The 288,358-nt window shown below is 44.3% G+C and overlaps 3 protein-coding genes across 11 annotated transcripts; 1 reads left to right on the top strand and 2 right to left on the bottom strand.

The window, feature by feature from the left end:
- Positions 1 to 62,475: 62,475 nt before the first annotated feature.
- On the bottom strand, positions 62,476 to 119,263 carry SETD3 (SET domain containing 3, actin N3(tau)-histidine methyltransferase). Of its 4 annotated transcripts, none has more exons than XM_056546081.1 (14): positions 119,126 to 119,263; positions 113,785 to 113,826; positions 112,825 to 112,939; positions 110,578 to 110,670; positions 108,264 to 108,415; positions 102,785 to 102,857; positions 96,041 to 96,297; positions 73,299 to 73,357; positions 70,768 to 70,882; positions 68,971 to 69,045; positions 68,298 to 68,464; positions 66,610 to 66,695; positions 65,870 to 66,030; positions 62,476 to 63,257 (listed from the first exon to the last, which is right to left on the bottom strand). In XM_056546081.1, the coding sequence occupies exons 3-14, from the start codon at positions 112,925 to 112,927 to the stop codon at positions 62,850 to 62,852; spliced, it is 1,749 nt and encodes a 582-aa protein (XP_056402056.1). In that variant the 5' UTR covers positions 112,928 to 112,939; positions 113,785 to 113,826; positions 119,126 to 119,263; the 3' UTR covers positions 62,476 to 62,849. The 4 variants fall into 4 exon arrangements, with proteins under 4 accessions (XP_056402056.1, XP_056402055.1, XP_056402058.1 ...); XM_056546080.1 differs by lacking the exon at positions 119,126 to 119,263 and adding an exon at positions 118,909 to 119,045; XM_056546083.1 differs by lacking the exon at positions 119,126 to 119,263 and adding an exon at positions 118,909 to 119,041 and having other exon boundaries at positions 112,825 to 112,935.
- CCNK (cyclin K) lies at positions 118,964 to 146,200 on the top strand. Of its 6 annotated transcripts, XR_008848811.1 has the most exons (13): positions 119,414 to 119,531; positions 122,651 to 122,875; positions 127,198 to 127,279; positions 127,361 to 127,492; positions 129,190 to 129,295; positions 135,339 to 135,396; positions 135,482 to 135,651; positions 141,263 to 141,316; positions 141,899 to 142,128; positions 143,445 to 143,478; positions 144,323 to 144,391; positions 145,093 to 145,904; positions 146,015 to 146,200. XR_008848811.1 is itself a non-coding variant. In XM_056546079.1 (12 exons), the coding sequence occupies exons 2-12, from the start codon at positions 122,679 to 122,681 to the stop codon at positions 145,713 to 145,715; spliced, it is 1,755 nt and encodes a 584-aa protein (XP_056402054.1). In that variant the 5' UTR covers positions 118,964 to 119,100; positions 122,651 to 122,678; the 3' UTR covers positions 145,716 to 145,928. The 6 variants fall into 6 exon arrangements, 5 of the variants coding, with proteins under 5 accessions (XP_056402054.1, XP_056402053.1, XP_056402050.1 ...); XM_056546079.1 differs by lacking the exons at positions 119,414 to 119,531; positions 146,015 to 146,200 and adding an exon at positions 118,964 to 119,100 and having other exon boundaries at positions 145,093 to 145,928; XM_056546078.1 differs by lacking the exons at positions 119,414 to 119,531; positions 146,015 to 146,200 and adding an exon at positions 119,261 to 119,395 and having other exon boundaries at positions 145,093 to 145,928.
- A 14,449-nt stretch (positions 146,201 to 160,649) lies between these two features.
- Positions 160,650 to 281,662, bottom strand: CCDC85C (coiled-coil domain containing 85C). The gene is made up of 6 exons (XM_056547287.1): positions 280,681 to 281,662; positions 185,762 to 185,838; positions 171,675 to 171,779; positions 166,566 to 166,661; positions 166,180 to 166,278; positions 160,650 to 161,454 (listed from the first exon to the last, which is right to left on the bottom strand). The coding sequence occupies exons 1-6, from the start codon at positions 281,414 to 281,416 to the stop codon at positions 161,365 to 161,367; spliced, it is 1,203 nt and encodes a 400-aa protein (XP_056403262.1). The 5' UTR covers positions 281,417 to 281,662; the 3' UTR covers positions 160,650 to 161,364.
- Between the last annotated feature and the right edge of the window lie 6,696 nt (positions 281,663 to 288,358).

Genomic DNA, 288,358 nt, shown 5'->3' with positions numbered 1-288,358 from the left:
GTCGGCTCAAGACACGCTCAGGAATTGCAGCTATGTAACCCGGAATCTGTAATATAAGGCAGTGGTCTTAAAGCTGCAGATCTAGGGGCAAAACAGGGAGTGGGTATCCCTCTATCCTTAAAGGGGTCTTTAAAGGATACTCTGCCCCTAGACATCTTATCCCCTATCCAAAGGATAGGGGATAAGATGTCTGATCGCAGGGGTCCCGTCGCTGATCACGGTGGTCCCTCCCTGCTGCACCCGGCATTCGTTTAGAGCGTCTGGTGTAGCGCTGGAGACTCGTGACGTCACGGCCACACACCCTCAATGCAAGTCTTGCATTGAGGGGGCGTGGCCGTGACGTCACAAGCCTCCGCCCCGCATCGACAGTCATCCGGCGAGCACCAGATGTCTGGGGTGCTGCAGCCGAGATCACGGGGGTCCCCAGCAACGGGACACCACTCCTCTGGTTAGGGAATAAGATGTCTAGGGGCGGAGTACCCCTTTAACTCAAATACACTTCCAGTTACAGGAGTTTTGTTTTATGCAACAACACTCTATGTTGTTGCTCAAAAAAGGGGTCCCTAAGTAGGAAACTTCTGTCTATGTCCCAATAGTGCAGCAGTCCAAAGGTCAGACAGATATTCCCGAGGAGATAATACCTCTGGGGTAGAGGTAATGGTTGTATTCACACTGGCCCGAGAGCTCCCACAGTGAAGTGAAGAAGGGCTGCACAGTGGTGATGACAATGGTTGCCACCAAAGAAGGGGACACTATACTTGTTGCACTGCCTTTATTATTTGATTGTGACTTACTACAGCAGACCTTTTGAACCGAGCCTGGCGAAGCATTCACCTACAATTTTCTATACGCATTCTGTGTTGCTGAACTCTTCCTACAATGTACTGCAACACTGGTCTCTCTTCTCTGTGCTACATTGAACAACTAGTTGGTTGCCATAGAATCCCAAAAGTCTCTACTCACATTTGCGCTACAATGCCCATCTCCAGGGTGCAGGACTACTGAAGAAATGCAGCTGGGGTAGTCAGGCTTGGTTCCTAGGCTTGACCTGAAGCCCTTGAAGGTCCTAGGCAGTGTTTTCTAACAAGTGTGTCAGTTTTTTTTAAAGTTTTTTCTCTGCTTTACTTCACTTTCTTGCCAACAAACCTTTGTCTCTGTTGACTATCATTTCCACAGACAAACTGACTCAGTATCATAGATGGTGTGAGTGCATGTGATGTGGATCCTCAAGGCCTTGTTCCTACTAGATCTAAAGCCTTCTATCAGGCCACCCTGGGACTTGTCGTTCCATAACAGCAAAATATCCCCAGATCCCAAAACATCTCCTCAGACTCTGTGGTAAGACCTGTTGTTGACCTGCTCACAGGCTGTATGCGGTTGGAACCTCCTTGATGTGGAGTTATGCCTTACTGGGAGTTGTAGTTCGATAACAGATGGAAATACCAGGCTCCAGAACATCAGGCTCCATCAATGAGCTTTATGACTCAATGGAGGCTATGCTGGTATTTGTAGTTCCATAACAGCAGGATCCCAAAACACAGCAGGCTTCATGATTAGGTGTTATAGGCTATGGTGGGGTTAGACCTGCTCATGGGGTTTCAAGATATGACATTTTTAAGGCCTAGTCTCTAGGGCTGGGCGGTATGACTAAATATGTGTATCACGGTATTTTTGTAACTTATGGCGGTTCCACGGTGTATAACAGTATTTCTTTCACCTGCAACCCAAATCATGTGACCCGCGAGCGCTCTTCTGCTCCCCCCCCAATCATGTGACCCGCCAGCGCTCTTCTGCTCCCCCCCCCCCCCAATTAATTATCAGCCCAGCGGGGTACTACTCACATGTGTCACCCCGCAAACACTGCCCTCCTCCTCTTTGTTGGGGTCCGCCGGCGCTGGAACTCTATACTGTGCGCCAGTGGTCTCCAACCTGCGGACTCCAAGATGTTGCAAAACGTTGGCTGTCCGGGCATGCTGGGAGTTGTAGTTTTGCAACAGATGGAGGTCCGCAGGTTTGAGACCACTGCTGTACGTTGTATCCCTTTGCCCGGGCTGCAAAAGATAAAGAAAATAAACTTTAACTTACCTACGTCGGCCTTACGCTGGGGGCTGGAACGTCGGACAGCCGTCAGCCTATCACCGGCCGCAGTGATGTCCCGCCCCTGCCAGTGATAGCCTGAGCCCACTGTCATGTAAGGAGCTCTGGCCGGCTCCTTACATGACAGTGCGCTCAGCCTATCACTGGCCGGGGCGGGACATCGCTGCGGCCGGTGATAGGCTGATGGCTGTCCGACGTTCCAGTCCCCAGCGTAAGGCCGACGTAGGTAAGTTTATTTTCTTTATCTTTTGCAGCCTGGGCATAGGGATACAGCGTACAGTAGTGGTCTCAAACCTGCGGACCTCCAGCTGTTGCAAAACTACAACTCCCAGCATGCCCGGACAGCCGTTGGCTGTCCGGGCATGCTGGGAGTTGTAGTTTTGCAACAGTTGGAGGTCCGCAGGTTGGAGACCACTGGCGTACAGTATAGAGTTCCAGCGCCGGCGGCCCCCAACAAAGAGGAGGAGGGCTGTGCTTGCGGGGTGACACATGTGAGTAGTACCCCGCTGGGCTGATAATTAATTGGGGGGGAGCAGAACAGCGCTGGCGGGTCACATGATTTGGTGGGGGAGCAGAACAGTGCTGGAGGGTCACATGATTTGGTGGGGGGAGTAGAACAGCGCTCGCAGGTAACATGATTTGGTGGGGGGAGCAGAACAGCGCTGGCGGGTCACATGATTTGCTGGGGGGGAGCAGAACAGCGCTGGCGGGTCACGTGATTTGGTGGGGGGGAGCAGAACAGTGCTGGTGGGTCACATGATTTGGTGGGGGGGAGTAGAACAGCGCTGGCGGGTCACATGATTTGGTGGGGGGGAGTAGAACAGCGCTGGCGGGTCACATGATTTGGTGGGGAGAGTAGAACAGCGCTGGCGGGTCACATATGATTAGTTCCCCGATGTGGGGACAGCGCGGCGCTGGGCTGATAATTCATTCCCAAGGGGGAGGGGCCAAACCGGTATTGCGGTATTGGGAAAAATTCATATCGTGCAGCACAAAAATGTCGGTATTCGGTATGAACCGGTATACTGCCCAGCCCCACTAGTCTCTGCTAAAACCAGACTCTGCTGTCAGGCCATGATGGGGGTTGTAGAGAGTCCCTGAGGGGATGTGATTTATGAACATTCTCCATTTACATTCGCAGCCTTGATTCATCGTAAGGTGCAGAATAAGGAAATGAACCTACTATATGTAAATGCAGATATTTCGGTGTCGGTGTTTCCAGGGCAGTGAGTGACCTGACACACAATGGGGTTTTTTTTTTCTTGCCCGCTAGTACTTACTAAAAATTATCATTGTAGGTTCTAACGCTAACATGTCAACAAGAATCAATCATCAGAAGATGAAAGACCATCATAATGACACGGCAGTGAGAATGCGCATTATAAAGAGACGGAGAAAAAGCTTAGAAGAACGCGGCTTATGTCACGTAGAGATGGAATGGATTCTATTGAACTGGAGATATGAGATAAAGTAGTGATCATGTAGGGTAATCATCCCATTGGAATCCCCTCCACCTCAGCCTCTCGCTTGCCTGATATGGCTGATAACAGAAAACAATAGCTTGTTATCACCTGCATAACAAATGGGTCGGCACACGCTCACTGCGATCTCTATGGGAGCGCCGGACATAAACAAGGGCTGTAGATAGATCTTCGTCCCTGCCATAGACAATCCATGGAGGCGTGCCAACCCCACACTCCATGCAGCTCCATTCTCCATTTTGGAGATTTCAGGGGGTCCCAGAAGCTGCGATCAGACACTTTCACCTATCCTGTGCATAGGGGATAAGTTGTTAAACACTGGAGGACACCTTTAGGGTTTAGTGAGAACCAACAGAGCTACTGAGGTTGTCCCTATATATCAACTGACTCCAGAAAGTTAAACAGATTTGTAAATGACTTCTATTCAAAAAAATCTTAATCCTTCCAATAATTATCAGCTGCTGAAGTTGAGTTGTTGTTTTCTGTCTGGCAACAGTGCTCTCTGCTGACATCTCTGCTTGTCTCGGGAACTGCACAGAGTAGAAGAGGTTTGCTATGGGGATTTGCTTCTAAACTGGGCGGTTCCCGAGACACGTGTCATCAGAGAGCACTTAGACAGAAAAGAACAACTCAACTTCAGAAGCTCATAAGTACTGAAAGGATAAAGATTTTTTTAATAGAAGTAATTTACAAATCTGTTTAACTTTCTGGAGCCAGTTGATATATAAAAAAAGTTTTTTTCCTGGATAACCCTTTTAATATATATAAAAGACACATGGACAAGTAGCATCTATAGAACTGATTTCCTCCAGTTAGGCTGGGTTCACACCGCGTTTTGTTAAATACGGTTCCCGTATACGGCTTGGAGGAGGGGGGCAGGGCTTAATTGCGGCGCCGCACTCAGCCGTATTCGGGAACCGTATTTAATGTATGTCTATGAGCCGACCGTATGCGGTTTCCCGACCGCAGGCAAAAACATGGTTTTTGCCTACGGTCGGGAAACCGCATACGGACGAAAACAAAGCCGACCGGAGGCTGCGGTTCACTCCGGTCGGCTCATAGACATACATTAAATACGGTTCCCGAATACGTCTGAGTGCGGGCGCCGTGATTAAGCCCCGCCCCCCCTCTTCCCAGCCGTATACGGGAACCGTATTTAACAAAACGTGGTGTGAACCCAGTCTAAGACAGATCTTATGGATCCCCTCGGGCCCGTTGAGCAACCTCTAACCCCCCCTCCCCCCCCCCCTTTAGTTACACTGCTGGACAGGCCCACTTACAACTGGCAATTTTAGGAGTGGAAACTTTTTGGGACCTTTTGGGCGTCGGCCCAGGTGCAACTGCAGTGCGTCTGTCTTGGATATGATGTCATTACTCCCCTGATCCCATACCTGGGGGGAGATTACTTTATGACGCTTCAGGGAATATTGTGACCAGCGAACTATGGGGAAGGAAATCTGCCCCAGCTACTACAGCCCCTGTGCATTAGAAAGGGATCAGTACTACCTGTCCCACCCCCTCAATGCAAGTCTATGGGAGGGGGCGTGACAGCCGTCACGCCCCCTCCCATAGACTTGCATTGAGGGGGTGGGGCTATGAAGTCACGAGCTCCCGGCTCCAGCGTTCGGAACAGTTTGTTCCAAGCGCTGAGCAGCAGAGTACCCCTTTAAATTCTCAGCAGTGACTTAAAGGGGTTATCCAGGAAAAAACTTTTTTTTTATATATCAACTGGCTCCAGAAATTAGTAAATTACTTCTATTAAAAAATCTTAATCCTTTCAGTACTTATGAGCTTCTGAAGTTAAGGTTGTTCTTTTCTGTCTAAGTGCTCTCTGATGACTCCTGTCTCGGGAAACGCCCAGTTTAGAAGCAAATCCCCATAGCAAACCTGTTCTAAACTGGGCAGTTCCCGAGACACGTGTCATCAGAGAGCACTTAGACAGAAAAGAATAACCTTAACTTCAGAAGCTCATAAGTACTGAAAGGATTAAGATTTTTTAATAAAAGTAATATACAAATCTGATTAGCTTTCTGGAGCCAGTTGATATATATAAAAAAGTTTTTTCCTGGAATACCCCTTTAAGACGTTGCATAGTTTGCATATAATGGGGCTCTTTGTTTGGCGTCGCTCCTCGGTCCCGTGTACATTTTAAACTCTTTCAAAGATGCACAGATGGAGGTGAAGTCGCTGCTTTATGAGCATTCTCTTATTATTTTATCTCAGCTATGAGAATGATTCAAGTCATTAGTCAGTGAAGGACATTTCAATAAATGCAATAATTCTGTTACTATAGCATTAATACAATGGCAGCTCCCGAGCCCCCGAAAACTCCGCCGCTCCCGTACGCGCTACCTTCAAAGACCTACAAAGCGTTCGGAAAGTCTTCACTTTTTTTTTTACATTTTGTTATGTTGCGGCTTTGTGCTAAAATAAAATAATTTTTTTTTTTAAATCTTTGCTAATTAATTGAAAAGGAAAAAGTAAAGTCTTGCAGTGAGATAAGTATTCATACCCTTCACTGAGGACTTATTTGAAGCCCCCGATTCCAGCCTCCAGTCTTCTTGGGGCTTCTAAGCTGCTCCTGTGTGGTCTTATGGTCAATGTCATGTTGGAAGATGAAGCTTTAGCCCAATCTGAGGTCCAGAGCTCTGGATTAGGTTTTCAGTAAGAATATCAATGTACTTTTCTTCATTCAGCATTCCCTTAAGGGGGTATTCCGGATTTATACATAAGGGGATAAGATGTATGATCGCAGGGGTCCCGCCGCTGGGGACTCCCGCAATCTCGGTGCAGCCCCCGGCATTCTGTGCTGGGCGCTGCCTCCAAGACGGGGATGTGACGTCACGGCCACGCCCCCAGTGACCTCACGCCACACTCCCTCCATTCATGCCATGCCCCCTCCATTCATGTCTATGGGAGGGGGAGTGATGGCCATCACGCCCCCTCCAATAGACATGGATGGAGGGGGCGTGGCCTTAACGTAACATCTCCATCTCGGAATTCCGGGGGGCTGCACTAAGATCACAGGGGTCCCCAGCGACGGGACCCCTGCGATCATACATCTTATCCCTTATCCTTTGGATGGGGGATAAGATGTATAAACCCGGAATACCCCTTTAACCCTAACCAGTCTTCCTGTCCCAGCCGCTAAAAAACATCCCCACAGCATGATGCTGCCACTACCATGCTTCACTGGAACTAGATATTGTCTGTTCTGTAATACGTTTCTGATTTTTTTATATATATAAGGCAGCTGTGACCATCACCTATTGTGAATGACCTGATCCCATCTTATCTATATACTGGTGTCACCTTTCAATGTAATCCTGTGATGATAAGGAGGAGACTGTAAGAAAGTTCTCTACAGAACAGGAAGGGTAAGCCTATTATTATGCTCGGTGTCCAGAATGAAAATGGAAAGGTTTCAGGATTATTTTATAATATAGAGAGTGGAAAGGAAAGGTAAAAAAAATCAACAAAAGTTCTTTAAAAATGTTAAAGGAGAAGTCTTGTGGAAAAAAACATGTCCCCTATCTGCAGAATAGGAGTGAAATTTTAGATTGCGAGGGGTCCAACCGCTGGGGCCCCCCTGCTATCTCCCACATGGAGCCCCGACTCTCCTCCACAGTGGCATGACGTGAGCCCCGCCCTCCGTATAGATCTATGGGACAGTCGAAAATAGCCGGGCGGCTCTCCCATAGAGCTATATGAAGGGAGCGTGGTGGCCCCCATGTCGGGCGGGGATCGCGACTAGAAATGAGCGAACTTACAGTAAATTCGATTCGTCACGAACTTCTCGGCTCGGCAGTTGATAACTTATCCTCCATAAATTAGTTCAGCTTTCCGGTGCTCCGGTGGGCTGGAAAAGGTGGATAAAGTCCTAGGAAAGAGTCTCCTAGGACTGTATCCACCTTTTCCAGCCCACGGGAGCACCTGAAAGCTGAACTAATTTATGCAGGAAAAGTCATCAACTGCCGAGCCGAGAAGTTCGTGACGAATCGAATTTACTGTAAGTTCGCTCATCTCTACTCGCGACGTGCCACTGTGGAGGAGAGCCGAGGCTCCATACAGGAGATAGCGGGGGGCCTCAGAGGTTGGACCCCCGCAATCTAAAACGTATCCCCCATCCCGCGTGTAGGAGATACGTTTTTTTCCAATAGACTTCTACTTTAATTATAAAAGCTTGATTTAAAGGGGTATTCCAGGAAAAAACTTTTTTATATATATATATCAACTGTCTCCAGAAAGTTAAACAGATTTGTAAATTACTTCTATTAAAAAAATCTTAATCCTTTCAGTACTTATGAGCTTCTGAAGTTAAGGTTGTTCTTTTCTGTCTGCGTGCTCTCTGCTGACATCTCTGCTTGTCTCGGGAACCGCCCAGTTTTGAAGAGGTTTGCTATGGGGATTTGCTTCTAAGCTGGGCGGTTCCCGAGACAGGTGTCATCAGAGAGCACTTAGACAGAAAAGAACTACCTTGACTTCAGAAGCTCATAAGTACTGAAAGGATTAAGATTTTTTAATAGAAGTAATTTACAATTCTGTTTAACTTTCTGGAGACAGTTGATATATATATATATATATATATATATATATATATATATATATATATATATAAAAAGTTTTTTTCTGGATAAACCCTTTAAACAATAGGTCATTTTATGACACATTCCCATTAGGGCCCTGTTCACATAGCACTTGCAGTGTACATTCAACGCATACTTTGCATGCCTATTTTGCTACTGTGTTTGAACTTAATAGTCAACTAAGCTATATATTTTTATTATTATTGTTATTTTTTTCCCATATTTTTTTATTAAACAAAGGGAGTCACTGGGTTATGTATGCCTGTGTATACAGTGGTCCCTCAACATAACGATGGTAATCTGTTCCAAACGGACCATCGTTTGTTGAAACCATTGCATGTTGAGGGATCCGTGCAATGTAAAGTATAGGACAGTGGTCTACAACCTGCAGACCTCCAGGTTAGAGATGAGCGAACTTACAGTAAATTCGATTCGTCACGAACTTCTCAGCTCGGCAGTTGATGACTTTTCCTGCATAAATTAGTTCAGCTTTCCGGTGCACCCGTGGGCTGGAAAAGGTGGATACAGTCCTAGGAGACTCTTTCCTGGGACTGTATCCACCTTTTCCAGCCCACCGGAGCACCGGAAAGCTGAACTAATTTATGCAGGAAAAGTCAGCAACCGCCGAGCTGAGAAGTTCGTGACGAATCGAATTTACTGTAAGTTCGCTCATCTCTACTCCAGGTGTTGCAAAACTACAACACCCAGCATGCCCGGACAGCCAACGGCTGTCCGGGCATGCTGGGTGTTGTAGTTTTGCAACACCTGGAGGTCCGCAGGTTGTAGACCACTGTTAGAGGAAGTTGTACTCACCTGTCCCCGCCGCTCCGGACCGTCACCGCTCGTCACTGCTGCCCGGGATGTCGCCTTCCATCGCTATCGCCACGTCCCCGAGGTGTCCCCGACGCTCCGGCAAGGCCTCTGCTTCCCCGTCATCCGCGCGCTCCGTCGCCGCCATCACGTCGCTACGCACGCCGCTCCTATTGGATGACGGGACGACGTACGCAGCGACATGACGACATCGATGGAGAGCGCTGACGATGCAGAGATCCCGAAGAGGACGCGCCGGAGCCCCGAGGACAGGTAAGTGATCATCAGCGGACCACACTGGGCACCGTAAACGGCTTTCTGATGGCAGCTGAAGCAGTCTGCGCTGCCGGATAGCCGTTTATGCGATGGCCCCGACATACAAAAGCATCGTATGTTGATGCTGCCTCTGAGAGGCCATCGCATGTTGAAATGATCGTATGTCGGGGCCATCGTAGGTCGGGGGGTCACTGTACCTATATAAAAGGCCCAAGATCAGAGGCTCCTATCCAAGGTATACGTAGGGAGAGTGATGGAGCCTAAAGTGCTAGAAACAACATTTTAACCTTAACACCTTCCCTTTTGGCAAAAACCTCCCGGTAATGTTTATGCAGAACCTAAAACTCGAGAGTTAATCTGGTTCCCGCTTTTACAATAGAAGCAATTAGCATATTGGTTGGAGTAATAACATTGTTTTAATTATGTAAAAAAAAAAAAAAAAAAAAATTAGGATCCAAATTAACATTGACTTTAAATATGAGCAACATAAAAGTGGCTCTTCCTTTTGTTTGGCAAAATTCGCAGCAACCCCCGAGTTAGCCTCTATCTACAAAGCACAATTTCAATTATCCCAAATTGTTTTATGCGCAATGGCAGGAAAAAACTTGTGATCTGTCAAAATGCAGTAAGTGTCTAATTGAAGAGACAGAGCCGTCTCCCCGCTATCTATTAACGGAGAGCGCCGTCCCCACTTTCAAACGCTTCCTAGATAATGAAAATATCATTTTAATTATAGCAATGGGGAAAAAGTCGCAGCGCTTTTTATTTTATTTTTTTATTTTAAGCTAAATATATTTGTCTTATTTGCTGTTGTGTGAATAGAGAAAGGCAAATATGTAAAATAATTCAGAAGTTATCTTCTAAAGCTGAGGAAACTATACCAAAAAATGGTTCTCGTGAACTGAAACCCATGAATATGTAACGGGGGGGGGGGTTCTCATTCCGCTCTATCTTTCTCCTTTAAAAGAAGACAATCGCAGACCTGTGTAATGCAGACAAAACATCGTCTTTACATAAGGAGGCACAGCAATCTTAAAGGGGTTATTTTTTTTATATATATATATATATCAACTGGCTCCGGAAAGTTAAACAGATTTATAAATTACTTCTATTAAAAAAATCTTCATCCTTTCAGTACTTATGAGCTTCTGAAGTTGAGTTTTCTTTTCTGTCTAAGTGCTCTCTGATGACACGTGTCTCGGGAAAATCCCAGTTTAGAAGAAAATCCCCATAGCAAACCTCTTCTACTCTGTGCAGTTCCCGAGACAAGCAGAGATGTCAGCAGAGAGCACTGTTGCCAGACAGAAAACAACAACTCAACTTCAGCAGCTGATAATTATTGAAAGGATTAAGATTTTTTAATAGAAGTAATTTACAAATTTGTTTGACTTTCTGGAGCCAGTTGATATAAAGAAAAAAGTTTTTTCCTGGATAACCCCTTTAACAGTTACAGTTATCTTTAGAGATGAGCGAACTTACAGTAAATTCGATTCGTCACGAACTTCTCTGCTCGGCAGTTGATGACTTTTCCTGCGTAAATTAGTTCAGCCTTCAGGTGCTCCGGTGGGCTGGAAAAGGTGGATACATTCCTAGGAAAGAGTCTCCTAGGACTGTATCCACCTTTTCCAGCCCACCGGAGCACCTGAAAGCTGAACTAATTTATACAGGAAAAGTCATCAACTGCCGAGCCGAGAAGTTCATGACGAATAGAATTTACTGTAAGTTCGCTCATCTCTAGTTATCTTCATAGGCGCCCAATAGGCCTATGTTACTTCACACAGGCCCAAACTCATTTCTCATGAGCAACCAATGTTCATTGAATGTGGACTGAACCAGTTTGTCTTTGGGCTTTGCTTAGGGGGTGGCCAGTCCATAAGAATGCTCAGAACAGGCAGTGGTCGACAGAATCATGGCTACCAGAAGGACTCCCCCTGACTGTCATCAGGTCAGAGACATAACTTGGAGATGCGGTTCCCCAGAGCAAAATCTGACACAGGACACTAACTATAATGCTTTATTTAAGGTACTTGTCCCCTTATACATGAAAGAGGCTCCTGTGCCCAGATGTACCTGTACCCTCTGCTCCCCCTAAAGTAACACCCCTATGCTTGGCTTCTATCCTGCCGACTACGCCAAATAAAATGTGAGATTTCTCACTCTGCTTTTTCATCTTAAAAGTAGACAACTACAAACAAGAAACATTCATATATATGTATATATATATATGTATATATATATATGTGTGTAAAGGAGTACTCCGTCCTTAGACATCTTATCCCCCATCGTTTAGAGCGTTGGGTGCAGTGCCAAAGGGTGGTGACGTCACGGTCACTCCCCGCTTATGACGTCACAGGCACGCCCCTCAATGCAAGTCTATGGGAGAGGGCGTGACTGCTGTCACGCCCCCTCCCATTGACTTGCATTGAGGGGGCGTAGCCATGACGTCCCGAGCGGGGAGTGACTGTGACATCACGAGCCTCCGCATCGCCAGTCATCCGGCACGGAGCAAAGTTCGCTCTGTGCACCGGATGTCTGGGGTGCTGCAGCAGAGATTGCGGGGGGGGGGGGGGTCCCCAGCGGCGGGACCCCCGCGATCGAACATCTTATCCCCTATCCAAAGATGTCTAGGGGTGGAGTACCCCTTAAAGGGAAAACCAACAAAATGATCACGGAGAAGTCTCTCAGTTGCGAAAGTCCATTTAAGGGGACAGGCATCCTTTTACTGTTTCCACCTCACTACCAAAAGTGTTCATGGTCATGTAAGGCTGATAAACTGTATTGTCTCCCTGCATAGTGATACATTAGAAGTACCGAGACTCTCATCATTCACTAAGACTAGGTCCACATTGCGCTATCACCTCTAGTTAGACGTATCCTCCAGCCTCCCACTAAAAACAGGATGGCGACATATACAGTGATCCCTCAACTTACAATGGCCTCAACATACAATATTTTCAACATACAATGGTCTTTTCTGGACCATTGTAAGTTGAAACCAGACTCAACTTACAATGTACAGACAGTCCAGATCTGTGAAATGTGTCAATGGCTGAAAGAACTGACCAATCAGAATGGGCAATTTACTGGTAAAACTCCTTTATTACTGAAGTGCATGCATTGACTGATGTCTGATTGCGCCCCCTACAGTACAGGGAGGTATTACATGTTCTGTACTCTTTACCTGTCCCAGGGTTAGCTGCTCCTTTGGACACAAGGTAAGGGCGGCTCCATGTTACTTTTTTAGGACATTGCATGTACTGTACAGGACCCTGAAGAAGCTTCTGTCCTCTATAGAGATGAGCGAACTTACAGTAAATCCGATTCGTCACGAACTTCTCCGCTCGGCAGTTGATGACTTTTCCTGCATAAATTAGTTCAGCCTTCAGGTGCTCCGGTGGGCTGGAAAAGGTGGATACAGTCCTAGGAAAGAGTCTCCTAGGACTGTATCCACCTTTTCCAGCCCACCGGAGCACCTGAAAGCTGAACTAATTTACGCAGGAAAAGTCATCAACTGCCGAGCGGAGAAGTTCGTGACGAATCGAATTTACTGTAAGTTCACTCATCTCTAGTCCTCTACATAGACCAGTGTTTCCCAACCAGGGTGCCCCAAGCTGTTGCAAAACTACAACTCCCAGCATGCCCGGACAGCCTTTGGCTGTCCGGGCATGCTGGGTGTTTTAGTTTTGCAACAGCTGGAGGCTCCCTGCTTGGCATAGACGGTGATTTACAGCACCCAGCAGATCTTTCTTACTTTTATATGTAAAGATTTGCTTTATCTAAATTAGTTATCTACTTATTTTTCTTTAATCCTCACTTTTTCCTATTTTTGGATGACATTTTGAGAACCAATTACCAGGTTTCCATAGAGTTATGGTCTCAACATACAATGGTTTCAACATACAATGGTCATCCCAGAACCAATTAATTTTGTAACTTGAGGGACCACTGTACTGTAAGGCAATGCAACGGATGCCATTCATTTCAATGGCTGAATGGAGTTACTGTTGACTGTGCACTATTTTTAGCGGACTCAAAGGCGCCAATGAATGGCATCTACTGGCCTGCGTTACCGTATTGATTAGCATCCCGTTTTCGTAGGATACTGGCGGACACTTCTAACGAGAGGTGCTAACGCAACGTGAACCTAGCCTAAGTGCACTGTCCTTTTGTTCCTGGTCGGGTCGAGTCAATGACGCTCTGTATTAGAGGAGTACTTCACTGGCCAGCGTTCAAAACGAAATGTTCCGACTGCTGTTTTGGCGCTGCAGTGGTCGGCCATGCCCCTCGTGACATCACGGCCAGCCATGCCCCCCTCAATGCAAGTCTATGGGAAGGGGCGTGACGGTTGTCACGCCCCTTCCCATAGACTTGCATTGAGGGGGCATGGCCGTGATGTCACTAGGGGCATGGCCGACCACTGCTGCGCCAAAACAGCAGTCGGAACATTTAGTTTTGAACGCTGGCCAGTGGAGTACCCCGTTAATCTGTACTCCACAGGCTCAGCCGGCGCTCACCAGAAACAAAGGGGCACAGAATGCTGCCTTGTAGTTTTTGGTGCAGCTTTTGATCAACTTTTTTGAGCCAATGTGGATTTAAAATTATTGGAACACATAAAAAAAAATAACATAATGCACGATCCACTTCTGACTTTTGCTCACAATACTGCACAAAAAAACCCTTAAAGGGGTACTCCGGTGAAAAACTTTTTTTTTTTTTTTTAAATCAACTGGTGCCAGAAAGTTAAATAGATTTGTAAATTACTTCTATTAAAAAAATCTTAATCCTTCTAGTACTTATTAGCTGCTGAATACTACAGAGGAAATTCTTTTCTTTTTGGAACACAGAGCTCTCTGCTGACATCACGAGCACAGTGCTCTCTGCTGACATCTCTGTCCATTTTAAGAACTGTCCAGAGTAGGAGAAAATCCCCATAGCAAACATATGCTGCTCTGGACAGTTCCTAAAATGGACGGAGATGTAGGCAGAGAGCACTGTGGTCGTGATGTCAGCAGAGAGCTCTGTGTTCCAAAAAGAAAACCATTTCCTCTGTAGTATTCAGCAGCTAATAAGTACCGGAAGGATTAAGATTTTTTTAATAGAAGTAATTTACAAATCTGTTTAACTTTTTGGCACCAGTTGATTTAAAAAAAAAAAAAAGTTTTCCATCGGAGTGCCCCTTTAAAAAGCTGCATTTGTGTATAATATGTTTTTTTTTTCAACATACAATGGTCTTTTCTGGACCATTGTAACTTGAAACCAGACTCAACAATGTACAATGTACAGACAGTCCAGATCTGTAAAACATGTTAACTGACCAATCAGAATGGGCAATTTACTGTTAAAACACCTGTATTACTGAAGCGTATGCACTGACTTTATATACTGACACATACAACGGTGGTGCGAAGGATAGAGACGAGAGGTGTGGGTGGGCTGCAAGAAAGGCAGAAAAGTTAAGTCTGTGTGATGTTAATGATTCATTCCCCAGTGCTGGGTCAGTGGTTATGAGTACAGGCGTGTGCCGTGGTAATTCGGAGGTGTGCGAGCTATGTCAGGAATGTATTTGTGCCACTTGACCAACTACAGAAGAATACATTGCCTTAGTGCTGAAATGCCATTTGACCCCGACCTACTTCAAACGAGTAATGCCGGACGGAATAAAATCTGTGAAATAACTTTTCCTAACAAGACATAGCTATCACTTAGTCACACAGTCACCCAGGCTTCATAGAAAAGAATACAGTGATCCCTCAACTTACCATGGCCTCAACATACAATAGTTTCAACATACAATGGTCTTTTCTGGACCATTGTAAGTTGAAACCAGACTCAACATACAATGTACAGACAGTCCAGATCTGTGAAACGTGTCAATGAACTGACCAATCAGAATGGACATTCACTGGTAAAACCCCTGTATTACTGAAGTGTATGCACTGACTGGTGTCTGGTAGCGCCCCCTACAGTACAGGGAGGTATTGCATGTTCTGTACTCTTTACCTGTATTACTGAAGTGTATGCACTGACTGGTGTCTGGTAGCGCCCCCTACAGTACAAGGAGGTATTACATGTTCTGTACACTTTACCTGTATTACTGAAGTGCATGCACTGACTGGTGTCTGGTAGCGCCCTCTACAGTACAGGGAGGTATTACATGTTCTGTACACTTTACCTGTATTACTGAAGTGCATGCACTGACTGGTGTCTGGTAGCGCCCTCTACAGTACAGGGAGGTATTACATGTTCTGTACTCTTTACCTGTATTACTGAAGTGCATGCCCTGACTGGTGTCTGGTAGCGCCTCCTACAGTACAGGGAGGTATTACATGTTCTGTACTCTTTACCTGTATTACTGAAGTGTATGCACTGACTGGTGTCTGGTAGTGCCCCTACAGTACAGGGAGGTATTACATGTTCTGTACTCTTTACTGGTGTTGCTCGCGAATATTTGCAATGCGAATTTTATTCGCGAATATTCATGAATATAGCACTATATATTCGTAATTACGAATATTGTTTTTTTGTTTTTTTTCCACAGTACACATCACAGTGATCATCCCTCTCTGCTTCCAGCTTGTGTGGTGTAAAGAAGGCTCTAATACTACTGTGTGAGACTGTCGTGCGAATTTTCGCATATGCGAAAATGTGAATATGCAAATTTTCGCATATGCAAATTTTCGCACATGCGAAAATATAACACGAATATTACGAATATCCGAATTTAGCGAATATATGTCGAATATTCGTCCATATATTCGCAAAATATTGCGAATTCGAACATGGCCTATGCCGCTCAACACTACGAGTCTTTACCTGTATTACTGAAGTGCATGCACTGACTGGTGTCTGGTAGCGCCCCCTACAGTACAGGGAGGTATTACATGTTCTGTACACTTTACCTGTATTACTGAAGTGTATGCACTGACTGGTGTCTAGTATCGCCCCCTACAGTACAGGGAGGTATTACATATTCTGTACTCTACCTGTACCAGGGTTGGCTGCTCCTTTGGACACCAGGTGAGGGCGGCTCCATGTTACTTTTTTAGGACACTGTGTACTGTACAGGACCCTGAAGAAGCTCCTTTCCTCTACATAGACCAGTGTTTCCCAAGCAGGGTGCCCCCAGCTGTTGCAAAACTACAACTCCCAGCATGCCCGGACAGCCTTTGGCTGTCCGGGCATGCTGGGAGTTGTAGTTTTGCAACAGCTGGAGGCTCCCTGCTTTAAAACACTGACATAGACAGTGATTTACAGCTCCCAGCAGATCTTTATTGCTTTTATATGTAAGGATTTGCTTTATCTATATTAGTTATCTACTTATTTTTATTTAATTCAAATTTTTTCCTATTTTTGGATGACATTTTGGTGCCTTTAGAACCAATTACCAGGTTTCCATAGAGTTTTGGTCTCAACCTACAATGGTTTCAACATACAATGGTCGTCCCGGAACCAATTAATATTGTAACTTGAGGGACCACTGTAGTCTCTTCTCTATTCTCACCTGTTAGATTTCACACTAAATCTAAGACATTTTCTGATCTATTTCATCCTGGAAGTGAAATCCTACAATATAATGGGACATTAAAAGTCATTATTTACAGCAATAATGTGTGTAACTACAAGGCTGGCCTGCCTGGGGTACATTATCTATGTCGCGTTTCAGTGCCAAGGTTGTGGCATTTAATGTTCTATTGTTATATTGTATATTATTACTGTACATGTCGCTGTATCTGAAGAATAGCATAGTAATAGACCAGAGTCCATTAAAGCTAATTAGCTATTACAAGGCTAAGCTAATTGTTTGCACAGATCACCCAATAGTGAGCAAGTGAAGAAGTAATGGTCAGGAGTGCAGGAGAATGAGTGACACACACCCTAACTGGTGGAGATACCCATGTACCATCCTTAAAGGGGTACTCCGGCCCTAGACATCTTATCCCCTATCCAAAGGATAGGGGATAAGATGTCAGATCGTGGGGGTCCCGCTGCTGGGCACCCCCGGGATCTCGGCTGCAGCACCCACCTGTGCGGCTTCCGGCAGCGCTGGAGGCTTCGGATCCTGACCACAATGGCGGAAGAGCATGACGTCACAACTCCGCCCTGTGTGACGTCCCGCCCCGCCCCCTCAATGCAAGTCTATGGGAGGGGGTGTGACGGACCTCCCATAGACTTGCATTGAGGGGGCGGGGCGTGACATCACACGGTGGGTGCTGCAGCCGAGATCCCAGCGGGTTCCCAGCAGCGGGACCCCCGCAATCTGACATCTTATCCCCTAGCCTTTGGATAGGGGATAAGATGTCTAGGGGCGGAGTACTCCTTAAAGAGGTGGGAAACTTTTTTTTTTTTAGATCAACTGGTGCCAGAAAGTTAAACAGATTTGTAAATTACTTCTATCAAAAAAATCTTAATCCTTCTAGTACTTATTAGCGGCTTTATACTCCAGAGGAAATTCTTTTCTTTTTGGATTTATTTTCTGTCTGACCACAGTGCTCTCTGCTGACACCTCTGTCCATGTCAGGAACTGTCCAGAGCAGGAGAAAATCTGGAAAGGCTGCTCTGGAAAGTTCCTAAAATGGACAGAGGTGTCAGCAGAGAGCACTGTGGTTGTGACAGAAAAGAAATACCAAAAGAAAAGAACTTCTTCTGTAGCATACAGCAGTTGATAAGTACTGGAAGGATTAAGAATTTTTAATTTTACAAATCTTTTTAACTTTCTGGCATCAGTTGATCTAAAAAAAAAAAAAAAAAAGTTTCCTACCTGAGTACCCCATTTAAGGATGGTACATGGGTATCTCCACCAGTTAGGGTGTGTGTCACTCATTCTCCAGCACTCCTGTTTGGGGACTTCACTGCAATAGATATTTGTTTGCTGTTTTCAGTCTTGTGTGTTATTATGATTAATACAGTACTTTGCTGTAAGAAGTGCTCCATTAAAGGAAGGACGAGGATGAGAGAGGAGGACAAGAGAGCGGAGGAGGTGGATTAGAGAGAACAATGAGGAGGAGGATAAGGATGGAGGACACAGACGCTGGGAAAGATTGGAGAGGAGGACACAGAGGCTGAGCAGGAGAATGAAAGAGGAGGACATGGAGGCTGAAGATGAGAATGAGGAAGGAGGACATGGAGGCTGAAGATGAGAACGAGGAAGGAGGACATGGAGGCTGAAGATGAGACTGAAAGAGGAGGACATGGAGGCTGAAGATGGGAATGAAAGAGGAGGACATGGAGGCTGAAGATGAGAATGAAAGAGGAGGACATGGAGGCTGAAGATGAGAATGAGGAAGGAGGACATGGAGGCTGAAGATGAGAATGAAAGAGGAGGACATGGAGGCTGAAGATGAGAATGAGGAAGGAGGACATTGAGGCTGAAGATGAGAATGAAAGAGGAGGACATGGAGGCTGAAGATGAGAATGAGGAAGGAGGACATGGAGGCTGAAGATGAGAATGAGGAAGGAGGACATGGAGGCTGAAGATGAGAATGAGGAAGGAGACATGGAGGCTGAAGATGAGAATGAGAAAGGAGGACATGGAGGCTGAAGATGAGAATGAGAAAGGAGGACATGGAGGCTGAAGATGAGAATGAGAGAGGAGGACATGGAGGCTGAAGATGAGAATGAGAAAGGAGGACATGGAGGCTGAAGATGAGAATGAAAGAGGAGGACATGGAGGCTGAAGATGAGAATGAAAGAGGAGGACATGGAGGCTGAAGATGAGAATGAAAGAGGAGGACATGGAGGCTGAAGATGAGAATGAGGAAGGAGGACATGGAGGCTGAAGATGAGAATGAGGAAGGAGGACATGGAGGCTGAAGATGAGAATGAGGAAGGAGGACATGGAGGCTGAGGAGGAAGATAAGAGTAGAGGCCACAGATGCTGAGAAAGAGCATGAAAGAGGAGGACATGGAGGATGAGGTGGGACTTACATCTCTTAGTTATTTGTGCCATAAGCTATGCCTTTAATAATGGGGGCAAAATATAGTGTGGGGACACAGAAGGGATCATAATAATAGAGTGAGGGTGCGAGGCACAGATATGGGGCTAATAATAGTATGGGTCCACCAAAGGAGGGACCTGCAAAAGTGTGGGGCACAGAAGGAGAAGCCAATTATAGTGTGCGGCAAAGAAGGAGGGCTAAATAATTGTGTGGGACACAGAGGGAGGGTTACTGGTATTGTGGGGGCACAGACTCAAGGGCTAATAGTAGTGTGGGGGCACAGAAGAAGGGTCTACTAGTCGTATGGGCTACAGAAGTAGGACCTAATAATTGTGTGGGGAACAGAAGGGGGTTAATTGCTATGTAGTGTTTAATTGCGGCAGTATTACCCTGTGGGGCATTATCACACTTTGGGGAACAACGGATGGGGAGGTTGTATAGAGTTGAGGGAGGAGCCTGAGATGTTAATGCAGCCTATTCTGAAGAGACAAGTCATAGCGGAATCTTCATGGCAGTCTGGGTCAAATAGAGTAGGAAGGGGAAAGTGTCATGAAGATGGGGAACAGTACTGCATTATGGGACATAAATGTTAGACATTTTTCTGGGACTCACAAGGTAACTTAAAGAGTATCTCTCATAATCTTGTTAAATGTTATAATCCTCCCAGTTCATGGCCCCCATCATGGTAAACCACCCCCGGCCTTTATTTTTATAATTTTTTTACCTTGATATCGCTCTGTATTTTCTGCTCAGTCTCAGCTGGATTCACAGACTGGGAAGGGGCGTTCCCCAGCAGGTGTGACATCATCTGAAGCCATACAGGGGAGAACTTCCTTCCTCACTCTGCTACACAGAGCCCAGAGCAGTTTAGCGTGTGAGATGAGCTATGATTGGTTAAGGCTGTACACAAACCCCCCTTCACCATTTCCTGAGTTTGGACTTCTGCCAGGCCAGCAGGAGTCCAAAGTCTGCACAAGAGATGGGGGGGGGGGGAATGTGCTCTGGACAAGTAGGGGGACACCTAGTAGCAGCTTTTTTAAACACAAATAAAACATAGAAAACACAAATAAAACATAGATACATTTTTTATATGGAGTGCAATAGCAAAAATTAGTTTTAATGAGAGTGCCCATTTAAGCAGGATCTCAATTTCGAAGTTTATTTCCAAGCTTTTATGACACTCCAGATCAATCACAATTGAGTAATGCTGCACAGACGCGATCAGTATGAACCTCAGTACCAATAAGCTGCCTGTAAAGCGTCAAAGCTTCGCAGCAGTTTCATTAATTCCCAGAGTAAATATTTTACAATTTGGCAGAACTAATTCACCCTCCATCCAAACTTTACTACCTCTTGCCCTGTCTTTACAGTATAAATTTAATTTGGAGCTAAAAACGGAACTCCAAAAAACTCCGAAAACAAAAATAAAAATGCGATGTGGACATACGGGACGCAGCAGTCTGGCTTGATCAGAAGACAAATGATGGTAATTTTCTGCGCCAAAAAAAAAGATGCTTTACAAATATTACCTTTCGTGTTGTGCCTTCCTCCGGTAATGCTGCACATATTGATCTACCTTTCTAAAGTCATCCAAATTTAATTTATTTTAATTAGTTCTAACGCTGGTAAACGACGGCGGGAAAATGAGGAATAATAATTATTTCTCTCTTTGCCGGTCTCGTGCGCGGGTTCTGCTGCAATAATATTTAATTAAAACCAATGGCTTGTTGTAATGATGAGAGCTCCGAATCATCATTTCAAAATGAACCACATTCCTCAAACACTTAAAAATCCCAGGTGCCTCTGGTTTTCTTCTTCGAGAAATCTTTATGTAAATTTTTTTTTTTTTTTTTTATTATTATTATAATTTTTTTTTTTACAAAGTTTTAGACAACAAGATATGTGTGTTAAAGTGAACATGTCACCAGAAGAGGAAGAAACGCTCAAAGGGCACAAACCTGGACAAGCAGGACAACTGTAACTATCAAGTGCCGATCACAGGGGCGAAAGAATTGAGCCAGGTTCTATAGAAAAAAGGCTGATTATGCTTGTTGTAGGAATGGAGCCCTTCTTAAAGGGGTACTCTGCCCCATAAGATGTCTGATCGCGTGGGTCCCGTCGCTTGGGACCCCCGTGATCTCCCGGCTGCACCCGGTGTTCATTTAGAGCGTCAGATGCAGCGCCGGAGGCATGTGACATCATGGCCACCACCCGCTCATGACGTCACGGCCACACGCCCCCTCCCATTGTCTCTTTTATGCTGCTCACTCATTCTGACATCCACTGCTCAGGAAGGGGCATGTCCGAGGCAAGCACTGAGCCCGCCTTCACTCACCATACATTCACTTCCTCCCTGAGTCAGCTGTGCTGTGCTTGGTCTTTTAAAAGAAAAAAACGGAAGGCTGCTCTTAGTCCCTGCTTGTGCTTCAGCTGGGACAATGGTGATGCTGCAGCTGGACCAGATTATGTTGCTGATGGTATGGGGACCCCTAGTGTTTCTATAAGCAATGATTTCTGTAAGAAGGAGATAAAGTATTTTAGAAAGGATAATGTTTTGCCAATATACTGGCAGTATATTGTACAATATATAAAAGCTTTTTGATTGTGCCAGTGCTTATTTAATAGTAACTACCAAAACTCAGATACCACCAGGACATACAATAGAATTGAATAGTGTAACAAACATACAGTTGTAAGAACAAATCTATTTAAAGGGGTCCTCCGCTGCTCAGCATTTGGAACAAACTGTTCCAAATGCTGGAGTCGGCGCCGGGAGCTCGTGATGTCATAGCCCCGCCCCCTCATGATGTCACGCCCCCTCCCATAGACTTGCATTGAGGGGGTGGGGTGTGATGTCATGAGGGGGAGGGGCTATGATGTCACAAGCTCCTGGCTCCAGCGTTCGGAACAGTGTGTTCCAAACACTGAGCAGCGGAGTACCCCTTTAGGCATGCATCAGTGCAAGTGTGTAAAAAATAACAACTCACTAATAAATAAATGATAATTGGGACTGATGATGGCACAAATTAATGATAAGGTGGGCGACAGATGGTGAACAGAACCATACTACAAAAACTCACTCCAGCTAGCTATCCCTTACTAGCTAACTAGCTATCCCTGAATCTTTCCCAAGATCTTTCCCTGAACACTGACCCTGACATTAGACACAACTGACCTTCACTGTCCCTGAAAGTATCCGAAATGAAAAAAACTGACCGTAAGACAAACAGACGGAATGAACTAAGGCTTCTTTCACACTGCCGTCTGCACACGGCAGTGCGACGGACATCAGGGAGCACGGGGAGTATAGCGGGAGGAAAAATACATCATGCAATGTCTTTTTTCTCCTGCTACTCCCATCAAAAAAACGACGGACCCCATAATAGTAAATGGGATCTGTCGGGACCCGTTGGGCCCCGTCTGGATAACGGACCTTTTCCAAAGGGGCCTAAGAAGCAAATGCAAAAAGATCAAACTGGGAGAATACCAGCAACTACAAGATGCAGAAGCCGTAAATGCACAAGTGTGAACCAAGAACTAACTGGACTGATGAGGAACAAAACTAGACAAGACACCAGAGAAATAAAAAGTATAGAGCATATGTTATAATCCGCACAACACTGCCAAAGTCTTCATAGAGAAGCTAACCATAAGTCCAGAAGCAGCAAGATCAGCATATCCACACAATCCATCAACTGTGAAGACGCTGGATAGACGGACCCGCAAAGATACTAAAAGACATTTGGACTCAAACGCAAGATACCACCCGAGTGGGAAAAGTCATAGTTGGGGATAGCAGTCTTTTGGGCTGGCAAAGTTTGGTCAAGCTGAGGGATCAGGGATATTTGGACAGATCAGTCAATGGGCAAGGCTGGAAGAACGCAGGAGTTAGGAAGAGGCTAAATTGGCGCATGGTCGGTGAACCCTTAACAGACCTCCAGCAGATCTCTAGGGGCATGGTATGGGGGAAGTGGCAGCTGCGTGTTTGGGCTGCCTGCCAAGTGCTGAACTGGAGGGAGGAGGGGTCGGTGTAAATAATCGAGGACGGGCCCCATTCTGATAACACTAAAGGCCCTTGCACACGAGCACCATCCGAGGGCCACAATGCTCTATCTATGTCCTATATTGTCTCTTAAAGTCGATGATCTGCAACATAAGGAAAGGTGTTCGGCAGAAGAGCGGAACCTACTGCAACAAGGGACGTGGAAGGATGTGTGGATGTGCCTGCGGTTTTATCTGACATTGTGGCCCATAGCCCCGAAAAAGTCCCCCCCCCCCAAACACAACACCCCCCTTCCCACGCACTCAATGTATGGCTATTATTACAACCTAAATTTTCTTTTGTATCAGGACCCCATGTGCCTTTTTATAACACTGGTGTGAGGGAAGGACCTTTGGGCCCCCTTAGGTACTAGGGCCCAGTTCGACTGCTACCACTACACCACCCAAAAGTAGTGTTTCCCAACTAGGGTGCCTCCAGCTGTTGCAAAACAACAAGTCCAAGCTTGCTCGGACAGCTGAAGGCACTAGGGCCCAGTGTGACTGCTTCCACTACACCCCCTATAGCAGTGTTTCCCAACCAGGGGGCCTCCAGCTGTTGCAAAACTACAACTTCCAGCATGCCTGGACAGCCAACAGCCCCTTTAGGCACTAGGGCCCGGTGACACTGCTACCACTACACCCCTAAAGCAGTGTTTCCCAACCAAGGGGCCTCAAGCTGTTGCAAAACTACAACTTTCAGCATGCCCGGACAGCCACTTAAGTCACTAGGGCCCGGTGTAACTACTACCACTACACTCCCTAAAGCAGTGTTTCCCAACCAGGATGCAACCAGTTTTTGCAAAACTACAACTCCCAGCACAGCCAGTGGCCCCTTTAGGCACTAGGGTCCAGTGCGACTACTACCACTACACCCCCAATAGCAGTGTTTCCCAACCATGGTGCCTCCAGCTGTTGCAAAACTACAAATCCCAGCATGTCCGGACAGCTGAAGGCTGTCCGGGCATGCTGGGAGCTGTAGTTTGCAACAGCTGGAGGCACCGTGGTTGGGAAACACTACCCTATAGCTTGGCCCCTCCTTACCACAGTGTTCCTGTCCGAGCATGCTGGGAGTTGTAGTTTGCAGCAGCTGGAGGCACCATGGTTGGGAATCCCTGCCCTATAGCTTGGCCCCTCCTTTCCACAGTGTTCCTGTCCGGGCATGCTGGGAGTTGTAGTTGGCAACAGCTGGAGGCACCGTGGTTGGGAAACACTGTCCTATAGCTAGGCCCCTTCTTACCACAGTGTTCCTGTCCGAGCATGCTGGGAGTTGTAGTTTGCAACAGCTGGAGGCACCATGGTTGGGAAACACTGTCCTATAGCTAGGCCCCTCCTTACCACAGTGTTCCTGTCCGAGCATGCTGGGAGTTGTAGTTTGCAGCAGCTGGAGGCACCATGGTTGGGAATCCCTGCCCTATAGCTTGGCCCCTCCTTTCCACAGTGTTCCTGTCCGGGCATGCTGGGAGTTGTAGTTGGCAACAGCTGGAGGCACCATGGTTGGGAAACACTGCCCTATAGCTTGGCCCCTCCTTACCACAGTGTTCCTGTCCGGGCATGCTGGGAGTTGTAGTGTTGCAACAGCTGGAGGCACCGTGGTTGGGAAACACTGTCCTATAGCTAGGCCCCTTCTTACCACAGTGTTCCTGTCCGAGCATGCTGGGAGTTGTAGTTTGCAACAGCTGGAGGCACCATGGTTGGGAAACACTGTCCTATAGCTAGGCCCCTCCTTACCACAGTGTTCCTGTCCGAGCATGCTGGGAGTTGTAGTGTTGCAACAGCTGGAGGCACCGTGGTTGGGAAACACTGCCCTATAGCTTGGCCCCTCCTTACCACAGTGTTGCTGTCCGGGCATGCTGGGAGTTGTAGTTTGCAACAGCTGGAGGCACCATGGTTGGCAAACACTGCCCTATAGCTAGGCCCCTCCTTACCACAGTGTTCCTGTCCGAGCATGCTGGGAGTTGTAGTTTGCAACAGCTGGAGGCACCATGGTTGGGAAACATTGCCCTATAGCTAGGCCCCTCCTTACCACAGTGTTCCTTTCTGATGCTCTGTGGGCACAAACACCAGTCACATCATCTTTCATGATTTTTATTCTTTCCAAATTTAACCCTTCATTCTCTAGATTATAAATTAGAGATAAAATTTGAATAAAATCGCAATCTAATTTTTAATAAATCTCAAGAGCAGGCGTGATATGACGGGCGCACCACCGTTCCTGCCAGTGGAGGTAACAAAGAAACGGCTCACCTTACAGCGAATCGTAGGGGAGCGCAATCCCCCCCCCAGTCTGATGAAGTCGGCCCATTTACTGTAATTCTGGAGCCACTTTAAATAGCACAGAAGGGAACTATTAAAGCGAACATTCTCGGGCTCGATACTCGCCGGCTGGCTTGTGTGTGTGTTTAAATAAATGCTCCTTTTATGTGATGTCCAGATGTTAGCTAGACACATTAAAGGGATCCACAATTAGCCTCGCCGTAGAAGCGCGGGCCCCCACCGGGGCTTCGCAGTGCAGTAAGGGTTAAAGGTGCAGCAGTAATTGGGAATCCGGGCGCTATCTGGCTCCTGGTCGTTTACTATGTGGCAAAGTTTACTGGAATCGAAATCAATATTCGGCAAGTAAATAAAAAAAAAATAAAAAAAAACGTTGCGACTTCCATGGCTAGTTTGCAGCAGAGCCGACTTACGTGCAAGTGGTGGGGGGAAGGGGGGATTGGGGTGTTGATCAGTTAACCTGTTCAATGCCAGCACAGGTTGACAGTTGCCACTGTCATGTGGAATAAATATTGTAAGTCTTCGAAGTCGTCCGAGGCGGTCGGGTTGTTAAAAACTCAATTTGTCTGTTTAAAAAGGAAGTTTACGAAAAGTCATTGAGGGAGATTTATCAAAACCTGTGCAGAGGAAGAGTGGTGCAGTTGCCCATAGCAACCAATCAGATGGCTTCTTTCATTTTCCACAGGCCTCTAAAGAGGCCTGTGGAAAATGAAAGCAGCCATCTGATTGGTTGCTATGGGCAACTGCACCACTCTTCCTCTGCACGGGTTTTGATAAATCTCCCCCATTGCCCGTATGGGATTGGCGGGTTTGGTTTGATGGCATCAAGATGTCAGGGAGGGCAAAGAGTTAACTATAAGAATTAGAACTTCTCTACTCCTTGGCTGTAGGGGCCCATGTGGTGGTTTATCAAGTAGCCATGGGGCCACATAGCAAAGTCTGGATTGCGGCTCCCGCTCCACCATAATCCTCTTCTTCAGAAAGGAAGCGGCGTCCGGGCCCCCATGGCCAATGGGCTGGGTCCTATAGCGGCCTCTATATCTGTATTTCCCAACCAGGGTGCCTCCAGCTGTTATCTACGACTTGGTGGTATACATACATGAGCTGTAGATTGCAGTATTGTATGTGGTGGTATTATATAGGCTGTATACGGCAATATTACATGGGTACTATATGGTGGTATTATATGGGCTGTATACGGCAATATTACATGGGTACTATATGGTGGTATTATATGGGCTGTATATGGCAATATTACATGGGTACTATATGGTGGTATTATATAGGCTGTATACGGCAATATTACATGGGTACTATATGGTGGTATTATATGGGCTGTATATGGCAATATTAAATGAGTACTATATTGTGGTATTATATGGGCTGTATACGGCAATATTACATGGGTATTATATGGGTTGTATATGGCAACATTACATGGGTACTATATGGTTGTATAATATGGGCTGTATATGGCAATATTACATGAGTACTATATGGTGGTATTATATGGGCTGTATATGGCAATATCACATGGATACTATATGGTGGTATTATATGGGCTGTATATGGCAATATTACATGGGTACTATGTGGTGGTATTATATGGGCTGTATATGGCAATATCACATGGATATTATATGGTGGTATTATATGGGTTGTATATGGCAATATTACATGGGTACTATATGGTGGTATTATATGGGCTGTATATGGCAATATTACATGGGTACTATATGGTGGTATTATATGGGCTGTATATAGCAATATTACATGGGTACTATATGGTGATATTATATAGGCTGTATACGGCAATATTACATGGGTACTATATGGTGGTATTATATGGGCTGTATACAGCAATATTACATCGATACTATATGATGGTATTATATGGGCTGTATATGGCAATATTAAATGAGTACTATATGGTGGTATTATATAGGCTGTATGTGGCAATATTACATGGGTATTATATGGTGGTATTATATGGGCTGTATATGGCAATATTACATGGGTACTATATGGTGGTATATAGGCTGTATAAGGCAATATTAATTGAGCACTATATGGTGGCATTATATAGGCTGTATATGCAATATTACATGGGTACTATATGGTGGTATTACATGGCCTGGATATGGCAATGTTACATGGGTACTAAGTGGTGGTAATATATGGGCTGTATAATGCAGTGTTCTATGTGCACTTTATGGTGGTATTACATGTGCTGTATATGGTGATATGACATGGGTACTATGTAGTGGCATTATATAGGCTGAATATTGCAGTGTAATATGTGCACTATATGGTGGTATCATATGAGCTGTATATAGCAATATTAAATGGGCACTATATGGTGCCATTATATGAGCTGTATGCTGCAATGTTATATGTGCACTATATGGTGGTATTATATGTGCTGTATATGGCGATATTACATGGGTACTAAAATGGCTGTACAATGCAGTTGTACCATAGTATTATGTGGATTGTATGTGTGCACTATATGATAGTATTATGTGGATTGTGTATGGCACCATTAACTAGGCGCTACATATTGGCTTTATACAGCAGTATTATTTGTGCACTATATAGTGGTATTACAAGGGCTGTACAGTATATGGTTATATTACACAGATTACCGGTATATATGGTAGCATTTTTATGGCACCATATGGTGGCATGGCGTTTTTACACAAGTACAACATATACAGTAATGTACTTTTAGTTATATCTGTACTCTAGAAAAGGGGTGTTTCCTAACCAGTGTGCCTCCAGCAGTTGCGAAACTACAACTCCCAGCATGCCCGGACAGCCAACGGCTGTCCGGGCATGCTGAGAGTTGTAGTTTTGCAACTGGTTGAGACACTCTGCACTATGGTGCACCCTACGAAAGTGGCCAAATGCTCAGGAACGTATTGTTTGTTTTCTTGCATTGGTTATACATCAGAGCACTTTCGCCCGACGTCTTGTAAATGTTGGAGCACAGCAAACATTGCCGGGAAACGTTGCGATTTATTTATTTTCGCCTCAACCAACAGACAATGCAAAAGCCAATTTATTCACGACGTGAACAACAGCGGCGTCTTCACTTTTCCCCCTAGACGGCCAGTGAATAGGACGTCAGGGTTTGCGGCAGACACCTGAGCCCCAGCACCAAGGGTCACGGAGACGCTCCGAAAAATCCCAAGGTCGTCTCATTGTCAAGGTCATTGATGGAATTTTTGTCCCCCCCCCCCCCCATAAGAATGATTGCCTGGAGATTTCTCACACTTGGCATTTCAGTAGTTAATGGCTCTCAAGTGGCTCCTAAGAAGAAGGAAGGGGAATATATCATAGATTAGGGATTTCAACGCTGGAGGGGGGGTGCAGGTCCAAGCCCCCCCCCCCCCCCCTTATTTCCCAGATCCCATGCTGCGCCTTATCTGTTGTCACATGCACTTGCTCGGCCATTCATCACGGGAGCCGTGTCTGGGGGCAAATTGTCCCTCCGTGCCCTTGTATCCCAGGCTATTGTTTGGCGTGACCCAATGGGGGGAGCGGTCCCAGACATAGGAGGGGGCAGCGGCAAAACAGACTGTGGGAAGACCCCATTAGACAAGAGAGAGTGACAGGGAAGTCTCTTCCCTCTGGCAAGATAATGACTGATGACTCAAAGAATCCCCAACCCCCCCACTACCAGCACCAGCATGCCCACCACCACCTCCTTTAGCTATACTCTGTCCACGTTCAATGGAAAGCCTATGGGGACCCCAGCGGCTCGCGGCCAAACATCCTGGAGGGGCACCACCTGCCAGCGTATATGACCGGCACAGGCCCAGACGCTTAATACGGACGTCTACCCGCAGTATAAATAACCAGCGCGGTGGAAATAAAGTGACTTTATGGTCAATGACTGAGACATCATAATAAAATGTTACCAGGCCCTGAGTCCGGGGATAAACTGCGCTCGGATGTATTATTATCGGGTTGAAACACAAAACTACAACTCCCAGCATGCCCGGACAGCCGTTGGCTGTCCGGGCATGCTGGGAGTTGTAGTTTAGCAACAGCTGGAGGTGCTCTGGTTGTGAAACACTGTCCTAAGTGTAGCTGATCTGCTTTTCAGCGCTTTTCTATAAAATGGGGTAATCAAGGATAAGAAAAACCGAGCAAATTTCTTTCAAAAACAGCGCCACCCCCGTCCTCAGGTTGTGTATGCTATTGCAACTTAGATGGGACTGAACTGCAATGCCATACACAACATGAAGAAAGGGGTGGCGCTAGTTTTGAAAGGAATCAGGAACAAAAAGAGTACTCCGCGATATGAAAACTTATCCCCATAGGGTATCGGTAGGGTATAGGGTATAAGTTTCAGATCGCGGGGAAGGGGGGGGGGTCCAACTGCTGGGGCCCCCCGCGATCTATCGTACAGGGCCCCCCGCGTCTGTGCTGAAATAGCGCACTTTGACCACCGCATGACGTGGCGGCCGGCATGCCCTCTCAATACATCTCTATGGCAGAGCCGAAGACTGACAAATGTAGTGCTCTTTATCTCCCATAGTGATATACTGAGGGGAGTGTCGGCCGCCGCATCATGCGGTGGTCGGACACACCCCCTTGCCACTGGCTGCCAGGGCCCCGTACAGGTGATCGCGGGGGGCCCCAGTGGTCAGATCCCCGCAATCTAAAACGTATTCCCTATCATTAGGATAGGGGATAAGTTTTCATATCCCGGAGTACTCCTTTAATAACCCCCTTTAACCTTAAAGGGGTACTCTGGAGGAAAACTATATATATATATATATTTTTTTTTTTTAAATCATCTGGTGCCAGAAAGTTAAACAGATTTGTAAATCACTTCTATTAAAAAAAAAAAAATCTTAATCCTTCCAGTACTTTTTAGTTGCTGAATACTACAAATAAAAAATATTTTTGGAACACAGAGCTCTCTCTTGACATTACAACCACAGTGCTCTCTGCTGACATCTCTGTCCATAGTAGGAGAAAATCCCCATAGCAAACATATGCTGCTCTGGAAAGTTTCTAAAATGGACAGAGATGTCAGCAGAGAGCACTGTGCTCGTGATTCAGCAGAGAGCTCTGTGTTCCAAAAAGGAAAGAATTTCCTCAGTAGTATTCAGCAGCTAATAAGTACTGGAAGGATTAAGATTGTTTAATAGAAGTAATTTACAAATCTGTTTAACTTTCTGGCACCAGTTGATAAAAAATAAATAAATAAATAAAGTTTTCCACCGGAGTACCCCTTTAACCCAAAAAATGGAAGTTAAAAAAATCCTTCATGTACACAGAATTTTGAGAATTCATTACTCCCCCCCAATTTTTTTATACATATATATTTTAATATTTTGCATTAAATAGGTTGTCCTGGATTAAAAAAAATGGAGCTAATTTCTTTGAAAAACAGCGCCACACCTGTACTCAGGTTGTGGGTGGTATTGCAGCGCAGTTTGATTAAAGTGAATAGAGCCAAGTTGTAATAGCACACACTACCTGAGGACAGGTGTAGCACTGTAGAGATGAACTGTCTGGGCATGCTTGAAGCTATAGTATTGAAACAGCTGGAGGGACACTAGTTGGAAAACGCTATCCTATGTGTAGCTGATCAGCTTCTCACTGCATTCTATTAAAGGGAGTTATTCAGGATTAGAAAAACAGAGAAAATTTCTTCCAAAAGCAGCGCCACCCCTGTCCTCAGGTTGTGTGTGGTATTACTTGGGAGTTGTAGTTTTGCAACAGCTGGAGGGACACTAGTTGGGAAAGAGTGGTCTAGCGGTTGCAAAACCAAAAAAAAAACATTGTGCATGATAAGAGTTGTAGCTGTAGTTTTGCAACAGCTGGAGGCACACTGGTTGGGAAACACTGTGTATGTGCACTTTTTTCCTTTAGGTTATGAAACGTATTTGTTAAACGGAAACAAAAACACAGTGTGAACGCGGCCTTATGCTTGTAGAGATTTCAGCAGTGAAAGGAAATATATATATATATATATATATATATATATATATATATATATATACGCCGACTCATTTCTTTCCTACCCACAACAAGCTGTGAACCCAGGAGCGGAGTGAACATGTCCCGGACCCCCAAATCATCCTCCATGGATATTATGGGGGGAGATTTATCAAAACCTGTGTAGAGGAAGAGTGGTGCAGTTGCCCATAGCAACCAATCAGATCGCTTCTTTCATTTTTCAGAGGAGTTTAAAAAAAAAAAATGAAAGAAGCGATCTGATTGGTTGCTATGGGTAACTGTACCACTCTTCCTCTACAGAGATAAATCTTCCCCCATAAACCTTAATTGCTTTTAAGTGGCACAAACTTCACCCTTTTTTTTGTAGGCCTCCACCACCGGGCAGTGCCCAGTCGCCCCCTAGCCCCTGCTTTGGTAGCTGTAGAGTTAACAGCGGGTCCTGCTCCTGAACATATGGATTTTACTTCTCTCCTTCCTCGGAGTGAAACAACTTGGCCCCCGATAATTACGGGTGACATTCTAAACGCCCGTCCCATCGCTCACAGGAAACCTGTCACACACACACGCCGCGGCCCCTTTCCTTAATTTGGAAAATTTGCATTTTTTTACCTAACAAATCTCAAACCAGAGTCGTTCGAGGTGGAAAGAAAAAAAAATACAAAATTGCGCGTGTAAATAAACCTTCCCCTGCAGAAAAAAAAAGAGGCTGGCAAGTGGGGAAGGTAAAGGGCGACGCTCATTTATCAAATCTAATAGAACAACAAGTCCCAGATGTTACAATCCCTGGAATGTGAAAAATCTCAAGATTTACTCTCCAGCCAGAAGAAGGAATAGAAGATCAAAACAGGTATCCTCAGCTCTATAGCCTTATAATGGGCTGTTTATGGACTGAGGGGCCTACGCCGGACCCCAGGACTGAACACTGCACACATCTGTATTCATCCCTTGGCCCTTGCCCCCCCAGCCCCAGCCCCTCCTCCATAAAACTGGACATTATCCAGAGGAACAACCCTTCCAGCTGTTGCCAGAGGCCTGGAGGACAGGAAAAAATGCTGTGGTTAATTTGTGCAACAGCCTAAAGATTCCTACACACATAAAGCGGGGATTAATAAGGTGGCCTGCGGCCTATCATTCCCCGTCCTTTATCTTAGGACCGTTTACCATGTGGTAACGGGGTGTAATGAGGGCAGATGTTGTTACCCTAGGGGCAGATAGCATTAACCCCTTGTATTCGTGATGCCAGGGTGTGGTTTATCCTCAATACTACTTGTAGGTATACCGCTAAATCCTGGGCTAGGCACGGGGGCAATAATGACTCCGACGCCAAGTTACGGATAACTGTAGCTTTGGGTACACAGATGGTAAAGTCTATACAGTCCAGATAGGGCCCATGGAGGTGACCAGTGATTAAGAGACCTTAAGGGCTTGCTGGGACTTGTAGTAGGACTGGACAATTTAATGCAGTTGCTGACAGGGACTGACTTGACTGATGACTGACAAAGCTGTGACTGTAGATTACTTGCAACTGACTGTGGCTGCAGACTTGACTTGAGGCCTCCAGTGACTCTGGACACTCTCTAGGACTCGACTTGACCTCAGCAAAGACTTGTAAGGAAAGAGAGAGAGCTAGCTACACCCAGGGCTTATATGGGGGAGCCTATCAGGGAACCCATAGGTCACCCCTGGGATCACCTGGTCACTGGTACCTCCTTGGTAACAATCACATGACAAGTCACATGGTAAACAGTCTTAAAGTGACAATGCTTTCTGAACACATTACATGGTATAATACATTAGAAACATATTTACATGGGGGGACAGATGCAAGGGGGCCCAGGGGACACTGTAGGGAGGCTGCCTGACGGGGTAGCATGGGTATGGGGTAACACCTCCCGTACTGGGCCACCACAAACTCCCCCCTCTTGAATACATCTGTCCTCGGCGGCCATTCCTGGAGGGTGGACGACTAACAGTGGCCACTGAGGCCTAGTGACAGTTCCTGGGGCATATTGGTATAAAATGTCCTTCACAGGTCTGGATAGTTAATAACAACAGGGGATAAGTCCATGTAGCACTTTAGAATTGTCCATACATGCTCCTTTGGGAAATAAATTGGTAAAGGTGGGATTTATTAAACTTGCAACTGCATTGGTAACATACCTTAGACACTGAAACACCTAAATTGCGGATTGGGCTGCCGGAGGCTATCTACCCAATGCCTTAGCTACTGGGGCCCTTCGGTACTAAAACACTTCTCCCCAGAACGCTATATATTTTATACAACACAATATTGTTACCTCTATATACAGCATTTCTGTCTCTCTACGTGCTTACTTAAGTTGCAGAGGAACCCTTTGACCAGGAGAGCACCCTGTACACGGGGACAGGAAAAATGTTAGATACATAAACATTTCGACAATATGGACTGGTAATGGACACGTTAGATACAGTCCTGACTAGACATTTGACTAAGGTTACATACACACTATAGAGACTGACTAAATTAATTGGACTATGTGTGGTACTGTTTTTACTCCCTATATCTAGCGGGAAGCTGTCATGGCAGTGAGGTAGTGGCTAACGCTTCTCCTGATCAGGTCAGGATACCTCCTATATAAATTGCCATGAACAAAAGACACTGTACACCTTGACATTTTTGTGCAAACATATTATATACATTTTATTACAGCACACCATAAACATTATAGTACACTTACACGAATACTCACTTGCTCAAAGATAATAGCAACATATATTACTCTAATGGTATATACATATGTTATTCTTTTGTTCCTAGTACCGCTCTGGTACACTTTAGAGTTCTTAGTAAAGAATCACGACTAAAAGCCAGGCACATACACTTATGCAAATGGTTACAAATAAACTTCTTGACAAGTTTGTCAGGCACTTTTCTTAAACGTTGCATAACCTGTAGACAACAAAAGTACTTCACAAAGTAAAGTTAGTGACACATAGCAGAATTATCACTGGTAGGCTTCTTTAACTTGGAAAATTGCCATTCCAGCCTCGTAGGTCGGACTGCTTCTGAAGCTGGGACATGTAGCAGGGTCCACGGGACTGTGCCCCCTATAGTGGAGACACACGGGTGTTCCAGTTCACCCGGGACAAAGTAGACTCTGTAATGATTGCGCTTGCGCCACTGCGGAAACAGAAGTCGGTGCCTGTTGGGCCAGCCATACCTCCTCTGCGAGAGTAGGCCGTGGCACTTCAGTTGGTGCCCGCTGGTTAGGCCAAACCTCCTTGACCACAGGAGTAGGCCTGGACACATTCACAGACGACTTTGGCAGGTACTTTGGTGCCATGATAGACACCTCGGGCATGTAGACCACATTCTCCTGGACGGTACCTCTGACTTTAGGCGGCAGCAACCCAAAGCGATCGGTGTCCCAGTCGTCCGATGGGAAGTAGGCATTTGGAATCTGGGTTGGATTCTTCGGACGGGTCACCGCAGCCGCCCACTCTCCTCTCAAGCTCTGTACAGGAGTATACTCCACGATCTCCCTGCTCTCTAGAGAATGCCGTGGTGGGGGGAGATAGTCTCTCTGCACTGCCCGACGATTGACCAAGATGGTCCCACCATGAAAACAGTCCTTGACTTGAGGCCTCCAATGACTCTGGACACTCTCTAGGACTTGGCTTGACCTCAGCAAAGACTTGTAAGGAAAGAGAGAGAGCTAGATCCATCCAATATTTTGGGTGACATGATAGCCACCCAGCACTAACTGTGACCGTAGGTTACTGTAGAAATTAGTGTATGCAGAGAGACTCTTGTTCAGCCTTGTTTTTCTCCTCTGTCTTAGACGCAAACATTTATGCACTTACAGGAACAGTGAGTTGATTGTCGAACAGGATTCTATCTAGAAATGACACATGTGGAGTATGTATGCCTAACAAGAACAGAAGCCAGGAGATGTTGCTCTGGCAAATGCCAGGCCTAGACTGTCTAGATGTGCACATTTTGCTGGCCTAAGTCAGACTAACTCCCTAAGGCTATGTTCATACAATGGAATTTCAGAGTAGAATCTGGCAGGAAAAAAAATCTGCTGTAAAATTCTGTTGCAGCCGAGTTGCATTGTTTTCAGTAGGATTATTCTGCACCGTGCACATGGCGGAATTTCCGCGGCGGAAACATCTGCTACAGACGATCCTCCAAGGAAAGAATTCACATGGCATATTTCTTTGGAATCCGTTCAAAAATTGCCATCTATCGAAATGGAGCATTTCCGGGTGGCCCTAGTACCGACTCCTTCTTCTGGGCTGAAATTTTTCATCCCACAAATATTCCACCATGTGAACATAGCAGATGAAGACTTCCAAGGAAGAGGTGGGTTTCAGTGGCGCTGACCAGGGATAGGCACGTCAGCTGGATTAAATGAATTTTTTGGAAAGGGAATGCTTGATGAAACCGCGCAAGCGCTGTGAAACGCGTTGCATTCTCTTTCCAATAAATTTATTTAATCCACCTGACGTGCCTATCCCTGGTCAGCGCCACTGAAACCCACCTCTTCTTTGTAAGTCTTCACCTGCTATTGTCCGTATGGTTTGAGAGGCTGCAGACTGGGTCCCTCTGCTCCTTCACGCTGACCATTATTGTGTGTGAGCTCACACAACCTCCTATGGTAAGAGTTCTGTGGTGCCTTGGGGGGGGGGGGGGGCGGTGTATGGCAGTTTGGGTGTTGCTGTGCGGTATATCAAGGGTGTAATTAACTCTTGTCAGTCGTGACGCCAGAGTGAGGGTTAATACTGTGATGCTTGGCCTATCGCCACCCTTCCCAAAAGTGATAGGGAGTTGAAGAATAAATGCAAGGTCCACAACCAGAAGCTTTGCTGAAAACTGTCGGAAACTTTACTGAGTATTTTCTGCAACAGGGATAACAGGAACAGTCCATATAACAGAGTCTATATACAGCGCAGCTGAGATTGACCTATGGTTGGGACTTTTGTAAGTTCTTTAGTTTAGTAGGATTTTGTAAGCATAGATCCGCTGGATTTAGGGTGATGTTTGGGTCCAGGGGTCTAGCTAGCATAAGCGGGGAAGTTGTAAGAACTCACTGTTTAGCTTCAGGCCGAGGCTTTGGCCTAGTAGCAGTCGTTGTAAGTTGCGGAGGTCTGTCCTCATCAAGTGTCAGCAACCCAAGAGGAAGACTATTGGCTGCAGCTCCCTTATATGGGCAGGGGCTGACCGTTTTAGGATTGGTTCACACCATCTGTCAATCAGCTTTACAAAGGATTATGGGTAATCACATGTTCCATGAACCTCCAAAGGTCCTTTTACCTACCATAGAGTATTAATCCGAATCACATGACCTAAGGTCCTGCGACGCTATGCAGGTAAGCATACACATTATATACAGCATTTACATGTAATTTAGCAGAATATTAACTATATGAGGGGTGACTTGGGGATGACTAAAGAAGCGGACCCCCACAGTTCCTAGGAACTCTGACTTCGGGGACCCCTAACCAAGGTACAGTATGAAATACGGTACCGGGACACCACAGTTCCGAGTTACATTGCTGGTTTATCTATAGGCGGTTTTACGCTATGAAGCGCTCTCCCATTTTTTTTTATACCATGTGAACACGGCCTTATAGGCTTGGATGTACCTCTGGGAGAGGAAGGCTGGACTAGGAACACACAGCCATAGCCTTGGAGGGTATCACATGACCAAGGCATCATTCATCTTATACCCTGCAGCTCTTACTCTTCAGTTGTTGTACAACTACAAGTCCCAGCATCCAAGGCCTGGACTATAGCTATAAAAGATGCAGAGGTACTGTAGCAGTTGCATCCAGTGCTACCATAGTGCTGTATTTTTAAACCAGTGTGCCTCCAGCTGTTGCAAAACTACAACTCCCAGCACGCCCGGACAGCCGTTGGCTGTCCGGGCATGTTGGGAGTTGTAGTTTTGCAACAGCTGGAGGTGCACTGGTTGGGAAACGCTGTTTTAGTGCCTGAAGGGAGTTTTAATTCCACCTGCATCTCCTCTCCGCTGGTCACATGACATCTTGTGGTCTGAGTTTCGCGCTCAGGCACCCCTGAAGATTTACGAAGTCGGCGCACAGATGGCTACTCTCCGAACTGACAGCTGCCGGGGTAAAAATAAAATCCGTCCGATACGACATGTCAGAACACTTCCTCTTTTCTCTGTGACATTCCCTGGTCCAGTGGTCACCTGCGCAACCAACCCACTAGAAGAATAACGTCCCATTACATCTTATTGACAGGAGGAGCTGTAGCGTAAATACAATCACCACATGTAATAACTCTGCAGCAGTCACTGAATAGACCACAGATGAGCGGATTTAAATCCATCCAGAGTTTACTGCTGGGAAATGTATGTACACAGTGACAACCACCAGCAGAATAGTGAGTACAGCTCTGGAGTATAATACAGGATATAACTCAGGATCAGTACAGGATAAGTAATGTAATGTATATACACAGTGATCCCACCAGCAGAATAGTGAGTACAGCCCTGGGGTATAATACAGGATATAACTCAGGATCAGTACAGGATAAGTAATGTAATGTATGTACACAGTGACCCCACCAGCAGAATAGTGAGTGCAGCTCTGGAGTATAATACAGGATATAACTCAGGATCAGTACAGAATAAATAATGTAATGTATGTACACAGTGACCTCACCAGCAGAATAGTGAGTACAGCTCTGGAGTATAATACAGGATATAACTCAGGATCAGTACAGGATAAGTAATGTAATGTATGTAATCAGTGATCTCACCAGCAGAATAGTGAGTACAGCTCTGGAGTATAATACAGGATATAATTCAGGATCAGTACAGGATAAGTAATGTAATGTATGTACACAGTGACCTCACCAGCAGAATAGTGAGTACAGCGTTGGAGTATAATACAGGATATAACTCAGGATCAGTACAGGATAAGTAATGTAATGTATATACACAGTGACCCCACCAGCAGAATAGTGAGTACAGCTCTAGAGTATAATGCAGGATATAACTCAGGATCAGTATGGGATAAGTAATGTAATGTATGTACACAGTGACCTCACCAGCAGAATAGTGAGTACAGTTCTGGAGAATAATACAGGATATAACTCAGGATCAGTACAGGATAAGTAATGTAATGTATGTACACAGTGACCTCACCAGCAGAATAGTGAGTACAGTTCTGGAGTATAATACAGGATATAACTCAGGATCAGTACAGGATAAGTAATGTAATGTATGTACACAGTGACCCCACCAGAAGAATAGTGAGTACAGCCCTGGAGTATACTACAGGATATGACTGCTGAGACACAATTAGCTCCTAGCAGGCTATAACTACCCCTCCCCCTTACTACAATAAATACTTAAATAATAACTGACACAACAACAATTTAACTTTTCCGTGGGTGGGAATCGGCCACAGCTTTATTTATAAAATTACTTATATAAATAACAATTTAACTGTAACAAAGACACCGATTGGCTTCTTGCCAACCCGAGAGGTGCTGCCACACTGTCCTGTGTGGAGGTCTACCCCGGGTTGACCCCGCTTTCACCGTCTTCTTACCGCCAAGCTGTGACTTACAATAAACAGAGATACAAAAAGGGAGGGAGGGAGGGCAAAACTCCGGGTCCTGGGCAGATTGAGGGGGGAAGGGAGGCACCACAGCTATAAATACCCAGGGGAGGGCCTCTGAAAGCCCGGGAAACTATTAAACCCCTGATTGGTGCACTCCTTCCCCCCCCCACCCATGGGACATACCACTGTAGCCATTTGCAAGTTTTACAGGCGGGGGAGGGGGCTAAAAACCTTGCCTGTATATTTCTTAACCTCTTACTGCTCACCAGTCAGGGGGCAAGCTAGTTATGCACAGCTTGCCCCTCCAAACTCAGGATCAGTACAGGATAAGTAATGTAATGTATGTACACAGTGACCTCACCAGCAGAATAGTGAGTACAGTTCTGGAGTATAATACAGGATATAACTCAGGATCAGTACAGGATAAGTAATGTAATGTATGTACACAGTGACCTCACCAGCAGAATAGTGAGTACAGCTCTGGAGTATAATACAGGATATAACTCAGGATCAGTACAGGATAAGTAATGTAATGTATTTACGCATTGATTCCCTTTATAGATTATTTCTATATGTAAACTGATGATCAGTTTCTCTTAACCCCTTAAGGACTTAAAGGGGTAATCCGGTGGAAATTTTTTTTTTAAATCAACTGGTGCCAGAAAGTAAAACAGATTTGTAAATTACTTCTATTTAAAAATCTTTACCCTGCCAGTACTTTTTAGCAGCTGTATGCTACAGAGGAATTTCTTTTTTTGTCTTGTTCACAGTGCTCTCTGCTGACACTTGATGCCCGTATTAGGAACTGCCCAGAGCAGGAGAAAATGCCCATTGCAAACCTATGCTGCTCTGGACAGTTCCTGACACGGACAGAGGTGTCAGCAGAGAGCACTGGCACTTTCTGGCACCAGTTGATTAAAAAAAAAAAAATTCCACTGGAGTACACCTTTAAGGACCATTTTATTTTTGCGTTTCTTTGTTTTTTCCTTCTCGCCTTCTAAAAATCATAACTTTTATATTTTATTCCTTTGCGCGACCAGTTGTCCTTTGTAATGACATCCCTCATTTTACCAGAAAATGTACGGCGCAACCAAAAAAATACTATTTTTGTGGGGAAATTGATAAGAAAACCGCAATTTTGTAAATTTTGGAAAGTTTTGTTTTCACGCTGTACACTTTATGGCAAAAATGACATGTTTTCTTATTTATGTAGGTCAATACGACTAAAATGATACCCATGATTACATACTTTTCTATTATTGTACCGCTTTAAAAAAATCACAAACTTTTTAACTAAATTAGTATGTTTACTAGAATCCCTCTATTTTGCTGACCTATAACTTTATTTTCGTATAAGCGGCGGTATGAGGTCTCATTTTTTGCGCTGTGATCCTTACTTTTTATTCATACCACATTTGCATATGTAAAACTTTTAATACATTTTTCTCAATTTTTTGGGGAATAAAATGTTATACATTTTTTTTTTTTAAAAGCAGCAATTCTGAACTTTATTTTTTTTATGTTCACGCCGTTCATTGTACGGGATCATTAACATTATATTTTAATATTTCGGATATTTACGCATGCAGCGATACTAAATGTGCTTATTAAATTTTTGTAATTTTTTTTATTTTTGGGGGTAAAATAGGGAAAAAGGAACAATTACCATATTTTTCGCCCTATAGGATGCACCGGCATATAAGGCGCACCCTATTTTAAAGGTCCAAAATCTAGAAAAAAAAGATTCTGAACCCAACAGTGATCTTCAAACTGCGGACCTACAGATGTTGCAAAACTACAACTCCCAGCATGCCCGGACAGCCATCGGCTGTCCGGGCATGCTGGGAGTTGTAGTTTTGCAACATCTGGAGGTCCGCAGGTTGAAGACCACTGGTATAGCAGGTTATACTCACGTGTCCCCGCCGCTCCGTACCCATCACCGCTGCCCTGGATGTCGCACCATCGCTGTCGCCGCGTCCCTGTGGTGTCCCCGACGCTCCGGACATCTTCTTCCCCGGGATCCACGCTCTCCACCGTCGTCATCACGTCGCTACGCACGCCGCTCCTATTGGATGACGGGACGGCGTGCGCGACGACGTGATCACGTCGATGGAGAGCGCCGGCCATGCAGGGGATTCCGGCACGGAGCAGACACCAAGGAGGCAGGTAAGGTCCCTCCCGGTGTCCTGTAAGCTGTTCGAGATGCCGCGATTTCACCGCGGCGGTCCTGAAAAGCCCTACTGAGCAGCCGGGTTAGTGTTATTTTCGCTTCAGACACGGTCAGCTTTGATCGCCGCGCCTGAAGGGTTAATACAGGGCGATCGGTGATGTCCTGTATTAGCCGCGGGTCCCGCCCGTTGATGGCCGCAGGTATTCGCCGTATAAGACGCACCAACTTTTCCCCCCCAGTTTTGGGGGAAAAAAAGTGCGTCTTATACGACGAAAAATACGGTAACATTTTTATTGGGGGAGGGGATTTTTCACATATGTTTTCCTTTTTAAAAAAAAAAAAAAAACTTTTTTTACTTTTATTTTTACACTTTAATAGTCCCCATAGGGGACTATTTATAGCAATCATTTGATAGTTAATACTGTTCAATGCTGATCAGTATTATTGGCTATCTACTGCTCTTGTCTGCTCGATCTCAGACCCGAGCAGAAGACGGGGGCAGGTGAGGGGACCTCCATCCGCCATTATGGATTATAAGATGCCCGCGATGCGGGCGATCCGATCATCCATTTTAGTGACCGACATCTGAGCATCTCACGGCATCTGAGGGGTTAATGGCACACATCAGTGCGATCACAGATGTCGGCCATTACCGGCGGGTCCCTGGCAGCCCTGACCTGCCGCACATGACCCGAGCATCGCTCCCATGCTCACGGTCATGTACAGGGCGTAAATGTACGTCCTGGTGCGTTAAGTACCAGCTCACCAGGACGTACATTTACGTCCTGCGTCGTTAAGGGGTAATGTCACTTCTGCTGGAGAGCCCCTATAATGCAGATACTGAATATCGGCCATTGCTATTAAAGCGAAGCCATGATCCGGCAGCTGGGAGCCCAGGACCATAAACCAAACAGCTACTTTATAAATACTGCACGGTAGCGAAACACAGGCAGGATCTTCTGTATTCACGATGTGAAAATGTCCAGGGCAGGATCTGGGGTTTACCGCTGATTTATACAAACTCGCACCATAAGACCTAAATATTGACAATACGCTGCAGGACGCTCACTGACATCTATGATATATGGGCAACAATCTCACTATCTGTTTTCACTTAGCAAATGTTTATAGCAAAGTTTGACCTTTGTGGAGCTAAATGTGTAAACGGGGGGGGGGGGGGGGGGGGGGCTGAAGGCGAAGCAATCGCCCAATATACTTCTATTACCGTCTTCACCCCCTTTATGAGCAGAAATGATTAAGGAGTAAGGTTGGAGGGGTCCTTATCCCACCTCTGTATGTACAGGACCCCCTACACCAGTATTTCCCAACCAGTGTGCCTCCTACTGGACTACCAAAGAGGTGGGGTAATTACAGATTGTACCAAAAGGGGGTACTATTTCTACGTCCTGATTCTGTATTTGGCTCACTAATTCCTCCCTTTTGCTGCTCACTCATTCTGACATCCACTGCTCAGGAAGGGGCATGTCCCAGGCAAGCACTGAGCCCGCCATCACTCGCCATGCATTCATTTCCTCCCTGAGCCTGCTGTGCTGTGTCTCTTCATCCAATTACTGCAGGCTGCTCGGTAATCCCCTCCTATCTGTTTCCATGCTGCAGTCTGATAGGACAGGAGTGAGCACAGAGGAGTACTAGTCGAGCCCCCACTTCCTGGACCTTGTCCCAACCTGTGCTTCAGCTGGGAGAAAGATGATGCTGCAGCCAGACAGGAACATGTTTTGTATGTTATGGGAACCCCTAATGGTCTTTTTTTTTTAAATTTTATAAGCCATGATTTTTATAAAAAGTAAATTAGAAAGGTTAATGTTTTGCCAAGATGTACAACATAGAAAAAGTTTTTCATTCTGACAGTGCCCATTTAAAGTCTAAGGGCCCTATTACATGGGCCAACACACTGTGTCAACAAGTGCCGACCTTGTAGATCAGCACTCATTTACAAATTCTATCACAAGTTAATAAGAAAAGGGGATGTAGTATGGCGCTGCTCAGACTGAATATTCTTAAAACCCCAACTATTTTAGATGGGGAGGTCCCTTTATTGAATTAAAATAAATAAACTCCTGGGTTTTGGGAGCAGCATCTCCCTTCATCAGATTGCACTGATGAAGGGAGATGCTGCTCCCAAAACACGTCAATGCCTCATTGCTAGCTTTATTTCACTGTATTATTTATTTTATGTAATAATTAATGTCAATAATTTATGTCCCTTTTAAAATACTTGTTTCAACGAGATTCTGTCCAAGCAGCGACGTACGACATCCTTTTTTTCCTTCCACGGAATCATGCCTAGGATACCAATTGGGATATGGCATGCAGCTCGTTCACCAGACACTCTAGTGTACCCCCAATGGTAGATAATGAAAGAGCTTTATTGATCAAGTTATACATAAAATTACAAATCACACAAAGCATTACGGTATAGTATACACCACAGGTTCCCTAAGGTACACACTATACCACATGCTAAGCTAACATTCCGCTCCATCACTCCATATGGAAGAAACAAAGTAAAAAAAACAACAACACATTACAGTCTGTGATCGGGGAGGGGTGTGGGCTCTATAGGGGTAGGGAGGGGCACATCACAGGGCCAAACTACTCGGCAAACATATGGGGAGGTAGGGTAAGTAGAGAGGCCTTAGTCCTCTTCTTCAATCTTCATCGACGTCCGGACTGTCCATGGAATAGTCTATAAGCAGGCTATGGATCAGCCTGCGGCAGTCCCGGACAGACATGTTCTAGGGGTTCTATGCCTGGTTCCCTGGCGCTGTCTTTCATTTTTTGTTCTCTTTTTTTAATATTTATTCATTCGTCATCCGCACATCCTCTATGACACGAGAGACGAGCAGAGATTTTTTTCAAGCATGGAAAAACGGAATGATCAGGAGACGGATAACCATTCGCTAGTTCATTGTTAGCGCAGTTTTGGGACATTATCAATCATGTGCACTTATAATACAAGACAATGGTGACTATTGCGCGACCACAGGAGGTGCTTAGAGGTTGCCCAATTGTTCACATTCAGCTGTAGCCCCCTAATCTCGGGGTCTTATTTTCCCTAATCTCCGGGTCTTATTTTATCCATTAAAGGGGTACTCCAGTGGAAAAAAAATTTTAATCAACTGGTGCCAGAAAGTTAAAAGATTTAAATTACTTCTATTTAAAAAAAAATAAAATATCTTAATCCTTACAGTACTTATCAGTTGCTGTATGCTCCAGAGGAAGTTATTTTCTTTTTTACTGACTACAGTGCTCTCTGCTGACACCTCTGTCCATGTCAGGAACTGTCCAGAGCAGGAGAAAATCCCAATAGCAAACCTCTCCTGCTCTGGACAGTTCCTGACATGGACAGAGGTGTCAGCAGAGAGCACTGTGGTCAGACAGAAAGGAAATTCAAAATGAAAAGAACTTGCTCAGCCGATAAGTACTGGAAGGATTAAGATTTTTTTAATAGAAGTCATTTACAAATCTGTTTAACTTTTTTGGCACAAGTTGATTTAAAAAAAATTGTTTTCAATTGAAGTACGCCTTTAACTCTGTAGCAGTCTTTCCCAACCTGGGTGCCTCCAGCTGTTGCAAAACTACAACTCCCAGCATGCCCGGACAGCCGTTGGCTGTCCGGGCATGCTGGGAGTTGTAGTTTTGCATCAGCTGGAGGCACCTTGGTTGGGAATACAGGTCTACAGCCTATACCATCCAACCAAAATGATATTACAATTAGAGATGAGCGAACTTACAGTAAATTCGATTCGTCACGAACTTCTCGGCTCGGCAGTTGATGAATTTTCCTGCATGAATTAGTTCAGCTTTCAGGTGCTCCGATGAGCTGGAAAAGGTGGATACAGTCCTAGAAGACTCTTTCCTAGGAATGTATCCACCTTTTCCAGCCCACCGGAGCACCTGAAGGCTGAACTAATTTACGCAGGATAAGTCATCAACTGCCGAGCCGAGAAGTTCGTGACGAATCGAATTTACTGTAAGTTCGCTCATCTCTAATTACAATGCATCATCCTATACCGAGATCCTCTGCAGCTTCTCAGCTCAGTCACTTTAATCTCAGCAGACAGCCTTACACTACCCACTAAACGTCCCTCGGACCCACGCCATCCCTTGGGGGGCATGTGAGAGCCAGGGGGCACGAGGGCACCAGCTGCCGTGCTATAAATAAAAATTCAAACAAGTTTCCTACGAACGCTGAAATAAGGTGGATCCAGATCAGTTCATGGATTTGCTTCCAAAGTCTACGGCATTGCGTTTACTATATTCACGATGTAAAATCACCAAATAAATGTATTGAATAGTCAACGATTGGCATCACGTATGGCATTTATAAGCTGCAGATTTCACGGCTGAGGTGGCACAACAGAAGACACTTGCATTGTGTTTTCACCTATTCATAGAATGATGTCATGTGCGACAGAGAATACCATCTGCAATGGAGCTGCCGAAATTAAAGGGGTATTCCAGAGCTGACTATGCTACAGGGGCTGTAAAGTTAGTGCAGCTCATAATATAGTTTCTGTACCTGTGTTTCATGGTGGTCTCGCAATTGTTCTGTGATTTTTGCCCCCATGTTTATTTTTAACAGCATACAAAATGAGTGTTGTCTCAGGTTTTCCCAGGTTGCAGTGCGGCCGAGACATTACATCACTGGTCAGGTGATCAGAGGAAGCCTGTCATTGCATCAAAAGGGGGAGCAACCGCTGGGTTGGAGAAAGATTATAGTTTTTTGCAACAGCTGGAGGCACCCTGGTCAGAAAACACTGGTCTATTGCATTGAAGAGATCACAAAAGTGAACGAACATGCAAATTTCGCGAGCATAGGACGAATATTGGTCTACATATGGGTAGGATGGCTGATGTGTGGGAGGCTGATGGTGGCTGATGGGTAGGGTGGCTGATGTGTGGGAGGGAGAAAAGAGACCTCACACTTACAAACAAGGAATTATGGGATTTGTAGTTCAAAGGAACATACAGGAAATACCCAGTTCACAAAAAGATAGCCACAGCATTATGGTAATCTCACAATACAGCCATTTAGCCCCAATTAAAGCAAAATCCTTCCTAAGCATGTCCATTACTGTCTGGCAGGTACGTAGTAAAATCCCCTTATGGTGGATAACCCCTTTAATTGGATCAGTTACCATTATATCCGCAAGCTTAAAGTACACAATAATACCTAAAAAAAAACTACAGCTCAAGTGATTTAGAGGGTTTTCGTACCATACTTGTAAAGGTTATAATGCCCTTTTTCCGCTCAAAATTAGCTTCTACAGGTTATCACCACCAAAATCCAAGATGGCTACCAGCACATGTCCACAAAACTCCTCCTTCTCCAGCTTTAGTCACTGTTCAGTTCATTTGATTGTACAGTCTGCCATCTACTGGACACTTAATGTAGTTACAGCATAATTCCAACAATAATCCCAGGGGGTTACACATACTTGTAAAAGTTTTCATTACTTGTTGTCACCACTAGGGCGGTGATCTTTATACAGTTATAAAGGACTTTTAGCCCCGTAAATAGAAGCTGCAAACATATCATCCACCTAGTGGCAGTAACCTAAAGGAGATTTTAAAGTAAATATAGCAGGGAGCAAAGCCTTATCGAGTATATACAGGAAACATACAAAACGATGTAAGTGTATACTTGATGACTAGTGTTGAGCGCGAATATTCGAAATGCTAATTTTTACCGCGAATATCGACACTTCGTGAATATTTTGAATATAGCGCTATATATTCGTAATTACGAATGCTTCCAGCTCGTGGTCCAAAAGATGGCTCCAATATTATTTACTGTGTGAGTCGGTGTGGAGCGCAAATATTTCGTATATGCGAATATGCAAATATTCCCCAATATCTGCACTTCCAGAGGACACTGATTCCTCCTTTCTTTGTTGTAGTTGTGAAAGGAGATTGAACACTGTATGTACGGTGCTGTGTTTTTTTTAAAAAGCAAATCAAATGATATACTGAATGGATAGTTAGTGCTAGATAGGGTAGGTTAGTTTAGCAGATAGGGTCTAGTGTAGGGTACAGTGTTAGTTAATGGAAAGATATAATGGCGAATGCGCAGTATATGAATTTCATTACGATTTTCGCATGGAAAAAAAAAAGTGAGTGAACATGTGAATATCGCGAACATAGGACGAATATTCGTCCCCATATACACGAAATATCATGAATTTGAATACGGCCCCTGCTGCTTATCAGTATTGATGACGTGGTACGGAATCATGTGATCATAAGCACAGTGCAGGCGGTAGGTTTTTCCCTGTTGCTGTTTATGCCTTTTATTCAATAGGACTATTTACAGCTGTATACAGATCGCACACCCCCCCCCCCCCCTTGTGGTGCCAACAGGGAGTCAAATTTTGTACAAATAACAGAAAGTTCCCAAATTTATACAAACAACAGAGCAACTTCACAATTTTTTACCAACAGCAGAGAAACGTCATTGTTTTTTTTTTGTTTTGTTTTTAGAAAACCTTCACAATTTTTTGCAAACAACAGAGAGATTTTATAAATTTCTAAATTTTAGCAACGGAATCCTACCCAAATTTCACAAAATTGCGAAAAGAATCCAAAGAAAAAATCTGCAGAACACAGTTAGAGCTGAATCCCATAGCCTAACTCATGGTTCCTCGAGACTAGTGTTGAGCGGCATAGGCCATATTCGAATTCGCGAATATTCGCGAATATATGGACGAATATTCGTCATATATTCGCGAATATTCGCATATTCGTTATAATCGCGTTTTATTTTCGCATATGCGAATATTCGCGTATGCGAAAATTAACATATGTGAAAATTAGCGTATACAAAATTAACATACGTGAACATTCGCATATGCGAAAATTAGCAAATGCTAATTTTCACATATGCGAATTTTCGCACGCCAGTCTCACACAGTAGTTTTACAGCCTTCTTTACACCACACAAGCTGGAAGCAGAGAGGGATGATCGCTGTGATGTGTACTGTGAAGAAGAAAAAAAAAAAAAATACGAATATTCGGAATTACGAATATATAGCGCTATATTCGCGAAATTCGCGAATATGCGATATTCGCGAATAATATTCGAATTGCGAATATTCGCGAGCAACACTACTCGAGACTTGCCGGAGGGGTTCACAACAGCACCTCCTCTATCCACAGGTTGTGTGCGGTATTGCAGTTCATCCAAATTCACTTTAATGCTACACCCCCCCAACTTACAAAGTAAAAACAAAAGGAAAAATAGCCAGCACAACAACCTAATACACAGGTGCCCGCTGCTGTGGCAAATACAAAATGTACAAAAAAGAAAGTTGCAACAGCACTCTAGGTCAAAAAATGGAGGCTCTTAGCGCACTTTTTGATCAAAATGTGTCCCCCCCCCCCATCCACCACGCGGAGGTGGCCTCATATTTTTCCTTTTGTTTTTACTTTGTAAGTTGGGGGGTGCACCCCACCCCTCTCAGTCTGGAGGTGGTTTAGTCAATGGCTGATCCAACATGTCACACAGTCAGAGGCTATATGCACAGCAGAGGTGAGTTATCATGTTAGGGTCCCATCCGACATGAGGCCCCCTCCGCGTGGTGGATGGGGGGGGACACATTTTGATCAAAAAGTGCGCTAAGAGCCTACATTTTTTGACCAAGAGTGCTGTTGCAACTTTCTTTTTTGCTTATTTTTCACAGGTCTCTTTAAAAAAAAAAAGGAAAGAAGCAATTTGATTGGTTGCCATGGGCAACTAACTGGACCACTCTTCCTCTGCACAGGTTTTGATAAATCTCCCCCCATTGTGTTTAATGGGGAATCCGCTGTCCCAATCCCACCGCATTCCAGATTCACAAATTAACCAACATGTCTTTAAAGGAGTACTCCGCCCCTAGACATCTCTTATCCCCTATCCTTTGCATAGGGGGATAAGATGTCTAGGGGTGGAGTACCCCCTTTAAATTTAGCTGAATTCTGAGCTGGAATCCCATTGAACTCAATGCGGCTTTAAATTTCAACATTTTGGCACATGGAATTCCGCCCGAATTCCACAAAACTGCAAAAAATTTAATAAAATTAAAAAAAATCCGCAGGAAGCTTTGCAGAACACAGTTCGAGCTGAATCACATCAGCATAACTCATGGTTCCTCGAGACGTGCCAGAGAGTTCACAACAGCACCTCCTTCATCCACAGGTTGTGTGCGGTATTGCAGTTCGTTCCAAATTCACTTCAATGGAGCTTTACCATCGACTTAAAGACCTTAGACCATTGGTCTCCAAAGAGCAGACTGCATTGGTCGCAAAACTACAACTCCCGGCATGCCCGGACAGCCAACGGCTGTCCGGGCATGCCGGGAGTTGTAGTTTTGCAACCGCTGGAGGTCCACTTTTTGGTGACCACTGCCCTAGATGGTGTAGAGGTGAAAATTCAGCTCTGCTATATCGGTCCAGGCTACAATGCAGCCGCCATAGTGAATCCCATATCGGTCGGAGTCTTTGATCCTTACTAGAAGTGATGTAGCTGCAGAGCATTTACTTGTAGGAAAGATGCCGGCGGCCGTTCTATATTCAGAATAATGCCTTATAAATGATGCATCACAGGGAGCCCTTTGCCCTTATTCAGGTCAGCGCCAAGCATTGGGCCCGTGCCCCTGTCTTAAGAACATTAGGTAGATATCGGTGAAGACAAGGTTCTCTGCATGACTGCCTCCCCCCCGAACACATGCACGCGGAGACCCTATAATGGACGCCGGCATGTATTATTAACAAGCTGAAAGCACTTGTACAAAGCTCGGGGTATACGCTGCATGACTTATTTACTCTGACCTAAAATAGCTGCACTTTAACTCATATAAACAGAAATGACGTCCAAGTGGTCCATAGGGACCGGCGACTAGCGAATGACCTCTGGACCGAGCCCCGGCGCTTTCTGGCCGGTGCTTGTCCTGCACGAAAAGACGGGAAGAACCCTTCCTTTATTAAAACATCTTTATCTTCCTTGGAAAGTCTAAAGCACTCCTTATACCGGTGTTTCCCAACCAGGGTGCCTCCAGCTGTTGCAAAACTACAACTCCCAGCATACCTGGACAGCCAAAGGCTACTACCTAGCTCTCCTAGACTCCTGAATGGCTTATCAGACTGGACCCTGATTTTGTAGTGCAGTGTTTCCCAACCAGGGTGCCTCCAGCTGTTGCAAAACTACAACTCACAGTATACCTGGACAGCCAAAGGCTACTACCTAGCTCTCCTAGACTCCTGAATGGCCTATCAGACTGGACCCTGATTTTGTAGTGCAGTGTTTCCCAACCAGGGTGCCTCCAGCTGTTGCAAAACTACAACTCACAGCATACCTGGACAGCCAAAGGCTACTACCTAGCTCTCCTAGACTCCTGAATGGCCTATCAGACTGGACCCTGATTTTGTAGTGCAGTGTTTCCCAACCAGGGTGCCTCCAGCTGTTGCAAAACTACAACTCCCAGCATGCCTGGGAGTTGTACTTTTGCAACAGCTGGAGGCACCCTGGTTTATACAGATGGCAGAAAGCCAGGCATGCTGGGAATTATAGTGGGATAATAGGGATGATGTTTCTCCGTCATAAATTGTAATAGCCCATCTGTGTGTTAGGCTGGTTTTACAAAGCCCTGATGCGGCCCTATTGATGGCTGGTAATTGTAGAAGGCACATAAATGGGGGAGATTCATCAAAACCCGTCCAGAGGAAAAGTTTCCCAGTTGCCCATAGCAACCAATCAGATCGCTTCTTTCATTTTTCACAAGGCCTCTGCAAAATGAAAGCAGCGATCTGATTGGTTGCTATGGGCAACTGGGCAACTCTTCCTCTGCACAGGTTTTGATAAATCTCCCCCATAAGCTGTACCATGGCTCATCATCTGGACCCTCTTTGGTTCTAGTGGGCCAGATGAGTAACTGAAATAAGCACCGTCAGAATCCAAAACTTTTTATATGTTGTACATCTTGGCAAACATTAACCTTTCTAATATACATCATAAGAAAATGGCTTATAAAAAAAATAAAAATAAGAAAAGACCATTAAAGGGGTTCTCCACCATAAGATGATTTTAGTACGTACCTGGCAGACAGTAATGGACATGTTTAGGAAGGATATGCGCTTGTCTTGGGGATAAATGGCTATGTTGTGAGATTACCATAACACTGTGGATAGCTTTTTGTGAACTGGTATTTCCTGTTTGAGTTTCTTTTTTTGCCTACAAATCCCATAATTCCATTTTTCCTCCCTCCCACACATCAGCCACCCCACCCATTGAAACATAAATGAGCTACATCCATTCAAAAGACCTGTGGTTTTCAATCAGGGTGCCTCCAAGCTGTTGCATTAGTTGCAGATTGATCTCTCTCCCACCAAGCGATCGCTCCACCCATTGAAGCAGACAGGCTCCCTGTCATCAGCTGACTACTGAGTCAGGTCTTGGCCGCATTGCAAGCTGGGAAAAATCTGAGACAACAGTCATTTTGTATGCTGGTAAAAATAAATATTGGGGAGAAAATCACAGAAGAATTGTGAGAAAACCGTCACACACAGGTACAGACACTATATTATGGACTACACTAACTTTACAGTCCCTGTAGCAAAGTCAAATAAAAAAAAAAATCCTGGAATACCCCTTTAAGGTTCCCATGTCATCCAGAACATAATTCTATCTGGCTGCAAAATCTGCTTTGTCCCAGCTGAAGCACAGGCAGGAACAAAGTCTAGGAAGTGAGGGCGGAACTAGCACTCCTCTGTGCTCACCCTTGTCCTATCAGACTGCAGCATAAAAACAGAGAGGAGGGGGTTACAGAGCAGCCTGCAGTGATTGGAAGAAGAGACCCAGCACAGCAGACTCAGGGAGGAAGTGAATGCATGATGAGTGAAGGCGGGCTTAGTGCTTGCATTGGACACACCCCTTCCTGAGCAGTGGATGTCAAAATGAGTGAACAGCAGAATGGAGGGATTTGTGAGCCAAATACAGAAGCTAGACACATAAAAAAAAGATGTAAAGAATCCGCATCACCTAGTGAGTAGCATATATGAGCATTTTTTTTTCTGTGATATGACAAGTATGCTTTAAAACTCCTGAGTCCCAAAACAGAATTTGTAATGGGGCCCCCATTAATTGTGTAATTTACAATACTGATGGCAAAACATAGCTGCATTCTTCCAAAAACAGCACCACCCCTGTCGACAGGTTGTGTGTGATATTGCAGCTCAGCCCCATTTACTTCTAAAGCTTTCGTGTCCCAACACGGAGAAAAAGGAAACATAAATACAGTATAAATTGTGAGAGATACAATGGTGGCGTAAATCCTTCGTCAGGGAGAATTCTCGATGAGCTGCCACAATACAGCGCGCTGCGGACTGACAACTCCTGATCATCCGCTGCACATTCTCCTCACAAATCAGGGTAAATAACATCTTCCAGCGAGCAGCATACTTTACACATCACCTCGGGGCCTGATAAATTATTAAGATGGTGTTCAGACTGGAGGTAGATACCCTGACAAACCCTTAAAGACACACACTTATGCACTACAAATAGGCCTGTGTTCAAGTGCTGCGCAACTGAGGCTGGAACGGGCTGCTCCCCCAGTCCCGGGACGGCGCCATCAACGGAACGAAGACTGAATCAGAACTCTGCCGCGTGCATTGCCCTTTAACAATAAATAATAAACAATAAATAATTTTGCAGCTGACATTTTGATGTTGAAAGGCGCCATTTAGAGATGAGCGAACTTACAGTAAATTCGATTCGTCACAAACGTCTCGGCTCGGCGGTTGATGACTTATCCTGCATAAATTAGTTCAGCTTTCCGGTGCTCCCGTGGGCAGGAAAAGGTGGATACAGACCTAGGAGACTCTTTCCTAGGAATGTATCCACCTTTTCCAGCCCACGGAGCACCTGAAAGCTGAACTAATTTATGCAGGATAAGTCATCAACCGCCGAGCCGAGAAGTTCGTGACAAATCGAATTTACTGTAAGTTCGCTCATCTCTAGCGCCATTCAGTGAGGTGTGATACGTGTGAGCTGGAAGTCTACCGTCTCATGGCCAAATCTGTACCAGATCTTCCCTATAAATCCAAGTAGAGCATAAGCCCTTCTGTGACCAATACCACCAATCCCCATGGCCCGTGGTTGGCAGCTGCAGGTCCGGTGTAATGAAGACAACGGTGTCCTTGTAGCGGAATGTTATCCTTCACACAGGGACATCCTTTTCTGCTTTACAGCCGACTCCCTATCACTTCCTAATCCCTTACCCCTATCCCTAATTCTAACCCTGAATCCTAATTCTAATCCTTAATCCTAACCCTATTAACCCTAATCCTAATCTTAACACTAACCCCTAATCCTAACCCCTATCCCTAACAATGATCAGCGCTGAGAAGGGCTGAGAGCACTGGCAGCATCCACAGGTAAAAGTGCCCAATAAAGAAGTCGGGCGAAAATTAACTTATCCCCTATCTGCAGGATAGGGGATAATTAGCTGATCGTGGGTAGTCCGACTGCTGGGACCCTCCACGATCTCCGGGACGGGACCCCGGCTCTCTCAGTGACTGGTAGACAGCACACCCTCCACGCCAATGATGCCTGAGTGCTGTACTCGGGTCTCTTCAACGCTCCCATAGAAATGAATGGAGCGCGGGACGGCTGCAGCAGACGCTCCTCAATGAGTGCCAGGTTGGACCCCGCACGATCAACTGCTTATCCCCTATCCTATCCTAGGGGATACATTCATTTTCACCTGAGATCTCCATTAAAGTCCGACCACTGGGACTCCCTGCAAGCTCCCGCCCAACGCCGGCTCTCTTCATGAATGGTGTGGGCCGACTACGGCACAAAGCTGTGGCCGACACGACCCCTCCATGCATCTCTATGTGGAAAAAAGATAAAAGAGACAGGGAGAGGATAGCGCCTCGCGTAATTCAGTGGGATAATCCCGGTCCGCAACCCCAGTATTAGTGGTACTCACCTGGGGTATGGCTTGATATGTGCATATCTCCCCTCCGTGTGGGGTCAGATGGTCTCTGGCTGCAGCCTGCAGGGTCCAGCCGGGTCCTCGATGAGAGATCGGCAATCAACTTGTGGAGTGGTGCAAAAAATGCAAAAAAAATGGTCTGCAGTGGCACTGCCTTGTAGAGAGCGGAATGAAAGTTTCAGTCTTATAATTTAAAATCTCATTTATTGGAACATAAACTGAGATGTGGAAATGCAAAACGCGTTTCGAGGGTAAGTTCCCTCTTTCTCAATTGCAAGAAATAATATTATGTTATATTATATTAATATTATTTCTTGCAATTGAGAAAGAGGGAACTTACCCTCGAAATGCGTTTTGCATTTCCACATCTCAGTTTATGTTCCAATAAATGAGATTTTAAATTATAAGACTGAAACTTTCATTCCGCTCTCTACAAGGCAGCGCCACTGCAGACCATTTTTTTGCACCACTCCACATGCATCTCTATGGGAGAGCTGGAAATACAAGGGTGTATTCACATGTACAGTAATTTGTGCATATTTGATGAACAGGATTTGAAGCTGCAGAATTCAATGTAAACTAAAGGACCGAACATAGCCATAAAGAGGCACTGTCATTATGAAAAACGTTTTATATTTTGTAGTACTACTGATGAGATGACTTTTTTAAATATACATTTATTTTTTTTAAATTTTTTATTTGACAATCAAAAATGAAATTAGCCGCCACTAGGGGGGTCATCGATCTTGATGCAGTCAGACTACTCTGTATTTTGCAGCATACTGAATACCGGCTGTAAAGTGTCTTGGTATCCAGTATAGGAGACAACCATTGCACCCCTGCAGCCTTCAGATGTTCCTAAACTACAACTGCCATGATGGGAGTTGTAGTTTTGCAACAGCTGGGGGCACAATCTTTGTAAATCTCTGTTTTAGAGCTGTGTATTCTCCAGCTGTGTGCCTCTAGCTCTTACAAAAACTACAGACCAAGGATGTGTGGGCATGCTGGGAGTTGTAGTTTTGCAACAGCTAAAGGCAACACTGCTCTAACACAGGGCTTTATAAAAACTGCAGCTCCAGCTGTTGCAAAACTACAACTCCCAGCATGCTTGAATAGCCAAAGCTTTCTCTGACTCCTGAATGACAAAGAAGCTGATCAGACATTCAGGAGTCTGTGAAAGCTGAATGACACACATAGTGAGAGCTATGCTGATTAGCATCCAGCTTGATTAGGAACAGATAGAAAATGTAAGCATAAAAACTACTGTGCAGGTGTGGTGACTTGTGATGAGGGGTAAACAGGGGTGTTGCAGGATGGTGTTGCTGGGTATAGATTTAACCCTTAATTGTCGTGACGCCAGGGTGAGGGCTTCCTCTGTATCTATATGTCCTACCGCCACACGTCCCAAGAGCGATAGGGAAGAATAAAGGATTGTCCACAGCCAGAATTGTATTGAACTTGAAATAACTTTACTGCAGCTTTTATGCAGGATGCAGTTAACAAATGTCTTTACAGGAGGACCGGGATTTAGGCTCCTCACAGGTTGGCTGGGACCTTGTAGGAAATAAGCTTTGAATCCTTGCTTTACGCTGTTCCACTGAATTTAGGGGTATGTTTTAGGTTCAGTAGTCACATAGGATTTTAGGATGGAGTTGGATAAACTCACAGTTCAGTATGCAGCTGAAATTGGTCGGCTTCAGGCCTAAATTGCTTGTAGAATTACACAGAGCTCCGCTCGCTGTCATATCCTGGAGGAAAGAGCGATCATTGGATACAGCGCCCTTATATCTGAAGGGGCAGGTCCAAAGCTTATTGGTTCCCCAAACCTGTCAGTCCTAGTAAAAAGGATTGTGGATGTAACACGTGACCTAAGCACATGACCCGAAGGTTCTTATCCTCAAATATATCACAAAGATCATTAATCAAGTGACCTAAGGTCCTGTACATTACTGAACATACACTATATTATAACATATTAAATATATACAATTTTAAGAGTACTAGGAGGCGACTAGGGGTTATCCCACCAGGAGAGCCCTATCAGCATGAGGCACTCTGACTATGGGGACTTACAACCAAAAGGTACGAGACCGAGTCCAGTACCGGGACACCACACAGGGAATTGCAGACTGCCAGGCTGTTCCCAGACTCAGAGCAGATGAGTCATCACAGTGAGGGAGAGAGATGGACACACCTCCTCCACAAGGCAAGAAGACAAAGCAAGTGAGCAAGATATAAATGCTATTTGTTAGGGATATATAGGTCCTCGACACATAATGATATGTACATGAACAGGATTAGGTACTGAGTATCATATCACTTTCTTTTTTTTTTTTGCACTATGACAGGTACGCTTTAAATCTGCAGTTTCAAATCCTGTGCAGGATTTTGGAAGGTTGGGGGGGGGGGGGGGGGAATTTATTTCTCTGGTGTTTTTTATTTTCATTTGTTTTTTATTTTCATTACAAGTCATGTGATCATGTGACCTAAGGATTTCAGCTAAAAAATTGAAAGAAGACCAACAATATTAAATTGTATAAAATATTTAAACTTTCATGGGAAAAAAACTGCTGCACTTTTCTCGCACATTACAGAACTCTTTATAATAATTTTTGCGCACGATTAATCCCACTGCATTAAACAGAGTTTTGACATGAAAAAAAAAAGAAGCTAATTCCATACTGAGGTGTATCGTTGAGAAATCCGAGGTATTTACCGCCTAAGTACTCATTACCGCCTATTCATTTGACATTCGCCGGGACTGCAGAGCCCGTGTCACCCAGGTGTGTACTTTACAATTTAGCATTAGTTAATGAACACCCCTATTATACTATTACCAAAAAATACGATTTGCATTTTTTCATTAAAAAAAATGTCACAGGAAAAGTCCAGTCTCCCGGCGCGGCGGGCAATTGAAGGTACCGCCAGCCAGCTATACTTTTGATATTAATTAAAGTGAAGGATGACAGCGACATAAAAAAAAAAAAAAAAAACTAAAAAAAAAAAAAAAAAATGGAAGAACAATTTTGCTGCTTATAAAAATGACCTTTTCTCGAGTGTTTGTTCTTCTGTAAGAACTGGTCATTACTCGAAATTACTGCGAATTTTCAATAAAGCTTCAACGCCGGAGTCAATTTGTGACTTTAGACAAGAGAGATATGTTTTGTAATGAACAATCTACTATTATCAAAGCCCTTACTTTATCACAGCCAGGAGCCCAGAATTCACAGAGCCAGATTAAAAACAAAGGTAGCAAGGAAAAAAGCGCGCAGTCTTTCTTCGCCGTCCATAGCCGACTGTTTGATATTTCCATCCCTTTCATTGTAATTGCCCGTGTAGAGATCATCTTAATATTGAAATATTCCGGGGCGAGGCATCAAAAAAAAAAGGGGGTCACAGGATAGGATGTGAATCAGAGGGTTCTGGCATCGCCGGGCTGGTGTTAACCCGGGCAAAGCAAGGGGACAAGGTGGCTTTGTTATGGAGATGGGTGAATTATTTATAGGGGAATGGGGGGTGGATTCTTGTAGGTGATAGTTCTGTTCATAGATAGATAGATAGATATGAGATAGATAGATATGAGATAGAAAGATAGATAGATAAGAGATATGAGATACATAGATAGATATGAGATAGATAGATATGAGATAGATAGATATGAGATAGATAGATATGAGATAGATAGATATGAGATAGATAGATAGATATGAGATAGATAGATATGAGATAGATATATCGCCTCCCAGCCACCTGGCCCTACTCCACACTGCACAGCCTTACTTTGTCCCTGGCCCGACCGCGGAAAGATCAATTACCAGAAGCCACTGAGAGATCCAGGCATTGCAGGAGAGGGAGCTATATCCAATCTGAAAGTGCTACATTAAAGTAGGGGGGAGAATTTCGTCTTGGTTCCAGCGTATTTTGAAGAATACAACTAAAGAAAGAAAGGTCTTACTATCTCTGATCATTGTCAGGGAGTGCCAAGGCGACATTACTATCTGTGCCTATATCATTTATAGTCAGACACAAGGAGACAGTACTATCTGTGCCTATATCATTTATAGTCAGACACAAGGAGACAGTACTATCTGTGCCTATATCATTTATAGTCAGACACAAGGAGACAGTACTATTTGTGCCTATGTCATTTACTGGATGAGTTTGAGAGGCATTATATCAGTGCCTTCCCCCCTTACTGGGAGGCAGTATTATCTGTGTATTAACTACCAGGAGAGACAGGGTGGTAGTACTATCTGGGCTCACATTATGTACAGAAGGAGAGAGATAAGCAGTAACGTCTGGGCCTTTAATATTTACTGGAACAGAGAGCACTACTATCGGTTCCTATATTATTGCTGGGAATGAAAAAGTGAGAGTACTATTTGTGTCTAGATCATTTACAGGGAGATAGAGAAGAAGGTAGTATCTGAGGCCAATGAGAAACAGGAAGGCAGTACTATCTGGGACTATATCATTTACAGGGACCATCATCCTCCTCATAACAGTATGGGCTGTGTATTTTTGTCTTGTAACTTCTAAAACCCTTCTGATGCCACTTATTGTGTACGGCAGCTGTTGCTAAACTACAACTCCCAGCATGCCCGGACAGCCTTCGGCTGTCCGGGCATGCTGGGAGTTGTAGTTTTTCTACAGCAGGAGTCACACTGTTTGGAAAACAATTGCGTTATTTATCATTATAAACTGAAATATAATTTTCTGCCCCTTTTCGCCCTCCCATTCTCTCTGCCTCCATCTATTTTGACAGTGAAAAGCGGGAAGTATCAGTGCCTTACGCCACATTATTCTCTGTACAAGGGACGGAATGGGGACAATGTGACCTTTATTAACCAACTGAACTGTCATCGCCACCGCAGGTATAAAACTAATGACCAAGTAAGTAGAGTCCTGGACGTATGACAGCAACGTACAGAGACCTTCATTCTGTGCCAGGAAAGATCGCCCTTGTAAAGGAAGACATTACTAGAAATCATGCAGAGTCTATGCACCCAGGGCTGGCAATGAGTATAATTGGGGGACAATATGGGGACAATACAGGTGCAAACAGACGCCACAGATTTTGAATCAACCTATTAAAATGGATCTTTACTATTAAAAAGAAGAAAAAAAAAAAACATAATTCAGTCACTTGTATGTGGCCTATTCAGAAAAAATCCTGAAATATTCTCATTTTCATACTGGTCAATGGAGCACAAACCATAGACTGACATTTTCTGTAGCTCACTTTGCTGTGTAGACTGGGACATAGTCAGCAGAATCATTTCATTTTTATTAGAAGACAGGTCAGGAAAGTGATCTCATTTTTACAGGGCAGGATCAGCAGAGTCATCTCATTAATGGGTGGGGTCAGCAGTTATCTCATCATTAGTGGGCAGGATCAGCAGAGTCATCTCATCATTCGTGGCTGGGGTCTGCAGAGTCCTCTCAGCATTTGTGGAAAGGTTTAGCAGTCATCTCATTGTTAGTGGCCAGGATAAGCAGTCATTTCTTCATTTGTGGGCAGAATCAGCATCTCATTTTTATTAGAAGGTCTGCAAAGTGATCTCATTTTTACAGGGCAGGATCAGCAGAGTCATCTCATTAGTGGGCAGGATCAGCAGAGATATCTCATCATTAGTGGATGGGGTCAGCAGTCATCTCTCATCATCAGCGAGTAGGATCAGCAGAGCCAATTCATCTGCACATGGCAGGATCAGCAGAGTCATCTGATTAGAGGGCAGGATCAGCAAACACATCTTACCTTTACAGAGCAGGATCTGCAGAGTCATCTCATCTTTACAAGGCAGGATCAGCAGAGTCATCTCATCTTTACAGGGCAGAATCAGCCAAGTAATTTTATAAGTGGGCAGGATCAGCAGAGTCATCTCATCTTTACAAGGCAGGATCAGCAAAAACATCTTACCTTTACAGGGCAGGATCTGCAAAGTCATCTCACCTTTACAAAGCAGGATCAGCATAGTCATCTCATCTTTCAAGACAGGATTAGCAGAGCCATCTCATCTTTACAAGACAGGATCAGCGGAGCCATCTCATCTTTACAAGACAGGATCAGCAGAGCCATCTCATCTTTACAGGGCAGGATCAGCAAAGCTATCTTATTAGTGGGCAGGATCAGCAGAGCCGACACATCATTGGAGGCAGGGGGATAATAGTTCTATTGTATCGCTGGAGGCAGGTTAGTAACAATACACACTGACAAGGCTCTGTATACAGCCACCCCGCCACTACCTGCCGTTCGGAGAAGCTGTCTTAAAGAGGCCAGAGTTGGAAATATTTAGTTCCAAACGCAGTGTGCGCGCTGCGGGGGTTGACCAAACCCCCTCGTGATGTCATGCCACGCCCCCTGAATGCAAGTCCATGGGGGGGGGGGGGGGTATGGCGGTCATCACGCCCCCTCCCATAGACTTGCATTGAGGGGGTGTGGTGTAACATCACAAGGGGCGCGGCCAAACCCCCCCAAGCGTCCACACAGCGTTCGAAATCAAAATGTTCCCAACGCTGGCCAGTGGAGTACCCCTTTAAGTCTATAGAATGTTTTTCTGACCATCAATTCCTATTTACAGCAGCTGCCATAAAGCAAACCCCAAAATTACCTGTAAATCACCTATAAATAATCCACGACTGCAGACCTCATTTACGTTTGTTTTATTGATGACTTCAGAGGAAAAAAAAAACAAAACTAACGAAACAAAACTTAAAAAAACAAAAAAATAAACAACATAGCCATCGAAAGTCCTAGCTATGGTGAAAACCAGAGGAGCCAAGAAGCCACCACGTAGAAGCAGCTTACTGCCTGTAGTTTCGGAGGTGTTTACTCTCAGCCCCTCCAACACTGAACTGGTTAAAGCTTTTGTGTGGACCCGTAAACCTCCGAACTACCAGTGACTGAGCGGTGCTGTGCTAGCGTAATGTGATTGATGGTCTTAAAATATAGATTTCTATTTACAAGTATATATTAACTTCAACTAAAGGGGGCCTCTTCTCTCGTCTTCGGGCGCTGAGGAAGCCGCGGTTGTCTTTCAAACGCAAACCTGGTTATCAAAGTCTGGAGTACAAAACCGTAACAAACCGAAGTGCAGATTGTGGTAAAAAAAATAATGGCTGCTTTCTTCCGGAAAACAGTGCCCCTTTTGTATGTGGATGTGTTTGGTATTGCAGCTTGGTCTTTAGGGCAGTGTTTCCTAACCAGTGTGCCTCCAGCTGTTGAAAAACTACAACTCCCAGCATGCCAGGACAGCCAACGGCTGTCCTGGCATGCTGGGAGTTGTAGTTTTGCAACAGCTGGAGGCACACTGGTTGGGGAATTGCCCCACGCACAGTGAATTTTCAATAGGTAGAGGGGGAACAATAGAATTGGGCAGATGGAAGCCAACATGCCCGATCCTTTTTTTCTTCAACATCTGTCATCAATCAGGATGCCAACATATACATTCGATCTGTGATGTCCAAACTGCGGCCCTCCAGCTGTTGCAAAACTACAACTCCCAGCATGCCCGGGGGGCCGCAGGTTGGACACACGCTTGACTGACACGGCGTAAAACAAGCTTCAATACCAAACCCAAAGCAGGAAAAATAGCGACGGTCGTACACAACCTCTTTAGACCTTGTTCACACGGAGGAGAATGCAGAGGAAGAATTCCACTCGGAAATTCCGTTGCGGCAGAGTCCCAAATATTCCACTGTGTGAACATATAGCCTTAAGATGAAAACCTAAGGTATTTTTCCCATTAAATCCCTGATAAAACATAAGTCCCTGTTTCTTTTATTAGCCATATCAGTTCCTTGGACGACCAATACGGTCTTTATTCCCAGCCTCGGCCCAGCTTTGCCATGACCCTGAATGGCAATACTGTTTTGTAATGTTTTTTTTTTTTTTTTTCAGTGTTCTTGATAGGCTTTACCGTTCAGGGCATTCGAAAATCCTGGGTAACAACATCACAGGCGGCCATATTGGAAGTCACCCAGATACAGCCGAGATGCACTAAATAGAACATGAAAAAAGGGGCCGTTTAAGGACTTTTATATATTGGGGATTTCGTTTTTTTTATGGCTTTTAAGGGGTAAATTCTCTTTAAGTGCCAACATTAGCAAATGAGGAATTTCCAAACATTATTTATAAAAGCTATACTCCTAGAACAGTGTTTCCCAACCAGTGTGCCTCCAGCTGTTGCAAAACTACAACTCCCAGCACGCCCGGACAGCCAAAGGCTGTCCGGGCATGCTGGGAGTTGTAGTTTTGTAACAGCTGGAGGCACCCTGGTTGGGAAACACTGTCCTGTGTCTATGCTCCGAAGACAAACCGTCAAGATTAGACAACAACCCCGCCTTGGCGCCAGTAGTCATCGCTGGCATCTTTACAGCTCGGCCGCCATAGCGATCACTGCCTATTCCTGCTCTATATATTTAAAGTCAACATTAGGAAACCCCTCCCACCCAAAAAATAACATCAGAAGCAGCAACATCTCCTCCTGCAGAAATGTTAAAAAAGGGGAACACGGCGATGCAGGTGCACGGTGTCAGAAACCTCTGCGCTTCTCCTTTAAAAGTAAAAAAAAAAAAAAAAACAGTTCACAATTGCACTTTTGCCTCCTAGCTGCCCTTGTGCGGGAACATTATTTGGCATCGCTGGTCGCGTGGTCCTCCGCCAGGGCGCTGTTGCTCTCGGACTTGGTCCCGTTGTACAGAGAGTCCTTTCCGTTCAGGTAGCCGTTTTCGGTGATCTCGGTGATGGTGAGGGTCTCCTGTCTCTTCAGCTCGCTGGCTTCGGCCTCGTCGTCGTCGAGGCTTCTCAGGACCAGGGGAAGTTTGGCATCGGAGGCCGTGTTCTCCAGGAAGGCGATGTTGCTCTCCTCGTATTTGGGCAGCGGGTCTTCGTCTTCCAGGTGCTTGGTGTACAGCTTGCAGTTATCCGAGGCGCTTTTGACGGCCTTCTCCAAGATTTCTTTCTCGACGAGACGCAGCTTGACGGCCATGGCTGCGTGCGGGGAGAGGTCACCGCTGTCCACAAGCTGCTTATCGTCCTGGGGTTGGGAAAGAAATGGGAGAAGTTGGAAACACGTAGATCCTATCATAATGGATGCCGCATAGGCAATACAGTGCCATCAAAATATTTGGCAACTCAACACTTATTTAAAAGGGGTATTCCAAGAAAAAACTTTTCTTTTTTTTTTTTTATATATCAACTGGCTCCAGAAAGTTAAACAGATTTGTAAATTACTTCTATTAAAAAATCTTAATACTTTCAATAATTATCAGCTGCTGAAGTTGAGTTGTTGTTTTCTGTCTGGCAACAGTGCTCTCTGCTGACATCTCTGCTTGTCTGGGGAACTGCACAGAGTAGAAGAGGTTTGCTATGGGGATTTGCTTCTAAACTGGGCGGTTCCTGAGACACGTGTCATCAGACAGAAAAGAACAACTCAACTTCAGCAGCTCATAAGTACTGAAAGGATTAAGATTTTTTTAATAGAAGTAATTTACAAATCTGTTTAACTTTCTGGAGCCAGTTGAAAGTTTTTTCCTGGATAACCCCTTTAAGTAAACTTTTGGAATTTGTTTAGACATGGCAAAAATTTTGAACGCAGGGGGTCCCAGTCCTGGCGACTTATAAGCCAATGAGGTGCACGAGGGCGCTGTTCACTACCTGGCCGGGTGCCAGATCCAACTGATAAGCTCCATAGACTAATGCAGTAAAAGAATCAGGTTTGACAGCCGGGGAGCGAAGAGCGCACTTCACAGACAGACTAAGGCTGGGTTCACATTTTTGCAATACAGTTCCCATATCAGGTTTTTGATAAAAAAACGGATTCCTCAAAACCTGACTAAACTGTACCAAAACGTGTGTACACATTTTTATCTGTATATGGTTTGAAAATTTATGTCCGGTTGAATCCGTTTTTTTTAAGAAAAAAAAAGTATATGTTTTGAACTTTTCCCTCCATTAAGAATAAAGTTTCACTTGTTTGATTGAAATTCCAAGAAAAAAAAACTGTGGAAAGTCAAAAACCGTATGGTGAAAACTGGATGGAACTGTACACACATACGGTTCTGTACGATTCCCATTGACTCCCATGTTTAAAAAAAAAAAAAAAAAAACGTATACGGTTTAATACGCTTTTTCACCTGGACCAAAAACCGTGGTAGGCTACGGTTTTCTGTCCAGAAAAAAATAAGTTAAAAACCGTATGGTTTGAAAAACGGAGACAACCGTATACATTATGGTGCATAGGGTTTTGAATAGGAAGTCTATGGGCACGGTTTTCTGTACTGTTGCATACTTTTTTTTTTAATGAAACCGTATAGCAAAATCGTGGTGTGAACCCACCCTAAGAGCCGGTGCAGTAATTGCTTTGAAGGGGTATTCCGGAAAAATGATCCCCTATCCACAAGATAGGGGAAAAGTTTTTGATCGCGGTGCGTCCCACCACTGGGGGAGGGACGCGCTATGGCTAAGCTCAGCCGGTGATTTGCTGTGCAGGCTGTCACTGAAGCCTGTCTCCGAGGGTGGGGGCCACAGTAAACTGAGGACAGGTGAGAAGCCGGCAGTACATTGTGCAGGACCCCAGGGACACCGGCCCCACTGCGATCACCAGAACGGGACTGTCTACCCAGGAATTACCACTGAGCACTCCACAAGGAGGGATGGCCCACTACACCAATCACCGGCTGCAGTGTTGCCCGGCCTCAGCCGGTGATTTGCGGAGCAGGCCGTCCCTCCTGAGACCAGTTCTCAACTCTCAACTCTCTTAAAAAGTGGGATCCGAAGTGCTCAGAAGTAAGGAACAGCGAGGCGCCACTTATCCTGTAAATACGTTTTGCAGAGTACCCCTTTAAGTATCAGAGTACTGGACTAGGACCTGAAGATGGAACACACTGCTGTAACTGTAGTTTCTAGCAAGTTTATGGATTATTGGGAAAAGAAGTGGTGGAATAAAAAACCAGACTACAGAATGCAGGATAAAAGAAATGTTATTAAAAGGGGTACTCCGCTGGAAAACATTATTATTATTATTTTTTTTTTTTAAACCACTAATTCCAGAAAGTTAAACAGATTTGCAAATTACTTCTATTTAAAAATCTTAATCCTTCCAGTATTTATCAGCTGCTGTATGCTCCACAGGAAGTTCTATTCTTTTTGAATTTCTTTTCTGTCTGACCACAGTGCTCTCTGCTGACACCTCTGTCCATTTGAGGAACCGTCCAGAGCAGGATAGGTTTGCTATGGGGATTTGCAGTTCCTGACATGGACAGAGGTGTCAGCAGAGAGCTCTGTGGTCAGACAGAAAATAAATTCAGAAAGAAAAGAACTTCCTGTGGAGCATAGAGCAGCTGATAAGTACTGGAAGGATTAAGATTTTTAAATAGAAGTAATTTACAAATCTGTTTAACTTTCTGGCACCAGTTGATTAAATAAAAAAATAAAAATAAAATAAAAGTTTTCCAGTGGAGTGCTCCTTTAAGACTTCCAGGAAATTAATCTGCGGCCCTCCAGCTATTGCAAAACTCCAACTGCCAGAATGATGGGAGTTGTAGTTTTGCAACAGCTGGAGAGCTACAGGTTGGAGAATACTGCTATAAGCACTGTAGCGGACATGGCAGAGGTGGTCTCGCCCCAACCCCTGTGAGCTGACCGTACCTCCACTGTGGTTCTGTAGGTTTTAAGCAGGAGTGAAGCCCTCGCCTCCAGAAAGGTCCACAGCTTAATCTCATTGTCCCAGCTCACGGGAAACTCGCTATTCCCCAAGGTGAAGATCTTATCGATTGCGTGGTCTCCGATTAAGTGTTCCTTTAACTCCTCTGTAAAGACATAAAACGAAAGGTCAGCCATGAGATAATCTGCACGACACACTGCAACAGATCTCATAAGGGATTTACGTATGGGGGAGGGGGGCCTTCGCAGCCATTGTGAATTTAAGAAGATGTAGCCAGGGGACAAAACATTATATTTCAGTATAGACCAGTGCTTCCAAAGCAGGGTGCCTCCAGCTGTTGCAAAACTACAACTCCCAGCATGCCCGGACAGCCAACGGCTGTCCGGGCATGCTGGGAGTTGTAGTTTTGCAACAGCTGGAGGCACACTGGTTGGATAACATTATCCTATTACCAATACCTGACCGCAGTATTTTTTGCGGCATTTTTTTTTCCTACAAAAAAAAAAACGTAAAGCGTAATTCCAGCCTAAAGGAATTTTTTTTTACTGCACTTTTCTCGTACTTTACAGGACTCTTAATTTATTTTTTTTTTTTTTGCACGCTGCATTAAACTGGCATGTTGGGAGTTGTAGTTTTGCAACAGCTGGAGGCACAAAGGTTGGAAAGTATTGGGTAAGGCGACCACAACATCTCTAACACAGGCCTAGGTGTATATACATCTTACCTTCACTCATGCAGAAGACTCGCAGGAAAGCCAGAAGCTGCGCAGATATCGGCGGCTCGGTGATGTGCAGCGCAAACACACTGGACCTGTGCGGAAAGATTATGTACAATAATAAGGAAAACATTATATAAAATAATAAATAATATATATAAAAAAAAATATATTATAATAATAATTCAAATAATAAAACATTCAAGCCAAAACTACTGGAGCAAATATATTGTATTATATATTATACATCAAATCCTTTCTGTTTTACCATTGTTCCACCCACCTTTCCCAAAAGAGGAGATGAAAAATAATATAAAAAAAAAATATATATATATAGATTTAAAAAAATTAAATTTTTATATATATATATATATATATATATATATATATATATATATATGTGCTAGCCTGGGGGAGTAGGGTATACGAAATGTAGCTGTGCGGTTACTAAAGGGTGCTTGTTTAACCCTTTCTATTCCTGACGCCAGGGTGAGGGCTCCTCTGTAATGCTTGTCCTACCGCCACCCTTCCCAAGAGCGATAGGGATGTATAGAATAATTGAATGTCCACAAACGGAGAGTTTGCTGAAAACAGTCGGAACTTTACTGAAGATTTTATGCAAGCTTCATAACCGGAACAGTCTCTATACAGGTAAAGTCTCTTAGAGATTGACAGTGGTTGGGACCTTAATCGTTTTAGAGTCCGTAGACTGATATGCGCTGTTCCACTGGATTTAGGGGATTTAGTTTCGGTCACGCTAGCTTAAGCGGGGATTTAGTTTAGGACTCACAGTTTAGTTTAGTCTGAGGCCTGGCCTATATTATCTTTGAAAGTTGCGCAGATCAGTCCTGCTAGTCCGGCATCCAAGAGAGCAGCAACCCAAGAGAGCGATCATTGGCTACAGCTCCCTTATATGGGCAGGGGCTGGACTAGAGCTAATTGGTCCAATACTTCTGTCAATCATCTTTACATAGAGTTATGGGTAAACATGTGACCCAAGGACCTCCTAAGGTCCTTCAACATACCATAGAGGAATTAGCATGGTCACATGACCGAAGGTCCTATGACGCTATCAAGGTAAGTACACTAATATGCATTACATTAAATATACACACTATTAAATATGAACACATAAACATTATAAAATTAGAGAAGGAGGAGGCGACTAGGAGCTGTCCCACCTGGGGGACCCTACCTGAACGTAGTAACTCTGGGGACCACCATACAAGGTACGGTATGCAATACGGTACCGGGACACCACAAATATATAAAAAAATAAATATATATTAGTGCCATTAGAACCTTCCGTGCTATGAGCTTATTGCATTGCCTGGATCTTCTCCATGCTAATGACATCAAGACTGACACAGCAGGGACATGCCTCCTGCACGCCATATGTAACCCAAAAGTTGCAGCAGCACCAATCTGTATTCATTATTCCTAAATTGTGGGAATAGGGGGATAAGATGTCTAGGGGCGAAGTACCCCTTTAAGAAACCTGCAGTCCTATGCAAATAAACGATTACTTATCAAAAAGAGACTTAGCTAGACAACATCTCTCAGTGCGGGTTCAAGAAAGAAAAAAAACAACCTGAAATTGCTGAAGTAATAAGACAGGGAGGTTGAATTGGATGCGGCAATTGACAAACCCCCTTGTGCTACACCAGACAATCTCAGCAGCTGCACAAGGTACTCACGTGGGTATGCCGGCCCGTGCCAGGACTTCGGCCTTCATGGCATACAGCCTGTCGCTCTTGCTGACGCCCAGCTTTATCTTCACCCGGTCGTGAGCGTTGTTCTCGAAGAAGAAGCCATTGTGGATGACGAACTCTGCGTTTGACCGGGTGCCATAGAAAATGTAAATCTGGATTTGGACAGACAACGCAGGGACACGAGTCAGGGTTTCACAAGACGGTACAAAAAAGGGTAAAGCTGCTCTTGTTTATCCAAGTGTGATAGCAAAATAACAATTATCTGCCTCCCACCTCATAAAAGTTATGGTGGGCTTTATATGCTAGCGGCTGGACATTCCGCTCCATAGATGGCTTCTCATGTCAGCCTGTGAAATACGGTCAAGCCCAGACACACAAGGGAAGCCTGCACTGGCCAGTGATCTGCTTGTATGCGCATCTGGGAAAACTACAACTCCCAGCATGCCCGGACAGCCGGCATTTTTTTTCAAATTTTTTTATGGGGAGAGTTTTTAGTCTTTTATGCAGAGGGGAATGTAATACCGAGTGCGTTATATATAGGCCTACTAGAATAATCCCTTCCTCTCTTTAGCTAGCGGGGGCCATTGTGATGATTTAAGCACTAGGCAGATGTCGCACACTGCTCCTCAGCTACGGCTTCTTTTGCGCCGATGCTTACCTGTTCGCCTGCCTTAAATTCCTGCAATGCCACGCACTCGCATCGGTCATCCTCCAAATTGTAACCGGTAGTTATCTAAGTAAGGGGAGAGAAGTAATGAATAAAGATTTCGACTCATTAGACACTATTTTACCTCAAGCGGATTTGTCTCTTTAGACGGCATAAAACATTAATGGAAATCATTCAACGTGCGACTGTTCCACCTGACGTGACAGGTTTGGAAGTGAATATTTTATGAAACCTATTGGGGGGGGGGGGGGGGGGGGAAATCACAAACACTTCGTACATAGAGAGACAACACTGGATTCGACACCTGCTTTCAGGAGACCATCCGGTGCGACTAGAGACATATTTACCACAACATTGGATCTGGGGAAGTCATTATGGTGACATTTCAAATAATGTCATTGGGCGCCTCATGTATCGAAACCACCAGCAGTGGCCATGTTGTCTATAGCAACCAATCACATCACATTTTTTACCGGGTGCACACTGCACGTGCGAGGCCAGTGCTCCAGGCATTCCGTGGCCAGCGCTCCAGGCATTCCGTGGCCAGCGCTCCAGGCATTCCGTGGCCAGCGCTCCAGGCATTCCGTGGCCAGCGCTCCAGGCATTCCGTGGCCAGCGCTCCAGGCATTCCGTGGCCAGCGCTCCAGGCATTCCGTGGCCAGCGCTCCAGGCATTCCGTGGCCAGCGCTCCAGGCATTCCGTGGCCAGCGCTCCAGGCATTCCGTGGCCAGCGCTCCAGGCATTCCGTGGCCAGCGCTCCAGGCATTCCGTGGCCAGTGAGCCAGATATTCTCAATGTGCCTTCTAAACATTGCTAAGAACTGAACTCAATGTTTGATGGCTGCACAGAGAATGCACAGAGCACTGGCCACCCACATTTTTTTCAGGGGACAATTGTGTCCTCGCTTACAGGATCTGTAGGGGGCCCAGTGGTCAGACCCCCACCAATCAGCTTGTTATGCCCTATCGTGTGGATAGAGGTTAACTGCTTCTGATGGGAATCCCCCTTTAATCTAGGTGACCTCCATACAGCCCTCCCCCCCCAAAATTACAACTTCTATGTCTACTGTGCTGCTCTGGGGCCCAGGAAAGCTGAATGACAACATCTGTGGGAGTTGTACTCTGGGTTTAGTTGGTTGTCATTCAGCTGCCCGTACTACATAGCAGCACATCTGGGTTATGCTGAGTGACAGCTGGGAGTTGTCATGCTGGTTTTGTAGGGTGTCACCCATCTTTTCTAGAAGCAGAAATAACTAATAACAGATTCCATGTGCAGAATCCCATTGAAAAAACATAGGAGGCTGCTCACCAGAATTTTCAAGCAGAATTCTGCTTGGAAATTCCGTAACGTAACGTGAAGGAGTATTCCAGTCTTGAAAAATTTAAGAATCCTAAGGATAGGGGATAAGTTTCAGATCATGGGGGGTCCGACCACTGGGACCCCCATGATCTCCCGTACGGGGCCCCGGCAGCCCGCGGGAAGGGGGCGTGTCAACCACCACATGAAGGGCAGCTGACACACCCGCCTCAATACAACTTTATGGCAGAGCCGGAGCGCTGACTTCGGCAATCTCCGGCTCTGCCATAGTGCTGTATTGAGGGGTCGGACCCCCCATGATCTGAAACTTATCCCCTATCCTTAGGCTAGGGGATACGTTTTTCAGGACTGGATATCTCCTTCAAGAAAGAATAAAAAATTTTTTTTTTTAAAGGATGAGAAGACACAATGGTACTATGACTGACTGTTCTGCTCGTGCACCAGGTGTACGGTCACTGAGGTGTCACTTACCAGGCCATTGGTGTGGTTACACATGTCCCATAGCGGAATCAGGGCCAAAGTTACCCGAGATCCATCCTCGGTGGGGATCTGATTCTGTCGTGTCATCACGGATGATACAGCCCACCTGCAGCCAAAAAATCCCCCCAGATACTCATGAAGTCACACTACTTTATAATGAGGCCGGATTAACATGAGGATGGACAGCACAGAGATCTGCTCTGATAATGCAGAATTTACAAATTGCTATAGGCAGTTGATAAGACACCAGGGGCGATGTGCTACTTTGTTGTTATCCCTGCGAGTACAGTCCATGAATAAAATACATCACCGATTGATGGAGGTCGCCATCGCATCATTGCTTTTAAGGGAACGTTTCAATAAAACATAAAACAAGAAAAATACTGCGCGGTCAACAATTCTGTCCCATGGACAATAGATAATTGGCCTTTAATTAATAATATGATTTTTTTATTAGAGTTTGTAAAACGTTGGTGTTGGATGGTGAATAAAGTACAGAAAGAAGAAGTATAATCTACACTGTCACATGATTTCTACAAATATAAATTAAAGGGAACCCATCACCAGGAAAATACCATCATGTTATGGAGCAGAAGATGAGCAGATTGATATATAGGTTTGAATATAAGGATTTAGCATAATGTGTAATAAATTAACTAAAGGGCCTGGCTTTTTTTTTTAGACAGAAATAACGGTCAATTGCTAATTAGGACCGCCCATTGGACTCCTCTCACACTAATAGATGTTGGCAGATCAGAATGAATGTTTAATGTGTCAGGTTCCTTTTAAAGGGCAGGGTCATATGGCACGCATCCACAGCGTATTTGACGCTGCGGATGAGCCGACAGAAGTCACAGAGGGACTTCAGAGCGAGCTCCCGGCTGCGGCCGGGAGCTTGCTCTGTAGTCCCTCTGTGACTGCCATCAGTGCATCCGCAGTGTCAAATACGCTGCGGATACGCCCCATGTGACCCTGCCCTTCAAGGGAATCCGTCATCAACATCACCCTCACTAAACTATTGGTATAGGCTTGTGACGTTGATGCCAATGGTACTTATTTTACGATGCATGCCTCCGTTACTCCATTATTTCCGGATTTCAAATTATGCTAATTAAGTAGCTTGGTGTGCGCGGGACCCTGAGTGCACAATGGCATCCGACCTGAATCTTCATTGTAAACGTCTCTTCCCCTGTAAAATCACTTTTATCGCCTGTAAGCAAAGATTGCGCATACACAGCCACGTTTACAGGCGACATGAAGTGAAGGAGGATCAGCACAGGGGAGGAGGCATTTATTATGAAGTTCCAGGCTGGACGTCCTCTTGCCGCAACATCATTGGAGTTGGGAAATTATCAGCCAAAAGAGCATAGATATCAAAATATAATTTTACAAACACACCACTGCCAAATGTAACAGACCCAGTGATCATGCTCATCCTGGGCTCTGTATTCTTTTTTTTTTGCGGGTTGAAAAATCACTGTTAGGCCCCTTTCACACCAAACAGGCAGTGCAGCAGTCATTGCAAATTGAGGGGAGAATAGCGGGAGAAAAATTACTGCATGCGCTGTCTTTTCCTCCAGTTAAAAAAATAAATAAAAAATGGCGCCTGACGGATCCCATTATAGTCAATGGAATCCATCAGGACTCCTTGTTGCCCGTTGTGCTCCGTTAAAGAGCGGCCATTAGGCTTTTTTTTTTTGCCTTTTAACGGCCATTATCGGGATGGGGCACAACGGGCAACAAGGGGTCCTGATGGATTCCATTGACTATAATGGGATCGGTCAGGCGCTTTTTTTTTTTTTTTTTTTTTTTTAATGGGAGGAAAAGACAGCCCATTGGAAAACGGCAGTGTAAAAGAAACCATAGATGGTTGCAATGATCAATGATGCAAATGAAGGTGCTGCAGGAATGATCACACGATGACTGGGCCATGTAAATGTTCCTTAAACCTTAAAAGTGACAATCTACTAGATCAGCCCTTATCTTGGGCACTGTGTCTTAAAGGACCCTTAAGCCCTGTTCACACTACGGAAATTCTGGATTGCGGATGTTGATGTCCAATTTCCGGGCAGAATCCGCTGGACAAGTTCCAGGACTGCGCTGTAGTGAATGGGACTGCGCTTAATGTCTGCGCAGAGACGGCTGCTGCAATCGGAATCCACCCGGAATTTCCTTCATTTAAACCCGGCCTTACAGTAATTTGCTAAATTCACTCTCTGATTCCCACCGGTATCGCCCTCATAAATGGGGTGTTTTTTTCCCAAAAGAATACTAATATATAAACACATTTCCTCTCAAGCACTTTCCTCGCCATTGCACAATGCCTGAAAATACCTAAAGAAATTATCTCCCTTTGACTTCTTCCATTACACAGCTATTTGTTCGATATGTATCCGAAGTGGTGTGCGGCTTACCAAAATACCACGAAGCAACCGCCTCATTACATACTATAAAAGAAAGCTTTGCCATAAATGTAAAATAGAAATAAAATACTGCAAAAGTAGTCAAATAAAATAACCAACCTGTAGTCGTCAAACGTGAACGCGTCCTTTAGGGGCAGCTTGTTGGCATTGGGATGGGTCTGAGGTAACAGGAATAAAAAAGAAAAAAAAAAAGGAAAAGAAAAAAAAAAAAAAAAAAGAGAAAAACGTCAGAATTTGCTAAGCAAAATTTCATAATTTAGTTTCCTAACAAGAGCCAAACGAAACAGGAGGTGCCCAGAAATGTTACGCAGGGATCATCGTGCTATTATGTTCTCATATATCAATGTCAACTTAATTTGTTGTGCCCAGCAGGTTCCATTAATCTGCTGTCCCCGTTATTCTGCGACGGAACTCGCAGGCAGCGCAAATTTAACAATATAAGGTGGACGCTCTGGACAGGGAAGCGGCCATCATTTATACATGTCAGCGCGGAAGCAAGAATTAATTAGGCGTTTCAGCTTACGCGCTCTAAACAAATGTGTCAGACGTGGGTTTTGTTTTTCCACCTTCCTTTCGAAAAATGTTAAATTTTCGATTTTACAGCGTGTCGATGGACACGACATGTTAAAGAGAAACGGACGGTGGGTTAGAAGCATATACAAATGAGAGGACATGGCATATTGGGGGCCTTACTTCACAACTAGGGCTAAAGTTACGCCCCCCCGGATGCCCTGTGGGCCCTCATTAACATATTGACAAAAATTGAGGTTACACAAAAATGGCGCAGTGGAGAGGTATAATAAAGGTACAATAGTAATCAGTGTCCTTTGCCTTGTTACATAGAAAAAAAAAATAGTGACAATTTCCTCCCCAAAAAAGAATAATATTAATAAAAAAAAAAATAATAATAATAAAAAAAAAAATGGTGTTGCCCATAGAAACTAGATTCCGGCTCTAATTTACAACAACAACAACAACAACAACAACAAAAAAAAAACTCTTTGGGAAATGAAAGCCGTTGCCTGGTTGGTTGCTATAGAAAATGGCTGCACTCTTTTGTATCTTAGCAACCAACCAGAGTGCTGCTTTTCCCAACCAGTGTTTCCCAACCAGGGTGCGTAGTTTTACAACAGCTGGAGGCACCCTGGTTGGGAAACACTGTTCTATAAAAAAAGGAATGTATCTTAGCAACCAACCAGGGCACTTCTTAAGTTGTCAATCCCTCAGATAGCTGGATTCGATTGGTTATATGGGCAACGACTGCCTTTTTGTCAGCACACAATCCTAGCAACCAACCAGGGTAGTGCTTTTAGTGTTTATGGACAGGTGTCGCATTATTTTGGGCCATGTTTTTCTCATCCTGGACAACCCCTTATGGTAGTGTTTTCCAAACAGTGTGCCTCCAGCTGCTGCAAAACTACAACTCCCAGCATGCTCGGACAGCCTTCGGCTGTCCGGGCATGCTGGGAGTTGTAGTTTTGCAACAGCTGGAGACACACTGTTTGGAAAACGCTGCATTATGACACATGCACACAGTAATCCTGAGTAAACCCCCATATCTCCATGTATTTTCACACATGATTTACGAATCCCATAGTTCCCAACAAGTCCAGAAAAAGAGGACAAACTGGAGCGCTGAGGGATGGGGTTTGGGCAAGGGCGTAACTATAGGGGGGTAGAGGGGCCCAGGGGCATGTGGGGCCACTTAGGTGGCAGTACTTCATGAAGGAACCCTATGATATCATTATAATTGGTTGAGGGTTCCCTGGTCCAAAATAGCTGTCATCCCCGGCAGTACCTCATGAAGGAACCCTATGATATCATAACTAGCTAAGGCTTCCATAATCCAAAATGGCGGCCACTCCCCTTACAATACCTCATGAGGGAACCCTATGATATCATAAATAGCTACGGCTTCCATAATCTAAAATGGTGGCCACTGCACTTAAAGTTCCTCATGAGGGAACCCTATGATATTTTAATTGGTTGAGGGTTCCCTGGTCCAAAATAGCTGTCGTCCCCGGCAGTACCTCATAAGGGAACCCTATGATATCATTATAACTAGCTAAGGCTTCCATAATCCAAAATGGCAGCCACTCCCCTTACAGTACCTCATAAGGGAATCCTATGATATCATTATAACTAGTTAAGGGTTCCATAATCCAAAATGGCAGCCACTCCTCTTACAGTTCCTCATGAGGGAACCCTATGATATCATTATAATTGGTTAAGGGTTCCCTGGTCCAAAATGGCTGTTGCCCCCAGCATTACCTCATGAGGGAACCATATGATATCATTATAACTAGTTAAGGATTCCATAAACCAAAATGGCGGTCACTCCCTCACAGTACCTCATAAGGGAACTCTATGGTATCATTTGGTTAAGGGTTTCTCAACCCATAATAGAACCCTCCCCCTGAGGGAATCCTATGATACCCCACACAAAATGTGTCCCCCCCCCCCCCCCCAATAAAGCGGAGGTAAAATGTATTTTATAATAAATGTATGACTTTTCTGGCAATGCCATCCCCCCTCCCTTCCTCTCAATAAACCGTATTACAGTCTTTGAAGGGGGCCGCTGCTGCCGCCGCCGCGTTCTTGTTAGGCTGCACAATGTAATCAAACACTTCTGCCTGGCTAAGAGAAAATGTGAATGTGCGGGGAGGCCTCCTACCACTGTTAATGAAGCCCCGTGTCGTACCCGGTTTTACTTGTGATGCATTAGCATCTGGAGTGCGCGGTAATTCATCATCCCTCACTGTAATGTACTCGCTGGCACCGTGTGCAGGACAGTAGGGGATGAGGCAAAAGTGGCTCAAACTATAAATCAATTATAAAACAAAAGCCTGAGCTCAGTGAGCAATTTGAGGAAAATTATACACTGCAAGACTGCCAATTGGGTGGGAGATCTCCGTGGCTTCTTCTCCCACCCCCTCCTTGCCACTCTCCTATAACCCTTTCATTCCTGGCTCTTTTGCCGACATAGGGCTGCCAGTTACTGCGCTCTCAGATTATCCTCCCCGCACGGATTTAACCCGTTCGTGTCACATTAGCTCTTGTGAAACTACAACTCCCAGCAGCTGTCAGAGTGGAGAGGGGGCCATGTTGGAAAATGTAGTTCCAAAACAGCTGGAGACCTTCCAAGCTCGAGACCACTAAGGGATTAAGTCACACTTAAGGATCAGATTGGGCATCCAAGAGAAAAATCAGGTTGCATTCCCAGTCCAATCTGACAATCCCGTCTAGAGTCAAGTGGCTCCCATAAGCTCGGCCATTTACGTTGTGGTAAAACTGAATGAAAACTTCACTGAATAAAGACAGCAACAGTATTGGCATCGGAGATTTAGGAAAATCCTATTACAGCCAAGAGAGAGAGATAAGTCAGGTCGTGTTCCCGAACCTCAAAGTCTGACAGTCTATTGGTAGTGTCAGGAGGCTGCCGTAAGCTTGTATACTGAAATTGTGGTAAAACCACTGCAGAAAAAAAGAGAGACCGAATGAAGATGGCGAACGTATTGTCATCAAAGATGTAGGAAAATCCTATTATATGGGATAACGGGATGGTAGTCAGCTTTGTCTGTCAGGCCAATGACTTAAGGGGGGGACCACTATGGTGAGATAATACAGCTGTCAATTTCCTTCCCCCACCCTACCATTTGGGGCTCATTTATGGTTCCTACCTACATATGGACAATGTCAAATCCACCCTCTGTTCTGAGTTACGATGAGGGTAACATTTAGTTGTGTTTTGAACAGAGATTTAAAGAGGTATTCCGCCCCTAGACATCTTATCCCATATCCAAAGATAGGGGATCTCTGTGCAGCACCCAGCATTAGTTTAGAATGCTGGGGTCGGGACATCCCAACCACCCCCCTTGTTATGTCACACCACGCCCCTCAATGCAAGTCTATGGGAGGGGGCGTGGCGGCCGCCACGCCCCCTGCCATAGACTTGCATTGAGGAGGCATGGCGTGACATCACAAGGGGCGTGGCCGTGATGTCACGACCCTAGCCGCCCGCTCAGAGCGTTCAGAACAAAATGTTCAGAACGCTAGGGCAGCGGAGTACCCCTTTAAGGAAACAGAGAATCTTACATTGACTACCACCATACTGGAATATACGGGATAATGTTTGTCACTATGGAAAGAAAGAGCGTTGTCTTGTCTCATTGAAGCGCATTTACAGTTCATAAACCAGCTTTACACTAACGCATGATTTGCATAACGTATTTATTACAATGTTATAAAGGCTGTACCGCTGCCCTATTGGTACTAACATAAGAAATGACAACTCCCGCCACTGGTCAGAGCATGCTGGACGTTGTAATCTCAAAATAGCTGGAGACCCGCGCTAGTGACCACTAAGAAAACAAGTTGAGTTTCTTCAGAATTAGATAAGTTGTGTTCCCTAGACAATCTGACAGCCCATGTAGGGTCAGGGTGGTGCCGAAGGCTTGTGCATTTATGTTGTGTTGAAGACGGCAACAGAGAATCAAACAGGGACCGTGTAATAAAAAGTGTGCAAAGCCTATGTATTCCTGTGGCTTTACCACTGCCCTACCGATACGTATATTACTTAAGTGTCACTGTCACACAGTATAAAAAATAACATTTAACACATCTTAGAATAAAGGTAAAAGGTTGAAAAAAATTCTAATAAAAAATACTCAAATTCTAAAGAATACAAAAACCTGAGTATCACTCAATAATCACAGAACAACTAGCTGAGTACCCGGCGTTGCCCGTTTTTTTCCTACCTAATCCTTGTGGTAGAAGGGAAAGCAACATAGGAGGAGGTACTTGTCTTCATATCCCGACCTCATATCCCATTCTCCTATCCCGACCTCATATCCATTCTTCATATGCTGACCTCATATCCCGACCTCATATCCCGTCTTCATATCCTGGCCTCATATCTCATTCTCACATACCGATCTCACATCCTGACCTCATATTCCGACCTCATATCCTGTCTTCATATCCCGACCTCATATCCCATTCTCCTATCTCATTGTCATATCCCGACCTCATATCCATTCTTCATATGCTGACCTCATATCCCGACCTCATATCCCATTCTCCTATCTCATTGTCATATCCCGACCTCATATCCATTCTTCATATGCTGACCTCATATCCCGACCTCATATCCCATTCTCCTATCTCATTGTCATATCCCGACCTCATATCCATTCTTCACATCCTGACCTCATATTCCGACCTCATATCCCATTCTCAGGTGGGGCTGAGTTGTGATTAAGAGATTGTAGGCCGAAAATAGGAGGCGTGGCTTTGTGGAAGTGGGTGGGACTTGCAAGCCGGACCAATGCACAAAGAGGGTAGAATATAAAATGGGTGTGGCTTAAATGAAGGGTGTGGCTTTGTGGCATGCTGGAGGGGTGCGGCAGGACTGACGCACTCACCAGGAGATGCAGAGCAGAGCTTGGAGTAAGTTACTGGAAGTCCTATATACTTGCATGGGACTTAAGACAAAAACTCCATCCTTCACATATGGGGGTAGGCTAGGGGTAATTTAACTATCCTATATTTTTATTTGACATAAAAGTAACTTGTGTACTAAGGTTTATCAAAATATCTCCAGCCATTTGGAAGTTATGCTGGAACATACATTTCCCATAGACTTGTATGGGACTTTTAACAAAAACGCTGTCCCTCGTCAATGGGGGTCGGTAAGGGTTAATTTACCTATCCTATGTTTGTCGTTAAGAAGACCATGGAACTTCGGAGAGACCGGGAATTTTCGTGGCGCTGATCGGGGAAAAGTCAATCACGGTGCGTACATCAAGATAAAATTCCTTTAAAGGGTACCTCTCATCAAAAAAACTTTTGATATATTATAGATTAATGTATGCAGAATAACTTTACAATTGCATGTTATTAAAAAATATGCTTCTTTCTATTTAATTTCCCACTTTGAAGAAATGACTCCCTACCAGTCCTGTCAGCAAGCATTTCAGACTCATGCTGGAGTCCTAAACACTACGAGCTGCCAGTCTGCTTTGTTCACAAAGGAGAACACTCAGAGCTGCCAGCCTGCTTTGTTCACAGCCTGTTTGGCTGTGAACAAAGCAGGCTGGCAGCTCGGAGTGTTTAGGACTCCAGCATGAGTCAGAAATGCTTGCTGACAGGACTGATCGGGAAAAATACAATAGAAAGAAGCATATTTTTCATTAACATGCTATTGGAAAGTTATTCAACATTCATTAATCTAAAATATATCAAAAGTTTATTTGATGAGAGGTAACCTTTAAATGGTTAAGGTGCAATGCGTTTCACTGCACGGGCGCAGCTTCCTCAGGCATAACAAGTGCAGGTAAGCTTAGGTTACCTGCACTTGTTATGCCTGAGGAAGCTGCGCCTGCGCAGTGAAACGCTTTTGATTTCATATCCCGTCCTCATATGCCAACCCCATATTCCGTCCTCATATCTCGACCTCCTATCCCGTCATCATATCCCATCCTCCTATATTGTGGTCATATCCCAACCCCATATCCCGTCCCCATTTCCCAACCTCATATCCTTTCCTCCTATCCCGTCCTCATGTGGGACTGATTTGTAATGAAGATACTGTAAGCTGAAAATAAAAGGCGACATGACTTTGTGGGATATGTTGTTACAATTATGCTCTACTACAATGAAACCTTAGTCACACATCATAATACCATAACAATCACCCACAGTAGAAATTGTAGGATCATACAAAATTCACTCAGTACGTCAAATAAATGGCACTATTGAATCAAACAGGGTGGCATGAATAAGGTCACGAAACATCACCATCCAAAAAAACAAATGACCCAATGTGTTTCACCTGGATGGTGTCTTCAGGGGGGCAAATTGGGGAGCGATGCATGATTCCCAAACATACATAAAAAAAAAAAAACCCAGTCAGGGCTCAGTTTTCAATCAAGGAGGTACAAAGGGAGAGGGGGAGCGAGGAGGCGTGACAGCTTGTGGCACTTTAATAACTAGGGACCGCCTCTTTGGCACTGGGGATAAAAAAAAAAAAAAAGAAAAATAAAGAAAATTCTAAGCTTGCAAAGCACAGACAACACTATTAAAAAGGTACCAAAAGGTCCAACAGTGTCTGCAGATCGTAACATGATCTGCAACGGACAAGAGGTAAAAAAAATATGGTGGATACAGTTAGCTGCATGTCATTCAATAGCAGAAAAATGCCCTAGTAGGGGGCATTACTATATTCTGGCAGGGGCCTGTATACAACAATGGTTTAGGTCAGTGGTCTTCAACCTGCGGACCTCCAGATGTAGCAAAACTACAACTCCCAGCATGCCCGGACAGCCGTTGGCTGTCCGGGCATGCTGGGAGTTGTAGTTTTGCCACATCTGGAGGTCCGCAGGTTGAAGACCACTGGTTTAGGTTGTAGCCTGGTGCACGGATGAGCTGCCTGATATACTGAATATATAAAGAGCCTGATATATTTTTCATGCCCATCACCCACTGCCCAGGCATAAGAGTAATGTCTTGCTACAGGGAAGAGAAGAGCGCTGCTGGGACCAGGGGCACTAATGCACAAGACGTCTTAAAGGAATAGCTCCAGGTTGTATAGTGTGTGTCTGTAAATAATTCATATAACAAAAGATATATCTGCTTTCTTACAGATTACGGATGAATACAAGGGCTACGGCCAACACACGCAGACCGTATGTGCATATAGAGTGGGGTGGGCGGTGTTTATTTATTTATTTTTTTTTTTTAATTAACTGGTACCAAAAAGTTAAACAGATTTGTAAATTACTTCTATTTAAAAAACTTAATCATTCCAGTACTTATCAGCTGCTGTGTGCTCCAGAGAAAGTTGAAAAGTTCTTTCCACTCTGACCACATTGCTCTCTGCTGACACCTCTGTCCATTTTAGGAACTGTTAAGAGTAGGAGCAAATCCCCATAGCAAATCTCTCCTGCTCAAGACAGTTCCTGACATGGACAGAGGTGGCAGCAGAGAGCACTGTGTTTAGACAGAAAAGAACTTCCTCTGTGGTATACAGCAGCTAATAAGTACTGGAAGGAGTAAGATTTTTTTTTAAATAGAAGTCATTTACAACTCTCTGGCACCGGTTAATTAGAAACAAAAATGTTTTCCAGCGGAGTACCCCTTTAAAGGTAATATTGGGGTAACTTAGTCTCACCCTCAACTGGGACTCCCCAGCCTCTCACAGGTGTCACAGCGGTGTCCATTACGCGGAAATGAATTCCAATGATGCTCTCGTGATAGCAGCCGATCACCTGGGGTCCCATTAACAGAAGCCCCAGTAATCAATTAGTTGTAATACAAAAAGATAAAAAATAAAAATGATATATACAGTGATCCCTCAACTTACAATGGCCTCAACATACAATGTTCTTTTCTGGACCATTGTAACTTGAAACCAGACTATGCTATGGAATCTGCGAAACGTGTCAATGGCTGGAAGAACCGACCAATCAGAATGGGCATTCACTGGTAAAACCCCTGTATTACTGAAGTGCATGCACTGACTGGTGTCTGGTAGCGCCCCCTACAGTACAGGGAGGTATTACATGTTCTGTACTCTTTACCTGTATTACTGAAGAGTATGCACTGACTGGTGTCTGGTAGCGCCCCCTACAGTACAGGGAGGTATTACATGTTCTGTACTCTTTACCTGTATTACTGAAGTGTATGCACTGACTGGTGTCTGGTAGCGCCCCCTACAGTACAGGGAGGTATTACATGTTCTGTAATCTTTACCTGTGCCAGGGTTAGCTTATTCTTTGGGCATCCGGTGAGGGCGGCTCCATTTTCCTTTTATTTTATTTTTTAGGACATGGTGTGTTCTGTACAGGACCCTGAAGAAGCTTCTGTCCTCTACATAGACCAGTGTTTCCCAAAGAGGGTGCCTCCAGCTGTTGCAAAACTACAACTCCCAGCATGCCCGGACAGCCGAAGGCTGTCCGGGCATGCTGGGAGTTGTGGTTTTGCAACAGCTGGAGGCATCCTGGTTGGGAAACACTGAAATAGACAGTGATTACAGCTCCCAGCAGATCTTTATTACTTTTATATGTAAGGATTTGCTTTATCTATATTAGATTTCTACTTATTTTTCTTTAATCCTCACTTTTTCCTATTTTTTGGATGACATTTTGGTGGCTTCAGAACCAATTACCAGGTTTCCATAGAGTTATGGTCTCAACATAAAATGGTTTCAACATACAATGGTCGTCCTGGAACCAATTAATATTGTAACTTGAGGGACCACTGTATATATAAAAATAATAATAATCATATTATACAATATATATTATATATAAATATATATATATATATATATATATATATATATATATATATATATAAAATAAAGATAATTTCTCCACGCTCACACCAGCTTATAAAGGAATTTCTGGCTGAGGATAAAGGAAGTTTCCAGGCGCTTTAATTAATTCATAACTGCAGGACACAGGAGCTGTGTACACCGTACGGGCAGCACATGGCTTCTGTCAATAACAAATATTTTCCCTCAATAAATAGTCAGGTACACGTAGCCGCCACTCTGAGGCTTTCCCAGGAGATTATTGACTGGTCACAGGTTGAGCGCAAGAACGTACAGTACAGCCCGGAGGACTCCTGTATATTAATAAGATGTAATCAACCATCAGGCGGTCAGGATTATGTCTTCTATTATATCTTGTAACCAGAACCTCAGATTATAAAATTCTCTGTATTATAAAATAATCATAGTAAAATATACAACATTTCTGCTATTAAAGGGGCATTCCGCTGATCAGCGCTTGGAACAAACTGTTCGGAACGCTGGAGCCGAGAGCTGGTGACGTCATAGCCCCGCCCCCTTATGACATCACACCCCGCCACCTCAATGCAAGTCTATGGGAGGAGGCATCACATCCCCTCCCATAGACTTGCATTGAGGGGGCGGGGGTGTGATGCCACGAGGGGGCGGGGCTATGACGTCACGAGCTCCCAGCGACGGCTCCAGCGTTCGGAACAGTTTGTTCCAAACACTGAGCAGCAGAGCACCCCTTTAAATCATAGTAAATGTATGTAAAATGTGTATGCGACCATCACTCCAGATTTTCTGGATTACTGGATATGTCCGAGTAGATTACAGGGAATAAAACGACTACGGTGTAATACTAAAGTGGATGACTTCATTTTACCTTTATGTTTAGATGGGTCAGAATTGATACAGAAAAATATTTAAAATTGCAAAAAATTGTGCATATTTTATTGCAGATTTCACAAGGATGGGGGGAAAAGAAAGCCAAACATCTTGGGTACTTTTAAAAGTACATAATCTGCTGAGGATTTTGCTACTCATTGACTACAATGGGTCCAATCTGAAAATCCTCCCCTATTGCGGATTTGCTGCCGATCCATTGAAGCCAAAGGGCAGCAAAATCCGCTACAGATTTTCCACGCTTTAAGGTGTATTCCGCCGTTAGGATAGGATCCAAAGGATAGGGGATAAGGTGTATGATCTCGCTCGGTGCAGCACCCGGCTTTCTGGGCATGCTGGGAATTGTAGTTTTGCTACAGCTGGAGGCACCCTGGTGGAGAAGCCCTAATCTACTGGGTCGTCTATAGCAGCATGTTTCCAGCTGTTGCAAAACTACAACTCACAGAATTCCCAGATAGCCAAAGGTTAGGAAACACTGATCTACTGGGTTTTTACCCTATAGCAGTGCTTCCCAACAACAGTGCCTTTAGCTGTTGCAAAACTACAACTCCCAGCATGCCGGAACAGTCTTTGGCTGTCTAGCAATTCTGGGAGTTGTGGTTTTGCACAACAGCAGGAGGCCCCCTCTTTGAGAAACACTAGGTTGTGAACCTATTGGAGTTGCAAAACTACAACTCCCAGCATGCCTGGACAGCTTTGGCTGTCTGGGCATGCTGGGAATTGTAGTTTTGCAACAGCTAAAGGCACCCTGGTTGGGAAGCGCTGATCTGCTGGGTCGTGAATCTATGACGGTGCTTCCTAACCTGGGTGACTCCAGCTGTTTCAAAACTACAAATCCCAGCATGCCTGGACAGCCTTTGGCTGTCCAGGCAAGCTGGGAGTTGTAGTTTTGCAACAGCTGAAGGCACCCTGGTTGGGAAAGACTGATCTATAACCAGTTTATTTGTCTATAGCACAACGCATGAGAAGCCCAACACAACCTTTGCCTAGTATGACTATATCGCAAATCAATCCACAGAATAACATCTATCTATCTATATCTATCTATATCTATCTAGTGTATTCATTTAGTGTACTTTATATAGTGTAGAGGTGATAAAACATGAGACAGTCCGACCAGGAAACGAGAAAGAATAAAAGGACAATAAGAAAACCATCACAGCGAGTGACCTGGGATTTAAATCCGAACGCGCATTGGTGTTGCTCTACTGCCACCTAGTGTCAAAATGCTGTCAATTTCCCTGCATTGTAGCGCACAGTCGCTTCTTGCTTCTGCATGCAGCGCTCCAGAAGAAAGCAAACAGCGTGCAGGGGGTGCAGGACTTGCTGAGAGTTGTAGTTCTACAGTAACTATGTTCATCGCTGATGACGTTAACAACTGAATTAACACAATGCGAATCACAGACGCTCTTTAGGTAAGTCCGCCATGTATGTGATGTGTTTACAGTGGCAATCTGTGTACGGTATTCTCGATATCCACTACCATTTTAAATAAAGTTTAATAAAAAAAAAAAAAAAAGATACCAAATTTATTTTTGGTAAGATCCCATTAATAATGAATGCCGAAACAACAACAATGGGGGAAACCACATGGATTGACCCTCTTTCTACCATTAATGCAATTCTGACCCATCTCAGAATGGTTGCTAGGGGCACGGCGCATAGCAACCAAAGGCTACATTTTTAAACCGTGGAGAAAATTTATGAAACAGTCTTTGTTGTCCGTAGCAACCAATCACAGCTCAGCTTTCGTTTTACCAGAGCAGTGTAAGAAATGAAAGCGGTGTTCTGATTGGTTGCTATTGGCAACAAAGCCAGTCCCCCCCCCCCCCCCCAGATAGTTTGCTAGAAGGCGCCTCATTGTATTTGGGGTTTATAGGGGGAGATTTATCAAATCCTGTCCAGAGGAAATGTTGCTGAGGTGCCCATAGCAACCAATCAGATCGCTTCTTTCATTTTTAACAAGGCCTCTGAAAAATGAAAGAAGCGATCTGATTGGTTGCTATGGGCAACTCAGCAACTTTTCCTCTGGCCAGGTTTTGATAAATCTCTGCCATAGTACCCTGTCCTATATCAGTGGTCTCCAAAGTGTTGCAAAACTACAACTCCCAGCATGCCCGGACACTGGGCAGTTGAAGCTGTATGGCACACCCTGTTTTTGCAATACATTTCCCGTATATGTTTTCAATTTGAAAACCGTACGGAACCGTATTGGAAACCGTATGCATTGACTTTCATTGAAAACCGTACGCCAAACAATGCATCAGGTTGTGTCCATTTTGCGTCTTGAACGGTTTTGTCAGTTTTTTTTTTTTCCCGGGTCCGGGAGAAAAACCGTATTAAAACGTATAATTTTTTTTTACATGGGAATCGTACAGAACTGTATGTGTGTACGGTTCCACCCGGTTTTCACCATACGGTTCTTGACTTGGGTTTTTTTCTTGGAATTTTTATCAAACAAGTAAAACTTTATTCATAATGGAGTGAAAAGTTAAGGTGCATTCACACCACGTTTTTGCAATACATTTCCCGTATACGTTATCTATGTGAAAACCGTACGGAACCGTATTGGAAAACGTATGCATTGACTCTCCATTGAAAACCGTATGCCAAAAGATGTGTTGTGTCCGTTTTGCATTCTGTACGGTTTTGTCAGGTTTTTTTCCCTGTACCCAAAACCGTAGTTTTAGGTCCACAGTTTTAGGTCCGGTTGAAAAACTGTATTAAACCGTATACGTTTTTTGAAAACATGGGAGTCAATGGGAACCGTACAGAACTGTATGTGCATACAGTTCCATCCGGTTTTCACCATACGGTTTTTTGACTTTGAAATTCTAAAAAAAAAAAAAAAAAAATGTGCAATCAAACAAGTAAAACTTTATTCAAAATGGAGTGAAAAGTTAAAAACGTATATGTTTTTTTTCTTAAAAACCGGATGCAACCGGATGTCATTTTTTAAACCGTATACGGGTTAAAATTTGTGCACACGTTTTGATACAGTTTAGTCCGGTTTTGAGGAATCCTTTTTTCCTCAAAAACCTGATACGGGAACTGTATTGCAAAAACGTGGTGTGAATGCAGCCTTAAAAACGTATACGTTTTTTTTTTCTTCAAAAACGGATGCAACCGGACATAATTTTTCACACCGTATATGGTTTTTAACCGTATACGGATTAAAATTTGTAGACACGTTTTGATACAGTTCAGTCAGGTTTTGAGGAATCAGATTTTTTAAATCAAAAACCTGATACGGGAACGGTATTGCAAAAACGTGGTGTGAACCCAGCCTATGTTAGAGCCAGTGTTTTTTGGGGGTAGAGATCCTATAGTACTGGTCTTTCCGAACAGTGTGCTTCCAGATGTTGCAAAACTACAACTCCCAGCATGCCCGGACAGCCGAAGGCTGTCCGGGCATGCTGGGAGTTGTAGTTTTGCAACATCTGGAGGTCCACAGTTTGGAAAGACCAGTACTATAGGATCTCTACCCCCCAAAAATGGGACGGTGCTTAATATCAGCGCCGACTCCAGGGGAGGCAGCTGCACGCGGAACCGGACTGAATTTTCCGTAGTGTGAATGAGCCCTTATTGTTAACTGTATAGTTGCCAGTTCTCTGCATCCATTATGTTAATAGGACTTTGATTTATTTTTGCTGTTATTACTTTTGCGCTTTTTAAATAACATTGTAAGATGAAAGGGTGGGGTGGGGGGGGGTGTAGCAGAGCGGCGGGAAAGGTTTACGAGACGATAAATCCATGATTATTAAAGGAGTGAAGATTCTCCGACGCTGAAAAGTCGTTTAGTAAACAGCGATAGTCGCCACATGTAGCGTCCGGCTCCCCCTGTCTAGTCTTAACCAGAATATTAAAATGATGTGTTTATAGACTAACTAAGGTTGGGAGGTAACTGCAAAACTACAACCCCCAGCATGCCCTGACAACCAGGTACTGCAGCGCTAGCTGTTGCAAGAGTACAACTCCCATCTTACTCTGACAGGCTGGTAATTCAACTCAAAGCGGCCGAGACTCATTTAAAGGGGTATTCCAGGCCAAAACTCTTTTTTATATATCAACTGGCTCCGGAAAGTTAAACAGATTTGTAAATTACTTCTATTAAAAAATCTTAATCCTTACAATAGTTATTAGCTTCTGAAGTTGAGTTGTTGTTTTCTGTCTAACTGCTCTCTGATGACTCACGTCCCGGGAGCTGTGCAGTTCCTATGGGGATGACATCATCATTGAGCAGTTGACAGAATACTTCAGAAGCTAATAACTATTGGAAGGATTAAGATTTTTTAATAGAAGTAATTTACAAATCTGTTTAACTTTCCGGAGCCAGTTGATATATATAAATAAAGGTTTTGCCTGGAATACCCCTTTAAGTGAATGGGCTGCAATATCAGGCATGGCCACTACCAAAAGTGTGGAGCTCCTGGGCCCCACCTTCGGCGCCTTCATCCCCCTAATGTCAGACAACTGGGTGTTTCGGGGACATTCCCTAATATCAGGTAAAATGGAGTTGCCCAGGACTGGGGGACGTGCCTGGGTTATTGAGAAACAGCACCAGCCTTTACACACAGGCCTTGTCTGGTATTGCATATAAAATCTCCATTCCGGTGAATGCTGCAATACCAGACACGGCCACAAGAATGGCGCTGTCATAAAGGGAAGGAAAAAAAAAACGTTTTCATGTGTCCTAGAGACATATCAAAAGTTTTGATCGGTAGGGGCCTGAGCATTGCGACCCCGACCGAACGCTAGATAGAAGTACGAGCGAGATAGTCGCATCAAGCAAATCTATGGGACAGTCGCGCGTTGCTCTCTCCTCTTGTTCTGCTGATCAGATGGGGTCTGAAAGCTCAGTCAAAAGTATAATCTTATTCCTAATTTCTTCCAATAACAGCACCGCACCTGTCCTCAGGCTCTGCGTGGTATTACAGCAAGACTCCATTCTCTTCAGGGAAACTGAGCTGCAATACACACACACAACCTGAGGGCAGGGGTGGTGCTGTTTTATGAACCACATCCATACAAGGACGAGACTGGGGCTCCTTGATGCAATGTTTTCCAAGCAGGGTGCCTTCAGCTTTTGCAAAACAACAACCCCCAACCAGACACCACCTATATACAGGCCATGTTTTCCTTATCTTGTTCAACCCATTTACCATTGACTAATGTCAAGATAAAGACCCTAGACCAGTGGCCTCCAAACGGGGGACCTCCAGCGGTTGCAAAACAACAACTGCCAGCGTGTTTACAATGCCAACGGCTGTCTTGGCATGCTGGGGGTTGTAGTTTTGCAACAGCTGGAGGCACCTTTATTAAAAAATCTATTTACAATGCCAACGGCTGTCTGGGCATGCTGGGAGTTGTAGTTTTGCAACAGCTGAAGTAATCATAAGCAGCTTTTTCAAACAGAGGTACCTTCAGCTGTAGCAAAACTACAACCCCCAGCATGCCCAGACAGCCATTGGCATCCTAAACAGCTTTTTCAAGCAAGGTGCCTCCAGCTGTTGCAAAACTACAACCCCCAGCATGCCCAGACAGCCGTTGGCATCGTAAACAGCTTTTTCCAAGCAAAGTGCCTCCAGCTGTTGCAAAACTACAACCCCCAGCATGCCCAGACAGCCGTTTGCATCGTAAACAGCTTTTTCAAGCAAGGTGCCTCCAGCTGTTGCAAAACTACAACCCCCAGCATGCCCAGACACCCGTTGGCATCGTAAACAGCTTTTTCAAGCAAGGTGCCTCCAGCTGTTGCAAAACTACAACCCCCAGCATGCCCAGACAGCCGTTGGCATCGTAAACTGCTTTTTCAAGCAAGGTGCCTCCAGCTGTTGCAAAACTACAACCCCCAGCATGCCCAGACAGCCGCTGGCATCGTAAACAGCTTTTTCAAGCAAGGAGCCTCCAGCTGTTGCAAAACTACAACCCCCAGCGAACGGCTGTCCGGGCATGCTGGGGGTTGTAGTTTTGCAACAGCTGGAGACACCTTGCTTGAAAAAGCTGTTTACGATGCCAACGGGCATGTTAACAATGTCTGGGCATGCTGGGAGTTGTAGTTTTGCAACAGCTGAAGGCATCGTACACAGCTTTTTCAAGCAAGGTGTCTCCAGCTGTTGCAAAACCACAACCCCAAGCATACCCAGACAGCCATTGGCATCGTAAACAGATTTTTCAAGCAAGGTGCCTCCAGCTGTTGCAAAACTACAACCCCCCCCCCCCCCCACACCATGCCCAGACAGCCGTTGGCATCGTGAACAGCTTTTTCAAGCAAGATGCCTCCAGCTGTTGCAAAACTACAACCCCCCCCCCCCCCCACACCATGCCCAGACAGCCGTTGGCATCGTGAACAGCTTTTTCAAGCAAGATGCCTCCAGCTGTTGCAAAACTACAACTCCCAGCATGCCCAGACAGCCGATGGCTCTACGGACATGCTGGGAGTTGTAGATTTGCAACAGCTGGAGGCACCCTGCTCGGAAAACACTGCTTTACAATGTCTTTCATGGAGTCTTTGAAACTTCTACACATGTAAGTGCTCCAGTCCCAATCTCCCCTTACAAGCAGCAGGAGACAAGGTTGGGGCAGGAAACACTTGGAGAATATCAAGACGGATTCCTTGGGACTGTTAAGCCGTCCGCCCGCATTACACCTCGATAAGACGAGAGAGAGGAGGCATCTTATCGGGAAGTGCCGCAGCCTCGGCAGTATCGGGGATGATGAATGGAGGAGGACCGGCAAATGTTGATTATGTTATTCCCTGGTCGCACACGCGTGGATGTTACTGACGCTCGGAGACATGACTAATATTTGGAAGGAGTGAGGGGCGATGGGATGATTGAGCACCGGGGGTGTAGGAATACATAGCGCTGCCTCCACGGATTCTTGTCATTATGCAAAATCTTGTTCCCTGTCTTGGGAGCCATGTAAGTTTGAGCGAGGATAGGAGAATGCAAAAAAGTTTACTAAAACAAGGCGTACGAGTATGAAAAACAGCGGTCGGCAAGAAAGAAGAAAAGTGTCTCTCCAGTGACACCTGTAGGTGGCTACCATGTATAGCACGCACATATAGGAGCCTTGAAACATGACTAGAGATTATCGCAATAACGGTGCTTTAAAGGGGTTATCCAGGAAAAAAATATAAAAAATGATGTATCAACTGGCTCCAGAAAGTTAAACAGATTTGTAAATTACTTCTATTAAAAAAATCTTAATCCATTCAGTACTTATGAGCTTCTGAAGTTAAGTTGTTCTTTTCTGTCTAATTGCTCACTGTCTCAGGAACCGCCCAGTTTAGAAGAGGTTTGCTACGGGGATTTTCTTCTAAACTGGGCGGTTCCCGAGACACGTGTCATCAGAGAGCACTTAGACAGAAAAGAACAACTCAACTTCAGAAGCTCATAAGTACTGAAAGGATTAAGATTTTTTTAATAGAAGTAATTTACAAATCTGTTTAACTTTCTGGAGCCAGTTGATATAGATATAGATACATATATATATATATATATATATATATATATATATATATATATATATATAAAAAAAAGTTTTTTCCTGGATAACCCCTTTAAAGTGTTAAATCTGTTTCCATCAAAGCAGACAACCAATATGTCCTCCGTAGCAGCTAGGGTTGTCACGCAACTTTCCAAACCCCCTGAATGTCAATTCTTTCTCATTATTCAACAGTCAGGAGCGGGGCATTACCCTGTAATGGTGACCCTATTTGGGAGTCACCCAGCTTTCCTTGAAGCAGACCCATCACATCTTGTGTTCCTGCGCTCGTAGGGTGTCTTTTTCTTTTTTATTATTATTATTATTTCAGCCTCACACCTGCTTCTTCTCATCACTTAGGGCCACAGGCTGCTTTGGAACGGCAGCTGCGAAACATAAAATGTTGTGCTTTCTATCCCGACCGCGGAGTCTGCCGGGCCAAGCAGGTTTTCGTCGCACAGAATACAGCCATTTATGGGCAAGCGGGTGAGAGAAAGCAGAGGCCGGCTGAAATGTTTATGGAAAGCAGAGCGGCCTAACCCTTACAGTTCACGGGTCCCTATCATGGGATTTATTATGAATTAACACTTAACGTCCACGCCATCCGATGCTGCGGTGAACGCGCGTTATCCCACGATAAAGCTTCCTGCAAACATGAAAACGAAGCGGAGGAATCCTCGTATGGGCTCCTCCCTATCTGACCCAATGTCAACTTCACCTTAGAGGCCCGGGCAACAACAGCTGCAAGTCGTCCCTACTTGGCTTTTTTTTTTAAGAGGGTCAATGAGGGAAAAAGGGATTTACAGGAGAGAAGATTTCTACAGAAACACTGGGGAAAAAAAGAAAGTGGAGGGATTACTAATGCAATTAGATCAGTACTCGCTTTAGAAGATAGGGGGCGCCCCCTTCTGGATGTCACATTACAAAAGGACAACTGTTGTGCAAAACGTTCTAGATCAGTGTTAACCAACCAGCTGTTGCAAAACTACAACTCCCAGCATGCCCGGACAGCCTTCGGCTGTCCGGGCATGCTGGGAGTTGTAGTTTTGCACAGGCACCCTGGATGCAAAATACTGATCTAGATGTAGTATACACATTCTTCACCATAGAGCATGGGATCAGCGCGTTGAGATGTATGTAAGGAAACGCATTAGGCTCGTGTTCAGATGTTGCATATTTCCGAATCGTAACCATGGAAAACCCTTTTAAAATTTGAAGGTTTTGCATGCACATTTTCCTGCAGATTTTAACCCTTGCACTACGGCGAGTGTTCACTCCGCACTATAACTGAGGTCCTCCAAGGCATTACTTTTAAAAAAAGGGGTATTCCAGGAAAAATTTTTTACATCTATATAATCTCAACTGGCTCCAGAAAGTTAAAAAAACAGATTTGTAAATTACTTCTATAAAAAAAAAATAAAAATAAAAAAATAAAAAATGAATCCTTCCGGTAGTTATCAGCTGCTGAAGTTGAGTTGTTTGTTTTCTTTCTGACAACAGTGCCCTCTGCTGACACCTGTCTGTGTCTGTCTCAGGAACTGTCCGAAGCATTAGATGTTTGCTATGGGGATTTGCTGCTACTCTGGACAGTTCCTGAGAGTGACTGAGGTGTCAATAGAGAGCACTGTGGTCAGACAGAAAATAACAACTCAACTTCAGCAGCTGATAACTACTGGAAGGATTAAGATTTTTTTTAATAGAAGTCATTTAGAAATCTGTTTAACTATCTGGAGCAAGTTGATATATATAAAAAAAAAAAAAAAATAAAAAAAAAAGTTTCCTGGAATACCCCCTTAATTAACATACATGGGTATGACGACTTGCAATGTTTAGATAACGATAACCACATTAGGGGAAGGGTCACATTTAACGGATCCGCAGCGTATTTTACGCTGGTGACCCAACGCATAGTGTGCCTCCAGCTGTTGCCACCCCCCCCCCCCCCCCACTCCGTCTCACCCAGCCCCCTGGCCTGCTCGCAGCGCAGTGTACTCAGACATCACTGCTGCTCCAAGATGGGGTTGGCAACAGCTGGAGGCACACTATGGGTCAGGTCATCGGCAGATCCGCAGCGTAAAAAACTGCCCCACCCCTGTCTCTAGGTTGTGTGTGGTATTACAACCTGGCTCCGTTTACTTCAATGGAACGGAGCTGCAATACCATTAACAACCTGAGGACAGGGGTGGTGGCGTTTTTTTTTTGTTGGTGTTGTTTTTTTTAAGAAATCCGTTATGTTTTTCTGTTCCTGGATAACCCCCCCTGCACTTCTGCAACCATTTTTCATGCTCAGATACATCTAATACAAAACAAATTAAGCAACTTTGCAAATAGTTTTAAATAAAAATCTTCTACCAGTGTGTGTGTGTGCAGGACCTGTGAGTCTCCATTGTTACAGACTACAAACAGTGTGTTGTCTGATCACTGCAGTCAATGGTGACTCCGCTCTCTATTTTAATAATCCCATAGACAACTGATTCCAAACCTGCAGCTCACAAGCTGTTGCAAAACTACAACTCCCAGCATGCTGACAGTTGTAATCTTGTAACAGGTGGAGAGCCTGGAATGCTGGGTATTGTAGTACTGCAACAGTCGGATAGCCACAGGTTGAGGCATGCTGTCCATCAGGGCATGCTGGGTATTGTAGTACTGCAACAGTCGGATAGCCACAGGTTGAGGCATGCCGTCCATCAGGGCATGCTGGGTATTGTAGTACTGCAACAGTCGGATAGCCACAGGTTGAGGCATGCTGTCCATCAGGGCATGCTGGGTATTGTAGTATTGCAACAGTCGGATAGCCACAGGTTGAGGCATGCTGTCCACAGGCTGTCAGGACATGCTGGCTATAGTAGTTTTGCAACAGCTGGAGAGCCAAAGAAGGGAGCATGCTCTCAGCAGGCTATCAGGTCATGCTGGGTGTTGTAGTTTTGCAGAGAGCCTCAGGTTAGGGACCAGTGCCACAGACAGTAGAAGAGGCAGAAAGAAGGGAGTAACACAAGACTGCAGGATCAGACTACACATGGGGTGTTTGTAGTCTGTAACCATGGAAACACATAGGTCTGTATGGGAGCTGTATACAATATTGGGTAGGAGATTTTTAAAAAGCACTACATGACATGCAAAGTATTTTACTTACCGTATTTTTCGCCCTATAGGACGCACCGGCGTATAAGACGCACCCAATTTATAGGTGCAAAATCTAAAAAAATAAAGATTTTGAACCCAATAGTGGTCTTTAACCTGCGGACCTCCAGATGTTGCAAAACTACAACTCCCAGCATGCCAGGACAGCCAACGGCTGTCCGGGCATGCTGGGAGTTGTAGTTTTGCAACATCTGGAGGTCCGCAGGTTGAAGACCACTGCATAGGAGGTAATACTCACGTGTCCCCGCCGCTCCGGACCGTCACCGCTGCCCTGGATGTCGCTCCATCGCTGTCGCCGCGTCCCCGTCGCTCCGGAACGTCTCTGCTGCCGGCCGGGTATCCTCGCTCTCCGTCGCCCCCATCACGTTGTTACGCACGCCGACGCACGTACGCGACGACGTGATGACGAGGAAGGAGAGCGCCGGCCATACAGGGGATCCCTGAACGGAGAAGACACCGGGGAGGCAGGGAAGGTCCCTCCCGGTGTCCTGTAAGCACTAACCAAGCTATTCAGTCGGGCTGTTTGGGACCGCCGCGGTGAAATCGCGGCGGTCCCAAACAGCCCAACTGAACAGCCGGGTTAGTGTCACTTTCCCTTCAGACGCGGCGGTCAGCTTTGATCGCCGCATCTGAAGGGTTAATACAGGGCATCACCGCGATCGGTGATGTCCTGTATTAGCCGCGGGTCCCGGCCGTTGATGGCCGCAGGGACCGCCGCGATAGGGGTGTATTCGCCGTATAAGACGCACCGACTTTTTCCCCCCCAGTTTTGGGGAAGAAAAAGTGCGTCGGCGTAAAATACGGTATCTTTCTTTATGGTTGCAAAAGTATACATACCCTTTAAGGCTACTTTCCCACTACCGTCTTGTTCCTGCAATTTCACAGCCGTTTTTCTGCTGACAGAGGTCATGAACAAATAGACAAAATAACTGAACATAACGGGTGATAACGGATGAACAACGTCCATTAATTTAACGGGCATTCTGTCAAAATAACGGACATGTTCCATCCGTTACCACCCGTTATTTCATCCGTCATGCACCGTTATAGTCCGTTAGTTTATGTCCGTTTTAACCCCTTCTGGTTGTGATGCTGTACTGAGCATGCTCAGTAGCAATAACAGATCATAACGGAAGGTGAAAATAACGGATGTTCTTTGTGAAGATCCGTCACCCATAGACTTTAATGTTAAAATTTTAATGTCCGTTATCCCATCGTTCTTTTTAATGGGACAAAAATTAGTGCATGCACCGTCTATTGTGCCGTCAAAAATAACGGACGTTAGTCATAACGGGACATAACTGGTGCTAAAGGTTGGTCAAAAAATCCCAGTTACATGAATGGGATTTTATGACGGCCGTTTTATGGACTTTCTGGCGGGAGTTCATGATGGGAGTTTTTACAGGAGGATAACGGTAGTGTGAAAGGGGTCGAAGGTGAATTAGAACGCTCATGATAACCCCTACAAGGAATATTAAAGGGGTACTCCTGTAGAAAACTTTTTTTTTTTTTTAAATCAACTGATGCCAGAAAGTTAAACAGATTTGTAAATTACTTACTTACTTACTATTAAAAAAAAATCTTAATCCTTCCAGTACTTATTAGCAGCTGTATACTACAGAGGAAATTATTTTCTTTTTGGATTTCATTTCTGTCACAACCCCAGTGCTCTCTGCTGACACCTCTGTCCATGTCAGGAACTGTCCAGAGCAGGAGAAAATCTTCATAGCAAACATATGCTGCTCTGGACATTTCGTAAAATAAAATGGACAGAGATGTCAGCAGAGAGCACTGTGCTCGTGACAGTAAAGAAATCCAAAAAGAAAATAATTTCCTCTGTCGTATATAGACGCTAATAAGTACTGGAAGGATTAAGATTTTTTTAATAGAAGTAATTTACAAATCTGTTTAACTTTTTGGCACCAGTTGATTAAAAAAAAAATATATATATAAAAATAAAAAGTTTTCCACCGGAGTACCCCTTTAAAGGCAATGCTCATACAAGCGGTGAGGATACCTGAATGACTTTGTAGAAGTAAGCGTACTGCCGGGCTGTGTTCTTGTACTGGCTGAAGACGTCGTGGATGGCTTGGGTAGACTGGAGATACTGCACCTCCTCCTCCTGGAAATAAAGGGGTGTGTCGTACTCGGTGGGCAATGTCTTGATGTACGGCAGCCAGAAGGAATTGGGATCAGCCCGTTCACACAGCAGGTGGAATGCCAGGGTGATGTTCCCCATTGCTTGCAGGATTCTGTCTTGTGAATACAGTGACCCTAAAACACACAGAGGGACGGTAACAGAATGACATTTACCATCATTGCCAAGCATAGTAATGCAATACTTCCCAACCAGGGTGACTCCAGCTATTGCAAAACTACAACTCCCAGCATGCCCGGACAGCCGTTGGCTGTCCGGGCATGCTGGGAGTTGTAGTTATGGAACAGCTGTAGGCACCCTGGTTGGGAAATGCTGTGTTAGGCTATAAAGGCAAGCTTTACCCTTACAAAAAGAGAAAAAAAAAAATCATATATATATATATATATATATATATATATATATATATATATATATATATATATATTCAGCTCACCACTATGGAGTCCAATGACTGAAGATCCAGTGAAGGTAGGAGAGCAAGGCAGGCAAACAGCGGAAAACAAATGTCCCGGAAAACAAATGAAAAAGAGGGCAAAAAAGTGGGGGCCTCCAGCTGCTTCAAAAGTCAAATTAGTAGAAAAGTGAATGTTGAATAAAATGATGATGTGCAAGTAACCGACGTGTTTCGAGCAGAATCTGGCTCTTAGTCGTGGTCACGACGAAGAGTCAGATTTGGCTCGAAACGCGTCGGTTACTTGTACATCATCATTTTATTCAACATGGATATCCTTGGTTTTTAAAGAATGGATTAAAAGTTAAGTTTTATTCACTTTTCTACTAATTTGACTTTTGGAGCAGCTGGAGGCCCCGCTTTTTTTGCCCTCTTTTTACATCAAGCTGTACCCTTCCTGTGTCTAATGGTGCTTGCAGAACTTCTAAAATCTCCTTTTTTTTTTTAGTCCAATGTCAGGGGGGAGGAGGAGCTGAGCTGCTCAAGTGCCTGGCACAGCCTGGCACGCTAACTTGCACCTCCTTAACCCGAGCGATGCCCGTGTCATGCGCGGCTGATCCCGGCTGCTGATCGCAGCCAGGGACCCGCCGGCAATGGCCGACTACCGCGATCTCGCGGGCGTCCGCCATTAACCCCTCAGGTGCCGGGATCAATACAGATCCCGGCATCTGCGGCAGTGCGCGATTTGAATGAATGATCGGATCGCCCGCAGCGCTGCTGCGGGGATCCGATCATTCACAACGCCGCACGGAGGTCCCCTCTCCTTCCTCCGTCCGGCTCCCGGCGTCTCCTGCTCTGGTCTGTGATCGAGCAGACCAGAAGATCACCGAAAACACTGATCTGTTCTATGTCCTATACATAGAACAGATCAGTATTAGCAATCATGGTATTGCTATGAATAGTCCCCTATGGGGACTATTCAAGTGTAAAAAAAAATGTAAAAGTAAAAGTAAAAAAAAAGTGAAAAATCCCCTCCCCCAATAAAAAAGTAAAACGTCCGTTTTTTCCTATTTTACCCTCAAAAAGCGTAAAAATATTTTTTATAGACATATTTGGTATTGCCGCGTGCGTAAATGTCCGAACTATTAAAATAAAATGTTAATGATCCCGTAACGTTAACGGCGTGAACGAAAAAAAAAAAATCCAAAATTCCTACTTTTTTAATACATTTTATTAAAAAAAAATTCTAAAAAATGTATTAAAAGTTTTTTATATGCAAATGTGGTATCAAAAAAAAAGTACAGATCATGGCGCAAAAAATGAGCCCCCATACCGCCGCTTATACGGAAAAATAAAAAAGTTATAGGTCATCAAAATAAAGGGATTATAAACGTACTAATTTGGTTAAAAAGTTTGTGATTTTTTTTAAGCTCAACAATAATATAAAAGTATGTAATAATGGGTTTCATTTTAATCGTATTGACCCTCAGAATAAAGAACACACGTCATTTTTACCATAAATTGTACGGCGTGAAAACGAAACCTTCCAAAATTAGCAAAATTGCGTTTTTCGTTTTAATTTCCCCACAAAAATAGGGTTTTTTTTGGTTGCGCCATACATTTTATGATATAATGAGTGATGTCATTACAAAGAACAACTGGTCGCGCAAAACACAAGCCCTCATACTAGTCTGTGGATGAAAATATAAAAGAGTTATGATTTTTAGAAGGCGAGGAGGAAAAAATGAAAACGTAAAAATTAAATTGTCTGAGTCCTTAAGGCCAAAATGGGCTGAGTCCTTAAGGGGTTAAAGGGGTACTCTGGTGGAAAGCTTTTTTTTTTTTTTTTTTTTTTAAATCAACTGGTGCCAGAAAGTTAAACAGATTTGTAAATCACTTACATTAAAAAATCTTAATCCTTCCAGTACCTATTGGCTGCTGAATACTACAGAGGAAATTCTTTTCTTTTTGGAACACAGAGCTCTCTGCTGACATCTCTGTCCATTTTAGGAACTGTCCAGAGCAGCATATGTTTGCTATGGGGATTTTCTCCTGCTCTGGACAGTTCTTAAAATGGACAGAGAGGTCAGCAGAGAGCACTGTGCTAGTGATGTCAGCAGGGAGCACTGTGTTCCAAACAGAAAAGAATTTCCTCTGTAATATTCAGCAGCTAATAAGTACTGGAAGGATTAAGATTTTTTAGAAGTAATTTACAAATCTGTTTAACTTTCTGGCACCAGTTGATAAAAAAAAATAAAAAATAAATAAAAGTTTTCCACCAGAGTACTCCTTTAACCCCTTAAGGACTGAGGGGTTTTCGGTTTTTGCACTTTCGTTTTTTCCTCCTCACCTTTTAAAAATCATAACCCTTAAAATTTTGCACCTAAAAATCCATATGATGGCTTATTTTTTGCGCCACCAATTCTACTTTGCAGTGACATCAGTCATTTTACCCAAAAATCTACAGCGAAACGGGAAAAAAAAATCATTGTGCGACGAAATTGAAGAAAAAACACAATTTTTTTACTTTTGGGGGCTTCTGTTTCTACTTAGTACATTTTTCAGTAAAAATGACACATTCTCTTTATTCTGTAGGTCCATACGATTAAAATGATCCCCTACTTATTTATATAGGTTGGATTTTGTCGTACTTCTGGAAAAAATCATAACTACATGCACAGAAATGTATACGTTTAAAATTGTCATTTTCTGACCCCTATAACTTTTTTATTTTTCTGCGTACAGGGCGATATGAGGGCTCATTTTTTGCGCCGTGATGACGTTTTTACCGGTACAATTTTTGTATTGATCAGACTTTTTGATTGCTTTTTATTCATTTTTTCATGATATAAAAAGCGACCAAAATTTTTTTCCCGCATACGCCATTGACCGTGCGGTTTAATTAATGATATATTTTTATAGTTCGGACATTTACGCACGCGGCGATACCACATATGTTTATTTTTATTTACAGTTTTTTTTTTTTATGGGAAAGGGGGGTGATTTGAACTTTTAATAGGGAAGGGGTTAAATGACCTTTGTTAACTTTTTTTTTGCAGTGCTATAGCTCCCATAGGGACCTATAGCACTGCACACACTGATCTCCTCTGCTGATCCCTGCAGAGCCATAGCTCTGCACGGATCAGCGAGATAGGGGCTAGATTGCTCAAGCCTGTAGTTCAGGCTTGGAGTAATCAAACCCCAATCGGACGCCGCGGACACAGGTAAGGAGACCTCCGCCTGCGTCCCAGCTGATCGGAACATCGCGATTTTATCTTGATGTCCCGATCAGTCCGACTGAGCTACTGGGAAGCGTTTACTTTCATTTTCAGACGCGGCGGTAAACTTTGATCGCCGCGTCTGAAGGGTTAACAGCGCGTGGCACAACGATCGGTGCCGCACACTGTTAGCCCAGGGTCCCGACTATGATTAGCAGCCAGGACCGACCCGGTGTGATGCCGGGAGCGGGCTCAGGACGTACAGGTACGTCCTAAATCCTTAAGGGGTTAATTGGTGTATAGGGGCTAGGAGCAGTGATTTACAACCAGGGTGCCTCCAGCTGTTGCAAAACTACAACTCCCAGAATGCCCGAACAGCCAAAGGCTGTCTGGGCATTCTGGGAGTTGTAGTTTTGCAACAGCTGAAGGCACACAGTTTGGGAAACACTGTCCTAAACATCTAAAAGATGAGTGACCTACCTCATAGATGTGCAAATGTCCTGGGAATATGCCATAAATAGCAAAGCTGGGAATACCCCTTCAAAATAGCACATATGAAAAGGTTCTCCGCTTTGGACAATAACCCCTCGACAATAAGCAGAACACAAACTGTTCCCTGGTTGGGACCGACCCCCTCCCCCAGAAATACAGATTCTGAACAAAGGGCTCCATAAATGTAACTTTATATTGAATTATCTGATAAGGGTTTTCCAGGATTAGATAAAAACAGATCTGATTTCTTCAAAAAATAGCACCAACGCCTGTCCTCAGGTTGTGTGTGGTATGGCAGCGCAGTTCCACTGAGTGAATTGAGCAAAGTTGTAATACCACATACAACCTGAGGACAGGGGTGGTGCTGTTTTTTTAAAACAAAAATTAGCTATGTATTTTATTTCTGGATAAGCTCTTTAAAAAGGGGGGTGTCTTAACAGGACAGCCCCCTATAAGGAGTCAGGGGTGATAGCTGTCTATGGCCCACACAAAATCACTTTAATGGGACAGTAAAATCTCCCTTAGTGAACACCTCCCAATAGCGGACAGTTTTTAATTCCCATAAGACTTAACGTATTTGCACCCTCCAAATAGGAGACATTCCCAATAGCGGACGTGGACACTTCCAATAGGGGACAACCAGGCTTATGTGCCGGCCCTACCTTGTACACAGGGCCTTCGTCAGGGGGTACAGCCAATACCCCAGTAAGGGGCCCAGGCCCCCAGTGCACCCCCCTGCAGCAGCCCCAGCACAGAAGCAGGAGACATGTTTAAAGAGCGGTCTCCTGCTTCTGTACGTCCGCCGCCACATCATTCACCCCCCTCCTTCCCTGATCTCCCCTGTGCCGCTTTATTCCCCTGTAAATCCAAGTTCCCCATAAGGAGTCTCCCCGGGATATATATAGTACTTCTCAAATTCCCACTCAGGCTTGCGCCCTCCTGGGATTAATTTCCCAAACTCGGGAACCCTAACTTAAAATTTAACTTTTATTGTTTTTTGGTTAAATTGTGGTATTGTGAGAAATCAAAAATGAATGTGGGTTAAAACCACAGTCATTGGGTCAGATTAGGGTTAATATAGTATATTCCCATTCAGATTAAGATATATGACTCCTCTTATCCACAGGCCACTTCTGCTTTTAAGGAATAATTCCTTTTAAATTTGACTCTATTTAGGTCATAGTCTTGATTTACTGTCCCAATGTTGCTGTTAAAATATCACACTGACACCCCCCCCCCCCGACGTTTCGCCAGCCGTAACCGGCTTTATCAAGTGTTAGCACCTCAACCCTTAATAAAGCTGGTTATGGCCGGCAAAACGTCGGGGGGTTTGTCAGTGAGATATTTTAACAGCAGCATTGGGACAGTAAATCAAGACTATGACCTAAATAGAGTCAAATTTAAAAGGGAAGAGAAGAGAGTAGGTCAGCTCACCCAGGATAGACCAACCGCAGCACGGGCAGGTGCAGACCTCACCACAATAATTGTTGAAGAAATGGAAGTCCAGCGCGGTATATTCAAAGCAGTTTGTGTGGTTTATTTATAACATGCACGCAGTACACAAGAAAAGCAGGATGGTGACGCGTTTCGGTCGGTGGCAAGATGTATGAGTAAGGCCTTGTGCCACCGGCCGAAACGCGTCACCATCCTGCTTTTCTTGTGTACTGCATGCATGTTATAAAAAAAAACGCATGAACTGCGCTGAATATACTGCGCTGGACTTCCATTTCTTCTCCAGTACAGTGTTACGTCATTTAGAAAGATTTTTGTGCCTTTTTCCCCCCCAATAGGGGACATCTCTCCATAGAGGACACTTTTTTTTATTCCTCATGAGAGTCCGCTATTGGGAGATTCTACTGTATTGCAATACCCATACTACATATTAAATTACTATACAGATGTAGCAGTGCTAAATTAGTTACATTTTTGAGTGCACGGTCATAAAAATATGTTAAGATAATAGAAGAAAACACGGAAGAAGCGGCACTCCAGGGATTGTAATCCAAAAAATTGATTTATTCACCCATCACTGATGGGTGAATAAATAAATTTTTTGGATTACAATCCCTGGAGTGCCGCTTCTTCCGTGTTTTCTTCAATTATCTGGGATCTTGAGTCGGACCCCTGGAGCCTGTACACCCACTATGGACTATAAGTCCTCCACTGTGCCTTACCTCACTTTCCTTTGCTTGTTAAGATAATAGGGTATGGGAAAAAACACAGATAGCCAAATATCATAAGGAGGACGAATGACACAGCCCTGCTCTATCTGTATATAGACTACGTGTACTTTTGGGGCAGATTACCCAAAGGCACCTGTACGACTCTAGTGTTGTACGAATGCTAAAGATGGAGCAGAGATTAATTTGTCATTAAAGTGACATACGTTTGATGCACTGGTTTTGACTGCAGGCAATCTTGGTTCTGCTGCATCTGCACGTGCCATCCTGTGACAGGTCATAATTAGGTGGGGGCAGTGTGGAGGGATTCTGACAATCTTACCCAGAACTGAGGTTTTTGCGGATTCCACAGTCATCAGTAACTTCCTTGGTATCCAAAGAAATAGCTCTTCAGCCTGCGGGAGAGAAATAGTCTTAAAGAGGTATTCCAATGATAAAACCCATTTTCAACTGTCTAATACAGTGTTTGCCATTCAGGGTGCCTCCAGCTGTTGCAAAACTACAACTCCCAGCATGCCCAGACAGCCGTAGGCTGTCTGGGCATGCTGGGAGTTGTAGTTTTGCAACAGCTGGAGGCACACTGGTTGGAAAAGACTCTTCTAATAAATGAACATATATTGGTACATAAACTTATTTTACTACTTCCCTGTGATCTTTCATGCTTTTCTTTTGCACACTCTAGCCAGGAACTTAGCCAACAATATGCCCCTCTCATTTTGTGGGAGGGGTTGTAGTCAAGAATGTGTATTGGGAGGGAGATAAGAGTTAACCGAATTCCTGGCAACAGCATACACAGGAACAGTAGGTCTGTCTTCAGTCTATTGTGCACACTCTAGCCAGGAATTCAGCCAACTCCATTTCCTTCCCACTATGTGGGAGAGGGTTATAGTATATAAGTGTAGTGAGAGGGAGATAAGAGTTGGCTGAATTCCTGGCAAGAGCGTACACAGGAACCGAAAGTCTGTTATAGACTGTACACCAGACAGGACATTGGGCTGAAGATAACAGAGCAGACAGTTTGCATTAAAAGCCGAAGGGAAGCATGAAAAACATACATTTACCAGTATGTAATTCTTCTGTTATACAGCCATAAAACTAAATATTGTCTTTATATAATATCCACAGACTTTGGCTGTCTGGGCATGCTGGGAGTTGTAGTTTTGCAACAGCTGGAGGCACACTGGTTGAGAAACACTGCTTTAAACTTATCATCAGCACTATCATCTGCAGGAAATACATGATAATGGAAAGTATAACTCACAAATAAATAAATATTTATATTTATTTTTAATTTAAATATATATATATATATATATATATATATATATATATATATATATATATAATTTTAATTTATTTTCTTTTTTTTAAATATTGGAGTCTAGAATTCTGTGCAACTCATCTTCTGAGTTCTACCGTATTAATAAAAGGGAAGAGGGGGACAAATCTATCCTGTGATTGAGTTTGGAGATAATAATACACATGCCGGAGCCTGGCGCTCTATTATCCCGCCGGCCATTAATATACACACGATACCTGCTGACTCCCATTTACTGGGGACGGAACGCAATCTGTATTTTTTTATTTTTTTTTAGCGCTGCCTAGAAATGGAATGAAAGTGATCTGTGCGCACAGCGGGAAGGCAGCGAACATTCCAATAACAAAAACAACGTGTCCGGACAAGCCGCAAAACGCACAAGCGATGTGGAAGACGGTGAGAATAATGTGATACAGTAAGACGGAAGAGATGGTAATCATTTTGAAAATTTGGAATAATTTTTTTTAGTTTGGACAATTTTTTTATTTTTTATGTAATTGTCATTTTTTTTTTAAGTCAACACACAATGAGGTGATTATGGGGGAGGGGGAGGGAGGAGCTCCAACTACTGTTACACCTGGAGGTCAGCTGACACAATAAAATAAAGTATAATTTCCGTGGCTGCCATATCAAAGTTATTAACATTAAAAAAAACATATGATGTCACAAGTTTGTTCGCTCAGGATCCTGGCTTTCAGACCCCCACCGATCACTAGAACAAGGCGGAAGAAGCATACGGCTGAGCTCTTCACTCCCCTGTTCGCAGCCCTCCCAGTCATGACTTGCTCCATAGACTTAATATAGATGGACACATTCAGCCGCATTCTTCACCCAGCTTGCTTTTGCAATTGGTAGGGGACTGCACAAACCCCAACCCAGTGTTTCCCAACCAGTGTGTCTCCAGCTGTTGTAGAACTACAACTCCCAGCATGCCTGGACAGCCTTCGGTTTTGCAACAGCTGGAGGCACACTGATCTAATTAATGAACATATATTGGTACATAAAATAATTTTAATACCTCCCTGTGATCTTTTATGCAAACTGTAAGCTCTATTGTGTTCCTGTGCACACTCTAGCCAGGAATTCAGTCAACTCTATGTCCCTCACACTGTGTGTTACAGTCAAGAAAGTGCAGTGGGCGAGAGATGAGAGTTGGATGAATTCCTGGCAAGAGTGTATGCAGGAAAAAGATGTACACCAGACAGGACATTGGACTGAAGACAACAGAGCAGACACTTTGCATCAAAAGTAGAAGGAAAGCATGGAAGACATGAATTTACCAGAATGTAATTCTTCTGTTATACAGCCATAAGTCAAAATGATGTCTTTATAGCATTATACCACAGCGGTATTGCTGATAGATTTAACCCCTTAAGGACGCAGGACGTAAATGTACGTCCTGGTGCGGTGGTACCTAACGCACCAGGACGTACATTTATGTCCTGTGCATAACCGCGGGCATCGGAGCGATGCCTGTGTCATGCGCGGCTGATCCCGGCTGCTGATCGCAGCCAGGGACCTGCCGGCAATTAACCCCTCAGATGCCAGGATCAATACAGATCTCGGCATCTGCGGCAGTACGCGATTTCAATGAATGATCGGATCGCCCGCAGCGCTGCTACGGGGATCCGATCATTCATAACGCCGCACGGAGGTCCCCTCACCTTCCTCCTTCCGGCTCCCGGCATCTCCTGCTCTGGTCTGAGATCGAGCAGACCAGAACAGAAGATGACCGATAACACTGATCTGTTCTATGTCCTATACATAGAACAGATCAGTATTAGCAATCATGGTATTGCTATGAATAGTCCCCTATGGGGACTATTCAAGTGTAAAAAAAAAAAAAAATGTAAAAAAATGTAAAAGTTAAAAAAAAGGGAAAAATCCCCTCCCCCAATAAAAAAGTAAAACGTCCGTTTTTTCCTATTTTACCCCCAAAAAGCGTAAAAAATAAATTTAATAGACATATTTGGTATCGCCGCGTGCGTAAATGTCCGAACTATTAAAATAAAATATTAATGATCCCTTACGGTGAACGGCGTAAAAAAAAAAAAAAAAAAGTCCAAAATTGCTACTTTTTAAATACATTTTATTTAAAATAAATTATAAAAAATTTATTAAAAGTTTTTTATATGCAAATGTGGTATCAAAAAAAAAAGTACAGATCATGGCGCAAAAAATGAGCCCTCATACCGCCACTTATACGGAAAAATAAAAAAAAGTTATAGGTCATCAAAATAAAGGGATTATAAACGTACTAATTTGGTTAAAAAGTTTGTGATTTTTTTTAAGCACAACAATAATATAAAAGTATATAATAATGGGTATCTTTTTAATCGTATTGACCCTCAGAATAAAGAACACACGTAATTTTTACCATAAATTGTACGGCCTGAAAACGAAACCTTCCAAAATTAGCAAAATTGCGTTTTTCTTTTTAATTTCCCCACAAAAATAGTGTTTTTTGGTTGCGCCATACATTTTATGATATAATGAGTGATGTCATTACAAAGGACAACTGGTCGCGCAAAAAACAAGCCCTCATACTAGTCTGTGGATGAAAATATAAAAGAGTTATGATTTTTAGAAGGCGAGGAGGAAAAAATGAAAACGTAAAAATTTAATTGTCTGAGTCCTTAAGGCCAAAATGGGCTGAGTCCTTAAGGGGTTAAACCTGTTGGATTATTTTATTCTCAGTGAAGATAAGATGCCCCCAGAGGTATCTGGTAGTGGCTTACGGTCTCCAGTCAGAACACATGCATGCTCAGTCATGTCCAGCATGCATGTGTGTAAGGTGCTGGGAGAGACAGCTGTCAATCATACAACTTTGAAGTGCACAGCTAGCTTTATTCTGAAGAATTTGGCTGTCCGGGCATATGAAGGACATCTGTAGTGCAATATAACTTCAGATAGGGGATAAGTTATAGATCGTGGGGGGGATTGGGTGCTGGGGTCCCCCGCCAAATCCTGGACAGGGCCGTGGCAGTATGTTGGAAAGGGGGCGTTCCATCCTTCGGATAGGGGATAAGTTATATTGCACTACAGATGTCCTTTAAGTGTTGTAGTTCTGCAACAGCTGGAGGCACGCTGATTGGGAAACACTGCTCCAACCACCTAACAAAGTTTTATAGATGATAATAATTCTTTAGGGTTAGGGTACGTTCACATGTACCATATCCTGTGCAGATTTGATGCGCAGGATTTTCTGCTGCACACCCTTAAAGTGCCGTCTGATTCATGCCCACTTGTGGGTGTTTTCCCCCGCAGACTGGCTACATGCGGCTTATCTGTACAAGAAACGGACAACCATGTAATGTGCATGGGGTTTCCTGCCTTCGCCCCAAATTACAAATATCAGGAGAGAAGAATCATATATAATGAAACTCAACATATCCGATCCTTCTCGTCTCGGGGACATAGGCCGTCACTAGAGCACAATAGAAGCAGCTAATGCCCACCTCCATTCACAAAATATGCTTGCTCAGCCAATGGGAGAATGCATACGTATGGTGGGATCAGAAAAGATAGCATTCTAGTGAAAGCATTTCAGCTTTGTTATGTGAATGACCAGCTTAAAGGGGTGGCCTGGCAAAAAAACAAGTTAACCCCTATCCACAGGATAGGGGATAAGTGTCTGATTGAGCTCTGGAAACCCCCCCTGGATCTCCTAAACGGGCCCCGGATTTATGAAAGGAGCACATACTACAGACGTGACGCGCTACATTTATTCTCTATGGAAGCGCCGAAGAGACCCGAGAGCTGAACACCGGCATCTCCGGCACTCCCATAACAAGCAATAGAGTGTGATGTCTCCTCTCAAGGCCGTTCAGGAGATGACAGGTGTTCCGATAGGTCAGACCTCATGTGATCGGACACTTACCCCTATCCTGTGTGTAGGGGATAAGTTGCTTTTCGCTGGGCCACCCCTATAACACGCACAATGCCTGTCTCTGCTGATCTCAGGGGGGTCCGTCCATACCCACTACCCCTGTCTGTTACCTCAATAATCGCCATGTTATATAGAATGGGGGTGTCTGGGCAAATTAAGGCTGGGTTCACATGACGTATTTTGTAAAAAAGGTTCCCGTATACATTTTCAATTTGAAAACTGTACGGAACCGTATATTTTTTTTTAACATGGGAGTCAATGTGAACCGTACAGAACCGTATGTGCATACGGTTCCATCCGGTTTTCACCATACTTTTTTTTAACTTTGCGGTTTTCATTACTTGGAATTTCAATCGAACAAGTGAAACTTTATTTATAATGGAGTGAAAAGTTAAAAACGTATACTTTTTTTTTTTTTAACGCATGCAACCGGACATCATTTTTTAAACCGTACAAGGATTAAAATTTGTACACACATTTTGATACAGTTAGGTCCGGTTTTGAGGAATCCATTTTTTATTTAAAAAAAAACCTGATATGGGAACTGTATTGCAAAAACGTGGTGTGAACCCTGCCGAATAAAGAAAGCCTTACCTTTATTTCCCGCGTTGCTTTTAATCCAAAACCTTCATTGGGGAATTCGGCCAGCTCAAAGCCCTCAGTAGATGCCCCGTTCTCCAGTGCCCACTGCATCAGCTCAGGAAAATAGTCTTCTCTTTTGCCATCAAAGACTACAGACAAGCCTGCTGTGAGAGTAAATATGGGAGATGAACGGACATAAGACATTTGCATATGGAAGCTGTGGAAATATTAGGCTGGGTTCACACTGTGTTTTGTCTTCCGCCGTCTGCAATGTATCCCAAGTGGGATAAGTCACCCTCTCCCAGAACGGACATCACCATGAGGGGCATTTATCAGAAGTGAACTTGGTTTTGCTCACTTTAGATTAAAAAAAAAGTTGTTGGGAAAGTGGCATTGGTGCGCCAAATTTATCAAATGGCGCACAGACGTTGATGAATGCCCGATGAACTGCTCTGAACGCTGTCCATGGGACAACTGTATTAAGTCGCACGGACCGTAGTACAATTGTCTCATGGAGGGATATAGGGCAGGTTTGAAGTCGCACATGATAAATTAGGGACCACTGCACAAAGTGATCTAAATAAGATCTCTTTGTGGTCATAAAAATTGAACAGTGTAATTGAAATGTCGCAGGAAAAGTCGCACGGGACCAACCTGCGACTTTTCCTGTGACAAATTTAGAAGAAAAAAAAAAGCAGTCTTAATTGTTTGATAAATTCCCCTCTATATGTATATGGACATACATTAGAGCAATGTTTCCCAACCAGTGTGCCTCCAGCTGTTGCAAAAGTACAATTCCCAGCATGCTGGGAATTGTACTTTTGCAACAGCTGGAGGCACACTGGTTTGGAAACACTGCATTAGATAAAACTTAATCCCCGGGGAAGTTCTAAGTTTTTTGTAAAAAAAAAAAAAAACACACACTATCATCCCTTCCCCTTAGTTATAGCAGTGACACTTATCCATTTCTCATAGTAATAACAGTGACTCCTGTCATCCATTTTTTCTTAATAATAGCAGTGACACCTATCATCCCTTCCCCATAGTAATAAAAGTGACACGTATCATCCCTTCCATATAGTAATAGCAGTGACACTTATCATCCCTTTCCCATAGTAATAACAGTGACACCTATCATCCCCTCCCAGTAGTGCCAGCTATGACTCCAGCTGTTCCCTACTACATGTGTCGCACCCTTTGCTTATAGGAAATGGCTTACATTAAGGTATTACCGTGTGGTGTATGCAGGTCCCTGCTTCAGTCTCCACTGGTAGGGACCCCAGCACTGCTGTCACAGCATGCTGGGAATTGTACTTTTGCAACAGCTGGAGGCACACTGGTTGGGAAACACTGCATTAGATAGAACTTTCCTGGGGATGACAGGTAGTGAGCCCTTCATATTTTTCAGGTTCTTCGGGTGGGAGACGCCTCTCTATGACATTCATGTGATCTATAAGGAAAGGCCGGGACAAAACCAGGTTGCCAAGTTTCCGGGGTCACTGCCAAATCATCCGTCATGATGTGGATTTCCGCCCTACACTCTATGCACTGGGTAAGTGGGTGCTTCCAGCTTGTGACAGCAGTGCTGGGGTCCCTACCAGTGGAGACTGAAGCAGGGACCTGAATACACCAAACGGTAATACCTTAATGTAAGCCATTTCCTATAAGCAAAGGGTACGTCACATGTAGTAGGGAACAGCTGGAGTCATAGCTGGCACTACTGGGAGGGGATGATAGGTGTCACTGTTATTACTATGGGAAAGGGATGATAAGTGTCACTGCTATTACTATAGGTAACACCTGAAAGCTGAACTAATTTATGCAGGAAAAGTCATCAACTGCCGAGCCGAGAAGTTCGTGACAAATCGAATTTATTGTAAGTTCGCTCATCTCTTGTATTTAGAGCTAAATACATAAGATAGACACATAAAATACATGTAAAAAATCTGCATGACCTAGTGAGTAACATATAGAAGGATTTTTTTTCTGTGTTATGACAGGTACACTCTGAATGATACTAAACCCAATGTTTGCTATCCAATCAGATGGATCTGGCCCTGTACCACATTGTTGCGGGCTTGTAGGCATGGCAATGGGGCGTACAGACAGGGGCTGTTACCACAGTAAAGGGTCTCCACCTGAAATATTCTCCTGCCACATAATAAATACATTTCACAGTTCCCAAGACTGACAACAGAGCTCACAAATCCCCCGGATATAACCTGTCAGTAGAAGACTTTAGGTGGGTGTTTCTTTAATGAACAGTTTATATAAAGTTTATAGTTTAAGAACACAGTCCTGCCCCGGCCATAAAGCTTCTGCTCACCTTTTTGCTTCTTGCGAATCCTTTCAACAAGTCCACGAATCTGCACATATTCTTCCCACTCTCTTCCTGGTGCTGAGCTGGGATTACTGCACTCTGTGAAATACAGAGGATCAGCAAGCGCAATTACAACACTGTGGTCACTGTGTACGTACATTACTTATCCTGTACTGATCCTGAGTTATATCCTGTATTATACTCCAGAGCTGTACTCACTATTCTGCTGGTGGGGTCACTGTGTACATACATTACATTACTTATCCTGTACTGATCCTGAGTTATATCCTGTATTATACTCCAGAGCTGTACTCACTATTCTGCTGGTGAGGTCACTGTGTACATACATTACATTACTTATCCTGTACTGATCCTGAGTTATATCCTGTATTATACTCCAGAGCTGTACTCACTATTCTGCTGGTGAGGTCACTGTGTACATACATTACATTACTTATCCTGTACTGATCCTGAGTTATATCCTGTATTATACTCCAGAGCTGTACTCACTATTCTGCTGGTGAGGTCACTGTGTACATACATTACATTACTTATCCTGTACTGATCCTGAGTTATATCCTGTATTATACTCCAGAGCTGTACTCACTATTCTGCTGGTGAGATCACTGTGTACATACATTACATTACTTATCCTGTACTGATCCTGAGTTATATCCTGTATTATACTCCAGAGCTGTACTCACTATTCTGCTGGTGAGGTCACTGTGTACATACATTACATTACTTATCCTGTACTGATCCTGAGTTATATCCTGTATTATACTCCAGAGCTGTACTCACTATTCTGCTGGTGAGGTCACTGTGTACATACATTACATTACTTATCCTGTACTGATCCTGAGTTATATCCTGTATTATACTCCAGAGCTGTACTCACTATTCTGCTGGTGAGGTCACTGTGTACATAATTACTTATCCTGTACTGATCCTGAGTTATATCCTGTATTATACTCCAGAGCTGTACTCACTATTCTGCTGGTGAGGTCACTGTGTACATACATTACATTACTTATCCTGTATTGATCCTGAGTTATATCCTGTATTATACTCCAGAGCTGTACTCACTATTCTGCTGGTGAAGTCACTGTGTACATACATTACATTACTTATCCTGTACTGATCCTGAGTTATATCCTGTATTATACTCCAGAGCTGTACTCACTATTCTGCTGGTGAGATCACTGTGTACATACATTACATTACTTATCCTGTACTGATCCTGAGTTATATCCTGTATTATACTCCAGAGCTGTACTCACTATTCTGCTGGTGAGGTCACTGTGTACATACATTACATTACTTATCCTGTACTGATCCTGAGTTATATCCTGTATTATACTCCAGAGCTGTACTCACTATTCTGCTGGTGAGGTCACTGTGTACATACATTACATTACTTATCCTGTACTGATCCCGAGTTATATCCTGTATTATACTCCAGAGCTGTACTCACTATTCTGCTGGTGAGGTCACTGTGTACATACATTACATTACTTATCCTGTACTGATCCTGAGTTATATCCTGTATTATACTCCAGAGCTGTACTCACTATTCTGCTGGTGAGGTCACTGTGTACATAATTACTTATCCTGTACTGATCCTGAGTTATATCCTGTATTATACTCCAGAGCTGTACTCACTATTCTGCTGGTGAGGTCACTGTGTACATACATTACATTACTTATCCTGTATTGATCCTGAGTTATATCCTGTATTATACTCCAGAGCTGTACTCACTATTCTGCTGGTGAGGTCACTGTGTACATACATTACATTACTTATCCTGTACTGATCCTGAGTTATATCCTGTATTATACTCCAGAGCTGTACTCACTATTCTGCTGGTGAGATCACTGTGTACATACATTACATTACTTATCCTGTACTGATCCTGAGTTATATCCTGTATTATACTCCAGAGCTGTACTCACTATTCTGCTGGTGAGGTCACTGTGTACATACATTACATTACTTATCCTGTACTGATCCTGAGTTATATCCTGTATTATACTCCAGAGCTGTACTCACTATTCTGCTGGTGAGGTCACTGTGTACATACATTACATTACTTATCCTGTACTGATCCCGAGTTATATCCTGTATTATACTCCAGAGCTGTACTCACTATTCTGCTGGTGAGGTCACTGTGTACATACATTACATTACTTATCCTGTACTGATCCTGAGTTATATCCTGTATTTTACTAGATATGCACCATTTTTTTACTTACTTTGCAGTAGCTCACTGATCAGGTTCATCATTTCTTTTGGGGATACAGCCGCTGTGGCCCCGCTCCCCGACTTCTGGGTTTTCACTCTGCTTTTCTTTCCCATTTTGGACCCTGTCTGCAAAGATATTAGTCATCAGCACTAACATATCCTACAATGCTACAACAAAGTTTGTTTTTTTATTGCTTTAAAGGAAATCTGCACAAACTACTGTCAGTATAGACAGGTACGGCAGGTGACACTGATAACAACCATACTTACCTGATCACGTTCAGTGCTCCGGTTCTCCCGCTATCTTCCTCCGTATATTCCGTTCTGGGGCCAACCTGGAGAATGGGCGGAGCTTCCTGATGTCACCGATGCAGTTTGATAGCAGTGGGACCCAGCAGAGAAGCAGGCGCGGTGACATCAGGAAGCTCCGCCCATTATCCAGGTCGGCCTTGGAACTGAAGATACGGAGGATGATAAAGGGAGAACCGGAGCACGGAACAGGGACTGATAAGTATCATTATCATCGGTGTCACCTGCACTACCTGTCTGTACCTTCAAGTTAGTGCCGGTGACAATAATGACAGATTTCCTTTAGTGCAGTCTCCCCCAACCTGTGGCCCTCCAGCTGCTAAAGAACACCAACTTCCATAATGTTGGTGTTGGAAGAGAAGCGGCGCCCAGGAGACACATGGGAGGGGGGAATACCGTTAAATACCGTGGAACCGCCATCCCTTACAAAAATATCGTGATGCACGTTTTTGCTCATACTTCCCAGCTCTACCTCCTTTCTTCCAGAAACAGCGCCACTCTTGACCTCAGGTTTATGTGGTATTGCAGTTTATTTCCACTGATGTGATTACAGCCAAGTTGTAATACCACACACAGTCTAAGGACAATGGTGGCGCTGTTTCTGGAGTCATGTTTTTCTAATTCAGTTTAATGGGAAATAAGAGGTGTCACATGACCATTACCTTTATGTCCTGTGAAGGGTCTTATGTGAAGTTCAGGAGCACCTGCAAAAGAGAGACAAAGAAGAAGAAAATTAGAATAAAAAGTCAAGAATTATTATCAAGAAGTACTAATCTGTCTCTATAAATAAATTCATAAGATAACTATCAGCACGGGCAGCGCCATGTTGGAATCTAAGCGGTCAGGCTGCCCCCCCCCCCCCCCTATAATGCATAGGGTCAGCTGTAGATTTACTATACAACAGTGTTTTCCAAAGTGTGTCTCCAGCTGTTGGAAAACTACAACTCCCAGCATGCCCGGACAGCCAAAGGCTGTCCGGGCATGCTGGGAGTTGTAGTTTTCCAACAGCTGGAGACACACTTTGGAAAACACTGCTATAGAACCTTCAACAAAGTCCCCCTTGCTTTACACTGCAGCTCTACTTATTCTGACTGGCTGCAGTGTACCACCACAACCTCACCCTACTGCACCAATACTAAACTATAAAATTACAAGCAACTAAACCACCAGGGGGAAAAATAAAAAAAATAAAAAGAATTATCCAGAAAGTACAGGAGGAGGCCGAGCCGCGATAAAGGGGGGGGGGGTGGGGTGGTGCCCGAGTCGCGGGATCTGCGTCAGTTCTGCTAGAAGAGAAAACAGCGTTTTGTGTTTTCCTTACACCTCCCGTATAAGAACCCCTGTATCATCTCCGCCGAGGAAAAGTGTAATTATTTTGTCACCGGCGCCATGGAAACCGAACAAAGAGATTATTTAAATATCAGACACGATCGCAGCACAAAGCCGGGCAGAGCGTGACGGGGGATCGGCTGTCAGGTTACTTTGTATGGACACCGGGAAGGTGAAGAGGTCAAGGGCCGTGGAACATAACATAGATGTGCGTCCTAGAGACAAGGCTGGGCTGTGTATGCTAATGCATAAACAGATGTGGATAAGCGGCAAACATATGCATCAGGCGCCGCTTATCCAAGAGGAAACTATCTCCTAGAATAGGGTTCACCTCAGCTAGATAAGATCATAAGCGGAATCCCACATCTACCCCACTTAGACAGGGCTGGGCTTCTCTATTGTTGAAGTGAGGCATACGGATGTCATACAGGGCTTGGCTTCTCTATTGTTAAAGTGAAGCATACAGATGTTATACAATATACAGGGCTTGGCTTATCTACTGTTGTAGTGAAGAATATGGATGTCATACAGGGCTTGGCTTTTCTATTGTTGTAGTGAGGCATACGGATGTCATACAGGGCTTGGCTGCTCTATAGCTGTAGTGAAGCATATGGATGTCATTCAAGGGTGGGCTTCCCTATTGCTGGAGTGAAGTGTACAGATGTCATACAGGGCTTGGCTTCTCTATAGCTGTAGTGAAGCATACGGATGTCACACAGGGCCTGGCTTCTCTATTGCTGTAGTGAAGCATACGGATGTCATACAGGGCTTGACTTCTCTATTGCTGTAGTGAAGCATACGGATGTCATACAGGGCTTGACTTCTCTATTGCTGTAGTGAAGCATACGGATGTCATACAGTGCTTGGCTTCTCTATTGCTGTAGTGAAGCATACGGATGTCATACAGTGCTTGGCTTCTCTATTGCTGTAGTGAAGCATACGGATGTCATACAGTGCTTGGCTTCTCTATTGCTGTAGTGAAGCATACGGATGTCATACAGTGCTTGGCTTCTCTATTGCTGTAGTGAAGCATTCGGATGTCATACAGTGCTTGGCTTCTCTATTGCTGTAGTGAAGCATACGGATGTCATACAGTGCTTGGCTTCTCTATTGCTGTAGTGAAGCATTCGGATGTCATACAGTGCTTGGCTTCTCTATTGCTGTAGTGAAGCATATGGATGTCATACAGGGCTTGGCTTCTCTATTGCTGTAGTACAGCATATGGCTAGCTGTGGGATACCCCTGATCTATCACTTATAAACCATAGTCCGGCATGGTGCCCACTAAATGGTTGGTCATGCCCTGCGGCATTGTTTTCCAACCAGTGTGCCTCCAGCTGTTGCAAAATTACAACTCACAACATAGTTGGGAAACACTGAGGGGTTAAGCTTGCGGTGTAACGTTAGACTGCATAGAGCCACCAAGTGTTGCGTAAACCTCCAGGATTCCAATCATTCGTGTTCATTGTATAAATAGAAATAAATATAAGGGAACGTAAAATTGCAACACGATAGCGTTAAGCAGAACACAAAGAGCGGACAGGTTTATTTACACCCATCCCCTATCCAGAATAACCCCATGGGAAAACTGAAAAAATCAAATAGACCCATCCTAGATAAATTAAAGGAGCATTCTAAGCATAACTGAATCCCTGTGTTATGCCTGGGCTGTCCGGGCATGCTGAGGGTTGTAGTTCTCCAACAGTTGGAAACCAAGGGATCAACAATATATAGTCTGCACGGATAAACCACAGCATAATGTCACAATGATAACAAGGAGGACCCAGTGCAGTGATCACCGATCTGTTACAAAACTACAAGTCCCAGCATGCCCCAACAGTTAGCATGTAACAGCCTGAGGCCCTCCGGCAGTTGCAAAACTACAACTCCCAGCATCCCCTAACAGCCACTATCTGTCCACACTGAGTGTTGTAGTGTCATGCAGCTCCTTTACTGTACTACTCCCAGCATGCACAGGCAGCCAACAGATGCTGGGTGTAGTAGTTTTGCAACAGCTGTAGGCACACTGTGTGGGAAAAATTCCATGATGTCCACTGGTTGTCAGGGCATGCTGGGAGTTGTGGTTGTGCAGCAGCCAGAGAGCCACAAGCTGGACCATACTGCTGTTAGGGCATTCTGGGAGTTGTAGTTCTGCAAAAGCTGAAGAATACAGACTGTGGCATGCTGGAAGCTGTAGTTTTGCAATAGTTGGAAAACCACATGTTGGGGCATTCCAGGGGGCACGATGTCCGCAGGCTATCAGGGAATGATGGGTGTTGTAGTTCTGCCACAACTAAACAGCTAGAGGTTATAGGATGTTGTCCACCGGCTTTCAGAGCATGCTGAGAGTTGTAGTTCTGTAACAACTAAACAGCTACAGGTTGGAGCATACTGTCTGCAGACTATCAAGCATGGTGGGAGTTGTAGTTCAGTGACAGCTAGAGAGCCACATGTTTGGGCAAACTGTCAGGCACGGTAGGGAGTAGTAGTAGTCACAGCAGGACACCTACAAGTTTAAGAATGATGCCGGGACATGCTGGGAGTTGTAGTTTTTCAAAAGCAGGTTAGGCAGCACTGCTTCTGAGCTACCCACCATCTATGTCATGCAATGCCGGGAAGGTGCAGGGTCCACGAATAACACCAACTGGGGGAAAGGATGGATCAGCAGCGCCACCTACTGTTCTGTCTATAGGAACAATAAGGCTGGGTTCACACCACGTTTTTGTTATACAGTTCCCGTAACCGTACAGAACCGTATAGAAAACCATATGCATTGACTTTACATTGCAAACCGTATGTCAAACGCATCATCCGGTTTAGCTTTGCGTCTTATATGGTTTTGTCCAATTTTTTTTACCCAAAACCGTAGTCTACCACATTTTGTGGTTGGGTGAAAAACCGTATAAATTTTTTTTATTTTTTTTAACATGGGAGTCAATGGGAACTGTATGTGGGTACGGTTCCATCCGGTTTTTGACTTTGCACAGTCTTTTTCTTGGAATTTCAATCAAACAAGTGAAACTTTATTTAAAATGGAGTGAAAAGTTAAAAACGTATACGTTCAATTCTGAAAAAAAACGGATGCAACCGGACATCATTCATCAAACCGTATACGGGTTGAAATTTGAACACACATTTTGATAAAGTTTAGTCCGTTTTCCATTAAAAACCTGATAAGGAAACTGTATTGCAAAAACGTGGTGTGTGCAGCCTTATAGAGAAATCTCCCTGTTAAAATACATTTAAAGGGATACTCTGCCGGAAATTTTTTTTTTTCTTAAATCAACTGGTGCCAGAAAGTTAAACAGAATTGTAAATTACTTCTATTTAAAAATCTTAATCCTTCCAGTACTTATCAGCTGCTGAATACTACAGAGGAAGTTCTTTTCTGTCTGACCACAGTGCTCTCTGCTGACACCTTTGTCCGTGTCAGGAACTGTCCGGAGCAATAGAGGTTTGCTATGGGGATTTGCTCCTACTTTGGACAGTTCCTGACATGGACAGAGGTGTCAGCAGAGAGCACTGTGGTCAGACAGAAAGGAAATTCAAAAAGAAAAGAACTTCCTCTGGAGCATACAGCAGCTGATAAGCACTGGAAGGATTAAAATATTTAAATAGAAGTAATTTACAAATCAGTATAACTTTCTGGCACCGCTTGATTAAAAAAAAAAAAAAAAAAAAAAAATATATATATATATATATATATATATATATATATATATATATTTTATTAATAATAATATTATATATATTTTAATAATAATAAATATATATTTTATTAATAATAATATATATATTTTATTAATAATAATAATATATTTTATTAATAATAGTAATATATATATATTTTATTAATAATAATAATATATATATTTTAATAATAATTAATATATATATATATATATTATTAAAAAAAATATTATATATATATATATTAATAATTATTATAAATAATAATAGTTTTCCACCAGAGTACCCCTTTAAGGGTCAGGTTCACACAATGCTATACAATGTTCTCCAACCTGTTGCTGGCAGTTGTAGTTTTGCAACAGCTGGAGAGCCACAGGTCGAAGACCACTTCCCTAACCCATGCATGTGACCCAATATACCAACACACAGCAGTAGCCAACTATGGCTGCAGGTGGCGCCACATTAGTTTTTTTTTTGCAAAGTAACCTTCAATACAAATGAATGGACGTCATTGACGATGCATTCAAACTGAGCCAAAAACGCATCATGTGAACTGACTTGCAACCGTGAACATGATTTAAAGGGCCAGTGTTTAAAGGGTTAAGAGTACACGAGGAGGCGGTACCGGGCAGAAGCCGCTATGTATGTACAGGCACTGACATATAGGTTAGAGTGCCGGCTCTTGGGTCTATTCCGCAGTGCGCAGGACGTACAGTGAACACACACGGGGAAGTGATGCTGGGGGGCGGGAGGACAGTCAGAACTTACCTCCCGTTTACCCCCCGGGACCCTATCTAACGGCAGCGGCCTCTCTGCCCGTCACCGGCTGTGGTGAAACAGACGTACAGCGCCGGAGAGATGGAGAGAGAGGAACCCAGCGCAACCAAACTCTCCGCTGCCAGCGCCCAGCATCACTCCACCAGCGATTGGACGGTGAACCAGCTAGGGAGCCTCTCATTGGTCAGTTCACCTGCCAATCACCTACCTTTCCAGTCAAGCTAAACAAGACTACAGCTGTCAGGTTGGGTTGCGGCGCAACATCGCTAAACACGCCCCCCTCTCCGTGACGTCAACGGCCCTGATTGGTCGACGCGGGTCCGTGGCCTTTTTAGTCAGTACAGAGAGAGGCGTGTCCGCCGGTGATGACGTCACGTCGCACATTCTGTTTTCAAGATGGCGGCCGGTGCGGTGCTACGCTTGTAGTTTCTCTCCGTTTTTAACTACGGAAGCCGCTTAGTGGAGCCGGGTGCCGCGGGTGAGTCGTTGGGGGCTACAGCGCCGCCTTCTGCCGTTACAGTGTCATTCATTGTAGTCACGGTAGCCATGACACCAGACCGCACTATGTACACAGCACCTCCTGCCATCCTGTATACCCAAGGGGATATATACCGGTCACTTACATTTCACTATACATTATATATATATATATATATATATATATATATATATATATATATATATATATACACACACACACACAGGGGTCAAGTCCTAGGAAAAAAAGTGCAGGAACTCACCCAAGATTTCCACTCAAAAGCTGGTCCTGCAGAACTCCTGATAATGGGAACAGTGTTCCTACTGTGAAAAAAGTGCAGGAACTCAGTTCCTGCGTGTTCCTGCAGGACTTGAGCCCTGTGTATATATATATATATATATATATATATGTATGTGTATGTGTGTGTGTGTGTGTGTGTGTGTGTGTGTGTGTGAAGCCCTAACTGTCATCTAGAGTGGAACTACAAGTATCAGCATCCTCTGACTGTGGTATGCTGGTACTTGTAGTACTACTTTAGTTTCCTTAACTATATGACATGTGACCCTCATATGATCTCTATGGACTCTCTAACTTTCTAAAATACTTTTTGTTTTTCAGTTGTCAGGATATCTGCTTGCTGTCAGTGACTGAAAAATCTGAAAATCTACCTCCGGAGCAGTAATCTTTATTCTGCTCACCTCCAGTTGTTGCAAAACTACAACTCCCAGCATGCCCGGACAGCCGTTGGCTGTCCGGGCATGCTGGGAGTTGTAGTTTTGCAACAGCTGGAGGGGCAATGGTTGGGAAACACTGCTCCAGAACAATGTTCTCCAACCTGTGGCTACAGCTGCTGCTGCAAAATCAACTACAACTCCCAGCATGCTGGTGTTGTGAAATAATTTGAGATGACATTTTTGGACTTTGTTCTGTGTATGTGTAAGCAGCCCGTCTGCCGTCATAACTAATCGGCCAATCATAGCGCAGCCTGAAGACTTCACCAAGCGCACTGTGGTGTACACATTCAGCTCTGCTGTAATTAAGAGTAGGCTAATGAAAAATAACTGTTCCCCTATCCAAGGACAGGGGATAAGTTATGGATCGCAGGGAGTTCGAGCGCTGGGACCCCCCGTTATTTCCTGTACGGGGTCCTGGCAGTTTTCCGGAAGCTGACGTCAGAAAGTTCCAGAAAGTTAAACAGATTTGTAAATGACTTCTATTAAAAAATCTTAATCTTTCCAGTACTTATCAGGGTCTGTATACTACAGAGGAAATGGTTTTCTTTTTGGAACACAGAGCTCTCTGCTGACCTTACGAGCACAGAGCTCTCTGCAGACATCATGACCACAGTGCTCTCAGCTGACATCTCTGTCCATTTTAGGAACTGACCAGAGCAGCATATGTTTGCTATGGGGATTTTCTCCTACTCCTGCTGTGGTCATGTCAGCAGAGAGCTCTGTGTTCCAAAAAGAAAACCATTTCCTCTGCAGTATTCAGCAGCTAATAAGTACTGGAAGGATTAAATCTGTTTAACTTTCTGGCACCATTTGATTTAAAAAAAATTAAAAATTCCACCGTAGTGCCCCTTTAATACAGCAAGCAGTGTACACCGTTGCCTCTGCTGTAACGTCTCCTTATACACGGTGCTGTACTCTCTCTATACAAGCCGGTACAGCAGAGCTGACTGTATCGAGCAGGTAATACTCAGTAAGTACGCTGCGGGGTGGCTCCAACACATTCGCTGCTGAACAGGTACAGCAGAGCAGAATCAGTTGGAGCTGCACTCTGCTTGCTGGCCGTGTAAACCCGGAGGCTGCGCTGTGATTGGGTGATAAGTTGTGACGGCGGACGAACTAGGGAAAGCTGCGGCTATGTAGCAGAGCTGACTGATAGCATGTTTGGTTTTCAAGAATGCTTCTGATCACTGACAGCTAGCAGAGATCTTACCTGCAAGAAATGTCCTTGCTGAATTTCCACAGTGGATCCGCAGAGTCAGCACTTATGCAGCAACACTGCCACCTACATAAGTGTTGTCCAATGGACTATAGTGCAGTCCTGGGCTATTCCAGCCGGATTCCACCGGAAGAAGAAACATGTTAATTCTTTCGACAGAATCCAATTCCACGTAGTTCCACTATGGAACTTCTGACGCAAAAAAATCCCATTGAAAATAATGGGAGGCTGCTGCAGGCGAATTCCGCATATAATTTCTTTGTGGGAATTCTGCGTAAAAATTCCATTGTGTGTACGGGGCATTATTGAGACCCTCTGGTGGAGGCAGACAGGCTCATCTAAGTTTTAATAGTGAGAAGATCACTTTAAAGGGGTACTCCGGTGAAAACCTTTTTTCTTTAAAATCAACTGGCTCCGGAAAGTTAAACAGATCTGTAAATTACTTCTATTAAAAAATCTTAATCCTTCCTGTACTTATTAGCTGCTGAATACTACAGAGGAAATTCTTTTATTTTTGGAATTCTCTCTGATGACATCACGAGCACAGTGCTCTTTGCTGACGTTATTATAATAATAATAAGTCTTTATTTATTGCTGTCCTTAGTGAGATTTGAACCCAAGTCCCCAGCACTGCAAGGCAGCAGTGCTAACCATTAAGCCACCATGCTGCCCTTAGCACACATCTGCTATGCACGGTTGCTAAAATGGACAGAGATGTCAGCAGAGAGCACTGTGATCGGGATGTCATCAGTGTTCCAAAAAGAAAGGAATTTCCTCTGTAGCATTCAGCAGCTAATAAGTACTGGAAGGGTTAAGATTTTTTAATAGAAGTAATTTTCAAATATGTTTAACTTTCTGGCACCAGTTGATTTAAAAGAAAAAAGGTTTTCACCGGAGTACCCCTTTAAGTGGCGAGTGAGGTTGATGTACATATTACAGAATCAGCCAGTAATACTATGGACCTTCTTCCCAGTTGTCTTAAAGGGGTACTCCGCTGCTCAGCGTTTGAAACAAACTGTTCCGAATGCTGTTGCCAACGCGGGGAGCTTGTGCCCTCATAGCCCCACCTCCTCATGATGACACACCCCACCCCCTCAATGCAAGTCTATGGGAGGGGGCGTGACAGCCGTCACGCCCCCTCCCATAGACTTGCATTGAGGGGGTGTGACATCATGAGGGCGGGGCTATGATGTCGCAAGCTCCTGGCGCCGGCTCCAGCATTCGCAACAGTTTGTTCCAAACGCCGAGCAAAGGAGTACCCCTTTAATGTAAATTTATCAATTTCTAGTTTTGCTTTATTCCCAGGTTACTTGAATGTTTGGAAGCATCAGCAATGAAAGAAAACAAGGAAAACTCGAGCCCCTCAGTGGCACCCGGTCCTGTGGACCATGCCAAACCATGTTGGTATTGGGATAAGAAGGATCTGGCTCATACACCTTCTCAGCAGGAAGGCCTGGATCCCGCCACAGAAGCGCGATACAGACGCGAGGGAGCGAGGTTTATATTCGATGTCGGGACAAGGCTGGGACTGTATCCTTTTTGTACAACTACTAGTTATGGGATTTAGAACTAAAGGGAACCTGTCGGCAGTGTCATGATCACCTACCAATATCCTAGCGACATGTCAAAAGTTTGGATCGGTGGGGATCTGAGTGTTCAGGCCTCCACCGATCAGGAGACGTTTGCCCTTAGCACATTCTCTCCTGGCTCTGTGTCTCCTAAGGTAAGTCTATGGACCTTGTCTCGATCATGTGACACAGAGCAGGGAGAGGGTTGAGTAGCAGCGCAGACTTCTTCCGGCTCGTTCTCCTGATCGGTGGAGGTCTGGACACTCAGATCCCTGACAATCAAAGTTTTTTTCATGTTGCTAGGACATGTCAAAAGTTATTCCAAATGACGGGTACTCATTAAAGGGGTACTCCGGTGCTTAGACATCTTATCCCCTATCCAAAGGATAGGGGATAAGATGCCTGATCGCGGGGGTCCCGCCTCTGGGGACCCCTGTGATCTTGCACGCCGCACCCCGCTAAAATCAGTCCCCAGAGCGTGTTCGCTCCGGGTCTGATTACTGTCGATCACGGGGCCGGAGCGGTCACGCCCCCTCCCATAGGCTTTCATTGAGGGGGCGGAGCTTGACGGCACACGGGGCGGAGCCGTGACGTCAAAACGCTCCGGCCCCGTGATCGACAGTAATCAGACCCGGAGCGAACACGCTCCGGGGACTGAATTTAACGGGGTGCGGCGTGTAAGATCACGGGGGTCCCCAGTGGCGGGACCCCCCCGATCAGGCATCTTATCCCCTATCCTTTGGATAGGGGATAAGATGTCTAAGCGCCGGAGTACCCCTTTAACTTACTTTCCACCATTCCCCTGGTGCGCCTATATTGATCTCCAGTTCTCCTTCTGCATTCTGCGGATGGATATGTCACAGTGCGCTGAGCTTATCGCTGGCCGCAGCGATGTCCCGCCTTAGCTGGTGATACGCTGAGCGGCAGTGTAATGTAACAGGCCGGGCACCAGGAAGAAGGCCTCGCCCAGACCTGTTACATGACACGGCCACGATTGCAGTCTTGTAATGTTCACAGCAACGCAAGCAACTGTAGTGTTTTCCTGATTACTTAAATGGGACAATGCAGCAGTTACTTGTACCAGCACAGCTTATGGCACATCATTGGCATAAATTAGCACTGTAATTTCTTTAACCAGCCTGACAGCAGGGGTGCTGGGAGTCCGACCTTCACCCATCAAATATTCTAAAGTAAGGCCGGGGCTGTACTGCAAAATGTATCGGCACAGCAGCAAATCACATCTAAGTTGCACAACCAATATATTTATGCGACTTGTTGTTGTACAACTTTATTACTATTTTGATTTGGCGCGATATATATTTTGTTTCGTGAACGTTATTTCAGTGGTCACTGTTTAATGCTTAATTTTCCCATTGGTTGAGCTGTAGGGAAACTGAACACTTTCTGCCTGTCTCTCTCCGGATTACAGCAGATCGCTGGGGGTGGCCATTGCTTGGACGGTGTTAATGTGTATGGACGTCCGTTTTTGATCAGCCTAAGGCTGCATTCACACCACGTTTTTGCAATATAGTCCCTGTGTCAGGTTTTTGATGAAAAACGGATTCCTCAAAACTGTATGAAAATGTGTGTACAAATTTCAACCTGTATACAGTTAAAAAACGTATACGGTTTGAAAAATGATGTCCAGTTGCATCCGATTTTTAAGAAAAAATGTATACGTTTTTAACTTTTCAGTCCATTTTGAATAAAGTTTCACTTGTTTGATTGAAATTCCAAGAAAAAAAGTGTGCAAAGTCAAAAACCGTATGGTGCAAACTAGGGATGTCCCGATACCATTTTTTTAAGACCGAGTACTGATACTTTAATTCTAGTAGTCGCTGATACCAAGTACGAGTACTCATATTTTAAAGGGAATCTGACACCAGGGTGACGCGGTTTCTGGCGCTGTTTACCGTATGATATGTGGTTCCTTGTTGTGTACAATGGAGGTGGCTGCTGCAGTATGAGCCAAGATTTCTCTCTTCTCCATTGGACAGAACAGGGAATTTGCATTGGCGGTGAGCAGCGATAGAAACCGGGTCACCTGCACTATCTACCTATAAATTCAAGTAAGTGCAGGTGACTCTGTAGTAAGATTGCCTTTAATAGTAGGTAGTATCCCCTTGCAGACATTAGCTGCAGCCCCCTGGCAGTCATTAGTAGCAGCCCCCCCCCCCCTTAGACAGCAGCAGGGCCCCCCCCCCCCCTTAGACATTAATAGCAGCCCCCTCCTTGCAGGCAGCTCACCTCCTCTGTCAAGTGCTGGTGCTGCTGCTCCGTTCTCCCGTCCTCCGGTCCGCATCGTGTCGTCCTATGGAGGATCATGTGACGTACACGTCACTCTGCTTCCTGCGTAGCATTACGCTGGGCGCAGGGGAGGAGGCGGAGTGACGTGTGTCACATGCTCCTCCATGGAACACTATGATGCGGACGGGAGAACGGGGCAGCAGAGCAGCACCAGGTATCGGGCATGGTATCGGGGACATTAAAAGAGTCCCGATACCATGCAAATGGCTAGTATCGGCCCTGATACAGATACCAGTATCGGGACATCCCTAGTGCAAACCGGATGGAACCGTGCACACATATGGTTCTGTACGGTTCCCATTAACTACCAATGGGAAACGTATACAGTTTTATATTTTTTTTTTATTTTTTTTTACCCAGACCAGAAAAACGTGGTAGTACAGTTTTGGGTACTGGAAAAAAAACGGACAAAACCATATGACGCAAAGCGGACTAAACCGGATGATGCGTTTGACATACGGTTTACAATGTTAAGTCAATGCATACGGTTTGCGATACAGTTCCGTACGGTTTTTAACTTGAAACCGTATACAGGAACTTTATAGCAACTTTATTTTTCTGTGAGTCTTAGAACAGAAAGCCGGGGAGGGTTTCTACTGCCTTGGTATAAAGTGTGTGTTACAATACCTGGCCTCCAAACAGCTGTGTCCTACAATCCCAGAGAGCAAGGAAAGGACTGAAAGCAACAAAAAGGTTGTAGGACTTGATAAATCCAGATGACTGTTGCGACACACAAGTCTTGGGGGGGAAGAGACTCTGTACATGGGCAATGTCCAGGTCCTGTGTGTCTGTTGACCAAACGTGCAGAGCTGGGACCTGGTCAAACCCTTGTACATTTGTTAAACATTAGAGAATTGACATTAATTCTAAACAGGATTTGAAGTGTAAGTCCAGCGATTGTCTCCCATCCCTTCTGAACAGAGCGGATCAGAAAGACGCAGCTCACACTGGACGGTATAGTTGCAGAGGCAGCCGTAGGATGCTGAGCGAGTTCCGTACATAAGTCCTGTTCATCGGAAAAGGTCTTGTGCACAGAACTGGCTGTGTCGTACGGTTGCCTCGGCAACTATACCACCCAGCATGAACTGCGTCGCTGAACCGATCTGAGCAGAATGGACAGGACCCAAACCCTGGACTTACACTTTGGAAGAAATGTTCTTATAGCCAGTGTCTAGGTGAGTGTTCACCAACCTGTGACTCTCCAATTGTTGCAACATTACCACAGGTTGGGGGACACTGGTCTGGGAGACTTAAAGGGGTACTCTGGTGAAAAACTTTATATTTTTATTTTTTTAAATCAACTGGTGCCAGAAAGTTAAACAGATTTGTAAATTACTTCTATTACAAAAATCTTAATCCTTCCTGTACTTATTAGCTGCTGAATACTACAGAGGAAAATTCTTTTCCGTTTGAAACACAGAGCTCTCTGCCGACATCTCTGTCCATTTTAAGAACTCTCCACAGTAAAAGGAAATCTCCATAGCAAACATATGCTGTTCTGGACAGTTCCTAAAATGGACAGAGATGTCAGCAGAGAGCACTGTGCTCGTGATGTCAGCAGACAGCTCTGTTTCTCAAAAAGAAATGAATTTCCGCTGTAGTATTCGGCAGCTAATAAGTACAGGAAGGGTTAAGATTTTTTAATAGAAGTCATTTATAAATCTGTTTAACTTTCTGGCACCAGTTGATTTAAAAAAAAAATTAAAAAAATTTCACCTGAGTACACCTTTAATTGTCAGATCCTATATACCAGTGGTCTCAAACTGTGGCCCTCCAGATGTTGCAAAACATCAACTCCCAGCATGCCCGGACAGCCGTTGGCTGTCCGGGCATGCTGAGAGTTGAAGTTTTGCAACATCTGGAGGGCCACAGTTTGAGACCACTGCTCTATACCACATCTAACACAGGAGCCCTGGCGTCTATATAGCTGTGGCTAAAGTCTAGAATATTTTCCATTTTTCTTATCCCTTACTTCAGACACTATGACACCCTCGCCACCGGCATTATATATTTTCACAGGTTCTATATGTTCCATTCCTTCAAGCAGTTTGCCAGATATGTAAGTTGACTATTTCCTGCTCTATTATACAGTGCGATGTTTATACATGATCAATGATGACTTATGTCGTATTTCTTCCAGGTGACAGGCGCCTGCTGTCTCTTCCTGGCTGGCAAGGTGGAAGAAACTCCTAAGAAATGTAAAGACATCATAAAGACTGCTCGCGGCTTGCTAAATGACGTCCAGTTCGGACAGTTTGGGGACGATCCAAAGGTGAGGAATAGAGATGAGCGAACTTACAGTAAATTCGATTCGTCACAAACTTCTCGGCTCGGCAGTTGATGACTTTTCCTGCATAAATTAGTTCAGCTTTCAGGTGCTCTGGTGGGCTGGAAAAGGTGGATACAGTCCTAGGAGACTCTTTCCTAGGACTGTGGGGATTTAGGGAGACAGACCCACGATGATCTGATATTGATGGCCTGTCTTTAGGTCACCTATATCTCAGTCCCAGAAAGGGGAAGTAAAAGTGGAGGGTAACTTTCTCATTAAAGATTTGTATTAAAATTTTCCAAAACAGTATGAAAGGGAAGAGGGGATATAGGAAACAAGAAAGGGAAGGTAAAAGAATAAACAATAATGCATACAAAGGAACTGTTCAGAGGGCAATAGAGTTATATATCTGGTGAAAATAATCAAAATCCAATTATAAAAGGCCGACCTGCCACCTCCCATAGACTTGCATTAAAGGGGTATTCCAGGCAAAAACTTATTTTTTTTTTTTATATATCAACTGGCTCCGGAAAGTTAAACAGATTTGTAAATTACTTCTATTAAAAAAATCTTAATCCTTCCAATAATTATTAACTTCTGAAGTTTTCTGTCTAACTGCTCAATGATGATGTCACGTCTTGGGAGCTATGCATGATGGGAGAATATCCCTTGCATGATGGGAAAATATCCCCTTAGGAGCTGCACAGCTCCCGGGACGTGAGTCATCAGAAAGCAGTTAGACAGAAAACAACTCAACTTCAGAAGCTAATAACTATTGGAAGGATTGAGATTTTTTAATAGAAGTAATTTACAAATCTAATAGTAACAAAGAGGGAAGTGGCACCGATACCTTAAACCTCCTAAGACCACGAGATGGAGACGGCGTCCCGCTAGTCTGGAAATCCACCCTGGCAGCGGAGGTGCTAGGACAATAAAGACCGCAGTCACCAAATAACAGTAAACAAAGAACAAAGGTGTCCTGCACTCGTTGAACGAGGCCGGATGAAGCGCATTCCTATGCGTGAAACCGCCGGCAGTCGCCTCTGAGCGCTCCACTGTCCATGTCCTCCGTGTTCGAGCCGTGACCCGAGATGGGAGCAGGATTACCTGGATTTAAGCGGTGAGTGCAGGGCACCTTTGTTCTTTGTTTACTGTAATTTACAAATCTGTTTAACTTTCCGGAGCCATTTGATATATAAACATTTTTTTTTGCCTGGAATACCCCTTTAAGGGGTGGGGTGTGATGTCATGAGGAGGCGGGGCTATGACGTCACGAGCTGCTGGCTCCAGTGTGTGGAACAGTTTGTTCCAAACGCTGAGCAGCGGAGTACCCCTTTAAAGAATACAATAAAACATGGTTTGTGAATTATACCCACAAAGTAGTCAAGGGAAATTGCAGGGGGGAAGAGTAACTTACTGTTCTGTTGGTCTCGCTTTGTGTGATTTCCATGCGTATAGGGCTGTGTTACCCAGCCAGGGTGCCTCCTCCAGCTGTTGCAAAACTGCAATTCCCTGCATGCCCAGACAACCAATAGCTGTCCAGGCATGCTAGGAGTTGTAGTTTCACAACAGCTGGAGGCACCCTGGTTTGGAAACATTGCCCTGCCATCCCCATGTTGCCTATAATCCTAAATAAAGACCATCCCAATACTATGTCGCACGTACTAAATCTCTAATCTTTGTTTCTCTTCTATATCTAGGAAGAGGTTATGGTCCTAGAGAGGATTCTTCTTCAAACCATTAAATTTGATCTACAAGTGGAGCATCCCTATCAGTTTCTGCTTAGATATGCCAAACAGTTAAAAGGTAATGTGTTACGTCATTTCTTGTTGATCTATAGATTTGTCAGACTCACTAAGTGCACTAATAATACAAATATGAGAACATTTTCGTTAATATGGCTGTAAATAACTATGTAAACATCACAATCTGATATTAGAACCTGACAATTATACATAGTTGAGCGGTGCTATCTGTGCGCTGCTTATCTATTCATTTAGAATTGCTCTGGTACAGGTCACATTTGTAAAATGTCGACTAACCAACTTGTAGTGCTCCCATTTTCTCCTAAAAGGTATTTTTACAGCTTCCACAGTGTAGTATACAGTGCAGAATTCCACCAGCTGGTACACGCCAAACATCGTAATACACATCTACTGCAGAACATCATAATGTGCTCCTCCGGTGCCGTGCAACATCATGATAGCAATATATTATACAGAGAGAATTTAATAAGAGGCTAGAGTACTTCTCATGATCTTGTTAAATTTTATAATCCTCCCAGGTCACTGCCCCCATCATGATAAACCACCCCCTGCCTTTATTTTTATTATTTGTTAGTTTTCTACCTTGATATTGTTCTGTAATTTCTGCTCAGTCAGATTCACAGACTGTGAAGGGCCGTTCCCCAGCAGGCGTGATATCATATGAAGCCATACAGGGGAGAACTTCCTCCCTCACGCTGCTACACACAGCCCAGAGCAGTTCAGTGTGAAATGAGCTTTGATTGGATAAGGCTGCACTCCAGACTGCATTTCCTGTTTTTGGACTTTTGCCAGGCCAGCAGGAGTCCAAAGTCTGTGGAAAAGATGGGGAGGGGGGATAATGTGCTCTGGACAAGTAGGGAGACACCTAGTGGCAGCTTTTTTTAAACACAAATAAAACATAGAAAACTTAAAAAAAAAAAATGTAACGCCTTAAGGACCAAGGATGTAAAAGTACGTCCTTGGTCCCGCTCCCGTGATATAACGCGGGGTCCCACGGTGACCCCGCATCATATCGCAGCGGGCCTGGCGTCATAGTGAAGCCAGGACCCACGGTTAATAGCGCGCGGCACTGATCGCGGTGCCGCGCGCTATTAACCCTTTAGACTCAAAGCGCTCAAAGCTGAGCCACGCGGCTAAAAGTGAAAGTAAAAAGTGCCGGTTAGCTCTGGGAGCTGCGGTGAAATCGCAGCATCCCGAACATCTGTACTACAGGAGGAAGGTCTCTTACCTTTCTTCCTGCAGTCCGATCGCCGATTGAATGCTTCAAGCCTGAGATCCAGGCTTGAGCAATCAATTGCCGAAAACCCTGATCAATGCATCCCTATAGAAATGCATTGAACACAGTTAAAGATCAGTAAATGCAATGTTGCAAAAGAAAAGTGTAAAAAAAAAAAAAAAATTAATAAAATAAAAAAAAAAAAAATAAAATCATTAACCCTTTGAATTATCCCTTCCCCTAATAAAAGTTTGAATCACCCGGCATTTCCAATAATAAAAAAAAGTGTAAATAAAAACTAAAATAAACATATGTGGTATCGCCACATGCGGAAATGTCCGAATTAAAAAAAATATACTGCTAATTAAACCGCACGGTCAATGGCGTACGCGCAAAAAAATTCCAAAGTCCAAAATAGCGCATTTTTTGGTCACTTTTTATACCATGAAAAGATGAATAAAAAGTGATCAAAAAGTCAGATCAATGCAAAAATGGTACCGACAAAAACTTCAGATCACGGCGCAAAAAATGAGCCCTCATAGCGCCCTGAACACGGAAAAATAAAAGTTATAGGGGTCAGAAGATGACAATTTTAAACGTATAAATTTTCCTGCATGTAGTTATGATTTTTTTCTGAAGTAATACAAAATCAAACCTATACAAGTAGGGTATCATTTTAACCGTATGGACCTAGAGAATAAAGATAAGGTGTCATTTTTACCCAAAAATTTACTACGTAGAAACGGAAGCCCCCAAAAATTATAAAATGGCTGTATTTTTTCAATTTTGTCGCACAATGATTTTTTTTTTCCCGTTTTGCCGTAGATTTTTGGGTAAAATGACTGATATCATTACAAAGTAGAATTGGTGGCTCAAAAAATAAGCCATAATAGAGATTTTTAGGTGCAAAATTTAAAGTTGTGATTTTTTTAAAGGTAAGGAGGGCAAAAACCGAAAAACGCCAGGTCCTTAAAGGGTAGCTCCCACCATCACTTTTTTTCTTTTCTGTCCCTGCCTATTACCCATCTATCCCTAACCCCCTCCCTGCCTTTAATTTTTTTTTTTTACATATTAAAAATGCTTTTTTGTCTGCCTGGTAGTGTGGTCACTACCAGGCAGACTTCCCCAGCAGGCACCACGTCACTGATACCTGCTGGGGACGGCACTTCCGCCCGTAGTTCAGCTATACAGGGTGCCTCCAGCTTTTTCCCCACTGCAACTCCCAGCTTGCCCTGACATCTATTGGCTGTCAGGGCATGCTGGGAGTTGTAGTGGGGAAACAACTGGAGGCACCCTGTATAGGTGAACACCGGAGCACATCACCCGCCGCGCAGCCCGCAAACCCCCCCGCCCCCGGCCCGTCGCGCCACTCAACTCACTCCCCCTCCCTCTTAGTTCACCCAGAGTACTCCCTCCACAGCGCGCAGCCCGCAACCCCCCCCCCCCCCCCGGCGCTCCGCTCAACCCACTCCCCCTCAGTTCACCTATACAGTGTCCCTCCAGGCTTCCCCACTAAAACTCCCAGGGCATGCTGGGAGTTGTAGTGGGGGAACTGGAGGCATACTGTATAGGTGAACAGTATACATAATACAGTGAACATAATACTTTACCTTGTCCCCGAGCCTGCGCGCGTCTTCTTCCTTCAAAGCGCTCGCTCCCGCCTGTCTGATTGACAGGCGGGAGCGAGCACAGGAGTGATTGAATTTCGACTCGTTGCCAGGCTTCAACGAGTCGAAATTCAGTGGTGACGTCACTGCTGAATGCATTCGGCCACTAGGAGGGCGACCCCTAGTGGCCGAATTTAAAAGTGATTTTAAACTGTTTTAAAATCACTTTTTTTTATTAAAGTATATTAGAGATATGTTGTAGTACTGAAGTACTACAACATATCAATTTTTTGTTTTCATGACAGTGCCCATTTAAGGGGTTAAACAAAGTGCATTAGAAAGATTTTTTTATTTACCATAAATAGTGAAATAGCATTAAAAAATTTATTAGTGCCCATTTAAAAGGAAAGGGTCAACGATGGGAGCGGGTGGCACCAGAGGAAATCTTTCTTGGTGCCCACCCTTCATACAGTTACCAGTATACAGGTACCAACTATTATCTCCATACGGATAAAACCAGTATTAGGATTCAGACCTCAAGGTCTGAACTGGGAATGTAAGTAAGACCGGAGATGTAGCTAGTTGTACAGAATGAATTATGCTTTATTTAGTTAAAATATGGCTGCCTATTATGTGAGCAGGGCCCTTGCTACAGATATAGTACATACACTATATAATAAAATTAAATATGGTAAAATATAGTTGCATAAAATGATGTATGATACATAAACAGATAATGGCACCAGTGTAATGCGCATATATAGGTTTTTAAAGTCTTGTTAAATCCATAAGTTGGAATACACAGTGGGAATAAAGTTGTGAGCATTGCAGGTATGGCACAGGTAATCACCTGGCCTAATATAAGGATATTACCTGCGAATCAGATGAATACTGCGATGTGAAGATGATATCGCAGGGACTTGCCGTCTTCTTGGAAGGTTGCGGTGAGATGGCGACTCTTAGCTGTCGGATGGCACGGACGTGTGACTGGCTCCATAGGTGAGAAGATTCCGGCAGTAGGGGTGATGTGCCTCCCTTAGCAGCTGCGTCCTTGTGTACAGATTTGTATCTTGGGCGCGTATCGCACCATAGTGGTCCCCAAACAGGGGGACTGCAGCGCTTGCGAAAGTCAAAGTAAAACCAATGTGGTTGGTTTTTGCCCTTACAATGAAATAGATGGTGGTATAATGGCAAACAGGTGGCAATAGAGTTTACCAGTATACCACCATCTATTTCATTGTCTGTAAGCGCAATAACCAACCACATTGGTTTTACTTTGACTTTCACAAGCGCTGCAGTCCCCCTGTTTGGGGACCACTATAGTGCGATATGCGCCTAAAATACAAATCCATACAAGAGGACGCAGCTGCTAAGGAGGGCACATTCCCCCTACTGCCGGAATCTTCTCACCTACGGAGCCAGTCACACGTCCGTGCCATCCGACAGCTAAGAGAGTCGCCATCTCACCGCAACCTTCCATGAAGACTGCAAGTCCCAGCAATATCCTCTTCACATCGCAGTATTCATCTGACTCGTAGGTAATATCCTTATATTAGGCCGGGTGAATACCCGTGTTATACCTGCAACACTCACAACTTTATTCACACTGTGTATTCCAACTTATGGATTTAACAAGACTTTGAAAACCTATATACTGGACATTTATATTGGCACAAAACTAGATGGAATTATCTGTGTATGTATCATATTTGATGCAACTATATTTTACCATATTTTATTTTATCACATTTTATTATATACTGTGTGTATTATATCTGTAGCAAGGGCCCTGCTCAGATAATAGGCAGCCATATTTTATCTAAATAAATCCTAATTCATTCTGTACAACCAGCTACATCTCCAGTCTTACTTACATTCCCAGTTCACCCTTATACCTTGAGGTCTGAATCCTAATACTGTTTTTATCCTTAGATTTTTGGCACTACAGGTATAGTGCAATTCGGTATAAGGCATACCATCAATTATAGTGTGTAGCCACCCGAACTCTCAGCTTTTTCTATTATGTCCTTAATAATACAGTGGTCCTTCAACATATGATGGTAATCCTTTCCAAATGGACCATCGTTTGTTGAAACCATCGTATGTTGAGGGATCCGTGCAATGTAAAGTATAGGACAGTGGTCTACAACCTGCGGACCTCCTAGATGTTGCAAAACTACAACACCCAGCATGCCGTTGGCTGTCCGGGCATGCTGGGAGTTGTAGTTTTGCAACATCTGGAGGTCCGCAGTTTGAAGAGCACTGGTATTGGAGGTTGTACTCACGTGTCCCCGCCACTCCGGACCGTCACTGCTGCCCTGGATGTTGCCGTTCATCGCTGTCACCACGTCCCCGGGGGGGGTCCCCCGACGCTCCAGCAAGGCCTTTCTCGCTCTCCGTCGCCGCCATCACGTCGCTACACACGCCGCTCCTTTTGGATGACGGGACGGCGTGCGCAGCGACGTGATGACGATGAAGAGCGCTGACTATGCAGGGGATCCTTAAGAGGACGCGCCGGAGCCCCGAGGACAGGTAAGTGATCGTCAACGGACCACACGGGGCACCGTAAATGGCTATCCGGTGACAGCTGAAGCAGTCTGCGCTGCCGGATAGCCGTTTATGCGATGGCCCCGACATACAAAAGCATCGTATGTTGATGCTGCCTTCAACATGCGATGGCCTCTGAGAGTCCATCATATGTTGAAATGATCGTATGTCGGGACCATCGCAGGTCTGGGGGTCACTATTCTGGTATTACCAATATACAAGGGGCAAAAATACAGCCACACCATGACCACCACATAATGACTGTTAGTAAATAAAAAACCTTTGCACAGACCAATATTGTTGCTATACAGGGGTGTAGTAGCAGTAGCTACCAGCTCTATAGACTCTTCAGACCATATAAGTAATTACAGTGCAGTTTCATCCAGTGACGTCTTCTCTGAATGGAGTTGTCCATTTTCACTTTTCTTCTTAGACCAACATGAAGACTTTGTCCAGCCATGATTTTTCTGCATAACATCTTGGGCTTCTCTCTTTTCTAGCACCCAACCTCATCTCTATACAAGCTCTATACAAGTAATAGTGCCTCCACTCCATAGTAAGCCCTCACTTTGTGCCCCCCCATTCTGTAGTTAACCCCCCCCCCCCCCCCCCCCCATTTGCAGTGCACAGTACAGATCCTGGAGGATCCTCGTGTGGGCCTGTGCTGGGAGCCAACGAGGGAACTAAATTAAACACTTTTATTTTTCTTACAGGAGACAAGAATAAGATCCAGAAGTTGGTGCAGATGGCATGGACATTCGTTAATGACAGGTAGGGGGATACAAAACCTAACCCATAACATGTATGATCCCTCAGTGATTCATTTGCTTTACGCCATTACCTGTGTTGTCTGCAGCCTCTGCACCACGCTGTCCTTGCAGTGGGAGCCGGAGATTATAGCCGTTGCCGTAATGTATCTCGCCGGACGATTGTGCAAGTTTGAAATCCAGGAATGGACCTCAAAGCCATCGTACAGAAGGTGGTGGGAGCAGTTTGTCCAGGATGTGCCCGTGGACGTGCTGGAAGGTACGGCACCTGCAGGGTTGTGTGTATGTATTGGAAACAGGATTGCATTAGGGTCTATTCACACGGCAGAATTTCCGCCTGTGGACTTTCAGAAGTGTTAATGGGAGTGCGGAATCCCGTAGAAGTCTATGGGCTTTAATTTGAGGTGGAATTTTGCAAGTGGAAATTCTGCCGTGTGAATAGACCCTAAGTCTTTTCTCGATCGCGTCATTGGGGGACACAGGAGACTGTGGGTATTATGCTGCTGCCTCTAGGCAAAAAAAGAAGTCTGCCCCTCGCAGCAGGATATACCCGCCCACAGGCACTAAGCTAGTCAGTCTTGGCTTAGTGTCAGTAGGAGGCAGACACAGGGCTATAGGACTCTCCAGACCTGGTCTTTTCTTTTATTATTGTCTAGTTAGGTTCTTTTTCCTTTGTTGTGTTTTCTAGGTTGGGAGACAGGAGCATGGCGCTACCTGATCTCCCACATGCGACCTAGGGGCACGGTGCATAGAGTACGGGCCGTAAACCCCTCATCGCTAGCGCCTGGCGGAGTACCCTGTGTCCGGGTCCCCCACTTGCCCCTGCCCACCTCGCTATGGCAGCTTGGCGTGATGTAGTGTGGCCATAAGCTGGCTGAAGCAGCCCTGGGTGAGTATAAGGAGGAGTCTGGGTGAGTTTCTACACTCCCCCCCCCCCCCCCCCCCCCCCTTTGCTCTATCTCCCTAGGGTCTCCCTTTTCGAGGTTTGAGCCCATTATGGCGGTGGTGGTCCAAGGCACCTCATGGCCTATGGGTTCTTTCTACAGGACTCTCTCCCTTTCCCGTATTGCTGCCTCTAGCCTTGTTACCTGGGTGCCTGCCGGGAGTAGGTTTCTCCTCAATTGTATACAGTCCGGCACCTTTTCCTGCGGAGCCTGCACATGGAGGGCTCCGCGCACTTCTGCTGCCGCCTTGCCTGGTGGAGGGGGAATCTTTGGGCGGCAGTTTTAACTTTCATTTTCAGCCGCCTGCATGGTTGTGGCCGGGCCCGTTTTTTTCCCCATGCCGCAGCCACTATGCTTTTACTATCTGCCCACGGCTGCGATGCCATTGATATGGCGCCATTACTGTCTTTCTCTTGGACAGGTGCGCCAGGAGTTAACACATACCTTCTTCCTTGGTGGGCGCGGGGGAGGACGCAGACAGCACGCACTTTTCTCCTGTGCTGATAGGGCTGCTCTTTCTGTTTTAAAAGAAAAAAAAGCTTCTCATGGGCGCTCAGCGCCCTCCAGTGGCTGAATGGCTAATTGTTCAGCACTGTTCTCTCTCCTATGTTAAGCCCCCCTCTAGTGGCCAAAAGTGGTTATTGCAGCTGCATAGTTTTTCTTAGGCCATTTATCTGATGTGCCCCTTACCTGGGGACCATATATTAAATGGATTTTTGAGACCTGGGGCCGATTTGGAAGCTTACTTCTGGCACCTTGGGCATTGACCCGTGATGGGAATATCTTCGGGTACATGCGCCATTTTTCTGATAGGTCCCCTTTCTGGGGACTGTGTTAAAGGGATATTTGCTTCCATCACCCTGATATAGCAGTATCTGTAGGTTCAGTGCACCAATTCACCTTGACTCTCTGCTTGTGACCTGCGGCAGTGGGATATATCCTGCCTGTCCACTTAAAGACATTGCAGTGCTTTTCCATTGGCCTCTGGCTTCTGAGTGATTGTTTCGGGCCTTGGCCCATTTTTCGTGGCGACCTGTTGGTCATTTTACTGGGGTATGGAGTTTTATTGAGAGGTCCAGACTTCGAGACACTCGTCAATGTTGCTCGCCACTCTACCCCTACAGTCCCTTGGGACTTACCAGGTAACCCGGCGGCACCCTGCCTGTTTTCACCGCCGGTCACCCAAACCAAGTCTGCCACAGCTGAAGTCCTGTTACCTCGCCACCTGTGCCAGGTGGCTGAAATGGGTGCCCTGCCATGTGCTCTCTGCAGCTTCTATGGGGCTAGTCCGGTGTCAAATGGACTCTCTACGGCGCCCATTGTTAGCGTGTCGTCTGCAGCAGCTGTAGTTCCAGCACTCCACTGTGAGTGAGAGTTTTGCCAATGTACAATGGACCCGCTCCGCCTCCAACGGAGCGTGTGATGTTTGCCGCATCCGCGGCTGCAATTCCAGTACTCCACTATGAGAGTGAGTGGACCGATGTCATATGGACCCTCTACCTTGCCCGTGGAGAGAGTGATGTCTACCACATTCGCAGTTGCAGTTCCGGCACTCCCCTGTGATTGGCAGTATGTCAATGTACAATGGACCCTCTACGACTCCCATGGAATGCATGACGTTTGCCGTATCCGCGGCTACAGTTCCGGTACTCCAGTATAGGTGTGAGTGAACCGCTGTAATATGGACCCCCCACAATGCCCATGGAGAGAGCGATGTTGGCTGCAGTTCTGGTACTCCACAGCACGAGGGAGTTGCAAAGGGATCTCACTGCGAGTATGTTGGGCTCTCTGCATCGTCCAGGGGAGCATGCGGTCTTCCGCACTTGCGGCTGAGCTTCGGTTCCCCCCTTCCTGTTGGGGGTGTCCAGAGGCTGTGTTCCTGCTGATACAAGGTACATTCTACAGCAGCAGTGACCACTTTACCAATGCCATGGGTGGTGTAACGTAACGTTGCTCTTCAGTGGTATCTGCTATGGCTCTGAAGGGATCCTAGATAGAACACTGGTAAGTTGCTGATTTGGCAAAACAGAAGCCCCTGTTCAAGCCCTCTGGTGGGTGAACACCTTAATGGGCAGCTCTGGTACTCCACATTAATTGGAAGTCCATGCTATGATTGCTTCTTTCACGACGTCCAAGTGTCCGCATTCACCGGACAGTTATGGTGTCCATCTCCCCTCCCCCCCCCCTTTTTTTCCTTCTGTGGAGTTTCAGTGGTTTTCAAGGGGTAGTAATTCGCAGACTACCTGCTGTATCGCTCTCAGCCAACTAGAGACAGACGGAAGGGGCAGGTTTGCGGAGTGCCTGCACTGGCCACTACAGCCATTTCACTGAGCCTGTGGTTTTTGTACCTGTGTCTCGGTTTGGGTGGTCAGCGGTGGGCTCCTAACCTTCTTTCGGGCCTGGATGTGGATCTTGCTCTGTATCTCTGCCAGCAGCTTCTGGTTTGCATCCTTCTGAGTTCTTTCCCTCTGGATGTGCTCAGCTGCCTTCTTCTTGTCTTTTCCCTCCTCTGCTTCAGTCTTGCTGTTGCAGCTGGCCTCCTAGTAGGGCTCTCTTCATGCCTTCCGGCTCGTTTCCATCCTAGGAGCTGGCGTTTTCTCGCCACGTTCTCTTGCTTAGAAGAATCTCTGATTGGGGTTCTCTTGTCTGCACGATTCCTCCCTTTTGGGTACTGGCTCACCCCTCATGTTTTCCGTGGGTTTTCGGGTGGTTGTTTTCCGGATTCCTCTGGGTCTTGTCCAATTTCTTCTGTGAAGAGATATGGCTCAGTCTCTGGCCTGACCTGCCCTTTTCTGGCGGTTGTTTTCCCCACCCCAAGGACTGCATTGGTACATCCCATGGTCTCCTGTCCCCCAATGAGCGAGAAAAGGAGATTTAAAAAAAAATAAAAATATTTTTTATTTTTTTTACTCGCCATAAAATCTTTCTCGTACCCTTCATTGGGGGACACAGCACCCACACATTTACAGTTCCTGGTCAGGTTTTCTGTTGCCGCCTGTTCCTTTCTGGTGTCCTTCGGACTTATCTCCTTCTCCTCCTGCTTTGTGACACAACTGATTAGCTCTGTGCCTGTGGGCGGGGTTATCCTGCTGGGAGGAGCCGACTTCTTTTTTGCCTAGTGTCAGCGTCTCCTAGTGGACAGCAGCATAATACCCATGGTCTCTGTGTTCCCCAATGAGGGCTACGAGAAATATTTTTTTTTTTTTGTACTCAATGTAAAATCCTTTTTTTTTTTTCCCCCCCCTGAAATAATCTGTGCTTTTTATTAATATACAAACGTACCTCCTGAAATACTCTGTGCTGCCATAATTATGTTTTTGTAATCTGATGGGCTGAAGGGCTCCCCTGGTTTTACTAATCTTTTGCTAGTGTGGTCTTCCATATGATCTGTCCACTTCAATACGAAGGAGCTACCAAGGTAGATAATGGTGAAGTGTGTAGATCTTAATCATAGTGGTGTAGGACAATGTTGTGGTGTAGGACATTGCAAACAGTTTGCCACAAGCCTGTCCGGGCATGCTGGGAGTTGTAGTTTTGCCACAGCTGGAGACAAACTGTTTGGAAAACACTGGGAATTAAGGGGATTTTCCTATTTATTTTTGTTGTTTTTTAAATCCCAGTATTCTAGGACATTTTTAGAAATTTCTTTCCAGTCTGACCACAGTGCTCTCTGCTGACACCTCTGCCCATGTCAGGAACTGTCCAGAGCAGGAGAAAATCCCCATAGCAAACCTCTCCTGCTCTGGACAATTCCTGACACGGACAGAGGTGTCAGCAGAGAGCACTGTGGTCAGACTGGAAAGAAATTTCTAAAAAAGAAAAGAACTTCTGTAGTATAAAGTAGCTGATAAGTACTGTAAGGGTTAAGATTTGTTATAAATAGAAGTAATTTACAAATCTATTTTAACTTTCTGGCACCAGTTGACTTGTAGGGTGAACCTAGCCTAATAGGAAAGGGTGGGACATTTCATGACTCGACTGGGTTTAGAAATATTTGTGCAGTAAATTGTCATAAATGATGTGGCCAAAAAATTATAATGTTGGATAAGGACTGTGAAAGATGCGCTAATGAAAAATGCTTCACCTCTCCTTAACATGGTGAAGACCAAGGGCGCCCTTGCATCCTGTATGCCCTAAATCCTTAGAGTACCTATCATGAACTAAACTGTACCTAATTTGCCCCTCTATCTGCCCCTGACTTATTGACACTAACCCTGCGATTTCCCCTCCCCCCCCCCCCCCCCCCCCCCCCAAAAAAAAAAAAAGTCTAAATACCTTATCTTGTGTCTGCATGGCTGCTCATGCTGCTGTGCATGTGTGAGGGAGGAAGGAGGGGCAACATCTGAAGCCTGACTGGGCTCACATCCGCCCTTCTTTCTCTATCCTGAGATCCCTGTAGGGAGCGCGCATAGAGGTTCAGCACATGGCAAAAATTCTTCAAGTTTGGGATCACTGGAATCGTACTGACCCATAGAATAAAGATGGAATGTCAGATTTATTGTATTTTTTACTCTGAAAAAATATTGCCCTACAAAATTGTGCAATTCCATATTTTTTTTCAATTTTGCCCTGCATGTAATTTTTTTATGGCTTTGTATTACATTGGATCAGTGGAAAGTCCAAATCGTCACACAGAAAATAAGTCATAATACAACTTTGTCAGTCGAAAAATAAGTTATGGGTCTTAGAAGGTCAGGAGGAAAAAACGTGAGCCAGAAAAAAACTATTAGCTGGGTCATGAAGGGGTTAAGAACGACATATGTAATGCTGGCCTCGATAAATTATTTTAATAAGAATTATTTTATACTTTATTTTATTTTTTAATTCAGGAAAATGTTTATTAAACAACAAGTATGCAATACTGATGTAAAGAATAAATTGGTTATTTTAATGTTTCTATTCTCAATTTTTTTTACCTTTTGTAAGACTGTCAAGTGGAATTACATGAGTCTTATGGGATGATGAGGCGGAGTAAAAAATGTAAGCAAGCAAAAAATATAAAATCGCCTGGATGGGAAGGGGTTAAAGAGGTACTCCACTGGAAAACATTCTTATTTTAAATCAACTGGTGTCAGAAAGTTAGATTTGTAAATTACTTCTATTAAAAAAAAAAATCTGAATCCTTCCAATACTTATCAGCTGCTGTTTGATTTACAGTAAATTCTTTTCTTTTTGAATTTCTTTTGTCTGACCATAGTGCTCTCTGCTGACACCTCTGTCCATGTCAGGAACTGTCCAGAGCAGGATAGGTTTTCTGTGGGGATTTTCTCCTGCTCTGGACAGTTCTGACATGGACAGAGGTGTCAGCAGAGAGCACTGTGGTCAGACAGAAAATAAATTAAAAAAAGAAAAGAACTTCCTGTAGATCATACAGCAGCTGATAAGTACTGGAAGGATTAAGATTTTATTTTTTTTAATTGAAGTAATTTACAAATCTGTAACTTTGTGGCACCAGTTGATTAAAAATGTTTTTTTTCCAGTGGAGTACCCCTTTAAGAAAACAAAGTTTGGTATCATGTTAGGATGACAAAATCTCTAAAATCTAATTTTGTTGTTTCGTAGACATCTGCCATCAGATCCTTGACCTGTATTCTCAAGGCAAGCAGCAAATGCCTCACCACGGGGTCCAGCAGCAGTCCCCTCAGGTCCAGGCACAGATCGCTTCAGTTCAGCCCCAGCTGTCCCTGATCGTGGAGGCAGCGCAACAGAAAGATCCGCAACAGTCAGGGGGCCAGCAGAGTAAGAAACCATCCCCGCAGTCCAGCCCTCCGAAGCAAACCAAGAGAGCGCTGGTACGTGGTGCCGTCTGAAAACGCTGCGGTCACTTTCTAATGTCCATTTACTTGTGTAGGAAGGAGTCCGCACACAGATCTAATGTGGATTGTAGCCTGTTAGTCATTTACTGTACATCTTATGTGACCCAAATATGGCAGGTATGTCGCAAAGGTTATTTTCTCATTCATTTTTGCAGTGTCTGGTGGGGGCATACACTGCTGAACCCTCCAACGTATACCTCAGCTGTACAGATATGGCAATGCCCACTGTCGCAAATAGCCTCACATTTTAAAATATAAATTATAATTTTTTTTAAATTTAATACTTAAAGGGGTACTCTGCCCTTGGCCTTATCACCTATCCAAAGGATAGGAGTTAAGATGTCTGAACGGTGGGGGTCCCGCCACTGGGGCCCCCATCCTGAATTGACTGTGGCACCCCAGACATCCGGTGCATGGAGCGAGCTTCGCCCTGGGCTCTGAGCTTCGCCCTGGGCTCTGAGCTTCGCCCTGGGCTCTGAGCTTCGCCCTGGGCTCTGAGCTTCGCCCTGGGCTCTGAGCTTCGCCCTGGGCTCTGAGCTTCGCCCTGGGCTCTGAGCTTCGCCCTGGGCTCTGAGCTTCGCCCTGGGCTCTGAGCTTCGCCCTGGGCTCTGAGCTTCGCTCTGGGCCATGACTGGCGATGCGGGGCAAAGGCTTGTGACGTCATGACCACGCCCCCTCAATGCAAGTCTCTGGGAGGGGGCGTTTCACGCCCCCTCCCAGAGACTTGCATTGAGGGGGCGTGACATCACGAGCGGGGCGTGGCCGTGATTTCCCGAGCCTCCGGCGCTGCACCTGACTCTCTAAATGAACGCTAGATGCAGCAGGAAGATCAAGGGGGTCCCCAGCGGCAAGAACCCCACGATCGGACATCTTATCCCCTATCCTTTGGATAGGGGATAAGATGTCTAGGGGCGAAGTACCCCTTTAATCCTGCTTTATAGAACAGTGTGGTGATCTAAATTATTCTATCCATCAAATACATGGAAGCCACCCGGAGGCCGACAGGAGGCTGTGTCTATTGATGCGTTTGCCATATGTGTCAGGAGGTAAGTGGTGACATATGACATCATGGTGTGAAAATATCAGAACACATCCAGAAGAATCCATAGATCTAACCAATCAGCAGCCTCCAGAATAGAAGAGATCAATAACTGCATTTGTTTTTTACTTTTTGGAGACCTTCCACATTTTAAAGCATGTACTCCTCCTCCATTGTTGCTCTTAAGAGTGCTGCTATATACTCTGCCTTCTACATTTAGAAGTAATGATTTATCTTTTTTTTTTTTTTTCAGCCAACGTCACCTAAAGAAGAGGGGAAAACACAAGGTAGGTTTCTGCATTTCCCCAGGCTTAACAGCTGTCTGATCTGCGCTGAAAATCTGCACTAAAGTAGGAGAATGGAGGTTTTAGAAATGCTGCAGATTTTCAGTTTTGCAGTATTTCTAATATGCTGTGGATTTCTTTAGGATTTGCCAGGAATTTCTCTTTGCCTGTCTATAGTGTAGAGGAGCAGAACAATTGAAAAACAAAAAAAATGCAGCACCAGACCCACTGCATGACTTTAAAGGGGTACTCTGGAGGGGAAAGGAAAATTCAAATCAACTGGTGGCAGAAAGTTATACAGATTTGTTTATTACTTCTATTTAAAAAACTTTATCCTTCCAGTACTTATCAGCTGCTATATGCTCCAGAGGAAGTGAAGTTGTTCTTTTCAGTCTGACCACAGTGCTCTCTGCTGACACCTCTGTCCATGTCAGGAATTGTCCTGAGTAGGAGCAAATCCCCACAGCAAACCTCTCCTGCTCTGGACAGTTCCTGACATGGACAGAGGTGTCAGCAGAGAGCACTGTGGTCAGACTGGAAAGAACTACATGACTTCCTCTGAAGCATACAGCAGCTAAGTACTGGAGGGATTAAGATATTTACATAGAAGTAATTTACAAATCTGTTAAACTTTCTGGCACCAGTTGGTCACCCTCGGATTCTCCAGCTGGAATATTTGCAACAGTAGAATCTGCAATATGAACCCAGCCTAAAAGCATTGCTGCTATTAAATCAATGAAAATCCCCTTAGAAGTCCATAGAGTCCCTAGACACAGTCTGTTTTAGCAGTGAATTTCATCTTATGTTCGTAATGGCGCTTTAATGTTCACACTGTCTCTTTTTACAGAACCACTGACTAAAATCCCTAAAGTTGAAGCTTCGCACCCTCCTCTTCCTCCTGTCATCACCCCAACAGGTAAAGCCTATTATTCAGATTTTTGTTCTGTTTTTGGTGTAAAGTTGGGTTCTTGTGATTATTTGTATTAATATTATTACTATTAATATTATTATTAGAGATGAGTGAACTTGCAGTAAATTCAATTCGTCACGAACTTCTCGGCTCGGCAGTTGATTAGGTGTATACAGTCCTAGGAAAGAGTCTCCTAGGACTGTATCCACCTTTTCCAGCCCACCAGAGCACCTGAAAGCTGAACTAATTTATGCAGGAAAAGTCATCAACTGCCGAGCCGAGAAGTTCGTGACGAATCGAATTTAGTGAAAGTTCGCTCATCTCTAATTACTATTAATATTATTATTATTATTATTATTATTTTTATTTATTGTATTTATTCATGCACTCTCATTCATTCAGCGTGGCTTATAGGTGAAACAATAAATACAAGCCACCATACCTTTTTTGCTCAGTGTTTCCCAACCAGTGTGCCCCCAGCTGTTGAAAAACTACAACTCCCAGCATGTCCGGACAGCTGTTGGCTGTCAGGGCATGCTGAGAGTTGTAGCTTTGCAACAGCTGGAGGCCCCCTGGTTAGGAAGCACTGCTTGTCTTTACGTCAGATGGATCCATCCTACTGTGAATCAGTTTATAATGGTGACCTAGATCCCTCGTCTCCTGCCGCCCTTTATTAGTTTTCATGCCTTTTCATTTCTGTGTGATAGAGAGAAAACCTGTGGCCCCGGCTCTCGCTCCAGGGGAAGGAGATCCCGTCAGCCTCCCCGATGCTGCAGACTTGTCCAAGCTCCCTATTCCTCCGCCAACTCACCCTTCCGCGGTTCATCAGCCGCCCCCTCTGCCGCACCGGCCGCCTCCGCCTCCTTCCAGTTACATCACCGGGATGTCTACAACCAACTCTTACATGTCTGGGGAGGGCTACCAGAGCCTGCAGTCAATGATGAAGACCGAAGCACCTGCCTATGGGAACCTGCCGCCCGCCTACGGTCCTCCGTCTCATATAGGGTACCATCCCCATGTGTATCCACCTAATCCTCCGCCAAATGTGCCGCCGCCCCCACCTCCTTCTACGTTCCCCCCTCCTAACCTCCCCCCTCCTACTTCCGTGTATCCTCCACCACCACCTGCTTACAATCCAAATTTCCCGCCACCTAGACTGCCCCCTTCCCATTCTGTCCCCAACCACCCACCTCCAGGAATTGGTTTGCCACCAGCAAACTATCCCCCTCCTGCAGTGCCACCTGGTGCCCAACCTCCCGTCCCTCCCCCTATTCCACCACCTGGCATGCCGCCTGTCGCAGGACTCGGACGCTCCGCCTGGATGAGATAGCGTGACCCACAGCGTGAACTCTTACGGCAAAGGATTGGCTGAAACGCTGCATACGTCCCGTTCTACCTTCCACGAATTCGTAAACTACATTGCGATCTCTGCCCCTTTTTTTTGCCAAGTCTGGGTCCCTAACCTGGCACTGAATGTCTGTATTGTTACAATGTGCCTGGCAGATATCCTACAGCAGTGGTCTCCAACTTGCGGACCTCCAGATGTTGCAAAACTACAACTCCCAGCATGCCCGGACAGCCAACGGCTGTCCGGGCATGCTGGGAATTGTAGTTTTGCAACATCTGGAGGTCCGCAGGTTGGAGACCACTGTCCTACAGTATATGGAAGCCGCCTGTTGGCGCATTATCAGCGGCTCCCTCCTCTGCGATATACACTGAAATCCAGTCCTGATTTCGGCTTTATAATGTGAGGGCCATATTGGCCGAGCTAAAACCTTAAAAGAATTAAAAAAAAATAAAAATAATAAAAAAAAACATTTTCACTAATAGTTAAAGCAAAGATTTGCGCATTTGTTTTGCGTTTGACTTTTTTTTTTTTTTTTGTTAGAGGAAATTTTGAAAGTTTTACAAATGTTTTGTAAATATTTTTTAATGTAAAAAGAAAGTTTAATTGTAACCGCTCAGCAAGATCCTCCGCTGTACGTGTCGCCTAGAAATAGTGAATTAAAAAAAAACAACAAAAACGATGAAAATCTGTGTGAACGGACAAGTGTTTTCTTTATACCTTTATAAACTGGTTGTACAGATTGTAGAAAGACGTGGCCTTTTCTTCCTAAAACAGCGCCACCCTTGTTCAACGGTAGAATGTCCGTTCATATTCAGTAGAGGGGAGTTACAATAAGACACCTGTGGATAGGATTGATGTGCTTGGAAGACAACAGTCCTATTGATTTCATCCTGGACAACTACTTTAGGCCTGTTTCAGAGATTTTATTTATTTATTTGCATCTGTATTACAATCCACAGTCCTCGGGCTGACCTTGGTCCTGATGCCCCCAACCACACCCATCATTTTGGGTCATCATTCACATTCAGGCCTGAACTTCCAGCCATATTTAATGGACCTAAAATGCATTCATGCAAGAAAAAAATGCATTGGTGAACAAATAAGTGAACACTAGATGGCGCCAGAGCACCTCATTGCGCATAGTTCAGGAAAATATGTAAAACTGCATTTTTATATATATATATATTTATTTATACGGGATGAATATTTAACTCAGGGAGAGTTCACCACTCCTGGTGTGACGGAGCTTTCAAGGGCCACTAAGCACTCCGCAGGCATTCTGGGTAGGGGAATATGCAAATCAGCTCATTACATCACCTTTTCAGGCGATATTCCCTGGTATCAGCTTAGCTCCAGTTACGGAATATAAAAAGCTAATCGGGATTAATGCCAAGCCAGAACTCTCTCCAGAAGGAAAGAGTACCCATCTGCAGACAGCTGTTTCGGGGTACTTGCCCCTTGTCAGTGCGAAGCAGGGTGATCTGGCTTGGCTGAGATGAGGGGCCTTAGACAAACTAGTTGGTCTAAGGCCCCTCGTCAGTGCAGAGCAGGGTGATCTGGCTTGGCTGAGATGAGGGGCAAGTACCCCGAAACAGCTGTCTGCAGATGGGTACTCTTTCCTTCTGGAGAGAGAGTTCTGGCTTGGCATTAATCCCGATTAGCTTTTTATATTCCTTAACTGGAGCCAAGCTGATACCAGGGAACATCGCCTGAAAAGGTGATGTAATGAGCTGATTTACATATTTATTTATAATATAATAAAAAATTTATTTTTTTTTTGTCCCCACATTTTAGGCTGCATTTACACCATGTTTCTTTCATACGGACCCAGACCCCATCTCATTCATTTGAATGAGCCGACCAGAGTCAGATAGTGACTCCGGTTGGCTCCTTTTTGCTCCGTATCCAGTTTTCAGTCTGGCCACAGAAGTGGATACAGGGAAAAATGTCACTATCTGACTCTAGTCGGGTCATTCAAATTAATGAGATGGGATCCGGGTCCGGCTGGGATATGGGAGCGCCTGGTTTTGATATTTACCCAGCTGGATTCGGTCACCGTATGAAAGAAACGTAGCGTGAATGCACCCTTAATGGTATGTGGGTTACCAAACATAAGCTGGGTCACATCTACACTTTGGGTCAGTATTCTGCACCAATATTTGTAAACAAAGACTAAAAGGCAAAGCCAAATGTCCTATTTGGATGGATAGAGAGATGGATATGAGAAAGCGAGATAGATATAAGAGATAGATATGATATATATGAGAGAGATATTATATATTTTACAGATAGAGATAATATATAAAATATATATATAATTTTTTTTATTTTTTTCTTTAAAAATAACTCACTATAGCAAAGCTGCCCAGTGTGTTTTGGTTGTTTTACAGCTGTATTATAACCTGGCCTCTCTGGTCTGATGGCATTGTAGGGGTTAAATACGGCCTTAATACAGATACTAAAATGCTGCTACTTTACAGTTGTGTGAATATGGTATAAAAAAGAAGATTTTATGGGACAGTTACTTGTCACTAGAGCCATGCTGGCGTGCGCTTGTCTCGCTGCTTTGTGTCTGAGAGAGACGGTCCCGTAGTCTTACATTATTAGTCCATCTTGGTCACATGACAGACAGGAAAGAATTTGCTAAGCGTGCACTTCTCCCACTTTGATTTACTGGGCTGTTGGGTCTGAACACTCGGACACCAACCAATAAAACCTCATATGTCTCTATGATGTATCAAAAGTTCTGTAAGGTACCTGACCATGCCCCGTACTGGTGAAATACATTAAGTCCCACCTGTACAAACCACAATCGCAAATTGTGTTACGGTGCCGTTTTATGCTTTTGTATGGTCTCCCTGAGTTTAGCCAGTTGACCAAATATATTTGGTTTCGGTAAGGGTCTATTCACACGGCAAAATTTCCACTTGTGGAATTCTGCATCAAAATAAAGCCCATAGACTTCTATGGGATTCCGCACTCCCATTCACACTTCTGAATTTCCGCTTACGTAGGAGCAGGATAGGTAAGTATTATTGTTTTTTGTTTTGTTTTTGTGGCTACAGTAGGGGCATCATTTCCAAGGGAGATGTGAGTAATTAAAGGACATCTTTTCTTGTTCAGCTTTATTGGGGGACAAAGAGACCGTGGGTATATGCTGCTGACACTAGGCAACAAAAAGAAAGTCAGCCCCTCCTGTCAGCATCTACCCCGCCTACAGACTCTGAGTTATCAGTTTTAGCTTAGTGTCTGTAGGAGGCAGACATAGGTGTGGCGCTCTCTCCAGACCTGGTCTTTTACTTTTTAATTTTTTAAGTTCAGGGAAGTGTATTTTAGCTTTTTTTTTTTTTTTCTCCTTTTTATTTTCTTGTTTTTAGGTGGAGGTTCAGCAGCATAACGCTCTGTCCCCCCCCCCATATGTGATGAAGGGGCACAGACATAGTTATGCACCGGTCAGCACCTGGGGTTGTACCTTGGGTCCCCCTACCTTCCCTGCTCGTCTCTCTGTCTCAGCCCGGCATGATGCAGGTGTATAATAGCTTGCTGAAGACTTCAGTAGGTAAGTTTTCTCTGGGACAGGGTGACTATTCTTCTTCCCCCTTCTCTCCCTCAACCCCTACCCCCCCTTCCCTGGGGTCTTTCTTTTTCAGGGCTCTCAACCTCTGGAGTACCCCTGTTTTGTGGCCATTCTGCTGTACCTCAGCTTTTCAGGGACCAGTCTTTCCCTGCTCGGCCATCCTGAATTCCGGGGTCTTTGTTTCAGTCTCCGGGGCCAGCACTCTGTGCATTCCCCTGGCTCCACAGTCTCTCCTCCTATAGCGGGCGGTGTGCTGTAACAGTCTGTGCGACCGCTTGCTGTTTTCAGTCTTGCGCTCTCCCTATCAGCTGCACATGCACATCCGGCAGCTACTTTCTCTTTCGGCCGCCTGCATGTATAAGGCGCCCGGAGTGTCGGGGGTCATTAATTTAATCGTGGCCTTGTAGCTCTGTCCATTTCCCACCGGCTGGGCTTTTCGGCGGGGTCCCAGGCCTTCTCTCCCCATTGTCCTATCAAAGTGCAAAGAGTGACTGCTCTTTCAGCTACTGCCTGATTCTCCTCTCCATCTGAGGGGCACAGAAACCGGATGAGACTGCTCCTTTTTTCTTGCTGACTTTTTTTTACTTGCATCTATGTTCCAACCCAGATACGACCCCCCCCCCCCCCCCCCCTCCAGACAGGCCACTGCAGCCCTGGTCACTTATTACTCTTGTGTGAGCTGCAAAACTAAAATGCCTGGTTGTTCCGCTGAATCCGCCTGCACCACTGCATGCCCCTGCCCTCCTGGTTCTTACTCCCAGGATGTTCCTCTGGAGCGTGTGGGCTCTGCTCCCCCCCCCCCCCCCCCCCCCCGGAATGGGTTTCCTCCTTTATCCCAGTCAATTTCCGATGCGCAGGTTTTCCGTTCTTTGGTGACTGCCTTGGAGCGATCTTCCATGCGCTCACTCTCCTTCCCCTGAACCCTCCTGGCTCTTCTCCGGACTCCCGAGCTCGGAACATGCGCTCTCCTCATGGGTCTTGCTCCTCCTCAACGGCATCCCGGCAGCGCTCCTGTTCCAGGGACCGCTCTCCTGGTTCCTGGTCGCCGTACAAGGTCTCCAGGTTTGTCATAGGTCCGCCTTGCCTTCATCTAAGGATGCTTCCACCCGCTCCTGTTCCCCTGGGGAGCTGGAAGATGAGCTGTCTGGTTCTGCCTCTGATCAAGAGGACCGAACCAGCGTATCCGAAATGGTGGACAGCTTGGTGTCAGCTATCAGGGACACCTTTCACCTAGAGGACCCAGGAACTTCGGACCCAGCTCCTGAAGTTTCCTTCCGTCGCTCTCCTAAGGGATTCAGCTCTCATGCTGAATTTGACTCCTTACTGGAAGCGGCATGGAAGCATCCAGGCAAACGCTTCCAAGGGACTAAGAAGGTTCAGGTGCAGTTTCCATTTCCCAGGACTTGATTGTGAAGTGGACAACGCCACCGGCTGTGGATCCTCCTGTTTCCCGCCTGTCAATCGACTACTCTTCCTTTGGCGGACAAGAGAATCGACAATCTGGCCAAGTTCCCCTTTGAAGCGGCGGGTTCAGCTTTGCTTCCCGGTTTCGCTTTGGCTTGGATGTCAAAAGCCCTATTTGTTTGGGCTTCCCAACTCCGCCAGGGCATCTTATCTGGGGCCCCTTCGGAGGAATTGGTGGATCTTGCTTTTCAACTCTCCAATGCCGGAGACTACTTGTGCTCTGCTTCCTTGCAGTCTGCCCATTGTAAGGCTTTTGCCACGGGTCACTTGGTGGCGATTCGTTGCTCCATGTGGCTCAAGGCCTGGGACGCCGATGCCGCTTCCAAGAAATCTCACTGAGCTTCCTTTCTCTGGGACCCGGCTCTTCAGAAAACGCCTGGATGAGATTATCTCCGAGGCTGCTGGAGGTAAGAGCTCCTTATTACTGTTGATCAAGTCTCGCCGTATCCATTCCCGCAGGAAGTCTACCTCCTTTTTCGGTCCTTTCACTTCGGTCGGGCAGCCAGGCCGGCGCCCTCACAGGATATGAAGGCTACTTCCTTCAAGGCTCGCCCTTCCTGGAAGTCGGATAATCGTTCAGGCTGCTTTGCGGCCAAGTCGGGCACCCGTTAGCCTCCCTCCGCCTGAAGGGATGCCCCCACCCGGAAATTCATTTTGGGTGGGAGGTCGTTTGTCCCTGTTTCGTGATGTTTGGATTGCACAAGTGCAGGACTCTTGGGTTTGAGATGTTGTTTCTGACAGCTATCGGATCGAGTTTGCTTCCATTCCAAAGGACCGTTTTTTTTTAGATCCTGACCGCCTCGTTCTATTTCCTTGGCAGCGGCTTTTCGGGGCACACTTCGGACCCTTCTCGCTCAGGGAGTGATCGTCCCAGTTCCTCCCAAGGAGCGTTTTTCTGGGTTCTATTCAAACTTGTTCGTCGTCCCCAAAAAAGGGGGTTCTGTCCACCCGATCCTGGATCTGAAGCTCCTCAACCTACTCCGTTCTGTGGTGGCATCCATGAATCAAGTGGAGTTTCTTTCCATGGTGGATATCCGAGACACTTACCTTCACAGGATTCACCGGTCTATCCTGTGTTGTCATCACAACGGATGCCAGTCTCAGCAGTTGGGGAGGAGTTTTCAGGGATTAGACGGTCCAGGGCCGTTGGTCCTCCCAGAAAGCTCTTCTACCCATTAACATCCTGGAACTTCTAGCAATTTACCTTTGCCTCTTCCATTGGGAGCGACTTCTCCAGGACCTTCCTGTTCGGACAACTCCACAGCTGTGGCATATGTCAATCACCAGAGCAGCACCGCAGCATTGACCGATGTCTCCAGGATCTTTCTCTGGGCGAAACTCAGAGTTCCCTCCATCTCGGCGATTCACATCTGGGGGTGGACAATTGGGAGGCGGATTTCCCCAGTCATTCCTCGGCTGGCCGCAGCGAGTGATCTCTTCATCCAGAGGTGTTTGCGGATATCTGCAACCTCTGGGGCACTCCAGACGTAGACCTCTCGCTACAAACAGAAAGTACCTCGCTTTGTCTCAAAGTCCCGCGACCCTCTGGCCGTAGACGCCTTAGTGATCTCCTGGTTGCACCTCATCCTCCTATCTCTTCTCTCCTCTTCCTCTCCTTCCCAGGGTCCTGAGGAAACTCAAAGCGGAGGCTGTCCCCGCCATTCTCGTGGCTCCAGACTGGCCCAGGTACGCGTGGTACGCCGACATGGTTCGCCTAGTGGCCGGCGTACAACTGCGCCTCCCAGTTCTTCCCGAGCTGCTCTCTCAGGGTCCTCTTTGCCACCCCAATTTACTGTCACTGCATTTGACGGCGTGGCGGTTGAAATCACGGTTCTAAGGGCCAGGGGGTTCTCTCCCCAGGTGATCCGCACAATGATCAGTCCTAAGTTCGATGGTGTGAGTCTCAATCCTTCTCACCAGTTGTTTTCTTCCTTCCATGCCTTCTTTCCTTTTTGCAGTCTGGGCTGGAACAACGCTTGGCTCTCAGTTCCCGTCGGCTCTTTCCATTCTCTTTCAGCGCTCCCTGGCGTCTGACCCTCACATCCGCACTTTTCTGCAGGGTGTTGCTTATGCGGCTCTGCCGTATAGATCCCCCTACTCCCCTGTGGGATCTGAATCTGGTTCTCTGTGTTTTGCAGGGTACTCCCTTCAAGCCTCTCTGGGACATTTCTCTGCTCGTCCTTTCCTGGAAGGTGGCCTTTCTCATTTTGGTCACTTCCATCTGGAGAGTTTCAAAGCTGGCGTCTCTCTCCTGCCATTCCCCCAACCTGGTCTTGCACCAGGACAAAGTTGTTTTCTGTCTGGTCCCTCATTTTTGCCTAAGGTGGTCTCCACCTTTCACTTAAGATGAGGATATCGTCCTCCCGTCCAGCTCCATCCCATCACAGGGAACGGTTGCTTCATTGTCTTGAATTGGTACGGGCTGTTCGGCTTTACCTTTTGGTCACTTCATCCATCAGTGAGTGTAACTCTTTCTTTGTGCTTATGGAGGGTCGTCGTAAGGGACTTCCTGCTTCCAAGGAGACCATTTTGGGGTGGATCTGTTCTGCCATCTCGGAAGCTTACCGCTGCAAAGAGAAGACTTCGCCTTTCCGGGTCTCAGCTCATTCCACTTGTTCCATCGGGGCCTCCTGGGCTCTCCGCAACAAGTCTGTAAGGCGGGCCACCTGGTCATCCTTGCACACTTTTACAAAATTTGATCAGGTGCACACTTTTGTGTCTGCTGACGCTGGTTTGGGTTGCAAGGTGTTGCAGGCGGCTGTGGCCCAGCCTTCCACCTGAGTTGTTTGGGTTCTCTCCCACCCCGGATACTGCTTTGGTACATCCCACGATCTGTTTCCCCCAATGGAGCCGAACGAGAAACTTTCTCGATGGATCCATTGGGGGGACACAGCACCCACCCATTTGTTCTGGTGTCTTTGGTTCGGTTGCCTGTCCGAGGGTTGGTTAGATTATTTTTTGTCTGTGGTTTCCTCGGACAGATGCTGGTTTTTTTTCTTTCCCTGTCGGTCCTCTCCTACTGCTATGGGACTAAACTGATTAGCTCAGAGTCTGTAGGCGGGGTATATCCTGCAAGGAGGGGCCGATTTTCTTTTTGTTTCCTAGTGTCAGCCTCCTGGTGGCAGCAGCATATACCCACGGTCTCTGTGTCCCTCAGTGGATTTTCCGAGAGATTTTACGGTAAGCATAAAAATCTACTTATCCCCTATCCACATAATGGGGATAAGTGTCTGATCGCGGGGGGGGGGGGGTCTGACCGCTGGGAATCTCCTGCACGGGGCCACGGCTCCCCCTCCGTGTATCTCTATGGGAGAGGCGGGGAGGCAGCGTTCATGCCTCCCCGCCTCTCCCATAGAACTGTATGGGGAGGGGGCGTATAGGGAGCATACATTTGAGAGATCACGTGGGTCCCAGCGGTCTAATATGCCATTAATATGCCATTCCGTTCCTGAGATATGAGGGTTTTATAGTTTGTCTGACAATTCAGGGAATAGTCATAGGGGTGGATCTTAATTTTAATAAAAGGAGTAAATAACTGGTAATGGGTTGGAATATACAGTCAGGGGTGTGTGAATTAAGCATTGTACAACACTGACACCCCCTGACTGTAAAATCCTGCCCATTACCTGTATACTCCCATTATTAAAATTAAGTTCATGCCCCCCCCCCCCCCCCAGTATGGTAGTATTATCCAGTCACTATATAGTGGTAATGGTCATGGTATGGTGAAATTATTTGCCCCATTTACAGTGTTTTTAAATATAATAACAGTATGATGGTATTAGTCACTGCAGTGGTAGTCATGGCTGAAAGAAGTCATCATGGCCGTCTGGGCTGAATGGAGAAGATAAGGGAAAATGAATGAATTCAATCAGAGAAGACGTCACCTGTGAGTCACTGTAATCACTTATATCAGGTCTACAGTGGGATTATACCCTTTATTGTAGATCTATGTGGTCATGGTGTGCATACATAGATGTATTCATAGATAATATAATATTCATGGACAGAAATAAAACCGACATATCAGGAGACAGAACTGGGCAGCAAAATTTTAGTGCCATTAGGCCACGCCCCTCTTAACCAAAGCCACACCCCCTTCATTGGATCAGGTGAAAAATTGTACCAGGATTTTCACCCATTTACAATAACAAATCTGGCCCAGAGCTGTAAGTCAAAAAATCACATATGGTGCCGGCTACTGCTGGGGAACGCAGATGTGCCTCAAGCTGTTGCAAAACTACAACTCCTAGCATGCCCGGACAGCCTTCGGCTGTCCAGACATGCTGGGAGTTGTAGTTTTGCAAATTGCAACAGCTAGAGAGTTCCAAGTTGGGGAACACTACCATATTTAATTTAATTTTAGATTTTATTTGAGAACCACTTCAAAGAATGTGACCGCGACACAACCACGACATGTGAACACAGCCTTAGGGTCCTAAGCCAATAAAGGGGTACTCCAGTGGAAAACACATTTTTTCATATCAACTGGTTCCAGAAAGTTAAACATATTTGTAATTTACTTCTATTAAAAAATATTATTCCTTCCAGTACTTATCAGCTGCTGTATGCTCCACAGGAAGTTCAGTTGCTCTTTTCAGTCTGACCACAGTGCTCTCTGCTGCCACCTCTGTCCGTGTCAGGAACTGTCCAGAGCAGGAGCAAATCACCATAGCAATACTTTCCTGTTCTGGACAGTTCCTGACATGGACAGAGGTGTCAGCAGAGAGCACTGTGGTCAGACTGAAAAAAACTACTCAACTTCCTGTGGAGCATACAGCAGCTGATAAGTACTGGAAGGATTAAGATTAAGTCTGTATAACTTTCTGGAAGCAGTTGATTTGGAAAAAAAAAAAAAAAAAAAAATATATATATATAGTATATATAGTTTTATATATATATAGTTTTCCCGTGGAGTACCCCTTTAACCTTCACAAATGCCCACTGGTGCCATTAATGGGAACCTGCTCGAGCTCTGCCGTCCCTACATGTATAGGATCTTATAGAGTAGATGCCCTCGTACAAGTCACTACCATCTGCTGACTCTCTTGATCGTTCACAGTGAGCACTCACATAAAGACTCCAAGTCAGGGGGCAGATGCACATCTTCTGGCCCCCCAGATTATCATCCCATAGATCTTCTTTAAAGGGGTACTCTGCCCCTAGACATCTTATCTCCTATCCAAAGGATAGGGGATAAGATGTCTGATCGCCGGGGTTCCACCGCTGCGGACTCCCGTGATCTCCCTGCTGCACCTGCCATTCGCTTAGAGCATCAGGTACAGGGCCGGTGGATCGTGACATCATGGCAATGCCCCGCTCGTGACGTCACGGCCACACACCCTCAATGCAAGTCTATGGGAGGGGGCGTGTCAGCATCACGCCCCTTCCCATAGACTTTCATTGAGGGGACGTGGCCTTGACTTCACGAGCCTCTGCCCCGCATCACCAGTCATCCGGCACAGAGCAAAGTTTGCTCCATGCACCGGATGTCTGGGATGCCGCAGCAGAGATCATGGGTGATAAGATGTCTAGGGGCGGAGTACCCCTTTTAAGGACCATGGGGTTGATTTATCAAAACCTGTCAAGAGGACAAGTTGCCCATAGCAATCAATCAGATCACTTCCTTCATTTCTAAAAAGGCCTGTGAAAAATGAAGAAAGTGATCTGATTGGTTGCTATGGGCAACTCAGCAACTATACCTCTGGACAGGTTTCGATAAATCTCCTCCCATGTTTTACTGACATCAGGCAGGTCACCTTTAAGAGACCCATTCATAGTTGTATGTCTTACCGGACCCTCCATCCTTCCTTCTTTCCATTTCTATGTAGGTCGTTTCACTTAACCCGATCAAGTGGCAGAAATTCCCGGTAAGAAATGATCTGGTGACCGAGCACAATGGGACCTTTCTCCTGAGTGGAAATTCTTTGCTCAGGGCTGTAATGCCAATGAAACCTGACAGGGCCTCACTAATGTCTTAAGACTTTATATTTTATCCTTGTTACAGTCTCTTTGCAAAAAAGAAAGCGGATCAGTGAGGCCTGAGGCACCATGTACCTTGTGGTTTTGTGTGAGGAACGCCTGGGGGTATATTCTCCTGAGATACCATATACCTTGTGCCTCTAGTGTCTCTAGTGTGAGGAACACCTGGGGGGGGGATATTCTCCTGAGGTACCATATACCTTGTGCCTCTAGTGTGAGGAACGCCTGGGAGGAGGGGGGATATTCTCCTGAGGTACCGTATACCTTGTGCCTCTAGTGTGAGGAACGCCTGGGAGGAGGGGGGATATTCTCCTGAGGTACCGTATACCTTGTGCCTCTAGTGTGAGGAACGCCTGGGGGGGTTAGGGGGGATATTCTCCTGAGGTACCATATACCTTGTGCCTCTAGTGTGAGGAACGCCTGGGGGGGGGGGGGGGATATATTCTCTTGAGGCCAGGGTCACTTCACGCTTTTGCATCCTGTTAAAAATAAATTACGTTTTTGTACAGAAAGCCGACATTTTTTACTATTCCATCCAGCAGGAAAGCACAAACCTGATAGAAACCACCTGAACATAGGGCAGAATGACATACCTTTGGCCTCCATTGGGTGGTTGGTGTATATGGATACATTTGCCGTGTACATCAGATTTCCCAACACATATGGCAGATGGGCACCACAAAAGAGCCGTATTTGTTCTGTCAGTAAAATAAATCTGACTGAAATAGACAGATAAATCCATAACATGTCCATCACGGTCAGAAGTGTCTATCTCTCATGTCCAACTCCTCCACATCATGTGTTTCTCATGTCTGCTGCATGCCACCCCCCCCCCCCCTTATATCATCCACATGTCCACCTCATGTCTGCTGCATACCCCCTCACGTTGTCCACCGTATGTGTACATCATGTTGTCTCCATGTCCACCTCATGTCTGCCGCATGCCCCTTCATGTTGTCTACATGTCCACCTCGTGTCTGCCGCATGCCCCTTCATGTTGTCTACATGTCCACCTCATGTCTGCCGCATGCCCCTTCATGTTGTCTACATGTCCACCTCGTGTACATTATGTCGTCTGCTGCATAGCCCCCTCATGTCCACCTTGTGTACCTTATGTCTGCTGTATGCCCCCTTCATGTCGTGCACCTCATTTGTACATCATGCTGTCCGCATGCCCCCTCATGTCTTCTGAATGCCCTCCCCTCATGTCATCCACATGTTCACCTCATGTGAACTCCATGTCTGCCGCATGCTGCCCTCATGTAGTCCACATCATGTGTACGTCATGTTGTTTGCGTGTCCACCTCATGTCATTCACATGCCCACCTGTGTTTCTCATGTCTGCTTCAAGCCCACCCTTATATCATCCACATGTCCACCTCATGTCTGCTGCATACCCCCTCATGTCGTCCCCCTTATGTGTACATCATGTCGTCCGCATGTCCACCATATGTGTTCTGTATGCCCCCCCATATGTCGCCTCCATGTCCACCTTGTGTGTACTTCATGTTTGCCCCATGCCCCTTCATGTTGTCTGCTGCATAGCCCCCTCATGTCATCCACATGTCCACCTTGTGTACCTTATGTCTGCTGCATGCCCCCCACCTTATGTACATCATGTTGTCCGCATGTCCCCCCCCCCCCTCATGTCATCCACATGTCCACCTCATGAGGTGGACTACACGAGGGAAGCATGCGGCAGGCATTCTCCCCTCGTGTAGTCCACCTCATGTCGTCCGCATGTCCAACTCCATATATACACTGGGGGGTTGTCAATAACTGGTAATGTATAAGGCCCAGGCTAAATTGCAATGAAACGAAAAGAAAATCTTCAGCTCACATCCCAATGGTTTTGCACGGATCCTCAGCTTGGCCCAGCTTGATACGTAGTATATGAAAGAATTCGAAGTGGATCCAGCATTTCCCATAAAACATCGATTTTATTCGTGGTTGAACAGCATAAAAATCTTTTGCAGATAGTACTCACAGCACACCCCCTAACCAGTGATACACAGCAACATGGACGCGTTTCGAGCGTCCATGTTTCTGTGTATCACTGGTTAGGTGGTGTGCTGTGAGTACCAGGGCTGTGGAGTCGGAGTCGAGGAGTCGGACAAAATTTTGGGTACCTGGAGTCGGAGTCAGTAAACAATGCACCGACTCCGAATCCTACTAAATTTAGATTGGAATAAAAAAAAAGCAAGTTTAAATGTCCCAATTCACAAAAAGTTATAATTAATGACTTCCCTACTGTAAGAATAAAGACCAATGCATGCAGTGCCTCACGTAACCGCAATACGAACACGTTAAGTGACCGTGAAGAAGCATGCTTTTCATGTGCTTCACTATATGGCACGCAACGCACAATTAGGAGCGGCAATACTTATACTTTCCATAGTGTTGTGTTCTGCTGTTACAGGGAACCCATGGGTAACCTCGCCTCTCACTGATAAGGGGTTAAGGAAATATGTGTTTTGCAGGACTAGAGACACTTGTATAAGTGAAGGGAATGGAGGGTCAATAGTTCAAGACTGAAGCTGTAAACCATTGGAAAAACTGCTGCCATTCAGCTAAGGCTATAAAAACTTGTAAACTCTGATTGTTAGCTTAAACTTTATACATGACTATGGGATACTACTAGGAAAATCCTGTTTTATAATAAATGCCCCTTCCTGGATCCTCCCACTGCCCTATCTTCAGCAGGAGATCAGCACACAAAAAGGAGAAGGCAGCAGCTTCTGCCCAACTACCTCTCTCTGCTAGAAGAGCTTAGAAGAACTTGGTGGAACAGCTTCTTGGATTCAACTGTAAGTGTTTATAAATACATTCGCATATTAATACGGAGTCGGAACATTTATCTACCGACTCCACAGCCCTGGAGAGTATTATCTGCAAAAGAATTTTACGCTGTTCAACCACAAATAAAATCAATGTTTTATGGGAATTGCTGAATCCACTTCGAATTCTTTCATAAGGCTCAGGCTCCCAATATTATCAGTTTCTAGTCCATGTATAAGGTATATGGATTAGGTGTATTCCTATAGATATTCACCCATCCCACATATACCAGTGATGTTGGAGGAGGCATGAGGTACGTTGTGTCCTGCGCCTCAATGATGGCAATAGTTAGGGTACGTTCACACGCGCAGATTTTTTAGCAGGTTTTCCGCTGCGTATTTGAAAGTGGGCGGGCTCTTCTCGGCTGTCCGCAGTGTAAATTCCGCCACATAAAATCTGCTGCGGACAGCCGAGAAGAGCCCGCCCACTTTCAAATACGCAGTGGTAAACCCGCTAAAAAATCTGCGCGTGTGAACGCATCCTTAATGTGTTTATTATACAGTTAGCTGCACTGAGTATTGGGATATTAACTTTGACAATTCACGTGTGGCCATAAAGAAAACAACGATATTATGGAAGACAATATACACTATGGAAATACTAGAAACTAGTGACACTATGGAGGTGTGAGGAATACTGTGCCTTACTCCCGAGAGGTGTCCCCAAATTGTGGCTCTCCAGCTGTTGCTAAACTACAACTCCTATCATGCCCTGACAACTAAAAGGCTTTCCAGCTGTTGCAAAACTACAACTCCCATTATGTCAGCCAAAGGCTGTCAGGACATAATGGGAGTTGAAGTTTTATAACTGCTAGACAGCCTTTTAGTTGTCAGGACATGATAGGAGTTGTAGTTTAGCCACAGGTTGGGGACACCTCTCAGGAATAAGGCACAGTATGCCTCACACCTCCATAGTGTCACTAGTTTCTTATATATCCATAGTGTATATAGTTGTATTCCTTACGCACCAGCGCGGTATAGCGTGTGACCCACATGACGAGTTTCCAGCCAATAGACAAACGGCATCCATTCTGCGTACTAACAGGAAAAAAAAAGAACCGCGACCGTTCATATATACATGGGGAGTTTTTATATGCCGACATAAACCGAATATATTCTCTGTCAACCTCTACATAATCTAATACATTGTAACAAAATAGAGATCCGTCCACTTTATATACAGCAGGAGGAGGAGAAAAATAAAAAGAAATCGGGTAAAAATCTACAAGTTCCTGAAAAGTTTTCACTTTTTTTTTTGTCCCCCGATAATACAAAGATTGATCAGAATAGAAATCAATGAAGCAGCTACAATGATCGTCCGATAGAAAGTTCATAAAACGCGCGGGGGAGCGGGGCCGGGCCTCGGGTTCTATACAAAAATATCCTAAAATTTTGTTCTTATTCCCATTAAATAAAAATTATAAATGTTACAAAAATTATAATTCCAGTGTGTTCTACTAATGGGTCTAAGTGGTTGCCCAACCTATGGTCACTGCTGGGAGTTGTAGTCCGTTAACCAAGGTGCCATAGGATGAGGAGCCCCCCCCCATAGTGGTCTATTGCAGGACGTGCATGGGTCTATATAGGAGACAGTCGATATGGGGGGGAGGGGGGATATCGTTCCCTTCTATGTATCTAGTGTTTGTATACAAAGTCTTCTATATACAAAGTATTGCGTCTCCAGCTTCTGGGTTGACCTCCGGTCGCCTTATATATACAGCAGTTCTTTATTTCAAGTGCCTCTGACTCCTTCAGCTCCGAACACGGCGTCTTACAAGGGTCCCTTGAACTGGTTTCCCGAAAGATGCTGCCGGATGGAAGGCTTGGAGTTCGCCGCGTCACCCAACTTTCTCCAAACAACCTGTAACATAGAAGTAAATTTGCATCATAGTAATTTTATTATTTATTTGCATCATAGTAATTTTATTTTATTTACTTGCATCATAGTAATTTTATTTTATTTACTTGCATCATAGTAATTTTATTTTATTTACTTGCATCATAGTAATTTTATTTTATTTATTTGCATCATAGGAATTTTATTCTATTTATTTGCATCATAGTAATTTTATTATTTATTTGCATCATAGTAATTGTAATTAATTAATTTAATTAATTTATTAATTTAATTTATTTAACTAATTTATTAAATGCATTTATTTATTAATTACATTTTTTTAATGTATTCATTAATAAAATGTATTTAATTATTTACATTTATTTTATTTAAATGTATTTAATTAATTTATTAAATGTATTTAATTAATTTATTAAATGTATTTAATTTATTTATTAAATGTATTTAATTTATTTAATTAATTAATACAATTTATTTATTTTAGAATTTAAAAAAAAAAATGTTCATAAAATTCCGATAATTCAGAGAAAATCTGAGACTAGACACTGCTACAGTGAGCAACGAGAATCAGCCAGACTTTATTTTTTTTGCCACTAGGTGTCGCTCTTGCCATTGAGTTTGTCAGTAATTCTGCATGAAATTGTAGCAAAATGTTCAATGACAATAATCCACAGGATCGGTAATAAGTATGTGATGAGTGGGGGGGTCCGTCCACTGGTCGGGAGAACGGGGGTCTCTTGAGTGAATGGAGCCACAGCGTGTCACTCGATGTAATGCACTGTTGCTGTAATGTCACAAAGTGCGTCAGTTTTTCTGCAGTTTCCCCCAAAAATTCTTTCAATTTGTCGCAATTTTGTGGTAGTCATGGCAATGAACCTCCCTCTGATTGCTACATTTGAATATTTCTATAATGTTTTGTTTCTTACAGAAACAGCGCCACATCTGTTTGAGTCTGGTATTGCAGCTTTTTTTTTTTCCCCCGCAGTTCTGTACAGGTCTTTACAGAGGAACTCCGGTACATAAGTACTTATCCCCTATCCACAGGATCCTATGGATAGGGGATAAGGGTCCCAGCGGTCGGCGATTGCCCGGAGCCCTGGCTCTCCCATAGAGATACATGGAGAGGAGTGTCGACACCATTTCATGCGGTGGTCGACAGTAATCCGAGCACGGATCGGAGATCGCTTTGTGCGTAGAGAGAGTGGGGGTCCTGCCGATCAGAGCCCCCCACAATCAGACACTTATTCCGTATGCACAGGATCCCGTGGATAAGGAATAAGTACTTATGTACCAGAGTTCCCCTTTAAGGGCATGTTCTCACTTGGCATATACACAGCGTATTTCACGCTGCGCAAAATCTGCAGAAGCAGCGGGAAATACCCTGCGTATCCCTCGCTCACCATTCACACAAGGCTTTCCGGTGGCAGCCCTATGTTTGTAGTGAGTTTTGAAGGCGGAGACGCGCGTCACACCGACACACGGCTCCGCCTCCAAAACTCACTGCACGCATAGGGCTGCCGCCAGAAAGCCTTGTGTGAATGGTGAGCGAGGGATACGCAGCGTATTTCCCGCTGCTGCAGATTTTACGCAGCGTGAAATATGCTGCGTATACGCCAAGTGGGAACGTGCCCTTAAGCAGTGTTTTCCAAACAGTGTGCCTCCAGCTGTTGCCAAACTACAACTCGCAGCATGCCCGGACAGCCGTTGGCTGTCCGGGCATGCTGGGAGTTGTAGTTTGGCAACAGCTGGAGACACACTGTTTGGAAAACACTGCTTTAAAAGGGTCCCTGTACCCACTATTTGGCCCAATGGTATGCTGAGAAGCCGACGGGCTCCATAGTCTTTCTATAGAGTCTATCTCTTGCAGCGACGAGCGACACAGGACTTAGGTGACCGGTGATGGTCTTAACACCCAGACCCCAACTGATCAAACCTTTTAACCTATCTCTAGCTCCAGGCATTGTCTATGGAAGCGCCAGAGATACCCGAGTACATCACTCAGGTATCTCCACCACTCCCATAGATAATGCATGCGGCAGCGTCAGGAGTCAAGGCTCCATTCTGGGTCCGATCTCTGTGTATAGGGGGATATTTTTAATTGCTGGAGTGCCCCTTTAACGTATGATTCAACCTCAAAGGGCGGAAATATCAAGGCTTAGTCTGTAACAAAGTCCAGAAGTTTCCTGAACGGCATCTCCAGCGCCATCTTCCCAGCAGGATTGTTTGTGTAGGTAATAAATGACAATGCTATAATGTTCCTGTGTCCCGGGAGGAGCAGGAATCCCAAACACTGAGATTAAATGAATCCAAAGCGTCAACAGCGCTAAACAATCCGGCATGGCAGCCCCGTACGATGTCGTGTTCTATTTAGGGTTATTAAAGGGGTACTCCACTGAAAAAAAAAATTTCTAAATCAACTGGTGCCAGAAAGTTAAACAGATTTGTAAATTACTTCTATTTAAAATACTTTCTCCTTCCAGTACTTGTCAGCAGCTGTTTGCTCCACAGGAAGTTCTTTTCTTTTTTGAATTTCCTTTCTGTCTGACCACAGTGCTCTCTGCTGACACCTCTGTCCATGTCAGGAACTGTCCGAAGCAGGAGAGGTTTGCTATGGGGATTTGCGCCTACCCTGGACAGTTCCTGACATGGACAGAGGTGTCAGCAGAGAGCACTGTGGTCAGATAGAAAGGAAATTCAAAAAGAAAAGAACTTTCTGTGGAGCATACAGCAGCTAAGTACTGGAAGGATTAAGATTTTTAAATAGAAGTAATTTACAAATCTGATTAAAAACTTTCTGGCACCAGTTGATTAAAAAATAAATAAATAAATAAATAAAGTTTTCCAGTGGAGTACCCCTTTAAACCTTGTCATCTACTACACAGCCTCTTTCTGTGCACCACAACAGAGAATTCTGCAGCAGTCGCCATAGAGGGGATCCAGCTATATGGGGTGGGACGGCGCTTCAGTACCCGGCACTGCTGTTGGTAAAAGTATGGTTCAGCGCTCACACACGTGGGCCTCTGCAAACATTTCTTCTCAGAATGACGCCTATTTAAAGGGACCAGCCTGCCGGCACCATGTTATAGAGCAGGAGGAGCTGAGCAGATTGATATATTGTTTACAGGATAAGTTCCAGGATAAGGCGGCATTCACACCGCGCTTTGCAGTTACAGTGACCGTATCCGGCTGGGGGATGTGAAAACCGGGTGCTCCAGTATCCCAGCGGGAGTGCAGTCAATTAGGACCACCCACCTGACTACTGAGTGATCAGAGATTTACTTCAATAAATGACAAGTTAGGCGGCATTCACACCGCGCTTTGCAGTTACCGGATCCAGCTGGGAAGTGTGAAAACCGGGCGCTCCCGGACCCGGACCGTATGTCATTCATTTGAATCAGCCGACCGGAGTCAGATAGTGACTCCTGTCGGCTCATTTTTGCCCCGTATACGGTTTGCATGCCGGACTGACAACTGCAGCATACCAGGGTTTTCAGTCCTATCAGAAAACCGGATACGGGGCAAAAATGAGCCGACAGGAGTCACTATCATTCACATGACATACGGTCCGGCAGCGCCCGGTTTTCCCACTTCCCAGCTGGATCCGGTAACTGTAAAGCGCGGTGTGAATGCAGCCTAACTTGTCATTTCTTCATGTAAATCTCTGATCACTCAGTAGTCAGGTGGGTGGTCCTACTCAGTGATTGACTGCATTCCTATATACAGATAACAGGACTGCTTAGTTGGGGGCTTTCCAAACTGGGCGCCACAACACATTAGTTGTCCTGCAGCAGCCGCCGATAGTCGCCGTTATTATGTGGCCCATGATCTGACATCTCGCTGAGGAGTGGAGCGAGAAGATGGCGCTTGTGAGACCCGCGACCGTGCACCTGAGCCGGACTGAGGCCAGAGGAGAACCAAATAACATAAGGAGGGGGAATGCAGTTACATAGGTGGATTAAGGGGGGGGGGGGGGATGAAGGGGGGGGGATGTAATGGAACAGGGGGTGATGAAGGGGGGGATGTAATGGAACAGGGGGTGATGAAGGGCGACAATGAAATTGGCACAGGGGGTGATTGGGGTGATGAAGGGGGGGAATGTAGTGGCACAGGAGTGATGAAGGGGGGGAATGTAGTGGCACAGAGGGTGATGAAGGGGGGGAATGTAGTGGCACGGGGGTGATGAAGGGCTAATAAAGTGGCATATTGGGGGGGAATGTGACACCAGGGATTAAGTAGCTGGAGATGAAGGTGAGAATAAAGTGACACAGGGGGTGATCGGGGGGGGGGATCACATTGTGCATCATAGGACACAACACTACACGATACGTGCAATTCGCGGTATTGGGAGGAACGTGTCACCAAACTATGTCTGTCTAAAAAGGGAGTCACCAACATGAAAGTCCTGGCTTAGCCCAGAATGGGGAGATTTCCATGAATAAATGACAAGTTATCCCGAACCGTTTCCCATAAAACTTTATCAATCTGCTCTCACACATAATTCCTGCTGATCGGACTGCGTTTTCAATGGGACCGGTTCCCTTTGACAATAGACAGTCTAAAAATGCTTTATCACTATATTTATTCTGATCTTCGCCATGGGACCGATCCTTTTCTATGTCCGCAAACAACGTCAGATCACATCTCTATGCTCCCATTATAATAATTCTCCTTAGATCTGTCCCTATAACAATCCCAAAATAAATCCCAATCCGGAGAATCCGTCCTTACGTTGCACATTTCTCGTACAATGGCCTTCTCCTTCTCGCTCAGGTCTTCCTCATAGCTGTCCGGAGGTTGTCTGTCTAGGTTTTCATGGACTTCTAGAACCTGTCCAGAAGAAAACAAGTGTTCGTGTAACAGGTTTCTATGCGACGGCACTAACCGTCTGGTGCAACAAACCTTTGCACCCTATAACAGGATCTCCCAACAAGTGTGCCTCCAGCTGTTGCAAAACTACAACTCCCAGCATGCTCGGACAGCCAACGGCTGTCCGAGCATGCTGGGAGTTGTAGTTTTGCAACAGCTGGAGGCACACTGGTTGGGAAAGGCCACCCTTTAACTTGGTGTACCAATTGTCTGCACTGGCACAAAAAAAAAACTATTTAAAAGTTTACCTTCATAGCATGCACCACGGCTTCCGGCTTCTGCACTACCGGGATATATCCAGCAGGGGGAGTGGATGAGGGATCAGATGTTATCCGGGCAGTACCCTGATGAAAAAATTTGAAGAAAATAAAAACATGTTCGAAAACAGGATGACAACTTTGAAGAGTGAAACGCGTCTGACGTTACCACTAGAGATGAGCGAACTTACAGTAAATTCGTTTCGTCACGAACTTCTCGGCTCGGCAGTTGATGACTTTTCCTGCATAAATTAGTTCAGCCTTCAGGTGCTCCCGTGGGCTGGAAAAGGTGGATACATTCCTAGGAAAGAGTCTCCTAGGACTGTATCCACCTTTTCCAGCCCACGGGAGCACCTGAAAGCTGAACTAATTTACGCAGGAAAAGTCATCAACTGCCGAGCCGAGAAGTTCGTGACAAATAGAATTTACTGTAAGTTCGCTCATCTCTAGTTACCACCTTCATGTGTATCCCGTGGTGTCTTCTGAATCCCGAAGCTGAGTTTGAATTGAAATTGTGCTGGATCATCGTCTTGCTTTTGAACTTTAAAGAGTACCTGGCATGATCTTGTTAAATGTTAAAATCCCCCCAGGTCACTGCCCCATCATGATAAACCACCCCCGGCCTTTATTTTTTTAAATTATTTGTTAGTTTTCTACCTTGATATTACTCTGTAATTTCTGCTCAGTCAGATTCACAGACTGGGAAGGGGCGTTCCCCAGCAGGCGTGACATCATCTGAAGCCATACAGGGGAGAACTTCCTCCCTCACTCTGCTACACACAGCCCAGAGCAGTTCAGTGTGTGAGATGAGCTATGATTGGCTTAGGCTTTGTTCACACCACATTTTGTGCTTACGGTTCCCGTATACGGCTGGGAGGAGGGGGGGCGGGGCTTAATCGCGGCGCCCGCACTCTGCCGTATAGGGGAACCGTATTTAATGCATGTCTATGAGCCGACCGGAGTGAACTGCAGCCTCCGGTCGGCTGCGTTTTCGGCCGTATGCGGTTTTCCGACCGCAGGCAAAAACGTTGTCGACCGCGTTTTTGCCTACGCAGCTGACCGGAGGCTGCGGTTGACTCCGGTCGGCTCATAGAAATGCATTAAATACGGCTGAGTGCGGGCACCGTGATTAAGCCCCGCCCCCTCCCCCAGCCGTATACGGGAACAGTAAGTACAAAACGTGGTGTGAACCCAGCCTAGGGCTGCACACACCCCTCAGCACTCCAGACTGCATTTCCTAATTTTGGACTTCTGCCAGGCCAGCAAGAGTTTAAAGTCTGTGGAAGAGATGGGGGGGGGGGGGGGGGAAATGTGCTTTCTTTAAAGGGGTACTCCTGTGGAAAACTTTTTTTTTTTAATCCACTGTGCCAGAATTTTATAAAAAAAAAGGTATATATCAAAAAAAAAAAAACTGGTGCCAGAACATTAAACACATTTGTAAATTACTTCTATTAAACAATCTTAATCCTTCCAGTACATTTTAGGGGCTGTTTACTACAGAGGAAATGCTTTTCTTTTTGGATTTCTCTTCTGTCACGACCACAGTGATCTCTGCTGTCCATTTTAGGAACTGTCCAGAGCAGCATAGGTTTGCTATGGGGATTTGCTATGGGGACAGCAGAGGTCAGCAGAGATCACTGTGGTCGTGACAAGAGAAATCCAAAAAGAAAAGCATTTCCTCTGTAGTATACAGCCCCTATAAAGTACTGGAAGGATTAAGATTTTTTTAATAGAAATAATTTACAAATTTGTTTAACGTTCTGGCACCAGTTGATTTAAAAAAAAAAAAAAACTTTTCCACAGGAGTACCCCTTTAAACAAAGTACATTAGAAAGATTTATTTACCATAAGTGCAATAACAAAAATCTGTTATAATGAGAGTGACCCTTTAAAATAAATGGTGATTGATCAGCTATACTGCTACATGTGGAGCGTTTGGTTTCTATGATCAGTCGTTGAGGGATCTATGAGAATTGAGGGGGGAATAAATGATACTCATGTAAATGTCCCCAAAATCCCTCTCTATCTATTGAGAAGTAAGATCCTACCTATTGGTGCAATCAGGAGCAATATTGGTATAAAACAATAAAATTGTAACACTACAACTCCTAGCATGCCCTAAGTACCTGGACACAAATCTAACCAGGAACAACATGGGTATCTGTTACCCAAACTCTTCAGGTGTTGTAAAACTACAACTCCCAGCATGCCCTGATAGGTGTGTCTCACCTGGAGAGCCACTGTTTGGAGGCCATTATCAAGGTATGGTGGGAATTGTATGCTTGCAACAGCTGGAGAGCCTCAGGTCGGAACACAATGCTATAGAATTTGCATGTTCTAACCGTGCTTCAACACATTCCTATGAAATGGACCTGTGATCCCCAAACTGTGGCCCTCCAGATGTTGCAAAATTACCAATCCCAGCATGCCCAGATGACAAGGGATCCTCAATATAAAAATCCTCTTATGAGATGTTCTAAAGCAATGTGAAAACTGGCCTCTAGGGGCAGTGTTGTTCTATGTATTTATTGCAGGTTCTCATCCCGTTAAGCCTCAGTAAACTAATGTATTTATCACAGAGCTCATGGGAGACGCAGACGTGTACACGGCTCTCCTGAGCTCTGCTAGACGGTCTGAGCACTACGCCGCTGCTTACATCCAACCATTACACGGTATATAAAGTACAGCTGCAGCTCATACATTCTGTAGAAGCACATTACAGGGGCCTGTTCTGTCTCACAGCTGATTGACTCCTAGAGCTGCTGTATATAACAAGTATGATATAATACTGCCCCCTATGTACAAGAATATTACAACAATAATACTGCCCCCATGTACAAGAATATTACAACAATAATACTGCCCCCTATGTACAAGAATATTACAACAATAATACTGCCCCCATGTACAAGAATATTACAACAATAATACTGCTCCTATATACAAGAAAATAACTACTATAATACTGCCTCATATGTACAAGAATATAACTACTATAATACTGCTCCTATATACAAGAATATAACTACTATAATACTGCTCCTATATACAAGAATATAACTACTATAATATTGCTCCTATATACAAGAATATAACTACTATAATACTGCTCCTATATACAAGAATATAACTACTATAATACTGCTCCTATATACAAGAATATAACTACTATAATACTGCTCCTATATACAAGAATATAATTACTATAATACTGCTCCTATATACAAGAATATAATTACTATAATACTGCTCCTATATCCAAGAATATAACTACCATAATACTGCTCCTATATACAAGAATATAACTACCATAATACTGCTCCATATATACAAGAATATAACTACTATAATACTGCTCCTATATACAAGAATATAACTACTATAATACTGCTCCTATATACAAGAATATAATTACTATAATACTGCTCCTATATACAAGAATATAACTACGATAATACTGCTCCTATATCCAAGAATATAACTACTATAATACTGCTCCTATATACAAGAATATAACTACCATAATACTGCTCCATATATACAAGAATATAACTACTATAATACTGCTCCTATATACAAGAATATAACTACTATAATACTGCCTCCTATATACAAGAATATAACTACTATAATACTGCTCCTATATACATGAATATAACTACTATAATACTGCTCCTATATACAAGAAAATAACTAGTATAATACTGCCTCCTATATACAAGAATGTAACTACTATAATACTGCTCCTATGTACAAAAATATAACTACTATAATACTGCTCCTATGTACAAGAATATAACTACTATAATACTGCCCCAATACACAAGAATATAACTACTATAATACTGCTCCTATATACAAGAATATAACTACTATAATACTGCTCCTATGTACAAGAATATAACTACTATAATACTGCCTCCTATGTACAAGAATATAACTACTATAATACTGCCTCCTATATACAAGAATATGACTACTATAATACTGCCTCCTATATACAAGAATATAACTACTATAATACTGCTCCTATATACAGAATATAACTACTATAATACTGCCTCCTATATACAAGAATATAACTACTATAATACTGCCTCCTATATACAAGAATGTAACTACTATAATACTGCTCCTATGTACAAAAATATAACTACTATAATACTGCTCCTATGTACAAGAATATAACTATTATAATACTGCCCCTATACACAAGAATATAACTACTATAATACTGCTCCTATATACAAGAATATAACTACTATAATACTGCCTCCTATATATAAGAATATAACTACTATAATACTGCTCCTATATACAAGAATATAACTACTATAATACTGCTCCTATATACAAGAATATAACTCCTATAATACTGCCCTCTATATACAAGAATTTAACTACTATAATACTGCTCCTATATACAGGAATATAACTACTATAATACTGCCTCCTATATACAAGAATATAACTACTATAATACTGCTCCTATATACAAGAATATAACTACTATAATACTGCTCCTATATACAAGAATATAACTACTATAATACTGCTCCTATATACAAGAATATAACTACTATAATACTGCTCCTATATACAAGAATATAACTACTATAATACAGCTCCTATATACAAGAATATAACTACTATAATACTGCCTCCTATATACAAGAATATACCTACTATAATACTGCTCCTATATACAAGAATATAACTACTATAATACTGCCTCCTATATACAAGAATATACCTATACTTCTCTCCATAGCTGACCGCAGTCGCCGTATGAATTCCCCACCATTAGAATATATTTCTGGATGTGACAATACATGGGAACCATTTATAAACCCCATCTTCCCCAACAATAAACCAGATGATATCATATACATTCTCAAGCTGCAAATGAGGTAGGCCTGGGGGGATCAAGTGTTATAAATATTCATGCCCTTCCTCTATTTAGGGGCATAAATCCCCCTCTATTGTATCCGCTTATAAATATTCATCTTGATACAGGAGAGAATGGGGATCCGTCTTTTTCCTGCAGTATACACACATCTTGGACTTGTCACCATAAATGAAGGGGGGGGGGGTACTCACGTTCTGCAGGGGCTCCGGGTACTGAGAAAGCGATGACAGCTGCGATTCTGAGTGGTACGGCGATAAGCCTTTCCGTAATGTCCTTAACTCGCTGTGGCTGGAATGCTGAAAACCAGAAGAAAGGTCTGAGAATAAGGGAGCGAAGCGTCAACAGCGTCCTGGATACAATCACTGTCTACATGCATGTAGTGCGTAAATTACAGTCGCCATCAAGAATATGTAAAAAATTTATGTATCACAGCATGCCAAAAATATTGTATATATGCATACAAGTATATATATATATATATATATATATATATATATATATATAAATAAAAGTATATATATATATATATATATATATATATAGTGTGTATATATAAATATATATTTATAGTATATATATATATATATACTAGCTGAGTACCCGGCGTTGCCCGGTTTTTCCTTCCTAATCCTTATTGGGGAGGAAAATCAACAAAGGAGGAAGCTTTTGATTTCTTATCCCATCCTCATATATTGTTGTCACATCCCAACCCCATATCCAGTCCTCATATCTCAACTTCCTATCCCATCCTCCTATCTCGACCTCATATCCTGTTCTCATATCCCGCCCTCATATACCGACCTCATATCCCGACCTCCTATCCCGACCTCATATTCCGTCCTCATATTTCAACCTCATATCCCGTCCTCCTATGTCGACATCATTTCCCGTCCTCATATCTCGACCTCATATCCCGTCCTCATATCTCGACCTCATATCCTGTTCTCCTATCCCGTCCTCATATCCCGACCTCCTATCTCAACCTCATATCCCGACCTCCTATCCTGTCTGCCTATCCCGACCTCCTATCTCGACCTCATATCCCGTCCTCATATCCCGACCTCCTATCCTGTCCTCCTATCTTGACCTCATATCCCGTCCTCATATCCCATCCATATATCTCGACCTCCTATCCTGACCTCCTCTCTTTGTGAGATGGGGTGTGGCTTGCAAGCCAGATTAACACATTCACCAGGAGATGCAGAGCGGAGCTTGTGGAGTAAGGTACTGGAAGTCCCATATACTCAAATGAGACTTGAAACAAAAATCCATCTTTCATGAAAGGGTGTAGGTAAGGGTTAATTTAACTATCATATCATTTTATATTATGTCGCAGGGGGTTAAATAGCCGATAACTTATACCGGAATATCGGTATAAGTTATCGGCTATCAGCCCTAACCTGCACCGATTATCGGTATCAGTGTCGGCCCTAAAAAACCGATATCGGTCGATCCCTAATATATACACATGATAAATATATACGGTATATACATACATAATATATATATTTTATATATATATATATATATATATATATATATATTATTTTTTTTTATATATATAAAAAAAATATATATAGGCCAAATCTGGTACCAACTTAGGGCGCATTCACATCACGTTTTGGGGATACGGCAGCCATTTACGGCTGCCACATCCCCAAAACGTGATGTGAATGTGCCCTTAGTGGGCTCTAGATAGAACTTATCTGGTGTAAACATGACTACATCATGTGAATATACACAATGGGGGAGATTTATCGAAACCTGTCCAGAGGAAAAGTTGCTGAGTTGCCCATAGCAACCAATCAGATCGCTTCTTTCATTTTACAGAGGTCTTTTCAAAAATGAAAGAAGCGATCTGATTGGTTGCTATGGGCAACTTTCCCTCTAGACCAGTTTTGATAAATCTCCTCCAATCTCCTCCAATTGAAGGCGATCTTCAAGGTAATCAAAAAGTACATCCAAACGTCCTATCTAACGTCATGTGGCCAACTACATAATGGTTACGGTACTCAGCGGTTGTGATGGATGGATAGTAATATGAACAGATGTTGCCCCCTATGGACAAGAATGATTAAGCATGATATTTGGTTATCCCATGGTTATAAATCATCCATCTGTTCCCAACATAGCGACCGAGGTTCGTAGAACTCACAATCTACTCTTAGACTTCTATGTGGCGGGAACTAGAGCCCTGCATCGGGATTGCGATCACGCGGGTCCCATGGGATCCAATAAAAAGCTTGCGGGCAGTAATACGTTTGTTGCAGGCGGGAGCGGGAACATACAGCGGGTCCCACAAAATCCCACAATTCTCTGAAATGTCACAGCAGGCTGATGAAATGGTACAAGCAGGGCCGGCTCTGAATATAGGCAAAATAGGCAGCTGCCTAGAGCGCCCTCTTGATGGGGGCGCCGCTCTGCCTGCAGCAAGAAAGCATCTGAAGCACCTGCCCATCAAGCAAAACCCTGCCACGCTACCCCTACCCCACCCGTACTATAATAATCAGCATTTTTCAGCCTGCTTGAGGAGCACAGCGCCACCTCCGAGGCAGACAGGGTCGATCACTAAGGTCAGGTGCGTCCAACATCCTGACATCGCGCGCGCCTCCATACATTGGGAGGAGCCAATGGGAGTCAAAATTAGCTTTCGCCTAGGGTGGCAAGAATCCTTGTACCAGATCTGGGTACAAGGGGGTGATGAAATGGTATAAGGGGGGTGATGAAATGGTACAAGGGGGGTGATGAAATGGTATAAGGGGGTGATGAAATGGTATAAGGGGGGTGATGTAATAGTACAAGGGGGTGATGAAATGGTACAAGGGGGTAATGTAATGGTACAAGGGGTAATGAAATGGTATGGGGGGTAATGAAATGGTACGAGGGGGGGGGGTAATGAAATGGTACAAGGAGGTAATGAAATGGCACAGTGACTACTATCTCTAAAAGCTGTGATTACCAAAGTGGGCGGGATTAGACACCATTGTTGCGGGAACAGGCGGTAGTGGAACACACTCCGTGCGGTAGCGGGCGGTAATGGTCAGATATCTGGCGGTAGCGGGATTAAGAAAACAGTCCCGTGCAGGGCTCTAGTGGGAACCACCAAGTCTAATGAAGCCATATTGTGGCACCCACAGTTATGACTCTTAGGTTCTTGGATTCAGTTTTCCCTTTAAGGATCTCTACTAATGTCCATCTCCGTCTCTGGATCCACCTGTTATCCATAGTTCTTGAGATAATCCACGACCTGACACTGACAATGGAATAAAGGAATCCGTATGTATATATAGAATGTATTATATAGGTGTAGTCCCTCCTTATTAGTCCTCCTACAGCCATACATTGTCCCCATAAACAGCTCTGGGTATTAACCATATTGTAACACTCATGTCCTTTGTGCCTTTAATCCTGTTTATTTGGCAGGTTGAGTGTAAATCATGAGCGGAAGCGCGGTATAATGATGGCATCTGTCACCTCAGGAAGGATTAGGGAAGATCACAGGACGGGCGCGTTGTCTGCTATTTTATAAGCCCTTCTACTCTTTTGAAAAGCAGTCGAAGAACCGGAAGAGGCACCTGTCCGGAGAGCGAATGGACCCCACCTAACCACGTCCGACCCAAGCAGGGAGTCACCTCTCATAAACCTCCTCAGATCCTCTGTATTACAGCAATATGTCCAGGACAACATTATCCAGGACTAATCCTCATATAACACATGTTCTGTGTCATGAGGTGAAACATGATGAGCACACGTAAATGAGATACTCTGCAGCCTCTTCTATAAAGGAACAGAGGGGGCCTTCTCATACCACTTAAAGGGGTACTCCGCTGCTCAGCGTTTGGAACAAACTATTCCAAACTCTGGAGCCGACGCCGGGAGCTTGTGACGTCATAGCCCCGCCCCCTCATGACATCATGTCCCGCCTCCCAATGCAAGTACATGGGAGGGGGCGTGATGGCCGTCAGGCCCCCTCCCATAGACCTGCATTGAGGGGGCGGGGCGTGATGTCATAATGGGGTGGAGCTATAATGTCACAAGCTGCCGGCTCCAGCATTCAGAACTGTTTTTTCGAAACGCTGAGCAGCGGAGTACCCCTTTAATGCCACTATACACTCCTCACAGGACATGGGCACACTTCTCTACTGATAATGGGTCATGCCTCCACATACCCATCCATGACATAGGTCCACTTTATACCCATACCATTTAACACCATCATACACTCATCCCAGGACATGGGCAAACATCTCTACTGATAATGGGTCATGCATCCACATGCCCATCCGAAACATGGGTCCACTTTACACCCATACCATTTAACACCATCATACACTCATCCCAGGACTCTGGGCCCATTGTCGCCCATTCCAGCCTTGTGTAGGTCTACAGTCTTGTCCCTGACCTCCTTGGACAGTTCTTTGGTCTTGGCCATGGTGGAGAGTCTGTAATCTGATTGACTCATTGCTTCGGTGGACAGGTGTCTATTATACAGGTGACAAAATGAGATTAGGAGAGTGCTGCTAATCTCATCTTGTTACCTGTATAAAAGACACCGGGCGGCCAGAAATCTTACTGATTGATAGGGGGTCAAAATATGTTAAAAGGCAAATTAATTTTTTACTTATCTGAAATGCGTATGGATCGTTGTCATTGGGCAAACGTACAAAATCAGCAGGGGATCAAATATTTTTTTCCTTCACTGTGTGTACAGTATAATGTTGCATAAAATAGAAAGAATACATATAACCTATGACTGCTGAGCTCATCTTTGCAGCTCCGCGGAGTCCACCTGGCCTTGAAGACTGTTGAGAGAACAGATTGTTTGTCCTAATCCCCCCATAACAGAAGACATGAGGCCCGCTCTTATGTCAGAGGCAGCTGTCATCTTCAGCATCTTAGGTCACTATCCCAGTTGCCGGAATCAATGCATTGAGCCCCAACCAGCCCAAGCCACTGTCTGTCACCTGTCTGCTGGGCCATATGGGTCCTGCGGGGCACAGACCTGTCCTCCTGACCTAGAGGAGACGTCAGCTTCCTGAACGCTAACAGGGACATGAGGAACTCTGATTACTGTTCCTGGAAATTATAGAAACTTGAGAATCATAGGGGCCAAGAACAGGATCCAACACTGGGGTCTTCATGTGTCTGGTCCCTGATGAAGAACAACTTGAACCAACAAATCCCATTCTCTGGATCAAAAATACCCTTAGTATTACCCCACCCTAAAGCATCACTTTGATTTATGTGTTTATTAAAAGGTATAACCAAAAAGAGAGGTTTAAAAACACCAGTGTCGCCAGTCCAACCATAATAGGTATACGTCACGGTGACATGCGCCCACAATCCTATAACACTGGGAGAATGACATCATATATACTGCCCTAACAACAGGTATAATAAAAATATGACCAGTGACACAGGCTTATTAAAAACTCAGACAAATAGCCTCTATGACATGTTTCAATCCTTAGTGCTTCATTAGAGGTCTGGGCTAAATGCTATGATGAAGTTCTGAAGGGCGAAACATGTCAGAGGGGCTCTTTGTCTGAGTTTTAATAAGCCTGTTTCGTTGGTCATAATTTTATTATACCTATTGTTAGGACTGCAGCCATTGACAGTATATATATATATATATATATATATATATATATATATGATGTGATACTCCCAGTGTTATACGATTGTAGGCGCATGCTCTTATGTCACAGTGACGTTACCTATTACTGTTGGACTAGTGACATTGGTGTTTTTGAACATCTTTTTTGGTTATACCTTTTAAAAAACACATTAATAAAAGTGATGTTTAGGGTGGGGTATAAGGGTATTTTTGATCCCAGGAGCGGGATTTTTTGGTTCAAGTTGTAATTTACCTCTGTCCCCGCTGGGGCATTATTTTGGTGTTGTGCTGATGAAGAGTAACCCCACCCCCATGGATCCTCAAAGTAGGTGTCTGGTCCCTGATGAAGAGCAACCCCACCCCTATGGATCCTCTAAGTAGGTGTCTGCTCTAAGTAGGTGTCTGGTCCCTGATATAGAGCAACCCCATGCATCTAAGTTAGTGTCTGGTCCCTGATGAAGTGAAACCCCACCCCTATGGTTCCTCTAAGTAGATGTCTGGTCCCTGATGATGAGCAACCCCACCCTCATGGATCCTCTAAGTAGGTGTCCGGTCCTTGATGATGAGCAACCCCACCCTCATGGATCCTCTAAGTAGGTGTCCGGTCCTTGATGATGAGCAACCCCACCCTCATGGATCCTCTAAGTAGGTGTCCGGTCCTTGATGATGAGCAACCCCACCCCCATGGATCCTCTAAGTAGGTGTCCGGTCCCTGATGATGAGCAACCCCACCCCCATGGATCCTCTAAGTAGGTGTCTGGTCCCTGATGAAGAGCAACCTACTTAGAGGATCCATGGGGCGGGGTTGCTCATCATCAGGGATCGGACACCTACTTAGAGGATCCATGGGGGTGGGGTTGCGCTATATCAGGGACCGGACACCTACTTAGAGGATCCATGGGCGTGGAGTTGCTCATCATCAGTGACCAGACACCAACCCCGCCCCATGGATCCTCTAAGTAGTTGTCTGGTCCCTGATGATGAGCAATCCCACCCCCATGGATCCTCTAAGTAGGTGTCTGGTTCCTGATGAAGAGCAAACCCAAACCCATGCATCCTTTAAGGCAGTTGTCCTAAAATGTGGCCCTCCAGATGTTGCAAAACTTCAACTCCCAGCATGCCCGGACAGCCGTTGGCTGTCCGGGCATGCTGGGAGTTGAAGTTTTGCAATATCTGGAAAGCCACAGTTTGAAACCACTGATCTAAGGCCATAATACTAAATGCAATTATGATAAGCTCTTTTTATAAAGAAATCCCATAGTCCATAAATCATTCCTAATGTAAATGAATTATAGAGTCCTGGAAATTGGGATTATATGTTCAGGGTGCGTGCAGGGAATGCTGAGTCCATTAGATGCTTTCTCCTCTGTAATGTGGAAGAGACGATCCAGGCGAAGGGCTTGTAGGATGAACGTGCTCTATTTTCAGCCATCAGAGATTGACCCAATAATAAGGGTCTGAAGCAGAAGTAATGTGCTGCTATGGAAATGGTCCTCCGCGCCTCCTGCCAAACTTCACGTGCTATTAAATCACTTTTCTCTCTCCTTGCCAGACTAAGCGGAAGATTCTTAAATCCGCTTATCCCGACGAAAACAAGGAAAAGGCTGGAGCGCGGGATAAATGGGAATTTGTGCTTCTATATTCTATAGTACAATGTATAACATAGGGTGGTCCCATAATGTCTGGGGACCTAATGGACACTGAATACCATAGGACAGTCCCATAATGTATTGGGACCTAATGGACACTGAGTACCATAGGGTGGTCCCATAATGTCTGGGGACCTAATGGACACTGAATACCATAGGGTGGTCCCATAATGTCTGGGGACCTAATGGAAACTGAATACCAAAGGGCTGACTCATAATGTCTTGGGACCCAATGGACACAAAGTGCTGACCCATAATGTCTGGGGACCTAATGGACACTGAATACCATAGGGCGGTCCCGTAATGTCTGGGGACCTAATGAACACTGAATACCATGGTGCTGACCCATAATGTCTGAGGACCTAATGGACACTGAATACCATAGGGCTGACCCATAATGTCTGGGGACCTAATGGACACTGAATACCATAGGGCTGACTCATAATGTCTGTGGGCCCCAATGACACTGAATACCATAGGACGGTCCCATAATGTCTTGGGACCTAATGGACACAAAGGGCTGACCCATAATTTCTGGAGGCTTCATGGCCACTGAATAACATAGGGCTGACCCATAATGTCTGGAGACCTAATGGACACTGAATACCATAGGGCGGTCCCATAATGTCTGGAGACCTAATGGACACTGAATACCATAGGACAGTCCCATAATGTCTTGGGACCTAATGGACACTGAATACCAAAGGGCTGACCCATAATGTCTTGGGACCTAATGGACACTGAATACCATAGAACGGTCCCATAATGTCTTGGAACCTAATGGACACTGAATACCAAAGGGCTGACCCATAATGTCTGGGGACCTAATGGACACTGAATACGATAGGGCGGTCCCATAATTTCTGAGGACCTAATGGACACTGAATACCATAGGGCTGACCCATAATGTCTTGGGACCTAATGGAAACTGAATACCAAAGGGCTGACTCATAATGTCTTGGGACCCAATGGACACAAAGCACTGACCCATAATGTCTGGGGACCTAATGGACACTGAATACCATAGGGCTGACCCATAATGTCTGGGGACCTAATGGACACTGAATACCATAGGGCGGTCCCATAATGTCTTGGGACCTAATGGACACTGAATACCATAGGGCTGACCCATAATGTCTGGGGACCTAATGGACACTGAATACCATAGGGCGGTCCCATAATGTCTGGGGACCTAATGGACACTGAATACCATAGGGCTGACCCATAATGTCTTGGGACCTAATGGACACTGAATACCAAAGGGCTGACTCATAATGTCTGGGGACCTAATGGACACTGAATACCATAGGGCTGACCCATAATGTTTGGGGACCTAATGGACACTGAATACCATAGGGCTGACCCATAATTTCTGGGGACCTAATGGACACTGAATACCATAGGGCTGACCCATAGCTTTACATGACCTATAGTACATTGTGTGCCATAGGACTAATCCATAGTTTCAGTGTAAACTATGGATTATATGACATGAAACCCTATAATCATACAAAAGACTGATAGTACAAAGTATGCCATATGGCTGTCCAACATTTGCGTTGGGCTTATATGACATTGTATGACATAGGGCTGACAGATCCAGTGTACCTATAGGTCATTGTATGACAAAGTGTAAATCACATTATGTTATAGGGCTAAAACAGAACACTTTTTACCATATAGGGCGAACCTATAGCTTCAAAAGTATTGATAGTATACATATATATGCCCTAAGGCTGACTTATACCTTCAGTGGACCTAAAAGACACTGTATAAAATAAGGCTGACCCCCAGTTTTAGTGGATCGGTTTAAGTGGACCTATAGGATATTGTATGACATAATGCTGAACTATAGTAGAGGTGAAACCCCTTTCAGTGAATCTAAAGTAACAAAACCCACAGGGCTGACAGCTTCAGTGGACCTATAGGACATTGTAAAATGTGCAGTTGCATTCTAGTTCCAGTGGACCTACAGGACATAGTATGACAATGGGATGACCCATTGGTTCAGTGGACCTACAGGACCTAGTATGACAATGGGATGACCCATAGGTTCAGTGGACCTACAGGACATAGTATGACAATGGGATGACCCATAGGTTCAGTGGACCTACAGGACATAGTATGACAATGGGATGACCCATAGGTTCAGTGGACCTACAGGACATAGTATGACAATGGGATGACCCATAGGTTCAGTGGACCTACAGGACATAGTATGACAATGGGATGACCCATAGGTTTAGTGGACCTACAGGGCATAGTATGACAATGGGATGACCCATAGGTTCAGTGGACCTACAATACACATTCTACCACAGGGCTGACTGCGCTTCAGTGAACCTATAGAACATTGTATAACATAGGGGGAAGCCATATGGCCCTACAGGATACATATGTCAATGAGCTGACCCATAGCTTTAGTGGAGCTATAATACACATCATGCTATAGGGCTGACTCCTAGCCTGGCATCCCATAGGGTTGTATTCACAATGGATGCTCCTCCGGGCACTACTTATAGTTACACCAAGAACCTGTAACTGTACAGCTGGTATCCTTATGCTCCATTACCCGATGGGAATCTGCCATGCCTAAGGCTACTGTACGTTTCATTCCTATCGGGGACTGAAGACAGACAGTCATCAACCAAGATATCGTAATAAGGCAGTGTTCCCCAACCTAGGTGCTCCAGTGGATAAAAAAACTACAACTCCCGTCATACATTATGAGAATTGTAGTTCTACAACTAGCACCCTGAAGGGCTTGTGATCCTGAAAGCAACACTCCATATACACTGTCTTGCCTATAGAGCAGTGGTCTCAAACTGTGGCCCTCCAGATGTTGCAAAACTTCAACTCCCAGCATGCCCGGACAGCCGTTGGCTGTCCGGGCATGCTGGGAGTTGTAGTTTTGTAACAGCTGGAGGCACCCTGGTTGGGAAACACTAACATACAGTATCGGGACCTTGCTGATTACATATGGTATCAAGGCTACGCTCATAACATACGGTATCAGTATCTTGCTCATACATAAGGTATCAGAACCACACTTAATACATACAGTATCAGGGCTATGCTGGTAACATACGGTATCAGGACCACACTCATGCTGGGAGTTGTAGTTTTGCAAGAGCTAGAGGCACCCTGGTTGGGAAAGAGTGACATACAGTATCGGGACCTTGTTCATTACATATGGTATCAGAACCTCATTACATACAGTATCAAGGCTATGCTCATAACATACGGTATCAGGACCACACTCATGCTGGGAGTTGTAGTTTTGCAAAACCTAGAGGCACCCTGGTTAGGAAACAGTGACATACAGTATCGGGACCTTGTTAATTACATATGGTATCAGAACCACAATCATTACATACAGAATAAGGGCTACACTGGTAACATACGGTATCAGGGCTACACTGGTAACATAAAGTATCAGGACTACACTCATGCTGGGAGTTCAAATTTTGCAACAGCTGGAGGCACCATTGTTGGGAAACACTAAAATTTTGTATCAGGACCTAGTTCATTACACATGGAATTAGAACCACACTCATTACATACAATATCAGGGCTACACTGGTAACATACGGTATCAGGGCTACACTGGTAACATAAGGTATCAGGAGCACACTCATGCTGGGAGTTGTAGTTTTGCAACAGCTGGAGGCACCCTGGTTGGGAAACACTAACATACAGTATCAGGACCTTGTTCATTACATATGGTATCAGAACCACACTTATTACATACAGTATCAGGGCTATGCTGGTAACATACGGTATCAGGACCACACTCATGCTGGGAGTTGTAGTTTTGCAAAACCTAGAGGCACCCTGGTTAGGAAAGAGTGACATACAGTATCGGGACCTTGTTCATTACATATGGTATTAGAACCACACTCATTACATACATTATCAAGGCTATGCTCATAACATACGGTATCAGGACCACACTGATGCTGGGAGTTTTAGTTTTGCAACAGCTGGAGGCACCCTGGTTGGGAAACACTAACATACAGTATCAGGACCTTGTTCATTACATATGGTATCAGAACCACACTCATTACATACAGTATCAGGGCTACGCTGGTAACACACGGTATCAGGATCTGGGAGTTGTAGTTTTGCAACAGCTGGAGGCACCCTGGTTGGGAAACAGTGACATACAGTATCGGGACTTTGTTCATTACATATGGAATCAGAACCACACTGGTTACATATATATCAGTTCAGTGTCCGGGAATGCTGGGTGTTGAAGTTTTGCAACATCTGGAGGGCCACAGTTTGAGACGACTGCTATAGAGGGAGCATAACACCAGGTACCAATCAGTATCCCTGTGTCATGCTCCGCCCCCTAGGACAAAGCAATAGGCAGAACACAGTGTTATTCACTTTGCCTGGACCGTTTCTTAAAACAAAGGGAAACAAATTGGCTTAAAGGGGAAGTGCTCTTTATAATTGCCAGACTTGTTGGCACTTTAACCTGAATTATCACCATGTAGGACACACAGATGAGCGCAGAGATTATAGATGGCATTATTAGGCTGGCGCCACCTGACATGACACAAGGCGGCTAATGAAAAACATTAAGAACCACTTATGACTCCATTGCACCCATTTCTGAAGAGGAAGGGCACCGACCTTTCCCAACCAAGTATAATCCCTATTGGAAGCAGACGGGAGGCTGGTTAATAGTCTGTGTGCCCGGCTGACCTAACTACAGTCTATAAAGAGTCACAGATCCCTTCCTTATACTGCAGTAAGATAAATCCTATGAAATATGACGGGAACCCCGCAGTGTTTCACGCCACGTTCCTAATGAAGCACAACACTATCCAGATCATTACTAAGCATCGCCATTTATCTATTTAACATGTCAATAACCCCGCCGGCGAAGAAGCAGGACAGAGAGACGAGGGGGGGGGGGGGGGGGAGAGAAACTACGTATGATTAACCCTTTCGCGGATGGGAGATTACGTACTTAATCTATTTACGGTGCTTACACATGCAAAATGGAACATTTGTAGCATTTCCTCAAGGAAAATTAACCAAACTGTGAATTTTGTGTGAATTGTTTGTATTTTGCTGCATATTTTCTGCAGCCATTGACTTAAATGGGTAGGAAAATATGCAGCAAAATACAGCACATGTGACTCTACCCTTAGGGTGAATTTTCATGCAACAATTTTGTTTAATACATTTTGGACATTTTGGATCGAAAATAAATGATACCAGTCTTTTAACAGGTTGATATTTTTAAAGTTATAAAATCATGTTTTCTTTCTAAGCTCAAGAGTCATATAGGCCAGGCTGAGCTGCAGCATATAAACATTCTCCCTTCACCACCCCTCCCTGCCCTACATGGTTAATATACAAGGCTCAGGGAGGGGTGGGGGGGGGGACAGGAGGAGGTAGTGAATGCTGCATCTCCCCACTGCCTCTATTACTCTTGAACTTAGAAGACACACATCATTTCATAACTTTGCTAACAGCCATTAGCTAAGAGGCTGATATCATGATTAATGTACAAGACTCAGTGCTGGGAACCAAGCAGGGAGGAGTGGGGGAGGGAAGAGGTGTGCATATTGCATCTCAGAACTGCCTCTGTGACTCTTTAACTTAGAAGAAAAACATAATTTCATTTCTTTGCAACTAGCCATCAGTTAAGAGACAGGTATCATTTGTTTTGTCTCCATGTCTGCAGTTTTGAGTATGACATAGTGCTGACAGATACCATTTAAGTAAGAAGTGAAGGTAGCTATTTCTAAATACTCTTCAAGACCACTGCTTGCTGCCAGTGAATGAGAACAGAGAGATAACTTGAAGTTCTATGTTCCATAATGCAAATCTGTAACAACAGCCCAACTGCATTGGTCTTCTGATGTTGGAGATGGACTTTCAGACCCCCCCTCCTGCAACAGGCCCCATATATGACTGCTACTAGTGAATCCCCAATATCTAAACCCCTGAATGAGATCATTCCTGCATGCATCTAGAGGGTTAACACCTTACAGCTGAGAGTTTGGTACAGTGTAGCCAGTGTAGGCAGTCCTTGATGGGCAAAACAGTAGGATGTCTGTACACCTTGCAGAGGAGCCATAGTAGCCACATGTGGTGACCCTGTGCTTTTTCTGTACTTTCACAGTTTACTGCAATTTTTCCCAGTGTGCCTCCAGCTGTTGAAAAACTACTGTATGTAATGAGAGTAGTTCTGATTCCATATGTAATGAGCAAGGTCCTGATACTGTATGTTAGTGTTTCCCAACCAGGGTGCCTGCAGCTGTTGCAAAACTACAACTCCCAGCACAAGTGTGGTCCTGATACCGTATGTTACAAGCGAACTGGCACACTGGTTGGGAAACACTGGAATACTGGTTCAACGCAATTTCCATAGTTTACTGCGCATCGCAGTGGGTTCACGGCATGTACAGATGAAGTATACTGTGCCTCATCCCCAATATGTGTGTGCGCCCTCACAGATGACTGCCTACGCTGATACATTGGAACAAACTTTCAGACATGCGAGCAGAGTTAAATCAGGATGCGTTTGTATTTTTCAGCCTCTTAATGTAAAAAAAAAGAGCAAGCAGAGACAGCAAGCAGAGATCCTGAAAACAAAGTAGGTTAGAAAGTAGCAACAGAACAAATAGCGGAAAGTTCCATTCTACCGATACATATAAGTACGGTACTTTATGACGCAAGGTACGAGCCATAATATTTTTTTTTCAGCCATTTCGACACCCCTAAGAAAATCTTTAGTGCAAACCGCCATTTAAAAGCAATTATTCAGACGATTACAAGGCTCTTATCGGGAAATGATCGTTACCGAGTAAAGAAATTAGATGAGACACAGAGAGGAAAATCCATTTAGGCTGCTTTAAATGAAGTAATCCTTATAAAGGTTCACGAGTCATTATGTACGGATTAATGCGTCGGCCGCGGCGCTACAAATTGACCACAAGTGTGAACACCGCTTCCTAGTTATAGTCAAATTTTTTTTCCTTTCTCTTACCTGAGACAGAAGTTTATTGTCGTCTTCCAGGAGCTTCACTTTGGTCTCTAGTTGGCGGATATAGTTGGAAGATGTATCTGGAATGAGAGAAAGAAAATTAGGTTTTAGTTCATATGACCCTTTTAGTTCAAGATTTGGTGTTTCAATTAGTCAATGGTGGGAGTTGTAGTTGCAACCATAATAACTGAACATTGGTGACAACATAATTTCTTGTATGAGTTCCCTCCCTCGGACTACAAAGTCCCACGAACCATTATTTGTAAGTGTGAGGTCACTTTTCTTCCTCCCACACATCAATCACCCCACAGCTATACGTGCTGTTCATGAAACTACAATTCCCTGCAGCCCTGTGGAGAATGATCTCCCTCCCACCAGGCAGTCACTCCACCCATTGAAGCAGAAAGGCTCCCTATCAACACCCAACTAGTGATGTAATGTCTCGGGCCGCACTGAAACCTGGAAAAACCATTTTGCATGCTGTTAACAATGAGCATCGGGGCAAAGATCACATAAGAATTGCTAGACCATCAAACAAACACAGGTACAGACACTATATTATGAACTACACTATTTTTATAGCCTATGTAGCATAGTCAAATAAAAAATCCTGGAAGACCCCTTTATGCAATCTTAATCAGAATACACAAGATGTACATATGGAAAATATACTTAAAGGGGTACTAGGCCCCCATACATGTTATCCCCAATCCAAAGGATATTGGATAACACTTCTGATCGCAGGGGGTCTGGCCACGGGGGCGTTACGGTCACGGAAGCCTGGGAGGGGGGTCACGCCTTCTCCCATAGACATGAATGGAGGGGTGTGGTGGCTGTGTTCGCCAATCATCCGCCACTGCATGGAGTTTACTCCGTGTACTGGATGACTGGGGTGCTGCAGCAGAGATCGCGGGGGTCCCCAGTGGCCGGACCTCCTCCATCAGACAAGTTACCCCCTATACTTTGTATAAGGGATAAGATGTCTAGCAGCGGAGTATCCCTTTAGGCAATTGCAGAACATGGCGAGGTTGCACATTTAGACCAAATGGGAAAAATTGTGAGGAAAACGTCAATGAAGGCCACCTCACAATCTCTCCCACCCCATCCAGTCCCAAGGCTGCCAAGGTTTAAGGTAAAACCCAGTGAAATGTTATTGATACACGTGCAAAGATGACAAAACCAATACGTCAACTTATATTGTTTTGTCGTGAATTGTGTTTGTTCAGATCTCAATGGTGGACTGAAGATCACAGATTTGATAAGAAGCTCATGAGAAGATCATCAGGACTAGGGTTCCTATCGTGACAAGGGTGCCCGTTCTTGGTGACACCCTACTACCTAATCCACCATGGACGTAATGGTAAGATCATTGGCTCTACCATTGACTGATTATAATGACTCTTTACTTATACCTGACACCTGTAACAAGAGGAAGGATGACAACTTTTTCCTTAGGAAACAATTGCACTTAATCCTGGATTTAAAGTAGGTCTACAGGTCATGCTTACATTGACCATTACATAGAAAATGGAATGCAAATAAGTATCTCCTAAAAAAATAGACAGGGCAGACCTGAAAGGGCAGAACTACAGGTTGTTGGAAGTATAACCAGTTAAAGGGGTGATCCAGGAAAAAATTTTTTTTATATATCAACTGGCTCCAGAAAGTTAAACAGATTTGTAAATTACTTCTATTAAAAAATCTTAATCCTTTCAGTACTTACGGGCTTCTGAAGTTAAAGGGGTACTCAACCCCTGGCATCTTATCCCCTATCCAAAGGATAGGGGATAAGATGTTAGATCGCTGCGGTCCCGCTGCTGGGGACCCCCGGGGATCGCCACTGCGGCACCCCGCCATCATTACTGCGCAGAGCGAGTTCGCTCTGTGCGTAATGACGGGCGATACAGGGGCCGGAGCAGCGTGACGCCATGGCTCCGCCCCTCATGACATCACGGCCCGTCCCCTTAATGCAAGTCTATGGCAGGGGGTTGCGATGACCGCCACGCCCCCTCCCATAGACTTGTATTGACAGGGGCGGGCTGTGACGTCACGAGGGGCGGAGCCGTGACGTAACGATGCTCCGGTCCCTGTATTGCCCGTCATTACGTGTAGAGCGATCTCTCTCTGCGCAGTAATCTCTCTCTGCGCAGTGGCGATCCCCGGGGTCCCCAGCAGCGGGACCCCGGCGAACTGACATCTTATCCCCTATCCTTTGGATAGGGGATAAGATGTCTAGGGGCGGAGTACCCCTTTAAGGTTGTTCTTTTCTGTATAAAACCTTTCTGATGACACCTGTCTCGGGAAACGCCCAGTTTAGAAGCAAATCCCCATAGCAAACCTCTTCTAAACTGGGCGTTTCCCGAGACAGGTGTCATCAGAGAGGATTTAGACAGAAAAGAACAACCTTAACTTCAGAAGCTCATAAGTACTGAAAGGATTAAGATTTTTTAACAGAAGTAATTTACAAATCTGTTTAACTTTATGGAGCCAGTTGATTTTATATATATATATATATATATATATATATATATATATATATATATATAAAGTTTTTTCGTGGATAACCCCTTTAATACGACTTTATGCAGAAGATTTTGGTGGTTTACACCGGATACTCTTGTTGTAGAGCTGAATAAAGAGGCCACGGAGCTTGTTGTTGGCGAACACTTGGTCGTGGCTCTGCCTGGTACCTTCATTCAGGTGACTGATGTTTGTGTCAGGACTTGGATACCAAGTGGTCAGATATTGGTGGCCCATCCCAAGAAGGGGCCATCAATATTATAGTCCTGGAAATGCTCTGTTTAGGATTAACCCCTTTTGATAAAATAATGGGGTAAAATGCCTTGAAAGTAACATCAAGCTTGTACCAAGTGCCATGTACCATAGAGGTGGCCCCTGCAGCAACTAAAGGCCTCATAAACATCCTTCCATAGTGCAGACCAATGTTTCCCAACCTGCCTCTCTCCAGCAGTTCCAAAACTACAACTTGGCCTGTCAGGACATTCCGTGGTGGTTGTGGTTATGTAGATGTAGAGGTTGGGAAACACTATAGTAAAGACTCCGCTATGAGGACCATTAACATCGTATTATCCCACTTCTATCCCCACCATAGGGGTCTCCACCATAGAAACTATTTTATACCCTTTCCCAGGTGCACATCAAGTATACACAATAGAGTACAAGATGAAGAATGCGACACGTGTAGAGGACCAAAGGAGTACTGCCCTATGAGGCCCCCTAGGTCAGGCGGCTTCTCAGCAGGTGGCAACAGAGTCACTTTGCTCTGGGCCATATGGCATTACAGATGTTGTTTGAAATATATATGTGTACAGTGGTCCCTCAAGTTACAATATTAATTGGTTCCAGGATGACCATTGTATGTTGAAACCATTGTATGTTGAGCCCATAACTCTATGGAAACCTGGTAATTGGTTCTGAAGCCCCAAAATGTCATCCAAAAATAGGAAAAAGTGAGGATTAAAGAAAAATAAGTAGATAAGTAATACAGATAAAGCAAGATCGTACATATAAAAGTAAGAAAGATCTGCTGGGAGCTGTAATCACTGTCTATGTCAGTGTTTCCCAACCAGGGTGCCTCCAGCTGTTGCAAAACTACAACTCCCAGCATGCCCGGACAGCCGTTGGCTGTCCGGGCATGCTGGGAGTTGTAGTTCTGCAACAGCTGGAGGCATCCTGGTTGGGAAACAATGGTTTTTGTAGAGGACAGGAGCTTCTTCAGGGTCCTATACAGTACACAGTGTCCCAAATGGAGCCGCCCTTATATTGTCCAAAAGGAGCAGCTAACAGGTAAGGAGTAGTACAGAACTTGTAATTCCTCCCTGTACTGCAGGAGGCGCTACCAGACACTAGTCAGTGCATGCACTTCAGTAATACAGGTGATTTACCAGTAAATTGCCCATTCTGATTGGTCAGTTCCTCCAGTTGTGACACGTTTCACAGATCTGGACTGTCTGTACATTGTATGTTGAGTCTGGTTTCAAGTTACAATGGTCCAGAAAAAAACATTGTATGTTGAAACTATTGTATGTTGAGGCCATTGTAAGTTGGGGGATCACTGTGTGTATGTATGTGTATGTATGTGTATATATATATATATATATATATATATATATATATATATATATATACATTTTTCCCGGCACACTCATAGTATTCCAAAATACCAAAATATTGAATTTATTTCAGTAGACACACGTGAGAAACTAGTTCTTTCCTAACCCGATAAAGTATCACTTAAGACGCTTTATTGCAGTTTAAGCAGAAAGTAAGAGCCTATAAGATGCAGATTATGAATACATTCCACATTCCAGTCTGGTGGGAAATGTAATAAAGATGTAATGGATCTAGGACGCTCTTAGGTCCTTAAAGGGCACCTGTACTCATATAGCATGGGCCACTTTTAGACTCTTAAAGGGGTATTCTGGTAAAAAAAAAAAAAAAAAAAAAAAAAAAAAAAAAAATTTTTTTTGAAAAATCAACTGGTGCCAGAACATTAAACATATTTGTAAATTACTTCTATTTAAAAATCTTAACCCTTCCAGTACTTATCAGCTGCTGTATGCTCCACAGGAAGTTATTTTCTTTTTGAATTTAATTTCTGTCTGACCACAGTGCTCTCTGCTGTCACCTCTGTCCATGTCAGGAACTGTCCGAGGCAGGAGCAAATCCCCATCGCAAACCTCTCCTGCTCTGAATGGTTCCTGACATGGACAGAGGTGTCAGCAGAGAGCACTGTGGTCAGACAAAAAAGAAATGTAAAAAGAAAAGAACTTCCTGTGGAGCATACAGCAGCTGTTAAGTACTGGAAGGGTTAAACATTTTAAATAGAAGTCATTTACATATCTGTTTAACGTTCTGGCACCAGTTGATTTAAAAAAAAAAAAAATGTTTTTCACTGCAGTACCCCTTTAAGGGGCAAATTCACTCCTTTAGTATTGATATAAAGATGTAATCGGTGTCTAAGAACACAAACAGCAATAAAGGATTTCTTATAACTGACCCTCTAAATCAGTGGTCTTCAACCTGCGGACCTCCAGATGTTGCAAAACTACAACTCCCAGCATGCCCGGACAGCCGTTGGCTGTCCGGGCATGCTGGAACTTGTAGTTTTGCAACATCTGGAGGTCCGTAGGTAGAAGACCACTGCTCTAAATCAATGGTCTCAAACAGTGGCCCTCCAGATGTTGCAAAACTACAACTCTCAGAATGAGTGTGGTCCTGATACCAGCATAGACCTGATACTGTATGTAATGAGTGTGGTTCTGATACCATATGTAATGAGCAAGGTCCCGATACTGTATGTAATGAGTGTGGTTCTGATACCATATGTAATGAGCAAGGTCCTGATACTGTATGTAATGAGTGTGGTTCTGATACCATATGTAATGAGCAAGGTCCCGATACTGTATGTAATGAGCAAGGTCCCGATACTGTATGTAATGAGTGTGGTTCTGATACCATATGTAATGAGCAAGGTCCCGATACTGTATGTCACTGTTTCCCAACCAGGGTTCCCCCAGCTGTTAAAAACTACAAGTCCCAGCAGCCAACAGATGTCCGTGCATGCTGGGAGTTGAAGTTTTGCAACATCTGGAGGGCCACAGTTTGAGACCACTGCTCTAAATGCTTAATATGATCTCAAAAGACCACAATGCAACTCTCCTTCCATGCCGACTAGGACAGCTCAGTTTCCTCTCATTGGGATACTCCAGTAAGTCAGGCAATTTCTGGGAATATTCCAGCTACTAATCTCCGATCCTCCCTCCTCCCAGCTCAGCGCTTTGTCTTTATTACGGGAGAGGAGGAGAAGGGTCAATATTTGTCTTAGTGTTAGACGCCAATCCCGCTGCTCAGGGAAGGGAGGAAAGGAATCTGAAGTATACAGAGATGGAACAGCCCAAACTTCAAACACAACATGGAGGCTCCATACTCTGCTGCACCCATGGGCTTGGGAATAAACCTTCTGTATCTGGCTGTTGGGTGTGCCGGAGCGGGAGAGGCCAAGGCCACAATCCTTGCTTCCTTGCTTTGCATGGCCTAAACTATGATAAAGTCACTATACATACAGGGTAGGTGTGTCCATAGATGGGGCAGTATGGGGTGTGTGTGTGTCCATAGATGGGGCAGTATGGGGTGTGTGTGTCCATAGATGGGGCAGTATGGGGTGTGTGTGTCCATAGATGGGGCAGTATGGGGTGTGTGTGTCCATAGATGGGGCAGTATGGGGTGTGTGTGTCCATAGATGGGGCAGCATGGGGTGTGTGTGTCCATAGATGGGGCAGCATGGGGTGTGTGTGTCCATAGATGGGGCAGTATGGGGTGTGTGTGTCCATAGATGGGGCAGCATGGGGTGTGTGTCCATAGATGGAGCAGCATGGGGTGTGTGTGTCCATAGATGGGGCAGCATGGGGTGTGTGTCCATAGATGGGGCAGCATGGGGTGTGTGTGTCCATAGATGGGGCAGCATGGGGTGTGTGTGTCCATAGATGGGGCAGCATGGGGGGTGTGTCCATAGATGGGTAAGCATGGGGGCGGGGTGTCCATAGATGGAGCAGCATGGGGTGTGTGTGTCCATAGATGGGTCAGCATAGGGGGGGGTGTCCATAGATGGGTCAGCATGGGGTGTGTGTCCATAGATGGGTCAGCATGGGGTGTGTGTGTCCATAGATGGAGCAGCATGGGGTGTGTGTGTCCATTAATGGGGTAGCATGGGGTGTGTGTGTCCATAGATGGGGCAGCATGGGGTGTGTGTGTCCATAGATGGGTCAGCATGGGGGGTGTGTCCATAGATGGGTCAGCATGGGGGGGGGGGTCCATAGATGGGGCAGCATGGGGTGTGTGTGTCCATAGATGGGGCAGCATGGGGTGTGTGTGTCCATAGATGGGTCAGCATGGGGTGTGTGTGTCCATAGATGGGGCAGCATGGGGTGTGTGTCTCCATAGATGGGCCAGCATGGGGTGTGTGTGTCCATAGATGGGGCAGCATGGGGGGTGTGTCCATAGATGGGTCAGCATGGGGGGGGGGGGTGTCCATAGATGGGGCAGCATGGGGTGTGTGTGTCCATAGATGGGGCAGCATGGGGTGTGTGTCCATAGATGGGCCAGCATGGGGTGTGTCTCCATAGATGGGGCAGCATGGGGTGTATGTGTCCATAGATGGGTCAGCATGGGGTGTGTGTGTGTCCATAGATGGGGCAGCATGGGGTGTGTGTGACCATAGATGGGTCAGCATGGGGTGTGTGTGTCCATAGATGGAGCAGTATGGGGTGTGTGTGTCCATAGATGGGGCAGCATGGGGTGTGTGTGTCCATTAATGGGGCAGCATGGGGTGTGTGTGTCCATAGATGGGGCAGCATGGGGTGTGTGTGTCCATAGCTGGGTCAGCATGGGGGGTGTGTCCATAGATGGGTCAGCATGGGGGGGGGTGTCCATAGATGGAGCAGCATGGGGTGTGTGTGTACATAGATGGGTTAGCATGGGGTGTGTGTCCATAAATGGGGCAGCATGGGGTGTGTGTGTCCATAGATGGGGCAGCATGGAGTGTGTGTGTCCATACATGGGGCAGCATGGGGTGTGTGTGTCCATAGATGAGGCAGCATGGGGTGTGTGTGTCCATAGATGAGGCAGCATGGCGTCTCAATGGTTAGCACTGTTGCCTTGCATCACGTAGGCCCCAGAGTTTTGTATCTTTTTTCTATGCTTTCCTGGGGTTCCGTCAGATACTCCTGTTTCCCAGGCTCTGGTTTGGCTAGCATGAGTTCTTATCCTTCTTAAAAATAACAAATTGGCCTTTATGGATCTGTTCAATGCTCGTGCCAGGACCAACCCTTTATACAGAGTGAACCCGCCTAAGCTGTAATGACAGGTCATGGTCAGATCACAATTCTTCCACAACCTAGGTTTCAAAAATGCTACTTTGGTTGGGAAACACTGACCTGGGTGATAAATGATGATGTTAGGGGACCAATACAGATTTTGTATTGTTCCCCTAAAATGATTTATCACCTAGGTCAGTGTTTCCCAACCAGTGTGCCTCCAGCTGTTGCAAAACTACAACTTCCAGCATGCCCTGACAGCTTTTTGTATAGGAGCGAGATATAAGGTTGGGATATGAGAAAGAGATATGAGGAAGAGATACGGGATAGGAGGTTGGGATATGAAATCAGGATATCAAATCGGGATATGAGGATGGGATATAAAGTCAGGATATGAGGACAGGATACGAGGTCGGGCTATAAGAATGGGATATGAAGTCAGGATATAAGGTCGGGATATGAGGAAGAGGTACTGGATAGGAGGATTGGATATGAAGTCAGGATATAAAGTCAGGATATGAGGAAGAGATACGGGATGGGAAGTCGCAATATGAGGACAAGATATGAGAATGACATATGAGGTGGGGGATACAAGGATGGGATATGAGGTAGGGATACAAGGTTAAGATACGAGGTTGGGCTATAAGGATGGGATATGAAGTCAGGATATGAGGTCGGGATATGAGGAAGAGATACGGGATAGGAGGATTGGATATGAAGTCAGGATATGAAGTCAGGATATGAGGAAGAGATACGGGATGGGAAGTCGGAATATGAGGACAAGATATGAGAATGACATATGAGGTAGGGGATACAAGGACGGGATACAAGGATGGGATATGAAGTCAGGATATGAGGTTGGGATATGAGGAAGAGATACGGGATGGGAAGTCGGAATATGAGGAAGAGATATAAGAATGACATATGAGGTGGGGGATACAAGGATGGGATATGAGGTGGGGGATACAAGGTCAAGATATGAGGTCGGGATATAAGGACGTGATTTAAGAATGTGATATAAAAACAGGATATGAGGACCAGAATATAATTGTTGCTTTTTCTCTCCCACAAGGTTAACCAGGCAGTGCCAGTAATCAGCTAGTTGTATATTTTATAATTATTTTTATTTTATTTCTGGTATGTCTCTGTTTTCATTTTTTATCGCATACACTTTAATGTTTGATAACCCTTCACAAACATCTATATAAATGTGTCCCACCCTTGGCCGGTTGAGGCGGTTCAGCATTTGTTCCCTTAGAAGATGTTGGTAATAAAAAGCATTGTACGTCTTGTGGCGGGTATCACTGGTAACAGCTCCCATGATGGATGAGTCCTCTGTGCTGTACATCATCATAGTCTATGGTCCTGGTTCCGGAAAGGACAGTAAATCTCTTCAACAAGAAAGCAGCCGGGCCTACGGTGACAGGACAATAGTAAGGCTGGATATCTCCCCCCCCCCCCCCCCCCGGGAAATGGCGCGCGCCGTTCTTCATGTACTATATCGACCCTGACATTGAATGGGGAAATAATGATGCCGCCATCTTGGTGCCTGAAAGGCTTGTAATGTGTCACTATCATTTTCTGAGGTGTCGGTACCTATCTTAATGGAGGATTTCTAGCTACATCTAGATATATTCTTCCTTCTAGAAACATCTCCTACTAGAAACATCTCCATATCTAGTATTGCGGTTAAGCCCCACTAAATTGAGTAAAAGGGTGGTGCTTTTTTTTTTTAACCCTTTAAAAGGCATCAGATGCGCTCGGGCCATTAGGGGAAATAAAAGGGTTCCAGTCTATTATATATATATATATATATATATATATATATATATATAATGTTCTAAACCAGTGTATCAGGTTCTAAACCAGTGCTTCCCAACCAGGGTGCCTCCAGCTGTTGCATATTTACAACTCCCAGCATGCCCAGACAGCCAAAGGCTGTCCGGGCATGCTGGGAGTTGTAGTTATGCAACAGCTGGAGGAGGCACCCTGGTTGGGAAACACTGACATACAGTATTGGTACCTTGCTCATACATATGGTATCAGAACCACACTCACTACATACAGTATCAGGGCTACACTCGTAATTTACGTTATCAGGACCACACTCATGCTGGAAGTTATAGTTTTTCAACAGCTGGAGGCACCTTGGTTGGGAAAAACTAACATACAGTATCGGGACTTTTCTCATTACATATGGTATCAGAACCACACTCACTACATACAGTATAAGGGCTATGCTCGTAATTTACGTTATCAGGACCACACTCATGCTGGAAGTTGTAGTTTTTCAACAGCTGGAGGCACCCTGGTTGAGAAAAACTAACATACAGTATCGGGACTTTGCTCATTACATATGGTATCAGAACCACACTCATTATCAGGGCTACGCTTGTAACACACAGTAGCAGGATCACACTCATGCTGGGAGTTGTAATTTTGCAACAGCTGGAAGTACCCTGGTTGGGAAAAAGTTACATTCAGTATCGGGACCTTGCTCAATACATATGGTATCAGAACCACACTCATTACATACAGTATCAGGGCTATACTGGTAACATACGGTATCAGGACCACACTCATCCTGGGAGTTGTAGTTTTGCAACAGCTGGAGGCACCCTGGTTGGGAAACAACCTTTCTAAACGAAAGCCGATCTCGTAGATGGGTGATCATTTAGCGAGTCTTTCAGAAGGCTCAACCATCATTCTGGGAGGGGTACACAAACCATCACTGGATCCTTCATGCACCCTTTTCTTGCCATTATTCATTGGCCACACATCCCCTTTTACAAGGGGAGATATGCAGCCAATGAGCAATGTTTCTGAAAGGTTAAAACTAAGCAATCAGCTAATGGACAAGCGTTTGCTCATTCGTTGGCTTACCCCTTGTCCTATTACAAATAGCAATATCTATATTTTCAGGCTTATAATTGCCCAATAACAATAGAGCCTTTACTCCCACCTACCAAAAACATATAGGTTCATTGACTTCCTATGAAACAGTTTCTAGTGCGTATGGAAAATAAGGTATTGTGAACACCAATGGGGAGAGGTATTGATGGAATGACAATTTATGTACAGTGAATGGCAGATGTTGGTGCTATATAAGCAGTGTTGGACCCCTATATCATGCACCCCCCTTCTGCCATTACAGTAAAATCTCCCTTAGCGGACACCGCCCAATAGGGGACACCTCCCAATAGTGGACATTTTTTAATTCCCCGGCAGAGTTCCATAAGACTTAATGTATTTGCACCCTCCCAATAGGGGACATTTCCAATAGCGGACGCGGACACTCTCAATAGGGGACAATACGCTCCCAATAGGGGACAATACGCTCCCAATAGGGGACAATACACTCCCAATAGGGGACAATACACTCCCAATAGGGGACAATACGCTCCCAATAGGGGACAATACGCTCCCAATATGGGACAATACACTCCCAATAGAGGACAATACACTCCCAATAGTGGACAATACACTCCCAATAGGGGACAATACACTCCCAATAGGGGACAATACACTCCCAATAGAGGACAATACACTCCCAATAGAGGACAATACACTCCCAATAGGGGATAATACATTCCCAATAGGGGACAATACACTCCCAATAGGAGACAATACACTCCCAATAGGAGACAATACACTCCCAATAGGGGACAATACACTCCCAATAGGGGACAATACACTCCCAATAGGGGACAATACACACCCAATAGGAGACAATACACTCCCAATAGGGGACAATACACTCCCAATAGAGGACAATACACTCCCAATAGGGGACAATACACACCCAATAGGGAACAATACACTCCGTATAGGAGACAATGCACTCCCAATAGGGGACAATATACACCCAATAGGGGACAATACACTCTCAATAGGGGACAAAACACTCTCAATAGGGGACAACCAGGCTGTCATCAGGGGGTACAGCCAATACCCCAGTAAGGGGCCCAGGCCCCCAATGCACCCCCCTGCAGCAGCCCCAGCACAGAAGCAGGAGACCGATGTTTAAACAGTGGTCTCCGGCCACATCATTCACCCCCCTCCTTCCCTGATCTCCCCTGTGCCGCTTTATTCCCCTGTGCCTTCCCCCTTTACCCACCCCCTGTGCCATTTCATTCTCCCATTATCCCCCTGTGCCACTTCATAAAGAGGGGGGTGATGAATTTACACAGAGGGTAATAATGGGGGAATTAAATGGCACAGGGGGGTCAAGGGGAAATTATGTGGCACAGGGGGTAAGGGGGATAATTTGGCACAATGCACGGGGGAATAAGGTGGCAAAGGGTATAAAAGGGGGATGAAATGATATGGGGGATAAGGGGAGATTAAAAGACACTGGGAGATTGAACTGTAATATTGATTTTTATCATGTTTTATAGGTAATTACACTCTGGAGTGAGTACAGGACAGTATTCCGTCATTTAGAAAGACCTTTGACCTTTTTTTTCCCAATAGGGGACATCTCTCCATAGCGGACACTTTTTTATTCCACTATTGGGAGATTCTACTGTATTGTGACTGCCTTATAGACCAAAACATATCTCATGATCCCATCATAGTTCCACTCGACAACCAAACCACCATTTTAGAGTGGGGAGCACAAGGTGTGACCTATCAGACCAGTTAACCCTTGATTTGGCAAAAGCATCAATTGTACGTTAAATGTAGCTTAAAAGCAAAAAAAAAAAATCAATAGCCATCCCTTAGCCCCTAATGGCCATGTGCGCCCATTTATCCTGTGCTGACACTTTAATATCACGAACCAGTAGTCAAGAAGGGGGTAGCCTTCCGTGACCCGGTCACCACTGGAGGGATGAATGTTGGGAAAACATCAGGAAAATTGAAACCATCTTCCCATAAAATAAACAGACATTGCAGCCAACAAGGTGGAGAGAGGATTATCTGCATTCCTGGGAATGTTATCCTGACCTGTGTGTTATCTAGGAGGCCGTTCCCCTCTCTTCTGATCATGGGGGCCAGCCGGTTGACCCTTTTATGCTAGAATACTACAAACAAAGTGAGTCATGTTGATTTATGGTCTGTGGGTTCTGTATTTATAATGGAGATAATGGAATGTCAGGTCTACCTTGGGTCTGTGTAGTTCCTGAGTTATACTGCCTGGCTCAGTAACAGGATCGATAGCGGGAATAGAACCTTGGCCTGTAATCACAGATTTACTCCATTACATGGCTCCTCTATCGGTGAGGGAAAGTCACAAGGCCTAGGTAGGGTTGCAACCTTTCCTGACAAAAAATACCGGCCATGCTAATTTGTATAATTAATTATATATGCGTGACATCACAGGATACACATATGCAGGGGAAATTGTGTCCTATTCTGACCCCTATAACTTTTTTATTTCTCCTTATACGGCCTGTATGAGGCTCATTTTTTGCTCCCTGCTCTGTCGTTTTTAACAGGACCATTTTTGTTTTGATGGGACTTTTTGATCGTTTATTTATTTTTTTTATTCGGGAGTTGCAGTTAGTTACTAAGGATTAAGATTTTTAAATAGAAGTAATTTACAAATCTGTTTAACTTTCTGAGACCAGTTGATTAAAAAAAAAAAATGTTTTCCAGTGGAGATCCCCTTTAATAGGAAATATCCATAATAAGACTCATGTTTCTCTCTATGTCTCTCTCTTCCGAGCATAAATGTCAAGAAAGTCACAGCCTGGCATCTGTAAACATTCTTATTCCTCTACATCAGTGGTCTCAAACTGTGGCCCTCCAGATGTTGCAAAACGTCAACTCCCAGCACTTGCAAAATCTGGAGGACTGCAGTTTAAAGACCACTGCACAAAGAAATGCAATGAGAAGGAAGCCTTGATTTGCCTTTCAGGGACAGTGTGGATGGAAGGATTTCAGCTGTCCGGGCATGCTGGGAGTTGAAGTTTTACAACATCTGGAGGGCCACGGTTTAAGACCACTGCTCTACATAAAGGAGCCTAGCACCTGTTACATATCTGCAACAAGTAGTCAGATAGAAAAGAAGACCAAGCTATAGATGAACCGTGAGAGTACCTGCACAGGGGAATATACTGCCCTGCAGGGATGGACTGTATATCTGCCCAAAAGCTGCCCCCTGCAGTCTAGAACGGGTGCCAAGGTCTCATCTCATGCATGAGCGTTGACCATTGGCGTCAGTGAAGGCCGCCTCGTAGTACGATATTTTATTTTAGTGCTGTAGTCATGGTAACACTTTACTAGATGAATGACCTTCTACAAGACTAGTTATTTTGTAACCAGCGTCTTCCATTACCTCTTCATAACAGAAAAGCCGCAAACGCCTATAGCAATGTTTCCCAACCACAGTGTCCCCAGCTGTTGCAAAACTACAACTCCCAGCATTTCCCTGGTTGGTAAACACTTATCTAGATCAATAGAACATTCAGTAAGTTTCTCTTTATTATAAACTACACACATATGTCTAGAATAATAATAAAATAGATCTAATTTTTGACAATAAAAAAAATAAAAAAATAAAGAGTAAAAGAAAAAAAGTAGTAGAGTTATACCCCTGAGGAGCCACAAAGAAAGTAAGTTAAGAGCAAGTCACATGACGTCTCTCTACAGACCTGACTCCAGGAAGAGTGGTCACGTGACACCTCTCTACAGACCTGACTCCAGGAAGAGTGGTCACGTGACACCTCTCTACAGACCTGACTCCAGGAAGAGTAGTCACATGACACGTTTCCACAGAGCTGACTCCAGGAAGAGCAGTCACATGACACGTCTCCACAGAGCTGACACCAGGAAGAGCAGTCACATGATGCCTCTCTACACACCTGATTGAAGAAAGAATTGTCACATGACCCCTTTAAACAGACCTGTCTCCCATCACATGACCTCTTTCTAAAGACCTGTCTCACATCACATGACCACTTTCTACAGGCCTGTCACTAGTCACATGACACCTGACTACAGGAAGAGTTCTATCTCTAAAGAGTCAAAGGGTTCACTTTTTTCTGTGCTAGCACTATGGAGGAATATTTGAGGGTGCTGTAGGACACACTAGTTTAGAATCTTTTTTTATGCCCTAATTTAATGGGATAGTGGGGTACTCCTTTAGGATGCCATTTTTATAACTTAAACAAGAGAATAACAAAACTGGGGACCAAGTTTGCTTACAACATGAACTTTTTGTATCTTTAAAGAAAACCTGTCATCAAATCATATTTTCTCAACTAACTCAGATTATATTCCCTAACTACTCCTAACACCCCTCCTGCCCTATGAGCTGCCGGCAGGAGAAAGTGGGTGTTCCCCAGCAGGGGCGACGTCACTGAAGCCTACGAGAGCTGTGACTCAACATGCCCGGCACGCACTTCCTGAGTTTGGACTTCTGCAAGTCCAAGTGGATACCAAACTAACTGTTTGACTTGCGCAGGGAACAGAACAGAGCCACCTAGTGGCCATTTTTTCAATCACATTAAAATAATTTAAAGGTTGAGAATTTGAACAGCAAGTAAAAGGCAAAGTGTCTTACAATAACCTAAGGAATAATATATTAAAAGTTTAGTTCGATGACAGGTACTCTTTAAGGGAAAATATTATCAGGTATGTATATCTCTGTAATAAACAAAATGGGAACCAGGGGGCGACACCCCCCTTTCCCAAGAAAGCAAGAAGCAACCTGTGGGAATGAGAAACATCTTGGATAAAGATGAGACACAGGGAATTTCACAAAACAGGTAAAACAGGAAAAACATGGAACCAGCAGCCCGGACAACAAACAACGTACATAGTAGATTGTGTGTCTAGGAGAGAGGCGCGTCACTAGGCGCTCACAGGAAGACAAACTGTAAAAGAGAAATACGTCAACACAGACAACGGCGCCATCTGCACAAGTAACGCGTACGACTGCCAAGAGAGCCGAGAGCCATAGCGTCTCCTACACAACTCCAAGACGCTGTAAAATTAGACACGATGTATCCACATAAAAACACAAAATACAAGTCGTCTGCAAGAAACAGTATAAAATAAAATAAAACAAAAGTCATAACTAGTCACTATAAAAAGAGAATTATACGGAGGTTATACGGAGCTGTCAAACATAATGCAAAATAGGCAACGATATTTTGAGAGGAAACAGTATGGGGGAAGTGGTCTCAACGTGGCCTCCATGAGTGATCCAACAAGAACAAAGTAGTGGATCAATGGAGATCACCACCACTGCACTCTAATGGCGGAAAGGGACATGTAGGTCTGATTTCAACCCGCACCCATCTCTTCATACTTGGAGCACTCGCCCTAGTCAGTAGCCTGATCAGCAGACAATGGATGTCAGGGTACAGTCCAAGGGTCAAAAGCCAGGGGTCCCATTGACAGGCTAGGGTCTTCAATGTTTAGCTCAAGGGTCCAATGTCCAGGAAGGTCCATCATGGTCCAAATTTGAAGGCAGAGGGGTAAACAAGATACTAAGCAGAAGGTCAGGGTCCATTCAGGCGGTAATGTTTACTGGCACTCTATGGAATGCCGTACATGCACTGCGGCCATTGGTGGTTGGAGTGGGGCTGAAGGATCAATGCACATACCGTCGGCTGTGGGTTACCGGCTCAGCCAGACTCAGTATACCGGGAGCTGAGGAAGATGGCAGAGAGCAGGGACCCTCCTCAACTCTACCCGCAAATCTGTTCAACACGGTGGTGCACATATAATACGTACCGGGGAGGCCTACAGAAGCCCCTGTCCCACCGGCCCCACGGCAATTAAGTGGTCTTCCTATATGGGCACTGCGCCAGTTGCTAGAAAACAGGAAGCATAGGATTTTTTTTCTATACAACAATGACGCGTTTCGTAGGTAAGTGCCCCTTCCTCAACCCAAAAACAAGCCATTGAAGTGTGTAGAATAAAAATCCATTTGATTCTATACTGCTATACTTCCTCTAAGTGGCTATTCCTGAGACTTTCGGGCTTGAACGGATCCACTCCACATTCTACATACCATATAAAGGGTGACAGGCGTACCTCTCGTACGCTCAAGGTGAGCGGCTAATTTATAGAACCTGCAAAGTCCCCCTTATATTTTGGGTAATGCACAAGGCGCCGTCCTCTGGTCTCTTTTTCTCCATACAGATTTGTAGTTAGAAGGCAGCCAGGTAAGTCTATTACAATATACACATACATACACAAGGGACATGATAAATAGGTAGATCACTGGTCTTGATAAATAGGTAGATCACTGCTCTCTCTCTCTCTCTCTCTCTCTCTCTCTCTCTCTCTCTCTCTCTCTATATATATATATATATATATATATATATATATATAAATGTATATGCATAGAATGGACATGATAAATAGGTAGATCACAGGTCTCCAGGCTGTGGACCTCCAGATGTTGTAACCTGTAGCTCTGATAATGTATGTAATAAGTGTGGTTCTGATTCCATATGTAATGAGCACGGTCCCGATACTATATGTCACTGTTTCCCAACCACGGTGCCTCCAGCTGTTGCAAAACTACAACGCCCAGCATGAGTGTCGTCCTGATACCGTATGTTACGAGCATAGCCCTGATACTGTATGTAATGAGTGTGGTTCTGATACCATATGTATGAGCAAGGTCCCGATACTGTATGTCGGTGTTTCCCAACCAGCGTGCCTCCATCTGTTACAAAACTACAACTCCGAGCATGCCCGGACAGCCAAGGGCTGTCCGGGCATGCTGGGAGTTGTAGTTTTGCAACAGTCTCAGGAACAGATGCCAAGCAGTTTTGTAACATCTGGAGGTCCACAGTCTGGAGATGACTGAAGTAGATGGATGGAAAAGATACATATGGAATAGCCAGATTTGGTACTCATTACAATTCGCGGGCTTTTGGATGAAGACCCGCAGTTACAGGCAGGGTTTGGGTGTGTAATGTTGTATTTGGCAGCGGATCGGGTCTTCGACGTTTTTGTGCTGTGACTCCAGCCGCATGAATGCGGATCGCTGACACCAGAATGGGGTAGGACAGGTTCACTGCCAGCGGGCATGGAGGTACCATCTGAGAGGGTGCTCAACCGGAACACAGTTATTGAAAGAGCTTTATTGATCAGTCGTCATACAGTGTGCGAAGGAACAATAAATCACAATCATACAAACAAGACAGTACAATATACAACACAGGTTCCCTAAAGCTATACATCATACCACATGCTTCCTAAAACTATACATCATACCACATGCTACATGCTCCCTAAAGCTCTACATCATACCACATGCTACATGCTCCCTAAAGCTATACATCATACCACATGCTACATGCTCCCTAAAGCTCTACATCATACCACATGCTATGCTAACACTCCGCTCCTGTATGCTTCATAAAATCAAAGTAAAATAACAAATTATTACAATCTGTGATGGGGGGATACTATGGGGTTAGGTAGGGGCGGATCACAGATTTCTGTTTTTCTTCCATCACCTTTAGAGACTGATCGAAGGAGACATCCGGGGGGCGAGAACTTTTTCTTAAATAAATTGTCATTAAGAATGTGGGAAAACGAGAAAGTGGCACTCAAAAGATTAGAGCTGAGGATTCTGGGTAATCCAGAGTTTTGCTTATACACCTCCCCCCTTCCAAATTAACAACCTCTATTGCTATAACATGTGTAATCTTAATTCCTTAATAAAGCACTTGAGCACTTGGAAATGATTAACCATTTGCAGTCATTTATATTGTAGAAGGAGATGTAGCAGAGCCAACCATGTGACTGTGCAGTGTACAGAAGCAGCAAGTTTTTGTAAAAAAGTTGCGGGAAAAAAGGAGTTGATGCAAAACCAACGCTCATCAATAGGTCATCAGTTTTCAAATTAGTGAGACTCATAAACTAGAGCGAACTTACAGTAAATTCGATTCGTCACGAACTTCTCGGCTTGGCAGTTGATACCTTTTCCTGCATAAATTAGTTCAGCTTTCAGGTGCTCCGGTGGGCTGGAAAAGGTGGATACAGTCCTAGGAGACTCTTTCCTAGGACTGTATCCACCTTTTCCAGCCCACCAGAGCACCTGAAAGCTGAACTAATATACGCAGGATAAATCATCAACTGCCGAGCCGAGAAGTTCGTGACGAATCGAATTTACTGTAAGTTCGCTCATCTCTACTTGTAACATATCAAACTGCATGCCCTTGTTGGTGTGTTAGTATGGTGATCCCTATCCTAGGCGGCAAACAAAGGGTTATCACAATGACCGGCTTGGGTCATGCTCGCAACCCATTAAGCCTCTTTGTGTCCCTCGTGCTACGTTAATCCGGTCAACATGTGGCGACACCGTGTCACATGACCAGCGACTCAGCCAAGCCGATTACGGGCTCCTAGTATAGTCGTGTCTAGGGTACTGTCGTCTATAACGTGGCACGGCCTCAATGTCTGCCAGCGTGCCCTCACCTCCTATTACTCCGGTAATTGCGTAATTGCTAATACCCTGGTGGGGGATCAGCGCTCGCTTGGTGAAGCGCAGATCATCAAACGCGGTACGATAACGTATCCACATGGGCACCCTGGTCAGGAAATAACGCTGAATGTGCATTAAATCGGTAGCACAATTATTAAAGGGGTTATCCAGGAAAAAAACTTTTATATATCAACTGGCTCCAGAAAGTTACACAGATTTGTAAATTACTTCTATTTCAAAATCTTAATCCTTTCAGTACTTATGAGCTGCCGAAGTTGAGTTGTTCTTTTCTGTCTAAGTGCTCTCTGATGACACCAGTCTCAGGAACTGTCCAGAGTAGAAGCAAACCAATTCTACTCTGTGCAGTTCCTGAGACAAGCAGAGATGTCAGCAGAGAGCACTGTTGCCAGACAGAAAAGAACAACTCAACTTCAGAAGCTGATACTTATTGGAAGGATTAAGATTCTTTTAATAGAAGTAATTTACAAATCTGTTTGGATGCTAGGATTTTGGATATGCAGCCCTTTTTTTTTTACTACACACTTGGATTCCCCAAGAACTGGCAAATCTTATATTAAAGCTCTGTGTTGTGCTGTTCCTCTGTAATTCCTCCTGGAAATGAATGAATAGACTGACAACTGGGAGGTACCATTCTCCCACCCCAAGTCAATAGTATGTGTCAATATATCAGTGTTTCCCAACCAGAGTACCTCCAGCTGTTGCAAAACTACAACTCTCAGCATGCCCACAAAGCCTCTGACTGTTATTCTGTAGTTCCTCCTGGAAATGTATGAATAGACATATAGTCAGATGACAATTGGAAGGTACCCTTTACCCCTCTGAGTAAATAGTATGTGTCTCTATACCGACGTTTTTTTACAACCAAGGTGCTTCCAGTAGTTGCAAAACTACAACTCCCAGTATGCCCGGACAGCCAACGGCTGTCCGGGCATGCTGGGAGTTGTAGTTTTGCAACAGTTGGAGGCACCCTGGCTGGGAAACACTGCTCTATACGATTTGGCAAGGTCAGCACTGATTGGACAGCGTCATTAATTAACAAACCCAGTTGTCAATGTATTCATACATTTCCAGGAGGAGTTACAGAGGAATAGCACAACGCAGAGTTGTGAGAACACATGCTCGAAAGTTGTTATTTTGTAAGGAATACAAGTATTTGGTAAAACAGACCCAGCTGCAGCAGAGAGCTAGCTCTTGTGACTGCTGTCGTCGCATGCGCAGTGTGAAACACGCTGTGGATGCGCTGAAACACGCTGTGGATGACCCTATCCTCAAGATGTATTCTGAGGTAAATAAATGTGAAACACGTTGTGGATGACCCTACCCTCAAGATGTATTCTGAGGTAAATAAATGTGAAACACGCTGTGGATGACCCTACCCTCAAGATGTATTCTGAGGTAAATAAATGTGAAACACGCTGTGGGTGAACCTACCCTCAAGATGTATTCTGAAGTAAATAAATGTGAATCACGCTGTGGATGACCCTACCCTCAAGATGTATTCTGAGGTAAATTAATGTGAAACACGCTGTGGATGACCCTATCCTCAAGATGTATTCTGAGGTAAATAAATGTGAAACACGCTGTGGATGACCCTACCCTCAAGATGTATTCTGAGGTAAATAAATGTGAAACACGCTGTGGATGACCCTATCCTCAAGATGTATTCTGAGGTAAATAAATGTGAAACACGCTGTGGATGACCCTACCCTCAAGATGTATTCTGAGGTAAATAAATGTGAAACACGCTGTGGATGACCCTATCCTCAAGATGTATTCTGAGGTAAATAAATGTGAAACACGCTGTGGATGACCCTACCCTCAAGATGTATTCTGAGGTAAATAAATGTGAAACACGCACTGGATGAACCTACCCTCAAGATGTATTCTGAGGTAAATAAGTGTCAGATCTCAAGAATGGGGTCCCAACAGAACAGAGTACAGGATTCGGCCCTCTTCAGCAGCTCCATATAGAAAATAAATGGGGCAAGCGGTGACCCCGCAATCTCACACGTACTGTATCCCATATACTGTGGATGGGGGATAAGTCAATTTATATAGGAATGAATACATATTCCGATATTGTGAGGAAGCCGGGGGACAACCAATATGGCTGCCACTATTCAGCTTTCATGGAATGGTCTCCCATAGCAACCTGTCAGGATGGTGACTCAAGTAGAAGGTCCTTTGTGTTTTATAGGAAGCGTCTGAAACATCCTAATTTATGAGGTAAATATTGTGCTCCCGCCACTTACTGCACGCTGAGAGGCGACGGTGTAATTATATGTAACGCCGATTAATGGGAAAGCACAGTACAATGCGGCTAATAACAGTGTGTGCCGCCTGCGCCAGACCTCTGAGCAAATATATTATTATTACTGCTCGCCGAGCGGAGGCGCAACATGGCAGCCACAAGAATGAGTGTAGGGAGCGGAGGGAGGGAGCGCAATATTGGGCACCGTGAACAACTAAGGCTAAATTAACTGTATTAGGAAGATTATTAGGGAATATTCACACTGAGGAAATCCGGCAATCGGTGTTAATTTCACATGGAATGTGAAGCCGAAATTAACCCCTGAAATTCCGGGCAGATTTTGCCACAAAGAATGAACATGTTCATTCTTTTGACAAAATCAAATTCTGGGTCAGAAGTTTTCATAGAGAGCAGCATAGAGATCAATGGGGGGCTGCTGCAAGCAGAATCCACTCTCTCCATAGTGTGGAAGGGGGGGCCTTAGAGAGATCAGTAGCATGGGCAGGTGACATTGCAACAACTCCTTATGGCGGCCATGTTGGTTAACATCAAGATTTTCTAGATACAGAAAAAACCAAAGATATATATAAAACAAATCAGCCTTAAAGGAGAACTCCAGCGAAAATTTACTTATCCCCTATCCACAGCTGATCGCGATGGGCCCAACCGCTGGGACCCCGGCCTCTCTCATTGAGGAGCGCGTGTCATCTACCGTCAATAATGCCAGAGTGCTGTACTCAGGTCTTTTTGGCATTCCTATAGAAATTAAGAGAGTGCATGCAGGTGGCACATGGTCCTCACTGAGCGCCAGGGCCCATTCAGGAGATCGCGGGGGGTCCCAGTGGTCAGACCCCCTGAGACCAGGTACCCACCTGTGGATAGGAGATAAGTAAGTTTTCAATGTATATCTCACGAAATATCACTGAAGGTAAAGTGAATAACATTGTAGTCCTGACAGTCCTGTCAGGGGTGGGATATATTAGCCACCAAAGGCGTAACGTGTAGCTTCAGAGCCCCAACGCAAAATCTGTAACAGGGCCCGTGTCTACTGTCCACCATTTATAGTGGTGTTTTCTTATGGGGCAGAGATTCCGTTGGGTCCCCTTAGACACCAGGGCTCCAGTGTGACTGATACTTCTTACTCCCCTGTTAGTCGAGAACACCCAAGTGCGTCACTTACCCGAGGAGGAGATGGCACCAGGATGCACTATGGGAAGAAGACAACCCAGTGAGGGCAGTATGATGGGCAATGTCCTGCACTTTGGGTCCTGGCATCATGTGGACGTTACTGTGACATCAACCACCTACCAAATCATTGTACATACCAAGTCCCCCACCTTCAAGGCATTGGGATCCCCTAATGGCTGTGGCCTCTTTCACCAGGATAAGGCCGGCAAAATTCCCTAGACCTCAATCTGATCGATCGTAAAAGGTCTTAAAAGGTACAGTCCCACGTAGCGCTTATGCAATGTATTTCACGCTGCGCAAAATGCTCTGCACATTTGGCGCAGCGGGAAATACGCTGCATATTCTGCTACCTGGCAGCAACCCTGTGTGTTCAGTGAGGTTTGGGGGGTGGGGACACGTGCTGGCCAGAGCGTGACGCACGGCTCCACTCCCAAATTGCACTGATCACACAGGGTGGCCGCCGGATAGCCCTGTGCGTATGCTCATCGCAGAATATGCAGCGTATTTTGCACAGCATGAAATATGCTGTGTTAGTGCTACGTGGGACCGTACCCTTAAAGGGATACTCCGCCCCTAGACATCTTATCCCTAACCCAGCGGCGGGACCCCCCCTGATCTCTCTGCTGCACCTGGCGTTCATTTAGAGCACCGGGTGCAGCACTGGAGGCTCGTGATGTCACGGTCACACCCAAATTGTGATGTCACAGCCACACACCCTGAATGCAAGTCATGCCCCCTCCCATAGACTTGCATTGAGGGGGCGTGGCGGTTACGTCACAAGCCAGTCATCTGGCACGGAGCTTGGTGCACTGGATGTCAGGAGGTCTCCTTACAGAGGAGGTCTCTTTACAGGGGTGGTCTTCTTACAGGGGTGGTCTTCTTACAGAGGAGGTCTTCTTGCGGAGGAGGTCTTCTTGCGGAGGAGGTCTTCTTACGGAGGTCTTCTTACAGAAGTGGTCTTCTTACAGAGGAGGTCTTCTTACAGAGTTGGTCTTCTTACAGAGGTGGTCTTCTTACAGAGGTGGTCTTCTTACAGAGGTGGTCTTCTTACAGAGGTGGTCTTCTTACAGAAGTGGTCTTCTTGCAGATGAGGTCTTTTTACAGAGGAGTTCTTCTTAAAGAGGAGGTCTTCTTACAGAGGCGGTCTACTTACACAGGCGGTCTTCTTACAGAGGTGGTCTTCTTACAGAGGCGGTCTTCTAGAGAGGATTCACTCTGTCTACCTCTGTATCTATGTATCTATCTCCTGTATATCCTACCCCCAGGTCTGCGGCTCCTGCCCCTGCGGCACGGCTGGTATCTGAATGTAGAGAATGTCTTATAAATCACTTTCCTGAGGCTACAGATTAAGTGCTTTCACTCCCTCTCTGCTGCACGGATTAAGTCTACAGTCAAGGACAGGTTGGCAGGCTTGGCATCTTCCCAACTATGCCGGGGGCAAGGAGGAGTTCTCACATCTATGTCACAATGGAGATTTATCTGACTGAAGCGGCATAGCAGAGAGCGGACATGATTGTGACTGGTGACATGACTTCTGAAGAGTAACAAGGTTTATAGGAGCCCTTATAGCTGTGCCCGCTGTACCCTGCTGCACCGTACCAGTCCGTAGAGGAAGCGGTGACTAGAATAATGTAGTGATGAAGGATTCACATATATTTTGCGCCTGAACTCAACTTTTCCATGACTGTAAGGGTGCATTCCCACCTGGCGTATTTTGCTGCGTATTTGCTGCTGCGTATTTTCCTACCCATTGACTTCAATGGGAAAATAAAATACGCAGCAGCAAATACGCAGCAAATACGCCATGGGTGGGAACGTACCCTAAAAAAGAATCTGAGCTCTACTATATACCGTGACAGATGACCTATAATATACATAACATAACAATATATAGCAGTGGTCTCCAACCTGCGGACCTCCAGATGTTGCAAAACTACAACTCCCAGCATGCCCGGACAGCCAACGGCTGTCCGGGTATGCTGGGAGTTGTAGTTTTGCAACATCTGGAGGTCCGCAGGTTGAAGACCACTGATATATAGTATAATCACAAAATAATAATACTCAATACAGGTTCCAGGGCATTGATTTCCATGTGTATGATCCAGGTTAGGGCACAGCGCTTACTATAAGGGTACGTTCACACGCGCTGATTTTTTAGCGGGTTTTCCGCTGCGTATTTGAAAGTGGGTGGGCTCTTCTTGGCTGTCCGCAGCCGATTTTCCGTGGCGGAATGTACACTGCGGAAAATCCGCCGCAAGCCCCATTGAAATCAGTAGGGACTGTGGCGGATTTTCCGCAGTGGAAAATCTGCTGCGGACAGCCGAGAAGAGCCCGCCCACTTTCAAATACGCAGCGGAAAACCCGCTAAAAAATCAGCGCGTGGGAACTTACCCTTAGGGTACGTTCCCACCTGGCGTATTTTGCTGCATATTTGCTGCTGCATATTTTCTAACCCATTGACTTCAATGGTCAATAAAATATGCAGCAGCAGCAAATACGCAGTAAATACGCAGCAAAATACGCCAGGTGGGAATGCACCCTTAAGGTTATGTAAAGAAAGAAATAAAAAAGGCCGTGTGTTTGTACTGAGGGAAACACATGGGTGACAATCCTGGCGGCAGGGATGAGAGATGTTGCATCTTTGTGCAAAATTGTTCACCTAACACTAACAAACAGTGAATAAATGAAGCTGCCATGTACAGTGTTCAAAATATAACACCACACAGTGCTCAAATACTACTACCATATAGTGCCCAACTAAGGGTCTATTCACACGGCAGAATTTCCGCTTGCGGAATTCCGCCTCAAATTAAATCCCATAGACTTCTATGGGATTCCGCACTCCCATTCACACTTCTGAATTTCCGCAAGCGGAAATTCAGAAGTGTGAAAGGGAGTGCGAAATCCCATAGAAGTCTATGGGCTTTAATTTGAGGCGGAATTCCGCAAGTGGAAATTCTGCCGTGTGAATAGACCCTAACACTGCCATATAGTGCTCAAATAACAGTGACATACAGTACTCAAATTACACTGGCAGAGAGTGCTCGAATAACGCTGAAATATAGTGCTGAAATAATATCACCATGTATTGCTCAACTAATACTGCCATATAGTGCTCAAATAACAGTGACACACACAGGGGGAGGATTATTTAAACCAGTATAGAGGAAGAGTGGTGCAGTTGCCCATAGCAACCAATCAGATGGCTTCTTTCATTTTTCACAGGCCTCTTTGAAAATGAAAGAAGCAAGCTGATTGGTTGCTATTGGCAGCTCAGCAACTTTTCCTCTGGATGGGTTTTGATAAATTGCCCCCACAGTGCTTAAATTACACTGCCATATAGGGGGAGATTTATCAAAATCATAGCAACCAATCAGATCGCTTCTTTTTATTTTTAACAAGGCCTCTGCAAAATGAAAGAAGTGATCTGATTGGTTGCTATGGGCAACTCTTTCTCTGCACAGGTTTTGATAAATCTTCCCCATAGTGCTCAAATAAGTGACCTAAGTGCTCAAATTACACTGCCATATAGTTCTCATATAACAAGGACATAGAGTGCTCAGATAGCACAGGCAGAGAGGGGAATATTTATCAAAACCTGTGCAAAGGAAAAGTTGCCCAGTTGCCCATAGCAACCAATCAGATCGCTTCTTTCATTTTGCAGAGGCGATCTGATTGGTTACTATGGGCAACTGGGCAACTTTTCCTCTGGACAGGATTTGATAACTCTCCCCCAGAGTGCTCAAATAACACTGCCATATACTGATCTAATTACAGGGACAACAGTGTTCATATTACACTGGGACAGAGTGCTCTAACAACAATGCCATATAGTGCTCAAATAACACCGCCACACTGCCATATAGTGCTCACATAACACCGCCACACTGCCATATACTGCTCACATAACACCGCCACACTGCCATATACTGCTCACATAACACCGCCACACTGCCATATACTGCTCACATAACACCGCCACACTGCCATATACTGCTCACATAACACCGCCACACTGCCATATACTGCTCACATAACACCGCCACACTGCCATATACTGCTCACATAACACCGCCACACTGCCATATACTGCTCACATAACACCGCCACACTGCCATATACTGCTCACATAACACCGCCACACTGCCATATACTGCTCACATAACACCGCCACACTGCCATATACTGCTCTAACAACAATGCCACACTGCCATATACTGCTCACATAACACCGCCACACTGCCATATACTGCTCACATAGCACCGCCACACTGCCATATACTGCTCAAATAACACCGCCACACTGCCATATACTGCTCAAATAACACTGCAATATAGTGCTCAAATAACACTACCACACTGCCATATAGTGCTCAAATAACACTGCCATAATGTGATCAAATCACAGGGACGTATAGTGCTTAAACAACCCTGCCATTTAGTGCTCACATAAACAAACCTGCCCAAAAAAGTGCTCAAATAACCCATCCACCTTGCCATATAGTGCTGAAACCACACATACAGTCGCCAAATAATGTAATATAATACTATCATCCGTCGTGCCCATAAAAGACGATCGTCCTCACATCCAAGAGTGAACAATATTCCCCAGGCGTCCTACAGACACATTCCACTGAATAGAGGGTGTAATGGTGCAGATACACTGTGCGGTTTTTGGTTATTTTGCGGTTCTGGCTCAGTCAGTGGCTCGCTGCGCGCTGTCACTGGAGACGGCACCGTACTGTAAGTGATCCTATAATGTATCCATAATGCAACATCACCAACCTGCACGGCCGGAACCCGGCAGGGAATCAGTCATTTACAATTAGTGGATTCGAGTTTTACATTTTGTGTAAATATTGAATTTTAATTTTGCTACTTTTACCATTTTTCGGCTACATCAATTATAGTGAGTGGGCCCCATAGCAAGTGCAAAACGGGGCTTCTCTTCTGGTGCCGATCAAGGGCACCATGCCATTATGGTAATTGCAGCTCTTGTTCCCTTAACCAGGGCTGGTTCTACCTATAGGCAAAATAGGCAGCAGCCTAAAGCGCCCTCTTATTGGGGGTGCCACTTTACCTGCTGCAAAGAAGTTAGCAACCAGCAAGCATCTGAAGCCCCCGCCCAGCAGGAACCACCGTCACAAGAGGAGAGGGTTTGTTACAGTGTGTCACCCCAGTAGTAAGGAGATTACATGAGGAGGAGGTTTGTTACAGTGTGTCACCCCAGTAGTAAGGAGATTACATGAGGAGGAGGTTTGTTACAGTGTGTCACCCCAGTAGTAAGGTGGGGCATGTCAAAGGGCAGAGCCAATGGGCGGGGTCAAGGGGCGGCAAAATTAGCTCTTGTCTAGGTTGGCAAAAATCCTTGCACCAGCCCTGCCCCTACCCGTTTACCAATGAGGGGGTCCACGTGGAGAGGCTCATAGTATCATGGAGAAGAAGGACGGGACAAACTGATTTGGGGCCCCATTGGCTACCACTATGGTATGCACACCCTTCACTGGCTGTGGGCAGAATGTAGGTGCCATTTATGGAAGCCTGTAGATCATAAATGAGTCGTGTTTCCCCCCATAGACAGGATACAGGCTGCGCCTCCTGCAACTTTTATTGAAAAAAATATATAAATACTCGGTCTTATTTGCCTATTGTACATGTGGTTTGTAGTCTAGTACAGTGGTCTCCAAAATGGGGTCTCCAGCTGTTGCAAAAACTACAACTCCAGCAACTTCAGCTTGTTTTTTGTACCCTCCTGCAACTTTTACTAAAGAAAGATACTTTGTATTATCTGCTTATTGGAAGTATGGGTTATAATCTAGTACAATGGTCTCCAAAATGGAGCCTACAGCTGTTGCAAAATTAGAGCTCCCAGCAACTTCAGTCTGTTTCTTTGTACCCTCCTGCAACTTTAGCAAAAAACACTTTGTATTAGTTGCTTATTGGAAGTGAGCTTTATAGTCTAGTACAGTGGTCTCCAAAATGGAGCCTCCAGCTGTTGCAAAACTGCAGCTCCCAGTAACTTCATTCTATTTCTTTGTACCCTCCTGCAACTTGTACACAAAAAATACTTTGTATAATTTGCTTTTTGTAAGTGTGGTTTATGGTCTAGGAACGTGGTCTTCAAAATGGAGCCCCACCAGCTGTTTGCAAAACTACAACTGGGAGTTGCAGTTTTGCAACAGCTGGAGGCCCCCTGGTTGGGAAAATGCACAACATTTTGTTAAAGGGGAAATATAATTGTTATTACTTGTATTATCACTCTATACCCGTACTTAAAGGGGTACTCCACTGGAAAACATTTTCTTTTAAATCAACTGGTGCCAGAAAGTTAAACAGATTTGTAAATTACTTCCATTAAAAAAATCTTAATCCTTCCAGTACTTATCAGCTGCTAAATGCTCTAGAGGAAGTTCTTTTATTTTTGATCTTTTCTGTCTGACCATAATGCTCTCTGCTGACACCTTTGTCCATTTTAGGAACTGTCCAGAGCAGGATAAGTTTGCTAAGGGGATTTTCTCCTACTCTGAACAGTTCCTAAAATAGACAGAGCTGTCAGCAGAGAGCACTGTGGTCAGACAGAAAGGAAATTCAAAAAGAAAAGAACTTCCTTTGTAGTATACAACAGCTGATAAGTACTGGAAGGGTTAAAGGGGTATTCCAGGCGAAAACTTTTTTTTTTTTATATATTAACTGGCTCCAGAAAGTTAAACAGATTTGTAAATTACTTCTATTAAAAAAATCTTAATCCTTTCAGTATTTATGAGCTTCTGAAGTTAAGGTTGTTCTTTTCTGTCTAAATCCTCTCTGATGACACCTGCCTCGGAAAATGCGCAGTTTAGAAGAGGTTTGCTATGGGGATTTGCTTCTAAACTGGGTGTTTCCCGAGACAGGTGTCATCAGAGAGGATTTAGACAGAAAAGAACAACCTTAACTTCAGAAGCTCATAAGCACTGAAAGGATTAAGATTTTTTTAATAGAAGTCATTTACAAATCTGTTTAACTTTCTGACACCAGTTGATTTAAAAGAAAATGTTTTCCAGTGGAGTACCCCTTTAAATGTATAATTTTTTTATAAATTATATATATATATTTTTTTGCCAGCCATTTGAACCCATTTAACGCTCTTTTATACACGGTTCAAAGAGACAATGTTCGCAGTTTCGGCTCCGCGGTGCCTGCTGTATAGAGATAGCAGCCTGACAGATGTTCTTACATTCAGCCTATTAGACAGGTGGGTCACTTCTTGGCGGCTCAGGTGACACATTACACCGCCAGGACTCTACATCACCGTCAAATAATAAGTCCCAAGACAAAAGATGACAGCGCGGCCGCGTTATCTCCTTGTTACGGAGCATTCGTGTTGCGGACTGATACATCTCGGGCTTTCTGCAGCACAATCCGTCATAGAACACAATAGGGACATGGCGGCTAACAGGCTGTCCCGATGATTGGATGCCTAAAGACCAGCACCACCACTGGTGAAATGAGGTATTACAACACCACTGCCATTCAAATCAGTAGGTTGTCTGTGTAACATAGGACAGGATGGGTCTTCAAGAGTGGGAGACACTCTTTCGGCCACTCTCCATGTGGGGGGGGGGAGCAGTTATAAACTATGAATTTTTTAATAGGTGTTCAAGGGGCTCAGGTAAAGGAAATAAATAAATAAAAAAAATAATATATATATATATATATATATATATATATATATATATATATAGCGAGTTGGCATTGATTCTGACTAGAGATGAGCAAACTTACAGTAAATTCGATTCGTCACAAACTTCTCGGCTCGGCAGTTGATGACTTTCCTGCGTAAATTAGTTCAGCTTTCAGGTGGTCCGGTGGGCTGGAAAAGGTGGATACAGTCCTAGTAGACTCTTTCCTAGGAATGTTTCCACCTTTTCCAGCGCACCTGAAGGCTGAACTAATTTACGCAGGATAAGTCATCAACTGCCGAGCCGAGAAGTTTGTGACGAATCGAATTGACTGTAAGTTCGCTCATCTCTAATTCTGACCTTTGCCTGCCAACCTTTCATTATCAGACAGCTTTGTACATCGGTTTATTTTTCTGTCTGGCTTACTCCTGTGTTGTTTAGCGGAGTTTATTTATTTTTGCCCTTGGACACGACATAGGTCTGCTGTGCTCCATGACTTGTCTATAAGTCACGCCCGGGGGTTGGGATCAAGTCAGCTCCCTCTGATTATAAACTAGACCAGTGGCCACCCAGATGTTGCAAAACTACAACTCCCAGCATGCCCGGACAGCCGTTGGCTGTCCGGGCATGCTGAGAGTTGTAGTTTTGCAACAGCTGGAGGCCTCATTTTGAAGACCACTGTACTACACTATAAACTACACTTACAATAGGCAAATAAACAAAGTGTTTTTATTTAGTAAAAGTTGCAGGGAGCTACAAAGAAACAGACCAAAGTTGCTGGGATTTGTAGTTTTTCAACAGCTGGAGGCCCCATTTTGGAGACCACTGTAAACCACACTTACAATAAGCATAAAATACAAAGTATTTTTTTGTAAAAATTGCAGGAGGCTAAAAAAAATAAAAAATAAAAATATTAAAAACAGCCTGACTTTGCAGTTTTACAACAGCTGGAGGCCCCATTTTCTTTAAAGACTAAAAACCACAAATTACAAAAAGCAAATAATAGAAAGTATTTTTTTCTTCTTCTAAAAGTTGCAGGAGGCTACATAGAAACAGAATGAAGTTGCTGGGAGTTGTAGTTTTGTAATAGCTGGAGTTCCTATTTTGAAGACCATTGCAATACACTATAAACTACACTTACAATAGGCAAATAAAGTTTTTTTTTTTTTTTTTTTTGTATAAGTTGCAGGAAGCTACATCGAAACAGACTGAAGTTGCTGGGAGTTGTAGTTTTGTAACAGCTGGAGGCCCTATTTTGAAGACCATTGCAATACACTATAAACTACACTTACAATAGGCAAATAAAGTGTTTTTTTTGTTTTTTTTTTTTGTATAAGTTGCAGGAAGCTACATCGAAACAGACTGAAGTTGCTGGGAGTTGTAGTTTTGTAACAGCTGGAGGCCCTATTTTGAAGACCATTGCAATACACTATAAACTACACTTACAATAGGCAAATAAAGTGGTTTTTTTTTTTTTTTTTTTTTTGGGGGGGGGGGGGGTTTGTATAAGTTGCAGGAAGCTACATCGAAACAGACTGAAGTTGCTGGGAGTTGTTGTTTTTCAACAGCTGTAGGTCCTAATTTGAAGACCACTGTATTACACTATCTAAACTTACAATAAGCAAATAATACAAAGTATTTTATTTGTTCATTCATTTATTTATTTTTGTAAAAGTTGCAGGAAGCTACAAAAAAAAAAAAAAAGAGTGAAGTTGCTGGGAGTTGTAGTTTTGCAACAGCTGTAGGCCCTATTTTGAAGACCACTGTACTAGCCCATAAACTACACTTACAATAAGCAAATAATACAAAGTATTTCATTTATTCATTCATTTATTTATTTTTGTAAAAGTTGCAGGAAGCTACAAAGAAACAGAATGAAATTGCTGGGCGTTGTAGTTTTGCAACAGCTGCAGGTCCTATTTTGAAGACCACTGTACTAGACCATAAACTACACTTAAAATAAGCAAATAATACAAAATATTTTATTTACTTATTCATTTATTTTTGTAAAAGTTGCAGGAGGCTACAAAGAAACAGACCGAAGCTTTGCAACAGCTGGAGATCCCATTTCGTGGACCACTATACTAGACTTTAAACCACACTTACAAAAAGCAAATAATACAAAGTATTTTATTTTTAATTATTTTTTTTTTTTGTAAAAGTTGCAGGAGGCTACATATAAAGAGACTAAAGTATTTCTGGATAATATTTGAATTTTTCTTTATCATTTACTGTATTAATGCGAAATCCAGGACGCCACAAATTTCCCCAAAGCATACACAGCGCTTCCAGGAGTGAACAGACGGCACGGAGGCGCCAATTGGTGATTTGTAGCGAATGAGGCCTGAAGAGGTTTTTACGGCTCCCAATTATTTAAGGTGTCTCTTCGCCTCCTGCTACCTCATCGAAATAATGGCCCCTGATTTATCTCTTAATGTGTTTCTTGCCATAATTCGCTTTGTTCCTCTCCAGATAAATCAGCGGCGAATCTGGCGCGACCAGTCAGGGAAGAGGGATGACCGTAAATACGGATTTTTAATGGGCTCATAAGAAGAACATCTGCATTTTCATTTCAGCTCTAAATAAGACGCAAAAGAACATTTTGAGAATATTTCGGATAGGATTCTAGAGAGACCCATCTCCGGCCAATTGCAATCCAAACCTGCCAAGATAAACAATGGACTCCAATGCGGCCTCTGAGATGTTGGGTTTAATATTCCAAAAGAACATTGCTGTAATGTGTCCTAAATTCGGCGCCGCACGTGAATTATAACAGATGATGGTAGCCCCATGGGCAAAAAAGGGGTTCAATTTAATCAAAATCAGTCTAATGGGACCATAAGAAGACTGCAAACAGGCAGATGGCGAAACGCGTTGGGTATTGTACATTTTTTACTTATGTTTCTTTACTTAAAGGGGTTATCCAGGAAAAAAAAAAAATTATATAATCACCTGGCTCCAGAGAGTTAAACATATTTGTAAATTACTTCTATTAAAAAATCTTAATCCTTTCAATAATTATCAGCTGCTGAAGTTGAGCTGTTGTTTTCGGTCTGGCCATAGTTCTCTCTGCTGACATCTGTGTCTCGGGAACTGCACAGTGTAGAAGAGGTTTTTCTATGGGGATTTGTTTCTAAATTGGGCGGTTCCTGAGACAGGTGTCATCAGAGAGCACTTAGACAGAAAAGAACAACTCAACTTCAGCAGCTCATAAGTACTGAAAGGATTAAGATTTTTTAATAGAAGTAATTTACAAATCTGTTCAACTTTCTGGAGCCAGTTGATATATAAAAATAACAAAGTTTTTTTCCCTAGATAACCCCTTTAAAAGGGGTACTCCTCCCCTAGACATTCTATCCAAAGGATAGGGGATAAGATGTCTGATCACAGGGGTCCCACCGCTGAGGACCCCCGCAATCTCGGCTGCGGCACCCCAGACATCCGGTACACGGAACAAACTTCTCTCCGTGCCGGATGACTGGTGATGCAGGTCGGAGGCTCGTGATGTCACGGTCCTGCCCCGCTCGTGATGTCACAGCCATGCCGCCTCAAGGCGCGTCTATGGGAGGGGGCGTGACTGCCGTCACGCCCCCTCCCATAGACGTGCCTTGAGGGGGCATAGCGTGGCGTCATGAGCGGGGCGCGCCCGTGATGTCATGAGCCACCGGTGCTCGTGACATCACGTCATCTTAGGGGATAGGATTTCTAGGGGCGGAGTACCCCTTTAACCTTCACAATAAGATGATCACATAATCTCCCTCTTCAGGGACGCCCAGTGATCAGTTGTAATCTGTGGGGCAACCTGGAAAAAGTGTTCAATTTCCCTGCAATGCCCCCACAGGCCAAATGAAGCATTGCAGGACAAGACAGCTCCTCCAGAGAGAGAGACTCGCTTAGTAATGGTTCTCGACTATAGTCAAGATAAGGATCCTAAGCAGAATTATCTCTCAACAGGATGGGGGATAAGTATCTGATAGAGGCGGGTCTGACCACGGGGACTCGTGTGATGACCAGACCTTGCAGAGTGCCCACCTTTTGAGATGTACTAGTTTGGACAGTAAAGGCCGACTCAGCCAGTCACAGGCCACAGCGATGTCCCACCTCGGACTATTATTGACTGAGCAGACCGTCAATGCCGAGACCGGTTCGTCTCAGAAGGTGGGGATCAAATCGCTCACCGGTAAGAAACGGGCCCATTCTGGAGTTCATGGGGGTCCCAGCAATTGGACCCCCCGCAATCAGACACTTATCCCCTATCCACAGCATAGGAGAGAAATGTCTGATTATGGGGAGTCCGACTGCTGGTTGTTATGAACTGGATAACACCTTTAAAGGGTTATTCCAGGAAAAAAACTTTTTTTTTTATATATCAACTGGCTCCAGAAAGTTAAACAGATTTGTAAATTACTTCTATTAAAAAATCTTAATCCTTTCAGTACTTATGAGCTTCTGAAGTTAAGGTTGTTCTTTTCTGTCTAAGTGCTCTCTGATGACACTTGTCTCGGGAACCGCCCATTTTAGAAGAGATTTTCTATGGGGATTTGCTTTTAAACTGGGCGGTTCCCGAGACACGAATCATCAGAGAGGACTTAGACAGAAAAGAAAAACCTTAACTTCAGAAGCCCATAAGTACTGAAAGGATTAAGATTTTTTAATAGAAGTAATTTACAAATCTGTTTAACTTTCTGGAGCCAGTTGATATATAAAAAAAAAGTTTTTTCCTGGATAACCCCTTTAACTCAGAACATCATAACAGAGTGTTCCAATGTGGACAACCCCTTAAAGGGTTACTCTGCTCCCCAGCGTCCGGAACTCAATGTTCTGAACACTGGGTGCGGGCTTCCGTGTTCACGGAAGCCCGCACCCAGCGTTCGGAACATTATAGTAACCCTTTAAAGTAGCTTCAATTTGACACTGACTCTGATGTACATATATTCTTACATATATCTCACTTTATTTTTACAATATATCAAACTACCTGCCAGTCTATCCATCTACTTCATACAAGTGACCCCCCCGACCTACGATGGTCCCGACATACCATGAAGGCAGCATCAACATACGATGCTTTTGTATGTCGGGGCCATCGCATAAACGACTATCCGGCAGCGCAGACTGCTTCAGCTGCCACCGGATAGCCGCTTACGGTGCCCCATGCTGACGATCACTTACCTGTTCTCGGGGCTCCGGCGCATCCTCTTCGGGATCCCCTGCATCGTCTGCGCTCTCCATCGTCGTCATCACGTCACTGCGCACGCCGTCCCGTCATCCAATAGGAGCGGCGTGCGTAGCGTCGTGATGGCGGCGACGGAGAGCGAGGATGCCGGGGAAGCAGAGGCCTTACCGGAGCGTCGGGGACACCCCAGGGACGTGACGACAGCGATGGACGGCGACATCCGGGGCAGCGGTGACGGTCCAGAGCGGCGGGGACAGGTGAGTACAACTTCCTCTACCAGTGGTCTACAACCTGCGGACCTCCAGATGTTGCAAAACTACAACACCCAGCATGCCCGGACAGCCAACGGCTGTCCGGGCATGCTGGGTGTTGTAGTTTTGCAACATCTGGAGGTGCGCAGGTTGAAGACCACTGTCCTATACTTTACATTGCACGGATCCCTCAACATACGATGGTTTCAACAAACGATGGTCCATTTGGAGCAGATTACCATCGTATGTTGAGGGACCACTGTATTTATATTTTAAATCTAATATCTCTTATATTTATCCATAGATCCCATATCTATCAGCGGGGTCCCAACTCCAGGACCTCCACCAATCCTGGAAATGAAGGTCCCACCCGCTATGAAGGGAACCACAGTGCAGCCCAATTCAAAGCTCCGCAGAGGAATAACTGGGGGGGGGGGGGGGGGGGGGGAAATGGCTAAACCAGCATTATGGAGACTTATGATCATGAGGGATCATTTTATGACAGGAAACACACAATCATAAAGACTGGCTTCAAAGTTGCTTATTTTTTATTTTAGTTAATTAGTTATTTAATTAAAAAAAAAAAAAGTGTTTGTGAAGGTGGACGAATCCTTTAAGAAGAAGAAATAGCGTCAGGTTGAGAGAGACAATGGCGCATCGATCCCATTATACAGCTCTCCTATTGATTGAGTCCCACAGGCCGCAGCCCATTAGGTGACATGTCACTAACCCCGGGATAATACAATTAGGACTAATCCATTGTGGACAGTACACAGACAATTGTTTACCATTCAACACTGCAGAAATTTATTGGCGCGACTAGTTATGGCTTCTCATTGACTAATTCCGCCATTCCCAAACATCTCATCCCCGGGTCCTGCCGTGACCTCTCAGAGTAAAGAGAGAATGAACTAATTCCTGCATATTAGTCAGATCTCCTAGGAGACGATAGAAGACGTTCCCCTCCAGGCGGGGGGCGCTGTCACCCCTCAAATACACAGCAGAGGTATCCAGAGTCTGGGAAACGCATCAAACTGGGATCAGAGAGAGATGGAGGATGGGAGAGGGAGAGAGGGAGGACACCGCGGGATAGAGATGACCTCCCCACGTGTCCTGGAAATACAGGGGAATCTAGAGAACATTCCAAATTATACAAACTGCTGAATTTTTATATCTATTACATATATCTAACTTTATTACAACATATCAAATCTAATATCACTCACATCTGTTACATCGTATCTATCTATCTCTCATATCTATCCATCTATCTCATATCTATCTATCTATCTAATCTCATATCTATCTATCTACCTCATATCTATCTATGCATTATCTATCTATCTATCTCATATCTATCTATCTCTCTCATATCTATCTATCTATCTCTCATATCTATCTATCTCATATTTATCTATCTCTCATATCTATCTATCGATCTTATATCTATCTCTCTCTCTCTCATATCTATCTATGTATCGATCTCATATTTATCTATCTATCTCATATCTATCTATCTATCTATCGATCTCATATCTATCTCATATCTATCTCATATCTATCCCATATCTATCTATCTAATATCTCTCATATCTATCTATCTCATATCTATCGCAAAGGTATCTTTAATCAATTTAATATTGTGCTTCCCAACCAGGGTGCCTCCAGCTGTTGCAAAACTACAACTCCCAGCATGCCCGGACAGCCTTTGGCTGTCCGGGCATGCTGGGAGTTGTAGTTTTGAAACAGCTGGAGACACCCCTGGTTGGGAAACACTGACCTATACTATATAATACTATATAGTCCAACATGCTGGGAGTTGTAGTTTTGAAACAGCTGGAGACACCCCTGGTTGGGAAACATTGATCTATATTATATACTACTATATAGTCCAACATGCTGGGAGTTGTAGTTTTGCAACAGCTGGAGGCACCCTGGTATGGAAGTACTGATCTTATATGACAAAACACTGCCCTAGTAACAACACTGTTGCTGCATAACCTCTTTTTTCCTAGGTTTAGTATATTATCTGTGGGTGAGGGGCACCGGCACTTTTGAAAAACTTGGAACATTTTATTGTAAACTATTTAGGTTATGCCAGGACAGTGCCAAATTACATTCTAAGCCTTGTAACAAGTAGAGAGCGCCAATGTTAGCCACACTGCTGCCGCCATGATCGGTGGTCCTGCAGATCTCCACGTAGGGCGATAGCTGTCTAATCGCCAGTGAATCACTGTCTCTTAGACAGCGCAGGCAGCCATTCCCAGGTCTCTTTGTGTGGCAGACAATGGCACGGCACAGATGGCACGGATGGCGTGACTCACAGGTCTCGCAATAATTGTTCATTTTGGCCAGGGAGACAGCGGGGTTCTCGGAAACCTGTTCCACAAAATGATCTGGAGATGGCGGCATCTGCTCCCCATCCAGGCCCTTGACCGAGCTGGCTCAGAGTGGGCCCTAAATTACACCCGCCTTGTCACATCGCCCCCGCTTCCCATTCAGCACCTTATCAAAGGCTTTGGTGGGAAACTATCGGCCGCCTGTTCACAAAACACACTGGAAGCAAGAGACCATCTCGGGGAGACGCGGGTGGATGTGCACGGATCATACCCCTCCGCCCTGTGTAATCGGGTGTACTGCGTGTAGGGTCCCCACCTGGCCGGTATGTTATCGGCACAGCCCACCCTGACGGTATTTTTAGATTAAAAGTACCGGCAATGCAATGGCTGGTATCTATCCAACCAATCCTCCAACTCCGAGAATGTTGCACCATATACTATACCAGTGTTTCCCAACCAGAGCACCTCCAGCTGTTGCAAAACTACAACTCCCAGCATGCCCGGACAGCCGTTGGCTGTCCGGGCATGCTGGGAGTTTTAGTTTTGCAACAGCTGGAGGCACGCCTGCTTGGGAAACGCTGACATACTATATAGTCCAACATGCTGGGAGTTTTAGTTTTGCAACAGCTGGAGGCACGCCTGCTTGGGAAACGCTGACATAATATATAGTCCAACATGCTGGGAATTGTAGTTTTGCAACAGCTGGAGGCACCCCTGGTTGGGAAACACTGACTTATACTATATACTACTATACAGTCCAACATGCTGGGAGTTGTAGTTTTGGAACAGCTGGAGGCAGCCCGGTTGGGAAACACTGACCTATACTATACACTACTATATAGTCCAACATGCTGGGAGTTGTAATTTTGCAACAGCTGGAGGCAGCCCGGTTGGGAAACACTGACCTATACTATACACTACTATATAGTCCAACATGCTGGGAGTTGTAGTTTTGCAACAGCTGGAGGCACCCCTGGTTGGAAAACACTGGCTTATACTATATACTACTATATAGTCCAACATGCTGGGAGTTGTAGTTTTCCTTTGGGGCAGCTGCTGAGCTACAGGCTGTATCAGGGCATGCTGGGAGTTGTTGTTAGTAACTAAATGCACATCCCGAATTTAAATTAAAAAAAAAAAAAAAATTTAAGTGATCAAAAAGTCACATGAAAACAAAAATGGTTCTGTTAAAAACTACAGATCGGGGCGCAAAGAAATGAGCCTCATACAGGACCGAATAATGAGAAATAAAAAAAGGTTATAGGAGTAGATTTAGGACAAAATGTTCCCCGCATATGTGTATTCTGTGATGTCACGCATATATAATTAAATTATGCAAATTAGCATGGCCGGTATTTTTTCTGCAAGAAAGGAGGCAACCCTAACTGTGTGAGAGGCCCATTACACGGGGCAGCAGTTGCCCTACCAGCTACATTGGCGCAGTTAAAGTTGCAGTAGGGCAACATCTTTTTGAGTGGAGGACTCGTCCTTGGAGGGCGGCCAAATAGGAGAGACCCCGCTATAAAGAATGAGAACCACAGAAGAGATGTGTAGTGCTGACTTTAATGGGGCATGTGGGCTGTCATGTGTCTGAGGCCTATCTGGTCCTTTATGGTTTTATCTCTCGGAAACCGCCGCGACTCTTCGTAGGAGCTGAGATTTTCCGTTTTTGTATTATGTCGCTTTTGTAAAACTCTTTTCTCAGGTTCTCTGCCAAAGTGCACAATGAAGTCTTTTCACCTCGCACACAATGACAGGCCGCAGCCCTGGCACCGCTGACTCCATCGATGTCGTTACTATTATTGTGATCGCCCGCAGACGCCTCTGTGGTGAACCGATAATTGTAAAGCAAATACGTTGGAAGTGAAAGAAAGAAAGACATTGTACGCATTTTATTATACACCCACTGACCACTTTATTAGGTACACCTTGCTAGAACCAGGTCAGACCCCCCTTTATACTTCCTTCAAGAAAATGGAACATTCCTCAGAGTTTTCACTCCATCCAGATATGATGACATCACACAGTTCCCCCATATAGACATGATGACATCACACAGTTCCCCCATATAGACATGATGACATCACACAGTTCCCCCATATGGACATGATGACATCACACAGTTCCCCCATATAGACATGATGACATCACACAGTTCCCCCATATAGGCATGACGACATCACACAGTTCCCCCATATAGACATGATGACATCACACAGTTCCCCCATATGGACATGATGACATCACACAGTTCCTCCATATGGACATGATGACATCACACAGTTCCTCCATATAGACATGATGACATCACACAGTTCCTCCATATGGACATGATGACATCACACAGTTCCTCCATATGGACATGATGACATCACACAGTTCCTCCATATGGACATGACGACATCACACAGTTCCTCTACATGGACATGATGACATCACACGGTTCCTCTACATGGACATGATGACATCACACAGTTGTCGGCTGCACATCCATGATGAGAATCTCCTGTTCCCCACATCCCAGCGGTGATCTACTGGATGAGATCTGGTGACTGTGGAGGCCATTGGAGTCCAGTGACCTCATTGTCCTGTATGAGATGATGTCATGTGACCTCGTTGTCCTGTATGAGATGAACTCATGTGACCTCATTGTCCTGTATGAGATGATGTCATGTGACATTATCCTGCTGGAAGTATCATCAGAAGATGGGTCCACTGTGGTTATAAAGGGACGGACATGATCAGTAACAAAACTCAAGTGGGCTGTGGTGTTTATTCCAGGAAAAATTGGTGCTAAGAGGCCCAAAAGGGCCCAGAAAATGTCCCCCCCCCCCCCCCAAACATTACACCCCCACCAGCCTGAACTTGATACAAGGCAGGATGGATCCATACTTTCATCGATATTGTATTTGTGAATACACCCTTAGATTAGGGTCACACATGCTGTATTTTGCTGCTACATATTTTTCTACCCATCGAAGTCAATGGGCGGCAAAAACATCTACACAAAATACGCAGCAGAATATGGCGAGGATATCTTCTCACTCGTAAAGTATTCTGCATATTTGATGTGCAGGACTTGAAGCTGCAGATTTCAATGTAAACTAAATAACTAAACACCGTTTCAGATCTGCAAATGGACTATGTGCAGAACAACGTATGTGTGAATACACCCAAAATCAGATTCCATCAGACAACTCGTCAACCCCACCCGGCACCTGCCATCGAGTTGTTCCCAGTAAATGAACCTGCCAAAAACATCATTACAAGGCAATCTTTCCAATCTAAACAACCAGAGGAGAAAAAAAAAAAAAGTTGAAGTCGTGGAAAACTTTTAGAGGTTGCCTCGTCTTTGAGCGCGGGAAGGAATCAAGGCAAATTAACAGTGGGATCTCACTTCATAGTCTGCGCGGTGCCTTAGAAGGATTAGGCTTCTTGAGTGACTGGAATGAAAACAGCGCAGGAGACGCTTTCAACCTGCGCCTTCTATTCAAAGTCCATATTCAATTTTGTATCAAGAGAGTGACCCACCGCCACCGCCCGCCCGCCCGCTTCCCCCCCACTACCCCTGCAACTTGACTTTTCTTTTCAATTACAAAAAAAAGACTCACAAAATTCTCATTAAAAAGGAAGACACTGGCGAAGTAACGTACACGGCTGAAGACTCATCCTCCGGGGGAACGAAACGAGAGGAAGGAATAATGAACGCTGGTAAATAAACGGAAAACGAGAGGTTACGTGAATGAGCTATAGACGGAATTGGTTTTCCCAATGGTGCGAAGAGAGTAAAAAAAAAAAAAAAGGTCATCTGAAGCTGTAACCCTCCACCACCCTGCGCGGATCGGGTCGTCATGCTCAGACGGTTTCTGACAGCTTGGATAAAGGAAACGCTGACTCAGCCCGTGTTCCGCCATCCAAGCCCCTCATTAATTTCACACACACAAAAAAAAAAAAAAAAAAAAAAAAAAAAAAAAAAAGAGAATTCTTGAACAGAAAGAAAAAAAAATCCCTGGTGTTTCCGGATTATTCTTCGGCGTCCAATGGAAGGTTACACGTGAGAGGTAATGATTTCCAGTCCTGGTGAGAGTCACTCAGATCCTCGTGTTAACATATGGACGTCATTACGATGGATTCCCTTGCACACAACGGCACCAGAAAAGTCTACAAAAATAAAATACAAAAATACTACACGTATACGTCAAATTTTTGTTGTGCACTTGGCCTGTTTTGGTGTTTATACGACCTTCAAAAGATGGCACAATGGGATTGTACTTTATCTCTACGGTCATTTTGGCACAATCCATTTGAAGTCATATCACAGGGAAAAAAATGAGGCTTCTATAGGTTACCCACTAGGTCAGTGGTCTTCAAACTGTGGCCCTCCAGATGAGGCAAAACTACAAATCCCAGCATGCCCGGACAGCCGTTGGCTGTCCGGGCATGCTGGGAGTTGTAGTTTTGCCACATCTGGAGGGCCACAGTTTGAAGACCGCTGCACTAGGTCATGCAGATGCTTTACCTGTCTTATGTCTAGCGTCGGTATTTGGCTCACAAATCCCTCCGTTTTACTGCTCACTCATTCTGACATCTACTGCTCAGGAAGGGGCGTGTCCGAGTGCCTGCTCCCACTCACCATGTATTCACTTCCGCCCTGAGCCTGCTGTGCTGTACTGAGTCTCTTCATTCAATTAACAGAGGCTGTTCTGTAATCCCGTCCACTCTGTTATGCTCAAATCTGATAGGACAGAAGAGTGCTAATCCCACCGTGACTTCCTAGACTTTGTCCCAGTCTGTGCTTCAGCTGGGACAAAGATGATGCTGCAGCCGGACAGGATTATGTTCTGGATGGTATGGGGACCCCTAGTGGTCTTTTTTTTTTTTATACGCCATGATTCTTATAGGTGGTAATATGCGTCAATGCAAGCCTGTTGTAGGTCCATGCTGTATAGTTAATAAAGAAGATTTTGCAGCACACATACAGTGTTTCCCAACCAGTGTGCCACCAGCTGTTGCAAAACTACAACTCCTAGCATGCCCAGACATGATGTGAGTTGTAGTTCTGCAACAGCTGGAGGTACCATGGTTTGAACGAAATAACGCTGCTTACCAAGTACCACTAGATGGAGCTCAGGAGCTTTCTGCATACTGTCTGTACATTGATCTCTATAGTAAATCAGTATGCAACTAGCTCTTGAGCTCCCCCTAATGGTGGATGCAGGCTTTTCAAATTTAAATCATGAGTCTAGGTCCATGCATCCATACAAAGCCTCTTGTAGGTCTGTTGTATAGTGTACTGTAGTACTGTATACTGTAGCACACATATAGTGTTTCCCCAACCTGTGTGCCTCCAGCTGTTGCAAAACTAGAACTCCCAGCATGCCAGGACAGCCTTTGGCTGTCCGGGCATGCTGGGAGTTGTAGTTTTGCAACAGCTGGAGGGACACTGGTTGGGGAACATTGCAGGCCTGATGAAGTCAGGACTTATGCAAACGGACTATATACCGCGGCCTACGTCACCGTCAGATAATACGCATTTGATGGCTGCTCTTTTGTAGAAGGAAATTCGCCATTCTTGGTTGAGCTTTAATCAGAATCGGCGAATGACAAGATCAAAAGGCGGCAGTAAAATAGAGATAAGCAGCAGGGGACATGCAGGCGCGACAGCTCTCTGAAACATTGACATGACAGCTTCTTTACTTGCATGGGCTGAATGTCTTTTTCTTTTTTTATTATAAAAGTTTTCATTAAATCTCAGCTCTCAGATCTGCAGCTCGCCGGAATTTCAATTTGAAATTGGATTTCCAATTCTTTCCACTTTGCAAGGAGCAGAAGCCGAGCTACAGAAAGTCAGCGCCCAACTGTGATTGACTTCACCAACGATGGCACTGCACCGGGCAGCTGCTTAACCCATTCAGCAAGACTTTAAAGGAGCGTTACGGTTTCGGCAAATAATGCGTATTCATTGTAGGAGGAGTTTCCCTTGTGTTTGTTTTTAAGATATTAGTTTGCTGTTATTCAATAGGAACCTTTATTGTATACATTACATTTTTATCCTGTACTGATCCTGAGTTATATCTTGTATTATACCCCAGAGCTGTACTCACTATTCTGCTGGCGAGGTCACTATGTACATACATTACATTACTTATCCTGTACTGATCCTGAGTTATATCCTGTATTATACTCCAGAGCTGTATTCACTATTCTACTGGTGGGGTCACTGTGTACATACATTACATTACTTATCCTGTACTGATCCTGAGTTATATCCTGTATTATACTCCAGAGCTGTACTCCCTATTCTGCTGGTGAGATCACTGTGTACATACATTACATTACTTATCCTGAGTTATATCCTGTATTATACTCCAGAGCTGTACTCCCTATTCTGCTGGTGGGGTCACTGTGTACATACATTACATTACTTATCCTGTACTGATCCTGAGTAATATCCTGTATTATACTCCAGAGCTGTACTCCCTATTCTGCTGGTGGGGTCACTGTGTACATACATTACATTACTTATGTACTGATCCAGAGTTATATATTGTTTTATACTCCAGAGCTGTACTCAAGTTAACAAGTCCATCTCCAGAGATCTAGATTTTCCTTTGTCCACAGTGCGCAACATTAATCAAGAAATTTACAACCCATGGCACTGTAGCTAATCTCCCTGGATGTGGACGGAAGAGAAAAATTGATGAAAGGTGTCAACGCAGCATAGTCCAGATGGTGAATAAGCAGCCCCAAACAAGTTCCAAAGATATTCAAGCTGTCCTGCAGGCTCAGGGAGCATCAGTGTCAGTGCAAACTATCCGTCAACATTTAAATGAAATGAAACGCTAGGGAGGAGACCCAGGAGGACCCCACTGCTGACTCAGAGACATAAAAAAGCAAGACTACATTTTGCCAAAATGAACTTGGGTAAGCCAAAATCCTTCTGGGAAAACGTTTGGGGACAGATGAGACCAAGATAGAGCTTTTTGGTCAAGCACATCATTCTACTGTTTACCGAAAACAGAATGAGGCCTACAAAGAAAAGAGCACAGTACCTACAGTGAAATATGGTGGAGGTCAATGATATTTTGGGTTGTTTTGCTGCCTCTGGCACTGAGGGCCTTGAATGTGTACAAGACATCATGAAATCTGAGGATTACCAACAGATTTTGGGTCGCACTGTACAGTCCAGTGTCAGAAAGCTGGGTTTGCGTCCGAGATCTTGGATGTTCCAGCAGGACAATGACCCCAAACATACGTCAGAAAGCCCCCAAAAATGGATGGGAACAAAGCACTGGAGAGTTCTGAAGTGGCAGCAATGAGTCCAGATCTAAATCCCATTGATCACCTGTGGAGAGATCTTAAAATTGTTGTTGGGAAAAGGCGCCTTCCAATAAGAGACCTGGAGCAGTTTGCAAAGGAAGAGTGGTCCAACATTCCGGCTGAGAGGTGTAAGAAGCTTATTGATGGTTATAGGAAGCCACTGATTTCAGTTATTTTTTCCAAAGGGTGTGCAACCAAATATTAGGTTAAGGGTGCCAATAATATGGGGAAAATTCTAAATGTTTAGCACAAAGCTGCGGCTTGACCAGGAATTACGCACATTTTCCCCATTTCTTCAGGTGTACTTTTGATAACCCTACACTTCTTGCAACGTGTGAACTTGGCCCAAGTGTCGGATACATCTTGATGCTTATTTGCAAACACTTTCTCTGAAGCCGTGACTCTACATAGTCCGGGCAGCCGTACGATGACTAAGTCATAGTCAGTGGACACCGTATCCTAAACAGAGGCAGCTCCTGCGTGAGGAGTCATGTCGTAACACTCACAAATGTTTATGTATACAGATCCATAGAGGAATGTGTTAATTGTCATGTCCCCGGGGACAGAATTCACCTTCGCTCTCTGCACTTCCTCCTCCTATATAGGAAGTGCGCTGATTGTAATTGTCACAGATTGACATGTTTGACACTTTCGTGATTTAGGAGGCGCGCCAATCCCGTTCATCACAATATTAACCCTGGGCTGACAGATTGTTTCCGAGTTGTATTATATCCATTTCAGAAAATATTAAACATATGTTTAACAGTGTTTCCCAACCAGGGTGCCTCCAGGTGTTGCAAAACTACAACTCCCAGCATGCCCAGACAGCCTTTGGCTGTCTGGGCATGCTGGAAGTTGTAGTTTTGCAACACCTGGGAGGCACCCTGGTTGGGAAACACTGACGGATAACATATTATATATATATATATATATATATATATATATATATATATATATATATATATATATATATAAAATAATTTTTTTTTTATAATGTTATTTAATATATAATATTTAAAATATATTTAGAATATTATGACTATTAAAAGGGGTACTCCACTGGAATAAAAAAAATCAAAACAGGTGCCAGAAAGTTAAACAGATTTATAAATTACTTCTATGAAAAAAAAATATATATCTTAATTCTTCCAGTACTTATCCACTGCTGTATGTTCAACAGGAAGTCCTTTTCTTTTTGAATTTTCTTTCCTTGTATTCACTATGCGCCTCAGCGCTCTGTAGCCTCACATGGTTTCCACTTCATGGATAAAGGGGTTATCCAGGAATAGAAAAACAGAGCTAATTTCTTTTAAAAAAAAATTAAAAAAAAAACATCCCCTGTCCTTGGGTTATGTGTAGGATTACAACTTTGATCAATTCACTTCATTTAAACTTAGCTGCAATACCACATACAGCCTTGAGGACAGAGGAGGTGCTGTTTTTGGAAAATATCTTAGTTTTTCTATCCCTGGGAAACCCCCTTTAAGAGTGCCTCTCATGATCTTGTAACATTTTATAAACCTCCCAGTTCACCGCCCCCATCATGATAAACCACCCCCTGCCTTTATTTTTATTATTTGTTAGTTTTCTACCTTGATATTTCTCTGTATTTTCTGCTCAGTCTCAGTCAGATTCACAGACTGGGAAGGGGTGTTCCCCAGCAGGTGTGACATCATCTGAAGCCATACAGGGGAGAACTTCCTCCCTCACTCTGCTACACACAGCCCAGTGCAGTTCAGTGTGAGAAGAGCTATGATTGGCTAAGGCTGCACACACACCCCTCAGCAATCCAGACTGCAATTCCAGAGTTGGTTTCTCGACCCATTCTCACACGAAGGTTTGTAAAGGCGACTGTTCTCATGGTCAAAAAATGGGCGGAATGTCCGCCCGGAGTATATGGACGGACATTTCGCACATCTAAATAAGCCGGTGGGCACTAGGCCTCCTGGGAAATGCATTTTCGGATAGAATCTGCAAAAAGAATAGTCGAGTCTAGCAGAATCCAATGGGACTCTGCTGCAGCGGAATTTCCGAGTGGAATATTCACTCAGAATCCAGCTCAGAAATTCCGCCATGTGAATATTGCCTTAGAGGTTATACACCTTCGGCAACGGGACTGAAGGGGACACCTGAATTCAATGATTATGAGTCGGGGCCCAATATATTTCTCCATATAGTGTATTTCAGTCATAGCAAAAATAAAAAAAATTAAATACAATAAAAAAAAAATTTATATAAATGCACACTCCGCCAGGAATACTGTGTACCGCCTTATGCCCTTTGTACAATAGCTGGCACCGAGGGAGGGCGGATATATATATATTCAGCCTCAATGAAACCCTGGAGTGAGTGATTACCGCAAGGCATTTACCATAACACTACCGCCGGCCCCTCGAGAGCTCAGGGAGCTGAACAAGATGGATGGGACCAATCCTATATCCTTAAATGTTATTAACTGTAAGTAAAACGCCGAAAGAGAGTTTCAAGCATCTGTCACGCCGTAAAAGATCTAATCACGGAGAACGCTGCAGATGTCAGAATAATGTAATGCTGCAACCAGCTGCTAATCGTTAAAGAAGCTAAATAAAAATATATTTTAAAATAATTTTTTTTTTTTTTTTTTTAGGATATTTTGAACACTAGGGGGCAGGATTCCTTTGGTGCTGCTATATATGTGCCAATTCATCATATAGTTCAGCGTTTTCCAACTGTGGTGCCTCCAGTTGTTGCAAAACCACAACTTCCAGCATGCCCGGACAGCCTTCGGCTGTCCGGGCATGCTGGGAGTTGTAGTTTTGCAACAGCTGGAGGCACCACGGTTGGAAAACACTTATCTAGTTTGATCCCCCAGGAAAACATTTTTCTTTTTAATCAACTGGTGCCAAAAAATTAATCAGATTTGTAAATTACTTCTGTTAAAAAAAAAAGTAAAAAAAAAGTATTCCTTCCACTACTTATCAGCTGCTGTATACTACAGAGGAAGTTCTTTTCTTCTTGAATTCTCTTTCTGCCTGACCAGTGCTCTCTGGACAGTTCCTAAAATGGAAAGAGGTGTCAGCAGAGTAGGAGCAAATCCCCATAGTAAACCTATCCTGCTCTGGACAGTTCCTAAAATGGACAGAGGTGTCAGCAGAGAACACTGTGGTCGTGACAGAGGGGAAATGCAAAAAGAAAAAAACTTCCTGTGGATTATACAGAAGCTGATAATTACTGGAAGGGTTTTTTAATAGAAGTAATTTACAAAATTGTTTAACTTTCTGGTACCATTTTATTTAAAGGGGTTCTCTAGTGCTAAGACATCTTATCCCCTATCCAAAGGATAGGGGATAAGATGCCTGATTGCGGGAGTCCCGCCGCTGGGGACCCCCGAGATCTTGCACGCGGCACCCCGTTTGTAATCAGTCCCCGGAGCGTGTTCGCTCCGGGTCTGATTACCGACGACCACAAGGCCGGCGGCGTGTGACGTCACGCCTCCACCCCCGTGTGACGTCACGCTCCGCCCCTCAATGCAAGCCTAGGGGACGTGATAGCTGTCCAGTGGAGTACCCCTTTAAGATCAGGGACATGCATCACCACCCCCTCTCAACTCTAGATTACCAATTTCAGCTGTAATACAGAACACCTGAACCTCCCTACATTTCCAATGAACCCATCCGCAATCTCCATAAAGTTCTATGGTAATCAAGTTCAGTCCATCTAGATTGCAGGGGGGGTTGTCATACTAGTTATGTCCATCTGAATCTGGACTCAGAGTAGGCAGAACATGCATTATAGGCGGGTCATAGTCCCGAATTTATTTCCTTCTCACAGATGGCTCAGTTGCATTGCATTTTTTTATCATTTTAAAACATACATAATATTACAAATAAAAATCATTAATTTTTTCCACCAGATCTTGCCAACTTCGTATCTTTGGGTGGGGGGGGGGGGGGGGGGGATAGGGAGAACCAGACTCTCGATATAATAATCCTAGCAAGACAGTTGATAGATTTAATGTGGACAAGCAAAGCTGCAGTATAAAGCATGGAGCAGGAGGAGGACAGCAGCCTGGGCCTTTGTTGGAACATAAAAGTAGATTTCAGATTCCAACAGTGCCCAATGCATATTGTTATCACTAGGTTTTCACCCATCTCACCTGGGTTAGAGGGTGAATCATAGAAAATTACGTAAGTGCCGAAACAGTTTAGCAGTAGATGTATTACAGTGGCGGGCGAAAAAAAACCCGAAAATATTCAGCTGTAAATTTAGACCTGGTATAGCGGGACGCGTTGCATAGACGACATTCACTGAAGTGTAATCACAGAATTATGTCACAAGTAATCCACTTAGCTATTCTATCCATGAAATGCTGAACTGGATCCTTTCTCCCTTTACGTAACCGAGAAACCTGTAAGCTGGTTACCAGCAAAGAAGACGGAACGCTGTTGTTCTGTTAATCATAAACTTGCTCATTGACATAAAATAATAAAACAATCAATATATAAACACACAAATTTAAAGAGGTACTCTGGGGAACTAAACCCATAGCCCATCCTTTCCTTCTCGTAAACCTATTTACTTGTCTAAATATCATTCATTAGCTATATAGAGCAGTTTCTCCTCTTCCAGTTGTCAATTACATGCAAGGAGTGAGGAAAATACCTCATCCAGCCATCCACTGTGTCTCTGTCTAAACCCCTCACTGAAAGCAGCCCCCACCCTCCTGGGAGACACAGACCACATGATTTCTGCCCTGCACTGATGAGTCATTCTCCTTTCAATGCTGAGATCTGGGAGGTGTGTGCAGCTTCAGCCAATCACACACTGAACTTCTCTCTGCTGCTCAGAGCAAGAGGGTGGGGGCTTTTCTCAGGGAGTGAGCTGAATGGCAGAGAAGAGCTGCAATGTAGTATGTGTATGGCAAAGATGGCAAAGAATATCAAGCAGTCAGAGAAGACCAAAGGGGTCACAGGAGCCATGCATATCAGGCAGGATAATTTGCAGAGTACATATCCAGGTAGTGTGGTGGTTTAGGAGTTTTTTTTTGCATATATACTTCCCTGGAGTACCCTTTTAGTGCACAGGGATAGACAGCAGTGGCGCTCATGGGAATGAAGAGTAGTAGGACCCATGTCAGTGTTGGGCAGACCTGAGCCCACTGGTCTTTATGAGATCACAGGGTCCACCGTGCTATTATCACTTAAGGGCCCATAGACAACTGGAGCCGGTAGTAGTGTAGTCAAGCACAGTGGCGACCCCCATGGGCCTCTCAATAAAACCTGAGCAAGATGTCAATACAGTGACAACTGTCCAGTATGGCTAGGCTCACATTGACGTTGCGCTTCATTCAGCTTTTTTTTTTGCACTGATCGGCTCCAAAACGGGTCGGAGCACAGCTGAGACCACCGGGTCCCGAGGATTCCCACTGACTTGAATGGGGTCCCCATCAGGGATCCAGTAGTTTCTTGTCATTACGATGGGCATGCCAACATAACTCCATATAGCGGAGCTCAACAGCAATGTGAACCCAGCCTAAGACAATGATCGGTCCGATACCCTTAGATCACAGGGGCACTCTAGATTTTTATTAGGGAAATAAGCCCTCAATTAGAGATGAGCGAACTTACAGTAAATTCGATTCGTCACAAACTTCTCGGCTCGGCGGTTGCTGACTTTTCCTGCATAAATTAGTTCAGCTTTCCGTTGCCCCGGTGGGCTGGAAAAGGTGGATAGAGTTCTAGGAAAGAGTCTCCTAGGACTGTATCCACCTTTTCCAGCCCACCGGAGCACCGGAAAGATGAACTAATTTATGCAGGATAAGTCATCAACTACCGAGCCGAGAAGTTCGTGACAAATCGAATTTACTGTAAGTTCGCTCATCTCTACCCTCAATCCCAGGAAAGGTCGATGTGTCAGAAGATGATTTTTATGGTACCTCCTCTTTAATCGTCCATCAAGCTGCGAGTGGTTATCACAACATTCTAATTCAGTGAAGAATATAGTAATAATAAAGACAAACTGCGATTATACCCCTGTACATGGCAGTACTGTTGCCCCTAGTGGCAGTGCTATGCTACTGCCTGGTACTTTTGGTGCTACCAATATGAAGAGTAGGTAATACACATAATCACTGAGACCTCTTCCCAGAACTTTCACTTCCATTATACAAGGGGTTGTTGTCTCAACATTCTAATATAGTATAGAATATAGTACAGAGGTCCCTCAAGTTACAATATTAATTGGTTCCGGGACGACCATTGTATGTTGAGACCATAACTCTATGGAAACCTGGTAATTTGTTCTAAAGGCACCAAAATTGTCATCCAAAAATAGTAAAAAGTGAGGATTAAAGAAAAATTAGTTGATAGCAAATATAGATAAAGCAAATCCTTACATATAAAAGTAAGAAATATATGCTGGGATCTGTAAATCACTGTCTATGTCAGTGTTTCCCAAGCAGAGAGCCTCCAGCTGTTGCAAAACTACAACTCCCAGCATGCCCGGACAGCCTTTGGCTGTCCGGGCATGCTGGGAGTTGTAGTTTTGCAACAGCTGGGGGCACCCTGCTTGGGAAACACTGGAGCTTCTTTGGGGTCCTGTACAGTACACACAGTGTCCTAAAAAAGTAAAATGGAGACGCCCTCACCTGGTGTCTAGAGGAGCAGGTAACCCTGGTACAGGTAAAGAGTACAGAACATGTAGTACCTACCTGTACTGTAGGGGGCGCTACCAGACCCCAGTCAGTGCATACACTTCAGTAATACAGGTAAAGAGTACAGAACATGTAATACCTCCCTGTACTGTAGGGGGCGCTACCAGACACCAATCAGTCCATACACTTCAGTAATACAGGGGTTTTACCAGTGAATGCCCATTCTTATTGATCTGTTCTTCCAGTCATTGACACGTTTCACAGATCTGGACTGTCCATAGCATTGTATGTCGAGTCTGGTTTCAACTTACAATGGTCCAGAAAGGACCATTGTATGTTGAAACTATTGTATGTTGAGGCCATTGTAAGTTGAGGGATCACTGTACTTAAAAAAAAAATTAAAAAAAATAATTTTAAAAAATTCCACCGGAGTACCCCTTTAATCATGGCAATGATTACGTATCCTGCTTGATCCGAAACGCGTCGGGGTTATGTCCTTAGCAGATCATAGGAAATACAAATAAATAATTCCTGATTCACTGCACGCTCTGCGCTGGACAGTCCTTTCTGTAGGTCACTGCCTGGTACTTTTGGTCCTATCAGTTTGAAGCTTTAGTAATACAGAATCCCCGAGAGATCTATACAAGGAGTTTTTACAACATCGTAATATAGTGACCCTAGGGTCAGTGTTATGTCACTTCCTGTTAGTTTTGTAACTACAGATCTGAGGCTTTAGTAATACAGATAATCCCCGAGACCTCTTCCCAGAGCTTTCTGTTTCCATGTATATTCAAGGCATGGCTTCTGTCGGCCCACACTACCATAACCCCTCAGCTTTCCAGACACTGCCTGACCTCGGTGTCATCCCGGCACTTGATGTATGGGGGACGTCTCTTCCCATAAGGTTCTCTGTCTCTTCTCACTTTATGTTTGTATAACCTTTCCTGTGTATTGTCTCACATCACAGTCAAGACAATTTTACAGCCTGCGACTTTTACAACCCACGAAAGGTCAAAGGGCCAAGTACAATTGTCAGATGTCACCAACTGGGGCCTCCGGCTCATGTTTTATATCAGGGGAAGTAAAACTTTTAGATCAGTGGTCTCAAACTGTGACCCTCCAGATGTTGCAAAACTACAACTCCCAGCATGCCCGGACAGCCAACGGCTGTCCGGGCATGCTGGGAGTTGTAGTTTTGTAACAGCTAGAGGCACCCTGGTAAGGAAACACTGACATACAGCATTGGGACCTTGCTCATTACATATGGTATCAGAACCACTCATTATATACAGTATCAGTGCTATGCTCGTAACATATGGTATCAGGACCACACTCATCCTGGGAGTTGTAGTTTTGTAAAAGCTGGAGGCACCATGGGAAGAAAACACTGACATACAGCATCGGGACCTTGCTCATTACATATGGTATCAGAACCACACTCATTACATACAGTATCAGTGCTATGCTCGTAACATATGGTATCAGGACCACACTCATGCTGTTAGTTTTGTAACAGCTGGAGGCACCCTGGTAAGGAAACACTGACATACAGTATCGGAACCTTGTTCATTACATATGGTATCAGAACCACACTCATTACATACAGTATCAGGACCACACTCCTGCTGGGAGTTGTAGTTTTGCAACATCTGGAGGGCCACAGTTTTAGACCACTGATTTAGATGATCTGCTGTGTCACTTTTTTCTCGCCCAACGAAGAAAACAATTCTGATCCTGCAAGGAACCAAAGTGATTTTTTTTCTTATATGGAGCATTTCCTTTAAAAAATACCAACATTTTCCAATCCCAGGTAATCGCTAACTGGTTAAAAACTCAATTCTGCAATTTTTTCAGGCATATCTGGGAAAGCTGGGTATAAACCAATATTGTCATCTTGTTTTATAGCTCTATGTACAGGAAAGCTTTCTCAGATTCCTGAAAGGCAAATGTGACTTGTTATGCCATGATGGTGTCAGCATATACAGTATATTACAAAGGCAGATTTGTCAATCTGGAATCTAGGAAAGCAGAGTGACAACCCTTGTGAGAGTTGTAATGACCTGTTTCTGGGAAAGCTGGGTGGCAATCAATGTATGTCACTGCAGTCCCTACCTTGTTCCATTACTGAATGACAAATCTGTTTTGCTATAATTAATATTTAGAAGCCTGGGAAAGCTGGGTAACAGCATTCCTATGAATCTGGTTTATACCCAGCTTCCCTTAGAAACAGATATATAAAGTTTCAACTAATATAGCCAGCTCGTTATACAGCTCCATAGTAATGTTATAACCCAGCTTTCTCAGGTTTCTGAATATTGTTGGTCCTGCCATGATGGTGAGGGATAAACATATAGCAATGCAAATTTGCAGAGTGACCACATTGTGTGGCAGCTTTAACAACGGATATATTGTTTGTCACCCAGCTTTACCAAAAACGAACCATACAGGTGATGGTTTTTCCTATGGGGCTGTATAACTAGCCAGCTATATTGAGTCAATTGTCAAACTGTTGAAAACTCTTACCATATTCAGCTGTTTCTGGGGAAAGCTGGGTATAAACCAGTATAGACAGCTGGTTAGACAGCTCCATAGGAAAGCTATCACCCAGCTTTCCCTGGGTTCTGAATATCAATTATAACTAGTAATGTCACGAGGACAGGGATATATATATAATATATTTATTTATTTTATTTAATAGATCTGTCATTCAGGAATCTAGGAAAGTAGAGTGACCACCCTTAGTGGATACTTTAATAACAGGAATTTTGTATGTCACCCAGCTTTCCCAGGCTTCTGAATATCAATTCTAACTAATAATGCCATGAGAACATGGGTGTATATATATATATAACAAAGCAGAGCTGTCATTCAGGAATCTAGGGAAGCAGAGTGACCGCCCTGTGTGTGAGCTTTAATAACAGAAATATTTATGCCACCAAGCATTCCCAGGCATCTATCAATTATAGCCAATAATGCCACGAGGACAGGGGTATTTAGGAGGCAAAATAGATATATTATTCAGGAATCTGACTAGGCAGGGGCTGTGGTGACAGATATATTAGAGGTCACCCAGCTTTCCAAGAAACCTGATATAACCAAAGCTAAAAGCATTTTTCATATTATAACTACTTGTTTTTCTATTCATATCTGTTTCTGGAAGACAGAAAAAAAGTGTCTAAGGTCATCCAGCTTTCCTAGATTACTGAACAGCAGTCTACCTTATACGGACTTGCCATTCAGGAATCTGGAAAAGCTGAAAGGGAGCTGTAATGGTCGCTAAAAATAAAAATGACTAGATTATTGTAAAAATCCTCACCAACCCACTGACCCTCACACTAAACAAACAAACAAGAGGTCCCCATTGTATCCCAGTGTAACCTCAGCCCCCGATCCCAGGTGATGGGATTATGTCGGCCGCCGCTCTCTGCTTCATCATCAATTTAGGTAGTTTTTTTTACATTGTAAACTTTTCCCATCCGCCCCCCCCCCCCTCCCCCTCAACTTGTGTCCCAAATCTCTCGACTCAATCAACCAAAAATCCAATTATTGTCATAATAGGCGCGGGCCCCTAAACCCCAAGCCCCTGACCTGCAGCGGGGCCGACAATCCCAAACAAAATGCGGCTTTTGTCTTAATTCGGCTATTGTTGCGTATTCTCCTTTCGCCGAGAGGATTTCTGAATGGAGCCTCATATTCAGCATTACCCTTAATCCTCAGCGTGTCCGCCGACCAGCGTGATTAGAACATATAATTAAATTATTCTAAAATTTACCCTACCCTGTGATCTATTTGTTTTAGTTATATCTGGGAAAGCTGGGTGACAACAAGTATCACCCTATATACCAGTGTTTCCCAACCAGGGTGCCTCCAGCTGTAGCAAGAGGACAACTCCCAGAATGCTGGACAGCTAAAGGCTTTTTCAGTTTGTAACTGGGAAAGTTGGGTGATCACAGCGGACAGTCAAAGGCTGTTTTAGTTGTAACTGGGAAAGATGGGTGAACACAAAGTATCACTGTCTATAACATTGTTTCCCAACAAGGGTGCCTCCAGCTGTAGCAAAAGGACAACTCCCAGAATGCTGAACAGCTGAAGGCTTTTTCAGTTTGTAACTGGGAAAGTTGGGTGACAGCAAGTATCACAGTGGACAGTCAAAAGACTGTTATAGTTGTAACTGGGAAAGCTGGGTGAACACAAGTATCACTGTCTATACCAGTGTTTCCCAACCAGGGTGCCTACAGCTGTTGCAAAACTACAACTCCATGCATGCCCGGACAGCCAAAGGCTGTCCGGGCATGCTGGGAGTTGTAGTTTTGCAACAGCTGCAGGCACCCTGGTTGGGAAACACTGATCTATACGGCACTCGCTGAAGAGCTAATCTGCCTAAGACCCTGTGCAGTGTGCACATAATCTAGGAAAGCAGAGTGACAGCCCTGTATGGGCACTGTGATAAAAGATATATTAAGCGTCACCCAGCTTTCCCAGAAACAGATATATTTCTCATTACAGCTCCCGCATTGGCAAGTTAGTGAATGACAAATCTGTTTTGCTATAATTACTATTCAGAAGCCTGGGAAAGCTGGGTAATAGCATTCCTATGGAGATGTATAACTAACTGGCTATACCGGTTTATACCCAGCTTTCCCCAGAAACAGATATTATGCAGAGACCTGATTGATGTGAATGGACACCGTGTAATTCTTCTCTTTGCCTGTGGAGGCACTGTAGGGAAACAGAATACTTACTATAAGGCTTCCCAAAAAGATTACAGCTGATCCCTGGGATGATCAGCAGGGGGGGAAGCTTTGTGATAAGGTTAGTGCCAAATAGAAAGCCCCTATGAAAAATCAAGTTTACCATTGAGTTTGATGGGAGCTGTATAAATCTGTATGAATAGAGCTCCCCCCTGTGGTGGCTGCAGACAGACAGAATTGTATCATCTGTATCAGGGTGCCTCCAGCTGTTGCAAAACTACAACTTCCAGCATGCCCGGACAGCCAACGGCTGTCCGGGCATGCTTGGAGTTGTAGTTTTGCAACAGCTGGAGGTCCATAGTTTGGAGACTTAGGATCAATATTCACACAGGGGATTTAGAGCTCTGTTCTTTATCCTGCATTTACCTCCTTTCATTCCGTCCCCACATTATTTGTGTTTCAAATTTCCTCTGAACACAGGAGGAATGTGAGGATCTGGTTACAATGTATGTTCTGTCTTTTTTCCCCCCATAATGTTAATGTTGCTGGACAGGCTGATGCTACCTTGATATCTGGCATTCTCCACCTTTATATAAATAAATAAATATTATAATAATTATAAATAATAATAATTAAAATATTATAATATATATATATATATATTATACACACACACACACACACACACACACACACTAGATCTGAATGAATGAACTAATCGTATGAAATATTTCCTCTTTACATAGTTGAATTCGCTGACAACAAAATCCCATAAAAATTATCAATGGAAATCAAATGTATCAACCCATGGAGGTCTGGATATGGAGTCACACTCAAAATCACAGTGGAAAACCCCACTACAGGCTGATCCTACTTTATGTAATGTCCTTAATACAAGTCCCAATGAGGCTCAGTAGTGTGTGTGGCCTCCACGTGCCCGTATGACCCCCCTACAACGCCTGGGCATGGTCCTGATGAGGTGGAGGATGGTCTCCTGAGGGATGTCCTCCCAGACCTGGACTAAAGCATCCGCCAACTCCTGGACAGTCTGTGGTGGATGGAGCGAGACATGATGTCCCAGATGTGCTCAATCGGATTCAGGTCTGGGGAACGGGCGGCCAGTCCATAGCATCAATGCCTTCCTCTTGTAGGAACTGCAGCCACATGAGGTCTAGCATTGTCTTGCAGTAGGAGAAACCCAGGGCCAACTGCACCAGCATATGGTCTCACAAGGGGTCTGAGGATCTCATCTAGGTACCTAATGGCAGTCAGGCTACCACTGGAAAGCACATGGAGGGCTGTGCGGCCCCCCAAAGAAATGCAACTCCACACCATTACTGACCCACCGCCAAACCGGTCATGCTGGAGGATGTTGCAGGCAGCAGAACGTTCTCCACGGCGTCAGAAGACTGTCACGTCTGTCACATATGCTCAGTGTGAACCTGCTTTTATCTGTGAAGAGCACAGGGCACCAGTGGTGAATTTGCCAATCTTGGTGTTCTCTGGCAAATGCCAAATGTCCTGCACGGTGTTGGGCTGTAAGCACAACCCCCACCTGTGGATGTCGGGCCCTCATACCACCCTCATGGAGTCTGTTTTTGACCGTTTGAGTGGACACATGCACATTTGTGGCCTGCTGGAGGTCATTTTGCAGGGCTCTGGCAGTGCTCCTCCTGTTCCTCCTTGCACAAAGGCGGAGGTAGTGGTCCTGCTGCTGGGTTGTTGCCCTCCTGCATGTTCCCTGATGTACCGGCCTGTCTCCTGGTAGCGCCTCCATGCTCTGGACACTACGCGGACAGACACAGCAAACCTTCTTGCCACGGCTCGCATTGATGTGCCATCCTGGATGAGCTGCACTACCTGAGCCACTTGTGTGGGTTGTAGACTTTGTCTCATGCTACCACTAGAGTGAAAGCACTGCCAGCATTCAAAAGTGAAGCATAGGAACTGAGAAGTGGTCTGCGGTCACCACCTACAGAGCCACTCCTTTATTGGGGGTGTCTTGCTAATCGCCCATAATTTCCACCTGTTGTCTGCTCCATTTGCACAACATCATGTGAAATTGATTGTCAATCAGTGTTGCTTCCTGAGTGGACAGTGGGATTTCACAGAAGTGTCATTGACTTGGAGTTACATTGTGTTGGTTAAAGGGGTACTCTGCTGTTGGGCTTCCGGAGCTCCGCTCCCCAGCGTCCAGAGTTTATTGGGCGTGACGTCACGAGGGGCGGCCCTGAACATGGAAGCCCACACACAGCGTTCGGAACAATAAACTTCCGGACACTGGGGATCGGAGCTCCGGAAGCAGGGCAGCGGAGTACCCCTTTAAGTGTTCCCTTTATTTTTTTGAGCAATATATAACTATTAACATATTAAAAATATTATTTTATATATATATATATATATATGTGAGAGTATTTATTTATCTTCAGCATTCCATTAAATGGAGAGGAGACAGAAAACAGGTTGGTTGCAGAGGAATTATCTACTAAAGCTAATGTAACTCAGACTTAAAAACAGCTGACCTACTGGGACACCCCGGGATCTCATGAACGGCTCCCCAGATCTCCTTATAGATGAAGTGGGGGCAAATAAATGCCCCCATCAATACATTGCAGAGTGTATACAATAGTAGCCCCATGATACCCTCTATAGTAGATCTGCAGAGGGGGGGGGGGACTGCCATGGGTCACCTCCTACAAGTCACACTTAGTAGGTAACTTCAAACAAGGAGAACACAGCACTAAATAGGTTAATGTGAAGAAGCAATTAACAATACAAAGAAATCGTTTCCTGTGGGCGCCCCTCGCCTGACTACGGCTGAGTGAGGATCCGGGCGCGCTTAATACAGAGGAAACCGGTGGAATATCAGAGCGCTCAGGTGTGTCCAGAAGTACAATATAAAAGGGGCACGGGGGGCACAAAATACACACGAGTGTCATATAACACACATAATACCGCACAATAGTAAAAAGACAATGATCTAACCACCTGCAGGAGGGAAAAACAATGGTGTAGGGAAAGGGCACTAGTTATAGGGCAAGATGAATATAAGGGAAAGGGCACTAGTTATAGGGTCAAGATGAATATGTAGGGACAGGGCACTAGTTATAGGGCAAGAGATAGATGTAGGGACAGGAAACTAGTTATAGGGCAAGAGATAGATGTAGGGACAGGAAACTAGTTATAGGGCAAGATGAGGATGTAGGGACAGGGCACTAGTTATAGGGCGAGATGATGATGTAGGGACAGGGCACTAGTTATAGGGCGAGATGATGATGTAGGGACAGGGCACTAGTTAGAGGGCGAGATTATGATGTAGGGACAGGGCACTAGTTATAGGGCAAGATGATGATGTAGGGACAGGGCACTAGTTAGAGGGCAAGATGAGGATGTAGGGACAGGGCACTAGTTATAGGGCAAGATGATGATGTAGGGACAGGGCACTAGTTATAGGGCGAGATGATGATGTAGGGACAGGGCACTAGTTAAAGGGCGAGATTATGATGTAGGGACAGGGCACTAGTTATAGGGCAAGATGATGATGTAGGGACAGGGCACTAGTTAGAGGGCGAGATTATGATGTAGGGACAGGGCACTAGTTAGAGGGCGAGATGAGGATGTAGGGACAGGGCACTAGTTATAGGGCAAGATGAGGATGTAGGGACAGGGCACTAGTTATAGGGCAAGATGAGGATGTAGGGACAGGGCACTAGTTATAGGGCGAGATGATGATGTAGGGACAGGGCACTAGTTATAGGGCGAGATGATGATGTAGGGACAGGGCACTAGTTAGAGGGCAAGATGAGGATGTAGTGACAGGGCACTAGTTAGAGGGCAAGATGAGGATGTAGGGACAGGGCACTAGTTATAGGGCGAGATGATGATGTAGGGACAGGGCACTAGTTATAGGGCGAGATGATGATGTAGGGACAGGGCACTAGTTATAGGGCGAGATGAGGATGTAGGGACAGGGCACTAGTTAGAGGGCGAGATGATGATGTAGGGACAGGGCACTAGTTAGAGGGCAAGATGAGGATGTAGGGACAGGGCACTAGTTAGAGGGCAAGATGAGGATGTAGGGACAGGGCACTAGTTAGAGGGCAAGATGAGGATGTAGGGACAGGGCACTAGTTAGAGGGCAAGATGAGGATGTAGGGACAGGGCACTAGTTATAGGGCAGGATGATGATGTAGGGACAGGGCACTAGTTAGAGGGCGAGATGATGATGTAGGGACAGGGCACTAGTTATAGAAGTTTGGTTAATAAGCAAGATCTGGATGAAGGGGCAGGGTACTATTTTAGAGGCAAAACAGAAATAAGGGGCACTAGTTCTACAAGGGCAGGGTGAAGATGTAGGGGCAGGAAACTAGTACTAGGGTCTTATGAGCAAGATATGGATGTAGGGACAGAACACGGATTCTAGGGGCAAGACTTAGGTTTAGGGACAAGATCCTAGGCTCCAGCAGGCTGAGACCTCACAAATGCCATCTTGGACACTAGACACCTGTCATAAAACAAATACATGTGAAGTATACATGTAATAAACAAGTATCTGATCTGGTGGGTTCTAGACAGTCATGGAATGGTTGCAAGACCCCCATGATAATGCTAAGTCCCCCATATCCCATGTAAATTTCCATCTGGAGTGGAATAATCCCAGGGATATCGGCTAAAACCCTCCCGTTTCCTGACTACAATGACGACACTGTCCTCCTGCCAACCACTTCCCATCCATAAACAAAACTGTCCGACCCGGAGAATCGCGCCAAATAACATTCATCTCCAAAATGACTGAACTACCGGTGAAGATTTGAGGATCACCCCTCCTTTGTTACCGTTCCTGAAGAAGCCCCCATTACATAGGGATTGTTACCCACTGCTACTGAAGGGCACTCTGACCTCTGAACCTTCATACTCTGCCTCACTAGATTTGGAAAAAGATGGGAGGGGGACATGATCGGATATGAAAAATACATGATATGATTCACTGTGGGCAGCAAGTGCAGCTGGCACATGTACAGGGTACTTCCCAGCATGCACTGCACCGCAGACAGGTAACTCGCACTCTCTAAGCTCCTGTATAATTCAGTGGCCAGGACTCAATACTCTGCTCAGTCAGTCGGAAACCTGTTCTCCATGGTGCAATTATTTAAGAAGTGACCTCTCGCTCACCCCTGATACCGCCACATAATGCTGACCGCTCGCCCACCCACAGAAAGAGACAAAACTTCGGATAGGACTTTAACTTGCAAATACAACAAAACACATCAAAGCAAAAGAGAATAATATTATATATATATATATATATATATATATATATATATATATATATATACATATACACACACACACACACACACACACTATATAGATAGATATCCAATAAACACAGCACCTCCAAGAACAAGTAGAAAAAAAAGAATTCTGGGTGCCCGCATATTCCAAACCTCGGTCCACTGGTTCCTTAAAGGGGTACTCCGGTAAAAACCTTTTTACTTTTAAATCAACTGGTGCCAGAAAGTTAAACAGATTTGTAAATGACTTCTATTAAAAAAATCTTAATCCTTCCTATACTTATTAGCTGCTGAATAATACAGAGGAAATTCTTTTCTTTTTGGAATTCTCTCTGATGACATCACGACCACAGTGCTCTTTGCTGACATCATCATCATCATCATCATCATCATCATCATCATCATCATCATCATCATCATCATCATCATCATCATCATCATCATCATCATCAACAACAACAACAACAACAACAACAACAACAACAACAACAACAACAACAACAACAACAACAACAACTCTTTATTTATTGTTGTCCTTAGTGGGATTTGAACCCAAGTCCCCAGTACTGCAAGGCAGCAGTGCTAACCACTGAGCCACCATGCTGCACTTAGCATACATCTGCTATGCATGGTTGCTAAAATGGACAGAGATGTCAGCAGAGAGCACTGTGCTAGTGATGTCATCAGTGTTCCAAAAAGAAAGGAATTTCCTCTGTAGCATTCAGCAGCTAATAAGTACTGGAAGGATTAAGATTTTTTAATAGAAGTAATTTACAAATATGTTTAACTTTCTGGCACCAGTTGATTTAAAAAGAAAAAAAGGTTTTCCCCGGAGTACCTCTTTAATGTATAGAAAAAAAATATATAAGCAGCACACCACAGGTAGACTTCAAGCAAAAGGTGAATTTATTCCATGATGTGAGAGACGTTGTCTACCTGTGGTGTGCTGCTTATATATTATTTCTATAGATAGATAGATAGAAGTTGCCGAGTTGCCCATAGCAACCAATCAGATCGCTTCTTTCATTTTGAAAAGGACCAGTGAAAAATGAAAGAAGTGATTTGATTGGTTTTTATGGGCAACTGGTTAACTTTTCCTCTACACAGGTGTTTAAAAAATATGCGCCCATGAAACTTGGAAAAAAAAAAAAAGCAGTATTTTTTCGTCAAAATAATATGTTGTAATAAGGTCTATAGAAAAGCAACAATCAGTGAGGGGGAGATTTATCAAAACCTGTCCAGAGGAAAAGTGGCTGCGTTGCCCATAGCAACCAATCAGATCGCTTCTTTCATTTTTGAAAAGGCCTCTGAATAATGAAAGAAGTGATCTGATTGGTTGCTATGGGCAACTCAGCAACTTTTCCTCTGGACACGTTTTGGTAAATCTACCTCACAGTATAATAAAAAAAAAATAAATAAATTAAAGAATTTAAAAAACAGCGCCATTTCGAGCAGCTGTTGAAACAACAAGCATAATCATCATGAACGTAAATAAGAAATAACATCAGGAATAATAAAAGAAAAAAAAATGAATAAATAAAATTAAATTAAAATAAAAAAAAAATAAAAATCAAGCAGCAATATTAGAATTTTATTTATTTATTTTTTTATTTAAGAAAAATGCTGTCTGGGCATTTTGGGGGTTGTAGTTTTGCAACAGCCAGTAAGACACAGTTTGCAGAACATCGAAACAAGAACTGATCAAATTGTAATTGCCACCTTCTTTGGGGTATTGTCATGTGGGGGGGGGGGTCCAAATAATAGACTTTTTAGCCTCCTCAGGTGAGGCGGACAAATAGAAGTCACAGATTTTTTTTCCTAACAAAAAAAATAAAAAATCAGCTCTGCGGGGTCCCACAAAATCAATTTTTGTCTATAAAAAGGTCCTGCGGAGATGCAATTTTAGAAAATATATATTTTTTTTAAATCTCGCAAAAAAAAAAAAAAAAAACACCAATTTTCCCTCCATGTCTCATGCAGCCAGAACTAAAGCAGCAAGTGTTAGAACCCCAAATCTCAGCTTCCAGAAACCAGATAGGTTTGGCTGAACTTGCCAATTACAGTGGGATCGGTCAATGGCTGTCAGGGCATGCTGGGAGTTGTAGTTTTACAACAGCTGGAGGCACCCTGGTTAGGAAACACTGATCTAAATAAGAAAAGAAAAAAAAGGAAAAAAAAATTAAAAAGTTGAAGTTCATCATGTTCAATTTTTTTTTTGGGGGGGAGCGGAGGAAAAAAAAATATCGAACATGATGAATTTCAACTTTTAGATTTTTTCTTTTGTTCTTATTTGTTCTATTTAAATAAGCCACGCCCCAGAGGAGCCCGTTAGTGACTTATCCCTCCTAAATCAGAACGCATGGACACTCAGCTAAGCTAAGCATACATGTGTATGGGGGAGGGGAATAGTGAGAGATCAAGTCAGCTCATCCAGACGCTTATTCCTAAGCCACTGGATAGGGGATAGGTGTTTACAAATCGGAGTTCCCCTTTAACTTCTATTTTTCTAACTCCCTAGACTAACCTTCTTTAGTGACAGTGTGCTCGTCTTGGCTACCGTCATGGTGTCTCGGGGGCTGGACTGGACCTTCTATATCCTGTCTTTGTTCTGATCTTCCGAATAGGAAGTCATTAAAGCAAAACATGGAAAATAAATAAAATAAATTAAACGGCCAACGACGTATTTGTACTTTAATATGGATGCAAAGGAGCCGCTTTTTCAGTAAAAGGAGGATTCTCGTTCTCTCCAAACAGCGGCATAGATTTACCTTTGCGCTAGAATGCTGGACATGCCTTGCTCCACATTCATGATGTGTTTTATGCGCTTTTTGCCCCACTTTTGGCAAGTAATTTTGGTGCAAATTAAGCCAACCATAGGTTGGTCAGGCAAAAGTCATATTATTAGACCATCTAGCCTAGTCGTCTCCAAATTGGACCTCCAGATGTTGCAAAACTACAATTCCCAGCATGCCCGGACAGTCGTTGGCTGGGCATGCTGGGAATTGTACTTTTGCAACATCTGGAGGGCCACACTTTGGAGACCACTGGTCTAGTCTATAGGCTCTTTTACACAGGCCGATTATCTGGCTAATGTGTGTTTGTAGGAACTCCAAAGATGCAGTTTTTCATGGAGTTTTTTTTTATTTTAAATAGTGTGTTTTAGTATACTGTAGGCGTTTTATCCCTGTAATTTTTTTTAATTATTATTTTTTTTTCCTTATTAGTTATATGTCTCAAAATAATTCTATTGATGAATTGAGGGGGACCCCAATTTGAATTTCACATCATTTTTCTTTTATTCATTTTTTTTTTTTTTTTTTTTAAAACACAAACGTAAATTTGGAAAACCAGCCTTGAACCTAAAGATGCCACGAATGGGTAAGAAACAAAAAACAAAAAAACACCCCCACATGTAGGTCTGGTGGTTCATATTTTCCTATTGATTCCCAGCTAACATCTGGCCCCAGAGGTTTTTGGTCCCACAATCACCAAATAAATATATATTAATTATTATAATTATTTCCAAGAAGATCCCAGCCTTAGACTGTTTTAGTAAATCTGCCCCAATCTACCTTGTCCTGGTGGACCTCCGCCCCCAAATGATATACCGTAACACAGTATACAAATGGGCGGTATACCGGTCCATACCGAATACCAGTGTGTTTTTTCTTTACAATATGAATTTTTCACACACCGCAATACCGTTTCCATAGCAACCAACTCCAATGCGTCATAGCGTAGAGAAACGACTGGCCGCACAGCACTGTACGTAGTTGGGAGGGGACTACAACTCCTGCCGGGCACGTGACTTCCGGGCAGGCGCCTTAAACTCGAGCAGAGCTTCAGAGACGTGGAGGAGAGTTACCGGGCGGCCTGACCAAGACCCCGGGTACCATGGTGAGGACCGCGGACCACCTGATACTATACTGAGGAACCCCCCCCCCCCCTCCGAAATACGGTTAAATACCGCAAAACCGACTTAATTTAGAAAAATACTGTGATATACATTTTTGGTCATACCGCCCAGCATTAATAACCACTGTGCATCGTATACGGTGGCGGACAAATACCAGTGCCGTACATTGGCCAAGTAACACTTTCATACAGTTGCCTAAATAATAACCATTGTGCCCAAACCATACAGTGCAAAAAGGTTATGCAAAAGAAATAGTGCCACACCAGGCACAAGATAATACCGCCATACAGCACTCAAGTGACCATATAAAAGCCCCATAAAGATAAGATAATAAGAGTGCTATGCAGTGCCCAAATCAAATGTATTGGTGGTGGTCATGAGTAGAGATGAGGGAACTTCCAGTAAATTCGATTCGTCACGAACTTCTCGGCTCGGCAGTTGATAACTTATCCTGCATAAATTAGTTCAGCTTTCAGGTGCTCCGGTGGGCTGGAGACTCTTTCCTAGGACTGTATCCATCTTTTCCAGTCCATCGGAGCACCTGAAAGCTGAACTCATTTATGCAGGATAAGTCATCAACTGCCGAGCCGAGAAGTTCGTGACGAATCGAATTTACTGTAAGTTCGCTCATCTCTAGTCATGAGGCATGTTTATCAGGTCATCAGCGGCGCCCCCTACAGCAGGGATAGGATGAGGGTCATACTATGGAGAAGAAGTTTCTGTGTTGAGTCAATATCTTTCCTTCCAATGTAAGCAGCGCGGAGACCGAGGACAGAGCAGACTGTTTACCCAATAACAATGACGATTTCTTGCCAGACGTAGTGAAAAGAGCAGAAAATTGGAAAAGATTCTGACGCACAGACTGGCAAAGTCACAAGTCGTCTCCAAGTATATACACAATGGTTTGGCTTCCTCCATACGGCTGAGAAAAGAAGAAAAATTCCCAATTTCGATGCGAATGCCTCAATTTGTGCCCCCACAACCGCAGGTTGCTTAAACCCCTATGAATAGCTCATTCATAAAATACAGGCTGCCAAAAACAGCATTCATACCATGTTGGCATCGCAGAAATGAGCCCCGCGGCCCGTAGGGAAACGACTGGCGCCATTCCCATTTCCTAATGGGGACAATTGCCATGATAAGGCTGCAGCAGAGCTTTAATAATACAATTACCTAATCTAGTTAAAGTTGCCTGAAGGTGCAGCGTCATTTTTATTTTTTTTTAATTCCGCCGCAGTGAATAATTCAGAGTGTTTACAAACCCGATATTACGGAGGTGCGCCAAAAAAAAAAACAGCAAATCCACAGACGGATCAATGGGCATAAGTAAGTCACGAGAACGCGGCATTAATTTTTCACCGTCTTCCTGATCCCATTCCCTTTAAAGTCGGGAATGAAAAAGAAAATGACTCAGACGAAATTAAAATGATGTGAGAAGTTCAACAGCGTACGAAAATAGAAGCGTTTCACGTGGATATCGGAATCGTTCCTACAGGGGCTGCGAATGATGTGAGCGGGAAGTGCGGGTGGGGAGCAATTGCCGAGGTGACGCTTCTTCGTATCGGAACGAGGGAGGGAGGGGGGGGGGGGGGGGAGCATGTAAAAGACTGGAGAATAGGGAGAGTGGCCAGTGCTGGGGTGGACAGGAAAGCTGGAATGGGTTAAAGGGGTTCTCCGGTGCTTAGAAATCTTATCCCCTATCCAAAAGATAGGGGTTAAGATGCCTGATCGCGGGAGTCCCACCGCTGGGGACCCCTGTGATCTTGCACGCGGCACCCAGTTTATAATCAGTCTCCGGAGCGTGTTCGCTCCGGGTCTGATTACCGGCGACCACAGGTCCGCCCCCGTGTGACGTCACGCTCCGCCCCTCAATGCCACCCTGTGAGGGGGGGCGTGGCAGCTATCACGCCCCCTCCGATAGGCTTGCATTGAGGGGCGGAGCGTGATGTCACACGGGGGCGGAGTGTTGACGTCACACGCCGTCGGACCTGTGGTCGCCAGTAATCACACCCGGAACGAACACGCTCCGGAGACTGATTATAAACTGGGTGTCGCATGCAAGATCAAGGGGGACCCCAGCGGCGGGACTCTTAACCCCTATACTTTGGATAGGGGATAAGATGTATAAGCACCGGAGCACCCCTTTAAAGGGGTACTCCATTGGAAAACTTTTTTTTTTCTAAATCAACTGGTGCCAGAAAGTTTAACAGATTTGTAAATTACTTCTATTTAAAAATCTTAATCCTTACAGTACTTATCAGCTGTTATATACTGTAAAGGAAGCTTTTCTTTTTTAATTTATTTTCTGTCTGACCACAGTGCTCTCTGCTGACACCTCTGTCCATTTTAGGAACTGTCCAGAGTAGAAGCAAATCCCCATAGAAAACCTCTCCTGCTCTGGACAGTTCCTGATCTGGACAGAGGTGTCAGCAGAGAGCACTGGGGTCAGAAAGAAAGGAAATTCAAGAAGAAAAGAACTTCCTGTGGATCATACAGCAGCTGATAATTACTGGAAGGATTAAGATTTTTTTAATAGAAGTAATTTACAAATATGCTTAACTTTCTGGCACCAGTTGATTTAAAATTTTTTTTTTTTTCCGGTGGAGTACCCCTTTAATAGAACACAAATTACATAGGATTAGGTTGGGGGTAAATACACAATAGTGGAGATGGGGGTGATATGGCGGGCATAGGGAAGCTGAGAGTGTATATAGTGGGAATAAAAGAATATGTAGAGCAGATCACACACCCCTGTTTCCAAATTTAACTCCCAAGTAAGAGTTTTGGAAACTGACTGGGAATGTATCCTAAACCAGAGATCTCTAAAAAGTATATCCGCCTGCAAACAGCTGTTTCGGGGTTTTGCCCCTCGTCAGTACAGCGCAGGATGATGACTGGTTAGGAGAGGCCTGTTGTCATGGAACATATGGGGTAAGATTTCTTAAGGGTTTCAAGGATTTGCCCCTACCCGAAACAGCTGTCGGTAGATGGGTATTCTTTCCTTCTGGAGGGATCTCTGGCTTGGCATACATTCCCAGTCAGTTTCCAAAACTGCTAATAGGAGTAAAATACTCCTACTTTCTTCCCCGAATGGCCAGAGGGGCGTGAATGACCTATAAGTCTCCACACGTCTTTATGATGCTCTCCTCGAGGAGAAACATTACCCCTTGTGTATAGTGGTGCACAGGATTGTAGGGACTGCATGAGGGTGCACAGGACCGAGAAGATGGTGGGCTAGCGAGAAAAGAGGGACATAGGAGTGGGAAGATGGAAGGACTATGAAGACTATGATGAGAAACAAGTGTATTTGACCATGGCTTGGGATACTGTTTCCCCGTTTCCCGACCAGGGTCCCTCCAGCTATTGCAAAACTACAACTCCCAGCATGCCCAGACAGCGTTCAGCTGTCTGGGCATGCTGGGATTTGTAGTTTTGCAATAGCTGAAGGCAACCTGGTTGGGAAACATTGGCTTGGGAAGGTGAAGAGATAAACTGGTCTGTAAAGATGGTTCAGTACAATGGACTGAGACCGTGGAAGGCGTGGGGTGGGGGGGGGGTTCCTTTTCCCTAACCCTTTATAAGCCACGTACAAATAAAAGTTCTCATAGGAGGAGTGAATCCCGTCGCCATGGAAGGAAACCAAGTGGGCGAGCTGCCCGTGACTATTACAACCTATATCAGGTTACTATAAAATGATGGCGATCGTGTGGGCGGAGCTGTGACAACCTCAATACACATTATAATTCTTACACACAGCTTTAGGATTTGATGTCTGATCTTTTCACCTGAAGATCTTGTAAGGAGAATGCGAAGCGGAGACATTTATGGTAGTCGCCGTCCCCTTGACTGACAGCTCCGCGCTTCTATTAGGGAGGAGGGAATTCTGGCTCGCTTATCTTGGCTCCTACCTTCAGATCTTCCATTAGTGTGTACAGTGTCATATAAAGCTGAAGCCCCCCCCCCCCCCCCCCCCCGTTCCTGTGTATAATCAGATAATAGGAAAAACCAAATCCCCCGAGCGGCTTCTATTTAGTTCCTTCCAATAACAGGAGAAAAGATATCGTAATGGGAAACAAGGCCACATGGAGGTCTCTGGGGGCCCGGAGTGAAACGCGGCGGCCCCCCGTATCGGTTTTATGGAAAGAGGTAAAAGGAACATGATACAAAGTGTTTACATTACATGACGCCTAAAGGGCACTACAACTAAAATAACATATGTGGCGCCCTACAGCAAACGTACAACAATGCTCACATTAGGGGAGAGTTATCAAAACCTGTGCAGAGGAAAAGTTGACCAGTTGCCCATAGCAACCAATCAGATCGCTGCTTTCATTTTTAAAGAAACCTGTGAAAAATGAAAGAAGCGATCTGATTGGTTGCTATGGTCAACTGGTCAACTTTTCCTCTGCGCAGGTTTTGATAACTCTCCCCCATAGTGACTGTGCCCTGTGCTATACATGAACAAATAATAGAGCCAAACAGTGCAATCAACACACGATACTGTTATACAAGTACTTTATAGCACTGTCATACAAATAAGAGCCAGTCTGTACATATTACCAAACAAAATGTAATACTGTGACTCCATAACAGTGCCATAGAGTCTGTGCCTACATCCCATCCAAGGAAAACATACCAGCGCCACAGCTGCTTCTATAAAATAGTCATATACGGGACCCGTAAGTGCCTTATTGTACCTACAGAAGTGGTAACATAAAACTACCATATGGGGAACATATAATAGTGTTTACATACAACTACCATACAGTCAGCATAACAGTACCATACAGTGTTTACATACAACTACTATACAGTAAACCTACAACGTCAGAGAATGCTTGCGGACAACGACCACACAGAGAGCATATAACAGTGCCATACCATTCATTGAATCCATAACCGTGCCATAGAATGTCTGCATACAACTACCATACAGTCAGCATAACAGTACCATACAGTGCTTACATACAACTACCATACAGTCAGCATAACAGTACCATACAGTGCTTACTGACAACTACCATACAGTCAGCATAACAGTGCCATACAGTGCTTACATACAACTACCATACAGTCAGCATAACAGTACCATACAGTGCTTACATACAACTACCATACAGTCAGCATAACAGTGCCATACAGTGCTTACATACAACTACCATACAGTCAGCATAACAGTGCCATACAGTGCTTACATACAACTACCGTACAGTCAGCATAACAGTGCCATACAGTGCTTACATACAACTACCGTACAGTCAGCATAACAGTACCATACAGTGCTTACATACAACTACCGTACAGTCAGCATAACAGTACCATACAGTGCTTACATACAACTACCGTACAGTCAGCATAACAGTGCCATACAGTGCTTACATACAACTACCGTACAGTCAGCATAACAGTACCATACAGTGCTTACATACAACTACCATACAGTCAGCATAACAGTACCATACAGTGCTTACATACAACTACCATACAGTCAGCATAACAGTGCCATACAGTGCTTACATACAACTACCATACAGTCAGCATAACAGTGCCATACAGTGCTTACATACAACTACCGTACAGTCAGCATAACAGTGCCATACAGTGCTTACATACAACTACCGTACAGTCAGCATAACAGTGCCATACAGTGCTTACATACAACTACCGTACAGTCAGCATAACAGTACCAAACAGTGCTTACATACAACTACCATACAGTCAGCATAACAGTGCCATACAGTGCTTACATACAACTACCGTACAGTCAGCATAACAGTGCCATACAGTGCTTACATACAACTACCGTACAGTCAGCATAACAGTACCAAACAGTGCTTACATACAACTACCATACAGTCAGCATAACAGTGCCATACAGTGCTTACATACAACTACCATACAGTCAGCATAACAGTGCCATACAGTGCTTACATACAACTACCATACAGTCAGCATAACAGTGCCATACAGTGCTTACATACAACTACCATACAGTCAGCATAACAGTACCATACAGTGCTTACATACAACTACCATACAGTCAGCATAACAGTGCCATACAGTGCTTACATACAACTACCATACAGTCAGCATAACAGTACCATACAGTGCTTACATACAACTACCATACAGTCAGCATAACAGTACCATACAGTGCTTACATACAACTACCATACAGTCAGCATAACAGTACCATACAGTGCTTACATACAACTACCGTACAGTCAGCATAACAGTACCATACAGTGCTTGCATACAACTACCGTACAGTCAGCATAACAGTGCCATACAGTGCTTACATACAACTACCATACAGTCAGCATAACAGTACCATACAGTGCTTACATACAACTACCGTACAGTCAGCATAACAGTGCCATACAGTGCTTACATACAACTACCGTACAGTCAGCATAACAGTACCATACAGTGCTTACATACAACTACCATACAGTCAGCATAACAGTACCATACAGTGTACGGTAGTTGTATGTAAGCACTGTATGGTACTGTTATGCTGACTGTACGGTAGTTGTATGTAAGCAGTCAGCATAACAGTACCATACAGTGCTTACATACAACTACCATACAGTCAGCATAACAGTGCCATAGAATGCTTACATACAACTACCATACAGTCAGCATAACAGTACCATACAGTGCTTACATACAACTACCGTACAGTCAGCATAACAGTACCATACAGTGCTTGCATACAACTACCGTACAGTCCGCATAACAGTACCAAACAGTGCTTGCATACAACTACCGTACAGTCAGCATAACAGTACCAAACAGTGCTTACATACAACTACCGTACAGTCCGCATAACAGTGCCATACAGTGCTTACATACAACTACCGTACAGTCAGCATAACAGTGCCATACAGTGCTTACATACAACTACCGTACAGTCAGCATAACAGTGCCATACCGTGCTTACATACAACTACCGTACAGTCAGCATAACAGTACCATACAGTGCTTACATACAACTACCGTACAGTCAGCATAACAGTACCATACAGTGCTTACATACAACTACCATACAGTGAACCTATAACTTATGGAATTGCTGTATTCAACTTCCATACACTGAGCATATAACAGTGCCATACAGTGCTTACAACTACTGTACATTGAAACCATAACAGTGCCATAAAATGCTTGCACACAACTGCCATACAGTGTACACATGACATGGTTTACATACAACTATCATACAGTAAACATACAACAGTGCCATAGAATGCTTGCATACAGCGAGCATATAACACTGCCACAGAATGCTTGCGTACAACTACCATACAGAGCGCATATAACAGTGCCATACTGTACATTGAATACATGACAGTACCAGAGTGCTTGCATGCAACTACCAGTCAGCATAACACTGCCATACAGTGCTTACATACAACTACCGTACAGTCAGCATAACAGTGCTTACATACAACTACCGTACAGTCAGCATAACAGTGCCATACAGTGCTTACATACAACTACCATACAGTCAGCATAACAGTACCATACAGTGCTTACATACAACTACCATACAGTCAGCATAACAGTGCCATACAGTGCTTACATACAACTACCGTACAGTCAGCATAACAGTGCCATACAGTGCTTACATACAACTACCGTACAGTCAGCATAACAGTGCCATACAGTGCTTACATACAACTACCGTACAGTCAGCATAACAGTGCCATACAGTGCTTACATACAACTACCGTACAGTCAGCATAACAGTGCCATACAGTGCTTACATACAACTACCATACAGTCAGCATAACAGTACCATACAGTGCTTACATACAACTACCATACAGTCAGCATAACAGTACCATACAGTGCTTACATACAACTACCGTACAGTCAGCATAACAGTGCCATACAGTGCTTACATACAACTACCATACAGTCAGCATAACAGTGCCATACAGTGCTTACATACAACTACCGTACAGTCAGCATAACAGTGCCATACAGTGCTTACATACAACTACCGTACAGTCAGCATAACAGTGCCATACAGTGCTTACATACAACTACCGTACAATGAACCTATAACAGTGTCATACTGTACATTGAATCCATAACAGTGCCATAGAATGCTTGCACACAACTGCCATACAGTGAACATATAACAGTGCTAAATCAATGTCTCTTACAACCAGGGTGCCTGCAGCTGCTGCAAAACTACAACTCCCAGCATGCTCGGACAGCCAAGGGCTGTCCGGGCATGCTGGGAGTTGTAGTTTTGCAACAGCTTGATATTGGAAAACACTGTTTTAGACTTTATGCTGATTACTAGGCCACTCTGGATCTGCAGAAAGCTGGGTAACAATCCCGAGGAGCACCACAAGACTGAGTTTTCCAGCTGTTCCCCTTCCAGTCCGTAAACACAATCAGGGCTTTATACCAGGTAGATGAAAGCGGAGGCCTGCGTTCCCAGTCGGGCCAAGAAGCCATCATCGCGGCAATTAGGGCGACGAAAGAGAACCCAAAATTTTAGCCTCATCTATGCAAATACTGGAAAGCTGTGAGGGACCAAAAGGGGCTTCTATTGCGTATCAGGATACAATAGACAATGGCCCAGGCCGCTTCGTGTACGACCCGCAACGCACAGCTACCTCCGCGCCGTGGAACAAGGTTGTAAGAATGCGGCGGCTTCCTGTTTCATCCCCATTCCAGGTATCTGGAAGCAAAAAAAATAAATACACAACAAAGGCCGACATTCTCTCCCCCCTGAAATGATATCTGTAAAACAAGCGAGTGATACGGCGGCGGGGGGGGGGGGGGCGGGATCTGTCACTGCGGCAGACGGGTGACCTCTCCGCGCTTTTCCTAGAAGTTCAATCCGTCCATTTGTCTTGGGAAACAATCAGACGATTCACATCGGACCGACCGGTGGTTCTTAAAGAGTGCCAGTCATGATCTTGTTAAATTTTATAATCCCCCCAGTTCACTGCCCCCATCATGATAACCCCCCCCCCCCCCCCCAGCCTTTATTTATTATTTTTTAGTTTTCTACCTTGATATTGTTCTGTAATTTCTGATCAGTCTCAGTCAGATTCACGGACAGGGAAGGGGCGTTCCCCAGCAGGCGTGACCTCATCTGAAGCCACAGAGGGGAGAACTTCCTCCCTCACTCTGCTATACACAGCCCAGAGCAGTTCAGTGTGAGATGAGCTATGATTGGATAAGGCTGCATACACCCCCTTCAGCATTTCCTGATTTTGGACTTCTGCCAGGCCAGCAGGAGTCCAAAGTCTGTCCAAGAGATGAGGGAAATGTGCTCTGGACAAGAAGGGAGACACCTAGTGGCAGCTTTTTTTTAAAAAACAAATAAAACCGAAAAGTGTAGTTGTCGTTTTGCAACAGCTGGAGGCACCCTGGCTGGAAAACACTGTCACAGAGGACTGTCTAGACTAGATACAAATGTAGCAAACCCTCAACTGGTAAAAGTTTCTAGTATATAAGTGTAAAGTGGAATGTTCCTATTAAATTTGATTATATTCCAGCAGTCATTGTCACGTGTAGGTGACCTACAGCAGAAGATTCCACCTGCACCGACACACTGTAACAAACTATGAAGTTTATTGGTTTAATAAGCTCCCAAGCTGTGAATGGAAACATTCCTATTTACCTGCGCAGTAAAGACTCCACCTGCACTGACACATTGTAACAAACTATCAAGTTTATTTATGTTTAAATCAGTTAGTAAACTCCCAAGACTGGAAAGAGATTTGTGAGACGTTAAATGGGCACTGTCATTGAAAATAATTGTTGCTATTGCACTCCTTAATTAAAAAAAAAAAAAAAAAAATTTCTAATGTACTTTGTTCGAAAAAAAAAAAAAAAAAAAAGTTTTCTATGTTTTGTGTTTAAAAAAGCTGCCACTAGGTGTCCCCCTACTTGTCCAGAGCACATTTCCTCCCCATCTCTTGCACAGCATTGTGTACATTTCCTCCCCATCTCTCATGTGCAGCCTTAGCCAATCATAGCTCATCTCACACTGAACTGCTCTGGGCTGAGTGTAGCAGAGTGAGGGAGGAAGTTCTCCCCTGTATGGCTTCAGATGATGTCACGCCTGCTGGGGAACGCCCCTTCCCAGTCTGGGAATCTGACTGAGCAGAAAATACAGAACAATATCAAGGTAGAAAACTAACAAATATAATACAAAATAAAGGCAGGGGGTGGTTTATCATGATGGGGGGCAGTGAACTGGGGGGATTATAAAATTAAACAAGATCATGACAGGTACTCTTTAAGCTCCTGTAACAAACCCTCAGCTGTGAAAAGTTGCCAGCCTAGAAGCCTAAACAGGAACGTTACCATTCAATGTTATCACATTCCAGTTTATCTTTTAAACAATAACATCCAGATTAACCTGCGGAGGAAGACTCCGCCTCCACTGACACATTGTCACGAACCAGCAAGACAAGAGATTTGGGAGGTGTTAAGCTCATAGACTGGATGCAACTAAAGCAAATCCTCAGCTGTGAAAGGGTTCAAGTGTTTAAGTGTAAATAGGAGAGTTTCCATTCAGTTTAATCAGATTCCGATCGGCAGAGGAAGACTCCACCTTCACTGATACACTGTAGCAAAACTACTACGACAGGAGTGAGGTGTTAAGCTCCCAGAGTATTGTCCAGACCAGTGTTTCCCAACCAGCATGCCACCAGCGGTTGCAAAACTACAACTCCCAACATGCCCGGACAGCCTTTGGCTGTCCGGGCATGCTGGGAGTTGTAGTTTTGCAACAGCTGGAGGCACACTGGTTGGGAAAAACTGGTCTGGAGAAGAAACAAGTGTAGCAAACCCCCAGCTGTGAGATGATTTATAAGTTTATACTGCTGTCAGGGCATGCTGGGAGTTGTAGTTTTGCAACAGCTGGAGGAACTCTGGGCTAGACAAGAAGCAAGCGTAGCAAACCCTCAGCTCTGAAACTGTACATTTTAAGCCTGAGAATGCAGAGAGTTGTAATTTTGCAACAGCTGGAGGCACACTGGTTGGGAAACACTGGTCTAGGCAAGATACAAGTGTAGCAAACCCTCAGCTGTGAGACGGTTTATAAAGCTATCCGGGCATGCTGGGAGTTGTAGTATTGCAACAGCTAGAGGCACACTGATCTAGACAAGAAACAAGTGTAGCAAACCCTCAGCTCTGAGACGTTTCATAAGTTTATAGGGATGTCCGGGGATGCTGGGAGTTATAGTTTTGCAAGAGCTGGAGGCACACTCTTTGGGAAACACTGATCTAGACAAACAAGTGTAGCAAACCCTCAGCAGTGAGACTGTTTCAGTCTATGGCCCCGTTCACACTGAGGAATTGGCGAGGAATTCTTGCTTAAAAATTCTGCCGTGGAGTTTCCGTGCGGAATTGACAGGCAATATAGTAGGAATTTTTATTTTTTGCTGGACGACAACCAACAATTAGAATTAACCTTTGTTTTTGTTTTTTTGCACGGAATTTCCACGCAAATTCGGCGCAAAAACAGTGTCGGGCAGAAAAAAAAAAAATTACAATTGAGTTCTATGGGATTCTGCTTGCGGATTCCTCATGAAGAATGAACATGCTTTTTCTTCAAGCGGGGAGGAATTCTGCAAGCGGAATTTCCGCAGTGTGAACGAACAAAATACATTAAAAGGGGTACTCCGGTGGAAAACATTTATTTATTTTAAATGAACTGGTGCCAGAAAGTTAAACAGATTTGTAAATTACTTCTATTAAAAAAAAACTTTACCCTTCCAGTACTTTTTAGCAGCTGTATGCTACAGAGCAAATTCTTTTCTTTTTTAATTTCTTTTTTGTCTTGTCCACAGTGCTCTCTGCTGACACCTGATGTCCGTATCAGGAACTGTCCAGAGCAGGAGAAAATCCCCATAGCAAACCTATGCTGCTCTGGACAGTTCCCGATACGGGCATCAGGTGTCAGCAGAGAGCACTGTGGACAAGACAAAAAAAAATTAAAAAAGAAAAGAATTTCCTCTGTAGCATACAGCTGCTAAAAAGTACTGGAAGGGTAAAGATTTTTTTTTTTTTTTATAGAAGTCATTTACAAATCTGTTTAACTTTCTGGCACCAGTTGATTTAAAAAAAATTAAAAAAAATATACGATAAATAAAAAAAAAAAATAATTTCCACCGGAGTACTCCTTTAAGGTCTATGGGAGGAAGAGATGATGATGTATTTTTTCAAACAGAGAATTCACGAGAAATTCCTCAGTGTGAACGGGTCCTATAAGTTTTTACAGGAACGTTGTTAAATAAAGATTCATATTCACATGTAGAGGATTGCACCTGCGCCGATACATTGTAGCAAACCATCAAGACAGGAGATAGTTCTCAGGTGTATTGTATACATTGGACTATAATTATTATCCCGACTCGCTCGGTATACAACTCTATTTGCTTAACCGTCTGCATTCGCCAAGCACGCCCCATTTGACCGGAGGGCGTCGAATTTAGGTCAAAGTCTTTTTTTTTTTTTGCTATAGCATGGCAGCACAATGCAGAGCGCGGAGGGGCGAGGTGGAGACGCGCCGCACGCTATACATAGTACACTGGGTACTTTACAGCGGGCAGAGCAGCAGAACAGTAATGAAACGAGACGTGTCTGGGTGTTCTGCGCGCAGTGCGGGGACCGAGCAGAGACGCTCCAGAAGAAGAATCCTTGTTGCTAAGGAGGAAACTGGAAGAAAAACAGAACACAAGTCGTCAGCCATGAGGATGCCTTCCCCGAAATCTAAATTCCCTTAGACAACGCGGCTCAAAAAAAAAAAAAAAAAAGATACAGACAGATACGCGGAGAAAAGATCGTCTGTGACAATGAGACAAAAAAAAATAAATAAATAAAAAAACTTCTTACCAAAAGTAAAACAGCAATTTATATTTATAAATATATGATTAATAATAAAACATAATTAATAAATAATAATTATATTTATATTAATGTAACAACTAGAATTCAGTGCGGAATTCATTTCCTAAAATGTATCTTCATAGTGATTTTTTTCCTCTGATAAAAAGCTCCAGATCCCCTACACACAGACCTAGACTGATAGGATGAAATTCTAAAAAGCCTGCAGCCACCATAAGGGGGAGCTCAAGAGCCTACTGCATACTGATTTACTATAGAAATCAATGTAAGGACAGTATGCAGTAAGCTGTGGAGCCCCATCTACTGGTGCCTGCATTTAAGGGGTACTCCCGTGGAAAACTTTTTTTTATCAACTAGTGCCAGAAAGTTAAAACAGATTTGTAAATCACTTCTATTAAAAAAATATTAATCCTTCCAGTACTTTTTAGGGGCTGTATACTAAAGAGAAATCCAAAAAAGAAATGCATTTCCTCTGATGTCACTACCACAGTGCTTTCTGCTGACCTCTGCTGTCCATTTTAGGAACTGTACAGAGCAGCATATGTTTGCTATGGGGATTTTTTCCTGCTCTAGACCGTTCCTAAAATGGACAGCAGAGAGCACTGTGGTCATGACATCAGAGGAAATGCATTTCTTTTTTGGATAGACCTAGACTGATAGGATGGAATTCTTAAAGGGGTACTCCGGTGAAAACCTTTTTCCTTTTAAATCAACTGGTGCCAGAAAGTTAAACATATTTGTAAATTACTTCTATTAAAAATCTTAATCCTTCCAGTACTTATTAGCTGATGAATGCTACAGAGGAAATTCCTTTCTTTTTGGAAAACTGATGACATCACAAGCACAGTGCTCTCTGCTTACATCTGTCCATTTTAGCAACCATGCATAGCAGATGTATGTTAAGGGCAGCATGGTGGCTCAGTGGTTAGCACTGCTGCCTTATAGTGCTGGGGACTCGGGTTCAAATCCCACTAAGGACAACATTAAATAAAGCGTTATTATAATAACGTCAGCAGAGAGAACTGTGGTCGTGATGTCATCAGAGAGAATTCCAAAAAGAAAGGAATTTCCTCTGTAGTATTCAGCAGCTAATAAGTACAGGAAGGATTAAGATTTTTTAATAGAAGTAATTTACAAATCTGTTTAACTTTCTGGCACCAGTTGATTTAAAAGAAAAAAAGGTTTTCACCGGAGTAACCCTTTAAATCCTGTAGCCACCATTAGGGGGGAGCTGGGGAGCTAGATGCATACTGATTTACTATAGAGAACAATGTACGGGCAGTATTCAGTAAGCTCCTGAGCTCCATCTAGTGGTACCAGGTAAGCGACAGTTTAGTTTAAAGCAGTGTTTCCCTACCAGGGTGCCTCCAGCTGTTGCAAAACTAAAACTCCCAGCATGCCCGGACAGCCTTTGGCTGTCCGGGCATGCTGGGAGTTGTAGTTTTGAAACCGCTGTAGGCACCCTGGTTGGGAAACACTGATCTAGCCTGGATACAAATGTAGCAAACCCTCTGTTCTTCACAAATCCAAGTGTAATACATGAATAAGCCCCAGCTAATGACAGCAAGCAGAGATACTGAAAACGATGATAAGCCAGAAATTGTAAAGAAAAACTGACCCATTATAAATGCCAACACTTTCAACCATGCGATGCCGCTCGCGTGTTTGGCTTACATTGCGTTTCTTGCCATCTGGACAACGCAGCTAGAAGATGCGCTGATCCTGGAGAGGGGTCTGCAGCGGCCCCCATATTATATATATATATATATATATATATATATATATATATATATATATATATATATATTAGTGCAGTAAATGGAGGAAAACTGCTCAGTGGGATGAAGGATCAAGATTAGAACAATGGAGCCTTAAATGAGATCAATAAAATTCACAGGGGACGTCTCTCCGCCTCCGATATACAGAACGCGCACATGGCGGCGGCGGCGGCGCTCTCCGGATGGCGTATATGGGTCACATCAGCAGGGATACGATGTAGCTATACAGATGTCTGGAGGAGCAGTGAATTATAGATCAGATGGAGAAGGATCAATTACCACGGAGGACGCCTTAATCCAGTGTTTTCCCAACCAGTGTGCCTCCAGCTGTTGCAAAACTACAACTCCCAGCATGCCCAGACAGTCGGAAAAAGTGAGAATTAAAGAAAAATCAGTAGATAACTAATAAAGATAAAGCAAATCCATACATATAAGTAAGAAAGATCTGCTGGGAGCTGTAGTCACTGTCTATGTCTGTGTTTCCCAAGCAGGGAGCCTGCAGCTGTTGCAAAACTACAACTCTCAGCATGCCCGGACAGCCAAAGGCTGTCCGGGCATGCTGGGAGTTGTAGTTTTGCAACAGCTGGGAGCACCCTGCTTGGGAAACACTGGTCTATGTAGAGGACAGGAGCTTCTTCAGGGTCCTGTACAGTACATGCAATGTCCTAAAAAAAAAAAGTAATGGAGTCGCCCTCACCTGGTGTCCAAAGGAGCAGCTAACCCAGGCCCAAAGAGTAGTACAGAACATGTAGTACCACCCTGTACTGTAGGGGGCGCTACCAGACACCAGTCAGTGCATACGCTTCAGTAATACAGGGGTTTTACAAGTGAATGCCCATTCTGATTGGTCGCTTCATTGACACGTTTTCACAGATCTAGACTGTCCATAACATTGTATGTTGAGTCTGGTTTCAACTTACAATGGTCCAGAAAAGACCATTGTATGTTGAAACTATTGTATGTTGAGGCCATTGTAAGTTGAGGGATCATTGTATTCACAGCGGAATTTCGGAGCTGAGAAATTTCGCTCACAAATTTAGTTGCAGCAGTCAAAACTGACCTTTCCTTGGTGACAAAGTGGACCAGGACACATTTGCTAAAGTATTTTGCCTTGTCTGCACCAATTAACAATTTACAATGGGGCGTGGTCCTCTTAAAAAAAAAAAAAAAAAAAAGAGGCAGGGCTTAAATTGTACAAAATTTTTTGAAATCTGAGACACAAAATAAATAAATAAATAAATAAAATAAAAATAAAAAGCACCTTAGGCTATATTACAAAATATATTTATTTATTTTGGAACATTTATTTTAATTTTTTTGTCATAGGTTGTGTTTCCCAATTGAAGGGCCTGAAGCTGTTGCAAAACTACAACTCTCCACATACTCGGACATGCTGGGGTTTGTAGTTTTGCAACAGCTGGAGGCACGACTCAAGAGGTCCCACAACATCTGGTCCTTCCATCTCATCATGTAGTGTAGATACCAGAGCCAGACAGGTCTTAATATTTGTATCCCCTAGGACAGTGTTTCCAAACCAGGGTGCCTCCAGCTGTTGCAAAACTACAACTCCCAGCCGTTGGCTGTCTGGGCATGCTGGGAGTTGTAGTTTTGCAACAACTGTAGGCATTTTAATTGGGAAACAAATGTCCTAGGAAATAAATAATTGATTCAGTTATTCAGGACTGCACTGTTCCTCCTTTATTCCTCCTGGAAAGGTCTATAAAATGGTAACACCCTAAATGAAAACAATATCTGATAACGTTAGAGATGAAGGAAGAGTTTGACAAAGGGAATAAAGGCTACACCCAGTTATTTATTTTTTTTTCTCTTCCAGGAGGAATAACAGAGGGACAGCATAAGGCAGAATCCTAAGAACAGATGCTTTGATATAAAAGCACAGAGGCCACAATTGTTACATCAGGGCACATACAGTGTGAACACGGATCTGATCTCCGGAGGTTTCAGCCTTTCTGGGAGGATCTAGAATTCACACTGTTCCTTATTTGAGCAAAACCGACCCAGCTGTCAGGTTCTATGACATATTCAAGGTTACCGCTCACTAATGTAACACCGCCCTGTAACTTATCTACAATTCAGCTGGATGTGATCTCGGCGTTCCAAAGGTCGATACAGTAAGGCGACCAATAGGAAGGATATCCAGGGAGGGTGTGGGGCAAGGATGACCCGAACCCACCAGTGCAAAATACAGGAGGAGAGGCCGTATACATAGGAGCAGTATTATAGTAGTTATATTCTTGTATATAGGAGCAGTATTATAGTAGTTATATTCCTGTACATATGAAGCAGTATTATAGTAGTTATATTCTTGTATATAGGAGCAGTATTATAGTAGTTATATTCTTGTATATAGGAGCAGTATTATAGTAGTTATATTCTTGTATAAAGGAGGCAGTATTATAGTAGTTATATTCTTGTATGTAGGAGGCAGTATTATAGTAGTTATATTCTTGTATATAGGAGCAATATTATAGTAGTTATATTCTTGTATATAGAAGTAGTATTATAGTAGTTATATTCTTGTATATAGGAGCAGTATTATAGTAGTTATATTCTTGTATGTAGGAGGCAGTATTATAGTAGTTATATTCTTGTATATAGGGGCAGTATTATAGTAGTTATATTCTTGTATATAGGAGCAGTATTATAGTAGTTATATTCTTGTATATAGGAGCAGTATTATAGTAGTTATATTCTTGTATATAGGAGGCTGTATTATAGTAGTTATATTCTTGTATATAGGAGCAGTATTATAGTAGTTATATTCTTGTATATGGGAGCAGTATTATAGTAGTTATATTCTTGTATATGGGAGCAGTATTATAGTAGTTATATTCTTGTATATGGGAGCAGTATTATAGTAGTTATATTCTTGTATATGGGAGCAGTATTATAGTAGTTATATTCTTGTATATGGGAGCAGTATTATAGTAGTTATATTCTTGTATATAGGAGGCAGTATTATAGTAGTTATATTCTTGTATATAGGAGCAGTATTATAGTAGTTATATTCTTGTATATAGGAGGCAGTATTATAGTAGTTATATTCTTGTATATAGGAGGCAGTATTATAGTAGTTATATTCTTGTATATAGGAGCAGTATTATAGTAGTTATATTCTTGTATATAGGGGGCAGTATTATAGTAGTTATATTCTTGTATATAGGAGCAATATTATAGTAGTTATATTCTTGTATATAGGAGCAGTATTATAGTAGTTATATTCTTGTGTATAGGGGTAGTATTATAGTAGTTATATTCTTGTATATGTGAGAAGTATTATAGTAGTTATATTCTTGTATATAGGAGCAGTATTATAGTAGTTATATTCTTGTATATGGGAGCAGTATTATAGTAGTTATATTCTTGTATGTAGGAGACAGTATTATAGTAGTTATATTCTTGTATATAGGAGCAGTATTATAGTAGTTATATTCTTGTATATAGGAGCAGTATTATAGTAGTTATATTCTTGTATGTAGGAGGCAGTATTATAGTAGTTATATTCTTGTATATAGGAGCAGTATTATAGTAGTTATATTCTTGTATATAGGAGCAGTATTATAGTAGTTATATTCTTGTATATAGGAGCAGTATTATAGTAGTTATATTCTTGTATATAGGAGCAGTATTATAGTAGTTATATTCTTGTATGTAGGAGGCAGTATTATAGTAGTTATATTCTTGTATATAGGAGCAGTATTATAGTAGTTATATTCTTGTATATAGGAGGCAGTATTATAGTAGTTATATTCTTGTATGTAGGAGAAGTATTATAGTAATTATATTCTTGTATATAGGAGCAGTATTATAGTAGTTATATTCTTGTGTATAGGGGCAGTATTATAGTAGTTATATTCTTGTATATAGGGAGCAGTATTATAGTAGTTATATTCTTGTATATAGGGAGCAGTATTATAGTAGTTATATTCTTGTATATAGGAGCAGTATTATAGTAGTTATATTCTTGTATATAGGAGACCGTATTATAGGAATTATATTCTTGTATAAAGGAGCAGTATTATAGTATATATATATATATATATATATATATATATATATATATATATATAGACAGTATTTTAATAGTATTATAATTGTTCTATTGTTGCACATGGGAGGCAGTATATTAGTACGTACGGTATATTCTTTTGCATAATGGACAGTATTTTATCATTCAGGTCCATAACAGCTAAAAGGAGTTAGAAATGTTCAGATAACCAGTCACTTGCCCACCCCTGGTATAAAGCACAGTACTCAGCAGGGGGCAATAAAAGGCACAGGAGGAAGTGGATCTGACATTTGTGCTCTATTCTAAAGCGTAAAAGGAAATGGTCTTCAGACAAACAGTGAAAAAAAGACAAAATCAAAACTCCCTGATCCTATCAGCCATATCAACATATAAAAAGCAAGTGTGGCAGGCAGTAGTAGATGGCGGTATTCGGCAGGGGGATGTGAGCTTGTTACGAGGCTCAGGTATAAATGTGCCATTGTTGTGTTTATTTTAAAAGTAGAAGAAAAAAAAAAAAAAACTTCCTTGAGGAACACAATGCACGTCTTGGAACAATGGAGGAAACTTGACTTTCTGGATTCCAGGAATGACACCTGCAGCGCTGGCAACACAGACTCTACTGTCTGCAGGAATCCCGCTCACCTGGACACTGACCTGCGATCTCCAATGGAGGCCATTTGTGCCCAAACGGGTAGTAGTCAGTGCAATCTTCTATAGCAGTGGTCTCCAAACTGTAGACCTCCAGCTGTTGCAAAACCACAACTCCCAGAGGCACACTGATTGGGAAACACTGGATTAGATAAGAGAGTTAAAGGGGTACTCCAGTGGAAAAAAAAATAAAAAATTAATAAATATATTATATATATATATATATATATATATATATATATATATATATATATATATATATATATATATATATATATATATATAATATTAAATAAAATAAAATAAAATATATAATATATTTATTAATTTTTTTTATTTATTTTTTTTAAATCAACTGGTGCCAGAAAGTTAAACAGATTTGTAAATTACTTCTCTTAAAAAAAATCTTAATCCTTCCTGTACTTATTAGCTGCTGAATACTACAGCTTTTCTTTCTTTTTGAAACACAGAGCTCTCTGCTGACATCACGAGCACAGTGCTCTCTGCTGACACCTCTGTCCATTTTAGGAACTGTCCAGAACAGCATATGTTTGCTCTGGGGGATTTCCTTTTACTCTGGACAGTTCCTAAAATGGACAGAGATGTCAGCAGAGAGCACTGTGCTCGTGATGTCTGCAGAGAGCTCTGTGTTTCAAATGGAAAAGAATTTCCACTGTAGTATTCAGCAGCTAATAAGTACAGGAAGGATTAAGATTTTTTTTAAGAGAAGTAATTTACAAATCTGTTTAACTTTCTGGCACCAGTTGATTTAAAAAAAATAAAAATAAATAAATAAATAAATAAAAATTACCTCAAGCTGCATTTTTAGTATTTTTTCCCCCCCCAACGTGTCCTCCAGTCTGTCTAAACTTGTTCCGGTGATGGCAGCTACATTTTCGGAGACGTGTGTTTACCGCTGGTGTGTATCCAGCCCGCGCACATCCTAATGGTAATGGTACCTCTACAGATAGTCATTGAGATTCAGGAGAAGCCTGCGGAGATGGGACATGACCGGGCAGGTAAATTCGGTCTCTTTTGTAAAGATTTTTATTTGACACGTACTAAAAAATAGAAAGGGAAGATACAATGGACTATCAAATGTATCATGGGACAAAAGGAGAAGACGCTATGGGGTGAATGTAAATTCTTATTCAAGACTTTCCCCTTAGGATCTATACATTCACCCCCCCCCCCCCCCTCCTCCCACAAATCCATATTAAAAAGGGGTACTCCAAAAAGGAAAAATACATTTTTTTTTAAATCAACTGGTGCCAGAAAGTTAAACAGATTTATACATTACTTCTATATAAAAATCTTAAATCCTTCCAGTACTTATCAGCTACTGTATGCTCCAGAGGAAATAGTGTAGTTCTTTTCTGTCTGATCACAGGGCTCTCTGCTGACACCTCTGTCCGTGTCAGGAACTGTCCAGAGCAGGAGCAAATCCCAAAGAAAACCTCTCCTGTTCTGGACAGTTCCTGACACGGACAGAGGCGTCAGCAGAGAGCACTGTGATCAGACAGAAAAGAACTACACTATTTCCTCTGGAGCATACAGCAGCTGATAAGTACTGGAAGGATTAAGATGTTTATATAGAAGTGAAGTAATTTACAAATCTATTAAAAACTTATTTTAAAAACATTTTTCCCCCTTTCCTCCGGAGTACCCCCTTTAAGTTGTTGTCAACCATTCCTTAGTTAGATATCTGTTCCTGAGAAAGCTGGGTGTCAGACCTGCTGGGGAAGCTGTCACCCATCTTTCTTGGGGGTTGAATGGCAAACCTAATTATGCAATAGAAATGGGGACTGTACGTGTAAAAAGGCAGCTCTGTCTTGAAAACTTTGTGCCGTAATGGGTGCCCCCCCGCTTTTTGTGAACTGCTATTTTCTGTTTGTTTTTTTGTTTTTTTTACTACAAATCCCACAATTCTATATCCCTCCTTCCCACACAGACACCCCACCCATTAAAACATAAATGAGCTGCATCCGTTCAAAAGACCTGTGGTTTTCAATCAGGATGCCTACAGCTGTTGCATTAGTTGCAGATTGCTCTCTCCACCCATTGAAGCAGACAGGCTCCCTGTCATCAGCTGACTAGTGATGTCAGGTCTCGGACGCATTGCAACCTGGGAAAGATCTGAGACAACAGTCATTTTGTATGGTGGTAAAAATAAATATTGGGGTGAAAATCACAGAAGAATTGTGAGAAAACCGTCACACACACACACAGGTACATACACTAACTTTACAGCCCCTGTAGCATAGTCAAAAAAAAATTCCCGGAATACCCCTTTAAGTCAATTTACAGTAACACCATGGAGTACGCCGCACCGAGAGCCCTACTTACTCGTGTGGCCCGCACATTGTACGCTACATATCATCTGTGTTGACACCGAGCAAACAAAACAGGGAAAGTCACAGGTCGTCCCACAAGTCACCGACAACAACCTCTGAGAATACGGAAACAAATAAATTCTGACATCTTTTTCTCAATAGCAAGAAGAGAGTAAGAAAGCAGGGGCCTCCAGCTGCTCCAAAATAATGCAATTAAAACAATTGCATTGTTGTTTTGGAGCAGCTGGAGGCCCCTGCTTTTTTGCCCTCTTGCTACAAGTCCGGGATACAGCCCGCTGTTTTCCTGCTCTGCTCTCCGACAATGGATCCATCTTTCTTTTATGGGTCAGATATTGATTTATGGGAATGTTCCCTCAAAGGAGGTGGTGCCAGAAAGATGGTGTTCTTCCTTCTTAAAGGACATCTGCAGCGGTACAAACACTTATCCCCTATCCTCAAGATAGGGGATAAGTGTTTGATCGCGGGGGGTCCGAACGCTGGGGCCCCCGGCGATCTCCTGTACGGGGCCGCGGCTCTCCTGTGCTGGGGCGTGCCAGCCGCAGCATGACGTTGCAGCCGGCACGCCTCCTCCATACATCTCTATGGGAGAGGCGGAGAGGCAGCATTCGTGCCTCCCCGCATCCCCCAAAGAACTGTATGGGGACGGGGAGGAGACGGGGCGTCACCGTCGACCTCTAGGTCGACGCTACGTCACCATGGGCGCTAATGCCGGCGCCCCGTTAGGGAGATCGAGGGGGGTCCCAGCAGTCGGACCCCCCCTCGATCAAACACTTATCCCCTATCCTGGGGATAAGTGTCATTCCGCTGCAGTTGTCCTTTAAGGGTACGTTCACACGGACTGCGGCGGATTTTCTGCAGCATAAATTCCACCGCGGAAAATCTGCTGCGGACAGGCGAGCGGAAAACCCACAAAAAAATCTGCCCGTGTGAACGTACCCTTAATGGATATACTCTGCCTCTAGGCATCTTATCCCCTATCCAAAAGGATAGGGCATCAGATGTCTGATCGCAGGGGTCCCGCCGATGAGGACCCCTGCGATCTTGGCTGCGGTACCCCAGACATCCAGTGCAGAGTGAACTTCGCTCCATGCGGGATGACTGGCGATGCAGGGCGGAGGCTCATGACGTCTCGGCCAGGCCCCCTCAATGCAAGTCTATGGGAGGGGGAGTGACGTCACGAGCCTCTGGTTCTCCAGCCCTGCACCCGATGCTCTAAGCAGAGAGATCGCGGAGGTCCCCAGCGGTGTGACCCCCATAATCAGACATCTTATCCCCTATCTTTTGGATAGGGGATAAGATATCTAGGGGCAGAGTAAAGACCCCCCTCCCCCACCCCAAGGAGCATTGCCTGGTCTATAAAGACTCTCTACGAGAGCTGGTGGTCTCCTCAAGAAACACTACCCCTCAAGAATCACTATTCCAGTCTAAAGTTTTTTTTGACCCTGTAGAGCTGCCATTATGTAAATCCTGGTGACTACCTTGTTGTCTTCATGCCACAGGCTGGTAGAGACACAGCTAGGAACCCTTTACGGCTTTACCACTTTGGTAAGCATGACGCCAAGGATTCCCAATGTGTCTCTAAGGCATTGCAAAATTATAACCCCCAGGGCATGGTGGGAGTTGTAGTTTGAAGACAGCTGGAGAGCCATGGGTTGGACGGCACGAAGGGGATAAAGACCATTGATGATCCTGATGTCGTCGGTGGGGTCTTCGATTCATGATCTTCACTATTGCCTTCAATAAGCCTTGTAGGGCGTGTTCACATGTTCAGGATTTTAGATGCAATTTTTGAATCCAAAGTTAAAGGAGTTCTCCACCATAAGGTGATTTTAGTACGTACCTGGCAGACAGTAATGGACATGCTTAGGAAGGATCTGCGCTTGTCTTGGGGCTAAATGGCTATGTTGTGAGATTACCATAACACTGTGGATAGCTTTTGAGAACAGGTATTTCCTGTTTGAGTTTTTCCTTCTTTGCCTACAAATCCCATAATTCCATTTTCCTCCCTCCCACACATCAGCCACCCCACCCATTGAAACATAAATGAGCTGCATCCATTCAAAAGACCTGTGGTTTTCAATCAGGGTGCCTACAGCTGTTGCATTAGTTGCAGATTGATCTCTCTCCCACCAAGCGATTGCTCCACCCATTGAAGCAGACAGGCTCCCTGTCATCAGCTGACTAGTGATGTCAGGTCTCGGCCGCATTGCAACCTGGGAAAAATCTGAGACAACAGTCATTTTGTATGCTGGTAAAAATAAATATTGGGGTGAAAATCACAGAAGAATTGTCAGATTACCACAACGCTGTGGCTTTTTTTTTTGTTGTTGGATTCCGTTCTCTCAAACTACAAATCCCATAGTTCCTTGTTTGTAAGTGTGAGGTCACTTTCCTTCCTCCCACACATCGGCCACCCCACCCCACAAATGAGCTGCATTCCATTCAAAAGACCAGTGTTTTTTTTAATCAGGGTGCCTACAAGCTGTTGCAAAAATACAATTAGTTGCAGAATGATCTCTCTCTCCCACCCAGCAGTCGCTCCACCCATTGAAGCAGGACAGGCTCCCTTTGCACACCTGACTAGTGATGTCATGTCTCGGCCGCACTGAAACCTGGAAAAAACCTGAGATCTGAGTAATTTTGTATGCGGGTCAAAAATAAATATTGGGGGGGGGGGGGGGGGAAATCACAGAAGAATTGCGAGACCACCATGAAACACAGGTACAGACACTATACTAACTTTACAGCCCCTGTAGCATAGTCAAATAAAAAAATCTGGAATACCCCTTTAAACACGAAGTTAAAGGATAACTCCGGGATGTACAACTAAACCCCTACTCTATGGATAGGGGATAAGTTTTAGATCGCAGTGGGTCCGACCGCTGGGGCCCCCCACGATCTCCCGAACGGAGCCCCTACCGGGGCTCCGTTCGGGAGATCGCGGTGGGGCCCAGCGGTCGGACCCCCGCAATCTGACACTTATCCCCTATCCTTAGGATAAGTTGTACATCCCGGAGTTATCCTTTAATAGAAGGAGAAATCTCACTTCAGCCTTTATACATGTCCTTAGTTTATGATCCGATGATACGTTTTCCAAAACCTGAACGTGTGAACACACCCGTAGGGTTTCCTGAGCGATCAATGGGGCTTCACTCTGAGTAAAAGGAAGACTATGGAAACAGAAGAAGCATGACGCCCAAGAGAACCGAGGCTTCTTCCCTGTAACAATCACCGGGCATTATGGGCCGTCGCAACCATCATCAGTCAGTTGTGACCCTCCCCAACCAGCGTTCTTCGTGCCCCTTTAGCTCTCATAAAAGAAAGACAAAGAGGCGGCCATTGACTTTGTCCTGATGATGTGCCTCCCCCTCCCAACGTAGAGCGCCCCCTACCGTAACACTTCTAGGAAAGTCAATAGTTAACCACATTCCTGGATACAAAACACATGTTAAAAAATACCCTGCCGACTCCTGAATTTTGGAAGTCATCTGCGTTGACGTCAATGAACGAAAAACTTCACCCCGACTCCAAGTTTGGATTGACTAAGCCGTGAGCACCACATGATCTCCTCCCTAAATCCTATCGTCACCATGGTTATCCTCCTGCAGAAGTGTAATTAGAATTGTACGCGAGCCGGATCATGGGTGCGACATTCTTCTTCTATGACCGATTTACGGATCATTCTCATAAATCTATGGACAGGTCACCCTGGCTGGACAACTTCCAGGACCTTCCCACTTATCACCTGTTTTATTTAGGTATCCTACTTCCTGTTATTGATCAAATGTAACATTTACCACACACACAAAGCTAATGTCCAATAACACAATGTAACATTTACCACACACACACACACACACAAAGCTAATGTCCAATAACACAATGTAACATTTACCACACACACACACACACAAAGCTAATGTCCAATAACACAATGTAACATTTACCACACACACAAAGCTAATGTCCAATAATACAATGTAACATTTACCACATACACACACAAAGCTAACGGTCCGATGATACAATGTAACATTTACCACACACACACAAAGCTAATGTCCAATAACACAATGTAACATTTACCACACACACAAAGCTAATGTCCAATAATACAATGTAACATTTACCACACACACACACACACAAAGCTAATGTCCAATAACACAATGTAACATTTACCACACACACAAAGCTAATGTCCAATAATACAATGTAACATTTACCACACACACACACACACAAAGCTAACGGTCCGATGATACAATGTAACATTTACCACACACACACAAAGCTAATGTCCAATAATACAATGTAACATTTACCACACACACACACACAAAGCTAACGGTCCAATAATACAATGTAACATTTACCACACACACACAAAGCTAATGTCCAATAACACAATGTAACATTTACCACACACACACACAAAGCTAATGTCGAATGATACAATATAACATTTACCACACACACAAAGCTAATGTCCAATAACACAAAGTAACATTTACCACACACAAAGCTAACGGTCCAATGATACAATGTAACATGTACCACACACACAAAGCTAATGGTCCAATGACACAATGTAACATTTACCACAGACACACACACACACACACACACAAAACTAATGGTTCAATGATACAGTGTAACATTTACCATACACACAAAGCTAATGTCCAATAACACAATGTAACATTTACCACACACACACACAAAGCTAATGTCGAATGATACAATGTAACATTTACCACACACACACACACACAGCTAACGGTCCAATAACACAAAGTAACATTTACCACACACAAAGCTAACGGTCCAATGATACAATGTAACACGTACCACACACACACAAAGCTAATGGTCCAATTAAATAATGTAACATGAACCACACACACAAAGCTAACGGTCCAATGATACAATGTAACATGTACCACACACACACACAAAGCTAATGGTCCAATGACACAATGTAACATTTACCACAGACACACACACACACAAAGCTAATGGTCCAATGACACAATGTAACATTTACCACACACACACACACACACACACACACAAAACTAATGGTTCAATGATACAGTGTAACATTTACCACACACACAAAGCTAATGGTCCAATGCCACAATGTAACATTTACCGCACACACACACACACACACACACACACACACAAAGCTAATGTCCAATAACACAATGTAGCATCTCCCACATTTGGACAACATCCTTTCATCTTCAAGGTCCAACAATGTCAAACTCGTCGAATACTTGTGGGGTCATATAGTAACGCAAAGAGAAGGTCAAGGGAAATTCTTGGTAGTTCTCCATTCCTAGGGTGTAGCTATATAAACACTAACGCCAGACCAGAATTAACATGATAATAGATACTTTACAAGTGCTATAAAGCAGTGTTTTCCATCAATGTGTCTCCAGCTGTTGCAAAACTACAACTCCCAGCATACCTGGACAAAGAATAATAAGAGAAACATCATGTATATCAGTGGTTTCCAACCTGTGACTCTCCAGCTGTTGCAAAACTACAACTCCAGCATTATTAGATCCAATGATAAGAGAAGCATTACTTATATCAGTTGTCTCCAATTGTGACTCTTTTGTTGTTGCGAAACTATAACTCCCAGCATGTCCGGATATAGAATATACTAGAGAAAACACGGATATCAGTGGTCTCCAACCTGTAACTTTCCAGCTTTTACAAAACTACAACTCCCAGCAGACCCAATTAAAAGGAAAAACAATAAAAATATATATATATATTAGTAAATTACTTCTATTACAAAAATATTAATCCTTTCAGTAGTTATGAGCTGCTGAAGTTGAGTTGTTCTTTTCAGTCTAAGTGCTCTCTGATGACACCTGTCTCGGGAACTGTCCAGAGTAGAAGCAAATCCCCATAATAAACCTCTTCTACTCTGCAGTTCCCGAGACAAGCAGAGATGTCAGCAGAGAGCACTGTTGCCAGACAGAAAACAACAACTCAACTTCAGCAGCTGATAATTATTGGAAGGATTAAGAGATTTTTTTTTTTTTTTTTTTTTTTAATAGAAGTAATTAACAAATCTGTTCAACTTTCTGGAGCCAGTTGATATAATATATACATATATATAAGTTTTTTCCTGGAATACCCCTTTAAATTCTACAATACAAGTCTCAGGTGTTGACTATTTTACATATCTCCACCGTTCAAAAGTTTTCACGAAATTTCTGAAGACCAAGATGTAGAACAATTCCCTTCTTAGGGGGAGATTTATCAAAACCTGTTCAGAGGAAAAGTTGCCCATAGCAACCAATCAGATCGCTTCTTTCATTTCTCGGAGGCCTTTTCAAAAATGAAAGAAGCGATCTGATTGGTTGCTATTGGCAACTCAGCTACTTTTTCCTCTGTACGGGTTTTGATAAATCTCCCTCTTAGTTTCTGAAATCCTTCAAACCCGGATCTGTGAACACAATCGCCGCATCTCGATTCTCTGAATAGGAACATTAGGGCATTGCTTCCCAACCAGGGTGCCTCCAGCTGTTGCAAAACTACAATCCGCAGGATCAGGGGAGGGATTTGGGTCTGATCGCAGGGGTCCGACCACTGGGACCCCTCGCAATCTCCTTTTACGGGGACCCGGCATTGCCATGGCTAATACGCGTGTCAGTCACCTCACAGCTGTTGCAAAACTACAACTCCCAGCATGCCTGGACAGCCAACGGCTGTCCAGGCATGCTGGGGGTTGTAGTTTAGCAATAGCTGGAGGCACCCTGGTTGGGAAACACTGCACTTCCAAATCAGGGTCCAGTCTGATAGGCCATTCAGGAGTCTAGGAGAGCTAGGTAGTAGCCTTTGGCTGTCCAGGTATGCTGAGAGTTGTAGTTTTGCAACAGCTGGAGGCACCCTGGTTGGGAAACACTGCATTAGGGACTTACCATTCAGCCCATTAGAAATACTTCTATGGGGCGCTAGGGTGGAGAGGTGATCTGCTGATCTCCTGATAGTGCCCCCTTTATTCTCCACCGATTTGGGGGGGTGAGGATGATGGGGGTTGTGGTGATCTGGACTGCCCGCGCTGCCGGTACTGGATGTACTGCTGCCATCCCCTACATCCCTTGCCCCAGAGCCCCCATTGAGGTTGGTCAAACTGTTTCGGCTATCGATGGAGCTCCTAGAACCAGCGCCATTCCTGTTTTGCAACAGCTGGAGGCACCCTGGTTGGGAAAACACTGCATTATTGACTTACCATTCAGCCCATTAGGAATACTTCTATGGTGCGGTAGGGTGGAGAGGTCATCTGCTGATCTCCTGATGGTGCCCCCTTTATTCTCCACCGGTTTGGGGGGGTGATGATGATGAGGAGGAGGATGATGGGGGTTGTGGTGATGGTGATCTGGACTGCCCGCGCTGCCGGTACTGGACGTACTGCTGCCATCCCCTACATCCCTTGCCCCAGAGCCCCCATTGAGGTTGGTCAAACTGTTTTGGCTATCGATGGAGCTCCTAGAACCAGCGCCATTCCTCTCCTCATCCAACATGAGGACTATCTCCTTGAGCTCCAAGTTGTCCCTGATCAGTGCCTCCTGCTTGGTCTCCAGGTCCTTGAGTTTTTGCTGGTAGGACCCCACATCCTTCCACATGGCACTGGCGGTGTGCCTCCCAAACCTCTGCCATTCCCTGGACAGCTTCTTGCCCTTCTGCCGATCATCATCCAGGAAGCAGCAGAGTTCCCTGAGCTCCTGGTTGTCATTCTGCAGCTTCTGATTGACCTCCTTCAGCCCCCGGATCTCATGGAGATGAAGCTGCAGCCTCCTGTTCACATCCTTCATCAGGTTGCCATGCTCCACCATCACACTCATCTTCTCCAGCTCCACTCTCCTCACCATCTTGATCAGGTCCTCCTTACTCCACCTGAGGAGCTCCTCGTCTGGGATCTTGTCCAGGTCCGCGGCAGATCCTGCTCCTGGGGGAAGCTTGGCCATGACAGATCTTGGGATGTGCAATAGAGAAGGGGGATGAGAATTCAGTCAGACTACCATCCCAAAGCAGGTCCCGGCATCCCCCATGGTGCACAGTGTGAACATGTGCTGAGGAATACGGCGCAGTACGGTGCGGTCCGGCGGAGTCCAGAGATGCAGAGCCGTCATCCAGTCATAGCTCCGCGGTGTGATGGTCCGGGCTCGAGCTCAGTCTCCAGAGAAGCCGCCGCCCCCTCCCCCCGTCCTGTCCTCCACTCACTGCTGCCTGATGCTGCTGCATGGGGTGGTTTTTTTTTTCTCACTTTGTATTCGAATCGAGCCAGCTTTATTGACAAGCGCGAAGAGTGACAACGACCATTCAAACTAGGTCAACGCTTTGAGCCTGATTCGAACATAACCTGGCGGGAGCAAGCAGAGGTAGCGAGGAGAGCAAGCAGAGATAGCGAGGAGAGCAAGCAGAGGTAGTGAGGAGAGCAAGCAGAGATAGTGAGGAGAGCAAGAAGAGGTAATGAGGAGAGCAAGAAGAGGTAATGAGGAGAGCAAGAAGAGGTAATGAGGATAGCAAGCAGAGGTATTGAGGAGAGCAAGAAGAGGTAGCGAGGAGAGCAAACAGAGGTAGCGAGGAGAGCAAGCAGAGATAGTGAGGAGAGCAAGCAGAGATAGTGAGGAGAGCAAGAAGAGGTAATGAGGAGAGCAAGCAGAGGTAGTGAGGAGAGCAAGCAGAGATAGTGAGGAGAGCAAGAAGAGGTAATGAGGATAGCAAGCAGAGGTATTGAGGAGAGCAAGAAGAGGTAGTGAGGAGAGCAAACAGAGGTAGCGATGAGAGCAAGCAGAGGTAGCGAGGAGAGCAAGAAGAGGTAATGAGGATAGCAAGCAGAGGTAGTGAGGAGAGCAAGCAGAGGTAGCGAGGAGAGCAAGAAGAGGTAATGAGGATAGCAAGCAGAGGTAGTGAGGAGAGCAAGCAGGGGTAGTGAGGAGAGCAAGCAGAGGTAGCGAGGAGAGCAAGCAGAGGTAGCGAGGAGAGCAAGCAGAGATAGTGAGGAGAGCAAGCAGAGGTAGTGAGAAGAGCAAGAAGAGGTAATGAGGATAGCAAGAAGAGGTAGCGAGGAGAGCAAGCAGAGGTAGCGAGGAGAGCAAGCAGAGATAGTGAGGAGAGCAAGAAGAGGTAATGAGGAGAGCAAGCAGAGATAGTGAGGAGAGCAAGCAGAGGTAGCGAGGAGAGCAAGCAGAGGTAGTGAGGAGAGCAAGCAGAGGTAGTGAGGAGAGCAAGCAGAGATAGTGAGGAGAGCAAGAAGAGGTAATGAGGAGAGCAAGCAGAGGTAATGAGGAGAGCAAGCAGAGGTAGCGAGGAGAGCAAGCAGAGGTAGCGAGGAGAGCAAGCAGAGATAGTGAGGAGAGCAAGAAGAGGTAATGAGGATAGCAAGCAGAGGTTGTGAGGAGAGCAAGAAGAGGTAATGAGGAGAGCAAGCAGAGATAGTGAGGAGAGCAAGCAGAGATAGTGAGGAGAGCAAGAAGAGGTAACGAGGATAGCAAGCAGAGGTAGTGAGGAGAGCAAGCAGAGATAGTGAGGAGAGCAAGAAGAGGTAATGAGGAGAGCAAGCAGAGATAGTGAGGAGAGCAAGAAGAGGTAATGAGAAGAGCAAGCAGAGGTAGTGAGGAGAGCAAGCAGAGATAGTGAGGAGAGCAAGCAGAGATAGTGAGGAGAGCAAGCAGAGGTAGTGAGGAGAGCAAGCAGAGGTAATGAGGAGAGCAAGAAGAGGTAGTGATTAAAGCAAGCAGTGCTAGTGGGGAGAGCAAGCCTAGGTAGTGAGGAAAGCAAGCAGAGGTATTGAGGAGAGCAAGAAGAGGTAGTGAGGAGAGCAAACAGAGTTAGTGATGAGAGCAAGCAGAGGTAGTGAGAAGAGCAAGCAGAGGTAGTGAGAAGAGCAAGCAGAGGTAGTGAGAAGAGCAAGCAGAGGTAGTGAAGAAAGCAAGAAGAGGTAGTGAGGAGAGCAAACAGGTAGTGAGGAGAGCAAGCAGAGGTATTGAGGAGAGCAAGAAGAGGTAGTGAGGAGAGCAAGCAGAGGTAGTGAGGAAAGCAAGCAGAGGTAGTGAGGAGAGCAAGCAGAGGTATTGAGGAGAACAAGCAGAGGTAGTGAGGAAAGCAGGCAGAGGTAGTGAGTAGAGCAAATAGAGGTAGTGAGGAGAGCAAGCAGAGGTAGTGAGGAGAGCAAGCAGAGGTAGTGAGGAGCAAGCAGAGGTAGTGAAGATGGAATAAATTTGACTTTTTTTGCACTAAGATACTTTTTGTGTGCTGCGGTTATGTCTTTTTTTTTTATTGAAGTTGGAGATCCCAACCAAGCCTCCTATGACTGCTGCACCTCTTAATTTGTACTACTTTACTGGCGGATGTGCTGCTTTTTTGGAATTCTAGATAGATTATAGATAGATAGATAGATAGATAGATAGATAGATAGATAGATAGATATGAGATAGATAGATAGATATGAGATAGATAGATAGATAATTAGATAGATATGAGATAGATAGATAGATAGATAGATAGATATTAGATAGATATGAGATAGATAGATAGATATTAGATAGATGGATAGATAAGAGATAGATAGATAGATAGATAAGAGATAGATAGATAGATAGATAGATAGATAGATATGAGATAGATAGATAGATAGATATGAGATAGATAGATATGAGATAGATAGATAGATAGATATGAGATAGATAGATAGATATGAGATAGATAGATATGAGATAGATATGAGATAGATAGATATGAGATAGATAGATAGATATGAGATAGATAGATATGAGATAGATAGATATGAGATAGATATGAGATAGATAGATAGATATGAGATAGATAGATATGAGATAGATAGATAGATATGAGATAGATAGATAGATATGAGATAGATAGATAGATATGAGATAGATAGATAGATAGATAGATATGAGATAGATAGATAGATATGAGATAGATAGATAGATATGAGATAGATAGAGAGATAGATAGATAGAGATGGATAGATAGATATGAGATAGATAGATATGAGATAGATAGATAGATAGATATGAGATAGATAGATAGATATGAGATAGATAGATATGAGATAGATAGATAGATATGAGATAGATAGAGAATAAAGAAGGTTCTACAACTTTCAGTATTTTGTTTCCCCCTCTAGGGCCTGTGAGGGTTGGTTGCACATTCCATCAGTTTGTGGTGAATTGCGCCTTCATGTGAGTTCTTTGTGAAGTCTGAATTGATGTTCGGTGGGGGGGGGGGGGGGTCTTCTCTCATCCCCCCAGCAGGAAAGATAACATGAAGTCGCTTTTATTTCTGCAGCTCTCCTCTGGCCACCTGGGCTTTCTTCTCTGAAGTTAAAACCCATTGCAGATAGAGCTTATTCCAACACAATGTTATCACCGTCCGGGGATTTGTGGCTTATAAATTAGAATTATTTAAAATTTTATATATTGGCTTAGAAGGTGCCTTGATGGAACATTCCCAGAGGGAGCCACTGTGAGAAGAAAGTGCCTCCAGCTGTGCAGAGTACCTCCAGCTGTTGCAAAACTACAACTCCCAGCATGCCCGGACAGCCAACGGCTGTCCGGGCATGCTGGGAGTTGATGTTTTGCAACAGCTGGAGGCACACTGTTTGGAAAACACTGATATACATGGTGAAATTCCCCCAAATTTCCTATGGATACAATGTAACAATAACAACTGTCTGAGGAAACAGTGACATCTAGTGTTGACATCGAGTACACACCCATTGTGTTGGGGCACAATGGTGGAAACAGTAATGGCAGTGAATTGTTTTGTGTGCCAGAATGAGCGCCATCCAGTGGTGGTGCAGAGGTAGCGGCAGTGCCTCTAGTGCCATCTATAACCAGCAATCTTCTCAATATTTACAAGGCTCACTTAGCAAAATGCGTTACAATTTTATTGCAAATCGCGCCATAAAAAAAAGTGTAATTTATAATGTGACAATTTTTTTTAAATTAAATAGGCGCTGTCAGATTCTAAAACTTTTTAGTTGTTGTACATCTCGGCAAAACATTATTCTTTCTAATATACTTCATAAAAAAAAAATAAAGAAAATGTATCTCCTTTTTATAGAAATCATGGCTTATAAAAACAGACCACTAGGGGTCCCCATTGCATAAGGAACATACTCCAGTCTAGCTGAAGCATCATCTTTGTCCCAGCTGAAGCACAGGCTGAGACAAAGTTCAGTAAGTGAGGGCGGGACTACTACTCCTCTGTGCTCACTCCTGTCCTATCAAACAGCAGCATGGAAACACAGAGGGAGGGGTTACAGAGCAGCCTGCAGTGATTGGATGAAGACACCCTGCACAGCACAGCAGACTCAGGGAAGAAGATGAGTCATGCAGAGTTAAGAACACAGCCCTTCCAAAGCACAGGATGAAAAACCAAATGAGCAACAGATAGAAGTTCTTTCTGAGAAAAATATAGGTGCTAATAACATAAAAAATGACGTGATCAGGATTAGGTACCGAGTAACATATAATATTTTTTAGGGATGTCCCGATACCGATACTAGTATCGGTATCGGGGCCGATACCAGGTATCTGCATGGTATTGGGGACTCGTCTAATGTCTTCGATACCAAATCTGATAACTGCTGGAGTGCTCCGCTGCCCCATTCTCCTGTTCGTATCACTGCCGCAGCCCCTTCTGCCGTCCGCATTATGGTGTCTTATGGAGGAGCATGTGACACACACTCCACTGCGCCCAGCGTAACGCTACGGAGAAAGCAGGGTGACGTGTATGTCAGATGCTCCTCCAAAAGACGCCATTATGTGGACGGCAGAACGGGGCAGCGGCAGTAATGAGAACGGGGCTGGCTAAAAAGGGGGGTCCTGCTAGCTACAAAGGGGGGCTGCTGTCTACAGGGGGTCCTGCTGGCTACAGGAGGTGCTGCTGTCTACGGGGGGGGGGGGGGTCCTGCTGGCTACATAGGGGGTCCTGCTGGCTACAAAGGGGGACTGCTGTCTACAGGGGGTCCTTCTGGCTACAGGGGGTGCTGCTGTCTACGGGGGGGGGGGGGTCCTGCTGGCTACAAAGGGGAACTGCTGGCTACGGGGGGGGGGGGTCCTGCTGGCTACAAGTGGGGTCCTGCTGTCTGATGTCTGCAACTATCTACACTACCTACATGGGGATACTACCTACTATTAAAGGCAATCTTACAGCAGAGTCACCTGCACTAATTTGAATTCATAGGTAGATGCAGGGGACCCGATTTCTACCACTGCTCACCATGTGAACATCAGCGCAATCGCTCCGGAGACATCAGTCTCACCGCCAATGCAAATTCCCTGTTCTGTCCAATGGAGAAGAGAGAAATCTTGGCTCATACTACAGCAGCCGCCTCCATTGAACACAACAAGGAACCACATATACGGTAAACAGCGCCAGAAACTGGGTCACCTTGGTGTCAGATTCCCTTTAATATATAAGTACTCGTACTTGGTATCGGCGAGTACTAGAATTAAAGTATCGGTACTCGTACTCTGTGTTAAAAAAAATGGTATCGGGACATCCCTAATATTTTTTTTCTTTTTTTTGTCGAATATGACAGGTACTCTTTAAGTCCAAAATAAATTGAAGATCCAGGGCCATACATAAAACTTTTCTTAATAAATCCAAATTTCCAAAAATCAAATAGTAAGAATTGCATATTGCCTCTAGAAATACGCCAACATGTTTCCAGTGCCACACACACCCTTCATCATGGCTAACAACACAGATCAATACCCAGCAATAAAATAACACCATTTTATGGGCGTGCTGCTACAGTTACCATTCACAATTGGGGAGATTTATCAAAACCTGTGCAGAGGAAGAGTGGTGCAGTTGCCCATAGCAACCAATCAGATCGCTTCTTTCATTTTCCACAGGCCTCTTTAGAGGCCTGTGGAAAATGAAAGAAGCAATCTGATTGGTTGCTATGGGCAACTGCCCCACTCTTCCTCTGCACAGGTTTTGATAAATCTCCCCCCAAATTTTTATATATACCTCAATTTTTTAGTCTAAAAAAGGGGGGGGGGGGGTTATGACAATTCATATAATGCATCAACTTTTTTACGTTTTAGGCACCATTTATTGGTACGTGTATGCCAGCCATGAGGTGGGGGTAAAGAAGAGAAGTGTAGATAACATGGTTAAAAATTTGAAACAAATTTAACATGCTGCTTACGCCATTTCCAAAAACTTGCCATGATTTTGCACCATTTACCAAAACTGGGAAACGCACGCGCCTCTCCTACAACACAACTGATAAATCTCATCCAATGCATAAAAAGGCCACTAGAATCAGCATGAATATGCCACTGTATACCATAGCGTACTTGTAGCGGGCCCATTTAGCATTCGGCTGTCATCGCAGGTTAGGGTTGTAGTTTTGCAACAGCTGGAGGGCCTCAGGTTGGGGAACAATGGGCCTTAGAATTACGCAGTCCTGAGTCAGTTTAGCTAATAGGACTATATTGTCTCGTGGATTAAACTTACACACTATCCCATGACTGGTGAGGCTGGAGGAGCAGAGAAGCCTCCTGGGGCAAGAAGGAGGGAATCCATGATGATTGTCTCTTTTTTCTAGATAGGACAGTGAGATAAAGTAAATGCCAGCACTTAAGAGGGTATTGTCTCCATACAAAGACCAATAAAAGCTTCCCTACAGAAACCCATCTGTAAAGTGATCTGTAAAGGGCCGTAACGTGAGGATAGTGGAGATAAGGATAAAAAGAGGGGACATAATGGGAATGGCCCAGAAAGGGAAATCACTGACATCCTTCCCATTCATACCCTTGGTTCACCTATTTATCTACATAGATAGACCTCCAGTCTGGAAAGCAAACACGGAAACACAAAACTAAGGAAGAAGATCCTCAATATATATATATATATATATATAT

Source organism: Hyla sarda, chromosome 11 (assembly GCF_029499605.1).
Source record: "Hyla sarda isolate aHylSar1 chromosome 11, aHylSar1.hap1, whole genome shotgun sequence".
Classification (NCBI taxonomy): domain Eukaryota; kingdom Metazoa; phylum Chordata; class Amphibia; order Anura; family Hylidae; genus Hyla; species Hyla sarda.
This window is presented reverse-complemented; position numbering and strand designations above follow the sequence as displayed.

Excerpts from the sequence above, each read along its gene's own strand:
- SETD3 (XM_056546081.1), bottom strand. The coding sequence starts at position 112,927 with ATGGGAAAGAAAAGCAGAGTGAAAACCCAGAAGTCGGGGAGCGGGGCC. Across the intron at positions 96,298-102,784 it reads CGCAAAAACCTCAGTTCTGG|GGTCACTGTATTCACAAGAC; the intron begins GTAAGATTGTCA and ends TGTGTGTTTTAG. Across the intron at positions 66,031-66,609 it reads AGTCTTCTGCATGAGTGAAG|AGGAGTTAAAGGAACACTTA; the intron begins GTAAGATGTATA and ends ATGTCTTTACAG.
- CCNK (XM_056546075.1), top strand. The coding sequence starts at position 119,464 with ATGACACCAGACCGCACTATGTACACAGCACCTCCTGCCATCCTGTAT. Across the intron at positions 119,532-122,650 it reads ACCCAAGGGGATATATACCG|GTTACTTGAATGTTTGGAAG; the intron begins GTCACTTACATT and ends CTTTATTCCCAG. Across the intron at positions 143,479-144,322 it reads AGAAGAGGGGAAAACACAAG|AACCACTGACTAAAATCCCT; the intron begins GTAGGTTTCTGC and ends CTCTTTTTACAG.
- CCDC85C (XM_056547287.1), bottom strand. The coding sequence starts at position 281,416 with ATGGCCAAGCTTCCCCCAGGAGCAGGATCTGCCGCGGACCTGGACAAG. Across the intron at positions 171,780-185,761 it reads ACAATAAACTTCTGTCTCAG|CATTCCAGCCACAGCGAGTT; the intron begins GTAAGAGAAAGG and ends TCTGGTTTTCAG. Across the intron at positions 161,455-166,179 it reads TTGTACGAGAAATGTGCAAC|GTTGTTTGGAGAAAGTTGGG; the intron begins GTAAGGACGGAT and ends TCTATGTTACAG.